This window comes from Acipenser ruthenus, chromosome 7, assembly GCF_902713425.1.
Source record: "Acipenser ruthenus chromosome 7, fAciRut3.2 maternal haplotype, whole genome shotgun sequence".
In the NCBI taxonomy this organism is placed as follows: Eukaryota; Metazoa; Chordata; class Actinopteri; order Acipenseriformes; family Acipenseridae; genus Acipenser; species Acipenser ruthenus.
Window position 1 is genome coordinate 18,411,812 of NC_081195.1, and position 284,744 is coordinate 18,696,555.

At 38.0% G+C, this 284,744-nt stretch overlaps 5 protein-coding genes across 11 annotated transcripts; 3 read left to right on the forward strand and 2 right to left on the reverse strand.

The window, feature by feature from the left end:
- The first annotated feature begins 8,263 nt into the window (after positions 1 to 8,263).
- Positions 8,264 to 149,572, forward strand: LOC117415680 (myopalladin-like). 7 transcript variants are annotated; one of them, XM_059026522.1, is made up of 23 exons: positions 8,264 to 8,320; positions 29,583 to 30,566; positions 60,786 to 60,961; positions 61,948 to 61,999; positions 62,573 to 62,702; positions 65,460 to 65,534; positions 73,307 to 73,448; positions 77,730 to 77,753; positions 81,049 to 81,165; positions 86,928 to 87,191; positions 88,131 to 88,503; positions 103,119 to 103,214; positions 124,219 to 124,836; positions 127,442 to 127,583; positions 132,898 to 133,002; positions 137,167 to 137,388; positions 139,648 to 139,797; positions 140,765 to 140,847; positions 142,187 to 142,316; positions 142,787 to 142,994; positions 143,549 to 143,714; positions 146,039 to 146,172; positions 147,716 to 149,572. In XM_059026522.1, the coding sequence occupies exons 2-23, from the start codon at positions 29,584 to 29,586 to the stop codon at positions 147,889 to 147,891; spliced, it is 4,566 nt and encodes a 1,521-aa protein (XP_058882505.1). In that variant the 5' UTR covers positions 8,264 to 8,320; position 29,583; the 3' UTR covers positions 147,892 to 149,572. The 7 variants fall into 7 exon arrangements, with proteins under 7 accessions (XP_058882505.1, XP_058882504.1, XP_058882506.1 ...); XM_059026521.1 differs by lacking the exon at positions 8,264 to 8,320 and adding an exon at positions 26,737 to 26,921; XM_059026523.1 differs by lacking the exons at positions 8,264 to 8,320; positions 103,119 to 103,214 and adding an exon at positions 26,737 to 26,921.
- A 544-nt stretch (positions 149,573 to 150,116) lies between these two features.
- Positions 150,117 to 151,816, reverse strand: LOC117415938 (transcription factor ATOH7-like). The gene has a single exon (XM_059027885.1). It carries the CDS (start codon positions 151,552 to 151,554, stop codon positions 151,108 to 151,110), a length of 447 nt encoding a protein of 148 aa, XP_058883868.1. The 5' UTR covers positions 151,555 to 151,816; the 3' UTR covers positions 150,117 to 151,107.
- A 16,399-nt stretch (positions 151,817 to 168,215) lies between these two features.
- LOC131737624 (transcription factor ATOH7-like) lies at positions 168,216 to 170,891 on the forward strand. The gene is made up of 2 exons (XM_059027886.1): positions 168,216 to 168,472; positions 169,508 to 170,891. Exons 1-2 carry the CDS (start codon positions 168,448 to 168,450, stop codon positions 169,900 to 169,902), a joined length of 420 nt encoding a protein of 139 aa, XP_058883869.1. The 5' UTR covers positions 168,216 to 168,447; the 3' UTR covers positions 169,903 to 170,891.
- A 29,784-nt stretch (positions 170,892 to 200,675) lies between these two features.
- Positions 200,676 to 235,236, forward strand: LOC117415945 (polycystin-2-like protein 1). Its single transcript, XM_059026526.1, has 15 exons — positions 200,676 to 201,053; positions 203,989 to 204,102; positions 208,190 to 208,317; positions 211,540 to 211,793; positions 213,876 to 214,100; positions 216,158 to 216,386; positions 218,469 to 218,639; positions 219,468 to 219,649; positions 219,761 to 219,881; positions 220,018 to 220,116; positions 221,191 to 221,312; positions 225,683 to 225,800; positions 226,925 to 227,037; positions 229,373 to 229,517; positions 230,805 to 235,236. The coding sequence occupies exons 1-15, from the start codon at positions 200,762 to 200,764 to the stop codon at positions 230,817 to 230,819; spliced, it is 2,328 nt and encodes a 775-aa protein (XP_058882509.1). The 5' UTR covers positions 200,676 to 200,761; the 3' UTR covers positions 230,820 to 235,236.
- Positions 235,237 to 239,783: 4,547 nt separating this feature from the next.
- On the reverse strand, positions 239,784 to 246,529 carry LOC117414904 (protein phosphatase 1K, mitochondrial-like). Its single transcript, XM_034024755.3, has 7 exons — positions 246,395 to 246,529; positions 245,433 to 245,893; positions 245,111 to 245,211; positions 242,182 to 242,347; positions 241,746 to 241,890; positions 240,885 to 241,019; positions 239,784 to 240,420 (listed from the first exon to the last, which is right to left on the reverse strand). The coding sequence occupies exons 2-7, from the start codon at positions 245,858 to 245,860 to the stop codon at positions 240,289 to 240,291; spliced, it is 1,107 nt and encodes a 368-aa protein (XP_033880646.3). The 5' UTR covers positions 245,861 to 245,893; positions 246,395 to 246,529; the 3' UTR covers positions 239,784 to 240,288.
- Between the last annotated feature and the right edge of the window lie 38,215 nt (positions 246,530 to 284,744).

Sequence of the window (284,744 nt, forward strand, 5' to 3'; positions counted from 1 at the left end):
TATTAAATGTATTTTATATTGAGCTGGTGTAATTGACTGTTGCCCAGGGATGACATGGTATGGAAAATTGTGTGTATAATTTTGTGTGTGTATACCAGTGACGTACAGCATTATATATACAGCTATGGCCAAAATTTTCGCATCACCTAGAATTTTAGTATTGAGACATCTTTTTTTTTTTTTTTTTTTTAAACCTATGAACATATTTTAGATCTTTTTAACATCATGTAATCAAAGAAACTACAAACTGATATCGCAAAAGTCGACCGGAAGTCAGAATATTACAGTATTTCATGTTAGATTTCAAAATGTCACGTTTTTCTATTTTTGTTTTTGTTAGGTATGGATAACTACAAAGCGGTATGTAATTCAATATGTTAAGTAACATTATTCAGCAAGTTTCATTGGACTTTTTGAAGCACAGTCAGTTAATTCTAGGGTAATGCAAAACCTTTGGCCATAGCTGTGGCTATTTGTAATGTAAAATCAATGTCCGAAGTGGACCCTATATTTTGAGACGAGGACAAAGTCAGGAATTAATAAAAAAAAAAAAAAAGGTTTTCCGAGAGGATTAAAACTCGTTTTAGTGATTTCTCCATCTTGAATACTGTAAAACTATCCTAGTCTTATACTTGTGCATTTGCTTATTGTGGCCAGCATGTGTATTTAACACATATAAATTTGATTAAGTAATGTGAGCATGGACATTCGGTAATGTTGAAATGTAATGCCACATTTATTCAGTTTAAACGATAGATATTAACACCGGTCACTCCATTTTTTTTTGGTTCTTTGCATGTTTTATAATTCTTCAATTTAAAGACAACGCTATAAATGAACTGGTACTTCATGTAGTTCAAAGTGAAGACCTATATGATCCTCATCACAATAAAGTAGGTGCCAGTGATACAGTTAATAGAACATGTATTTAAAACCCTTGGTTAATGTGCCTTAATTCTTCAATTTGATTTCTGAGTTAAATCAAATTATTAACTTTTTTTTAAAGTATGCTTTGATTAAATAAAGCTTTACAACAAATCAAAACAGAATAAAGGCTGATTTAATTAAAACCAGTTGAAGCATTGTGAATAGTTCCTCAAGTTGACCTATGTTTTGATCTCCCTTTAGTGGGGACTAGCAGGCACCAGAAGTCTATCATATAGTCTGTACATTACTTCCCAGAACCTCCTTATATTAACTGGATTCAAAGAGAACCACATAAGGGTTTCTCACCTTGTGCAACAGAGGTGCAATTAAAATGAATCACTTGCTAACCCCACTGACACCACAAATGTTTTGCAATGCATTTTAATTGTATTTAGAAAATACATTGACTTGCCAGAAATGATTTACTTACACAAAGTTGTGTGTTTGGTATGGAATGTTGTTTTACTTGTAGCCTATTTCTTTTATATATAAATTTAGTCATCACCAATGATTTTTACCCAAGTTTTCTTCCCAATTTGGAATGGCCAATTATTATTCTTATCCAGGTTCACCACTGCAACTCCTACGGTGACTGGGGAAATGGCGGCAGACAAAGTGTCCTCCGAAACATGTCCTACCAAGCCGTCTTTTTTCACGCTGCAGGTCTACAACGAAGCCACCAGACCCATAGTGTTGGCACCTTGCGGTTTTGGGCTCGCTGAGATGCTGCGTTGTCCCAGACGACACTGGTGCAGGATGGGGCTGGTGGCCTGGTGCATGGTGGAGCCCAGGGGAGCGCTGAGGTCTGTCTCGCTGCAGCGAGTCATTGTGCCCTCAGCAGGGCCTGAAGCTGTCAAACAGAGTGGTCTCGACTCTGAATCAGTGGTCTCGGGGGAGCTGGCCCTCTAGGGTCGGCTAAGGCCAAACCTGGGCCCCCCTTTATGTGCAATGTCCCAGTCCTGAGGTCTAGTTGCCAGCCTGTGTAGCACAGGAAGTCCAGGCCCAGTATGCAGGGGTCCTGTACAGCCGCTACCCAGACAGGGTGGTGTACTCTCCATTCAGCTACTTCAATAACAAGGTTGTCCTTCCCTGCACGATGGGGAGTACATCAGCGTGGACGAGAGTCACTGTTGAGCAAATGTCCACTAGAGCAGTGCACAGAACCTTCTTGACTCAGACAGGGACGTGGAAGAAGTCCCCTGCAGTGGTCCTCCCAACCACTACAGCCGGCTTGTTCTGTCTGCGGTCCCCGGTTTTCAGGGAGAGCGACGCCCTGCTCTCCCAGCTACACTTTTGGGTCCTGATGGCGGGTGCTGCAGCTTGGTGCTCCATGGTGAAAGGCACTGTGTTGGGGGCTCTCGCAGCGGCACTGTAGGTGGCTGGGCTGGCCGCAGCCCCAGCACAGCCATGAGTGGGGCTTGGGTGCCCGGTTTGGCTAGTTGGTTGCTGCCCTGATATGGGTGATGAGCTCTGTAGGCCAGGTGGGTTCAATGGTGCTGCCTGGGCATCCTCTTCACTGGTTTGGACCATGCAGGCTCTGGGTGGTGTGTGGTCGGGTCACCTCTTCTGCTGACTCCGATCCCCGCCAGAGGCCTGGTCACGCTTCCCCTTCTTGAGCACAGCCTTGACTCGTTCTGCGTGAGCCATGGTGAGCTCAAGGGAGGTTGGGGCAGCAAGCCGTACCTGCTGACGCTTGGCAGTTGGGGTCAGTCCATGGAAAAAGGCCTCCATTGCCAGGTCCTCCTGGGTGGCTGGCGGGAACGTGGTGTACCCCCTTTGGGCCAGGTAGCTGAAATCAGACGCCAGTATGCCCAGCTTCTATCCTGGGTTTCAGGTGCGGTTAGCCAGGTGTAGGCGCAGGCCGACTGCAGGCTCTACTCTCCCGAAATGGCGCTCTAGAGCTGTGGTTAGCTCCTCATACTGGACCATCTCGTCAGGGCCCAGGTCCAGCAGAACCTGCAGCACTTCCCCCTCCAGCGCAGCTGCCAGCTGTCCAGCATTTTCGGCAGGCCTCCAGCCATTAGCGAGTGCTTCCATTCTGAACTTCACGTGGTACGCCTCCCATGGGGATTTCTCATCATAGCGGCCTGCCTTCACCGCCTGCCTGCTCGCCTCTGCCATCATGTTAACCCCACTCGGCTCATTCTCTCTCCCACGATCGGCGCAGAGCCCATGTCGAGGCTTAACTTTATGCTCTCTCATCAAACACACACTCAGTTCGGCGATCAGTGTCCCGTAACTACTACAGCAATTCATGTTTTTAAACAAGACAAGGCCTTTTGGTTTAGACAGGCGATTACATTGCTGGCTTTTTCTTTATCTGTCCATTCATTTATCATTGCCATTATTTCGAATTGTTTCAGAAAGTCTTGCCAATCGGCCTTACTGTCATACTGTAGTTGGTTGTACTAGGCCCCTTTGTTTGTCCTGCTGAGCTGCGTGTGTGTCCAGTGGTGACGTTGCCTCCTGTTTGATGCACACTTGCGCTCCTCTCATCTCCGTGCGTGATGATGTTCTGGCTGTCCCTTCTTTTCCTTCGACGATGATGACACAGTGCCCAGCTGGGCAGTCTCCCATCCTTCCAGCTCCGCAATCTTGACCCCTCGCTTTTTTTTGGCCCAAGGGCTCTCACCTCTATCTCGCCCTATGCCATCTCCTTCCCATGTGGTGCCTGTCCTCGGGTCGCTCCTGACCCTCAGCTCAGCTACCAGCTCCTCCAGTCTGGCTCGCAGCTCGTCTCCTCTCATCTGCGTCACATCCACCATCTTCTCCCCTGCTCTTGCTTCACTCCTCGTGGCAGGCGCTGCATGATCCCACTCTAACACCAATGTAACGTCAAGTGCATTGTGAGGGAAACAAGACCAGATGGGATTCGAACTTTTAATAACTGAACTTAAAATAAAACAAACAGCGAATCCCTGTTTGGGCTGTGGTTCAAGCCAAAAAAATCAGATAAAACTAATGCCGTCACTCACTGCTCTTTCACTCGTTTTTATCTTCTCTCACTCACGCTCACTACTTCTTTTCTTCTCTCAGACACAATTCGGGTTCGTCTCACTGCTTCTCAGGTGAGCCCCTCACTTCCAGCCTCACACTCCCCCCCTACCCCCCACAGTCACAGTAACCACTCCAGTCTCAGTCTGTGTGCCTTCTCCTACTCACGACTCGCCCCCCCCACCCCCCACCCACTAATAGCCTTGGGGGAGGGTTCAGCCCATCATGCGCACGCACACACACACACACACACACACACACACTAACGATGTGCCCTGTACCCTTACAATGCACATAACACTAAACGAGACATTACAAACGAACAAACAAACAAACAAACTAACAAGACAAACACATTGTCCAGGACGACGCCATCGCCAGGGTTGTTACAATATCCAGCACAACCCATGCCCTCAAGTGCCTTATTGCTTTTATGAAACTGATTTATAAACTTTTTATAAAAAAAGGACAACTCTATAAAGTTTATAAAGATTTATTAACATTTTGAGATATAAGCTTCCACTACTGAAAATAGTCCCTATGAACTAAAACTAATATTGTAGCGACCCGGGCACCGTTCTATGTTGTCCCATTGTTTTCTCGTCTGTCTTGTCCTGTGTATGTGTTGCATGTATTGTTAGGGTGCCACCACGACACTTAGAATGGGGAGAGGAGTGAGGGATGGATCCGGTTGGTCGGTCCGGGTGGAGTGGGCGGGAGTACGGGGGGAGGGGGGGGATATAACAATCACCTACATGGGAGAGGGGGGCAGAGGGTGGAAGGTTCGAGCGCTGAACGTCTGAAGGAACCGAACAGTCAGAATTCCAGCCAGAGAGATTGGGCCTGTGAGAGACTGAGAGAAACTGAAGCCTGGGAATGATGTGGCGCAAGAGCCTGAGGAAGTGAAAGCGGGGGTCAGTGGGTGAAGGAAGGAGTTAGGGTTTTTTTATTGTTTTTTTGGCGTGGTCTTAGCCTGAGTAAGGATTGTGTTATTTGAACTAATAAATTGATTATTAATTGCACCTGTCAACGCTCTCTGTCTTTTGCTTTATCATCAAGGGCACAGATCATTACAATATTCAAGTAAAACATTCTCTTTGTTTTTGTTTCAATAAAAGCAATAATTTTTAAATAAAGACTTTAAATAACTATAAAAACCTTGCTTAGATGTGTTTCAGTGCATTGTTCTGTCTTTAAATAACTACCAAAAAAACCTTGCTTAGTGTACATCTGTGAGCCCTTCCTGCATATTCTACGTAACATTGTTGCTAGGTAATTCACTCCCATTGGCTCTAGCGTATACCAAACAGCGCAAGAGTTTAAGGTGCTTTGTTGGGATGAAGATTATTCATTATTAAGTAATTAATTTAAAGTCAAATTGTATTTTTTTTGAAAGCCATTAATTGAAGTATTTAACATCCCAAGGTGTTTGTTTTGTGGTATTAATTTAATTCTGAGTTTTTTTCTAGCATGTCAATGTTACATTTTTGTATCTGTAAAGAGAGTGAGTGTGCAGTAAAGGAGAAGAGAGACAATGAAGGAAGCAGTCGGATGGTTAAGACATCACATATAGTAATGTAAATACTGTTGAAAAATATTAAAATATCCACAGTTAAAAAATAATGAAGAGTCAGTTTTACAAAACGACGACTGGTACCAACTAAAAGGAGGAAAATAAAACTGAATATCTGACAACTGGAAGAAAAAGCTGCAGAAAATGATTGTGTGGACGTGTGGTTTGCAGTGCTATGTGTACAGGTGATGCAGGTGCTCCAAACAAGGACAAACACAAAGTTCACAGTTCAGGCTTTTTGTTTGCTTTCCTGTTTCTGGTCTGCTGACAGGGTTAGAGTGGAGAAGCTCATTGACCCAAGGCATGGGACCCAATCAACGTAGAAGGGGTTGGTGCCTTCCTTTTTGGCGACTATCACAATCGGACTGCACCACTCGCTCCTGGAAGGCTCAATAACCCCAAATTCGAGCATCGCCCGTACCTCTTTGAGAATGCCACCTTGTCGACTTTCCAGGATCCGGGAACCAAATCCAGGCGATCACGGAGTAGGCGCACAGGCTGCACTACATTTTTGCTTTTCCCACCCCTCTCTCAGCAGATCAAGGATGCCGCAAGGCTGTTGGCCGTACAGCGCTGCCCAATGTTTCAGGTCTTGATTCACAAATCGTCTCAGCATCTGCTTTAATGTTTGATTAAAACGTTCCACCAAACCATCTGACTGTGGATGATAAACAGATGTCCGGATAGGGTGTATTTTTAATATTTTATACACCTGCTGTAGTGTTTGAGACAGAAAGTTAGTCCCATGATCACTCAGTAGCTCTTTGGGGATCCCTACTCTTGACATAATCTGCACTAGTTCTTTGGCTATTGCAGCGGCACTAGTGGACCTCAATGGAACTGCCTCCGGGTATCGCGTTGCATAATCCACCACTACTAATATATGCGTATATCCAGAATCAGAAGATAGCAAAGGGCCCACTATGTCCATTGCAATGCGCTCAAAGGGAGTGGAAATAATTGGCAGTGGGACCAAAGTGACGGGGCGCACGCGACCTGGCGCTACTCGCTGACAGTCTGGGCATGTGGCTACATATTTCCACACTTCATTATGAAGCATTACCCAATAAAATTGAGCCAATATGCGTTCCTTCCTCTTGTCGGCTCCCAAGTGTCCTGCAAAGGGGATGTCATGCGCCAGCCGACATGACGGGGAACCATCAGTTGTGTTACAGGCTGCCCTGTGCCCGTGGCAGGGTTTACCCTATGCAGTAATTGCCCATTGATAATGAAGTGTGGATATACTAGCACCCCAGCACCTTCAACATCCTTACCTTCAATAGAACGGACTTGTCCCCAAGCATGCACCAGTGTGGGGTCGTTTTTGTGGTCCCACACTAGGTCCGCGCTTGAGCCCCACATGTCCGGTATATTGAGAGGGGCCGGAGTAACATCTGCCCTGGATGGCCCAGTAACCTCGCCCTCTCGGTCACACTGCGTACCGACTCCCTTTGAGTGGCGTTTGATACCATCTGCGCTCTCCCACCAGTCCCCAGCCTAGTTTCAGAGATGCACCTTCCCATTTTTCGATCCGTCTCTCTTTTTTTGTTTTCCTAGGATGAAAAAGGGAAGAAAACAGGTCAGCTTGCAGGGGGAAAATCTCACCAATCGTTTCCCCTGCTCTGTCTGCCAAGGTTACGTGTGCGGTCGGGACTGCTTTTTGGATTAATTGCTGATACTGTGGCCAGTCCCAGCTCATAATTACGTGGTGCAGCAGCCTTTCCACCACCCCCACTGTGAGGTGGCACTGTTTCTGACCTATCGACACATATACTTTTAGGTTGGGGTATGACACTGTGTCTCCGTGGATACAGGAGATCACCACCTTGCCTTGTGGCTTTACAAAGTATTGGCTGCTGCCAAATCAGCCACCTACAGCTACAGTACAATAGGAAACACAGGGGCCAAGAGAGAATTTGATTGTGAAGCATCTCAGGGTTGTTTTACTGTTTGATATTTTTCAGAAGCAATTAGAAGGAGCACCGTGTCATTCTACCAAGTAATAAAGTGGAATACTTGTATGCCTTTGTCTTATGTAGGTATTCACTTGGATTCAGGCTACTAAGATTTCAGTTTGCAAAAGCTCCCTTATTTTGAAAACTTAATGTTCACAGGTATGAGGTTCGCATGGCCAGTCTTCACTGGGGATGTTGCTTTGGCTCTGGTCCTCCCATGGGTTAGGGAGGCAAAACCGGCAGGGACAGTTTCTCCTCATAACGGTACAGCAAACCCTGCTGGCCAGACACCCAGTGAGCTCAAAGCAGACCCCTGTAGGCCTGGCTTTTGTCCTCTAGAGGTCGGTACCTCGCTGACATCCGCTCTCGAGTTCCTGTGTGCAAAAGAAGAAGCTGGCTCGGTCGTGGGATCAGAGGACGCCAACTGGACCGTCAGTTCTCCTGAGCTGTGTGGGGAATTGCTGCGGTGAGGAGAAAAATTGATTGGACATTCCAAATTTGGGAGTAAATCGGGAAGTAAAATAATTGAGCACACTAAATAAAAAAAAAAAATGTAATAAAAAAAAGCTAGGTCAGCTGTTTTAATTTTAAACAGAGGAACCTCAGAAGCCTTCACACATATTATTTTTTACAGGCGATTTGAGATGAGCCATGCTTTAGAAAATAGCAGCAGCACCAAAGGGTGTTGTGTTTGGAGCCCTCATGCTACTACTAGTGCAGAATGATGAGGCACCTAAAATTAGCCTTCTTACACATTTGAAAGAGCGATAAAAGATCTGACCTTTCAGGCATCTCCTTAGCACACTGAAGAGGACTTTGTTGTCTGGTCTAAAATCTACCTGCTAGAAAAAAAACAAAAAACTTTTAAATGGTGAGTACCGATATTTATTTATTTAAAAGTATTACTGAAGTATTATTTTATTAGGCCCTATTGTGATATATATATACAGTATATATATATATATATATATATATATATATACAGTATATATATATATATATATATAGTATATTTGTTCTTTTTCTGTTACTTGAAATATAGCAATTTATATGTTTAGTTGTTTTTTGTGTCAATCACTTGTAAACAAAGTTGCTTCTATTCATCTGGTTTGCATATTGAGGATTAGAGAATACTAGACACATAACCAGATATGTTTCATATCTAATTACTTATTGAATATATAGAATATATATCTATATCTGAGTATATTAATTGCCCTTATTCCAGATGTGTATTGCTTTATTGCTAGTGTGATTATGTGTGGGTGTGATGGTGATGCTGTACACATTGAACACAAACTGCTACAAAGGCCAAATAAAAACAAAAGAAAAAAAACTATTATACTCAAGCCTAAATAGCTGTAGAAACCATAGACAACTCAGCAATCTACAATAAAAGATACATCATTTTATTTTGGTATTTGTTTTTAATTAACATAGACACTTGTCATGGATCCTGGTAGCAAGTCATATTCGTCTAGGTTGAATTGCCTGTAGTCCTGTCACTCACTATCATAAAGTTCACTGTGTTTGTTTACTGTGTTTATGCCTCAGTAGCATAGCACTGGCTAGCGGAGAAGGCTACTGGTTTACAAAAAAAAAAAAAAAAAATTATATAAAACATACATAGAAATGCCCAGGCTGTGAAAAATGACTTAATTCATGATTCATCTTTTTTTTTTATCCAACAATATGAAAAAGTGTTTAACTTTTCAGTTTTCACCTTCTTAATTATAGTGTACCCTACCATGTACTGTTAACAATGGCTTTCAAAAACACAGGTGACCTTAAAGCACTTTATTTAAAATACATTACGCTCCAATGAGGGCATTTTACACTAAGAAGTCTTAAAAAAAGACTACCATTTGCTTTTGGATGCACGTTGGATTATAACCTTTGGATTGCTTATGAGGAAAAAATTAAGTACAAAACAACGGGGAATGTATCATTATTATATTTGAAGTAACAGATTTAACTGTGCCTCCTGAGTTAGTCTACGTTTTTGAATACTTCAAGTGTTAGAAAACATTAGTTAGTATATGCATTTTGACTCAGTTGGAATTTAATTTAATTAAACGTACAATGTAGTAAAGGTTAACTCTTTACAATGTACCATTACTGATTTTGAGTACAGCTCCTGTACTTTGTTTTGCCACGACACTCTGGTTTCATAAACTTTAGTGCTGACCTAAAATATTAAAGGTTTCTAAATAATAAAAAAACTGTTTTCTTAAATAATATAAAGCCCATATTTCATACCTGTGTTTAATAATTTATTCCAGGCCATTTAATATTGGTTTTGAAACCGACAGCAAAATAATAAGTGCATTTTCAAATCTAAAGTACATTGGACTAAATTGCTTCTAGAAATTATGAAGTATGAGGTGTTGTCCTAAGTATTGAGTTTCATACAAATCTTTCACAGCAGCTCTAAAATAGTTAAAGCCAAGATCCAAATCACAGTCCAAATAAGCTCTATATTGCAAAGGCTAGTAGTATACAAATATTATTTATGAATATAATGAAACCCACAGTTACATATGGCATAATTGTTCAATAAATGTAAATGCTTCTAAATATGACATGAACAAATGGTGCTATGGCAATAAAGCAACTTTTTGTTTATCAAAATCACAGCAAAGGCAAAAGCTAGGGTATTGTTTTCTTAAAGGGAATGTCAGTTGCTTCTGATTTGCTAGCAGCTTCTGACTCCCACTTGTTCTTCATTGGTCAGTGCTAACAGAATTCCGCCAGCATCCAGCTCAAACTCCATGAAGGGGAAGGTTCTATCCAGCACAAACGTAAAGCACTTTGTCTTTACGTTTGCATTTTACCACGTTTCCTCAAAATCGGGCCGTAACTGTTTGCTACATCAACATGTGTGACATATGGAATGAGACGCTGTATACTGCTTGTCTTGTCAACTACAGAGAAGACCAGGCAGATCCAGTCCAGTTTCATAAGAGATCTTATGATCATCCCTATGCTATTCGCAATATTGTTGACAGCTTGTAGCTCAAGTAACCTGCCCTTGTTCATTCTTTTTAAATGTCCACACTGCCTAATAATAACCCCTGACTGAATCAACCAACATTAAGTTTACAGTTCTGAGGTAAGCTGCTCTAGCTTTAGCCGAGATAATTTGCGATAATATCTGATGTCATCTAAAGCACCACTGCTACCAAGATGTTTTATTGCTCTCTCTTCCTGTAGACAACTGATTTGTCTGTAAAGAAATATTGGAAGGTTGGTTGGGTTTTTAAGTGTCATGTGATTAAATTGGGCATCAATAATATACTGGAGGAGAACAGTGTTAGAGAAAGAACAACTAACTTCAGACAAAATCGCAATTAATGTGAGTGAAAATCTGATTTCACATAATCATGATGATCTTGATCATTTTTAGGAGACGATAATTGAAAATGTATTTGTGATATTGTTGTGTAGTGGAGTAAATAAAAGTCGGTACGATTCTAAGGCAGTTTATTTTGATAATGCATCAGTACAAACTTAGATCACGTTCTTTCATAGTCTATATCAACCTACACAGTTTCAGGATGTCAGCACATTAACAGTGGCAACTAGTGTCAAGCCCCAGTACTACAACACCACATATTTCCTTTGTGCTGAACAAAAAGTACATTACCTGTTTTGCGATAGCACCAGTAATTAAATACTTAAAGACAAAACTGTATTTTTTGGACAGTGTTTACATAGCATAGTCCTGAGTCCATGCTGATTGTTGTCTGTCTGATAGTATGGTCCTCAGGCACAATCTCACATTGGATGTCTTGTACAGGTGGAGGTAAGATGATATCATTGATTACAAGTAGGTCATCAGGAGCATCTCCATTTCGTACTAGGTAGGCAGGTGTAAGATGAGTAGTATTCCATATCCTCCCATCTGACAACTTGAGGGTGTAAAGTTATTTTTTCTCTACAATCCTAAGAGATGATGTGAAGTTGGTTTGTCCTTTCCACAAGATTCCAGGCTTTCATGTTCTTACACGTGAACCACATACAAATTTCAGGGTCTTGGCACCCCGACGCTTGTCTGTGTATTTTGAGAGTAGCTGTATGGAAGCTCTCTTTAAGACTTCTATTACAACGTTCAATTTCTCCATTGGCTTGGGGGTAATACAATGATGACTTTCTGTGTAGGATGTTTCTGTCTCTCAGAAAAGCTTTGAATTCCCAGGAAGTGAATTGAGATCCATTGTCCAAAACTAATTATTTTGGGTTCCGCTCTCTACTAAAGACAGTAGACAGAAAGGTGATTACAGCAGTGACTTGGAATGTAAACGCTATTTCCAGCCATTTACTGAAGTAGTCGACAAAATGATGGCATAGCAACAGTCAAGTGGGACACTGTCAAATGGTCCAGCAAGGTAAAATTGGCAGCTTTTCCCACGCAGAGTAAGGGAAAGGGACAGACTGTAATGAAGGTGCATGTATCACTGCCATCTTGTCGTGGAGCTGACGGGTATCGCAATATTTTATAGTGACCAGCTTGAGCATCCAGTCTGGGCTACCACTACAAATCCCTTTGCACAGCCAAGTGCTGCTTCTGTGCAGTCTTTTATTACAGTTGAAATTTGGGTTGGCATTGTGGCAGTGTTTGCTGGCGTAGAAGCAATGCATCCCTTTACTACTTGCATGTTTAGTGCAGCAAACAGATTAGACTACCTAGGATTGGACTACCACTGTGCACAATATGAAATTCAGCTGGTATCGAAAGTTATGTTTACTTGTAAGCAGTCAAGCACAGGTATGCGGTTTATCAAGTAGCTCACAAGACGTAATCTCGGTTCAGTAAGTGGCAGACTTCTAAAGCATCACGTGTACATAGCGTCGGTTAATATGGAAACTGCTGAGCCCTTGTCCAACATCAATTTAATTGCTTGGGGTTGTATTCCCGATTCAGAAGAAACTGTTACAGTACACATTATTTTATCAGTGACACATGTAGGGCTGCTTCTATCCACACGCAAAACAGTCACATCAGGCACAGTAACTTTGTGTACGTGTTGATTAGGCTGGGCGCTACAACATACATTATCAAAATGTCCTCTTTTCTTGCAGTGTCTTCACTGAGCTTCTTTTGCAGGGCATCCAGAGAAATTTGCAGTATGTTGTGTAGATCAGCAGCGGTAGCATTTCCTCCATGAACGTTTTGACTTTGTGGCGTCTTGTTGGCATTGTCTTTGGCATTTTTGTATAATCAGTCCTGTTCGTACGCCTCTTTTACCCCTGCGTCTGTACCGGCTGAACAGCTTGAACAACACTTGCTGTAACTTGACTAATGGTTTTCGTTTCAGCCAGTGCTGTAATGTCAAGTCTGATTCAAGCAATAAATGTGTTGTAGTGGTTTTCTCTAGGAGATGATTTTGGATAATATCATCTGCCATGTCTCCCCATTCGCATGTAACACCCATTTCCCTTAAAGCCGCGAATATTTCTGTCTGTGTTGGTGAAATTTGTAGCGCTCAACCACCACATTCACTTTAGGCATGAAGAAGTTCTTTAATGCAGTAAGTGCTGTATTATACGTATCATCTGCAAGTATAAAATATACATTGTTCTGCTCCGAGGCAGTGTATGCGCAGTGCAAATTTTCTCTCCTCTGTGAGTTCAATGTCATTGAATGCAAGCAGGTAATTTTCAAACATTCGGATCCAGGCATTAAATGTAAGTCCAGGCATTAAATGTAGGCTCCCCAGGGCTTTGAAGAAAAGGTGCCAGTGGGTGCAGGGGAAGGAAAGCCATCCTCGTTGTGTAGTAGAGTAAATAAAAGTCGGTACAATTCTAAGGCAGTTTATTTTGATAATGCATCAGTACAAACTCTGACCACATTGTTTCATAGTTTACATCAATCTACGCCAGTGGAACTCAACTCTGGCCCTCGAGATCCATTCCAGTCCTGGGCATTATTCCAACCAGGTCCTAAATTAGTTAATTGCCTCTTAGCAGCTTCAATTAACTACATTAGAACCTGGTTGGAGTAAACTTCTGGACTGGATTGGATTTTGAGGGCCAGAATTGAGTACCACTGATCTACGCAGTTTTAGGATGCCAGCATATTAACAATGCTATCTACTGTCAAGCTCTAGTATTACAACACCACGGATATTTTGTAGGATATTTTAACCTGTTAAAGTTTGTCACGATCCTGATCTATTGTAAAGACTAGGTTTAAAAGACCATTCCATTGTAAAAGACCAGGCCACTCAACAGATACAGAAAGGCTGTGCACCCTTCTAGACACATGTAGCAAGCTTCCTTAGGACAATCTTATTATTGAAGTATGAAGTGAAGCATGAAGCAAAGCTGATGTATGAACCAGCTATTGGAAAGCAGCCACATTAATCAAACCACCTTGCCGGCCACTTTCTCAAAGTGACACACATTACATGTTGTGAGACAGAAGAAGTATTTTGAAGCTCTTCCTCCAACACTGTCATGTTCTAAAGCAGCAAGTTAACAAGCATTTATAAATATTTGTCCCATATGCTATGAGGGATGTGTGCGTATTGAGCTTCACTGGAGCCTCAAAAAGGGGAGTGACCCTGAGTGCTTCTTCTTTTTCCTATTCCTATAGGAAGATAATATGTGTATGTGTAGTTTACACTAGCCACATAGAAAGAATGTGCAGATGCAGTCAGCAGGATAATTAGAGTCTGTCAGCCTGTGCGCTCGTTGGGTCTGCTCGATACTCAGACGTCACTGCATGCAGATGTTTTTACTTCACATCTATTAAGGTTTGATTCTTAAAGGCATCCATCTATCTAATCCAGCTGCCTATACATATATAGTGTGCTAAAGCAGCAAGAAACTTGCAGGAGCTGAGCTGTTGTATTGAAAAAAGTACCATCTGTTTAAACAGTATTTCAGACAGTATAAACAATTTACTTTGAGCTGACTGATGAATTTTTTTTTTCCTTCATGGCGGTAGCAGCTGACACTTGGCTGAAAATCTTCTATTCTATTTTTGTCTTCCACCTGCTTAATGGCAGATGGATACATTTCAGTAAAGAATTTTGACCAGTTTTTGTTGATATTCCAATGCAGTGTTTTACGATCCTATTTTCCTGTGTTGTTCGTATTTATTTATGTGTGCATTAATGAAAGGGATACTATATATATACAGTATTCTGCTGAGTCAACGCCTAGGGGGTGTAAAGTTGTCGTTAAGGCAAAAGTGTGTGTGTGGGGGGGGGGGGGGGGGTGTTCGTTGACTCAGGCAGGGACAAAATTACAGTAGTATTTTTAACATTAGGTTGGTAGATTAAATTTACAATTAGGCATGCTTAAAAAAGCACATATACATTTAAAAAATATATAAACACGTGAAATGTTGGGTCCACTAAAATGGGCTTTACATAATCTCTGTAAGAAAGAAATTGCAGTGTGAAAAAGCAACCCAAAATAATAAATTAACATCCAAAGTAGCACTATAGCCAAAAAAAATGCCTAGGTTACAAGTTCTTAAAGCAATGGTACTCAACTCTGGCCAATCCAGTCCAGGTTTTTACACCAAGCAGGTTATAATTTAGTTAACTGAAGTTGCTAATTTAGGAAATGGTTGGAATAAAGACCACTGGGGCTCTATGTACTAATATTGATTATGTGTTCGTAAATGCTGCGAATTGGTAGCCTCTGTCCTTCTCAGAATTTTTGCAGTTCTGGTTCGTGAACAACTTTTGTAATATCACCGCAAGGTTACGAATGGCATAAATTACAGCTCATTATACAAGAGAGATCGGAATTTGCATTTCATTATAAATGGATTTGCAGTGCCAAAAGACATGATTTAGAACTTCCTTCCGGCAAGTGAACAGATAGAAGTGCCAGTATACAAATATACAAATATAGGATCAAGCAATGGCGTCTGCAGACTGTCTTTTAGATGTACATTCTGGGACAAAAAAAAAAGGAAAACAAATTGACCTGTTAGTTAGTGAAATAGAAAAAAATCAGGAAATCTTATTGGTAACACTTTATATTAAGGTGTTTCTTATTAATGTTTTTTAAACGCTTTATAACTATATAATAGATGCTTAATAACTATGCTATAGTGTTAATAAAACATTGTAGATGGTTTTTAACAATGCAATAGCCATAGACAGAATTACAGTTTTATAAAGGGGATCGTTTTTAGCCACCTATTCTACTTTGGGATGTTTACCCATGCAATAGCCATAGACAAAATTACATTTTTATAAAGGGGGCAGTTTTTAGACAACTATTGTACTTTGGCATGTTTAAACGTAATTCCGTCTATGACTATTGCATTGTTACAAACCATCTATAATGCTTTATTAACACTCTATAACATAGTTATTAGGTATCTATTATATATTTATACAATATTAATAAGCAGCACCTTAATATAAAGTGTTACCCAGCCAGTTGAATCTAGGAATGCGTAAAATAACAGGCTCAAACCTATGTCGTAAGTCAGGAGAAAATGATAGTATATCACAGGTAAGTGCGAACCTTTGATATTGATTTGTACATTTGCATACAAAACTTGTTTGAAACGAACAGTCGTAGCTAAACTACCGTAGCAATGACAAAACTAAGTTGCGGGAGTTAAAATGGCTTTAATACATTGCGGGTATGTCTACAAATTCACAAAAAACTACAAAACATCAAGATACTAATGAAAAAGCAATGATACATAGAGCCCCTGGTCTTTATTCCAACCAGGCCCTAGACAAGCAACTTCAGTTAACTACATTAGAACCTGCTTGGTGTAAAAACCTCGACTGGAATGGATCTCGAGGGCCAGAATTGAGTACCACTGTCGTATAGTGTCTGAAAAAATGTAAAAATATGCATTGTGGCATAGCAGGAAAGAGTAATCAATCAGAATACATAGTCTGTATCATCTGATCCGAAACTGCTGAACTCCACTTCTTCGTCATCTAAACTATTGATGATGCAGGCAATTGTCTGAATCATGAATGCACAGAGCAACTACTTCTAGGCAGTTTTTTCACGTGAGCCACAACATTTACCCTCAGGCATTATTTGCGCATGGTTATCAAAAACCGGAAATTAATTAAGATTTTACTTAGCTAAAAGTTGGACGGGTGGTGGGGGGGGGGCGATGATCGTTCAAACAGTGCCGTTGACTCGGCAGAATCTGGTATATACTGTATATATATATATATATATAGTAAATATGTACTGGAGGAGATGGCTATAGTAGAAAATGATTGACCTGAAGGAAAACTATTGTTACCAACAGGGGGCTATTGCAGGTAACAATAGTCTTCCCGAGGGGCATTTCATTTCCCACCATGGCTGAGTCTGCAGTACATGTTTAATATATGAATCAGTCAAGAAAAAAAAAGTGAGGCAAGGTTGGATAGTAAATATGAATTGATATATTTAGTTTAAATATAGGTGATACCGCATACGTAAATAAATATCGACTTATATATTTGGTTTAAATATAGGTGATACAGCATAAGTACATAAATAAATAACAAAATATTTGTGAAGATCACACCGTATAGTTAGCAAAGTCTTTCTATGTCTTCGTCTGGTTTGTTGACTGCTGCATAATGCAGGTTATCTCCCACCCATATTTGTTTTCATCGAATTGAATTTGTTTGAATTTCAGAAAGTCAAAAAACACAGACAGTGATGTTTTAATCACCATTTTAGTGTTTGCAGCATCTTTCTTTTGTAGTATGTTTTTAATTAATTTTCTGTTAACTCACAGAATCGGTGTTCAGCCATTTTCTCTGTGAAGAGTGCAGGGGAGAAAGGTGTTCCTTTGAAAAGGGGCATTACTGACAGTGATGTCAACCAATCACATGACAGGCCGAGACTATGGACCAGTGGTGTAAGGATGTTAGGGCAATAGTTCAATCTATTTTTCCTCCTATGATGAGGTTTTAACCAATCGCAGGCTAGGATTTCCAATCACTAATTCATATATATTAGTACAGTACAACCTCGCTATCACGAACCTGTTTGGGTCCAAGCCTTTTGTTCATTATATATCGAGCGGTTCGTTATAGCGAAAGGACAATCAAAATGAATGATAAACTGTTGGAGTAAGTTAATGAGATGAGATTGTGAATAAAAGTAGAATTACATGTGCCTGTTCATCTCATGTACGCAGTATTCTGCAGTTGCTTTATCCTATTCGTTAAAGAATTAAAACGCAGTACAAAAAGCAAAAATCCCGAATTGAAGCTGAACTTTTTATTTTAAAAAAATCTGACATGAATCATTTCAAAGTGCACCAAATCTTAATCCAACATGCAAGAATCCCAAACTGAGCTTTTATTCCAAATCAACACGACATGTAAAGTTTGACATCAAAAGTTAATCAGATCCTCAAGTTTTGTTGTTGTTATGATGTTCATTTCAGAGGCATAGCTAATTAAGACAAAAGAGTTGACTTCACTGCGGAGGTGGCATCCTGTGCGTACAGAACGAGATGTTGACAGTGTGTGTTTATATCATCTTCTTTTCATCCATGGGGGCTGCTTCTGAAAAGACTCCTGAAAGATGTATTTCTGAAATGAAGTAATTTTAAAAATGGCAACTTGGGATGTCCAACTATAACTTCTGCCACATACACAACTATGGCTGTTAGTAAATAGAAAATCAGCATACAGAGGGGACAGGAATTACAGCTATTATTATTTATTTCTTAGCAGAAGCCCTTATCCAGGGCGACTTACAATCGTAAGCAAATACATTTCAAGTATCACAGTACAAGTAATAATACAATTAAGAGCAAGATAAATACAATGACTTTGGTTCAAGCAAGTACAAGTGTGACAAAATACAATTCAATAATACAGCAGATAACAGCTATAGACCTGTAAGCTATGCTAATTGAGCCATAATGTTGTTATTTGAGTAAGCACCAGCACTGTCTATTGGTATGTATTGCCAGTAATACAAAATAAAGTTTAATCCAAAGTAGCTGATCACAATTCACTAGATGGCGCTGGCTCTTATTTCTATAAGTAAACTTTGGCTGACCTAGCCTAGATATTGTTTTTAAAGCCTTGGATACGACCCCTTCAATATCTTTGGCACCTAGAATAAACCCAATAGTTATTTCCTTTAAAATGTCATTCTTTGTTTATATTTCAGTTTTGCTTGCCCAAGCTGCAATGGAGCTTGCATCAGAAAAATATTTTTCTTTTTAGTCACTGTGCATAATAAACCCAGATGGTTAAACCAGGCAATAAATAAGTTAAAAGGAACGATGGTGCAGCATGAAGTACCTAAGAGGGTCATCTTTCCTAAATGTGTTTAAGGCATGCTGGTGGTACATTGTATCCCTGCTTCAGTCTCCAGTGATATATTAAGGACCAATATCCATCATAAAGTAAAATAAAAGTGAAGGTGTCATGTCTTTTTGTGACAGTCTGGCTCGCAGTGGTGATGTGGATGACGTCACGGACCAGGAAGTAACTCAAACCAAACAGTGGATGGGCGGTTGAAGCTGAGTGTTAGTGCACTCAGCGTATTTAATAAACAAAATATTAAACAAATTAACACAACACAAAACAAAAGGGCACAAGGGCCAAACGAATGAACAAACAAACAAGTAAGTGATGTGCTGGGAAATCCAGCACGTCTTAGCAATTGTTTTGTTAATGTTGCTTTTTCTCTCTCCGCTCTCCCGTACTCTCCTCTACACTCTCAACCCCGAGTGCAGAGTGCTGCTGGTTTATATACTCTGGCCGAGGGATTAACTAGTTGGTAATTATCTTATTATCCCTCGGCCAGAGTCTGCACGCGTTTGGTAAGGATGCATGACTGTCAGCTAGTTAAATAATCAGTAGCTGATCAGCCATGCATCCTCACGGGGTTTTTAAATATAATAACAAAAGACGCGGCGCTTTTACCCACGCCGCAAACAAAAATACAAATAATAATAAATAGGGGCGGGACACTCCGCCACACATGCCCCCCCTTGTGCGCAGCACACATGGCCTTTTCGGCCACCTCCCCCCTTAGTCCCCAAAGTCCCGGTCAGCAGTCCCGGCGCAGGAACAGGGGCAGCAACGGGCCAAAGGTGGCGGCCACGGTGGGATGTCCTCCTCCCACCCAAACAGCCATAGTGTTCCAATGGCCCGCGCACCGGCCAGCTCCTCTGGCCAAAAAATTTTTGGGGGTGGTCTCCAGACCTGCCCCCCCTTCTTCATGGCCGACAGCTCCCCTCCGTGGGGCTCTGGCCACCCTTTCTCCTGCAGCGAAATTGCTGCGGGGGAAGCTGGTCTCCTGACCTCCCCCCCCTTCTTCATGGCTGACAGCTGCCCTTCACGGGGCTCCAGCCACAGTATTTCCTGCCGCGAAAGTGCGGCTGGGGGAGCTGGTCTCCTGACCTCCCCCCCCTTTTCCATGGCTGGCAGCTCCCCTTCGTGGGGCTCTGACCACATGATCTCCGGCCGCGAAAGTGCGGCTGGGGAAGCTGGTCTCCTGACCTCCCCCCCTTTCTTCATGGCCGGCAGCTCCCCTCCGTGGGGCTCCGACCACAGTGTAGTGACCCCAGGCGAAGCAGGATCCCTGGCGACCCCAGGCAAAGCAGGATCCCTGGCGACCCCAGGCGAAGCAGGATCCCTGGCGACCCCAGGCGAAGCAGGATCCCTGGCGACCCCAGGCGATGTGGAACAGGCAGCCCCAGGCGATGCGAAGCAGGCATCCCTGGGTGGTGCGAGGCAGGGCAGGAGCAGTACTTCCCATGACGGTGGATGTGGAACCAGCAGGTATTCACCCTCTGCTGGTGGAGGTGGGAGGGGAAAGCAGTCCTCCCACAGCGGCTGAGACGGAACCAGCAGGTATTCACCCTCTGCTGGTGGAGCTGGGAGTGGCAAGCAGTCCTCCCACGGCGGCTGAGGCGGAACCAGCAGGTATTCATCCTCTGCTGGTGGAGGTGGGAGGGGCAAGCAGTCCTCCCACGACGGTTGAGGCAGAACCAGCAGGCATTCATCCTCTGCTGGTGGAGGTGGGAGGGGCAAGCAGTCCTCCCACGACGGTGGAGGCGGAACCAGCAGGCATTCACCCTCTGCTGGTGGAGGTGGGAGGGGCAAGCAGTCCTCCCACGACGGTGGATGTGGAACCAGCAGGCATTCACCCTCTGCTGGTGGAGGTGGCGGAGGCAGAGGCAGCTCTTGCTGCTCTGCTCCTGGTGATGGTGGAGACAGAAGCAGCTCCTGCTGCCCTGCTCCTGGTGGTGGTGGAGACAGAGGCAGCTCCTGCTGCTCTGCTCCTGGTGGTGGTGGAGGCAGAGGCGATGGGGCGGATGCTGGCCACTCAGAGGGAGGCTGTGGCGGTTCTGGCTCCCTCTGCTGTGGCGGCTGGGCTGGTGTGTGCCGTGCTCCCTTCAGCAGCATAAATAGAGGCTGCTGGGGAACATCAGCATCCTGCCCTTCTCCCCCCCAGAAAAATTCAGGGGGTTGAGCCTGTAACTCCTCCCCTTCTGGCTCTTGGGACTGCAGCTTGGGTCCTAAGGCTGTGGAAGCGCAGACTTCCACCTCTTGGGCTATGGACGCACCGACTCCCCCCTCTTTGGGCTGTGGACGCACCGACTCCTCCCTCTTGGGCTGTGGACGCACCGACTCCTCCCTCTTGGGCTGTGGACGCACCGACTCCCCCCTCTTGGGCGTAGGACGTTCGGGCTCCTCCCACTCGGCCGTAGGACGTTCGGGCTCCTCCCACTCGGGCGTAGGACGTTCGGGCTCCTCCCACTCGGGCGTAGGACGTTCGGGCTCCTCCCACTCGGGCGTAGGACGTTCGGGCTCCTCCCACTCGGGCGTAGGACGTTCGGGCTCCTCCCACTCGGGCGTAGGACGTTCGGGCTCCTCCCCAGGCTGTGGAGGCGAAACCAGCAGGCATTCTCCCTCTGCTGGTGGAGACGGTAGCGATGGCTCCTCTCCCTCTGATGCTGGAGACGGTAGCGATGGCTCCTCTCCCTCTGATGCTGGAGACGGTAGCGATGGCTCCTCTCCCTCTGACGCTGGAGACGGCAGCGATGGCTCCTCTCCCTCTGGCGCTGGAGACGGCAGCGATGGCTCCTCTCCCTCTGGCGCTGGAGACGGCAGCGATGGCTCCTCTCCCTCTGGCGCTGGAGACGGCAGCGATGGCTCCTCTCCCTCTGGCGCTGGAGACGGCAGCGATGGCTCCTCTCCCTCTGGCGCTGGAGACGGCAGCGATGGCTCCTCTCCCTCTGGCGCTGGAGACGGCAGCGATGGCTCCTCTCCCTCTGGCGCTGGAGACGGCAGCGATGGCTCCTCTCCCTCTGGCGCTGGAGACGGCAGCGATGGCTCCTCTCCCTCTTGTGCTGGAGATGGCAGCAGCAGGGTCTCTCCCATATCCGCAGCCAGGTAGTTGAACACCATGGCTGCGATGTCTGGGAGGGAAGCTGGGTGGTGTTGCTGTTCCCAGGCCTCCCAGCGCTCCCCATCTCTTGCCCACAGGAGGTTGATCACTGCAGGGAGGGCTTCCTCATAATCCCTCCCCGGCTCCACCAGCCAGTCCCAGACTCCCTCAGAGGAGAGTGCATTCGTCCTCTTTGGAGGATGCAGGTCCTCCCTCACTGGACGCTCTGGCTCCTCTTTCTCCTGCCATGGAGGGGGTTGGTCTGGTGCCACGTGCCCAACCTCACCAACCGCGAAGCACCACTCCTCACCCTTCAGGCAGGTGAGGCAGATATCCAGTGTGGCAAGGTAAGGCTGATGTTGCTGCGCCTCCTGCTGCTGTTGTTGCTGCTGCTGCTGCTTTCTCCTCCGGCTACTTTTCCCCATTTTTAATTTGAGAAAAAAAAAATGAACAAACAAAAAAAAACGCACTTTTCAATCCTGGTCCGGCTGTTGGAGGCGTTGTTTGTCCCACGCAGGACACCATATGTGACAGTCTGGCTCGCAGTGGTGATGTGGATGACGTCACGGACCAGGAAGTAACTCAAACCAAACAGTGGATGGGCGGTTGAAGCTGAGTGTTAGTGCACTCAGCGTATTTAATAAACAAAATATTAAACAAATTAACACAACACAAAACAAAAGGGCACAAGGGCCAAACGAATGAACAAACAAACAAGTAAGTGATGTGCTGGGAAATCCAGCACGTCTTAGCAATTGTTTTGTTAATGTTGCTTTTTCTCTCTCCGCTCTCCCGTACTCTCCTCTACACTCTCAACCCCGAGTGCAGAGTGCTGCTGGTTTATATACTCTGGCCGAGGGATTAACTAGTTGGTAATTATCTTATTATCCCTCGGCCAGAGTCTGCACGCGTTTGGTAAGGATGCATGACTGTCAGCTAGTTAAATAATCAGTAGCTGATCAGCCATGCATCCTCACGGGGTTTTTAAATATAATAACAAAAGACGCGGCGCTTTTACCCGCGCCGCAAACAAAAATACAAATAATAATAAATAGGGGCGGGACACTCCGCCACACTTTTAGATGTACATTCTGGGACAAACAGGGTTATTGCTGTTAATAATGTTGTTGCAATGCTCCTATTCAGTCATTTCACTTGTTCTCTTAAATCCAAACCTCTAGAGGAGAAGGATTATTAAATTAGCCACTGCACCATCAACTGTAGCCCTTCCTACAGGTGGCGGATGGGTGGGAATGCAGAGGCCATATAATGCTCTTCGAGGTGTGGCTTTTGTTACACCTGTAGTGTACAATGAGGCTGCAGGCATTCAAATGCTGCAACACATCTTAATATTCTATTGTCAGTGTACTGGTCTGGTGTTAATTTATGAAATAGCTTGTAATATAGCTTAGAAAAGTCATACTCTGAATTTATAAATAGCTTCATATAGTATTAATGGACACCCTTTACATTATTGCTTATACAATAGAATAGAATAATTTAGAAGTCAGAATATATTATATATGTTACACTTAGTCAGGATTCAGTCAGTCACCAACAAAAATAACCATTTCATGATTTGAGCATTTACAAATTACACCGTGTAACAAATTTTTTTTTTTTTTTGGTTCCTGGGTAGTAGGTGTTATTTCCTAATTGCTTATGCCTCAAAGGTATAGAAAATGGCTATTATTCCCCACAAACTTTGCTTTTGTGACCAGGACAGTGATATTTTGAAATTTACCTATTTCCAATGAGAAAACGGGCGAATTTGTGTCTTTTCGTTCACATAAAGTCAGAAAAAAACAACATATGAATCCAAATTAACATGTATTTATTCTAAAGTAATACAAAAATGACTACAAAAGATTTAGAAGTAAGTAGTTTTTCGAGATTTACGATTATACTGTAAATCACTTTCACGAATCAGCCCCCAAATGTAGTCTCCCATCATGTTCTTGTTATACTGTCCTTGGTAGCGGCGTTCAAAGTCCAGTATATCCTGGTGGAAGCGCGCGCCTTGCTCCTCCGAGTACGCTCCCATGTTCTCCTTGAATTTATCAAGATGAGCATCAAGGATATGGACTTTGAGGGACATCCTACAGCTCATTGTGCCGTAGTTCTTCACCAGAGTCTCAACCAGCTCCACATAGTTTTCGGCCTTGTGATTGCCCAGGAAGTCCCGAACCACTGCGACAAAGCTGTTCCAAGCCGCTTTCTCCTTACTAGTGAGCTTCTTGGAGAATTCATTGCACTCCAGGATCTTCTTTATCTGTGGTCCGACGAAGACACCGGCTTTGACCTTTGCCTCAGACAGCTTAGGGAAGAAGTCTTGAAGGTACTTGAAGGCTGCCGACTCCTTATCTAGAGCTCTGACAAATTGTTTCATAAGGCCCAATTTGATGTGCAGTGGTGGCATCAGCACCTTCCGGGGGTCCCAGCCATACTCATCATACTTCAAGGCGTCCAGCAAGGTCTTGATGCTGTTGTAATCCTCTTTGAGGTGCACCGAGTGAGCCAGGGGAAGAGACGGGTACTTGTTACCATTATGGAGCAGCACGGCTTTGAGGCTCCTGGATGAGCTGTCAATGAAGGACAGTATAACGAGAACATGATGGGAGACTACATTTGGGGGATGATTCGTGAAAGTGATTTACAGCATAATCATAAATCTCGAAAAACTACTCACTTCTAAATCTTTTGTAGTCATTTTTGTATTACTTTAGTATAAATACATGTTAATTTGGATTCATATGTTGTTTTTTTCTGACTTTATGTGAACGAAAAGACACAAATTCGCCCGTTTTCTCATTGGAAATAGGTAAATTTCAAAATATCACTCCTGGTCACAAAAGCAAAGTTTGTGGGGAATAATAGCCATTTTCTATACTTTTGAGGCATAAGCAATTAGGAAATAACACTTACTACCCAGGAACAAAAATTGTGTTACATAGTGTTATCAAAGAATGAAATGAAAGCTTATTTCTGTCTTTGAGCTAATTATTTTGCTCAGATTGCGAAATGGAAAATACCAAACAAGCAAAGAACGAAACAGTGCACTGGGGTTTGAGATCTATCCTCTAAAACACTGCAATGGATCATTATTGCTGTGTTACTTGTTGACAATGTGGGCAATAATCCTTACACCATCAATGCACTAAGCGGCCATTTTGAAAAGAGCGTTGAAACAGACTTTAAAAGGTGCAGTGCTGCTCAATACAATCGTGGAGACGGGGCTTACTAAAAACAGCAATAAAACCAATCCTTTAAAAACTCTCCGTCTCCAGCACTTCTCTAAAACCCCAATACCTTTAAAATACTAATATGTAAAACAGATAAAAACATACACACACACACACGAAGGGAGAAAGGAAGCACAGCAGGAGCCTTGCTCTAGTCGGCGGTTGTCTCTTTCATTTTTCTCCCCAACCCACCGCCGAACACAAGTGGAATTCCTTCTTTGCTCCTGCTGGCTGTGCATCCAGCCTCCACTCCAGACAAACCCGGGTTCACATCCATGACAAAATCCAATCTCTTGAATGGATGAAATCAGGAACTTTTATACCAGGTGCTCAGCTTCAAATTATTCAATTAGCACCTATGGGGGCTGAGAACAGGAGCGCATCAATGTGCCATTGAGATCTGTGCAAATCTACAACAAGTACTGTGCCAAAATTAAACATGCTCATAAAAAGTGATAAAATAAAAACAAACTAACATTAAATCAAATGTGAATAAATCTAAACGTGAATATACTACAACAACAAAATCAAACGTGCCTAAATTGCATATAGTTTCTATTTTTCTTTTCTGTGCTTGCCTTTTGCTTTATCGTCTCCTTTTTTCTTTGTTTTACCTCCTTTTCTTTTTCTGTTTTTTTTTCCTTTTTCTTTCTGTTTTTAGCTTTATCTTCTTTATCTGTTTTTAGTTTCCCTTTTCTTTTTTCCCTTTGCTTTAAATAATAAACAATTTGGCAGTTAATACAATCATAAAACCATTACTATTACTACAGCCAGAACCACAAGTAAACTAAAGTTGCCAAGTGTTGTAGAGTTCAGGCGAGAGTGTCACTGCATTAAAAATACTGTTACTACGTCAAGCTTGTCCATTGGGGAATCACAATTCTTTTTCGACAGGCCATAATTCCATTATATAATTCCATTACTGTAAAAATGGGGGTTGCTTATATTGTTTTTTGTTTAGTTTTTTATCTTGTACCTCACATTTCAATGACACTGATAGGGGTAAGTTTCAGGTTAGCATGACATCAGTTTCTGAAATGACAGCTTAGCTTTAGATGTTAAAATAAACACTGCAGAAATGCAAGCGCCGTCACATAGTAATAGTTTTATTTTACGTATTATATGTATAGGGAGACCATGTCACACAGTAATTCTGTTGAGATTGTTAGATGAAGGAACCCAAGACGAACCATTCGAACACAGCACAGTAAAGGATAAACATCTACATAATGCACAAGGAACAAATATTGCACTGTAGTCCTTATACATAAGCTTACTGGAAATGACATGGTATTCAATGTATGATGTTTACTGGTTCATGTCACTATTGTACCATTATGCAAAAGGATAATATCATGTCCTATATTGCTGGCTCATTTCACTGCACAGTGAAGCTGGCTCTTCTCCATACTTCACAAAAAACAGATTGAAAGATCTGTCTATCAGATTCCCTCTGCTTATTATGCTCGTCCCTTTGCATTAATCAGCAGAATTCTCTTGAGTATCTTCTGAGTGAAATTGTATAGGTGGCTGTTTAAGAGAGGTACTGAGAGACTAGCATAGGCGCTGTTCTTGCAAAATAATCCCCTTGATGAAGCCTCTCCTGCCCAATGAGGTGGAATGATTCCCAGGCACATGGTCCATGCTGCCCAAAAATAACTTGGGACCTAGCAAGCTGACAAATGTTGCTGCATTTACTGGTAACAGGTTGCCCAAGCTTCTTGCTGCCTTCCCCTGACTTCAAGGTTATCTGCCTGCAAAAATAAAGGAAACCTGGGCAGCTGCTTATCTCCTGCTCATCCCTTGAGGCCCTCAGTTCCGACTGGAGGATTCCCTGATCTGCACAGCATCTTTTGGGTTAATCAAAAGGTAATGTCCTGTTTCATTAACTCCTGACTTTGGCTACGACAGGTAATAGAGTGTACAGGCAGGCAGGTAGGTAGGTGTGTTTTTTTTATTTTTTTGGAAAAGGGTCTTGTTTAATGTTCCTCGAACGGAGTTGATATAGAAGAGCTTGCATAAATGACATTTTGTTTTGATGCTTGGGTTGTTCCTGTCAGTTGGGCTGGTGTGGAAAGTAAAACAGTTTATGGTCAGTTTATTCAAAGCATAACATTGACTGTATTTCCACCAAGTAACAGCCCATAAAGAAGACCTCTGGGAATTTGTCCTCTATTTTCAGCAACTGCCTTTTTTAGGTATATGTAGCTGATATATTGCACCAAATCTTATGTGACAATGATAATGAAGTGGCTACGGCAGCTTGTCTTTACGTGACACAGTGGATTCAAGTTGGCTTTTGATTTTATTTTGACAAGTAAAGTGACACCCCACACTATAATTAGCTTGAGTTGGGGGGTGGAGGGAGGCAGTGCGCTCAGGATTAATGTCCACAGCAGCTGCATTAAAAGCTCTGGTAGAAGGGCAATGCTGGCTTTCCTAACACTTTGTTTGAGTGTCAGCAGCATGTGCTGGCCTTATCCCATTCCTACCTTCAGCAACAATCACAGGCAACTCACTTTAAAGGCTGCACAAGCAAAAAAGCAAAGCTATTCAGTGCTGCAGCACACACAAAACACGTTCTAATATGAGAACTTACCAAATTATTTAATGCTCCGACTTTTAAGAACAAGGGATTTTTGTAGGTGCTAAATTTAATCTATTTAAGCATCTAAAGAAACACCATGGAAGAATTACTCTTTTTTAAATCAATTATACATTCAAAAGTTCCCATTTTAAGAGATATGAGCGTAACTTGCAGTATTCTCAGTGATCTGAGTCCATGATCAAGCTTAGTTGTGTTGTTCTTTGCAGAATTCACTTAAGACATTTGACCTTTCCACTCCTAGACAGGAATGAGAATAGGAAAGCCCACACACCTCCAGTTGACAGATGAGATCCTTGCTCATGTAATTTGATGTTAAGGGTCAGTAGGTTAGATCCCAATTGGCCCCTGTAGCTATTATTATTATTCCAGGAAGAGACTCAAGGAAAATGAGAAAGAAGTCAACCATTTTAATCTGAACAATGCAAACTTTGCAGTTTCTATACGGGGAAAACACTAATGCTGACAGTTTTTTAAGTAACACAATACCTGAGCCATTTTATGCTACACTGACATGGTGCAATGTTTTGATTCAATTTACTGAATAAAACAGGTCTAACTTTACTTGACTGGCTAGTTGTCCATTGCTATTTGTAATGAATCTTTAGTGCTGTCGATTCATTTATAGAACATTTCTTCACAAAACACTCACACCCAACAGCCTCCCAATTCACTGTAAACATCTCAATAAATTACTGCCAACGAGATCAGAATGAGACCCACATGACCAGAAAGAACCATAGTCTTTTTTTTTGTTTTTTTTAAGAAACCAAAGCAACTGTAATTGTGTTATTGAAGTGTTACTGAACAGGCTGCGAGGTTTAAAACACAATGCATTACTTTCCCTTGTTACCTAATTCGTTGTACTTATTCTTGCAATATCCTTGTCAATATAATTGCAATTATTTTTATATTTTTATTAACATATGCTTGGTCATAAATCAGGGTCACACGTCCTTTTTTTGTTTATTAACTGTTAACAAACATTGTACATTATTAGTTTAGGGTTAGGGTTAATAAAAACCTGATTAAATTTGCTAAACATTACTACAGTAACAATTTTAACCGAATTCAAGCATATGATTGACTGGGTATTGATCATCCATAGGGCTCTGGTGTTTGATTGATCATCCATAGGGCTCTGGTGTTTGCAATTTTAGCTGGCCTATTATATATTATTAACTAACAATTAACAGAAAATAAATAATGTACATTAACATGTTTATTAGCTGTTTGTTAACAGTTAATAAACAAAAAAATGTCCCTTAAAATAAAGTGTGACATAAATCAGTTTTGACCAGCTATTTTCATTTCAAAATGCTGAACTTTGTGAGAGTAGTCGGGAACCAATTAAATATTTCTGATTGAACAGGATGTATTGCAGCCACTGATGTTGTGAATTCAGAAGACATTTTGATGGGAAAACACGATGCATAACAAATGAAAATAACTGGTCAAGCCAGATTCATGACCAGAAATATGTTAATAAAAATATCAAAACAATCGTGACTATATTAAAAAAGATACTGGAGGAATACGTAGAACAAAGCAGAAAGCTAGGGAAAGTAATGTATTGTGTTCTACAGCCTGTTCAGTAACACTTTAACGTAGGGTGTTTGATAACCTTTTCACACATTCAACAGTAAGAATGAAATTGTTCAATTTAATGTTCACCCCATTCATAAGCGGTTTAAAGGAATGCTGGAAAACAGCTGAGTTAGTTTTAAAGTAGGTGTTTATTGGCAGTTAACCACTACACTTTTACCATGAAGCTAATCATTTTAAAGTCATTATCACTGGTTGCCCTTTCCTTGTGTTTAATATATTCTGGGTCTTTTTAATGTTGAAGATAAATCTAAAAAGAGGTATACAATGGATTTTAAATCATTATTAACACTCTTTAATATTGTTTGTATTTCTTACAGCATGCAAGACAATAATTTGGAAGCCACTAGGTCAATATCCCAGCTCCTCAGAGAGAGCTATTTGGAGGAATCCAGGATCCACCAGAGACACAGTGAGGTAAGCCGATCGGAAGCTACTTCACATGAGCCGTACTATGGAACTATTACAGGAAAGTCAGAGGAGCAAGTTGGGCAGGAAGAATTCCAAGACCTGTCAGCCTTTTTAAGTCAAGAAGAGCTTGATGAAAGTGTAAATCTCGCCAGGCAAGCCATTACCCACAGCCCAACAGAAGAAAAAAAAGAGGGGCAGGCACTTGGAAACTATCCAACTACTGAAGTAAGTAAACCATACAAAGTGCCTCCAAACAAACAGCTCCCGCTCTCTACAGCCTTGACCCCTGAAAAACCAACCTTCCCAAGCTTCCGGCAGGACAACGTTATCAAAAGCAACAACAATTCCAGAGAATCTTCTCAGGAGCCTAAAAAACAAGTAATAAATAGTCCCTATGGAACAGAGTGCCATAATAAGAAGGAATTTCTAAATAAGGCTGCTGACTTTATAGAGGAGTTGTCATCCCTCTTTAAGGCTAATAGTTCAAAGAGGATTAGACCAAAGGCATGCAAAGGCCACAGAAGCAGATACCAAGCGAAGAGTCAACTGGAAAGCTCTGTTTATCCATATACCACAGATGACCGGGAACGGCCTGTTGTCCCCATTGATGACCAACTGGATAGTGAAGAGGTAACTTACTCAGGGGAACCAGAAAGATTTCAGCAGGAGGACATCCAAGAAGAAGAACGAGAAGAACAACAGCAAAAAGAATCTACAGAAACAGGAGCCACGGAGAGTTTCTCACTGGAACTCACATCCGGATCCTTTCCCACTGAAGAGCCAATTGGGGAACCTCCGCGATTCACTCAGAAGCTAAAGAGTAGAGAAGTTCCGGAAGGGAGCAAGGTTCAGCTGGATTGTATTGTGACCGGGATTCCCGCCCCTGAAGTTAGGTAAGAGGAAATGCTTTACCCCCCGTCATTTAGCAATGCTGTAGCAATGGTCTTGGCATCAGAGTTTCTCATGTTTGGATTTCATAATGTAGGTGATTGTATGGGAATTCTTTTGAGTGAGTTTTGGATTCATTTTAGAACTTTCTGTAATGAGGTTCTAATACCAGTATTTACTTCTACTTGTGCTTTTTTATGGATTTTTATCAGTGAAATGTATACAGATGTTGTGCTTTAGTAGGCCTAAAGTAAAAAAGAAGAAACAGTTGCTTGCTTTTGAACAAGCATCAATTTCTGTTTTTTTTAACCAACAGGGCTTTTTTAAATTAATATAACACAACTAAATAAAAAAGTAATCTACCTTACTTGCACAGTAGGCTATGAACAATGTGAAAAGAAATGCACATGTTTGATGTAGTACCTGCATTGATAAAAGTAGAGGACAATCCTGCCCACAGTCAGTGAATCCTGACATGCTCTAACAGATGGCTTTATCAACGCTTTACATGGCTGTTCTGTTTTAGTCTGTGAGGTATCCCAATAGGGGTTCATGGTATCTCATAGTCAATCTATGGTTGGTGTTGGCTGAGATTATACAGGAGACTGTGTGGTCCAGTGGTTAAAGAAAAGGGCTTGTAACCAGGAGGTCCCTGGTTCAAATCCCACCTCTGCCACTGACTCATTGTGTGACCCTGAGCAAGTCACTTAAGCTCCTTGTGCTCCGTCTTTCAGGTGAGACGTAGTTGTAAGTGACTCTGCAGCTGATGCATAGTTCACACACCCTAGCCTCTGTAAGTCGCCTTGGATAAAGGCGTCTGCTAAATAAACAAATAATAAAGTAGATTAAACTAAAGAGACATTTGGTGGTATTGTATGTGTTAAATGCTGGTTGGACTCTCAAACAAACGAGCAAAGCAAAACTTAAAGAAAAATTAACCCAATAACTTAAAATGTACCAGTTATCATTGAACTTGCCTTTCTGACTCCATATTGCTCTTTTTAATGCAAAAAGATTTGTAAGAAGGTACATTTGAGATCTCACCCCAATATATTTTTGTTGTTTAATATCACATAAGAATTCGACTTAAACTTTCATTATTTTACAGTGCTGGCCTGGGGTATATATCCAGACATGCTATGAGATGCTGAATTTAGTCATGGCACAGGACAAGCTATGATGAACACAGTACAAATTGCCCACAGGGAGCGCTGTTGAAATCCATATGTTAATTACCTATTACCACATGGTTAATTATCTATCAAATACAAAAGATAATCACAATAAACTGAAATGTTGTTTGGCAATGTCAATAACAACCTCCAGGTGACATCATGAAAAGAGACTTTTTGCCACAGACTGGACTGGACGTAGCCAGACGAGAAATGTGTTATGAGACCATCGGGCAACAATGCTGGGCCACTCCATAGGCAAATATGGGATTCAGCAAGCTTACTCTTTTGTTAATATATTATGCCCATATCTTCACCATGAAGCTCTGTGCTTAAAACTGATTAAAGGAATTTGTATACTGTGACACTGTGTTTTCAGAGATCAGGGATTGGTCAGGATGGCTAAGTGAGTTTCTGCCAATGCTAAGAGGGTATGACACTTATGTTACCATTTACTGCTGTGTGACTCAGTCACTGGAGGTTGATGTTTTACAATTTCGGATCCTGTAGTGATCCGTGGCAGCATACCTTATTCCAATAATAATAATAATAATAATAATAATAATAATAATAATAATAATAATAATAATAATTCTGTTAACATATAAATCACAAGTCTGCTAGCTCAAAACACAATTTTTTTATTTTATTTTTTAACAATATATCTCTTTGAAATACTATCAGGGGAATTGAAGGTAGACTGGTCCCTGAGGCACACTCCTGAATTTTTTGAGCACTGGTTCTACTAACCTAAAATAGGTATAGGACTTTGGGCCCTATTTATAAAAGTACTTGCCGACTGCCGTAATTGAAAACGAATTTCGTTTAAAACTAACAAAAGTCATCCATATTGCTATTCATAAAAAGATCTGAGCAAATGGGCGACTGTCGCAAAGCAGTTTATGAATGGGTATACAGTCGTTCAAGAATGAAAATCCGCCTCTTTTTGATGACATCATCAGCATTATTAATGTTCCCTGGGTGGCGTTGGTAGGTGTTGCAAAAAGAAAAACGGAATCCACCGACAGTAGTCTACTATCGAAACCCAAGTCTGCAGCTGTGTGGCAAAGTGGTTAGCAGTGTGCCTGTGCAGGTGATCAATGAACAGACAGACAATGATAATCCAGGTGCAAAGTTGTTTAATGTTTTTTTTTTTAAATCCAATGGCTTGATGGCAAAATGACAGTAAATAATAACAATGTCAATGAGAAGCAATACAGCGGCGTGTATTGCTTATTTGTAATTCACGGGTTGGCCCCAAAATAATAACAGTCCTGTTTTTAATTCATCCACACGTAACACATACACAATCACAAACACCAGTCCACCGTGTGTGCTCTACTGCTTGTGGTGAATACAGTTCTTTAGTGAAAGCAAAGTTCAGTGTTGTTGATCCGGGTTTAGTGCTGGCCTTTGGCGACAGCTCAGGATCGTGTTAGCTGTTCAAATAATTACACACAGTATTATTAACAACAAACATTCAAAATGATTATGCCAGAGAATATGTTTTTGTGTGAGTATATTTATATTAAACATTTTCCTTCATATAAAGCTACAGATTTTTTTTTTATTTTCAAAATAGGCAGTGTTAATCACGGGTATGTCAAACTGTATAACAGAGCAAGTGTAGTAATAAAATATGTCTTTAAAAAAAACTGCTGAGGCTGTTTAGACTTGACTGTAGAAAGTGTTCAACTCCTAGTTATCGACAGCATTTTGCTGTCGTTCACTCTTATGAATATCAGGTTGACGCTCAGGACCGATGAAAACTTTATGCTAATGAGGTAATCGTTAACCTTTCTCTCAATTCGTTAAAAACATGCCTTAACAACGCATCTGAATTATCTCTTATGAATAGCAACTGCCATTAAATAGGTGGCTATGGACGAAATCCGATCATGTACTCCTGTTTTCTCATTTCGACAGGCGTTAACCCTTTATGAATAGACCCCTTTATCTCTAAGCAAAGTTAAAGTCTCACAATGAACTTTGCTGTTGTAACTAAATGGATGTATTGACATGAATTAATATAACATGAAATTCAATGTCAACAAATGTAAAGTGTTACACACTGGACACAAAATACCAAATGGGTGGTATAGAAAAAGTATAGACCCACCAAGAGAAAAGTCTTGGTGTTGTAATATTCTCATCACAGTCAACAACCAGATTGTGTGGGGAAGCAATCAAAAAGGCAAACAGAATGCTTGGGCATACAGCCAGAAATGTGGAGTACAAATCCAAGGAGGTTATGACGAGGTTGTGCAATGCACTTGTGCAACCACACTTTGAATACTGTGTTTAATTCTGGTCATACATTACAAAAAGTACATTGAGTCCTGTGAAGAGCAGCCACCAGACTATTTCCATGGCTTAAAGGAAAGAGGTACAAGTGAAGGTTTAAGGAACTAAATCTATTTAGCCTAGAACAAAAAAGAATTTGGGGAGAGACCTGATTGAAGTCTTTAAAATCTTAAACAGATGATCAATTTTCAACTGTAAGGGTGGATGCAGGATAAAAGGGTTGTGCAAGCGTTCATTTGTTGATATGATTACTCAGATAAATGAAACTATTATCCCCCTGGGTCACTGGACATAAACCTTTACCAAAATAATATCTGTTTTACAAATGGAACTTATGATTCATGTGTGGAAAAATAACATACGATTAGTTTTCAAATAAACCACTTCAGATGTATTTAACATCACTACGCCCATGGGTTACATATTTTGCTGATGTGATCACATATTCAAATGTCACTGATATACATGGTTTGCTGACACTGATGTGATTAACATGTGGTCTTCATAACTCTTATGTGATTTACATGTGGAATATTTATTATTTTGTGGCTTCAATACCAGCACACTCTGTATATGACAATACTGGTGCTGTAATATAAATATTTTTTTCATTTTGCTGCAGGCTGACGTGTATAACATTGAAAATATTTTTAATTCATCCTCACTCTCACTCTGAAGCTTAATCCCTGTAATAGCTTTTGAAAGTCATTCAACTTTTACCTGATAGAGTCCCATTCACCGACCAGCAAACAGGATGCAAATAAATACAGCGTGTTTAAATAAGAACAGAATGAAGTGAGCACTAATGTCAAGTATGCTAGCAGCATTTCCACATTTTAACAGCATACATTATTATTGTTTTCCATGTCATTTCATCAGGTTTTCTCTTACTTGTCATGGGTTTAATTAATATATAGTGATATGTGACACTCTGCAATTCCATAAATGTTGTACTGCTTTTTTTATGCAGAACTCTCTGCTACTTATATAAACAAAGCTATTAGTGTTACATTGTGCAATCTGTAAGAATGGTCACCAGCTGATGGTAGGTGTACCCAAGTGTTATTTTTAAAGCTACAGTGTGAGCTTTATTGCAGGCCTTAAGGGGGTTTAGTTTTTTTACATAAAAAGTAGTATAACTTGCCAGCAGACACAATCATATGAACAAAATACTGCTGTAAGTCTTCCTGAAACCTTATATAGTATACAGTTGACTGGAGCTGAGGCTTATAGTGGAAAACTGTTGATTTGAAGGTAGAAAAGGTGACTAAAAAACAGTTTTTGTTATTGTTGAGTAGCGTCAGAAGGCACTATTGATCACTCGGCTATAGACCGTTTTTTGTTGAACAACACAAAATATGTTTGGTCATGTGACCATGTTTTAGCCAAAAGGAATGTGATTTTCAATCTAAAGGTTTAATATTGTATAATATTATGTTTTCAATGGCTTCCTCTAATCATGTTGAGAGTGGTTTGTCTGGCCCTGGCATATAAGGAACTTTTTTTAGGTTTGCAAAAACCACGTACCTTCTAGTTTTAATAATATCTGGAACCTGGGATCTCATCTGAAATATACATTCATATACAGCTACTGTATGGGAGACAGTAATTTGAAAGTCAACAGACACTGACTTGTGTTTTTGCTTTTGTAGCAGTTTGGGACATGCGAGGAGGGAAAATGTTTACAGTTTACAAAAATGGATTGGGTTTATGTATTCCCAACCTTTTATTGTTCTTACTTGGTTCAAAATAGGGGTATCATTGAATAGTCAACTAGTCGACTAGAAAAGTGACAGTCGGTTTTAGAAAGTGGAGGTCGACTAATCGCACACTTCAATTTCAAATCATTAGCAGCAACACAGTTTTTGTGAGTATAAACTGCGTACTGGTAGCAAACTAGCAATGTTGGTATTTTAACTGTATTCAGCTGTTAGAATTAAACATAAAGTAGCTGAGAAATGTGTCATTTCAGTGAACAGAGGTGCAGTTGCGATTGCAATCCATTACATATAAATGACATTTTAAAATATCAGTAAATAGCATAAAAAAATTCCAAGCAGTTTTAAAATACAGTGCACAAACAGCAAAGTGTTGCAAAACTGTATGTACACAAATAGAGCACCAGACATCAAATACATCATCTAATATATTTTTACCTTGACTAGCTGACTCTGGCAAATAAGTAGTCGCTGTACCCGCAGCTCGCAAAACCCTAAATAAAGCCGACATAAATCAGTCCTACCAAATCTTGAAGACTTGCCAGTTTTGGTTGCAATTTTTTTTTTTTAATGTGTCGCCTTTCCTCAAGCAATCACAGCACATATAATTTAAGGGTGTTTTTGTAAACTTTTCACCAAAGTCTCACCCCCTTCTGGCACTCTGATCTGGGCAACTGTGATTACTAATATAGTATAATGCTAGCATGCCTTTGCACATATTTTGGTACTGGCAACAATATAACTATTATTGGTCATTCTAGGGTTGGTCAGTGTAATATGTTAATTAGGACAAGAGTGTTGTTTTACATGTTGTAATGGCCTTAATTCTGTTTAATCTGTTTAAGTTTCTGGAATGTTTAACTTTAATAAAGAGATGGATGGCAGAGCCTTGCAACATTCAAAAACTGTGTTACTATAAAAGGCCACTATAACTAGTAGTAGCGCTGTGATAGGGATGGTGACGTCAGGCCAGAAGCAGGAACTGATACACACAGGCAAGCAGGTATTTGGGTGCAAAGGCGCGGTGGCACCGTGTTTATTTAAACTCAAAAATAAAATAAAAGGTTCAAACAGAAAAAACACTTGCTCACAGAGCGATATAAAAAAGGTAAACAAAAACAAATCACGTACACAAAAACCCTACGGTCAGGCAACTGCCTTCACTGATCCTTATTTTTGTTCTTAGGTTCTGTTCTGTTCTGTTCTGTTCTGTTCTGTTCTGTTCTGCTCTGTTCTCTCGCTCTCTTTCTTTCAACTAAACACCCAGAGAGCAGAGAGCTGCAGGCTTTTATACAGGTGACCATCTAACGATTAGCAACAATTAATCAATCAATAAATCAATAAAGCTTCCCCATCCACACTGCCAAACAATAACACATCGTATTTTAAATAAATATAAAATACATTCAAATCAAACAATACATTATGGCACCCGTTTAAATAACCCAAACTATACATTTGAAATCATAACAATAATAATAAAGAAATACAAAATAATACAAATGCACAGGGGCAGGGTGTACCCCGTTCTAAAATAAACAAACAATATATTTAGACAGCAGGGCTTTTCCCGGCCCCCTTTTATATGTGCAGGGCTACAAGCACATATACTCTACATTAACTTGTATAAATTATTTTGTATTACTTTCTGTACAATATGACTGCCTTGTTAAATAGCCACTATCTAATGAAAACTGTACCATTCTCCACAGGTAGGTTCTATCTATTTCATGATGTGCTGGGTCTTGAATACATGTTCACAGAGAGTGTGGTAACAAGGTAGAAAACTACCAGCATGGATTATGTTCAAATTAAATCTGTCAACACTCGTCATAGCAATACTGTGGGGTTGACAATATAATGGTGACAGATGTCAACGTTGATTGACATAATCATAAAGATGTGAACTGGAGAAATTCCAAGATTAAATGTTGTCAACACAATGAAGAAGTTGACATCTGTCACCACAGTTTTAAAAACAAGTTCACATTCTGCCTTGTTCACAAATACAGTAGCCAATATCCTTTTTTTTTAACAATGTGTATAAATTTCACCTTTCACTTGCCTTTTTGTGATTTTTGCAATTGCATGCTGCATGGTTCTGTGTTCTGTTGGTCCAATATTAAGTTATCTGACTATGGCCTTTGTCTGGAAAAGTCTTACTGCTTAGGACTGAAAAGTTCAGCTTCTATTAAAACCATGAGACAAAATGGCCTTTCTCTCTTACTTACCCTACACATGTAGAGTAGGGCAGCCAAGTTGAAAGACCATTGTGCACGTTTACATGGAATGATTAATTCTTTTCAGTCCAAGGAATTTAGAATCCTCCAGACAAGCTCAGAGAGAGGTATAGAGAAACAGTCCTCAAGAGAGGTTTTAGCTTTAGAGCAGGGGTCTCCAGCCCTGGTCCAAGAGAGCTACAGGGTCTTCTGGTTTTCATTTCAACCGAGCTCTCAGTTACTTAATTGAACCAATTATTGCCTTAATTAGTCAAGATTAACATGGGTTTCAGATCTTTAGCCATTGATGAGGTAAAGACACCTATAAAACCTGCAGGATTGGGGCTCTCCAGGATCAGGGTTGGACAGCCCTGCTTTAGAGACTACTGAATCCTCAGCCTGCCACAGTGTAGCTCCTACTCCTGTACATGTGCAACATTAGGAAGTTATTATTGACTGTTAAGCTCCCACTTACATAGCTCAGAAATCCTCACATGAATTTAGAAAACCTTTTTTATTATTAAATGCATCCCTTCATATTTAATATGTATGTGTTTCTTCCATTGCATTTTGATTGGAACATTTAAAAACTATACAGTGCCTACATTTAAGCTTTCTAATATTATACTTTTATTTAAGTGATATTAATTGGGATGGAAATTAGTTTAATGACTACTAAATTTAATCGATATTGTTGTGATAATAAATCAAGTGATAGTATCAGAAGCTTGTCCCCATATTCTGTCCAGGACATTTCAATGTGGTAATAATCAACATAGGGTGACATTATTGGAGTGATATTATGTGGGTCAGACTGTAGTCTCTGTTAAGGGCCTTTGATCTGACATAAGAGCAACTCTTCAGCTCTAGTTAATAGATTATCTTTTACCATATACATATGCAATACAGGCTAGATCAACAAAGTGTCTGTACAAATATAAGAGTCAGAGCTCTCTAGAACAGCTCACTCAGTAGGGTCAGGTTCTGCGTGACTGTTACAATTATTATAGAACATATACATACCTTTGAGTATAATTGCTTTAAAACTCTTAAAACATGTTGATATGGCATTGGTCAATCAAAAAGCCTATTGTAAAAGGCAATAGTTTTGCTATTATCAGGGATTCAAATAAGTGGTCCACATGTTGAAAAAGGACTAGAATCAAAAAATGGGAATGAGATAGATTGTGAGTGCCGAGACGGACCATGATTAGTTGAAATTGTTTAAACTAAACAATCCTCATGGCACGATTGGAAAACATTAATATTTGAATGCTGATTTAAAATAATAATAATAATAATAATCTGTCTCTACCATAAACTAGGCCTACCAGTGCACGTTTCCAAATATCCTAGCAACGACAGCATAGAAAATAATTCTAGCTAAAGAAAAGAGAGACAGGAGTTTACATAGTTTGAAAAAAAGAAAAATGACCATCACAAAATAGTAACTTAGTGTCATTTTCATTCCTATGCTCATTCTTACTGTATCCCTTTGTAAATGCAACTGTTCAACACATATTTATTGAGTGAGAAACTCTGCATTTACCAGTGCAATTTTTTTCATTGGTATTTTCCACATTATGTGTAGCATTAAGAGAAAAAATAAATAAAAATAAAAAACTCAATCCTCAGTAACCTACAGCAGCACCAGACCGATTCAGAGTTGTTTCATTATCCATAGTTTTATTATATAGTGTGCTATTGCCAAAAGTTTTGCATCACCTAGAATTTTAGCCTTGAGACATAATTAAAAAAAGCTATAGAACATAATTTAGATCTTCTATTTAACATCATGAAATCAAAGAAACTACAAAATGATATTGCAAAAAGATACCAATAGGAACTATACTAGCAGTACAGTATTTCATAATCGATTTCGAAATGTCACATTTTTCAATTTGTGTCGGTTTTTTGTGAAGTATATGGAAAACTACAAAGCAGTATGTAATTCAATATGTTAATGTAACCTTATTTAGCAGGTTTCATTCGACTATATGAAGCAAAACTTTTGGCCACAGCTGTAGTTACCCCTTTTGAGTGGTGGACTAATGCATTGTGTTCAAGTGTTGAAGTGTTAAAGAATACCCTGCTGTGTTTATAAAAAACTATGTTTAAAAATATATCGCTGTGATAACAGATAACACAGGATCCTGCAAGATGAAGTAAGTGTTTGTGTAATACTGTAGGGAGTTCAGTAGCACTTTAGGGTATACTTCCTCTTGACCGTTTGCTGCCGTACTTATTTTTCTTAACCATTATTGATACCATCCAAAACTTGCATTGTAAATAACTAGACAAAGAATATTTCACACCATACTGTATATTTGGTATGGTAGAAAACAAAATAATGACTGTGGTATCTTTCAAAGCGTTTAAGGATTCTTAGGTAGAGTCTAATTTAGTGTTCCATTGTATGTGACCTAAATTTGACCTTCTATGAAATTGGAAACGTAGTCTTACCAGAGCTAGTCTGCACACAGAGTGAAAATAGAGCAAACTGGGGGATTTCTGAAATGGTTTTACTGTCAATCAGTTATCGCTGATAGTTTTCTATACAAATTAGCAATGAACTACATACTACCACTGTACTAGTACACTCAAACCCTCTGAAGATCAGGTCTTATTTGCAACGTTGATAAAACTTGATCTAAACCGGGATTTCATCCAAAGCAGGATACACCATCAGCACTGTAATCCTACCTGACTGATCTGGGAAAGACGTTCAGATGCTGCTTGTTTACTGAGTAATTAATTATAGTAACGTAATAAACAACAAAGCAAGATTAGAGCATTAACTGAAATTTGTATCTTTTCAAACACGTGTACTGTTCGAGCTATAGGTAAAACATCCATTCTAATATAGTGCAATAGGGTAGATTTGAAATGACTCCCAGAGGTGTCATTTACCCCTTTGAAAATGGTGTTTTTGTGAGTTGCTTGTTTTTGTACTGAGCCAACCCTACCTACTCTATTTTTCTCTATATGTGGAGTTGGTAGAGTAGGTGAAAACTGACTTAAATAGAATGAGGAAGTCTGTTTAATGCTAGGCAGTTAGGATTCTCCACACAAACTCAAAGCAAGGTCAAAGTCAGGTACAGAGAAACATGACGATTACTCAGTATTTCTATGGTAATTTAAAGGCTCTTTAAATGACATTAAGCTGAGGTGCCTGGATTGAGTATCCCTTGTAAGAATTATTTGTACAGAAGCAAATGTGCTACACACTGAGAAACAAAGCAGCCCCAAAAGTGAAGTGAGCTATGCAGTGAGAGGCAGAGGAGTTTCATAGAACTGGAGCTGTGAAATACCAAAAAAGATTTCAAGTAACATGAGCCTTGTCATGAGCTAATTTCCTGGCTATGCCCAGGACCTCATTGAGTGAGGTGGAGAGAAGGAGAGAGAGAGGGAGAGGAAGAGGAGGAAACACCACAGCATCATAAGGCAGTGTCACGCCAAGGTACGGTCAGGGATATGTCTTCTGAATGTAAGGTGTACCTCCAGTGAATGGCTGCCTAAACCTGTGTCAGCTCGGGGATATGTGGTGTATATCTCCCTTTTAAAACAATTTTCCAGAGAAAGTTCTCCTTGAAAAAGGATTCGTAACCAAATCGACTATAGTGTCTCCATTTTGTCACAATATTTATTTTGTTTTAGTGTAAAATAAAATTCGAATTAATTAGATGTTGTAAAGGTATTTGTATTTATTAATGTTTATTTAGAAGCAATATCGTGCAAAATCCAGCTATCCTCCTAACTGCAGTGCTAACCAAGGAATATTCATGTTTTCGGGTTGCTCACTAATGATTGGTCAGCTGTCAGAGCTTTGACTTTCCCATTGGTTGCTAAAGCAGGGCCTTCAAGTGAGGCAGAGAATACCCTGGGAGATTTACCTTCAACTGAAATGGAGAATACCCTCAACTTTTTTTTTTCTAGCTTCTGGTCATTGTTTTAGACTTATGTGGGGGAAATGCAGATCTCTTATTGACTGATCACATCCCTTTCAGGAAACCCCTAGACTAAAAAACTTGATTTGGATAAAGGCGTCCAACAAATGAACAAATAATAATTAGAGTTGTATGTTTCATAGTATAAGCAAGCACACTGTACGCAAGTGAGTGAGGCAACGTAATGACATTTGACTGACAGTTTACTTGGCACTGTCTGGTCAGCAGAGAATACCTTGAAGGTCCTGACGGCACGCCACTAGTCTGTAATAGTGTATTTATTTATGTTGTATGTATTGGTACACACGTAAATGAATCAGCGTGTACAGCCAAACCCTTTCAATATCACTTAGCTGGGAAATCCTTGAAAGACCTCTTCACCCCACAGAAGCACTGCACACATAAGGACTGACTCAAAACTACAGACACACTTCTAAGTCACCCTAAACTGGACAATGGGATTCATGGAAAGACGAGGCTAAAAAGAACATTGCACTAGATTTGAAACAGAGATGAATGTAGTTGTGTTCTGAATTCTTTGATATTTATGGAAGTAAATATCATATGGTTTTAATGGGAGGAGTCGTGCTACGCACTTGAGTTGACTCTAATGCATTATTACAGTATGTTCCACTGTAAAATGATTGGTTAACAGTAGCTTTAAAAGAGACCATCCAGATAAAAACTTTATTGTTGTCATTGTTGTTGTTGTTGTTTTCAATGTAAATTATGAGTAGTCATAGCTTTAAGGTTACATAATGTACAGTACAGTCAAAATCAGAAGAAAAATAGTCATTGACTTGTAAATAGTTACATTTATACTGTATACACTACTTATATATATACACTACCGGTCAAAAGTTTTAGAACACCTCCATTTTTCCAGTTTTTATTCAAATTTACGCAGTTTAATGTCTCAATGTACTCTGAAATTAAAGCATAGAACAAATAAACAATTGGAGATAAAAAAGAAATAATGGAATCGTTTTGTTTAACAAAATTTAATCTAAATTTTTGACTCATCAAAGTAGCCACCTTTTGCAGATATAACAGCCGAACACACTCGTGGCATTCTTTCTACAATGGAAATCAAATATTGTTCGGAAAGTTCTTCCCAACACTGTTGCAGAAGTTCCCACAAATGTGTTGCACTTGTAGATTGCTTTGCTTTCACCCTTCTGTCCAGTTCATCCCAAACCAGCTCGATGGAGTTTAAGTCTGGAGACTGTGCTGACCATTCGATGATTTGAAGCCTACCGTCTTGTTCTTTTCTTCTAAGGTAGTTCTGACATAGCCTGGAGGTATGTTTTGGGTCATTATCTTGCTGTAGGATGAACCCCTGACCAACTAGGCGTATACCAGAGGGTATTGCAAGGCGCTGCAAAATGCTGTGGTAGCAGTTTTGGTTCAGGGTGTCACTCACTCTGTGCAAGTCGCCGACTCTGGATCCAGCAAAAGAGCCCCAGACCATCACGCTTCCTCCTCCATGTTTGACAATTGGTGTCACACACCGAGGAACCATCCTTTCGCCTACTCGACGGCGTACAAAAACTCTGCGTGATGAACTGAAGATTTCAAATTTTGATTCATCGGTCCATAAGACCTTCCAGTCTTCAGTAGTCCACTGGCTGTGCTTCATAGCCCAGGCAAGCCTCTTTTTCTTATTTTGCCATCTTAACAATGGCTTTCTTACTGCCACTCGACCTGTCAAACCTGCAGCTCGAAGTCTTCTCTTCACAGTTGGAACTGAGACTTGCTTACTTCGACCAGTGTTAAGCTGTGCTTGAAGCTGTTGTCCTGTGAGCCGCCTATCACGCAAGCTGTTGACTCTCAGAAACTTGTCTTCTGATTCTGTTGTGGCTTTGGGTCTGCCAGACCTCTTCCTGTCAGAGTTTCCTCCAGTTTCCAAGTGCCTTTTGATGGTGTAGGAAACTGTACTCACTGACACCTTGGCTTTCTTTGCAATTTCTCTAAAGGAAAGACCTACACTTTTAAGGTTTATAATGGTCTGTCTGTCTTCCTTTGTTAATTGCCTTTTTCTCGCCATTATGAGAGCAATATACTACTTCCTGCAGTACAATACTGTCCAAATAATGCTTAAGAGGGTGTAGTAACACAGTCTGTTCCAACACTGCTTTTATACAGACAGAGGGTTTGTAAGTACTCAACAAAAGTTGGGACACCTGTAGGAATTGTTAGCATCAACTTTCAAGGCTTAATTTACTTCCATTGCTGCAGAACAGCTGTAAGTTGTTAACCCATTACTTGTTCTCTGAAAAAGGCCTTTTTGTATGACTCTGAAATGTACATTATTTTTCAGTTTTTGGTAACCTAAACTTTTTTTTTTTTTAACCTCTGGCAGTTTACCGCTTACCTTTGTACCATTTCAGGTTATTCACTGGACTTGAACTGCTTAAATTTCAATAAAAACTGGAAAAATGGGGGTGTTCTAAAACTTTTGACCGGTAGTGTATATATATATATATATATATATATATATATATATATATATATATATATATATATAAATCTGCATAAATAAAAATGTTTGTAGTGTAAACCTATATCACCATGCATATGTGTATAAGATGTATGACAGAACGATGACAGAACACAGAAAGGTAGCTATTCAGGTTCACATAAATATGTCAAAATAAATAGCCAGGATGCTGTTCTATGGCAACATCCAATTGCATTTTTTTTTTTTTTTTTAAATTTAGTCGTTGCCAATTATTTTTATTATTTTCTCCCAATTTGGAATGGCCAATTATTTTTAGGCTCAGCTCACCGCTACCACCCCTGCGCTGACTCGGGAGGGCGAAAACGAACACACGTTGTCCTCCGAAGCGTGTGCCGTCAGCCGACTGCTTTTTTTCACACTGCGGACTCACCATGCAGCCACCCAAGAGCTACAGGTTCGGAGGGCAACGCAGCTCTTGGGCAGCTTACAGGCAAGCCCGCAGGCGCCTGGCCAGACTACAGGGGTCGCTGGTGTGCGGTGAGCCGAGGACACCCTGGCTGACCTAATCCTCCCTCCCCCGGGTGGCTCTGGGACAATTGAGCGCCACCCCCTGGAAGCTCCCGTCCTCGGTCGGCAAAGGAATAGCCTGGACTCGAACTCGCGACGTCCAGACTATAGGGCACATCCTGATCCAACTGCATTTCTAAAGTTTTTTTTTTTTTTTCTTAAGTTATGGGCTTACTGAGTTTTGCATTGTTACTTTTGAGTGTGTTCTTGTCTGACGATGTTCTTGTCTGACTAGAAAATGGTTTTATAAAGCAAGGAAATAATGCAGGCATTAAGATGGTAAACATGGTACTAAATCCATCTGACTGTGGTATAATACAAGTGTTACAAGTTGGAACATGTACAGTTTACCTCAGATCAGATACCCAGTACTAAATGTTTCATGTAGTATGGAATAGAAAGAGTTCTATTTCCATACCACAGAGGCATCAGTCAACTAGGAAAAAGAATTCCATCGCATGATGCAGTAAATCTAAATACATAAATAATGCAGTAAATCTAAATACACAGATGATGCAGTAAATCTAAATCCATAAATGATGCAGTAAATCCAGTGGCGTGCCGTCAGGACCTTCAAGGTATTCTCTGCTCACCAGACAGTGCCAAGTAAACCATCAGTCAAATGACATTACGTTGCCTCACTCACTTGCGTACAGTGTGCCTGCTTATACTATGAAACATACTACTCTAATTATTATTTGTTCATTTGTCTGACGCCTTTATCCAAGGTGACTTACAGGGTTTACAAGAGTTAATTTTTGGGAGTCTAGGGGTTTCCTGAAGTGGATGTGATCAGTCAATAAGAGATCTGCTACCCTAGTCTATTTTGTCACGGCACGCCACTGAGGAAATCTAAATACATAAATGGAAAATATGTGCATCAGATGTTTTTATAGAACAGCAATAATATAACCGAATTGTGTTATTTAAAAAATTAAATGTTACCGTTTTATTTATTTTATTATATAGAAGTATGTAGTAGAAATGTATAAAAAAGAGAAGGTGTGGCATTCAATGCCATCGTATTTCAATAGAGGTTAATTATGATAATTTGCGATGAACCCTAAAACAGGACTTTACCTGATGGTCTAGAAACAAGTACAGTGCTACCCCATTATTTGTGTTTCACCTTATAATGAATATTGGCATTTTTGTTCCTGAAATGATTTACAATGCCCACAAGCCAAATTAATATTGTAACGTACAGTGAAAAATAAAGGAAGAAGACACACACAATTTGCAGGTACTCAAATCCACAGTTTATTGGAATGATTATTCCCGGCCTCTGTTAGCCTGGGCCACACCAAAAACAACAAACAGTCTTGCCCTCTCACAGCAGCACATTCACACAGCAGCTTGTTTCACTCTTTAGCACACCACATTATTTTCCTAGAGCAGCCCTCTTTGAAGTCAATCTGATCAAGAAAACCTCTGAGTTTTTCTTTGTCTTTAGCCATCCACGCAATGTAGATTCTGCAACATGTATATCTTTTGAAACTGCTGCTTTTCTTACTCTGTCCACCGCATTTTAACAGAAAAATATATATATTTTTTGCTGTCTGCCATGCTTTGTACTGTATATCTGGAACGTTCACCCAATATTTGAGAGTCAAATTGCATAATGGGGAAATGGGAGCTACGACCATACCGTGTTATAACCGATTCCGCACTATAACAGGGTAGCACTGTATGTATTATAATATATTGTAAGAAGCTATCCCTCAATGCAATATATTTGTAGTACTGTATATGCTGGCCCTTACACTGTATAGCATCTTGGCTTTGGCAAGTACAGCTATGGCCAAAGGTTTTGCATCACCCTATAGATTTAACAAATTTTGCTTCATAAAGTTGAATGAAACCTGCTGAATAATGTTACGTTAACATATTGCATTACGTACCGCTTTGTAGTTTTCCTGCTTCCTCCAGGTTACTGAAGAACTCTCCTGTTGTTCTGCCTACAGTTGTGTCTTTTACAAGTCTAATTTATGAAGTGACAGATGCTGTAGCTGTTATTTCTGCCTTTACACAAAATTCATAGTATTCATTTAGCACTGCATGCCGACAAAAATATGCAAAAAAACACCTGCCGTAACATTGTCATTAGCATGTACTATAAAGCCGCTATGGCAGCCAGCAATACTGATTGAACGTCTACACAATGTTTAAATTCACTCACAGGTGGTAGCTAATCAGCATAGATCTTTGCCAATGTGTGGAAAAGATTTTTGGAGAATCTTGGGCAAAACTGAACATACACATTTTTCATGCATGAAAAATTACATAAGTCTATGTGACAGAAATACAATGATTCTTGGTTGTAAATCTCCCTCCCGACCTGTGAGGGCGCTAAGCAGCGAGAACAGAGTTCTCTGGATGGGCTGGTCTGACAGTTCTTTCCCAGGGCTCAAGGGAAGTCGGCCAGCCTGGAAGTGGGTGAGACCTTTGCAATAACGCATTGACCCGGAAGGGAAACAACATGGCAGCCACAGATTGGCGAGGCAGTTGCACTCGTTTACCAAGGGGTCATGTGTGATGGCATAAAAGGGGACGGAGAATCGCAATCTGGTCCTTCGCATTTGGTTTGTAATTAACAACTGAGAAGGACTGTGAGAGACCCCATTAACCAGAGAAAGCAGTATTGTGAGTGTTTTTTGTTTGTATTTCTGTGTGTAATCGTCTTGTTTGTTAGACCGCACTAGACAGCAAACAAAATTCCAGAGCTGTCGCCGAGGGCCAGCACTAAAGCTGGAACAGCACTGCACAACTGTCACAAATAATCTGTATCAACCACCACGAGCACTACTGCACTCACCCAGGACTGGTGACCGTGTGTGTACAATTGTGGGGCAGATACATGTTGGGTTATTGTTATTGTTTGGGTCTGCAAACCCGTTATTGTTTATTATTATTGTTGTTGGTCACCAGACCTGGATACAGAAATAAACAGCACTTTTCCAAACCGAATTAAACCTCTGTCTGTTCATTATCGTACTGCATCACCCCTGCACCTGTTTCCACTCAGCCACTTTGCCACAGTCTAATACACAGAACAGCTATGGCCAACTGTTTAGCATCACCTAGAATTTTAGGATTGAGACATAATTAAAAAATAAATAAATATACAGTTTTAACATAATTTTGATATTTTATTTAACATCATGTTATCACAGAAACTACAAAATAATATTACAAAAATCTAACGGAAGCCATAATAGCAGTACAATGTTTCATGTTAGATTTTGAAATGTCACAATTTTCAATTCTTGTCAGTTTTTCGAAGTATATGAAAAATTACAAAGCGGCATGTAATTCAATGAGTTAATGTAGTTAATGTAGCATTATTCAGCAGGTTTCATTCAAATATATGAAGCAAAATTAGGCAATTCTATAGGGTGATGCAAAACCTTTGGCCATAGCTGTACTTTTGAATTGGTTCCACATATACACTGCTGTGCAAAAGTCTTAGACATCTTGCATTTTTCTACTCTGATGCATTATGAGCATCAACAATTTACTCAAAGCCTCCATGAACAACAGAAGGCTTTAACAGAGGCATTCTTACTGCAAAACATCCTTTAAGTCCTGATTTCAAGAGTGACCCTTGTACTGTTGATTTGATGGGCAACAACACCTGTGCCTTCTGCCAGCTCTGTTGTCAATTCAACGCGTGTCTTCTTTCTATTCCTTAATGATATTGCTCATCCTTGTTAGACAGCTTTTTGGGTCTTCCAGTCCAGGGTTTGTCAATTACAGGAGCATTTAGAAATAAACTGAACATGTCTACAACGCTTCTTTCCTCCTGAAGCAAGCTAATTGTAACAAATGTCTGTTTGATTATTTCCATAACATTATCTTATGAATTCTTAATATAAGCTTAAAGATACAACTCCTTAAATATGCTAAGTTTATGATATCCTGCTTATACGCAATCATCATAATGGCATGAAACAAATAAACGCTGTAACCCATTTGATCCCTTATAAACGTATAGCATTGTAAAAGCATAGCAAAGAGCAATACAGCATAGTAAAGTAGAAGATAGCATTGTAAAACCCTGAGAGGTATGACAAAGCATATAAAAAAAAACAAAAAAAACATGGCAAACCATGGTAAACTATGAAACATGCACAGAATAACCATGGTAAAAGCATGATGAAACTGAAAAATGACTGTGCAAAATGACTATGGTAAACTTTTATAAAGGGTATTAGTATCAGTATACAATATGAGTTTTCTGCCTGTGGTATATTTGGGGTAATATAACGGTATTTGTCAAACTTGACTGTAAGGGCAGAAAATGAGAAGGCCCAATACAATGTAGAGGGGAATATTAATCATACAATACTGGATAACTGAATGTATTTCTGGAGAAAGGAAAATAATGCTATTTTGTGAAGTCAGGATTCACTTGTTTTTGATGTGGTTCCAGAATAGGTTGGTCCCTTGCAAGTATGGTCTTGTGATCCTCGTATGGGTGGGGGTGGGATGGAGTTGAGGATTACAACCAACTTCATAGCAAGTGTTCAATAAAATCAGACCAATGTATGATAGTGAGCAAAGTGCTTAGGAGACGGACAAGAGCAGATTTCAAAGGGCTGGTATTTTGACAGTGGAGCTGTGCCTTTTCAGGTAAATATTTACAATTGATTGCATCCTGTGACCTTGTGAATATAAAAAAGCTAATTCCGAACTAGGTCCTGTACCTGGACAGGTTCAACCCAGAACACTAGGATGCCTGTAAGTCCCGTTTTGACAGTGTTCTTTGGTCCCAAGAGAGCTGAAAGCAACTCTTAACATGTTATAAGAGAGACTATTGAATGTTACTCTTATCTTGGGATTGTTTGAACTGTGTTATTTTTTACTATATTTTTTACTGTATTTTTTACTCTGTCAATATGCATTTAAAATGGAGAGACCTAAAATGTCCTCTTCCTTCAGCTTTCAATAACGGCATTCAGCATATTTTACCTTTCAGTAATTGAATTTGTTATTGTATTTGAAATATATCCAATTGTACTAGTGCATGGGTGTTGGTGAGTATTTTTTTTCCAGAAATCTATTTAATGAGATATTGGAAGACAATGTGATGTAAATAGTCAAGTCAGAGTTTAGATGTGCAGTATTCAGTGTGCCTGATTTTGAGAGTACCCACAAAATACTACAGGATCATAGGAACCATCAATGTTAAAAGGGAGTGTATTGTAGTTTGCTATTGGAAGTTAATGTGAAATGATTAATTATGGAGTTTTAGAGGGGTAAAGAAGTGGAGATTGCACTTTTATTAAAAGAATAATTTAAATTTTGGTTTGTTAACTGGTTAGTAGGAAAAACTATCAAAAAATATTTTGAGAACACATTTGTTAAGCAGAATAAAACTTGTAACAGTAAACTAGCAACTGGAAAGAAACAACTTAATTGCAAGAAGGTACAGTTTTTATTAATGTTCTAAGTATTTTTATTTGTGTTTTTAATAAGGTTGTTCCTCACAGAAAATGTGCCTTCAAAACAGCACCCGTGGCTTGTTTATAAAGCAGTATAATGCTGTTGCTAAGGTAGAGTGCATTCCAGAATTTAATGTGATGGAACAGGGGAGATCATGTGAATGCATTTCATTAGCTGTATGATGTGCTGCGCTGGTCTATGTCAGTGGTGTGCAAACTGGGGGGTGTGGAGAGTCACTAACGGGGGCGTGACTATGACTAAAGGGGCAGTTCTGTAAAAAAAAAAAAGCTAAATACATAAATGTTAACAAACACATTCTTAAAAGTCTGAGTGTAAGCGCAGATCTGTAACATACAATGCCAAATCAAACGCGTCAATGGGCATGGGCTTGCATGTTAAAAGAGCTATGCACACCAGATAAATAAAATTAGAATGGAAGTTTCTAAAGAAAATTCATCTGCGTTGTAGGTTGTTTTGGATGGCGTGTAATTTTAATAGTGCGGTAGAAGTGGTTTCAATAGCCAAAATTGTTTCATAAGCATTCATATTGTGTTATTTAGCATTTGACTTTAAACGAGAGGCCAAAGATCAAAGTCCAAGACATTTTGTGAAAGCTCTTAATTGGTGTCTTATACGTGTCCAATTGTGCTTATGAGCCTATCTGCAGTATTTAAGGAAATGCAATCTGATAAAAAAAGTCTATTGTCCAGTTTGACCATGAACGAGAGGTCAAAGGTTAAATTCCAAAACTTACGTGGAAAGCTCTTAGTTGGTTTCCTATAGATGTCCAATAGTACATATCAGTCTATGTGCAGTATTTAGGGAGACAGAAGCTGTAAATGCAGTCTATTGTCCAGTTTGCTATTTATTTAAATGGAGTAATGCACAATGCAAGCAAAGCAAGCGGCGCAAATGAAGAGAGCAAATATAGAAATACATTTATTTTATTTGTATTTTGCTACGCGCTGTTCGCATCGCAATGGACCAATCAGAAATAAGGTCAAAGGTAGTGGCTGTCAGACTGTCAGTGTCTTGCTCACGCAGACATTACCACACAAATTAAAAAAAATCGACATCAATGAGAATTTAATTATTGAAGTCAAAAAATATAATGTTCTTTATGATGCCAGTGTCCGTGGTTAAAAAGACAATAAAACGAAGGACGCCACATGTCAAGAAATAGCAGAACAATTGGAAATTGATGGTATGTCTATCTCTCTATTTCACCATAATTTTAGCCAAAGTGGCGGGGAGCACACACTGGTTTCGTATTTCTGTAAAATGACGCTTCTTTGTTTTAATAATGTTTTTTTGTTTGTTTTTTTTAATTTAGTTGTTGTCAATTAGTTTTTATTATTTTTTCTTCAATCTGAAATGCCCTATTATTTTTGGGCTCAGCTCACCGCTACCACCCCTGTGCTGACTCGGGAGGGGCGAAGATGAACACATGCTGTCCTCCGAGGTGTGTGCCGTCAGCCGCCCGCTTCTTTACACTCTGTAGACTCACCATGCAGCCGCCTCAGAGCTACAACGTCTGAGGACAACGCAGCTCTGGGCAGGTTACAGGCAAGCCCGCAGGCGCCCGGCCAGACTACGGGGGTCGCTGGTGCGTGGTGAGCCGAGGACACCCTGGCCGACCTAACCCTCCCTCCCCCCGGACAACGCTCGACCAATTGAGCGCCGCCCCCTGGGAGCTCCCGTCCACGGTCGGCTGTGGAATAGCCTGGACTCGAACCGGCGGCATCCAGGCTATAGGGCGCATCCTGCACTCTAGCGAGTGCTTTTACTGGATGCGCCACTCGGGAGTCCCCTGTTTTAATAAGGTTGACCAATAATAATAATCACATTAGCTTTTTAACAAGCCGATGGCATTCCCCAAACTTTTTTTTAGTGTGTGGTGTACACATGCTCTTTTGTGTTTAAATTTCGTCTCCACAAAAGGAGACCTGTTTTTCTTTTCATGACTAGCCACATTATTGTTTTGTACTTGTGCTGTATTCGTGTCGTTCACTTCGCTCCCAGTGTGCATGCTTTATTTTGTGAAAACCCAAGATTTAGTTGTTGAACAATAATGTTTTTCAGATTTATCTGTCAGGTAAATGTTGAATCGTCAAGTTTAAAAAAATAAATAAATAAAGATTTAAGTTACATGTATTTTTTCACTGACACATTTGTTAGAAATATTAGCTAAATATATACACTTGCCAAGTGTAAACAAAATATTTAAGTTCCCGGATTTATTTGTTAGAAGTTTAACATGTCAAAATGTTCACTCGAAGTGTAAAAAAAAAGAAAAAAAAAGGTTTCTAGACTGATTTCAAATGCTGATTTTGTGATACACGTATGTATTTAGCTAAATCTGGGCTTTTTGTGATTAAGGAAAAAATACACGATTTACATGAAATCTTGAAAAAAACACCTGTTAAAATAGTTGAGCTCTAACGTTTTTATATTGGGGGGGGGCGGACAAAATGCATGCTAAAAAAGGGGCGGGATTTAAAAAGTTTGCGCAACACTGGTCTATGTGACAGAAAATTGAGTGAGGAGGTAAGTTTTATCTCAAGGCCCCTGAACTATTTCAACCATATAGTGTAAAATAATAGCTGTGTTTCCAAAATATGATGCAGCTCCTTTTAAAGGTCTAACTATGTTTATTTGTAATCCCATGCCTATACTTGTATGTTAACTATTATAACTAGCAGCAGTGCTGTATTCAAACAACCACCAAGGCAACTCGTTCGGTGTCCATAATTGGTTTCGCAGTGGGCTCAAGATTAAACACAGTAAATAATGTGCCCTTAAAACAAGGACTGCTTTTCATGTCTGTTTATTTAACACTGTCAAACATGATTACGTGTTCCCAAGCCTGGTTTGTATTCTTGCTGTGTCCAATGAATTCAAAGTTATTTATACATATGGTAAATGTAAAACGGGGTGTATTATAAACAAATGATTTATGGTAGAATGCCAGAATACTGTATACATTACTTTCATCAAACAATTGCAAGAAGTGTTTTATTCCATGAGATTGCATTTATAGAAGCTGTGCAAAATAACTGTCAAATGGCCATGTTCAACTTTTATAATGGAAACTATAATATCCTAAAACTGAATATTCTGAACATGTTAAACAGGCCTAGGAACAAAAGCTGGAACATACGTATTTCTAAAGCCATAAAATATAAGATTAGGATGTAGGTTGCTCCACAGTAGCTGAAGGGCCTCATTCACTAAGGATGTTAACGTTTTCACTGCTTGGTAAATATCTTTACCACACAGTATTCATAGTCACTGTTCCTGCAGTAAATGGGATTTACCTTGTATAAAATAACATGTAGTATACAATATCTCGCTGCCAGAAAGCAGGCTGTCATTTACCATGCGGTAAACTGTTGTAATGTGTGGCCAAATATTGTGTGTTAACTGGTGGCGGTATACGCTAATGAGGTATTTTAGAGAGTGGTATTTTTTCAGCTTTGATGAATATGGCAGTAAACTTAGATGGAGCCATACCTTCATTTAACTGCTTTTTTTGAGTTATAGAAATGTAGCCATAGTTTGAAATCCCCTCCTAAGGCTGCTCACCCTTTAGTGAATGAGGCCCGAAGTGTATTGTCTGGTGCTAGTGTTCCAAACACAGAAGGGAGTAGCAACAGAGCAAGTCAACCCAGTGCACACAGCATCTTAACCACCATAAAGAACAGCCAGGCTAGTCTGGGCATGCAGTCACAGAGTACCTCTTTTACAAGTGCTTTTTATAAATCATGTCGTCATCATCTTTAGACATGATGAGTCAATTAATGACTGCAGTTCATTCACAAACCTTTTGTGTATTTCTATCTGCTGTTGCTTTTAAAGCTGTCCTCCACTGTTTTAGGGCCCTGGGTTTAAATTCCATAATGGCATCAACAACATATGAAGAAATTTTACACTTACCGGTACCAGAAATTTCTAAATGGATATCCTCTTAATTTCTTAAAGGGAACACATTCATTTGATTTCCAAGACAGAACCACAGCAATGTATAAACATATTATATATGGATTATTTATGTTATATATGAATTGGTATCAACCAATAGCAATACTAGCATGGGCCCTTGGTTACTAATTGAATAGACCTCACGGTTTTTGAAAAAGACAGCACCATTCCTGTTTCTCTTAGTGAAAACACAAGTGTCAAAAGTGTAATACTAATCTGCAAAAAAGCAAGGGACTAATATTGGCAACAGAGCATTCTCATTGTAAACCTAAAGACTGTACAGTGCTTACGCTAATATCTTCCTAAAATAGAAAACTATTACGGTACCAGTGATAATGGATTCTGAATTTTTGCACGTGGTAAGTATTTTAGTGGATAGTGAGCATGACAATTTGGAAGATGAGTGGGCAACCAAGTAAAATAGAGCATATCTAATTATAGAGCACCAGCAGGAGGAATGGGTTTTAGTGCTCATATAATGTCCAAAAGCATATACTTACTGTCGTTTCTCTTTTGTGTAATGTACAGCATGAATATACTGAACTATGTTTGGATCACAATTTGTAAATAAACATATTTTAAAACACAGAATGCCAATATTTCTCCAATTGTTCTTCTAGGTTTAAATAAGGTCCTTTTATGAGCCTGTGTTAACAGTGTCCAAGTTCACCTGTAGGCATGGAAGAATAAGCTATTAGTGTTTAATAAAATGATATAAAGATAGCCAAGTTAGCAGGATAAAGTTAATACTTGTGTAACAGGGCAGAGGCTGGGTGTGAACAGGCAACCACACACACCTCAAGAGAGTGTTTTAACCACTGTGCAAAACAGCTCGGCTGGACTGCTTTCGTGGTTATAGAGCTTTTACTTCATCTCCTCCCTCTGACAGGAACAGAATCCATAAAGGCAGTGCATCACACAACATGATTGTGTATCTAAAGTTCACTCATATTGAAATGCGTATATGGTAGGAACCCTTCATTTAGCTATATTTGTTGTAGAAAGAAGTTTTTTTGTAACAAAAATAAGTTTTCTGTGTAAATCTGGTTCACACTGCCTTGATGCTTTAAAGCATACTAACAATATTCGGTAATGCTTTATAATGTGTGGCATAAATTAATATTACATAGATATGCAATTGCATATTAAATGAATGTTATATTAATATTTAATAAATATGCATGTGGCAGGATGGCTTGCAGTGGTGAGGTGTGGTGACGTCACGGACCAGGAAGTAACTGAACCAAAACAATGGATGGGCGGGTGAAACTGAACGCAACGGCGTTCAGCTGATTTATTAATAAACAAAACAAATGATTTGAACAAAACAACAAAACAAAAGGGCATGAGGGCTAAACGAATCAGACAGACAAACAAGTAAGTGTCGTGCTGGCTAATCCAGCACGTTTTAGCAATTGTTATCTTAAATTCTGTCTCCTCTCTATCTCCCCGTACCTCCTCTCTGTACACCCAACCCTGCAGCACGGACAGCTGCAGGTTCTTATACTCTGGCCGAGGGGTTAACTAGCTGTTAATTATCTTATTACCCCTCTGCCACAGTCTGCACGCATTTGGTAAAGATGCGTGACTGTCAGCTAGTTAAATAATCAGTAGCTGATCAGTCACGCATCCTCACGGGGTTTTTAAATTATAAATATAAAAAACAATACCAAAAGACGCAGCGCTTTTATCCACGCCGCAAACAAATACAAATAATAATAAATAGGGGCGGGACACTCCGCCACAATGCAATAGCTGGTTTCTTGCTAAATGTTAACCAAATGTCTATTGAAAATTTAATTGCATATCATTATTATTAATTTCTTAGCAGACACCCTTATCCAGTGCGGCTTACAATTGTTATAAGATATCACATTATACAAATATCACATTATTTTTTTATATACAATTACTCATTTATACAGTTGGGTTTTTTACTGGAGCAATCTAGGTAAAGTACCTTGCTCAAGGGTACAGCAGCAGTGTCCCCTACCTGGGATTGAACCCACGAACCTCCGGTCAAGAGTCCACACTGCTGCCATGTCCATTTATATTACGTTTTGTTACCCTTGAAAATATGTAATAATTTCCCATTACATGTTTTTAATTGAAAATACAGTTAATCTGACTTAATGTTGATGGGAAGTAACAAGGAATAATTGAACATAAATTGAATATCAATTGCATGTCTATTAAATATTAATTTAACATTAATTTATTATGCAATGGCATATCTATTTAATATTAATTTATGCCATGCAATATGTAAGAAATAACCCATGACAGGGTGTGCGGTAAGACAATTCTTACCGCAGGCTCTGGCTGCATTTTGAGGCACGAGGCCTGAAGACTGTTTGATTGTAACATATATTTTGTATTTTTTTTATTTGCCATAAACATTACATTGAACATTGCCATTTATAGTAAAATTTTCGAGATGAAATGACATTTGTGAATTGAAAAGCAGAATGATTTCCAACATCTGAGGGAGGATTCATGGGCCAGCCAAACACTGCACTTGATATTGAGGGAGGGGCTTCTGAGTGTTTTTTTTTTTTTTTGTAAGAAATTATCCTACTCAGGTTTTCCGGTCTTCAAGAGAAGCTGACCAATAATTTCTGAAGCTGTTTTCACACCGATGCCGGTAACCGACATAATTTCCCTAGATTGTAAACTGTCCGCGGCGAGCACAATAGAATTCTATGCCAAACCCGACCTTGTTTAAAAGCCCAACAATTGGGTCAGCAGAGAGCAGGAGATATTTTAATTTTGTTTTAAATATGTTTCTGAAATCGGAGGGTAGTGGTGAGATGTATTTGTTGTGTTGAATTTAAAAATTGCATACTCACTAGTCAGTTTTACAAGGCGATATTTATTTTAATAAGTAGATGCCGCTGCATACAGTATATTACATGCTGAGTGAGACTTAAGTAAAAAAAGATTGTTTAGTGATTTAAATGCTGTTTCAGTTGTATGTTGACATTTTTATCTGCAGAAACACTGTTTAGATAATTGTTATTATTAAGGCGTAGTAATATTAATAGATCAGGTAAGTAAGTTGGTCTATGATGTCATAGCTGGACAATTATTACCGCACGGTCATGTGATCTTGTTCAGCCAATCACAGCACTTAATTTATCCAAGCCATTTTATAAAAAAACATTACCCAATATTCTGTATGGGTTCAGTTAAAGGGCAACGACTGGGTAACATACATACAATTATAATGCACATTGGGCATTGCTTTAGTATTCTCAGTGTTTATTTGTCTATTTAGCTGACTACTTATTCCACAATGTGAAACAAAAGAACATTTAAATAAATACTTATCCAATGCATAAAGCAGAGAATGACATCACAGAGCAGTAGATTGCGCTGACTTCAGTTCCTCTACCAATACATTTGTATGTCAATTGTAGGCACAAACCCTGGTCTTGTGGGTTCACATTTGCCCACTGCCACTGCTTTGAGGGCCTCTGCTCTAGTATGATTGCCTCTTTTATGAGTAAATACCAAGTACTATAAGAGATATAAATAGATTCAGAGTGTCTGCAAACAACACAGTGTGACCACATTAGGGGAGCATGGCTAGCTCTATAGTTGTATGAAAGTCTATTTTGGTTAAGAAGCAAGCCACTCATATGTACTTTGCTTTTGACGCAAACATGTTCCAACTTGAACAATAACTTTTACAAGTTTGTCTAGTTAGAACCCAAACAGTGCTACTTTATTGGCATTCAAATTCATTTTATTGTGAGTTTCCAGCATCATGTCCTCCCATTATACAATGATACATTTAATACTTTGGTTCCTATGCAGTGTAAAAGATATAATAAATCAGTTTAAAAACAGAACGTTGGTTCATACTGGTACAGTGTGTGTTCCTACTGAACTGCAGCTGGAAGTTCTGGGCTTGTATAAATATTAATGTTAATACCAGTTTTCGTTGCTCTTGTTTTTGGTTTGTTTCCCAGATAAGCATTGAGTTATTTACTGCCTTACTTTGTGAAAAGGAGAGTAACTGTACTTCTCTCTTTTATTATAACCAGCACAGGATGCATACTGTATCCACCATGACAAGTATAGTGGGTGAGATTCTCAGAAAACCTTGTTAGTTTAGAATTAGATTTTTATAGAGTGAGCATCAAAACGTTCTACATAACTTACAGATCCTGTTAAGGTGTTGAGATTCGCTTGGATGATTCCTTGTCATATGTTAGCTAAATAATAATAAGCTATTTGCATACTTAAACAGAGTGTCTACTAACTGGAGGAATTATCATATATAAACGCCGGAAGTGTCTGTATTTATCCATGTTTAAAGCTGCAAGAAAAATCTGTCTGGGCTTGATATTTCTTGAGAGTTGATTCTGTTTATCAATAACAAAAATATAGGACTATGGATTCCACTGATTACATACTTTTGTTTATCGTAGCATGAACATTTATGAAAATAATATAGATGAATGAATACTTTTACTCTTGTTAAGCCGGGGGTTGGAATTTAACAAGTGTTACTGCAATGCTTGAATTTCAAGAATAAAGGCCTGCAGCAGATGTCTGTCTAAAACAAGGAAAGGCTGATTTGTGAAGTCACTGTGGAAACAAGTTCAGCTTAGAGTAACCAGACTAACCCCTGAGTTCAAAGAATGAGTTATGAAGAAAGGCTGACGGAACTGAATTTATTAAGCCTAGATCAAAGATTGACGTTCAATAGCTTTTGTTATATAACTCCAGAAAAAAAAAAAAAAAAAATTTCACTCTCCAGGTGGAATTAACAAGAAAGTATAAGATCCAGGACTGCAAACAGAGACACAAAAAATACTACTGTTAAACTGTATAGGGAACTTCATCTTTAAGTGCAAAAGGGTGCCATGGCAACACAGGCAGTGACCTAGGTCATAGATGCATGGATCAGGTGTATTTCCTAATTTGAAGTAATCTTAAAATAATTTAAATCTCAGGTCACCATATTTTCATGAGCCATCAGTCTTTCAAAGCATTACATTATGTAACTTATAATTATCCTCACAAGCAAACCGGTAATCACCTGAATGTTTGTGTGGAGACAGATCAAATAACAAATGCCAGATGCCTAGAAATAAAAAAAGTTACATATACTGTACTAAAAATAGCATCAGCAGATGTTCTGTTGCCATGATACTCACAACATTCCTTACTTATAGCTCTTACATTTTAAGGTCAGAGTTATGATTTTTTTGTTGTGTCAGAATTCATTCTTTGACAGATAGGCCAAGATGACAAATGTATTCCTAATAAACAGTTACAACAGGAAGTGCTTTTTAAGAAGCTTACAGTGTAGAACAGGGGTGCACACCCTGTGGTCCCTTCATGTAAGCCTTCCATACAGGGAGGTTTAAATCGTTAGTGGTTGTTTACTTCTTTGAAATGACACATTAAATTGGATTACGGGCCTGTAACAGGGCCAGGAGCCCTGTACGTATTTGTTTAGTTATTTTTAGAACGGGGTCTCCCCCTCCGCCCCTGTGCAGTGTATTATTTTGTATTTGTTTTGTTTTATGATTTATTTTATTTATGTATTTATATGATGGCGAAGCACCGTGGGTATTGTTTTTGTATTTATTTATTTTGTAAATATGACGACAAGAGTCGTGTTTTGTTATTGTTTTGACAGCGTAGCTGTATGTTTTATTTTGTATTGTTTAGCAGCGTGGATGGGAAGCCCATTCAAATTAAAAAACTCGTGACTACCTGAGTACACAAACAGCCACGTGACTGACTGCCGAGAAAAGACGAACAAAGACGTCACTGTCCGAATACACAAGCAGCAAAGACGAACCAAAACGTTACTGCCTGATCTCGAATCATCCATGACATACAGGCAGCCATTTTCAAAGAAGCGTCATTAGCTTCCTGAGGAATTCAAAGAGAAGCTTTTACAATTTCAGCGTTTCTAACAAACAGTACCAGCTTGGACAGATCGTAAATGCTCATCAGACCCCCGTATTTTTCGACAGTGTCTACTGCATGTCAATATAAGTAGCACTGAACCAGCGGGCAGAATGTGATAAATAAACTCATTCTATTTGTAGGTCTATTTTAAATAATAGTCTTCTGTGAACCAAACAATGTTCTGAGGTGCAGAGTGAAACATGTACTCTAGAACTGAAGAACAGCTTCTGAGTCAAACTATAAAAAACAAACATAAGTACATGTAATACAAAAGATTCAGAAATGTAAGAGGACGGTAAAACAAATGTTATTTGAAGCTATTTTGTAGTGGCTATTTTGTTAGCTACAATTACTTGTGTTGGAAACAGCAGCCATATTCTATGTTTTAATAAAACAAAAATGTGTACAGTGTACAATTGAGAAGCCATCTGGTTTGCAGGTCTGTCTCACTCGTGGAATTTTCTGTTGTATTGCAGGTGGTTCTGTGAAGGCAAGGAGCTTGAGCACAGCCCAGATATTCAGATCCTCAATACTGGGGAGCTGCACACTCTGATCATCGCTGAGGCCTTTGAGGAGGACACCGGACGCTACTCCTGCTTCGCCTCCAACTTCTATGGGACAGACTCCACCTCTGCAGAGATCTACATAGAAGGTGGGGGAAAAGGTTTAGGGTTTATTTCATCATGCCATTTTCTTTTTCGATTAGTCAATAGACTTACAGCATATTTGAACAACTGATTTTTCCTGTTTCATTGATAAGAACAAACAAACCCCCCACAATTTCAATGCTCAATTTCAATTGCAACTTTCAATTACTGACTGATGGCTAAAAATGATCACAATAATAATTATTATCAAGCTCTCAAGCCCTCTACACACCACTAAGCTTGGGACCCACTTCATCTGCCCTGCCCTTACCTGATTGGAATAGTTACCAAGACAACAGATCAGGCGGAGTGCAGGAACTTAGTTGAAGGGCACATCAGAGGAAAATTACCAGTCTCAGCACAATGGAAACTCACAAGGCTGGCCTGGCTGGACTGATATCTACAGGCTCATGTTACCCAATATTCTTTTCAGCAATTTTGTTAGTTGGTTTTATATGACCAGTTTTTTTCCACATATACAAAACCACGGGTAAATATTTAATGATTTCAGAATATGTTTTAGGTATCGTGTCACTTTAGCTAAAATTTAGTGGGTGCTGATGACTCCTATTGATGGAGCCACTAATCATTTAAAGTGTGTATAGAAAATAATGTCAAGTATGTAGTTCAGGAGTGATGGCTATAGATGTAAATAAAGATCATCTTTATTTCTATCAGAGCAGAGGATATTTTTAAAGCAAAGATTGAATTGTACTTGTATTGTATTCCATGAGGTCACTTAGTTAGAAAATTGGTTAGAAGTGTTTCATAGAAGTTTGAGCTCCTTGGTATAAAGAGACAGTTGGTATGGTGGTGGGATCAGAGGACTACTGACCTACAGTACAGTTCTCATGAGCTGTTGTGAGGAGTTACAGCACTAAGGGAACATAATCAGAGGTTCAAAATTGGAGAGAAAAAGAGGAGTGAAATAATTGGACATAAAATGCTTATTAACAAGTAGGGTTTAAAGTTTCTTTTTTATTTGGCACAGGTGCCTCGTCATCAGAATCTGAGGGTGAACCAAACTTTGACAACATTGCAGAGTAAGTATAAGTGCAGAAAAGGGACACACATTTATCAATGCCCTCTTCTTATTAGTATGTAGAAAAATGAGTGTATCACAATTAAAAAATACTTTTTTTCACTAAAGCTCAACACAGGTGATTCCTAAGAAGCACATAACATTCATATTTCTTATTCCCTATAGGTTTATGTAAATTAATTATTTTATATTGATGATGGAAGTACTGCTCAATATCAATATATTGGAGACAAAATAAAATTAAGCAAAGCCATCCATGACTTCATTGACACTGCAATGTATGAAGTATAGATGTGCACCACACTGTTTCACCGTCACCTGCCTCCCTAATTTACAATGTAAAGCAATGATGAATGCTGGAAAAACTTCAGTGCACTTTCACTACTTTATATACAGCTATGGCTAAACGTTTTGCATCACCCTATATAATTGCCTATTAGCACTATTAAATCTGTGAAGGTTGTTAAAAGTTACCACTTCTTGGTTTTCCAAGTGGTTTTAAACCATACTTAGCCTCAAAATATCCTGATGTTGTGTTCCTGTTTTCCTGTATTTTGTTTCTAATGTCCCCAAGGATCCAGGAGAACACCTCAGTGTCTTTGACAGTTTCGCCCCCACCAGCCAGCGCTGAAGTCATCCATCGAGACGCCAGCCCAGTCTGTAGTACCCCGGTTCAATCTTTAAGTCAATTGCCAACACAACAGGTGAAATACACTTAAGATACTTGAATGCTTCAGAATGTGGGTCTTTGTGACGGCATAAGAAACATTTTATTAACTCCATCTTTCTTAAAATTGGGTGTCAATTATGTAATGTGACAGACAGCTATGCAATTCATACATTCACAAAATTGAATTGACTGCTCTGTGTACTGTGTAAAGACAATAATGTGCATGATGTTTAGATGTCTGAATATTTCTTTGCAGCATATTAATTATCACTTGTGAAGGCACTGTTCAATAGCTATAAAAATGTGTATCCAGCTTCATTATGGTGGGTGAATGAAACAGGCACAGTTGTAGATTTTTTTAAAAGGAGTTCCGCCAAAATCTTAAAAACCTATTGTGGATATGATGCGAGTGGTATAGTAAATGATTGTCCAAACAGTTGTTGCAATTCCAAAAATGGCCGTGTTTATTTAAATACAAACACCAAAAACACCCCTCTACCAACAATGGTATCGGGGGGAACATGGCAGGTTTGGCAAACCCAGAAATAACAATACAATTAGAATCTCACGTCTTCAGTGCCTGAAACTGGGCTCTTCAAAAGTTGGAGGATGGTGGTGAGTGCGAGTGTTGTGAGATGAAGGGAGTGTGCAGGACTATGTGTTGGCTCCGTGGTGACCAGGGTTGCCACATACTACTCATAAATTCCCCCTATTGGTGAACCAGTTTCCCCCCATTTTCAGACTTCTCCCCCCATTTACACAATACCCGTATTGGAAAGGGGGAGTTGCATAGATAGTATTTATCATCCTAGGATTCAAAAATAATTCAGGTGTTGCTGTAATTAACTAAAATATTAGGCATCACTAAGAAAGTTTTCTAGTCCTCGCTGCTAGAAATGCTGTAAATGTGGCTTGGAAATTCTGGAGTATATGTGTGGTTGGCTGAAAGCTCCTGCAATTTTGTCCCCTCAAGTGCACGCCATGTTTAACATCCAGGAGGCTTCCTGACTTCACTGACTGACAACCTTGAGAAGGCATAGACAAGGATGATTAAAGTGTTAATGATTCCTGTATAGTTTGTGTACTTTGTCATTGTTTTTAGATAATTGAATAAACTGTATCATTATTTATGAGGCATTGTTAAATTTAATAAAACCATAAATGCAGTTTTACTTTGGATTTTCTTTTAAATCCCAATGCTTCTCTACCACAATTAATTAATAATAATAATAATAATAATAATAATAATAATAATAATAATAATAATAATAATAATAATGGTACATAATGTAGTACAGAATTTCTCTGAAAATATTTTCTGTAAATCAAGAGCCATACACAATCTACTTGTTACCTATCTATTGTATTCAATGCAGTGGAGGAGTGTGTGTGTGTGTGGATGGTGGAGGAGTCAGGCGTAAGGCGGGACTTATGGTAAAAGACATGTACTATTGGCTATTGCAGTAGGCCATCACTGTCAGAAGGCAAGGTTCATATTTTAAAGATCACGAGAACACTATGGGAATGTACTAAGGAGCTCAATACAGAGGACAGAAAATATTCCCCCCTATGCAACATTTCCCCCTATTTTTCCTCCCATGGCTTTGATTTCCCCCTACAAATGGGGGGTTTCCCCCAATCTGGCAACCCTGGTGGAGACAGCTCCTTTGTCACTGCTCCTCTACTGTAAAACACAAACATAACACGATACAAAACAAAACGCCAGCTGAAGATAGCGATCTCAGTGTAAGGGGCCGTACTCACTGAACTGCATCCCCTTTGTACCACCAAACTTCTCCCTGCAATCAGCCCTTTGCCATGGTTTATTCAATCGCTGCCTGAACCGTATCCGTATGGAGTTGCTTAGAGTACTTGCAGTTACGCACTTTCCCCAAGATGTCCGACTTCCGTTTTCCACCCACCATCGAGTCTATGGGGAAGTGTACTACCAACCTTACTCGGCGCCCTTTCTGATCGGGAGGGAGATTTACAGCATCAATTCTTTCTCTCTTTATCACACCTATAAATTGATCTATTTACATATACATTTGCAAGTGCTCATTGGTGCTATTAGGCAAAAGCCCTTCTATTTGTAATTTTATTTATTTTTAATATTTCAGTTTAATTTGAGACTTCCATGTTCTTTGTTTTGGATACACGGTTTAAATAACTTGAGGTGCAACATTCAGCACTATGAATAATGGTTGTGGACATATTAATGGGCATAGGCTAGCTTCATTGGTGAAGGAAATACTCATGTAAAAGATATGCTCTAATAGACACCCCAAGAATGGAATTCATGTGATGCCACTGACGTGTAGTGAAATACCTGCCGATCTCAACTATGCACAGTTTATATCTGGCATTCATTTTGATTGGACATCTAGATGTGGTTTCACCGACGCCGATTACCACTAATCCTACTTTACCTAAATTAACATTAAGTAGTCCAAGATTAGTGCTAATCAGGGTCTATGAAACCTGACACTGGAGTATTTGTCATTAAGTTAAGTAATCTGTTATGTATAAGATGTCCAGCAGATGGCAATGGTGTACATACTTTCAGTAAATAATGGGTGTTAAAAAATAATGGAGGGTATTTGGTCAAGTAATGATAGCGCAAGAGGTGACCATGCACAGAAATATCAATTCAGATGGGTAAGGATGGAAGATCACAAATGGCATGAAAGAAACCTGTCGAGAACGCAACGTTTTCTTTATCATTTTGTCTTACAATTTATATTGCTGTTTTAACTGATATTTGCTTGTTATTTTTTGTGAATTATTTCAGAGTCAAAGCCCACCAAACAGTTATCTTCAGGGGTTGGATGGGAGACCAATCATGGCTGCTCCAGTTTTTACAAAGGTAAATATTCACATTTTCCTCAAGCACCATGTTTAAAGGGTGAATTTGATGTGGCAGCCTATTCAACAGCATGACCCATTACAAAATCTACAGGTAAACAGTTCATGGCCTGTCAAGAATTTTGTTTTTGGCCACCCAAAATATCTACAATGCCCAAGTATTTGTATGCAGATTTTGCATCACACCAATATTATAAGGTAATTGATATGGAAAATGAGTAGGTTGATTTTCTATACAAAATTAGTTTAGCTATAACTACATTGTCATCCCATTCCATGTGCTGTTGAATGTGAATTTTAGGAATACTTTTATTACTTTGTAACCCAGCACCAGCTCAATGTATTATAACTCAAAGATTATCAGTTTGTGTTAATCCAAGTGCAATTCATCACTGGAAACAATCAGTCAGTTTTGTGCTCTGAATCTGGCGTCTAGTGAAGTGTATAGCTTTGGAACCCCTGAAGTGTGCCTGCAATGCAATTCCACACAGTGCACAGATGCAGTGGATAGCATGTAGATCGGTCAGTAGAGTGCATGTTTCAGAATTACCAGCAGAGGGAGTTGAGAGACCTGCAACAGCTGGGTCGTGGATTCAAACCTGGAATTTGCCTGGTCCCAGTCCTTGGCCCCTACTGCTACTCTTGGCATTGAAAATGTATGAAATACAGTATGCCTAAAATACTTTAATTCATCAAATAGAATAGTTTACATTCTACCAATGCTCCATACCGCTGTGGCTTCACTTGTGCTACAATTAGTACAGAACTAGTACATAACCGACGGCACCGGCGGCAATTGCCGAAGTGCCCAAGACGCTTGCCACAGTGCCTCTCAAATTTAAAAAAATACTTACGGCAAGAGTTGCCTGTAAGCCCGCCCATCATTGTCGCCGGTGTCCCTCAGCACCAGCACATCTGATCTACAACCCATTCATAAACTTGCTCAGCATCAGCTGGCCCGTTCTCTGTCTAATCTCATCCTGCGAGAAAATTACTCATTATCATAATATAATACCAGTGTAACTGGTATTTCCCTATAAAACCCTATTCCTAATTATATGATTACAGGCTACTACTGACGACAGTACTATCCTGTAATCCCTATTGTGAGGACAGTACTATCCTGTAATCCCTATTGTGAGGACAGTACTATCCTGTAATCCCTATTGTGAGGACAGTACTATCCTGTAATCCCTATTGTGAGGACAGTACTATCCTGTAATCCCTATTGTGAGGCCAGTACTATCCTGTAATCCCTATTGTGAGCACAGTACTATCCTGTAATCCCTATTGTGAGCACAGTACTATCCTGTAATCCCTATTGTGAGGACAGTACTATCCTGTAATCCCTATTGTGAGCACAGTACTATCCTGTAATCCCTATTGTGAGGACAGTACTATCCTGTAATCCCTATTGTGAGGACAGTACTATCCTGTAATCCCTATTGTGAGCACAGTACTATCCTGTAATCCCTATTGTGAGGACAGTACTATCCTGTAATCCCTATTGTGAGGACAGCACTATCCTGTAATCCCTATTGTGAGGACAGTACTATCCTGTAATCCCTATTGTGATGACAGTACTATACTGTAATCCTTATTTTGAGGACAGATTGTGCTGATATTTCTGATTACAGGTGCGATCTGATGTAAATGGAATTAACATTTTTTTTAAAACTTAAAAAAATTAGCTGACAGTTTCAAAGTGCTTTGAAAGTTCAAGAAGACAATTTTTAAATAGAAAGCTTATTTGCAAAAAAAAAAAAAAAAAGTCCTCTTGATTTACCGTTGTGTCAGAGGTGAAAGGCAGAACTTTGTAGCACAGAAGCAAAATACAAACACTATAAGGAAGACCATCTTCGGTCTCGCCATCCTCAGATCATACTTGGCAGAGATCAGTGAACTGCGACCGGTAGAAACAATGCCTCATGACAAGCTGAATCCGATTCCTACACAATTTATATGTGCAGCTAGACGGCAAAATGGGGAGGAGTATGAACCGCATACTTTGCGGGGAATAATAAGCAGCATTGATCGCCACCTGAAGAGACACAGGTATTTGCATAACATTTCTCATGGAAACAGCCTGGACTTCCCCCAAACTCGTGAAACACTAACTGCAAAACAAGTTTCTCCAAAATGAAGAGAAAGGCCACGTAAAGCAAAGGCACTAACTGATAGTGAAAGTGATCAGTTATATGAAACTGGCACACTTTCATGCCATAATTCAGCTGGCCTCCTTATGTTGATTTTTTTTTTTTTTAAATGACATTTTTTAACAACATTACAACCTCCAATGGCAAGATATTACCCTGTCTAAAGACTCCTTGGGAAACAAATTACTGTCTTACTCTGAAAGGCAGACTAAAACAAGAACAGGGGAGAACCCTGCAAAACATTAAACCAGTTAAACCGTGTATGGAGCGCCATTTGTGCCAAAACTATCCGGCCATTAGTTTGTCAATTTGTTTGTCAATTCGTGAATTTGTCAATTTGTTTGTCAATTTGCGAATTGGTCAATTTGTCCAGCAATTCGTCCATAAATTTGTAAATTCATACAGTAATTCATAAACGTATTTGTTAATTAATCTAATAATTCATTAATTAATTTGTCAATTCTTTAATATGAAAGGCTGTACGGACCTGCACATTTCCAATCAACCAGACAAACTTCCCAACAACCAGACAAACTTTCAACTGTCAATCTCGCACTGTGCCGAAAACACTGCAACCTTTCTAGCCAATGGGAGTAGTTTGTACTTTATTCTCTATGTATTATTGTTGCCATTCTTTTTGAAAAAGACGTACTGTATCATTGGCTAATGACAGGCAAATAGCGGGAGGGACACTGTCACTGAGCTCAATATGACCGCGCTTCCAGGAATTTTCAACCACACGAGTTCACTGGAAGTATCACTGATTTTTCCGTCTGTGAGCACCATGTTAACTCAAAAACATTTAAAAAAAGAAGAAGAGCTGTAAAGCGTCAGCGAAGTGTTAGGATTTACCTGATGTTCAGGTAAGCAATGGGTGCACAACAATTCGTCCCTGACAATAATAATAGTAATGTGAACTTACAGTTGTCAAGTACTGCAGAAAGGACATGATTAGACATAGTTAAATAGAATTGTGAGAGAACAGGCTTAAAATTGCAATACATATTCATGTCTCCTTTCGTGTCTTCAGTGTAGCCTATGTAAACTGCTAATTTATATACAGTGCTGTGAAAAAGTATTTGCCCCGTCTGATTTTCTGCATTTTTGCATATTTTTGACACTGAATGTTATCAGATCTTCAACCAAAACCTAATGTTAGATAAAAGGGACCCTGAGTGAACAAATAACACAAACATTTGATACATATTTCATTTATCTATTAAAGAAAGTTATGCAACACCCAATGCCCCCTGTGTGAAAAAGTAATAGCCCCCTCAGACTCAGTAACTGGTTATGCCACCTTTAGCAGCAATAACAGCAACCAAACACTTCCTGTAGTTATTGATTAGTCTCTCACAGCGCCGTGGAGGAATTTTGGCCCACTCCTCCATGCAGAACTGCTTCAACTCAGTGACATTTGTGGGTTTTCGAGCATGAACTGCTCGTTTCAGGTCCTGCCACATCTCAATGGGGTTTAGGTCTGGACTTTAACTAGGCCATTCCAAAACTTTACATTTCTTGTTCTTCAACCATTCTGATGTAGACTTGCTTGTGTGTTTCGGATCATTGTCTTGCTGCATGACCCAGCTGCGCTTCAGCTTCAGCTCATGGACAGATGGCCTGACATTCTCCTGTAGAATTCTCGGATACAGAGCAGAATTCATGGTTCCTTCAATGATGGCAAGGCGTCCAGGTCCTGATGCATGCAGCAAAGCATCCCCAAACCATGACACTACCACCACCATGCTTGACCGTTGGTATGAGGTTCTTACTGTGGAATGCAGTGTTTGGTTTTTGCCAGACATAACGGGGCCCATGTCAGCCAAAAAGTTCCACTTTTGACTCATCTGTCCATAGAACATTGTTCCAGAACTCTTGAGGATCATCCAGGTGCTTTTTGGCAAACTTGAGACGAGCATTCATGTTCTTCTTAGTGAGCAATGGTTTCCGCCATGAAACCATGAATCCCGCCATGAATCCCATTTTAGCCCAGTGTCTTTCTGATGGTAGAGTCATGAACACTGACCTTAGCCAAGGCGAGAGAGGCCTGCAGATCCCTGGATGTTGTTCTAGGGTTCTTTGTGACTTCCTGGACAATTTTACGCCTTGCTCTTGGAGAGATTTTGGCAGGACGGCCACTCCTGGGAAGATTCACAACTGTCCCAAACTTTCTCCATTTGGACAATATGGCTCTGACTGTGGTTCGGTGGAGCCCCAGAGCCTTAGAAATGGCTTTGTAACCCTTTCCAGACTGATAGGCATCAACAACTTTTTTCCAGAGGTCTTCAGGAATTTCTTTTGTTCGTGGCATGATGTGCCTCTAGAATCTGTGTGCTGACAACCTCACTCTGATGGTAAGGGCCAAAGTTAGTCAGATTTATATTGGGCAGGGCTGGCCGAAATCAGGCCTGGTTGTTAACCAAAGTACTCAAACAGCTGACCCTAATTATCCCTTTAATTGGGTTGAGTTAACTAGGGGGGGCAATAACTTTTTCACACCTGAAGATTGCATGTTTGATTACCTTCCACACCAAACAAATGAAAGAAGCACCAAATTTTGGTGTCATTTTTTCTCTCAAACTCCCTCTATATACTACTACAACCCACAAAGAAATCTGACCAAATACAGTGTGAAAAATGTGCAAAAATGCAGAAAATCATTTTTCTGCATTTTTCACGGCACTGTAGACATTTCAATGACTGTTGCTGTTTTTTAATTTGGTGTTATCCCCACCCCCCCAAACCCCCCAAAAAATACACCAACGCTAAAAATGAACACACATAGGTAGATAATTAGTTTTGCTCAAATTCTTACACCAAAAAAAAAAAAAAACACAAAAAAACTGAGTAAGTAGCTATGACATGATTCAAGTAGCAGGGAGTAGGAGAGATAATATAATAGTGAACGAAACACAATCTTGAGAAGTGCATCAATTTCTGTTTTCATTTAATTTTGTATAATACATTCTCACTACCTTACGTACTTCTGCTTTTTAGCTAGTAAAACGTGTGCTTTCACAAAAGGTGTTAGAATGTGAGTGCTTGAAAACAGCATACCTTTTTTTCCCTGAATCGAGTGTCCAGCAATGCACCATAAGAAAACGAAATCCTTTGCAACTGTAAATCTCCAGAACTGAAACTATATAAAGTCTCTCAAATGTAAACATCTAACATTATGTACATCCAGCTGTTCATCATTGTGATGCAGAGCACTCTCCATTGCCTGACGAAGTTTATATTTTCGAGTTTTTTTTTTTTTTTTTTCAAAGCTGTGTTGTTTGTACAGGTTTTATAACAGCGGTTACTCGAACAACTGATTTTTCACTATTGTTCTCAAGCTCCAGCCATGGGTAAATCGTCAGACAGTTTGCCCGAAAATCTTTTTTTTTAACTTTCCCTTCGCTGACATCGCTTATTTGTGCTGTTGTATCTAAGCCTCTAATCTAGAGATATTTATTTTTTTGCCAAATTACCCATTGTATTTTTTCATTATAACGGTTTGTTGTTTTTAAATTTGATTTTTTATACCATGTTTATTTTTACAATGCAAACGTGGCCTATATTTTATTTTTGTAACAATGATACCATGTTTCCATGAACCACATAACCCGGGTACGTGCTCAAGTTGCCCCCCAACCCCCCTCCGTGTCCATGTATTTAAATTACTCCCCGAATTAGCTAGTCCGATTTCACTCCTTGGGCTGGCCTGAATTCTAAAGTCTGAATTCGGGCTGGGAGGAAATTACATCACTAAATGTCAATCAAAAATGTTGTAGGGGGCGGGAACATATCGTATAATGGGATATTTTGGCTGGTATTACAGTCTGCAAATTTGCTACTGTGGGGGATTTTGACGGTTTTTGAATTGCCGTTTTGGACACAAAAAAAAAAATGCAACACATTTGGCTGTTACTTATTTAAACCCTTCTAAAAAAAATTCTTAAAATAAAAAAGAACAGTCCTACTACAGTAACAGGTGCAGTTTACACTGCCTCTGGGTTTCTAATTGCATCAGATCCATTCGAGATTTTTTAAATCCTTTGATGGAAATGTCCAGTCTAATTGTAATCACTGTCATTCTCATATCCATTTTGACATCTGACACATTATTTCCCTTGTTCTGCGCTTCCTGTTCTGCATACCAGTCTGCCAGAGGTATATGTTGTTGACAATTTGACTGCAATACCATCTGCAGCGAATGCACGTCTTGACCTTTAACTCGCAAGTATTTCCTGCCCAACTCACGTGATAACTCGGGTAACTCATGGAAACACCTCATTTTTCACCAACTCGAGTTGTCCATCAATTCAAGTTCTGGGAGAATTGAGACCAATTCGGGCGTACTTGAGTTGTCTTGAGTTGGCTGTCCATGGAAACAAGGTATTAACAAGGTACTTTGTTGTTTGTCCTTGTCTTGAGCACTGCATCACCCCTACACCTGCACACTGCAAACAACTTTGCCACAATCATTTATTAGAAATGAGTATTAAATCAATACAGCACATTACTTGCTCAACATCAATGGTACTCACATTTAGTCACTATTAAGAACCTAGTTGGAACAGGGTGCTGGCATAGGAATGGACTGAAAAGAGAGACAGTTGAGTACATAATAATAATAATAATAATAATAATAATAATAATAATAATAATAATAATCTTTATTTTATAAAGTGCCTAAATGCACGCATTTCAAAGCGCTGTACAAACACAAAAAACAGAGAACCATATATACATATAGCATATTAAGAGTATATGTAATATAAAAAGAAATTACACAAATCAAAAACCAAATCATGATAAAAATGCCTGATCGTAAAAGTGTGTCTTTAACTGTTTTTTAAAAGCATCAACGGTCTTAGCATCCCTGATAGATTGAGGAAGGTTGTTCCAAAGTTTGGGCGCATAGCGGCAAAAAGCCCTATTGTCCATGGTGAGCAACCAGCAACCAGTGCAAAGAATCAAGAACCGGTGTAATATGGGCACCCAGTTTAGTGCCAGTTAAAATGCGAGCAGCAGAGTTCTGACTATATTGTAGTCTGCTAATAGCAGCCTTGGAGACACCTGCAAACAACGTGTTGTAATAATCGAGCCGGGAAGAAACAAAGGCATGAACTAGCCTTTCTGCATCAGGCACAGACAGCATAGGGCGCAGATGAGCAATGTTACGAAGGTGAAAAAAGGATACCTTGGTGACATTGCGGATATGTGACTTGAAAGTAAGGCAAGGGTCAAAGGTCACACCAAGATTCCTAACTACAGAGCTAGATTTAACTTCAAGCCCATATGCTCTACAGCACAGAGTGTCAGGCTTTCATGTTTTGGAGTACTTGTAAATACCCTTATAAAAATGCCCCATAGTAAAAGCATAGCAAAGTGTGATAGAACATAGTGAAAGCATTGTAAAGCATAGGCAAGCATTGTAGCCCAGAGAGGTATGGTAAAGTATTATAAAAACATGGCAAACCTTGGTAAACTATGGTAAATGCATATTATATGGGGAAAGCATGGGGGAAACTGCAAAATGACAGTATACATTTACAGAGGTAAACTTGTCTAAGGGTAACCACATATGCTGAAGATCTCCTCACTCAGCAGAATGTTTTTTCTTCTGCAGATGCTCCAGGATTTGACAGCATTTGAAGGACAACTGGTTGTGCTTGAATGCAGAGTTAAAGGAGCTCCCTCTCCCAAATTAGACTGGTACAGAGAAGGGTCCTTAATAGAAGACTCTCCAGATTTTAGGATTTTACAAAAGAGTAAGTTAAATTTAATGAATAGTTATGTCATCATTTAACACACACAAATAGATGTATACACCCTTTTTCTTTTTAAAAATCTATAACACTAAAGAAATGTTTTGTATAATGTCTGACATGATTTACTACATATATCTGTACAAGTAATTACACAATCCAGTTAGAAACATGTAAACCGTCCAGAAATCTGTAATGATTTGTACAATAACAAAAATAGAACCTAATCTAAGACAGAGGTATTCAGACATTTTCTAACCGGAGGTGACTTGGGTCTGCCCCTACCCCCTAATATACCCCCTTGTTACTACAGTGTATCATATGAATACATCCAGATGTAAAACATATAACTGTTAAATCAGATGAACGTTCATAATACAACTCTCTACAAAATATGCACTGCAGTTGACTGAGAACGCTTTTTTTTTTTTTTTTTTTTTTTTAAACTGAGCTGGTTGCTTCATGACCCACCTAACCCCCCCCAACCCATGGGGGACCCAAACCATAGTTTGAGAACCTGTGATCTAAGATTTACATTTCCTGAGTGATTTTGTTTCTTTCATTTTATATCTTGCATTCATTACAACCTAATAACAGAATGACTGAACTGCACAAATTAACAGTTGCCCCAAAGTACCAAGGGGTAGCTACTAATTTCGTATTTGATAAATGCGTACAGGCATCAACAATAATCGGTCAATTGACGTTTTATTTTTCAAAACAAAGAACAAACATTATTTATTTATTTTTTTTAAACAGAAGACCCTAAAAACACTGTTGTACATAATAGTTAAGGATACAATTTTGGCACAGTGATTTTTAGTACATTTCACGGGCGAATTGCGAAACAAACAAACAAAAAAAGAATAGTTGAAAAGTCACCCAGGCAGGCACCGTGTCCAAGAAGCGGGGCATCACAAAGATCAGAAAACAGATAGACCTCTCGTTTTATCTACAGTTTGCAGGAAATAAAAAAAAAGATGTTCAACGGCAGTCTGAAATATTTTGTTTAGAAATGTTTGGTTTTAGAGAAAGTGAGTATTTATTTAACAGACTACTTGGGTACACTACATTGCATGAAAAAAAGTTTCAGGAAATAAAATGTTAATTAATATTTTTTGAAGATCCAAGCCCACTTTTTTGTTTAAAAAAATAAATTAACAAACTACAAAATAAAAATCTCATTCGCTGACCTAGTACAAGCTACACATACATGCTGCGAGCATACAGAACCGAACAATTTACTACTCGTATATTTGTATTTTCAGAGTATGACATACTGCATTTTTAAAGGATATAAAAGCAGTGCCTAACCAAATGTGTTTTACATGCATTTCCAAGATTTCACAGACTTTTGATCAAATTCACGATTTTCACGTTTTCCGTGACCTCTGTGCAAAACGTACCCTTAATAATAGTTAAACAAAAAAGCACAGCTGGAGGCTCCCGAGTGGCACATCCGGTAAAGGTGCACCGCGTGGAATGCAGGATGTGCCCTACAGCCTAGACGGTTCGAGTTCAGGCTATTCCACTGCCGACCGTGGACAGGAGTTCCCAGGGGGCGGTGCACAATTGGCCGAGCGCCGCCCGGGGGGAGGGAGGGCTTGGGTCGGCCAGGGTGTCCTCGGCTCACCGCGCACCAGCGACCCCTGTAGTCTGGCTGGGCACCTGTGGGCATGCCTGTAAACTGCCCAGAGCTGCGTTGTCCTCCAACACTGTAGCTCTGAGGTGGCTGCATAGTGGGTCTGCAGTGTGAAAAGAAGTGGTCGGCTGATGGCACACGCTTAGTTCAGAGGACAGCGTGTGTTTGTCTTCGCCACTCCCGAGTCAGCGCGGGGTTGGTAGCGGTGAGCTGAGCCTAAAAATAAGGCTATTCTAAATTGGGGGAAAATGATAATAATAATAATAATAATAATAATAATAATAATAATAATAATAATAATAAATTGGCGACTACTAAATTATAAAAAAAAGGGCACAGGATACATTCAAATTAGAACACGTTCGATTATAAAAAAATAAATACAAAATGACTTGAGTTTTTAACAACTGAAAAGAATATGCGTGCATAATACTAATAATAAAATACTATATTTTAACAGAAGTAATTTCTATCTGGACTATGGTTGTTCATTACTGTTAAAAGCAAAGCATTTGAATTAATCTCACAAATCCTGACTAATTTAACTATTGTACTAAATTCAGCTTCTTCTAATAATATTGCCATATAATCCAAACACAGCATGCTTTGAAACAAAATAAGGTAATCGGTAGATTTAATAGATTTAAAACAAAACAACAACAACAAAAAAGTATTGCCTTAATTTTTTAATCAAGAAAACTTGAATACAATAGGCCTACTTCTGATTTGGCTTGTCCAAATGTAGAGGCCGAAAGTGTGTTGGCTTGTCCAAATGTAGAGGCCGAAAGTGTGTCTCCTAGCAACACACTAATCTACTGTACTAGCACTAAAAGAAGCACATTCTCACACACTCAAGGTTTTAATATAAACCAGCAACAGGAGACTTCAAACTGGGTTCTAATTTGATGCATCGATTCACCAATATGTAATCAAAGCTCTGAAAATTTAAGGACAGATGATCAATAATCAATGCATCGATTAATTGTTGCACACCTAGTAGCTACAAGGGTGGAGTTTAGAGGGGCAGATGTAAATGAAAGAAATGCAATAAAGGGTTTACCAGTCTATGATGTTCCTCTAATAGGTCAGACTCAGATGACGTAATGTGTGTAGAAGGCTATCCTTCCTCCCGAACCTAGGTTTTAAACTTAATTAATTCTCCAAATTCAGCTGTTTAATTTAGGTTTAATATTTTCTTTTTAAACACACAGTGTATATACTTATACTGGGAAGTTGGCTCTTTTGTATGTATTTATATATAGTCGTTTTTAAGTAATTATGGAGCCCAAATATATATAGTTGTATTTTGTAATGACTTGGCATCTTAGCCTATTGAATTGAATGGAAAGGGGTAGACTTAAAACTCACAGCTCAAAGACAAACGTCTTAGCATTTAAGAAAAGAGCTATAGTCTAGAGGCAAGTATGTTGATGTCAGTATTGTTAACTCGTCAGCCGTTGGAAAGAGATCTATTGCAACTTAAAATAAATAATAAGTAATATTCCATAAATCAGACACACAATAGGAAAGAATTCAATTGTCAGCCAAACAGCTAAAGGAACTGAATGTTTTGTAGTATGTTGAATGTTTTTGCAGTTGTATGTTGAATGTTTTGTAGTTGTATGTTATTTTTGTGAGGATTCTTCCTAGCTTGTTATTGGATACCCATAAAAGGAATTCTGAAAGACGAAAAGAAATAACACTATTGTGACTCATAAAACAAATAATAAATGCTAACAAAAGCTTTGACAGCATATTCTTTACGTGTCATGGAAGACTGGGATTAAAGCAAAAACACCATTAATCTGGTTTGTTAAACGTTTCCGGTTAACTGAATGGGGAAAAATGCTTTGCAGTTTATTGTGGCATTCATTGTAGCTTAAACCTATGAGAAATACTAAAATAATGCAACGACAAACGTTTCGACTAAAAGTCTGTGATGCCCGATAGGTGAAAGAACGAAATGTAACATTTTGATTCTCACGTCTTTGTTTTATTACTATCTGATTAATTTTCTTTTTTCTATTCTTGTCTACATGACTAACCAGCCACTCACACCTCTGCAAGCTTAATTCCCCCTTTGAGGATAACTAGCATGCACCCACTTCTAGTGTGACCATAATTAGACCATTAACACTTTATCAATTGGGGGTGGAGTCCACACTCCAAAGTAATATATATAGTGGACTCTCAAACCGTAACGTCATTTGAAGACATTGAAAAATACTAGATTAGTCAAAACGTTTGTCATTAAATTGAAATCTATTTTAGTATTTCACCATTGAGTGTTTAATAGTTATGGTTGATATCACTTTTACCTTATTTCTTAGTTTTACTATTAACAGTCTAGAATAACTTTATTACACCTGCACAGGTCCTTAAAAGGTAAAACACATCATTTTGATTTCTTTTATTAGGAAAATGAACACCAAGTTTGTTGTTGTTGGGGTGTGTGTAATTGCAAAAAATAATCAGTCTGCATCCATGTAATTTCTACAAGTCATACATACCGGAAACTGCATTAGTCTTATGATTGTCACAGATGCACCAAACATTATTCCAAAAAATTATTACAATAATTATGTTTTCATGTTTCTATTTAGCTTGATGATTGCAACCTCTTTTTTTGTATTCTTTTTCAGAACCAAGGTCTATGGCTGAACCAGGTATTTGCCTCTCAAAAATGTAATTTATGCATTAGATTAGTTTGATGTAATTGGCTGACCCTGCTTTATTGACCAGTCATTAGTTTTAAAATACTTGAAAGACTGTGTGGTCCAGTGGTTAAAGAAAAGGGCTTGTAACCAGGAGGTCCCCGGTTCAAATCCCACCTCAGCCACTGACTCATTGTGTGACTCTGAGCAAGTCACTTAACCTCCTTGTGCTCTGTCTTTTGGGTGAGATGTAATTGTAAGTGACTCTGCAGCTGATGCATAGTTCACACACCCTAGTCTCTGTAAGTCGCCTTGGATAAAGATGTCTGCTAAATAAACAAATAATAATGAAACTAACATGAAGTTATTGGACTACAGGGCAGAAATTACAATAACATGCTTTGACCCAGAAGACACTGCTGGTGGGTGGTGGGGGGGACGACTTAGGAAGTGCAAGTGTAACATATTTCCTAAGGCATGGAACCTGAGAACTTTCTTTAAGCTAGTGTAGCAATTAATATAAATAAAATAAAAAAATACCTGTTTACTATAAAATGGACATTTTATATAGCAAATGGAAGTGCACAACAGGTAAGATAATTTATTTAGCTACCGGTACTTTTAATAGGAATACACACTCTAACATGGGCCACAAATTCAGAGGCGGTGTAAACACTGTGAAAACGCACACTTTGTTTAGCATTTTCAAGACGGTGAAAGTAATCTCTGCCTGGCTTCCAGTGGTGGCTTTGTAACACTTGACATCTCTTTGTGCTCACTCAAGAGCTGTTATATAAAGCTGGAGCCAAGGTTTGGTTTCCTGATCTTCAAGCCATATAAGGAGATTAAGCTTCATCATGCTGAAAGTAACCTTCAGCCCTTAAGAAACTCAGCCTTGTCAAACTGCTGGACTGTTTACAGGATGTAAAACATCTGCTGTGGCTTAAATGTCAACAACAACTTTTACTTGAATTATATAGGGATGTGTAGAGACCAAAATAATGTCCTCCCCATTAATGTGTCGATTGAAACTCTGACACTGAGTTACATAGATGAGCTATTAATAGTGCCTCTGACAACACCGCCATAAACAAAATGGCGGGCCAGCCACAGTATCGCAGGTTAAACGGGTAGTACGATGCGAAACAATGAGATACGGACTACAAAAAATATATATATATATATATATATATATATATATATATATATATATATATATATATATATATATATATATAATTATTCGGGACATGCAGTTCAATGAAACAAAACACAACATTATTAACAATGTTGCTAAATCACACATGATGGGTCATAAATCAACTGGACAACATATTCAGCATCTACTCAGGAGCATTTGCAAGGAGAAAAAGAAAAGTATTCTTAGGAAGGCAGTACAACACAATACAACACTTATTTCATTCAGAGGTTCAACAAGATGGAGCATGAACTGGATAACACAGGATACAACACAATGTGTTTATTGTAAATCTGAAACAAAAACACACTGGAAATGTAAAAAAAAAAAAAAAAGCCAAGTTATCAAAAGTGCCTAGCCATTTAAAGTGGAGATATCAAAAACATAGAGCCAAGTTTCAAGAAACCATTGGGGCAAACTTGCCCAGCAAAAAGCAAATAGGCACAACTGTAAAAGCGGTGGGGTCAAGGTTGCCCCAATTGTTTCTACTTGACTTGTGTTTTTGATGGAAGTTCGATCCGCTTTTATTGTGCCTGAAAAACCGATATACAATTGATTATTTAATGGCAGTGTTTATCTGATAGTGAAAATGAAATACATATCAAGACAGATAAAGAAAGAAAGAAATGTCTATATATTGATTTATGTATTCATTTATTTAAATATTTATTAATGTTTTACTTTTACCAAATATATAGGCTGATGAATGATGACTCGAAAAACCTATGTCCCGAGAATTCTTAGCTGGCTGACTTCATCTTTCAAAATACTGCTTGTCTCAACTAATTGTATAGCACTGACAGTAACACAACATGCTTGCAAACTGAAAGTTATAGTTTCAAATCCCATGCATGCCAGACCTTTTTATATTTAATTATATCCTGATTTATATTTAATTTGATCACTGACACTGTTATCTGCTCTGTTATTGAATCGTATTTTGGCATAACTTGTACTTGCTAGAACCAAAGTCATTGGATTTTTATCTTGCTCTTAATTGTATTACTTGTACTGTGATTCTTGAAATGTATTTTTGTTTACAACTGTAAGTCGCCCTGGATAAGGGTGTCTGCTAAGAAATAAATAATAATAATAATAATATATTTACATTTAAAAAAATAATAAAAAAATTGCCGGCAAATGTTCCATTTTAAAACAGAAATAAATAATTTAATATAAATGATATAGACTTCACAATAAGTGCGTTCCATAGTATATTTCCATGTTGACAAAACAAGTTAATTGTCATTAAAACTCAGATGTCCTGTAATATACATATGCGTGGATAAAAAAAAATATGTTGGGAGAAAAAGGACATTTTTACCTTACTTTGGCGACTTATTTTTCTTACTGTATGACAGGTATTATTTTTCCTACATTTCACCTGAGAGTGTTGGGATCTACAAATTAAAAGTGAAATGGTGCTTTTGGCTGATTTACTTTTGCTGCGCCAATACCCTGAAAACATGTAAACTATCGTTGCTGTATAGAGAGTCTGGCAGTTCTCGTGCTTTGCTGAGAACCACCGTTCCCTCTCAATATTGCAGGGGGTTCTGAAACGCTGAATTTGTCAATGCCTTCTTTCTTTGACCCCACATTCTGATTTACATGAAAATTATTCTATACTCATTTTATAAAAGCTAACTTAAATGATTGTATTATCTTGTGCCATGTGAGTGAATCTGACAGCAGAAGTAGCGTCCGGGGACGAGCAGCCTAAGCTTGATAAAGCTACAGTATTCTATCTCCCAGTGAAAAGAAAAATGAACTCAAAGAACAAAAAGATATTTCAGCACAAACATTAGTAGACCAGTTATAAAGTGACAAAAACTAGCAATAAAATGTGTTTCTATGGCTACCTTCTTAAGTAGAAGACAAAAATATATTAACTTTATACCTCTTAGATAGCAAAGTCATAAAACAAAATTGTTTTCAATAGAAAGCAACTCGAGGTTTGCTTACGCATTCTAAATTGTATAACTATACTATATAAAGTTCTGTGAATGTAGGAGACCATGGTTATAATTTTAGATTATGTCAAATGGACTGCAGTCTTTGTGTAATTTTATAATTAACACATGTACGCATTGTTGTTTTTAATTCATTTAGAAGAAATTTGCACCTTGGTTATCGCTGAAGCCTTTCCTGAAGACTCTGGAACATTCACATGTACAGCAACTAACAAATATGCCACAGTGTCCAGCATTGCCTATTTAAAAGTGAAAGGTAAGAAACTATTTTAATATGCTTAAATTGTACATTTAGCATTCTTCTTATTAAAGTAATACTGAATTTCTTTCAGAGTTTAGAACAAACACGAGTGAAGTATGTTTTACTGCAACAGAATCACAATTTATTTTTATTCACATTTTTTTGTATCTTCTGTATTTCAACCTGGTATTATAAACTTTACAAAATACACAAAATGTATTTAATTGTTAGCAGCATATGATTGTGATAATCAATCAGTAGCAGTATTATGGTAGACTGTATTCAGAATGATTGCAGGACTCATTGCATGCTGGGACAGAACTAATTGGTTACACTGTCTTATAGGGTTATTGCGATTTTACAGAAGGCAATAAATGGATGGTTTATTATTTTTTTTCTGAGCAGCAGTGTGATAAAAGATAAGGTAGGGGATAGTTATCTTTTTATGTTGTCAAGGAGAACTACAGAACTTGTGTAAGGCATACCGTCAGAAAATGCACCCACACAAAGGAGATTCTTGCTCCTACATGCTGAAGAAGTAAACAAAGGACTCCTGGTAATAGTATTGACTTTTTCTGTATGCCACTAACTTGGCAGAGTCCATGAGTTTTCATGCACACGAGAAAAGGACATATTGGGCTGTGTGTTGACCTTTGGTTTGTGGCAGCAGGATTTATGCTGAGATTTTGCAGGCTTTGCAGACCATAAAAATGATAAACATAAAGAAGACAGAGTATCTTCTACATTCTGACACATTTTACTATGTCATTTGTTCTGATATTAATATTTGATGTACTGTTTTGTATTTCCGTCTATATTATGCTTTGATGTAACACTTATAGAAACTGTGAAAGGATTAAAACCACTCCGCGTGATGCGAAAATCCAATATTTGCAACGATGCAACACCGATGATAGAATGGGTACTTGTTTAGAACAAATGACCAAAAGGAATGAGGTTTAAACTAATATAACTGGGATGTAAGTCCATTTTTTGTAAATTTGTCACACCTAAAAATTGAATTGACCAAACAGAGAACAGCTCTCCGTGGACAGTCTGTTCCACCAACCATTAAACTGCTCTAAATACCTGTAATGTGCAGAGCTAATCTGTTACTGTGACGGGGTGCCCGTCCCGTGTGCATATTTATGTATTATTTGTATTATTATTATTATTATTTTGTATGTATATTGTATTTGAGACCGGCGAAAAGCCGGTCTCTTAAAGTGTAATTGGGGGAGATGGGGTTAAATACCCATCCCTATAAAAGCCGTGGGGATGTGGCTGGAGCCTTAATAAGGTAATTTATTAATAGGTAATTAAGGCTCCAGCCACAAATATAAAAGACTCACTCCGGGCTTATTAGGAGAGAGAAGTCGAGGAGTAGAGAACGGGAGCAAGGAGCTAAAAATAAATTGCTGAAAACAGAAACAAATGCTATACGTGCTGGCGCAGAACCAGCACAATACTTGTTTTTCTGTTAGTTATTATTTGTCTGTTTTGGTTGTTCAACAAGCCATTTTGTTTTGTTTTTGTTTAAATTTTTTATTTAATAAAGAACTGTGCGAGCAGCGACTTTTCATACCCCAGTACTGCCTCTCGTGTCTATGTCTTCCGAGTCTGTGATGTCATCCACCAGCCACGTATGGTGTTCAGAAGTGGGATGCAGCGCCACAGTCACAGGCCAGGAGAGAGACAGTACTGCGGGTGTATTTTTTTACTATATCTTTTGGATTTTTTTAAAATTTTGTTGGGGAAAAAAAAGAGAGGAAATGGAAAGCTGGGTCTGGGGAGACCGCCGTAATGAGCTGGACCTCCTCGGTAGCCTGGAGGACCCAGGCTGGTGCCTTGCCTACGGGGTATACAGGCACACGGTGTCTATCTGCTGCCCAAGTAGTATCCAGTGCCCAGATGGGGGGAGCACGAGGGTCCAGCACCCAGATGGGGGGAGCACATGCGTCCAGCGCCCAGACGGGGGGAGCACGAGCGTCCAGCGCCCAGACGGGGGGAGCACGAGCGTCCAGCGCCCAGACGGGGGGAGCACGAGCGTCCAGCAGCCAGACGGGGGGAGCACGAGAGTCCAGCGCCCAGACGGGTGGAGCACGAGCGTCCAGCACCCAGACAGGGGGAGCACGAGCATCCAGCGCCCAGATGGGGGGTGGGGGAGCAGGAGCATCCAAAGCCCAGACGGGGGGAGCACGAGCATCCAAAGCCCAAGAGGGAGCTGTTCCCACCTCCACCAGCAGAGGAAGATTACCCGTGGCTCCCTCCTCTGCCACCATGGGAGGACTACCTACCGCTCCCACCTCCACCGCCAGGGGGAGAAGTGGAGCTCCCGCTGCCGCATTATTGGTTGGGGGCTCCCCTCCTACCGTCACCTCCCGAGGGTCCGCTGCTGCCATCGCCTAGGGCTGCCACGCCTGCACTGCCTGGGGTTGCCTGTCCTGCATCGCCTAGGGCTGCCATGCCTGCACCGCCTATGGCTGCCGAGCCTGCCTGGGGATGCCTGTTTGTCATCGCCTGGAGGTGCCTGTTTGACCATCGCCTGGGGATGCCGGTTCGCCATCGCCTGGAGGTGCCTGCACGACACTGCCTGGGGATGCCTCCAAGTCACCACCTGGGGATGCCTGCACATCATTGCTCAAGGGATGCCTGCGTGTCACTCCCTGGGGATGCCTCCGCGACACCGCTCGGGGATGCCTTCAAGTCATCACCTAGAGATACCTGCACGACACCGCTCGGGGATGCCTGCAAGTCCCTGAATGGGGATGCCTCCATGACACCACCCGGGGATGCCTCCAAGACATCGCTCAGGGATGTCTGCACATCACCGCCTGGGAATGCCTCCAAGACATCTCTTGTGGATATCACCACAACACTGCCTGAGGTGGTGTTAACTCCAGCGGCAGCCTTGTCTGGGGCCCGAGCCCCAGAAAAGGAAGCCATCAGCTACAGGGCACGAGGGAGAAGTGGAGATCCCGCCACCGCCTCCATGGCCAGGGGCTCCCCTCATGAGTTCACCGCCCGAGGGTCCGGAGCTGTCACTGTCGGAGAGTCCTGAGCTGTCGCTGTCGGAGGGTCCGGAGCTCTTGCTGTCGGAGGGTCTGGAGCTGTCGCTGTCGGAGGGGCTGGATCTTTTATGTTACAGGAGGGCCCGGAGCTGTCTCTGCCTGGGGGTCCAGAACAACCACTGTCTGGGGCACTGGAACCACCGCTGCTAAGGGGTCTACAGCCATCGCCTCCTGAGGACATGCTCCAACCCTGTGCGGCACCGTCCAGGTCTACTGAGTCTGCTTCGCCTGGGATCGCCAGCTCTGCTTCGCCTGGGGTCGCCAGCTCTGCTTCGCCTGGGGTCGCCAGCTCTGCTTCATCTGGGGTCGCCTGCTCGCCGTCGCCTGGGGATGTCTGCACGCCTCTGCCGGGTGCTGCCATCTGCATGCTACTGGCCGAGGTTGCCAGTGTTCCATGGCCCGAGTTGCCACTGGGAGGCCAGAGGAAGCCTCCATTCCCACCCTAGAACTTTAAAAAGAACTTTTGGGATTTTAAGAAGGGCATGTGGCCGTTGGGCCATGTGTACTGCACACAAGGGGGAGGGGGGGGGGGGGGGGTTGCGAGTGTGATGGGGTGCCCTCCCTTTGTGCATATTTATGTATTATTATTATTATTATTGTTATTATTATTATTATTATTATTATTATTATTACAATTATTAGTATTATTTGGTAATGGATGAAAGTCATCCGTCATTTGATTTATTGTTTGAGACTCTTAAAGTGTAATTGGCGGGGATGAGGTTAGAACCTGTGGGAATGTGGCTGGAGCCTTAATAAGGTAATTTATTAACAGGGAATTAAGGCTCCAGCCACAAATATAATAGACCCACTCCAGGGTCATTAGGAGAGAGAAGTCAAGAAGTAGAGAACGAGAGCGAGGAGGTAAAAATAAATAGCCGAAAACAAAAACAAATGCTATACGTGCTGGCACAGAACCAGCACGATACTTGTTTTTCTGTTAGTTATTATTTGTCTGTTTTGTTTGGCCAACGAGCCGTTTTGTTATGTAAACGTGTTTTGTTTTTGTTTAAACTTTTTATTTAATAAAGAACTGTGCAAGCAGCGCCTTTTCATGCCCCAGTACTGCCTTTCGTGTCTATATCTTCCGGGTCTGTGACGTCATCCACCAGCCATCAGTGTGACAGTTACGCAAGAACGCTTATTCGTCTCTGTGGAAGGGTGGTGGGTAATTCACTGACACACAGGAGACACAGATAATTTTGACAGCACCCCACAGGTGCCCAGTTTTATTCAGTGGGGCAGTTCCATGTCTTGGCCTGCAGAGGGCACTGTTGTCTGTGGTCTGCCTATCAACAATGATAGACAGAGCCACAGAGATACCAGAGGTGGTACCGTAGTAGGTTATAGGCGCACTCGCAGGTGCTTAAACAAAAAAATAAGCAAAAGGGAAAAAGAACCAGGAAAATAAAACACAGTAATCAAAAACTACAAATTAAAAGTGCTGCTCTCGGCAGCTTCACCCCGACCGTCGCTACCCGCACGGTCCGGGTCTCCGCCCTACTCTCGCCGCTCCCTCAGGCTGCTAAAACAAATACTGATGGGGTCTGCCCACGGTTTTCCCCGCTAACCCTGTTTTCTTTCTTTCTGTCTTTTGTTTCTTTTGGGGTTTTCCTCCCCGGCCGTGTCTTGGACCTGGACCACAGCGTCCGCACGTCCTTCTTTTCTTTCTCTCAAAAGGGCAGACCTGAGGGAACAGCAGAATGTTATTTTATAGGGCTAGCAATCCCCCCAAGACCCGCCTCTCAGCCATTCAGAGAGAAGGAAAGCCCGCACACCCACTCTCCCACCTCTCCGTGTCACTGCCATGACTGACAGGCGAATATTGACGGGCTGCTGCCCTCTTCCTGCAGCATTATGAACACATCAGAAGAGTCAGTACAGGTCTCCCCCTGTTTCAGTCTCATTATGCAATCTCATGGCCTGCCACATTATCTTTGGGCACATGCTTTTCTATATATGCTTCTCCCATGAGAGATACAAACTTCTCATTTCCTGTTTGCATCTGACAAGTTTATGCATGCAACAACTATTTTTTTATCTTTACGCGTCGAACAATTAAAAAAAAAAATGTTATTCATTGAATAACATGTTCTGTTCCAATAAGTGGTAGTTCATGGAACAGCCACTCATGGATTTTAAAGATTGAATGTTCTGGGAATTGTGTTATTATGTTACAAAATTAAATAATTTTTGTCATCTATGTATCTTCATCTTGTTTGGTTTCCAATTCTTGTTTTGTTTTGATTTGCATTACATCCTTCAGTATATATATATATATATATATATATATATATATATATATATATATATTAGCTCATATTTTCAAAGGCAATTACAAAATGCTTCTAGTTTAGTTCACCACAAGGGTTTTTAACATCTTGAATGTGAGACTTTGTAAAAGAGTTTAATTATTAGTCTTACCGTCAACACCTGTGCAAGTTTCCCTGTAAAATAATCATCAGACACATTGTATCTGGTTAGACTTGTAATGGTCTTAAGTAGAGAACATATTTATGTGAACCTTGCTGAGCTCATATTTCAAGAATGTGATGAAAAATGAAAACAAAATAGGAACTGGAAACCAAATACCTTGAATGATACGTGGGTGAGAAAATTATTTCATTTTCTAACTTTAAGCTCAATTGTATCTGTCTGTCCACACACTGTTTAATAAACAAACCATTTCAATGTACTTCCCCACAGGCAACCAAAACAGAAATAACAATCACTTGAATGCCATCAGCAATATAGCTCTGGAACCCTCTCAACCCAAAGCCCAGGCCCCTCTCCCTGAAGTAACTACTCCAGAACCCTGCTTGAAACCCACACTGGAGGGAGTCCTGGTCAACCACAAAGAGCCCCGCCCCAGTTCCAAGCTGGGGTTGCGCGTGCACTTTAAGCTGCCCAATGATAAGGAAAGGGAGACATCCTCTGAGGAAAATGACATCGTACTTCGTCATAGTTTGGGTATTGTCATATGTGTCGCATCGCGTCGGTGTTGCCCCTGGTGTGAATGGTCATGTTGCTGCAAAACTATCGTGTCACCCAACGATAAACTGCACCACATCCTGTGTGCATGCACTTTACAGTTTGTGTTTATCATAAAAAAGATAAATTCTCTGGCTAATATTAAATGTTTCTCGTCCTTTTTATTTTTATGACCAATTATCGAAACATTTTCTTCTATTTGAACTGCATGATTTGACTGAAGCAGTTTAACAGTATAATTTTATATTACAACAATAACTGAATAGCTACAGATATATTTCAAGCACATTAGAACTAATTATGGTCCATATGAATTGCTTTTCATACCACTGCATCGAAACACAGGTAGATGGATCTGTACATAGTGTTCAGAGAAGAGGTGAAAAAAATAAACACTGGTCATTATAACACTAGGATGTAGTGCCACCATGGGCAGACACGATGGCACTGATTCAACATGACCTCCAGGTGTTTAAATCATTCTGGATGGATACCTCTCTATACCTTCTATACCTCAATGATTACTGCTTCAGGAACATTGGGGTTGGAATTTTGCAGTAATGTATTCTCTCCAGAGGTATTATTCCAGTTCATCCTCCAATTCACCATTATACATATGTTTCTAAAACCCTCTCTTCCTGTGTTCCGGTTTCGATTTGAACAGTCCAATGCATGCACCACCCATTCTTCACCTTGTAAACCTGACAGTGTTTTGTGTTTCTGTCCTGTGAATGACCTGAACTTTTTCTTCCTTTTTTTGATTTGACAATTGACACGCACGTTTATTGTGGAAATTTCCTGTGTGTGTGTGTTTTTTTCCCCAGCAGGAAACAAGGAATTACAAAGTCTGGAGTTATCTGTATCTGGTTTATCCCATACTCTGTATTGAGCAAATTGTTTGAATTTGCTTCCCCACAGGCAAAGAGAACAGCAATGATGTTGCCTCTAATGCTGCTGGCACTATAACAGTGGAGTCCTCTCATCTCAAAGCTCCTGCTTATCTTCCTGAAGCAACTCCACCAGACCCTACAGGCTGCCTAAAACCCAAACTGGAGGGGGTCTTGGTTAACCACAATGAACCCCGCTCAAGCTCTAAGGCGGGGTTGCGTGTGCACTTTAAGTTGCCAGAAGATGACAAAGAAAGTGAGACTTCATCTGTGGAAGATGTTCTCTTTGCCACGCAGCAGAAGGCAGGTTCTCCATTTGACTTGGTCAACGGGCAGTCAGCAGGGGCTGCAGTGCCAACAACACCAGTCAAAGAGCCCCCACCAGTACTGGCAAAGCCCAAACTGTGAGTATGCTAATTTACATGGCACATGTTTATGTCATCCTCTGGAAAGTAAGTTTACCACATCAATGACATGGTGCACTGATGTGGTAAACTTACTTTCTAATCACCCTGTATATATACATTGTGTTTTATGAAAGGTTATTTGGAACATTTCGTTGGATTTATCTTGTTATCCTGATATAGATTTTACATGCATCATTGTTTCCTAAGAGGTCAATTTTGCAAGCAAACTTGGCTTAACCATGTTCCATTCTTTGAGTGGCTTAATGTCTTCTTTGAAATTAGTGAGCAACAGAGTTGTCTTAACTAATGTATTCTTCTTGCTGTTTTGCATTCATTTACATTTTTACCATTTTCTGTTTCAGTCATCACATCCTGATGACTTTTCAGAATATTAAGGCTCTCAGAATAATGTCTGGCACACCAGAGGGATACCATTAACGTGCCCCCTGCAACACAAAGTGAATGTAGGAAATATCACCATGTTCCATGTGTCTATCCTTTTAACTTCTGACTTTAAATAGTCACCAAGATGTGATGACTGAAATAGAAAATGATACAAAGGGAATCTAAACAACAATATAGCTAAGATAACCCTAATATTTTGCATGTACATACAATTGCTATTTAAATTAAATACCTAATTTGTTTATTTTTATACAGGGTTATTTCAAATTATTACAAAAAATATTTGAAGTAAAACCCTTTGAGAATAACCTGGTTAAGGATGACTTACCAGTTTCCTCTCTGCAGCTTCACAGAAATGTGGCAGGGCTGTCTGTCGTTAACACGTTCCTGGATGACTTAACACCTGCAAAAATGTTTTATGGATCGACCATAATAACTGATGTAGCTGCTGAGCCAATACAAAATGACTGAAGCGAAATCCAGAGCAGCAAAAAACTTATATACAGTAGAGCCACATTTCTCCTGCATGGCTAGGTTCCCAACTAGACTATCAAACTGTTAATGCAACAACTCTGCCTTCAAAACAGACATGTCCATCACCCATTTACAGGTGTAAGGGGAGTGCAGACTTGTTTGGTAAAAGTACTGTGAATTCAGACAGGTGGACAGCAGACAACAAACAGCAGTAAAAAACTAACAGTGCACTTGGCAGGAAAGTGTTAGTCCCAACACACACGTACACTTTTTGTCATACAGTTCATCCAGCATTTTTAAGGTCCTCGTTCAATAAATGAGGAATGTTATGTGCTGATCCTGTCCTTCTGTCTGTCTGCATGGGGGAACATGACAATTGCCTTGATTCTGCACTAAACTTGTATTATGCATTCCAACAAATGTTTTGGAATGCATTTGGCTATAATCCAGCAAACTCTTAATTTAAAATATTTTCAACCTAACCAGGTACTGAGCGATTATTACAAGATTATGAGGACGCTTTGTGGGTTTTTGCACTAGTAAAATTGAAATTCACAATAAAATTCCTCTTTGTTATATTTTGACCTTCTGTGATGTTAAGGCATCTTGGCTACAGTATGATACTAAATAATGTCTACTGTCAAAAAACATTCTAAAATTACACAACATTAATTCCATGAAAACTGTGTGGGGGGATAACCATATGTTTATTTTTTATAATGTCACGGATATGAGATTATAAATGATTAACCCACAGACAATTGCTTATACAATTGCTAATTATCATGTTCATGTTCTAGAGTTAATACCACTTCAAGCAGCTGCTTGTAAATATCACTGAAAATCATAAATTATTATTAACCCTTAAAGGGGTTACAGCTAGTGAAATTATTTCATAAATCAATCCTGTCAGACACTGCCATTCTCTATGTACAATGTTAAAAGAAAAACATGTTAGAGCAAAAAATTATTTTAATTTAAAACCATACATGGTAATGGTAGCTAAAACCATACATGCTAACAAAATAATTACATTCAGTAAATCATAGCCATGCTGCACTTCTATAAGGTAGGTCTCAGTGTGCAGTTTTAATATAGCAGTATTTAAATTTGAAAACATGATATCTTGTACTACACTCAGCTCTCGGTGTTGGCACTTGCACTTTCTGGGTCATTTCCCCTCTGTAGTGTCTTCTGGGTCAAGTCTGTTACTGTCTGAAAGCTTGTCAGTCAATAGGGGGATGCAGCTAATTGGTTTGTTATTATTAGGTTAGAACTAAGTGAAGGGGTGAAGAAATTTCACTCCAGGTAAAATGACCCAGGAAGTACAAGGCACTCTAAAAACATGGCTTGCAACAGATATCCCAGATATCATGTTATGAAATCAAAATACATGTTTGCTCTAACGTATGTTTCTTTTAGAACTACACATTTGAGACCTATATAATTAATGGATGTGCAAAGCAGAGGGATTTTATGGAACTGTTTTATCAGATACAATTACTTTAAAGGAAGCTCTCAGTTTGCATGCCTTATTTCAGGTAGTGTGTTACTGTTTCACTTTCAAGGTCATTTCACCGCAGACAGTCTTTTGGGTCAAAGCAAGTCAATGGCTGCAAAGCATGCCAGTCATTAGGGGAAGCAGCTAGTTGGTTATTGACAGGAAAGAAAGACATTGAAGGGGTGGACAAATATACATTATAGTATTGAGTGTGTAAAGTCATGGATGACCACATAAAAGCTTTTCTGGAATTTACTTGTATTATTGTGACAAAACATTCTACAATGTGCAAGTTGTTATTCTTGAAGTAGACATTCACTTTTTTTCAGAAGGGTATAACGTGAGCTAAGTAATCAAAGTGATACAGAACAGTATTTTCTTTAATTCCCCTGTTATAACTATATTATATGTATTTAAAGACATTGGATTGGCATGTAATAGATCACCTTACACATCAATATGTTCAAGTCAAGGTACTACATTTGATAGGTAAGCAATTCCCTTCCCTCTATAACTGTTCTGTATTCCTTTAACCCTCACAAATAGGCTATTTAAAAGCAGTGTCTACAGTGTTTTATATGGAGAATAAGCAATTAATGAATTGTTCTTACCGTAACATGGTACACTAGAAAGAACAAGGTAACGGTTTGTTAAACACACTTGTTTTTATTGCAGATTGCTTATTTATAGTAACAGACCTAAACATGCCAGAAACCACAGCCCCCCGTCAATGGCATGACTAAAATGTATGAGAAATCCCAGTTTTTGTTCAAAAGTTTATCTCCGCAATTCTAAGCAACAGGTGTGAGCAGTGGCTGTCAAATACGCTAGGCAAAACAATAAATAAATGTTTCACTCTACAGCTGTTGGGCCGTTCAGCTGCTGTTCCCCTGTGTTCATCCTCAGAACAGTGACTCTAGTTTAGGTTTCATTCAGAAGCAACTTTAGATAATAGAAAGTCATTTCTTTTCTAATACTATTCTTTTTTTACTCAAAGATTCTTTAAAGAAACTGCAAGATGCATGAAATTCATCTTTCAATATCTTTACAATTTTAAGAATTTTAAGAAGTAATAATATTACCATTAGGATGACCATATGTCCCCAGGACAGTTTGGCACATTTAATGTGTTAACGCATTGCAATGCATCCTGGTACTTGTAGTCCTGCATGCCTTAAAAAAAAAAAAAAAAGTCCCAAACTGTCTTAATGTCCCTAAATACCGTAGTTCTGCAATGGATTATCAATGTGTATATCATGTCAAAATGTTATGTCATATCATTCCACCAATGGCAGCTGGAGGGAATACTTCAGACGGGTACAAAATTCAGTGTAACGCTTGTTTTGACAGTTACCATTGCAGAAACCCATAAAAATGCAAGAATAAATATCCCACTTAGTCGTTCAGCCCTGGTTGTAATGGGATAAAATGTGTGGTGCCACTTGTAAGACATCGTGCTTATTATTGCACAGGGGACAATGTAAAGCAAATACATTTAGTAAATTGAGTGAGTGGGTGTCATAGGGGTGCTTGGAAGACGACCCCGTTTATACACACAGTGGTACTAATTGTTTGAAACAATGCCGTCTTCTCACCGCCATGCTCTGACAAATCAGTCCTGAGGGGGTGTCAGCAGCTGTTTTTTATAACAAGACACTCGGCCGACACACGCCCACCGGTCAGTCAGGAATCCACTGCCATCCGAGCCTGGCTGCCATTCCATCAACTGTAAGTTATCTGTATGACTGAAAATGACTTGCAACAATGAGAAACAGCTTTATATTTTAGAATACATGTCCTTAGTGTAACAAATTACTGAGTCATGTGTAGGAACGTCCTTTTAACCAAAAGTGTGTGCTACATATTGCAGGTGGTTATATATTGTTTTACCTTACTGGCTTTTCATAAAGTCAGACACAACTAGCAATTACAATTCACAGTAGTGTTTTTTCCATTTTACAGCCTCAATATACCAGATTGATTTAAGTAACACAGTTCGGATACAGAGTGTTCAAATGATACATTTGTCTGTTGCATGCTGAACTTTCCCCTTTGGTCATTCCCGTTACATTGGTTGCAATATATCAAAGCTCTTTTAACCTCCCCACTCAGATTCTTATTGGCATACTTCCTACTCGTGTGATTTGTATGTCACCAGAAACCTTTGATGGAATTACAGCCTTAAAATGCACAGTTGGGTGTACATTGTTATTTTTAATTTTTGGACCCTTATTCAGTGATCTTGTTGGTCTGTCTGTCTGTCTGTCTGTCTGTCTGTCATACTCCACCTGGTAAACATAATAACTGCCTTGAATTTTCACAAATCTTCTCCAAAGACTCTTATTGACGATTTAGATTAGATACAATATTTTAAATAAACTAGTCCAAGGTTAAGAGGACCCTCCTGTGTGTGTACACTGGTTTGAGTGTGTCAAGAATAACAGAAAAAATCACCTGCAGAGGTGAAATGACTACGGAGGTGAAGCAGGAACAGACTTCCTGAGTGAAAGGGAAGGAAACTGCCGAGTGCAATAGCACATTCTAAAATTATAATATATGTGTGCATGTGTTTCTTTCAAAACTGCACTTTTTATATAGTGGGTGGAAGTTAGCTACAACAACTTTAATCTGAAGACAGTCGACCTGCCGCTCCATGAACATATGGGTAAGACAGCAAGGATTCACATTTTAGGATTAATTGGACTTCAGCTTTAATTAAAAGATAAAAAAAAAAAAAATCCAATGTTGAGTGAGATCTGAGCTTGTGTAATTGAGGATCACTTTCATTGATGTTGGCAGCAATAACAATACATCTATGATCAATTGAGCTCATTCAAGATGAGACCTGCATAACCGCCAATCTGAATGCTGTTGCTCAAATATTAGGGTTGGGGATTTTTTTTTTCTTTTTATATGACCTGGGAAAGTGCTTTGAGCTGTTTTGAAAAGCCCAGTTCATTATTAAAGTTGTTGGAACTTATTTTGGTGTTTCTCAGTAAATGACGCACAATCTTCTTTGCTACAAGCAGAGTTGCTCTAAAACATCAACAGTCTGATTCTGTCAGTTCTAACAAGTATAACGAGGATTACACAGTAAATTAGATAGTATAAACATGGTACTACGATAACACTAAATATATTGGCAGGTATAATCAACAACATACAAATTGCAAATTGAAAGTTCTTGCTCTTTTAGGCTACAGGTTTGCACTCGTACACTTGCTTTCCATAGAGCTGCTGTATTTGCTGTATTCCTTTGCCCCAGAAGAGTATCTCTTCTTACAGAGGCTCCCTAAAGACACACTTGGGTTGCGGGGCTGTGCTGGGCAAAAGTCCATGTTGTAACCAGCACCACGGTCATTGACGTCACATTGAATTAAAGACCTCTTTTGAAAGAGGTAGAGGGCAATGGAGTGATGAAGCAGACTCCAAAAGGGGTATGCTAAATGGTGGATTGAGGGATCACAATGTCTTGACAAAGTCATGTGATGGCTAACAGCTATACACTGTAAAGAGCTGTTGAAAACAATGGATTAGTCTATCCCAGTAATACAAAGGTTAGTCTGCTCAAATGATTACTGAGCATTTCCAGATACCTTGCTTTACTGTGAGAGGAAAATAAAAGGTTGTGACTGGAATGTCACACAGATTGTGAATAATACTCAGATTTCGACACTCTTTGCCTAGAAGTTTGTGAGAATATAAATAAGAGTAGTGGTAGTAGTAAAAAGTAGTGTCATTCTCATTAAAGGAATATATTGTGCCATGCAGTAAGTGGAAACTGAAAGCAGGGTTAACAAAGGGTTAGTTAGCCATTTCTATAAAAAAAATAATGGGGTATATTCAATTGATGTAAACAGTGACATACAGACGTGCTCAAATTTGTTGGTACCCCTCCACAAAAAACGAAGAATGCACAATTTTCTCTGAAATAACTTGAAACTGACAAAAGTAATTGGCATCCACCATTGTTTATTCCATATTTAATAGAAATCAGACTTTGCTTTTGATTTTTTTATTCAACATAATATTGTAAATAAGAAAACAAATGAAAATGGCATGGACAAAAATGATGGGACCGCTAACCTAATATTTTGTTGCACAACCTTTAGAGGCAATCACTGCAATCAAACGTTTTCTGTAGCTCTCAATGAGACTTCTGCACCTGTTAACAGGTAGTTTGGCCCACTCTTCCTGAGCAAACTGCTCCAGCTGTCTCAGGTTTGATGGGTGCCTTCTCCAGACTGCAAGTTTCAGCTCTTTCCATAGATGTTCGATAGGATTCAGATCAGGACTCATAGAAGGCCACTTCAGAATAGTCCAATGTTTTGTTCTTATCCATTCTTGGGTGCTTTTAGCTGTATGTTTTGGGTCATTATCCTGTTGGAGGACCCATGACGTGCGACTGAGACAGAGCTTTCTGACACTGGGCAGTACGTTTCGCTCCAGAATGCCTTGATAGTCTTGAGATTTCATTGTGCCCTGCACAGATTCAAGGCACCCTGTGCCAGGCGCAGCAAAGCAGCCCCAAAACATAACCGAGCCTCCTCCATGTTTCACTGTAGGTATGGTGTTCTTTTCTTTGAAAGCTTCATTTTTTCGTAGAGCTGATGAGAACATAGAGCTGATGTGACTTGCCAAAAAGCTCCAGTTTTGACTCATCTGTCCAAAGGACATTCTCCCAGAAGGATTGTGGCTTGTCAATATGCATTTTAGCAAATTCCAGTCTGGCTTTTTTATGTTTTTCTTTCAAAAGTGGAGTCCTCCTGGGTCTTCCATGGAGCCCACTTTTGCTCAAAAAGCGACGGATGGTGCGATCAGAAACTGACGTACCTTCACCTTGGAGTTCAGCTTGTATCTCTTTGGCAGTTATCCTTGGTTCTTTTTCTACCATTCGCACTATCCTTCTGTTCACTCTGTGGTCGATTTTCCTCTTGTGGCCGCGCCCAGGGAGGTTGGCTACAGTTCCATGGACCTTAAACTTCTTAATAATATTTGCAACTGTTGTCACAGGAACATCAAGCTGCTTGGAGATGGTCTTGTAGCCTTTACCTTTACCATGCTTGTCTATTATTTTCTTTCTGATCTCCTCAGACAACTCTCTCCTTTGCTTTCTCTGGTCCATGTTCAGTGTGGTGTATAAAACGATACCAAACAGCACAGTGACTACTTTTCTCCATTTAAATAGGCTGAATGACTGATTACAAGATTGGAGACATGTGTGATACTAATTAAAGAAACAAATTAGTTTGAAATATCACTATAATCCAATTATTTATTATCTTTTCTTAGGGGTACCAACAAATGTGTCCAGGCCATTTTAGAATATCTTTGTAGAATAAGCAATAATTCATCTCTTTTCACAGCTTCTTTGCTTTATTCTATGACATACCAAAGGCATGCAAGTATACATGATAAAATAGCTTTTAATTTCATCACTTTTCAGGAGGAATGAAGCATTATTTCAATGAGCTGTAAGGGTACCAACAAAGTTGAGCATGTCTGTACCTAATACCACCACTGTTTAATTATTAAATTAGGACCAAAACTGTCAATTTAATATTTTTAAAGACAAAAATAAACTTGACAGCTTCACACAGTATAGATGTTGGTTTTTACTTCTTTTAACGATTGAAACAGATCCTCAACTGTTTAGATCAATTGAATAGACCTCATAGTCACTTTAATTTTATAAATATACTTTGTCACTTGTACTTCCATGCATGAAGCTTTTGTTTTCGACTGTTGATAGAATAATAATTTAATTTGTTATTGAACAAAGAAAACATCCCTTTTATATGTACCAAAGTAAATTTGCACAGTACTTTACTGTGCTTTAACTATACATTTACTGTGCTTTACCATAGTAAACCACAATTTTACCAATTTTTACCAACTTGTCTGTGATATACTATGATGTCCACAATGGCAACATCTAAATACAGAGTAACGTAATAAACTTTTAAACAGGATAACAATTTTTAATAGATTATTATTTTTGTTACAGTACGGGTTTCATGAAGCAATTCATGTGCTAACTTTTTAAAATGCATGCATCATACATTACCAATCTTGCATTAAATCTTTTTTAGTAATTGTACTGCTGACAAAATAATTAGATGCTTATACTTTGCTATGTAGTAATTGCCTATTTGTAACAGCGCTTTTGTAACACAGAAGAATAATGTATTATCTTTGGTCAGAAGCAACATACTTTTCTCTGCTTCTCCTTTTTAAAAAAATTTAATTCTGGCTTAAAAAGTAATTTTATCTTGTTACTTCTTGTTTTGCTTTGACGGTTTAACTGTTTAATTTGCTCTGTTACCACATGTTAATTTGAACTAAAGAATAGTGCTCTAACTACAAAAGCACTGTCTATTTTGGGTGTTTTTCAAAATACATTGCTATAATTTCCCTTGCTATATATTTGTAAAATGCATCCTAATTTCCACTAATTTATGTTACACCTGAGCATCTTGGTACCATACATTGAAAGCATTTGGTGATTTATTGCCCTGCCCAATTTACAAAGCTTTTAACACACACACAGAAGAACATTTAAAGACTATTGACTATATTTTCAAAGCATTTACTCTAGTCTTTAATTAACTCCTATTTTTGGGATTCAGAAAAACACCTTTTAATATGACAAGGCTAGAAGCATACAGATAGGTAATATAATACAATGTCTTCCAAGCATCTTTAAGTTATTTTTTTTTCTCTTTTGGTAACATTAATGTGAACAATTAATTAAAGACTGGAGTAAATGCTTTTACGCTTTAAAAAGTAGCTTAACTATTTTTTTCTTAGTTTTTACTTAGTGACTTGAAATTGGTTCTTTGTAATCTTTACTCTACAATCTGTACTACAAAGTCTTTATGTAATTGTTATTCTGCATGCATGCTTATATCTTTTATAACACGTGTATGATATGCTGCCCTGTGTAATACATGCTCTGGAAAACTTGTAAACTTTAGGACATGATGCATGTTTAGTTCTGTAAGCTGTAGATATTTTAAATGGCAGTGTAAAAGTGCTGCTATTTGGGCTCAACCGCTTGAACCAAGCAGTCAATCTGGGCTATGGACAGAGCAGCACCCATCTTTCTAATTAACTTCTGGTCTAACTTGATCACCTTAGCCCCAGTGTCTGATATAAGTGAACTATCGCTGGCTAGGAGAAAAGGTGTAATTGATATACTGTCTATTGTACTGGAGTTATCCAGGTGTGAATGCATCTAGAACGTAAGCGTTTTTGATGTGGCCAAAATATTTGGACAGTTTAGTGAATCTACTAGTTGTTCTTTATTACACGTCAAAGATCAAATTGCATCTCAGGACAAACGTTGTGCATTGGCTTACATTCCTCTTGTGGTGAGACCTATATATTATAATGTCATTATGGCATTGATGTGGTGTGTTTCAAGGTAATAATGGAACTCCTGAGGTTGTCTGAAATAATCATTGTAGTCCACTGCGGCAGGGTTGAGGCTGAGACTACCCAATTACATCCACTGATAGAGTTTTTGAGAGAAAGTGGCCATGAAAAGCCTTCATCAGTAAGCAGTGGTTTTAGAACAGGTGTCACTGCTTTCCCTTAACTGAGTAATAACAAAACAGCGAATCTCCATAAAAAACAATGGGAGAACAGTGTCTGCTTGTTGTATAATTAAAAATATTTCTTAGTCAATCACAAGAGGCTTCATAAAATACAAAAAAAAAGCTGCACAGGTTAAAGTCACTGACAGAATGTCAAAATAACACAGGTGCTGAGTTTTTTAAACACCTGTGTAGTTTTAGTAACTAGAGTGAGCAATGTGTTAGACTGGAAAAGTAGCTAATAAACACTCAGCACTTTCCATGCAACTTGAACTGTAGGACTGTAAACACCAGGCACACATCTGACAGTTAAGAGTATACAAGACAGCAATTCAGAGGCCTGGTGTTATCAGTGAAGTAAACGTTGAGGGTCAGGCACCCAGTGCTTGGCAAGCTTCATCTGTTTATTATTATTATTAGTAGTAGTAGTAGTAGTAGTAGTCGTAGTAGTAGTATTATTATTAATGCCTTGGTTACAAGTTGAGGCAAAAAGGAAGAATGAGGTTTCCAGCCATGTTCTTAGTGTACAAATTCCAGCTTCAAAGGAGTACCACTTTTGACACTCCTCTGAGGCAGAGTGGAACCCCCTTCAGGGCCTTGTTCCAGTCGTACATTTTTAAATTCACCCAGAAATGGAAACTAAAAGAGCTTATTCATGCTGAGCTGAAAGGGCTAAATTTATGTTTTCACCACATGTTTTTAACAATACAAGCAATTTATTTTCATTTCTCGGCATTGTGGTACATTTATTGTTACTCAAATATGTAAAAAATGTCAGGAAAATATTGAGAATATTTGTGTACAAATTCGCCTTTTTAATGGTCATTTAAAAGCATAACAGATTTCTTCCGTGCTCCAATTGCTTTGCTGTTCATATTTTTATTTTCCAGCCTTGAGAGAGATTTTATTCTTAGTTTATTTTAGTATTACTGCTTATACAATGCTCAGGGTTGTTTCATTCAATTTTAGTTTAGCTGATGCAGCGCTGACTCAACTTCAACCCAAGCACAGAACAGCTGTTCTTTTCTGGGGCTGCACAGATAAAAGGAACTGTAAACCTCAATATCCAAACCGCTGCATATATTAACTGAGCAGCATCACCTGGAAAGCACGGGAATGATTACACTGATCAGTGTAAATATTCCCTCTGTAGTGTTCGTAGTTCAGCACTTGAATCAGCTTGATTATTATGCCCAGTATTGGATATCATATAAAATCTTAAATTCAAAGCAAACAGTTTTGCAGTGCACTTATGAACACTTAAACAAATCACACAGCAACAGTATTCCACATAAAGTGGGGGGAAAAAACAAGCAAATAAACATCCTTTTTTTCTTACTGTGAAGTAGGGGTAGAACCTAATAGTTGAATAGAAAAGTGACAGTTGACCTCAGAAACATTTAAAAATGAATAAACATGTGTTTCTTTCAAAACTGCACATTACGAGCTATATCATTAATAAATGTGCATGGATGTGAAAGTGTATGGAATTATTTTGTTACAATCACTTTAAGTAAGATAACAACACTATCCCTCAACATGTAAAGTGTGATGAACCAACTTGCCAGAATTCAAACAAACTCACCCATTCCAATCTCTCATACACATCGATTACATAGAAAATCATGTAAACTTATAAAAGGCTATTAAAATAAAATATGCAAGGTGGTTAATATTGATTAATTACACCAGGATGTAATCTTTAAAAACCATGTAGAATGTATTGTTCATAGCCATAACCTTGCATAATCACTTTTTAGCACATACTGTACTGGTATGAATTCACACGTGTACAAATATGGCCAAAAATTTTGCATCACCCTATAGAATTAACTTAATTTTACTTCATAAAGTCAAATGAAACCTGCTGAATAATGTTACGTTAACATATTGAATTACAAACCGCTTTGTAGTTTTCCATATACTTAACGAAAACCTGACAAAAATGGAAAAATGTGACATTTCAAAATCTAGCATGAAATACCATACTACTATTATGGCTTCCAGTAGACTTCTGCGATATAATTTTGTAGTTTCTTTGATTACATGACGTTAAATAAAATATCTAAATTATATTCATAACTTTTCTTTTTTTTTAAATGGTCTCAATCCTAAAATTCTAGGTGATGCAAAATGTTTGGCCATAGCGGTATAGCTACGCCTAAATAACCTTTCTTCCCACAGTATAGATTAGACACTCCTTTTCTGTTAAACATGGTTTACATAAACAGAAATGTGTAGGTTATCTGTTATCATAGGTTGCTTTGTTCCTTGATGAAGTGATGAAGGAAAGAGGCATTCCCTAGCTGGATAGTTTATTAAGTAATCCATGCTCTGAATGGGGTACCTGGAGTGCCACAGCCACGGGCAATGTTACTGTCTTGTCTGCAGAGTTCATAGAGACGTGCCCATTCTCTATGCCCTGAAAGTAAATAAATAGACAATGGGGTGCTGTCTTTCTTTTATATGAGTGGAAAGTCCTTGGTTTATATTATTAGGAATTTTTAAGGCAATTGGCATTTTCTTTATGGTAGTGTATAGATGTATTGTGACATCCTGAGAACTGGTTAAAGCAAAATACTTTGTATATCGCTCAAAGTTTTTTTTCATTGCTGCACTGTTCTGCTATAATCTGTTAAAATCTCCTCCATTATTATTTAGCTCGCTGTACCACAGACAAACCAGTGCAGAGAAAAATGAAGACAAAGATTTATTAAGTACACCTTAGGTAAACAAAAGGGAAAAAGAAAAACATATAAGCCAATAATTAAAGTACAACTTTTTTCACTTCAGCTTTACAAGGCTTAGTTACTCACAAAGGTCCATTCTGGTAATGCATGGTATACAATTATGGGCACTGGAGTAGCAGTCACTCCACCCGTCACTGCATTTCTCTCCCTGAAGGCAATGGTTTTGACAGGATGGTCAGGTTCACTGGTGGGGAGTTTTACAAAGGGGAGTAATTAAACTGTTCTCCCATCCACATCATCATTAAACGGACAAGCAGACCCAAACAAGGGCACCTGTCCATGACCTTTCCAACTCCTCCTTTACACTGTGGTTAAGTAGCATTGTTTGCCTCTTTTCAGCCTATGCCAACAGCAGTGTTGGAGTTTTCACGGTTTTCATTGTCTCCAGCTGCCATGTGAGCCACGGACCCCCATCTTAGTGTCTCTTTTTTTATTAAGTAAAATGATATGATTTGTTTGTAAAGTTTGTAATTCAAGACACATTTTTCATCATAGTGCAAACTATGTTAATCACAGTACACTACTAAAAATATTTAAGAAACTAATAAAACACTGCATTGTGAGTCACCAGTTTCTAATACTACTCTGTTATTAGGAGTAACACGGAATAGTCGACTAGTCCAATAGTACAGTGGCAATCACATGCTTGTCACATGATTGTGAAGTAATTGTGAAGCATGTGGTTCAGTAGGCTTATTCAAAGCAAATGTTTTCTGTAGGAAATATGGATGATTATCATTCGTGGCATATGGAACGGTCACAAAAAAATTGCAAATTTATAGTTTGGACCCAAGCATGCATGCTGGTGAAAAACCAACTGTTCTTTATGAAACAGTATTGTGAATGTAATCTGAGACTGGGTCAATTTTGTATCACAAATAAAATAACAATACGTTTCGTTGTCTCAACCAAGCCTGCTGTGGACATTAATCAGCTCAAAACACCCAATTTGTGCTTTAGAGACGCAGGCAGGGTCAGGCTTAAACAATGCTTGTAGAGATGTGAGGCAAAGGTCTCATGTTTTAGCATAATTCATGACTGTATACAGATTCAGTGTCTTCTCATCTCACTTTCGACAATGCTAGGGGCTAAATTTGTTGTCTTCAAAGTATTCACTTTCATTTTGGCTGCAAAAGAGAAACAATGTTGACCTTATAAAACCTGCAATAAACATCTCTGAATTGCTCGATTGTTTCTTGCTAGTTTTATAACTCTAAAGCGGTAAAGAACATCATGTGATTTTTATTATAAACTCAATGCTTCTTGTACTTCCTTGTGTGGCCTGTCTTTCATGGTAGTTTCACTGTAAAATATAACATCAACACATTCAAGTCACAATACTGTCTTTTCTTATAGACATATATATGTCAAATATAGCCAAATATATTTATCCATCTCAGATGGGGGGGATCATTTTAAAAGGTTACTACATTAAAATCATATTTTTAAATATATTTTGAGAGGAAATATCTTAACATAAAAATTCTCAGATTTTTTCTGTAATAGTAAATTAAGTTTCAAATTTTGCATTTTTTTTTTTTAAATATAGGGCCCTATTTTACAGATTATTTATATATTATATAAACAAAATAAACCAACATAAAATGTGGCAATTTATAATAATCAACACATATTGAAATATATGTTGAAATGTATATTTTTTCATGTGGGTTGTATTATATTTTTCTGCTATACCTGAAAGGCTAGATACAGCAATGTGCAGTCTACCGTAACCATAACATATAAATACCACCAAACACAGTTTTGTTTTAAAACTACACTGATAAGACAGGCTGCACATGGAAGTAACAGTTAAGTAAGAAAGTTTATTCTAAAAAAAATAATGTGTTCTGTATCGCTTTAATGTTGTTTTTCTCCTTGCAGAAAAAATGGGATCCTACTTTGCACTGGTGCCAATCAAACGAAAACGGGGCACAGTGATTGGGGACGGGGTGAAACTCCTACTAAAGCTAATGGAAGGTAGGAAATACATGAAAAAGCTGGAAAATACACTTTTCAAAAGTGTAATTAGATAACCAGGGGCTCGGTTTCAGTGTTTATCTAAGATCATACTCCATCACAACCTTTCTAACCAATCAGATTGCTCAATAGGAGTAGATTATCTATTATCTATCTATAATATACTACTACTTTTCATTTCCATAGTGTATAAAATGGAAACTGGAAAAAAAAGAAACATTACACCATTACCATACCCTCCAACTGTACCAATTTTGCCGGTACAATACTGGCTGTCTTTGATACCGGATACCGAATTTTGAAATCCACTCTCTCCCGAGTATAGTGACTATGCTGTGTTGTCATATAACTCGTAAAAAACATACGTATTTTAAAACAAACTTCATGCTCTTCCATGAAATTTCACTAGGATTTGAAACATATAGTACTGCCAAGAAAAAGAAAAAAAAAGTACTAAATCACAGTCAAAGTAAATACATCTATTACCTCGATAAACTAAACCTCTACCATAAAATAAACACTGATCAATTCTGAAAAATACTGCATTCTTGCCTGTAGCTGTATTTTTTATTGTGTATTTTTTATAGTTTAAAAGCCAAAACAACTACCTTAAATCTGCTTTAACCTTAATACTACTACTACGACTACTACTACTACTACTACTACTACTAATAATAATAATAATAATAATAATAATAATAATAATAATAATAATAATAATAATAATGTGATGGGCTGCAAAAATGCTTCAGGTGCAACCCCATTTGAACTAGGACCGATAGATGAAAATATCAAAACTACTGCAATCGTGTTTCAAAAGACATGTAACAGGACATAGAGGCAGCCATAGCAAGTAGTGAGATGTAATAAAGTTTAGGAGGTATTTGCTGTTAGTATAAAGAAAAGGAACCTGAGAAATACTGTATAAAACTGCTGAAACCAAAGAATGCCAAAATTCTACTTAATGTATTATAATTTTACCTCATATTTAGCTGCCTTAAAAAAAAAAAAAAAAAAAACATGATATGGTACAACCAAATAGTCTCTCTCCCTCTTAAAACCTAATAAGGCCACACAGCTTTGTGAAGCATTACAGTTCACAATGCAGAGGGACAAATGTGTCGTTCTGTCTTGGGGTCGGATAAATTGGTGTTGTGTACAGTAGTTCTGTTCTGTGTCGTTCTGTCTTGGGGTCGGATGAATTGGTGTTGTGTACAGTAGTTCTGTTCTGTGTAGTTCTGTCTTGGGGTCGGATGAATTGGTGTTGTGTACAGTAGTTTTGTTCTGTGTAGTTTTGTCTTAGGGTCGGATAAATTGGTGTTGTGGGCCCCAGTCGTACAGCCTGACAGCTGCAGAAAACTTTGCTGTGCTGCCATGAAATGAGTGGAAAGATAAACAGGTAGCTGGGAACGGTTTATAGAGCCTGCTTTAAAACATAAGGTATCAAGCATTGGGCCTACAAATTGGTTTATTTTACTGAAGGCCCAAGCACCAATTCAAATGTATAAAAACATAGCAGGACTCTAACCATAACACATACTTTACACAGAAGGCTCTTTTCTGTAGCTGGGACTCCTAGTGATTTAACTGTTTCTAGTTAACCCCTTTTTGCTTCCTATACACACATTTATAATATAAGCACTGTGTTTAGCACTAGTTACAGATTAAACACAACCATGTATAATATAAAGTACTATTTAAATATAGCTTTTTCAACTTCAGCAAAGCATAGTGCTTTACAAAGCAAGAGTTTCCTCCTGCACATGTAAGTTGGATTGAATATGCAGGTTAATGGGAAATCATGTATGTAAGAATAGTGGTAATGTTGTGTCTACCCTTAAGTAAGCAGCTACACTTAGAGCATGCAAGGTTTACAAATATATATTTTCTACTGGTTGTGTTTGGGTTTGATCCTTTGTGGTGTACTTGCCATAGTAAACTTGTATATAGTATGCAAGTACTTGGGAAGACTGCCTTGATAGGACTAAATGGTTAATTATTATAAGTCATCTTGAATAAGCCCCTAATATGGCAGATGATGCTAGCAATGTATGGCAACAAAACCTTCAAACTTCATATGTTCTTAATTAGTAGTAATACCTATATTTGGGGTGTTATTGCTTAAATGCTTCAGAACGCAGTAGCAAGTGGGACTCTTACTGTGCTGCTGCAGTGCTTTTATTTTGAAGCACTCCCACCTCTAACAGTAGCAACAGGGAATGTAGAAAAGTACTAATAGCCAAGTTAGAAGGGAAAAGCATCAGCACTTCTAAGAAACAGGCAGACATCCAGCACTGTTTTACTGCCTTCTTAACTTTGAATTGGACTGGTCTCAGTGGATAGGTGTGCCTAATCTTCTCTAGCACAAAGAGAATTACATTTATTGAATTTCTTCTGTCATTTTGACTTTTGACAACGGATTCAGGTAAACACATTTATATTTTCAAATGAATGGAATATGGTCTATTGGGTTGCATAGTGCAGTTCTTCAGCAGCATGTGTACTTCGGTTTAAATAATGTTGCATATACATCTCAGAAATTGATTTATTTTTTAGGAATGTTTTGATAAAGAACTTGAATGTTCTTCTAAAAACATTATGGGTTGTTTATTTTATATGTACTCTTCAAATAAGTATTTTTGTGTGAACAGGCTGAAAATTATTAATAGCTGCACATTTTGCAATCACAAAACTCTCCGTTAGGGTTTTTAATAAGCAATCCACTGTCAGTTTTCATTCAGCGCGCTTGTGTTTCACTGTTGTCAGATATGATAGTTTATCTTTCTATTGCATGCAACTGAGCAAAATTAATTTTGTTGAAAGTTTGCTGAGTGTCTTAATTATCCTGTCAGCATCACCACCACTTACTCAATACAGTAGTGACACATTGCAGTGAAATACCTGCCTCAAATTGTACTTCTTGTATACTGTATGAAGAATGCTTTAAAAATCGAATAGCTCTTTACAGGCTGCATGGTATAGACAACTTCATATGCTGGTGTGGAATTTAATGAATACTACTGGGGCAGCTCACAGATCATTTGGACAAAGCCATTAAAAAGGTAAAGGGCAATTATTTTAATCACCCATTTCAGGTGTATATCCCTAGCAATGGGATATTTCAAAGGTGTTTGTATGGACATTATATCAGTATGTTTTACTTATTTCCAGAGAGAGAGACTACACTCTCACAGAAGTAAAATGTAATTGTATTTCTTTCCCCGGTAACCTCTGTTAATAAAGAATAGGGTGAGGTTGGGGCTGGGTTGAGGGTAAGTGTAATACATGTACATTATACAAAATTGCTTGGGAAAAGCTTATAACGATCATATTTATAGTTTAATATTGCCCACTTAAAGAGTAAGTAGCGGGGTTCTGAAAAATATAGCATTACATGTCCCCACGTGTTGCTGCAACTGTTTAAATAATGTACCTGTAATTTTTCTTTTCATTGTTAACATCCTGACAACTTTGTACACTTAGAGTGCATTGAGTGTGAAGCTGTCAGGCTTAAACCCACAATTGAATTTCAAATAGCCCTTCAAACTGGAATGTGTTTGGGATAATATGTCACAGCCAGACTTTCCTTTTGCCTTTCTTGGTTTTAATGTAGAAGAAGTTTGTTTTTCCTTCAATAACTCAGCAGTGATTCACACTCGCTTTTGAGGAAAAGCTGGGTAGTGCCATGAAAATAATTAAGGTTCCAGCAAGACTTTCAATTGATAAGCTAAATCACTTTCATTAGTATGTTTCTCAGACTGTAGTTTTACCCCTATAAATGTTTACCGTTGTAAAAGCAGAATGTAATAAAGCACAGTCAAAGTATGTAAAAGCATTGTAAAGAGAAGCATAGTATAACCATGAGAAAATCATGGAACTGCTACATTTACAAATGCTATTCTCCCATTCTCATAAATACTTGTCTACAAACTAGTCCACCCCCTATGATTGCAAACTAGGGGGTGGACTAAAAAATGAAACGACTATCTATTTTGTCTATTTTAATGGTATATACAGGAGTCGATCTATATAACTCCACCATTTCATTCTATATTAATTCCACAGGTATTTTCCCATTGGATTGATTTATTGCCTCTTTTATCAACATCGCCTACCTGTAATGCAATTAAAAATATTATGAAAAAAGTCTGTATTTCTGTATATTAGGATTAAGAGTTTTAAGGTACCAGTATTACATCTCCAATGTTTAATGAAACAGAAGCAGGGTCAAAAACTTAACAAGGGTCCCTCCCATTGACTAATATTTGCTTGTGTACTTCCTTGCTGCCTGGTATTTTCCCACACCAGACAGACATACACTAGCAAACTTCTCCACATATTTAACTGTGAACACTAAAAGGGGCACAATATAATAAAACTTAGGGTAGCTCTCTGAATACTTATTGGTGTATATCAGCATGCGACTCATCAGACACCAGGGATTTACAAACAAATAAAAAAGCTACCCGCTGGCAAGCTTCCAGGAAGATCTATCTTTCAAATGGCTTTTGTGAACACTTGTCTAAATGCCCTAAGGACTTACTCAGCATGTACTAAAGAAATGTAACATATACTCCATCTATTTAGGGCAAACCTTGCCTTTGTTTTTTCCTACCATGGGCCAGTCCTCTGTGAATTAGGCTATTCTTTTCAAATTGCATATGACGTATTTCTTTCACAAGACCACATAGAATACACAATTCAGGTTAAAAGCAACTGAATCTTTCATGTTGAGGCAGGCTGAGACTTGTTGGGCAACACAACCTATAGACAGATATTATATTTTTTCATATTATATTATAATTAATGTTCTGAGTTGGTATATCAGATTTTGCATTGATTTGTTTTCTGTGGGGGAGCCAGGTTTTGTATGTAACATAATAACTGATGGTTTTGCAAGATTCAGTGGGGTATAGGGTTTAATTTTTCAAATGGCAAAAAACAACAATGGGAACATTCTAAAATGTTGACAAAGCAATGGTATCACACTGGTATATTATAAGAATTTACTGCAGTACTAAGGTAACATCAGTACACATATTAAATTGTTGCTACAGAAAGTACATCAGGGCTTGAGCAAAACATTAGAAATAGTTGCCACAAATACTGTGGTGTTGGACCTTCATGGGTAGCCAGTACTGCTTTGACATGACATGACGTCTCTATTGAAAATCAGCGGTGTTGAGTGTCTTGATAAATAGAATATCTTTTGAAACGCCCTTCTAAATGTAATTGGCTGAAGTAGTTCTGAGTGAGGCTGGATTTTCATTGATTAAAAATTTTAGTGTGTGCTCCCATTGACAAGAAAGATTGCAGTGTTTTTGGCACAGTGCGAGATTGACAGTTGGAAGTTTGTCTGTTTGTTGGGAAGTTTGTCTGGTTGATTGGAAATTTGCACGTACAGCCTTTCGTATTAATGAATTGACAAATGAATTAATGAATTATTAGATGAATTAACAAATACGTTTATGAATTACTGTATGAATTGACAAATTTATGGACAAATTGCTGGACAAATTGACCAATTCACAAATTGACAAAGAAATTGACAAATTCACGAATTGACAAACAAATTGACAAATGGCTGGATAGTTTTGGTACAAATGGCGCTCCATACACAACAGCATAAAACAGCCATAATCGAACAGAAACATTCAGATAACGGCTACAGTTAGCACTGCTGAATTACTCGGAGGCGGGGCCATCCTTGCAAATCAAACTGACTGGCTTTCTAAAGTGCCACTCAGCTCTGATTGCGGGCGGGGGAAAAAAAAAATAACAACCAACAAACAGCTGCTGACTTGGCTTGCCAACTAATACAACTCTGCAGGGACACTTTGCTCATGTGGCTCTGCTTTACCCAATCAGATTCCTGGCCAGCGCCAGAGTCAGTGAGCTGAAAGAACGAGTAACGAGATGCTTCTGGGAAATGTAGTGGAGTAAAAAGTACACTATTTTCTAAACAAACGTACTTGAGTAAAAGTAAAAGTATCCCAAAAATAAAGTACTTAAGTAAAGTACAGATCCCCAAAACAAATACTTAAATTGTGTAACAAAGTATTTCTACTGTGTTACTTTCCACCCTTGCATGTGGAGAAGTTTAGCTGGGTTTGCTAGTGTATGTCTGTCTGGTGTGGGAAAATACCAGGCAGCAAGGAAGTACACCAGCAAATATTAGTCAATGGGAGGGACCCTTGTTAAATTACGACCATTTTTGACCCTGTTATTGGGTTGCTTGGGTAATGCTCATTGGGAGCACACGAAGAACAGTTCATTTCTTAACAAAAAGTCAAATGTTATCAGCTTCAAATATTCTGATAGTTCTATACTTTAAGGGACATTTTAGGGAATGGTTTTTGAAGAGTGTTTAAAAAAAAATTGTAAGTCTAAACAGTAAAAAAAAACAGAATAAACTTAAAAGCCTTTTCTAAAACAGTGGAAACTAAACTGTAAATGTAATTTAATTAATTTAAAAAGGAGTAGTAACCTTTAAATGCAGAAGAGACGCTTATACAGTAATCTTGCAGTTTACTATAACAATAATATGCTTCCATTTACTAGAGTTTACCATGATTTGTCATGTTTTTAAATGTGCTTTAGCAAACCTCCCTGTACTTTACAATGCTTATCCTGCTTTCACTATACTTTATTACACTTTGCTATACCTTTACTTGGGTAAACGTTTATAGGCGGAGGAAACTTTTATGCGATTGAACCCAACTGTAAATAACACTATGGATATATTGAAACGCAGGGTTACTGGGTCTTTAGCTTATGATTTAAAGTTAAAAAAAATCTAATGTAAGGAAATGTACTGAAATAAAAGGTTCCTGTAAGGGATCTTCAATTGCTGGATTATTCCCCTTAACACTTCAATGACAATTTCCCCTTTCTGTATATATATATATATATATATATATATATATATATATATATATATATATATCTTCAGGTTCATTTGCCAACATACCAAGAATAAAGGAAGTATTCTGGATCCTGTACCCCCTGTACCCCCAGCTCCATTTACACACTAGCCCCAACCCTATTCCCTCATTTTGCTGTCCTGTACCTCTGGATGATATTCACTGTTTGAATATGTTTTCCTCTGTATGCAGTTCAAAACCCATGCAATCCAATGGGGACCAGCACAGTCCACAGCAGGATTTAAACCTTGCAAAGTTACAAACTAAGTATTTTAGTGTCTGGTAAGTACAGTATGAATAATGTTAGGAGGTTAGAAATCCCAAAATAAAATCAGACTCTTTCCTTTGTTTTTATTTTTTTTGCTGGTCCTGCAGACACAAAGTGAATAAACAAAACTAAACTAACCTAAAAATCTTCTCAGAAAAAAGGAGAGGAACATAGAAAGAAACAGAAGAAAGCAGGTTCATTCCCTGTTCCATTTGGTTTTATGTGTAAAGATATCATTTATTTCATCTAACACATAATTTATTGTGTGTTTCATATCAAGTTTAATTTATTACATTTTTATACTGTAGGCTGATTTGATGAAACACATTGCATTGTTTCTGTATATAATTGAGTTTATTTGTAATTAACCCATTTATCAACCCAGTGACAATTTCACCCTGCCTCTAGTATGACTTGAAACATATTAATATATTTAAAAAATTACCTTTAGAGATGGGAACAGGGAGTTCCTATCAGCTTATTGTCTTCAAACCATTTCTCTGCCAATTACACAATTTTACACTACGTAACAATATAATATCAATTAGAAAACTGAATAATTCATTATAAAGATGTGTATTACCCTAACAAAATCTAAACAGAATGACAACACACTACTGTTAACTAGATGCAATTAAATGTTTATTGGGTCATACAATTGTACCTGCCTTATTATTGCCCCAAAGTACAGTTGTTTTCATATTGTAATGCCACTGAATACAATTGAATACCACTGAATACCCAGTACTTCTCCCTCTTGGAATTTAAAAATTTTGAAAATGTTAATACAAACTCTCTGTTGGATTGCACCACTCCCATTCTGAATACCTCACATCAGATACCAGAGGAGATGATGCTTGATAATAGAGAGAGTTGAGGTATGTCATTTAGAGACAGCAGTCAACCTGCTTTGTGTTTTCTGCATCATCAAATCTGTATTCATGGCAACTAATATCTCCTTTAATCCCTGTGTTTACTGTGATGAGACTACACAGTTTAGATTATCAATCACATTTTGGGTGCTATCTGTTCCTTTGAAGGAATGATAACCAACCTTTTAAAATGTTTACGTTCTATTAAATGTTAATTAAATATTATTATTATTATTATTATTATTATTATTATTATTATTAATTTAGCACATGCAAATATTTTATGTTGGTCACATGGTTAAATATCCCCATCACAGTAACTGACATAGCAGGTTTACAGAAACTATATACAATTGAAGGTGTCAGCAACCACAACCTTGGCAGGGCTCTGGACTCTTGACTGGAGGGTCGTGGGTTCAATCCCAGGTGGGGACAATGCTGCTGTACCCTTGAGCAAGGTACTTTACCTAGATTGCTCCAGTAAAAACCCAACTGTATAAATGGGTGATTGTATGTAAAAATAATGTGTAAAAAATAATGCAATTGTATGTAAAAATAACAATCTTGTAACAATTGTAAGTTGCCCTGGAGAAGGAAATCTGCTAAGAAATAAATAATAATAATAATAATAATAATAATAATAATAATAATAATAATAATAATAATAATAATAGGTAAATGTGAGTGTAGTGTGAAAGCATATATTTCACTACACGTTAGACTTGCGATATTTGAGATCTATTATGTTGATTTTCTCAACCTAAAGTACCTTCACATGATTTTAACCCAACCACTAAAGATAATATGTAAACTCATCAACAGCCAATCTGACTTTGACTCTAGAATAACATTCTAATTGGGAATGGAATGTGCAGTGTTTATAAATGGAAAGTGGTATTTTCATTAAAAATTCTTTACATGCTGTGAGGGGTAGGTGCAAGCAATCAGGCAAAAAGGCAGGAAATCAGGCAGCCATTAAAATAATAATCCTACTAAGCACTTTTATTGAACAAAAATAAAGGAAAACAAAACATTTTTAAACAAATCATAACAATATATATGTTAACTTCTGGATGATTTTGGCAGCACCCCACTAGAGCTCCTTCCCAAACCCAGCCTCTACAGGACTGAACAATCAGGCCACTTGCAGCTTTTTATACATCTGGCTCATTTAAAACTAATTGAATTATGAATTAATTGAACCACCAATCAAGGACCACATTTTATACATTTATACTGCAGAATATGGGAATGAATGAAAACAAGTACCAGTATAAAATAAATGAACACAAAATAAAATCCCAATAATAAACACTGTTTACAAGTGAGGGTTTTTCACTCCTTCACCCTTGCTCTTACCTGATAAAAAAACCCAAATATTGAGAACTATGAATGTAAATTCCCCTAGCTCTAAACATTTTGACTCTGTCATACCCCTTAATATAGTCTTCTAATTCTTTTGAATTTATTGCAGCCATGTCATTTTATGAAATATAATTCTGTTCTGGCATATGGCAGGTTTTTTATAATCAGTCTATAAAATGAACACTTTGTATGGCTTGTGTGTCTATGCCTCTCATGTACTCAGGGTAGTGATCACTTTGCTTGCCTTGAACACAGAGACGTGTATGTGTGCAGAAGGTCCAATAAAACTCCTCTCTCAAAGCCAATTTTTTTTTTTTTATTTCTTCCAGGGATTAAGCAGAGCAAGCCAAGCTCCTTGTGCATTTGCCCAAATATGAGCAAAAAATGTTGTGCTGCACTTGCTGTTTTAGGATAATGGCAGATTTAAGAAGATGGGTCTTAGCTTGTCTACACTCAAAGCTTGTTTTACTGAGTCTGAGTTATTATTTAGTGTAAAATTTCGATAACAGTCAGGCTTCTGCTTGGTTTGTAGAAGACAGTCCGTTGACCTGCTTTAACTTTTGTGTGCACATTTTGTTAAAATAAGTACCTCTGTGATATACAGTTTTGTTATTGGTGTAATATATTGGAACAAATTAGAACTGCACGACATATAACTGGCAGTTAGGTGTAGGATCAACATGACCAGCCAGGATGGAGGATACCATTCCATAATAATTGCAGGCTCTTATTCCCTAGGTAATTCGGGGGTAAGTCTGCAGCAAATTCTTTTTCACTTTCCTCTTCAATCGTTCAGTTCCTACTAGCAGTCCTCTGTCAAAGACTATCAGCTTTTATAAACTACAGAATTCATTTTCAAAACAAATTAATCAGTCAATCGAGCTACAGCCTAATCACATATACATTAGGGGCAGGTGTTTAAGTTTTGTCTATTCTCTGTACGTGTGACTGTAGGTGATGTTTTTTCTCATTTCATTTGCACGTTGCAGTGGATGACAGGGGAATTGCTGTATATGGGACTGTTTTTGTTGACTCATAACTGGTTTACAGTTAATATTCTTGGAACATCTTGTGTTTATATATTTGTGTAAATACAGTAGGTATAGCTTTCACAGTTACAACAGTGCTGTTGACAGCATTAAATTCAGTTGTAGATTCTGTGGACTTGAAAGCAGAGTGCGTGCTGCAGGTTACATTCCTCCTTGTGTTCTTGCTTGGGTGTGCTTCTTTCAAAAGTACTCAGAATGTTTCAAACAATACATAACATACTGGACTGGTACAATACAATTTACATTTTTAAAATGCCTTTCATGTACGGAGCCTCACAAATAATCATATACCTAATGCATCAGGTGCCTAAGTAAGAATGCTTTATACCTGAGAACTGCATAACAGAATTTAGCTTGACATTTCTGAAACCGATGATTACAAACTTATTTTTTATTTTTTTTGCATTACAGTAGCTTCAGGTTTCTTTAACATTAGGGATTAGTATTAGTGTTGAACACTTCTAGGTTTGCTTTCAGTAATGGTAAATAAAATCTACTTAAAGTAATTCTGCGATAGGATTTGAAAAAAAAACCTGATCATTGATATTATTGAGAATTTCTTTAGACTTGATTATTTATTTTACTAAAACATTGTTATTGTTAAACATGTTATAGCAATATTCAGCTTTTCATAAAGCTGAACAGGATCAGCACCCCTGTTACCAAGATGTTCTGTCCTCTCTTCCTGCAGACATTCAATTTGTCCATAAAATTATATATTTATAAATATAATTTGGTATTATATAACAAGGGGCCATAACAGTGAAAGGGCAGTTGGTCCTTCTACAGTACCTTGCATTCATGTTGGACCTATAAATTAAAATAAAAGCCTTTCATACAAATACCTTGGGGATAAACCTGAAGATGAACATGACTATTATCTGCAACACAAAGGATACAATATTACACTGAAACGAGTGCTATGCTTGCCAGATAGCTCGCTTGCAACATAGGCTTTGCATTCCACTGATTTTTTTTTAAGCTCTTCACGGTTTACCCTTTTTAAAGTATAGTTCACAGCTGCTTGTTCAGACAGACCCCTTTATCATGTTTAAACTATAATTATAATAGTTTTCTGGTAAATGGAAATTACTTGGGAAAGGATGTAGTGTAGTCAGAAGCTGGCTTTTCTTCAACTCTATATAGTAGATAAACTACTGCTGTAGATCTTTTGTTGTAGATCATATGATCTGATTACAACTAGACCCTTGAAGTGATTTGAACTGCAGTACACCACACAAGTCAATGGGCACCAGGATGCAAAAACTGGTACTTTTCCTCTATAGCATGCTCTGTGAGATATCTGCATATTCGAAATGTAAGTATAAAATACAAGCAAACGATCTTAAACAGACATAAAAGAGGACCAACGATAATATAGCTCAGGCTATATTCATTGATTTTGAATGCTTGGGTACCACTCCTTTCACTGGGAGTTTAATGTTTTAGTTGAAGGATGTCCAGTAAAATCAAAGTGTAACCCAGAAGATCTGGTTTTGACTCCATTCACAATCCACCACCTTCCCGAGCTCCGTCATTCCAGCTACTCGGTTTAACTGGTTCTCCAAAACAAAAGCTCAATTGCCACGTCCAGAAACTAGGAAACAGCTCTGAAGGTTTTTGTTGAACATGCTGAATCAATTCAGAAAATACATTTCTAAATCACTCAAGTTGTGGCCAATTACTTAGATATATTCAAAGCAAATGTGGGTTTCTTTTGCTGTTTCAGCTGTATGTGTTTAGTTTAGGGTTGCTTTACCCCCTCCCTTCCTCCCATAACTATATTACTTGCAATGTACAAGTTTGTTAATACACAAGACCTTAAATGTTGCACTGACAACGACCATTTGATCTTGTTATGCATCGTACAAGTAGCCAATCAGGACAAGCCCATGCCTTGTGATACATATCGTATCGCACCCTGTATATCATACGGTATCATTGCACCTCTACACCCCTACTCTGGTATAACTAAAGAAGAGTAGACACATGTCTTAGTGACTCAGACGTATCCTTTACACAGGTAAAAGAAACAGGTTAATGATTCTGTCCTGTATGGCAGATCATATTTTGAGAAACAGCTAACCTACTGGACAAGAACCTGATGGATGTATATACATTTATTGACAGTTTATTATTTTTCTAACTAGCTAAACCATAAGGACTTTTTACAGAAAGGCTCATTTACAGCAGACTTTATTTTACATTTTATAATGAATTTTGTAAATTTTGTTGTTGTAGAAATGCCAAAAATGTTATGTAGCCTGCACTGAGTGAACAAATTTGCCCTGATGATATTTTACTGCACCCCTAAGTGCTCTGTAGGGGTTATTGCATTCAGTGCCTTTTAAAGAACACTATAATTACAGAAAATGGTTCCATTCTGTTCAGTTTTCCTCTTGAAGTCTGCTTTGAATAACAGGCTGATAAATTAGGCAAGTATCACCTTCTGACCACAGTAGTCTATTGGTACCAACTGATGAGTCAGAAACATCTAAATGGCTAAACGATCCATCATTTAAATGAGTTCCCAAAAGTATTTTCTAATTACTTAACGGTTGATAAGGTCAGGTATTCCTGTTGGAACTATTTGGCTTGTCTAAAATGTTTACTGCCAATTGCATATTGTTTTAAGTAAGTTAGTGTTTTGTGATGTTTTCCATAGTATATCTAGAATAATGTGAAAACCTTAAACAAAAAGAGTTTATGGTCCCAATGGACCCTTGTACTATTGATAGAAAGTGGCTTGCCTCATAGTCTAATGATCTTCAAATTAAATGCAAATACACTGTCAAAAATTCAAAAAGAAACACCTTACAATACTGAATCTTGGTCTGGCTACATTATAAGACTCACTTAACTTTTAAATAGTTTTAGATTCTAAAGTGTATTATGTGACTGAGATTCTAATACAGTTTGCATAGTAACCAATTGTCCAGATCACGTTAAAAAAAGAGGTCGGCAATCTCAATGTTTTTTTTTCCAAAAAGATTTTGCAGCATTGGAGAAGAGCAGCTAGGTCTATTCCACATACAGTGGTGGGTGTTTTATTGGGATCGTTCAAGAGCTGCCTGGATATGGCCCTGGGTTCAGAAGAATATTAGAAACTATAAATATATAGGGAGTCCCCATCTAGTAAAGGCATGGCTGCTTGTTATGCAGGATGAACTGTTCATATGCAACTAAGGGAGCATAGGTTCACGTCCTGGCTGTGTGCTGTTGGGTCGAGTTGCTGTGGTGAGGGAACATAATTGGACGTTCTAAAGTGGGGGTATATGTTGTTTTATTTCACTTCCAGTCCAATCAGGGTGTGTTTTTTGAGATATCAACCATTTAGCACTTCATATTTGTATTGGTCATGTCAACATTATGACAATTCTAATCAAGAATATGTAGATATGTATATTTGGATAAAGTTGTTTTTCTGGCGGCTTTTGCAAAAACTTTTGGAGCAACAGTCATTTAAAAAAAAAGCATATAATATTAATAAAAACGATCTATAAAGGTCTTGTATACTGAAAATTGCAAATTTCCATGTAAATATTTTTCCCTTCAGAAATACTAACTCATTCCTTCTCTGGCTATCAATCTTTTATAGCACTTGGATCACTTTACCACCAAGGAACAGGACACTTGCACTCAAATCAGCAGAAAGTGTACTTGGAGTATTGGCTTCCTTATCCATATATAGAATGTAACAGTACTTTTAAAAGACAGGTTAATGGTTACACTCTGGTGGGCCAGTTTCACTTTGAAAGAAGATGTGTGTAAACTGCTGAGTTTTAAAAAGTAGGATCTGATGACTACATTTCCAAACAACAAGAAGAATACTTTAGTTAAGAAAACTCTGAAATTGCATACCCGTACCTAGTTGGTCTATAACTCCTCTCACAGGTTACGCTATTAGATACGGAACAATAGAGTAAAGCACTGTTCTATAGGGTTGTACCTTCAGAGGCTTGTGAAGGATTGCGAAACAATAAACTGATCAGCAAAAGGAAGATACCTTTTTAAGTATTTATAATATATACTCTATAGATTCATCCCAGCCTGGTTTTCATATATTGTACAGCATGGCCAAGCTTTTCTGGCTGCTCACTAAGACATTTACATTTTTATTGAAGCCAAAGAAGCAGCTGATTAGTGACTCACCAAACTTCAAGCATGTACATTATGGGCAGCATCCAACTCACTTTTCTGGATGAAGGTCAGAAAAATAAACACACTGGTTTATTTGTCTTTGCTATAGTTTGAATTTATGATGTAATACTTAATTACATATTATACGATTTATAAAATTGGTACTTATGTATGATACAGTTTGAACATCTGTTACCATAGCTTCAAAAATACATTTTGTGTTTTTTATATTATAATCTGTTCCTCCTAATGTGTCTAAGTGGAATATTACTGGGTAAACATTACATCTAGTGTATCTAATTGATATGCTGTGAGGTGGAGCAGTTTGGAAGATGCTACTCCATTTTTCACTGTCAAGTATTTCTTTATACAATCTGCAAATTATATGTTGATTCTTTAAAACTGGTTAAGATGGGACAGTACCAGTAGTTTATTTCTATATATAGTGTATTTGTATTTTCTCCTGTAAAATAAAAAGAATTGTGATTATAATCAAACCTGCTTAACCATTTCATGCATGGCGACCTCATATGGGGACATATAACAAATTATTTTCTTGTCTTTATATAGGAGCGTATGGAAGACACAAATGCATAATGACCTCATATGAGGATACCATTTTCCCCCATATGATAAAACATAATGTCACCCCCTGCTTATTAGCAGCATATTGACATACCAATGGGAGTCAATGGAGACACGTTCCTAATAATATTACTTAAGTTACTTGTGTCACACTGCCCTTAATATCAATCCAATTACTGATTTCCACCCTTCAATTTCACTTTGGGAAACAAAAGCATAAAATTAAAAAGTTGCTGTAAAGTATTGCTGTCATCTGTCATAAAAACTAGCACACTAGCATACTGAACATTTCATTATGTATGGTGTTCTATTGTTTTTAACTTTTACAATGTGTTGTACATGTACAGCATAGTAGAGTATACAGGCTGAAAATATACTACTATAATGCAATACATTGTGTGTTCCACTGCAAAACTGACATGTTTGTGGAATCAACATCACTTCTGTGTTTTAATGCTTATTTTGTCAGGTTATTGGTGAAAAAGTGACTTTTGCTCAATCACTATGAAGTAATAATACAGGGTTTGACTGTTCAAGATCCAGATTAATTAGCTCAAGTTATATTTGAGTTTCTTCTTGATTCAGTTTTCCAGCATAGAAAATGAAGTGTTTATAATGTGCTTTGTTTCAGATTCCAGAATTCTTCATGTTAATGTGTTTGTTGATTCTTGTGATGGTGCTTTGCTGTACAGCAGTTCAAGGGGAGTGGAGTGAGGAATCCAGACGTACACCACACATATTCTTTGTTCTCAATTATATATGTTTAGTGCCACTTAGATTTACAGCTATGTCTCTTTTGAATGCTATCATTAAACTGAATTTACTGCATCAGATGAGACTTAAAAGATGCAATGCGATCAAAACAGACAATAAATTCACTAAAGCATTTTATCTAGATGTTTTAAAATATAGCCCTGATTAACACCATGAACAAAACTCCCTTTCTGTGGAGGTGGGAGATTTTATGGCAGGTGAATCTGAGGGCAAGAATTTAAAAGATGTTCCCTAATTACAGCTTTCCTTCAAGCTTCAGTCAAGTTTTTGTAATTAGTCATTTTGTTGGACTATAATAACACTCTAGAAAACACTTGCTTTGAGGGTTTTCAAGTTTATTGTTTTTTTACTCTGGTAAAATGTATAAGAAGCTAAAATATTTTCACCCAGTCAGTTTACTATTGTAAATTTGCACATTCCTTTTGGTGATTCCTATGTGCTTATTCAATGCCACAATGGAAGAGGAAGCAGAATATGAAAGGAGGGAGAACACAATATAGCTTTTGAGAATCAGTGGTATATAAAAGTAAAATGGTTTGCAAATAAGGCTTCATAGACCAAGCCAAATTATGTAGGACACTGACAAAAGACCAGCTTAAACAGATGTATTGTGTTTTACTTAATAAGCTATTCTAATTAAACTTACTTATGTATGGCGATGAAATTACTTCGTGAAATTAGGATATATTCATTCTATTTATGAAACAAGTTGTATAGAAATCAGTAATTCTAGAATGGTTGTGGAAATATTAAACTTAATGCAGCAGGACTTGAGAGTTCTAGCACTAATTTACTTTTCATATTCAGCACTGCAGTCATATTTTTGTTTTACCAGATCTCTTTTCGGAATTCATGTTGCCATCATTCAAATCCTATGGCAGAATTATCGGGCAAATTGCACTGTTTCAAACTATGGCACATTGCTAAAAGTAATTCCCCCCTAATTCAGCTATTTAATTTAGGATTAAACATCATTTATTTTCCTAACATTGTCCTGTACTTGTTATATAAACAGAGTGCTCCATGAAGTAGTGTAGTTATTCCATGAACATGGGGGGCTAAATGACAAGCCACCAAGGGGGCAATCCTCTATCTGTTTTATTCATAAACATTCTAAAAATGTTTAACAGGAAAGCGCAGTTAAATGAATGTCCTGTGTATTGTCTTGCAAGTTTTATATCATTAAAATAGTAACGTACTATAGCTGTACAATGGTATGATATTTATGATCAGGACTACTATTTAATGTTAGTAAAATCAATGGTATTTTCATGTTCACGGTCAGGTTTTTTATTGTACCAACTGGAGATTAGCAAAATACCTTAAAGACAGGGGTAAAAGCAGGCCTATGCAAGTTTAACAAGGCTTTCCGAGTAATGAAGGCATAAACAAAGCTGGAGGTAATATGCAGTGGTCATATATCATCCATACGAGTTTACATAGGGTGCCTGATAACAAACAGGGGTGTGTATAAACAAAATCCAGCCAGGAATTATTGACACAATTGTTCAGGCCTTGTGTGGTGATATTTACCCAATACAAGCGCTGTCACTGTGGCTCACCGGACAGTAGGTTTACTGTTTGGATTTATGAGGCAGGGTTGAAAAGTAAAGAAAAGGGAGGTCTGCTAAGCTCTGGTTAGCCTTTCATCACCCCTTTTCTCCAGTGAACAGAATGTGTATTTGTTAAATATTATCAATCAAGAAACCGCAGGGATCTCTCCACAGCAGCGGGCTGTTAGATTATGCAGGTGTTCCTGTCATAGGATTATTACTCACTTGCTCCTATAAAACGTATTGCCTACCATCAAATAAAAGGTGATTCATTCTGTAGTAAATAAAAAGTAATTGTTTAACCCTCAAGTATACATTTGCAACATTTTCCTTGGCCCCTAAGTTTTTCTTAATCTTTTTTTGATCCATTTAAAATTTGTTACACCTGTTTTTCTACTCAGTTTGAAATGACCAATTAAAATTTTGCAACCCACTTTCTGCTCTGGAGGACTAAAGATCAACTGGAAACATTGGTTCCCACAGGCCAAATTTTCACGTGTCAAACTTGTAACAAAACTACTGAACCCCAGAGGGGAGACATGGCTAGTCTCCTGATTAGTCGGGGTCACTAAAGCACAGTGAGGTGAATTTGCATGGCACCCACTGCAATCCATATGGTAGTGTTTTAACTAGGTGACCTGCTTGAAGCCAAGGTTAAAACCAATGTTCTTAGTTCTTATTGGTACTAGCAGTACTGTCACTGGTCCCCCTTTTCTGGAGATGAAAATATTTAGGTTCTTTGTTCTATGTTTTTTTTATTTACTTAAATTTGAAGCATGCAGGTACACTTTTTAGAAGTAAAAGTGGTTGCTACTTCCAGGTACAAAATCACTTCAGGTGCTATAGCTCAAGTCAGGCTCCCACCACCAGCCCCCCCAAATTTATGCAAAAGTCTTGTTTTGTATGCTGGTTTACTATAGGCCGTTGCTATATTTTACATATGGTATTACTGTATGAATAATGCCCTTAGACTTGCATTCAATGTACCAAGAGCAAGCAGCAACAAAGTAATCAGACAAACAAAATGAATTTCATGTCTTCAACACATGCATAGTAAATGAAACTACCTTGTTTAATAAAAAAATAAACTCACCTGCTCACAGAAGCATCTCATTTAAAGCCAGATATCCAGTCTCCATGTGCTTATTTTACTAATTTTGGAACCTTGTAATAAGCACGGTCTTCCTCAAATTACTATCAAGTTGATTTAGGACAAGGGTCCAGTTCACTTGTTTCACAGCATATTCCAGGATCACTCTTGTTCATTACCTCCACATACTTTTTATTTTTCTTTGTATACTTTGCATTGGGCCAGTTTAGCATCATTTTGTCAGTAAATACAGCTCACATTTAAATTAGGTCTACTCACAGTAACTAACAGACATAACAGACTCAACAACTATGTTTATGGTCTAGCTGCAACCAGGCCATATAGCATGAAGAACAGGAAATTATTAGATATTGTACCAGGAAGAAAAAGCTGTGGTTTTCTATAGTGTTTTTGTTGAACAATCTGTAAAAAGCCAAATTAAAACATAAAACAAGCAATGAACTAAAAGATCTTGGAACACAATGATAGTGCTAATGCTATTAAGAGGTAAGATATTTGTTTTTAAAGCCATATAACTCCACTATAACTCCCATGCTTTTAACTCAGTCAGCTATGATAGACAGGGAAGGGTGTAGGAAATGAAATCCAGTGATCCATGACTTTCTCATACGTGTGAGTAGAAGTTTTAGTGTATCCTTGCGGAAAGACAATCACTTACCCTTTGTTTCAATAAACCCCCTAAATGGACAAAGATTGTCACTATTTCAGATAGACAGAGTGCAGTTCTTTCACTCAGTATGTTATTTAGAGTTTGTAATTTCATATTGGAAAAACAAAATGCTTTCCACTTCATTAGCTTCGAGTTTTCTTGGGCTGTGCATGCGATTGGTAAAAAGCCATGGTTTATACAAGTTGGCATTATCTATAAGGCATAGGTGGCCGGCTGGAACCAACTGCAGTATTTCCATTATTCAATACTTATGCACTGTATAGTGTTGAAGCATAACGCCTTGAAGTACATTTGATACAAAACAAGTACTCTGAAATTGATACCAGTGTAAAACTTACAAACGTTTTTTTTTTTTTTGTGTGTAATACTAGTATGAAACTGACATTGTGGTCATGTTTTGAAATATTTTTGGACCTTTTATTTTACATATTTAATATAAATTGAGTGCATTATTGTAACATAACTCATGTTATTTGTTTTGTGTTGTAATCAGTGGAATGTTTTTTCTAAGCCTTCCAGAGAACTGAGTAGATCAACATATGTATTTTCTCATTTATAGCTTTTGTGCCTGCAGTGTTCTGCAAAGTTTACTATAGGTCAGTTTTTCTTTGGGAGATTGTCTGGAAAGAATGTTATATTGTTATGATGATTAATAATTTAAACTTTCAATTGAAAGTCAGGAAAGTGTCTCTATGACTCGGTATTGTCTTTGAACAATGAAAAACAACTAAATAAAGCATAGCTAAAGCAACTCGTTTACTGTTATTAGGAAGCCTAAAACCAACCCTTAAAATAGTTTTTAAGAAAGCTGCTATTGACTACTGTGTCAAGCAATAACTTCTGTCATGTGTCTGCTATTTTATTGTGTTGTTTGACATTGGGGGCGTTTCCATGTGTGTTCTAATTTTTCTCGAGACATTGTGCTTGAGTCAAATGAAAAATGACCCTATATATTTCAGGTTTCCATTGACTGAGCTTATTTTACTCGAGAAGACCCTCTTTTCACCTGACGTCATGCAAATGAAGGGGAAAGGAGGAGGTCGATATGAAAATTAGCAATGCGTAGTTTTCGTGCTGTTTTCGCAGACAGCTCGGGAAAATGTGGTTTCCATGCACAGAGAACAGGTACACAAGAGAATCTCACCTATAAATCCATGGTTGTCAGGTGACATCTTGTTTGACTGAAACTCTAAAGCAGTGTTAAGATCTTGTAATAAAGCTGTTGTAAATGCCTCGTGCCTGGTTGTTTAAGAATATGTTTTATTGCTTTGCCTAAATTGTTTTTCAAATGTCCATTGGTGGGGTGGCATATTGTTAGTGGTGAATAATATTTCAACTAATTTATCACACAACTTATTAATTAAAAAAAAGTATATAATGAAGCTGTCCAACCCAGCTATTACAGAAAACTAGCAGAGACGTAGGATTATAGAGATCTGCGCCAGACAGCTTCCCACGTATGCTCCCAAGGCTGTCTGGATTGGGAGCAGTGGACGTTTTCACGTGAAATGTGGGTTTCCATGTGAAAATGGGCGTGGATTTCCCGTGTTTTACGTCAAACCTGATTCTGTCGAGCTGTTCTCCCAAACGTGCACGTGCATCTCCACTTCACGTGTAAATAACCACACATGGAAACACCCCCATTGCTGATAATCACCTTGATCCTTATGTTTCCTCTTTTGTTTCATGTGCAGTGACCCCGTCCAGCTCCAGGTTCTTCACAACCAGGTTCTTCTTGAGCAACAGCAAGAGGGGGTCCCCACTCACCAGCCTGAGCCTACATCCCAGTTCACTCCGTCCACAACTGAGCCTCCATACATCATGAGCATCCTTAACTCAGGCCATCCCCCCTTCCAGCAGACCCCAGCATCACCCCCCAACAACAACAACAACCTCCCTCAGACCTTCAACTATGCCAGGCCCAAGCAGTTCATCACTACCCAGAACCTCTCACCCACCGAATCCCCCGTGCCCATGCTAAATGCAATGGCCCAGGCATCGCAGAGATCACTGAGTGAAGACAATTATGCAGGATCCCCGATAACACCTACATACCCTGATCAGCTGTTTCAAACCAGGGCCTTGCAGTCCCCCACAAGCCCCATTAGATTTGTTAGCTCTCCCCCTTCCTCTACCTCCCTCTTCTCTGCTTTTTCTATCCGGCCCCAGTCTCCGGCTGCCTCCCCCACTTCCAGCAGCTCAACACCCAGCCCCATCCAGAACCCAGTGGCTTTCCTCAGCTCTGTGCTTCCATCACTTCCGGTGTCTCAACCAACCAACGCAATGGGGCTCCCCAAGAGTGCCCCCTCTGTGTGAGTACTATGCAGGAGGGACTTCAGTATATATTAGATCTGAAACAAAAGCAGAAAAGAATCCATAATTATGAAACACTCAGTAATAAAATAGGCAGTGACTTGTAAGATCTCTATAAGGATCCAATATATTACTAAAACAGTAAAATCCTGTTAGCTAAATAGTGTTTTGACAGACATTTGTATGCACCTAACAGAATTGCCTGTCTAGTGGTCAAATCCAAGAACAAGGTTTTATTCTTTGACACATTCATTTCTAGAAGCGGACTGCACTGTGTTTTACTCAGAGTGCAGCAGACTTGCAATGACTCTCTAATGTGTGTGGGTTTCCAGACTGCTAAATTGACAACTTGGATGGCCCCACATAGATGTTTTTAATTGACATCTGTGGATAAACAAGTTATTTTTCCTTGCAGCTAAAACTTGACTTTCATTTACTAAAAGCATGTAAATACTGTGTCCCTTTAGGGGTTCATAAGGATTCCTAGTCTTCTTAATTCCTAGTCTTCAGAGGTTTAGTGCTCTTTTCAGATGTCTAGTTCCCTTCCTTGGATCCTGCTTCAAACTGACTTGCACTGTTATTCTGAAAGCACGGACTGAACCTGCCGCTCTTACAATACAGAACAGTACTGCTTACCTCGAGTAGAACACGTGAATTTCAAGAAGATCCTGACAGCAAATCCAGTGGTGGCTGGTGGCCAGCAAATGTAGGTGAGGGGGTGGGGGTCCGTGGGGCCAACCTCAGTGGTAGAAGCACTGTCCAGGGGATCTGTATCTTGCTGGAAGCAATACCAAATCTTTGCTCTGCGATGTCTTATCCTGGCAAATGTTATTAAAGTCAGGAATGTCAGCCATCATGTCTTTTACAATTGAAAACATGGCTAAAGCATTTAATCGTTCGGTTTTCATACATTTAAAAAATATATAATATAAAAAGTGAGATGTTGAAATAAGACAAATATATTAAACACACCACATGTACTCTGAAATTTAAATGTGTATTTATTTAAATTTAAGTTGTCCCTGAATCTAAATCAATCCCAAGTTCAAAGACCAAGAACAGGAAAAAATAAGACCTTAAAATGGAAGTCACAATTAACCAAAGGAAAAAAAAACAAAACAAAACAAAACAAAAAAACACTAATTAACAATGAAGTAGATTTTTATATTCAGGAACCAGCACATGATTTCCATTACACAAGAGTAGAATATATATATATATATATATATATATATATATATATATATATATATATATATATATATATATATATATATATATATATATATATATATATTTAAAACATACAAATATACTGTACGGTATATTTAATAAACGATTACCCCAAACAGGCAGTAGTGGTCGGTAAATTAACAAAAATAAAAAAAAAATTGACTAACACAGCAAGATATTATTGAGCTTAAGTTAAAGCACTGCTGAAGAGCAGCAGCCTCAGGAGAAAAAGTGACAGACGGCGCAAAATAAAAGCAGATTAAAACTGTGAAAAGAATGAAGCTGAACAAATACCGCCTGAATGTGCACCGCCCGAATGTGCGCAATAAAGTGAAGTAACTCAATTAAAAGAACATAATTAAATAAATCAATCAATAAACAAGAAAATACAAACAAAATACTTATTAAAGTGCCAAACAGTGAAATTCAAAATCAATACAAAATCCCTCTATATAAAATAAAACACCCAAACATAAAACAGGCAAGTGCCATAATCCGTCTGTACCAAGCACTCCAGCAGAAATCAGGCGCCACCCACACACGATTATCGTACATTTGGCCATCGATCATACATAGTACAAGGGTTGAAATAATCGTACAAATACGATAATTATCGTACATCTGGCAATGCTGCTGAGAAGAGACAAAGTCGTGCTGCTCATATTTCTAGCCTTTGTTGTCTTGGTAAATGCGCGCTGATCGCCTTGTTCGCTAACCGACTGCGCAACAGCCAGACATTTTTAGGCCAATCCCAGTCCTGGCTGACAGCTGGCTGCCACCGCACATTTGCAATGCGGATTTGGGTGCTCGCATTTCTGACTGATGTGCCAGTGTCATGTGAGAGGGGGGAACACACATCACTCAGAAGGGAAGCGCAATTCATTGGGGGTTCGGCGAGCTAGCGAACACTGTTAACTGGCTGCCCCAGAGCAGATCTGATTGGACTAATGGTAAGTGCTTGGTTTACAAAATGTTTATTCAATTAAATGATTGGTGGGGAGTGAAACTGCTTTGGTAGTGTTCCCCACCTGATAATTGACCCATGGGAAAAAAAATATTTAAAACTAAGTTGCAAATGTACACTGGAAAGTCAGACCTTTCAAAAGAAAAAAACAGATCTTTGAAAAAAAAACTGAAGTTTTGAGATTTGGATCAATCGGACACTAGGAACCAGACAAGCATTGCTAGCATCCTTTTCTTCTGTTCTTAAGTTGTCCAGAGTTAGAAGTATGGAACAGATGTTTGTGTCAGGATCATTACTGGATGAGTATAAAAATAGTAAAAGTCCAATGTAGTTTATTAATAACCCCCAAGGACTGGATGGTGCTGGATTAGAATCTAAATGCTCAATTGCTTCATCTCCCCACCTAGGAATCCCCAAGGAATACCGAAAAGGAATCCGAGGTCTCCTCGCTCGGTGTCAGATGATGAGATCCGGGACACTAAAGACACCATCCTACACGACTTGGAGATGAAGCTGCGTTTTAAAGAAGACAACTGGCACAATGGACAAGTATGGGCCTATCTGTCTGTCTGCGTGCTGGTCTCTTTCTGTCCCTGTGGGCCTTGGCTCTAAAATTGTCTCTTTAATAATGTATATATAAGGGGGCTCCCGAGTGGCGCATCCAGTAAAAGCACTCGCTAAAGTGCAGGATGCTCTCTATAGCCTGGACGTCGCCGGTTCGAGTCCAGGTTGTTCCACAGCCGACCATGGATGGGAGCTCCCAGGGGGCGGTGCTCAATTGGCCGAGCGTCCGGGGGGAGGGAGGGTTAGGTCGGCCAGGGTGTCCTTGGCTCACAGCGCACCAGCGACCCCTGTAGACTGGCCGGGCGCCTGCAGGTCTTGCCTGTAAGCTGCCCAGAGATGCGTTATCCTCCGAGGCTGTGGCTCTGAGGCAGCTGCACGGTGAGTCTGCAGAGTGTAAAGAAGCTGGCTGACGGCACACGCTTCGGAGGACAGCGTGTGTTCATCTTCGGCCCTCCCGAGTCAGCGCAGGGGTGGTAGCGGTGAGCTGAGCCTAAAAATAATTGGGCATTTCAAATTTGGGAGAAAACAATAAAACTAATTGGTATGACTAAATTTTTTAAAAAATGATAATGTATATATAACTAGTAGGAAATGTTTATATCTTTGTAAAGTACCGAAGTTTACAGCCTTATTATTTACAGTTGTCACGTGACCCCTTTAAGATAATAAAGTGCCCTATGTAGTTAATAAACACAGACAAGCTGTACGAATCAATCAGCAAAATCAGCAGATCAAAATTACATCCAGATTTCAACTATTTTCTGATTGATGAGGAGCAAGAAAAAATTATGTAAATTCAAGAATATAGAATAATGAAGAAAAGAGCAATATCCACATTTTAATGAAACTAGAGAAATTAATCATTTACAACATATTTTAACAAATAAAGTGCACCCTACTGTGTGTATAAGGATGTAATTCCACCTCAGGATTTAAAGGAATTATAGCCTTATTATGTACAGTTGGAAGTACATTATACCTTAGAAAATATACAGACTGCAGTTGATAATTATAGTGGTGCTCCGTTGGCAGGCTCGTCCTTATAGATATTTCACAAGAAATAGTCCCAAAAGCAGTAACTCTATGGGCTATGCACGAGAATAGACTATGTTCAAACACCTTGCAAACTCATTACGCCAAAGACTGGCACATGATGCACCCTAATGAAAGTGACAGGGCAGGTGTTTTTTTCATCCAACTCCACTGCGGTTGCCCACACGTATATAAAAGTTGGCTGACGATGTGTTAAGCATTATGTAGAGTATATTCTCAGACCAAGTAGAATCTTGGAACTAAATCCAAATCTCTAACAAATTTGTACTTGTACGCAACGTTCATATCTGTGGATATCTGGATCGCTTTCAAAGGAGTTAGACTTCAAAAGAACCACAAGAATGCTTGCTGAAGTTCCAGTGTTTGTGAGCACACAGACTGGCCCTATTACTCCCTAACATGGTGGCAGGAACCAGTGTTTAAGTACTGTTTCCTTTCCAGGTGTGCATTCCATTAATACTGCCTTCCCTGGAGAGAGAGATGGTACTTTAATAAAGCTGATACCAACATTTCTAACGTTAGCATATATGAAATAAATTACCTTAAAACGTTTCCTCTATATATTCTTATCAATTTAACAAAACAGTATTTGGAGAATGTGTCCTTTTTATCAGAGCTTGACTATTCATAACTTCTTACTGCTGCAAGTGGCAACTTTAAGATGCATACTGTGTTTGACTCACAGGATGACGTGGAGGTAAGCCAGTTTCAGGGGGTGAAGCTTTTACCCCTAAGCTACCAATTTCTTTGGCAATTGTAATCATGGTCTGTTTCTGTGCAGAAAGCTAAACTAGGGAGTAAAGTAGTAAACAGAATATATATATATATATATATATATATATATATATATATATATATATATATATATATATATATATATATATATATCATATTTTAGTTTAACTGTTCAATTAAATTGATCTAAACAGTAGCAGATGTCAACACTGTCACCATTTACAGTAAATATTAAAATAGGACAAAACCTGCTCTTTTTACGTAGTTTCTCTAATTGCTCATTATACACAGTATATGCAATTGATTGTTATACTCTAAGGAATCAGGTGTTATTAGGGCTTCAACTAGTTTTTATCTCAAGCATTTAAATTTGCTGGGTTATATTTTAATTAACAAAATAGTTTGGGATTTTCAATCAACCAGTCTTTATTTTATATAGCGCCTTTCATAGTGGACCACCATTACAAAGTGCTTTACAAGTAAAAAACAGTAAAAAAAATACAGTAAAAAAAAATGCATAATATGTGAAAAACAAAGCATAATACATTAAATACAAGGCTAGAGTGTGAAAATTGTGGATTTGTATGTCATATAGAATCATAAGAAGATACAGTGAAAGATCAGAAGTAGCAGGTTCACAACAGTATGCGTATGTCATATAGAATCATGAGAATAAGATACAGTGAAAAATCAGAAGTAGCAGACACAACAGCTAATAACAGATATCAGGCTTAAAGAGCATGGAAAGCAAGTGATATTTTAATATCACTGCCATAATATGTATAAAACATTGTATTTTGAAGACATCTGTTTTTATATTGCACCCTACCCACAAAACTTCAAGGACTGTTTTTTACAAAAAGGTCACTTAGGTTACACAGTGGTTTGGCATTCCTTAAAAGTTTGTGACTAGGGCCCATTGTCTTATTATTGAAGTAATTGTAGCTAACCATGCACATCCATTCATTATATAGGTTTCAAATGTGCATTTTATTGTTAAACTTGATGGGACATATTTCCAGTCTTTAATTAACTTCTATTTTTTAAAGGAGAAAAAACACCTTATTGACTTCACAAAACTTCTATCAAACACTGAAGCCCTGTAATGTATGGTATCTCAAACAATCTCTACTTGTTTATTTCTCAGTTTTGTACATTACCGTTGAATCTTTAAACAAAATAAGAGTTAATTAAAGACTGGAGTAAACGCTTTGAAAATATGGCCTGATATCTCATACTACAGTAGGCTAAAGAAATATTTTGTAAGCCTTGCTTTTAGACTGTTTTGTACTTCCTGGATCATTTCACCTGGAGAGTGAAATTGTCCCCAGCCCTTCATGGGTTCTTTCTTGTCAAATACCAGTCAGCTTCTTCCTTTATTGACTGACATTGTTTCAGCTGCTAAGGTGCTTCTTTCCCAGAAGACACTGCTGAGGTGAAATGACCCAGGAAGTGCAAACAGATGACTGAAGAAAAAGGCATTGTTATCAGACACAACACTAAAACATGTACAACATTTAATGTGATATGAGTCTTGGCAGTCACCATTGCAGAAACAAATTCTTTTTGATATAATGAAGAACAAATAACCCATTCTGCTTTGGTATTAAGTGGATAATATTTGGGGTGTCACCACACTTGTGGGACATCTTGCAGTGAATAGGAGAAGATTGTCTTTTAAGGAACACCGGGCAGGATTTTCAAAAACCAGTGTTATTGTATCACACTTGCGGTATAGTAATGAGAGCTTTAGTAGCAAGTGATTTTCAAACGAAATGTGTTAATTAACAATCAGTTAATGCTTTGAAATTGAGTTGATGAGGTTGTTAATTAATGCATTTCTCGTTAAAAAGTTTAATTGTCGCAGGTCACCTACATCACTTCCTGTCTCAACGACTAGATAAGGGGAACTTGTTAATCAAAATGCATGTTAACGAGATCAAGAAAAATGAATGGAAGCATAATTCAGTGTTAGGGAAACTATTAGCGTACAGGGAGGCGGCTCTCCCACCAGCGAGCAGCAGCCAAATGGAAATAAAAAATAATGGGAATATCTATGTTGTGTATAATGTGTAAACTTCATTTAAAATTGTACATTTTGTCATGCAGAATGTACATTTATTTAGAACACTTCATGTATAAAATCTGATTTACGATTATCTGGTGTGAAAATCGGACGGCACGGATAAAAAATAAATAAATAAATAAATAAAAAATTAAACCCCACTAGTCATTTACCCTCTTTCAGGGGATATTTTGTCACTGTTTACTCTATACAGCTCTTTTAATGTGCATGTTGCAATCTTTATTGGGTTAAAAAGAAAAAAATATATATCGTAAGCAATCTGTGTATATTGGTTGGAGTTTATTTTCTTATATTTACATTTACTTTTGTATGTTTTTTAGTATGTACGATTGTAGGCTATAAATACATACATTTAAAGTGCCATTTGTGTTTGTAGTTGTTAGTTATTATACATGTATACCATGTACGTAACACTCCATTATATATTTATTAAGCTTTTAAAATTACGATGGAACTCCCTACCCAATGCACAATTTGTTTATAGTTAATTGTTCGCTGAATTCCTCTAATCATGCAGTTTCTCTGGTACTCTTTGCTCGCCTCCGCGATAAATAAACTCAACATTACAAAATACATTTGGCAAATTCCATGTCAATGATCTCGATCACATAGTGCATCGCTGTTTCCTTGACGCCTGTTCTTCGTTCTTGTGTGGATAAGACACAGCTGTAAAAGCCAAGGACACATTGCAAATCCGCAATCACCTAAGGAAACTTTATCGTAATATCTAATATGCCATTTTCTATACCAATATTTCAGTTGTATAATTCAGATAAAATCTACAGTAGGTGTAAGCTGTCATATAATGTACGTATGCAGAATTCAAATAGGCTACAGTTGCATTGATAATTTCTTAGTAACATTACACTGAGTGGAAATAACAGTATATCAATTTAGCAATACAACAAACATTCCAAGAAGCACTGCTCGTTAAGATATTAACATTATTTCAGAAATCAACATAATTTTGGAACTCATATTAGGACGATTATTTAATAACGAAATAGACACAATGGAGTTAATCATTTCCAAACTTTTGAAAGTCCTGCCCACCAAGTTATTTATTAAGTAAGAAGTGTGAGATGGATTAATGGGCAATAAATACTTGATTTAGTATGTTATTATTATTATTTTGTTCATTTAGCAGACGCCTTTATCCAAGGCGACTTACAGAGAACTATGCATCAACTGCAGAGTCACTTATAACAACGTCTCACCCGAAAGATGGAGCCCAAGGAGGTTAAGTGACTTGCTCAGGGTCACACAGTGAGTCAGTGAGTGAGCTGGGATTTAAACCAGAGGCTTCATGGTTACAAGCCCATTTTCTTTAACCACTCGATCACACAGCTTCAATAACATGTATTATTGGCGCTTCAAAAAAGTGTCATAAAAGAATAAGAATAATCCTCTACTTTCCTCTGCCAGAGACTGACATATGAGGACAAAATGGCTCGCAGACTTCTTGGTCCACAAAGCCATGCTGCCCCAGTCTTCAATTTTGATGTTGTGGAGGAGAGTTCTCGGTCACAGGTACTGTATAAGCTAACTTATCTGAGCTGCTTCTCTGTTGTTTTAACCTTTTCATTTGTTTTAATAATGTACTGTATATGTTACCTGCCATTTGGAATGTTATTAAGGATGTCCTGGGCTGTTTATCGCAGTCTTTATTCAAAATGTAATTTGGAACACTGAAAGAGAAATAAACTTGCTATGGTTGCAAAACTAGAAAGCCAATAGTCAATGTAAGGACTTACATGTGTGCCTACTACTACTTAACCCTCTTATAACCCTTTCCCAATAAGACCTTGAAAGGCACTCTTTATCTAAAAGTTGTATACATTTTTACTTTTTTAATTCCTAATTGAAATATGTATTGCACTTTGAAAATGCTATCAGCTTGCATTAGTAAAAAAGAAATTCTGTCAAAAAAAAAAAAACACATTAAGGGAATTTGTCAACCAAAAATGTCTGTTGTACTGAAATGTACATTGACTCTTAATACTACAAATGCAATGAGAAAAAGCTGCCAGAAATGTGTGTTTACGTGTGTATTCATGATACAGACAACAAATAATATGTTTATACAGTTACTGTACAGTGAAAAAAACATAAATCCTCTTCTATGTACTGCTTTTTGATAACTCAAACCGATATAGGTTGGTGGAAATCCCTCCATCAGTCATCATGAGAAAGATGACATGCGTCCATTTGAAAAGTGCCTTGGAATACAGCCAAGAGTACTTCGTAAAGCCAGACAATTTAGCTTGAGAAAAGATACAGTAAGTTTACCCCCACGGCTCAGAATCACTGTGCTCTGTGGAAAATACCTGAAAATAACATGCAATCGAGACACACCAAAATGCATTCAACCCAAAGTGGCCAGAGTAGTGTAGTTAGGTTCAGTTGTGTACAGTATAAAACAAGTAGCACAGTTGGTTACTGCCCCCTGTGGCCTTGTTGCCACATGTAACATTTTTTAGACCATTAAACATTTCCCACCCTGTGCAGAAAAGTTTGAAAAATATGATTGCTGTATGTTTATACCAGTTTATTATTCTGAAGAAACACTAGCATTATCAGAGCCCAGAATTCTCAGGAATAGAATCACAATAGTTGGAAGAAATATTGTACAGTGGTCTGGATACTGTAGACACTGGTACTAATATGGTACCGTGGTAGTGTATTTCCAGTGTATATTGGTTCTAATCATTTGATAATGTTGCTTTGGTGCAGTGTGTCAAAATGAAAAAAATGTTACTGCTGTGGTACCATCTACTGTAGCTGCCTTTGTACGTTGCCATTGACTTGCAACTGCAATGCCATTTACTGTAAGGCCAATGCATAACATAACTAAAGGTTCACCATTTTGTCTGAAGGGAAAACTTCTATGAAATACAGTGCCTGGCCAGTATTAGGACGTTTTCCCGATTTGGTTTGGCATCACCCTGGTGTGGGGCGTGTTCTCCTGGTATACCCTGGACCCCTTTATGATTCAGAAAGGTCAAACGAATGCCGTAGCTTATCACAAGCCCGCCTCACTGCACCAATTGTGTGAAATATCAATGACTGAAAGGATTAACATCCCACAAGACACCTTCCAGCACCTTGTGGTGTCTATGCTAAGTTGTGGCAAGGCTGTGAACAGGGGGAACGGTGGGGAACTTTAGAATTAAGTTTTATAATCATATCATGTTTTATCAATTTACCCCTTCAGGACCTTAAGTATATGATAGAATCAGCCTGCAACTCACTTGGTAAACAGCAGGTTAATTCCTAACCCTGATTATTATTTGAATCTTTCCTCATCGTTGAAGCCCTGACTCCTCTTTATCTCTGAATGTAGCATGGGGGTACATAGCTGACTGCATGGACAACACGCTCTACTCTGGATACAGTCTGTCGCAATTTAGTATGCAGTTTACTGAGATCGGAAATTTGTTGTTGGTGTTTTTTTTTTAAATGGCGCTGCAGCCCTCCTTCTCCTGCATTTCAGCCTTTGGACAAATAAGTCTTGCATGTTGTTTACCATTCATTCGACATCTGCTTGCTTTAGCTTATCTTAGTCCCTGAAATGACTGCTATATGCATTGTTACATACAGTATACCATGTGTATGTCACAATTAATTCATTTGATAGAACTTCACAGGAAATGCTGAACTTGTTAATACTCCACTCTATGATTTAATGTTTGGGATATTGTATGTTACGCTTTATATTAACCAGGAATTATTAAAGCCTTAGATTGAATCCTGCCATCCAGTTTGTGCCGCTGCCCATTCATGGTGGTATAGATTTTTGTTTATAAAACATATTTTAACCTGACTTGAAGATACCCATCTACATTTTCCTAATTATGTTTATTATCCTATTGTATGTCTCTGTATGCTTAACTATTGTTGTTTTTGCTTGATCATTTTTTTCCATGCTTACTGACTATTCAAGCCAAATTGTTTCTGAAAAGACTCCTGAAGCTCATTGGGGGAAGTGAGGTGGGGAAGAATAATAGTGTTGCACAGGATTCCCCTTTGGGCCTATATGCACAACACTAATATGGTTCCCTGCAATTAGTCTTGAGGAGTCTTTTCAGAAACAATATTTCCTGCAAATGTAAGTATAACAAAATTAAATTAAATACAGTTCCAGTGGCTTGTGTAGAAAGAAAAGTGTTTTTTTTTTTTTTTTTTAAATAAATATTTAGATCCTGCTTAAAACAGAAACCTCAATTGTTTACATCTACCAGTTATCTCGTCGCATTAGTTATCTGGGCAGTTATTTAAAAATAGATTCCCCCACCAGTACATTTTTTTAAAGACACAACACACTTTCCACATAATCTCTAATGATAGACGCCCACCTTCAAAAATGCATCACAAGAAAGGAATCATGAAACAAATTCAGGGTCATCCAAAAATAATGGTCTGCTTATGAATTTATAATTTATAAACTTCCCCTGCAGTCAGACTACAGCATTGCCAGTTTAGAAAAGAGAGTCCAGCTAACCATTTAAAGTAAACCATGCATTACTAGCTATAAACAGAACCACTTGGCAAGCCTCACTGTACTATACATGACACTACACTAGCTAATACAGTCATTTCATAAATCAAACTATTTGTGCCCTTGCATTTCTTATAGAGTTCTCAGATTGTTAGTTGTGAAAGAAACACATATTTACTTCAATATATTTGTTTATAAATGGTAGCCAGATATGTGTGAGTTCAAAACATTTTTCAGATTTTTGTTTGCCACTCCTTACCAAGAAAGGTCACTTATTTTTTTAAACTAGTCAAAACCATGCTTTATAACACTAGCCCCAAGAAACTAACTCCAATAGGCACATATTACAGTTCAGTGTTAACATCAGTGTCAGCGATGGAGTTATTTCTTATTCAATCAATAGACTTGAATTTTCTATTTGCCTAACCTTATGTCTATTTGGTATTTTTTACTCTTTTTTTTCCTGGATAAAAAGGATAACAGTGATATAGTGTAAATCCAGAATACAGCTGCTATTCATATTTCTAACTGCAAAATCATCATAACAGAACAACCAAGGGGAATACTCACACAAACAAAAAAGTGGTTATACATGTTTGTCACAAAGTAAGTAGTAGCTCTGCAGTGTATCCATGAGGTAAAGCCTTTAAAAAAATGGTATATAATTTTATTATACAGTATTGGTACCTATTTACAAAATCCTAAGGACTGTTTTATGGAATGTTTTGTTAAGGACAGTTTTTAAGGAATGTAGTTAATTAAATTGCAGTTCATTAAACCTTTTTCAACTGTTTAAGGGTTTATTCGTTTATTCTAACTCTCAAAGCATGCTGTAACCTAATAGAATGTTTACAAAACAAAAATCAATTCTTAAAAAAGCAGCCCCTAAAACTGTCTGGCGAATGGGGCCCATTGTCTGCAAACATCCATTGCTTGAGTCTCTTACGTCTTTTTTGGTATCCTGAGTTCATTTTTTACATCCAGTGCTGTGTTTGCCTTTTTTGTAGATACCTCTATGTGTTCTGTAGTTTAAGCTTGCTGCTAAACATATCTCTAGCTGCTTTTTGCATGCAGTTTCAAGAAGCTCTCTTCCGCTGTGTATTTTGTTTTCAGGGTTTTGTCAAGAGAATGGTTAAGAGAGTGAGACTGGGTGTAAATGCCTGCTACGTCGTACCAAATCCCCCTTCTTCTTCTAGGAGTACAAAGTGTCCAGCTTTGAACAAAGACTGATGAGTGAGATTGAGTTCCGCCTGGAACGCACACCAGTGGAAGAATCTGATGACGAGATTGAGCACGACGCAATCCCCACGGGCAAGTGCATAGCACCCATCTTTGAGAAGAAGCTGAAACACTTCCGCGCTGTGGAGGGGACTCCAGTTTCATTCGCCTGTAAAGTGGTCGGGATACCTGTACCAAAGGTACAAATTTAATGCCTTTTGAAGGCTGTTTCCATATTAGGTTGGACTGCATTTCCAAGTATCAGGATTTGTGCCTCTAGTTTCTCTCCAGGCTTTTTTTTAGCTCATAAAATAAGTTTTTAAATAATGTGAAAGTCTTACTTTTACGTAGTTTATGATACAGTACTTTCTAGTTTATTTCACCTCAGCAATGTCTTTGGGGTCAGCTTGTCACTTGCTGTAAAGCAAAAAGCAGCTGATTGAAATGCAAGTAAACTCAAAGCTTTCTTTAACCTAAGATGGTACCAACTTGATTCAAAATAGTTGATCAGTAGTTAGCATTGGCTCTTTTATAAAGTTACTTTGGCTGATCTAACATATTTGACATTTGGCATGCAACTATAACTGAATTTTCATTTCAACTATAAAATAAACTTAATTTTGAAGCTACTTACTCATTATCGGTAAATACAGAGGTGCTCAAATGTGTTGGTACCCTTACAGCTCAATGAAATAATGCTTCATTCCTCCTGAAAAGTGATGAAATTAAAAGCTATTTTATCATGTATAAAATAGCATGCCTTTGGTATGTCATAGAATAAAGCAAAGATGCTGTGAAAAGAGATGAGTTATTGCTTATTCTACAAAGATATTCTAAAATGGCCTGGACACATTTGTTGGTACCCCTTAGAAAAGATAATAAATAATTGGATTATAGTGATATTTCAAACTAATTAGTTTCTTTAATTAGTATCGTACATGTCTCCAATCTTGTAATCAGTCATTCAGCCTATTTAAATGGAGAAAAGTAGTCACTGTGCTGTTTGGTATCATTGTGTGCACCACACTGAACATGGACCAGAGAAAGCAAAGGAGATAGTTGTCAGAGGAGATCAGAAAGAAAATAATAGACAAGCATGGTAAAGGTAAAGGCTACAAGACCATCTCCAAACAGCTTGATGTTCCTGTGACAACAGTTGCAAATATTATTAAGAAGTTTAAGGTCCATGGAACTGTAGCCAACCTCCCTGGGCGCGGCCGCAAGAGGAAAATCGACCCCAGAATGAACAGAAGGATAGTGCGAATGGTAGAAAAAGAACCAAGGATAACTGCCAAAGAGATACAAGCTGAACTCCAAGGTGAAGGTACGTCAGTTTCTGATCGCACCATCCGACGCTTTTTGAGTGAAAGTGGGCTCCATGGAAGAAGACCCAGGACGACTCCACTTTTGAAAGAAAAACATAAAAAAGCCAGACTGGAATTTGCTAAAATGCATATTGACAAGCCACAATCCTCCTGGGAGAATGTCCTTTGGACAGATGAGTCAAAACTGGAGCTTTTTGGCAAGTCACATCAGCTCTATGTTCACAGACGAAAAATTGGAGCTTTCAAAGAAAAGAACACCATACCTACAGTGAAACATGGAGGAGGCTCGGTTATGTTTTGGGGCTGCTTTGCTGCGCCTGGCACAGGGTGCCTTGAATCAGTGCAGGGCACAATGAAATCTCAAGACTATCAAGACATTCTGGAGCGAAATGTACTGCCCAGTGTCAGAAAGCTCTGTCTCAGTCGCAGGTCATGAGTCCTCCAACAGGATTATGACCCAAAACACACAGCTAAAAGCACCCAAGAATGGATAAGAACAAAACATTGGACTATTCTGAAGTGGCCTTCTATGAGTCCTGATCTGAATCCTATCGAACATCTATGGAAAGAGCTGAAACTTGCAGTCTGGAGAAGGCACCCATCAAACCTGAGACAGCTGGAGCAGTTTGCTCAGGAAGAGTGGGCCAAACTACCTGTTAACAGGTGCAGAATTCTCATTGAGAGCTACAGAAAACGTTTGATTGCAGTGATTGCCTCTAAAGGTTGTGCAACAAAATATTAGGTTAGCGGTCCCATCATTTTTGTCCATGCCATTTTCATTTGTTTTCTTATTTACAATATTATGTTGAATAAAAAATCAAAAGCAATGTCTGATTTCTATTAAATATAGAATCAACAATGGTGGATGCCAATTACTTTTGTCAGTTTCAAGTTATTTCAGAGAAAACTGTGCATTCTTCGTTTTTTGTGGAGGGGTACCAACAAATTTGAGCACGTCTGTATGTACATGCTAATCGCTAGCATCTCCAACAAGGCAGTGCTGATTGTGAAATGCTTCATACTGTCAAGGTACCAGAAGAGGGTGCAAAAAATCATGCCGCTATCATTTCATCGTACCTGGAGTAAGTAGTTTGAATGCAGTTATTACAATCTTGTGTTTGATGTCTCCTGTAGGTTTACTGGTTTAAGGACGGTAAACAGATATCGAAGAAAAACACACACTACAAGATGAAAAGAGAAGGGGATGGAACCTGTTTTCTGCACATTGAGGCTACAACTAATGATGATGATGGCAACTACACTATCATGACAGCAAACCCACAGGTGTGCACCAAGTAAATATTCACCTGGAATATATTTCACTGTCCCTCAGTCATAAATCATTTTACAGTAACGTATTTCTGGATGAATGTTTACTACATTCTTCCATAGCTTCCCTTCAGTGCATGAGGAATCGTCAGAACCCAGCATTGTTGGCTTACCATTTTGTTTACATCATCTAAGTTAGATTATACTATACATAAACTTCCTTGCATGCCATATACAAGCTCTGTTTTAGCTCAGGAAACAAAACAAAATATATAAACATGAAAAAGGGATTTTCTCCATTGTTTTTTACACTGACAACATTTTAAAAGAAACACATCTGAAGTGTTTTAACACTGGCTTGTAAAATACCATTATTACATATCTAACAGTTAAACAGTATAGGACACTGTGCAAAAACATTCAGACCCTTTTTTGAAGTTAGGGATTTTTGTATGTTCTGATACATGAGTCCCTCTTTAGGCAATCAGTGGTGGTGGTTGCCTCTACATTGTGTGTTGAAAAGACACTTTGATATGAGCATGACAGTGGACCACTGAAATACATGCGAGTGTTTGTATATTTAAAATCTTAATCATTTAGTACATTTGACAACCTGCAAAATTACTTTGCTGCCACAGTATTTTTCATGATATTTGAATTACTGTTCTGGCATAAATGTAGTCTCCACTAGATGGCGCTTCTAACTTTGTATTTTACCAAACTGAAGAACTGTGTGTTTAAACTTGAAGATTGCAATTCAGTTCAATGGGGTTTTAAAACATATTCTTTAGTGCTAGAAGTGCTAGCTTCATTATGCTGTCTAGTTGGTCCATTCTATATATTCTAGCATACATGTGTTTATTGTGTTTTTTCTGTTTGTGATTTAAATTACAATGACTAATCAATTATGTTGTTTGCAGATATCCCTTTCTAACACAAGAAACACTGTATTAATTGCATGATGTTCTTGATGCTGTTTTAGGGGAGAGTTAGCTGTACTGGTCACTTGATTGTTCAGACTGGTCCGATGCGTAGTCGGTTAATGCCGACTATTCACTCTCAGAGGTAGGTCACATTGAGAGAGGCTTGTCTTTCTGCTAAAACTTCTTTTAAAGGAGTAATCTTAGGTTTTACTTGTATATTAGCTTTGGTGATAATTCCATTACTGACCTTTTCATTACGCAGTTGAATCTTTCATTCTAAATGTACCTGTACATGTTCTTCACTTTGAAAAAACCTTAGAAGTGCTACATAATACAACACTATCAACCCTATTTTGACATGAAATAAATGATAAATGTTTTTTTTTATCAAGGTAAAACTATGAATAAATATATAGAGGTATGTCATGAGAAAACATGACATACAGTATTTATGAAATTGGGGGATGCAGCGATAATCTTTGGGTGAGTTTACAAAAACTTAAAATATCCTGATTTAAATAAAAAATGGATCAAAGTTTCCTTCCATCTTAAAATATTTTGTGTTTTGTAAATAACAGCGTTTTGTAAATTGAGTTGTTTTAAATGATACACCATATGCTTAGCAAAATTATTTGCGATGCAGTACTATATGTCAACTAAAAATAAAAAAGATCTTGTCACTAACTTTTCATGACACAGTACCATTACTATTTTATTTTTTCTGATACATGAGTACCTTTTAGGGCGATCAGTGATGATGGCCATCTGTGTTACCCATGTGGGCCATGTTCTCAACTTAAAATAAAGATCTTTTAAACAAGACTCAGAAATGTATATTTTGGGGGGCTCCCGAGTGGCGCATCCGGTAAAGGCGCTCCGCGTGGAGTACAGAATGCGCCCTATAGCCTGGAGGTCGCCGGTTTGAGTCCAGGCTATTCCACTGCCGACCGTGGACGGGAGTTCCCAGGGGGCAGTGCACAACTGGCCGAGCGCCGCCCGGGGGGAGGGAGGGCTTAGGTCAGCCAGGGTGTCCTCGGCTCACCGAGCACCAGCAACCCCTGTAGACTGGCCGGGCGACTGCGGGTTGGGCTGTAAGCTGCCCAGAGCTGCGTTGTCCTCCGACGCTGTAGCTCTGGGTTGGCTGCATAGCGGGCCTGCAGAGTGAAAAGAAGTGGTCGACTGACAGCACACGTTTCAGAGGACAGTGTTTGTTCGTCTTCGCTGCTCCCAAGTCAGCGCAGGGGTGGTAACAGTGAGCTGAGGCTAAAAATACAATTGGATATTTCAAATTGGGAGAAAAATGGGGTAAAATCAATTGGCGACTACTAAATTTATATGAAGGGCATATTGTCAACTAAAACTGACATAATCATACTGTAATGTCAAAGCCAGGTTGCCTAGTCAAATGTATTTCATTGGCACTATTGGGACTCAAGCGATGCTCTTTATTCACAACCTCTCCTGTGCCGTGTTCAATGCAGGGCGCACTCCCGCGTGCAGGAAGTGGGTGAAGGAGAGCCCACACAAGAGCGCTTTTTTCGCCCATACTTCCTCCAGGCTCCGGGAGACTTGGTGGCTCATGAAGGGCGTCTCTGCAGACTGGACTGCAAGGTATCCCACTCGGAGACCCTGCTGTTTATAGGACAGTGGAAGAAGCATGATGTAGCTAATTCAATTCAATGTTTTGTGAATTAGCCAGACATGATAAAAACATTGTTTGTTAAATAAAAGATTGTGTTATCCCCCGTCGGCTGGGAATATATGTTACAGACATACTTGTTTCTTAAAGGGATACTTTATACCATCTACAGTTTTATTACTCAATGTCTTACATTTGTATTATTTTATTATGTGCATTCTCTATCATTCTATATTGTTATTTCTAGTGATATTTTTTACCAGGTTTACCAGGAACCACTGAAAAATCTAAATTACTAAAGAGATTTGAAAAAGCTCTAGGGGTGGTCAAACCACCTATAAAATCTAAGCAGAGCAACTCACAGAGCGCTCCAGTGATTATGAACTCATTTATTCAGTAACATTCTCACTGACCTTTCCGTCCTCCTGTCTCTGTCGCGTAGGTGAGCGGGTTACCGACTCCAGATCTCTTGTGGCTCGTGAACGGAAAGCCAGTCCTTCCAGACAACACTCACAAAATGCTGGTGAGGGAAAACGGGGTTCACTCTCTCCTCATCGACCCACTCATGCAAAGTGACGCTGGGACTTACACGTGCATCGCAACCAACAAAGCAGGGCAGAACTCCTTTTGCCTGGAATTAACCGTAGTAGGTAAGGCATTGTCAAGGCGATGTTATTGCTGGGAAGCGCCAGGGTGAGGTCAGTGTGTTGCACTGATGGTCTTACAATGTTGATTTACAGGAATGATTAATTCATTTAATCAGCATGCAGCAGTTTAAAGGGTACATAAGGACATTTTTATTTTATTGTGTTACATGTTCCCATGTGTTGCTACAACTGTTTACGTAAGGTGTGTGTATTGTTTTACATTTTTTTTGTTTACATTTTGACCACTCTTTTTAACTTTTAAAATCATTTTTAATCATTTTCTGCTTCAGTCATCACATCCTGGTGACTTTTTTGTGATGACAAGAAGACAAGGCGGCATTAGGATAATGGTTTAAATGCATCATGTTATCATATGTATCATAATTTCTGTTTCTTGTGTACAATATTAGTATTAAATGCTGTTTACCCATAAAAGCAACCTATTACACATGGCTTGAGGATGTGAAATGAAACCCATTCAAATCAGATTAGCACAATGCCTCAGATGTATGTGCACTGGTTGTGAATGTCTATCCTTATGTTTCTTGTGCCGACAGCCAAGGAGGTCAAAAAAGCTCCAGTGTTTCTCGAGAAGCTTCAGAACACAGGGATACCCGAAGGAACGTTAGTGAGGTTAGACTGCAGGGTTGTGGGGATGCCCCCTCCCAAGATCTTCTGGAAGAAAGACAATGACACTATTTCTAGCGTCAAGGAAAGAATGAGGTAAGCAGTGTCAAGCTGTTTGCAAGTCTTCTGTATTAACCGTAAGACATCAGCATTGTTAGAGAATGCTGTATGCCATCTCTCAATACAGTGCCTCTCAAAAGTATTCACCCCCCTTGGAATTATCCACATTTTATTGTGTTACAACATGGAATCAAAATGGATTGAATTAGGAGTTTTTGCCACTGAGCAACACAAAAAAAGTCCATAATGTCAAAGTGAAAAATAAAATCTACAAATTGTTCTAAATTAATTACAAATATAAAACAGAAAATAATTGATTGCATAAGTATTCACCCCCTTTGCTATGACACACCTAAATAAGCTCTAATGCAACCAATTGTCTTTAGAAGTCACATAATTAATTGAATGGAGTCCACCTGTGTGCAGTTAAGGTGTTTCACATGATTTCAGGTTAAATACACCAGTCTCTGGGAGGTCCCACAGTTGGTTAGTACATTTCCTAACAAAAGCGACATCATGAAGATGAAGGAACATTCAAAGCAAATCCGGAATAAGGTTCGTCAAAAGCACCAATCGGGTAGATAATAAGAACATTTCCAAGGCATTGAATATCCCCCAGAGCACAGTAAAGTCCATTATTAAGAAATTGAGAGAATATGGCACAACTGTGAATCTGTCTAGAACAGGTCGTCCTCAAAAACTGAGTATCCGGGCGAGAAGGGCACTAGTCAGGGAGGCCACCAAGAGGTCTATGGCAACTCTAAAGGAGTTACAGTCTTCCACGGCTGAGCTGGGAGACACTGTGCATACGGCAACAATAGCCCGGGTGCTTCACAAAACTGGCCTTTATGGGAGAGTGGCAAAAAGAAAGCCATTGTTGAAAAGAACTCACATCAAATCTTGGCTAGAGTTTGCCAGAAGGCATGTGGGAGACTCTGAGACCAAGTGGAAGAAGATTATACCGCACATCATCCTGAGAACACCATCCCTACCGTGAAGCATGGTGGTGGCAGCATCATGCTATGGGGATGCTTCTCTGTCAGGGCCTGGAAAGCTCGTGAAGCTAGAGGGCAAAATGGATGCAGCAAAGTACAGAGAAATCCTGGAGGAAAACCTGCTGATGTCTGCAAGAGACCTGGGACTTGGGAGAAGAATCATTTTCCAGCAGGACAATGACCCCAAACATACAGCCAAAGCCACACTGGAGTGGCTTAAAAACAAAAAGGTCAATGTCCTGGAGTGGCCCAGTCAAAGCCCGGACCTCAATCCAATTGAGAATATGTGGAAAGAGTTGAAAATTGCTGTTCACCAAAGGTCCCCATCTAACTTGACGGAGCTTGAGCAATTTTGCAAAGAAGAATGGGCAAAAATTGCAGTGTCCAGATGTGCAAAGCTGGTAGAGACTTATCCAAATAGACTCATGGCTGTAATTGCTGCCAAAGGTGCCTCTACCAAATATTGACTCAAGGGGGTGAATACTTATGCAATCAATTATTTTCTGTTTTGTATTTGTAATTAATTTAGAACAATTTGTAGATTTTATTTTTCACTTTGACATTATGGACTTTTTTTGTGTTGCTCAGTGGCAAAAACTCCTAATTAAATCAATTTTGATTTCATGTTGTAACACAATAAAATGTGGAAAAGTCCAAGGGGGGTGAATACTTTTGAGAGCCACTGTATCAGTACAGTTGATGTCACCTGCTTTAAAAAACCTACCCGAGGCATTCATTCAACTGCTAAAACATTTCAAAACAGTGACATCACAATCGGGCAGCCTATCTCACTTAATGGTATTTTCTTTATCAGCCTTTTCTTTCTTTTCAATGAAAATCACAATAAACTTGATAAAGGTAGGTCATGAAAAGGAAAACACATATTTGGATTATATGGTAAAGCAGTATATATTAAGTTATAAAATGGCAAGTGTCTGTATGGATTATATCGACAATTGCAGCACTAAACAGACCTCAGTATTCAGCCTTAGTCTGTTATATTGATGTTCCATCATACACAGACGATTGCCATCCTATAACCCTAAATAAATTAGCATGACACAGAAAAAAGTCCTTTAGAAGATTTTAGAAGACAATGTGACTTTTTTGTTATATTCTGTATTTTAATGTTGAATCTGAATAGCAGCTGCTGGTAAAACACAGTATGTCTGGGCTACCTCATAGTCTTAAATAAACAAACATATTTAACAAAGATTCAGTGCAGTAAGTTACTATCTAAATCAGTTGATTTGTTTTTTAAATATAATATTCTGTATATTTTTTTTTACACATCTTTCCTTTTATGTGAAATAGTTTATTCGATTTTATTTTTCTAACGCTACACATTTATGTTTTTAATCCCAGCATGCAGCAGGATACAACAGGATATGTTTGTCTGCTGATTCAGCCAGCCAGGAAAGAGGATGCTGGTTGGTACACTGTATCAGCTAAAAATGAAGCAGGGATAGTATCATGCACAGCCAGGCTAGACATATATGGTAAGAAAATGATAGCTTAGTGTAATTCAGAAATGTCTGCATCAACCATCTAACCACAACGCTTACATTTTCATATAGTTCATACACACTTGTTCTAAGTGAAATTACAATGGGATGGGCAAGAATCACACATTTCCTCTATTCCCATTTGCAGACCAGAAAACGTTGTGTCTGTGTTACTCTACACTTTTCTAGACTACAACATAAACACATGAACACATTTGAAACTAGAATGATGGTACACTGATTGGCCAAAAAATGTACCTGGAACTGAAGCCCTTTGGCAATATTTAATTAGAAAAGGTTTGCCTTGTCCAGTGCTGAAGGTAGCTGTGATTTGGACCACTGCAGTTACTTTACTTTGAAAGCTCAATCTGTCAAGCCTATAGACTTGTGCTTTCTGGTGGACGGTTTCTACAAATGTTACTATTCTAGCACCTGGGACAAGGGAGAGTCGGTTGCGCTGGCAATGACCGCTGTGCTTCTTGTGAAGCCACTGGGATCCTTTTGCTTTCCCATGATTGTTGCTGAATAGTTGTGTACCAACTAAGTTTCACCAGTTCAAGACAGAGTAGATCTAAAACTTAAAAAGAAAAACATGCTTAATGTGGATAACAACACTGTTGAGCTCTTAACCAGCTTTGAAAGCACTAATGCGTACAGGGACTAACTGTCATGCAGATTGTAAAAAATCTAATAAATGGTTGGCTTTGAAAAAAACGCAATGACAGCTAACCTCTGTTCAGTGTCCTTACTTATTTCAATATTGACACCAGTTAACAGTGGCTCTTTGATTGAAACCAGTTCTATATACCTGGGAATAAGGTGATTTATTTAACTGTATCTATGCGGAAAACAAGGACAACTATTCAATCATGATGCAAAAGACTATTCCTACAACAGCTTTAAAAAAAGATGTAATAAACAGAAACTGTGGCATGTATGCAGCCTTAGCGCTCAATAATTGCACACAGTTATCAGAGTTTTTGTAAACTTTTTATAAGCTGCTATAAGGGTTGTAGAGCCATCATTCCAATGTTGTCCTTGACTAAGTTCATGAAGACCTTCATCTACTATGGAAGATAACTGAAAAACTTTAGAGATCTCTAGTGGGAAACATTCATTAACAAGTGTGCAATGGTCCATTTGTTCTGCTTCACAGGGCACTTGCATGTTACACTTAAAAAATACATTCCTTTATTTTCAGGACCGTTACACCATTACAAGGACTTTACTTAACATTTTGTTTGACTTGTACTGTAGGTACCGTGGCACAGCTTCTTCTTGCTATCACAGCGCCTTGGACTAACTCCTATCACAATTGCTGCTTCCCTATGCATTACTGACCTGTACTTTAATAGACTGGCCAGTGCAGCTTCACCCTCACTGTTGTCTCCCTGCTGAGTCACCCTCTCTGGTTTTGTGCCCCCCCCCCCCCCCTTGCTCTGAAGCTCAGCTTGAAGGAGATTAAGTTTGTGGTTTTGTCTCAATACTAATCTTCCTTCTTTGTTACTTTCACACTTTTTTGGGGTGGTAATCACAGCCCAGTGGCATCAACAGATCCCGCAACCAATGAAGAAAGTGCGGTCGCCGAGTAGCCGCTATGCTGCCCTCACCGGTCAAGGACTGGACATCTTGTCGGCCTTCCCTTCAGTGGACAGCTGCTCTTCGCTGTTCTCACCTTCCCAGGAGTCAACAGTGGAGAGTGAGGAACTGTGAAAAGGCCTTTCAGATTTATTCATGTAGGAGAGTCGTTGTGGAACTGTAAAACACAGCAAAGATGAATGCCCAAGAGACACATGGTTTACAAACAGCCTGTTAGTAGTAGTAGTATGCTGATATCTGCTGTGACTGTTGCAGGAAATCTATAGTTAAAATTGTGAGCACAGTTTTCTAGCCGTATGACATGTAGTACAATCAGCACAAACAGTGTAGTGGCTTCATTTATAATGCACAGACTTGGCAGTTTTCTTCTTAAAAATAAGTTCTGTTGTAAGACGGAAGATTGATATCATAAAGTATTAGCGTCCTCTTAAACCATATGGCTTTTGCTTGTCATATGTCACAATCTTCTATTGTGCATTTGAGTTGTTTTGGTAATGCTTTATAATGACCTGGTTATAATGACACTGTTTGAAATTAATTTGCCTCACAAAAATGGTCTAGAGAGGGCAACAATACACAAAAGAGGCACTTTTTTTTTTTTTTTTTAAACAAAATTTATATAGCAGTGTATGTAGGGATCTTATTTTATGGAGAGACATCTTGCAGTATACTTTTGTGTTGCGTATGATGTAGCTGATTTGTCTGTCAAATACATTTTGTTATATATTATCAATAAAGGATTTTCTAGTAGTCTGGTTAACATTGGGGTGTGTTTGTAGGTATGTTTGAATGTGGTTGGAAGATACATTGTGATGACTTTTTAAATAGGTTGGTTTCAGTGATTGGGGTCAGTCATTTTTCATTTTGTATTTGATTTTGTTTATCAATGTATTTGTAAGTTCAAGTGGTGGCACTGATGTATTTGGAAGAGATGAGAACCATGGAGTGCATTATAGGCTGTTAAATGTGGCCCAGGGATATTCTTAAATATGTTTAAATGCTCACTTATATGCATAGTAACTGAATAATCATTATTTTTGCTACAGTAAGGTTTAAAAAAAATGGGAAGGCTTAATGTAAATACATTTTATTTTAGTTTTTTAAAAGATATTTAGAGATACTTTTCCTGAAAACTTGATTCTACCTAAAAAAAACAAAAGTGGCGTATTGATTTTTGAATGTTCCCAGATTTGACCAGCTGTCATTTTGACCTCTTAGAATTTTGATTGGGTAATAACTTTAAGATTGTGATAACAATAGAATACATAATCATGTGCACATAGCAAACTGGCCTCTATCTATGTACTCGCATATTCTGCCATTTTCAAAGTCTTTGTTATCTTTTGAAGCAGAGATGAATAATATTGCTTTGATTCCCAATGTTGGTCATTTTAAAACTGTAGAAATTATTGAACTATAGAAATTATTGAACTTATGCCTTAGAAATGGATTCAATATTAAAAGCCTTAGGAGATTAAAACTGGTCTAGGTAACCGGTGTATACAGTTTTAATCATGGTTACTATATTAAGGTACACTCTAATTATTATCTTATGAAAATACATTTTGCTTAAAATATAAAATGATCAAGATGTTTGTTACAACATTGACCGTTTTTTGGAAGTGCTTTTTGGGGTTTACAGTGCCTAGTTACTACATATACATGTGCTTTGGTATACAATAGATTGAATGTTTGGCTTTAAAGCAAATATTTGTTATGTAAAATTGCACCATTTGTAAGAAAATGATGGACTGTTTTATTTTTCTGTGAATAAAGTTATATTTATTCCAACAAACGGGTGGTATTGCCTTGCTGTAATCTATAAAGTGCCCAAATAGAGATGTGCAAGAAGCTAAAAGTGCTGTTCATTTAAAGTAAGCAAAAGAGTTATTGATTGAGAAAATGTATGACGTTTCTTTTATGAACAAGCAAGATTATTTTTAACACTTTACGGGTTAAAATGTGGTGAGGGGATGTACCATTAAATAAAGGTAGAACTAGCAAGAAAACTTGTATATTTTAGTAGTATGAACTAGTAGGTTTAATGCGTGTTGATTTTTCAATTTACATACAATCTACATGATTTGTGAAGAGTTAAAGTGGTCTATAATAAAAGCATTACAGTGTACTGTAAAAATCCATCATCAAGCTTGACCCCACCTGCTATTACATCATCTGTGCAACACTTCCAGTGATGACTTAATACTGTAACGTCTTGAGTCCATAAAAACATTATTTTAATAACTAATAGGAACCAATATTGTAACCTGTTTTTCATATGTTTAAACAAAAACTCATAGAAACCAAATATATTGCAAAGCATTTATTATTCGGTAAGATTCTGTGCACATAACATAAAAAGTAGCCTTATACAACTGATCTATAAACTTTTACAACCCTCTTTAGCTTTCCTGTATCACTACTTAAAGCAACAAATCATTTACACAGTAAAAAATAGCACTTTTTAAGCATACACCATCTGAAAATATCGAAAGGAAAATACAGAATGTACAACTGCTAATAAAGTTATATTAAGGTATACTGAGAATCAAATGCACATACATTTTGAAACTAATGTTTCTGAACAAAAAACTACTGGTAACCAAAGGGACTAAACAAAATTGACTGCTTGCATTTTGTATTTATTTGTGGTCTTGCAATGTGTCCTCTTTACTTTTAGGTTGTGGGTCAATTACCAGAAAATCAATTAACCAGACTGCTTACACACACACACCCAATAACCTGGTGGCTTGACATTCTACTATTCTTTTTTTTACTATACATATTTGCATAATAGTGGTATGTCTAAATATATAATCTACCTTTATATGAAATATAACTAGTACATATGTTTTTTGTTTTTCTTAATTATTGTCCTTAATTGTAATTTTATGGATAACATACCATAAACAGTCATACAAACAACACTATGTACATCACAAATGTACATCTTTGACATAATTTCATTATTTCAAGAACAATGCATTTGGAAGCCTAAAACAAACAGGTGATACAGCAAATTCAGATGGACATTGGTGTGCAGATATAGTTAAATAAACTCTTAGCAGATTCCAGCCTTTAAAAATAAAAGATACAAGTATAGAACTGACCAAAAGGTCACATGAAATTATATTTTGGAAAAAGACCATAACTTGGCCCAAACCAAACAGATTAATTCAAAAAGACTTACGCAAAGCAGAATACAAATGTATTTACCAACAATACAGCCAGTGATTGATTTCAGTTGCGCTCACACGTTTGTTGTGACATTCAGTGGTTTGCAAAGTCTCAGTTGTGTTCTTCCCTGCATTCCATAAACACTGCCAGTGTTTAATTAACAATCTGGTAGCTCTCATGCTGGTAAGGAAGAATGGCCTGGGTGTAGTTCTCGTTCCCCATTGGGGACCCCTGCCTCAGCAAAGAATGGTAGTTCTCCTGCTGGAAATGCTCAATCTGCTGGTTGAGCCATTCCCTCTGTGAGCTGCTCCTGTAGCGCTCTGCGTCCGTTAGGATGCTGTTCAGGGCCATGATGTAGCTGAGGGCCATCTGCAGGGTCTCGTACTTGGAGAGCTTCTTGTCCTGCCCCCACTGAGGCACCACCTTGCGCAGCCGGTCGAAGGCTGTGTTCAGACCCTGCATCCTCTTTCTCTCCCGGGCATTGGCTGCCATTCTCCTCCTGGAAGCATTCTCCGTCTTCTCTGAGACAGGCGTTCCCTTGGAATCAGACTCAGAGCCGGAATCAGCACAGCTGGACTGGCAGGATTTCATGTTTAACATTGAAGTTATTTCAAAAGTGGATCAAGAAGGCCAATTAAACACACTGCTTTTTAATTGCTGTAATAAATGTGTCGACGGTCTATATTATTACCTATGTTATTTATTTTATAACCTACAGTTTGTGAGTTTAGAAGTGACCACTATCTCTTCTTGATTAGCTTTGTGATGATGTCCTTCAGCAGTTGGTTAATATTCTTCATATTGGGCGTGTTTCCCACAGCAAGTGCTTGGCCACATCAGAATTGCACTGGGATGCAGTCTCCAACTGTGTAGTAGCTGTGCTCTTTCAGTGGTGTGAGGAAGGGGGAGCTTTTTATAGCACAGGATTTTGAGTTGAACAGGTGGCAGCAGGTGGGGGAGGCTTCCCTCAGACACTCTCCCCCTCCCCAGCCCCCCCAACCCAATCCAATCCAAGCAACCTGCTTTGCACCCTGAGAAAAAAACACAGTTTTTATCTGCCTGAAACTGCTATATACTACCAATTCTGACAACATACCATCTGGACCAATGTTTGGTCCCTGAAAAAATCCCCACAAACACACAGTCTACAAAACTTCTAATTGATAATCCTTAATACTGCGAACAGAAAAATCATTTTTTTTCATAACACAGAATTCCACTGCACCTCTGACACACATAATGTAAATCCCTTTAAAGTGGATTTGATTTATGCTAATCTTATAGAATATTCAATTGTGTTAAGATATGTATAAACAGGTGTTTAATTTTGTGACTGAACCCGGAAGAGATATTGTGCTGCAAGGTAACGGTATGGTGTGTTATGGTATGGTATGGTATGGTATCTACTCTGCTGGAAAGGAAATATCACATGAAGTATTGTATAGCGTATGTGACATAGAATGTATTCCTTCATTGAAGACTTCAGCTTTTTGTTTCTTTTAGTTATCTTTTAGTACATATTCAACCAGTATTTTAGTTATACATGACATATTGTTCAATAAAGTAATAGAGGTTCCTTTATCAGGGTTGGCCTAATTCTTTTTTTAATTGTGCTATGCATTTTTAGGTTTCACTTATTTATTGGTTGTGTTTGTATGTATTGTCATTTTAAAATGTCAATAAAAAGACATAAACTATGTAGCTATTGTCTATAAAGCAACCATTAGCAAAAAATAATAATATTAACGATGAATAGTATTGGTAAACAATTCCATGAAATAAACTGAGAATCATTATTAAATGTTAAAATAAAAAATAAGAAATGGTTATTTTCCTAAAATTAAATAACTATTATTTTATAATATAATAACATATGTCTGTGTAAAGTTCTAACAGAGCTTTGTCCTAGCAGTCAAATTTTCCAGTTAGATATTTTGATCTTGTTCATTTTTAACCTTTTGTTCCCATTTTGTTCTCCAATTAACACTTAGTTCAGTTTTCCAATAGGTTCCAATATTATATATTTTTTTAGTTGTTAAACACAGTTCCACCAATCAATGGATATAAACAACAGATTATTCACCCTTTAAAGCAAGGATCAATGGAATGAAGTTGAATCTATGATAACAATGGCTTGTGACTGAACTTCACGGTACTCTGATGAGACAGCTGTCAAATGCAGATCAAGCTCCCCACAATTAATTCACGGTCAGTATTCACAGGGGCAGGGCAATCTGAAATACATGCAATTACTTTTAACATGGTTGTTATGCCCTATTTGCTTATTATTATCTAAGTATTGCTAATTCCACTTTTTATGGACATGAATGTGTTTGAATTTGCCATAGAATGAGTGGGATATAAGTTAAAAAGTTAAAATTTAAATGCGGTGAAGCCCACTATTATAACACCAGTGGTGAATTAGCATCACCAGCAGGAGGTCTTCACATTGAAAGGCACAGAGTGGTTTTCATTATAAGACTGTTGAAAATGCAGTGAAATACCCTATTCATAAATACTTAAAATATGTTACGCAGAATTTATAAATAACTATTTATGGTTTACGTTGTTCTTGCAATGCATGTCAGTTTACTTTTCAAAGTCTGGCTACCTTTTAGAAATACGAAGAGAAACTTAATAAATGTAATGACATTTCGACTAGTATTTTTTCAGTGTCTTTAAATAGTTTGTCTTTGAAATGATTAACTTTATTTTCTAAATTTAGCTACAGTATTGAGTGTTTAATAGCTGTGGATTAACATATTTATCATAATGTATTAGTTAAGAGTGATATATTGTGGTGTCTCTCTGGTTGTACATCTGTCAGTCTGTGCTGTATGTCACACTTAATTACACACAGATACACTCAGGAATTAATTTGTCACATCTCAGATTTGATACATTTTTGTCTGATAGGCGAGAATAAATTTTTTTTTTTTTTTTGCAAAAACAAACTATACACTATACATAACATATACAATGAAAAACCACTTTTCTGTTCTTGAATTAAATGACATAAATGTACTGTAATAATATATTTTAGGATGCAACGTCAATGAGTGTGAAATTACAAGTTTTCTTCACACCCAAAATGGCAAAACATCCCCAAAAAAAAAAAAACTATCGTTCTTAACAACAACAATGTCGTTGCTTCTGTTCATCTGATTAGTCGGTCCGCCAATAGTATTATTCAAACCTGAAGATTCTGTTAAAACATGGCTAGGTAAAGGTTGGCATGCAGCTACCAACAGCAACAAGAAGACACGAAACCCTGATCCCCAAGCAGGTGAGAACATGAAGCATATATGGTCAGGTCAGTACATTAGGTCTAGAAACAAAAATGCTTTCCCTTTCCCCAAAAGATCGTTTACAAATTAACCCCTGGATACACTTTATATTTAAACAGATGTAGACTGCAACCAGTTACTAAAGAAAGTATAAAAACTGTTAGGTAAAATGTAGTTCAGCTTCAAACATTTTGATTTACTTTATTGTGTGAGTAATTTACTGTAGGTGTTCTTACCAATTTAAAATAAGCCCTAAAATGCAATACTGATTCATCATCTGTAGGTGTCATCTACAAATTCTAAATATCAGAGAATATTATTGTACTAGAAAATAGCTGAAAGGCAGATACAGCACATTATTGTTCTAGTACCTGTTTAAAGACATGTAAAGATCTTAACAAATTAAGTAATTATATTAAATGACACATTATTGAGCCACTGGGCCTTATTAGGACATCATTTACATGTCATTTGTCCTCCTTGTTACTGTGTCCCACTATGGGGTATTAATTAGCAATCTGTACATGCTGGGCTCTGCATACAATTGGGGCTCAAAATAAATAATGTATCTGTCTGGCTTGTCCCCTAGGGAATTTAGAGGAGACAGGCTAGAAATCATTTCAATAACTGCCTTCCATTAGCAGATGTCACTGACTATTATCAAAATGAAGATTAAGCTATAAAAATGTACACTGCCGTGAATAGGAGTTTCACAGATAGTGTTCGGTTTACTGTTATTTATTTTTTTAATTAACTTTAAACCATGGTTCTTTACGAAATGATATGCCTATCATTGGTCTAAAGCAAATTCGGATTTTCATCCATGCTTTGAATGTTCTATAATTAAGATGTAATAATGATTAGGTACATTCAGTTTTTAAATGTTTTATTTTGCAAGACATTTTCTGTTGCAAGGCTGGTAATAGTATACAATAGGGAGGGAGAGGAGAGAGACACTTTCCAGGCAGCGCTGTGGCCTCACAAAAACTGTAGTTCGGCACAACTGTGATAGAGATGCCCACAGTTGAATGACACTACATTTACAGAAGAATAAGTGTGAAACAGTGTATGGAATATCCTCTAAATCACCTTCTAGAGCCAAGCTGTCATTTCTTATAGAGTGCCACTCCAGGACTGACTTTTTTAATGATAACATATCCCAATGATAACATATCCAAGAGAGGGAATAAAAAAGTGATGACTCTATTGTAGACAAGTCTGAATAGCAGATGTTGCAGCAGATTTCCACCCTCAAACTTCCCTGAAGACAGTAATCATTGAGGAATGGTCACATGGTCCGGTCCTTCCATAACATCTTGCAGACAAATCAGGGCAGGTGTTTCTATTTTTGAATCTCCAAACCTTGGTGTATATTTTTGAAGTGTTTTACCCTTTCATGCATGGCAATCTCATGTGGGGACAAATTAAAAAAACGTTCCTCTAGTCTTTATTGGGGACATGGAAGACACAAATGCATGATATCATATGAGGCTAGGAGATAGTGTGTTATGAAAAAAAATATTAATGAACACTATATTTATTACGTGTCCAAAACTACTTCAATTTTTTTTCAGCAATTTTCAATATTTCATGCATGAAAGGATTAATTAGCTCCTATATTAATTCTACATTATTGTTACTGAGAAACAAACATGGGCTTAAGTTACCTTGCTTTATGTTACTTCATTTATTTATTTTGTAAAGGTGCTTCTTGTAAGACTGGAATTTACACTTTGATTTGCCCCTTGTATCTTAACAACTTGTTCAAAGATGCAATTTTAGGAATTCCATTAAAAGATGTAAAGGCTTGGTTCTGTAATGAGTTTGCATCTCAGCCCATTGAATTGAATGGGAAGGCAACTGCTGGAAGCGAGCCACAAACCAGACAATTCAAAGACGAACACCTTATCATTCAACAAAACAGCGAGCTCTGCAGTGGAGGGGTAAGTATGTGTCTTAAGCTGATGTCAGTCTCATCAACTAATCAGCTGCTCTGAGTTATTTTGGTTTCTGTTGGGGCCTTGTCCCTTTTAAGGGAGTTATCCTCATTTTAGTCAGTTTTTTCTCCCTTGGCTGCAGTGTAAAAGTATCTAATTAATCAACTACCCCTTATAAAAGTGTGCCATAAAGCATAGCAAAGTGTAATAAATAATGTCCAAAGCATAGTCAAGCATAATTAAGCATTGTAAACCTCTGAGGCTATGAAGAGCATATTAAAAACGGAGACATGTATGGTAAATGCATTGTATAATCATGGGAAAAGCTTGCTTGCAAAATTACTGTGCAAATTTCCCATGGTAAACCTTTATAAAAAACCAGAGTCCATTGACTCTGCTGCTTTACCAGCTTACCAAACCCAGTAGAGACATAAGTGACAGAGATATTGTCCCAGTAAAGCCTAGGGCATCGGAAATGCTGGGAGTAAGGGTCTCATACACACAGATAAAACATTGCATTTTTAAAAGGTCATACTGATTTGCAGAGCTTTCAAGTAAACAAATATATCCTGCCCAGTGTATGTACTGCAATTACTATTGTTATTTTGGTAGTAAACTGAGGTTTACTATGCTTTGCTGCATATGCAGGGGTCATTATTTAACCCAAACCCCATGGAAGCCTCTGCTGTCAGGTCAGTTATGTTCAAAGGGGTTATTTTCCTGTGCAAAGAGGCAGAAAGTCCTATCCACCAGTTGGGATTCATTGATCACTGATTGGTGCAGTTTGCTAGCTGCTGTCAGACTTGCTCCGACCAAGCTTTGCTGTTGACTGCTCAGCTCAGGTTATCACATTATCACAATTCTGAAACTTCTGCTTGATACCTCTTGATGACCCATATGTAAGGTGACCAGACATCCCATTTTGGACGGAACAGTCCTACTTTTGGAACACTGGTCCCAGTGTGCCCAGAACCTTTCTTGGGACGCTCATTTCATCCCGTTTTTTTCCCCAGAGCATCGTCACACTGGTAACATAATATTGTATTTTCATGCTGGCTGCTGTGTTACTACCATATATAACTTATTACAGTACAACACTTGATGTGACTAAAGGGAAGGTTGAGCCACCAGTAGCAGCTGCACACGTACAAATCTGGGGAATTACTGAACAGTCTGGAGCAGCACGTAGCTTACAGTGGAGTGGAGCACAGCATTCAGACAGTAAGACCCAACGCACGAGGTGGGTGGGTCGATGTATCCGTGGAGTCTACTAAACAGTGGGGCTAGTAGAACCAGGCCCAGTGGACGAAACACACCTTTTTTTTTTTTTTGCTTGTTGTTTTTTAACTGCAAAGCAGTGAAGAAAATACACCCTCACATACACACAGCAGAAGCTGAAGGGGTAGGGTTTCTTTTATTTATTTATTTATTTTTTGGGCCACACAATTTCTTAAACAATAGCTGGTGTCTTGCACATGCCGTTATTCCTCAAAACGGACAATAGCAAAAATGTTTTAGGCATTTACTTATGTTTTAATACCAATAATTTATTATTGTCCCTGTGTGCAATACACAGTTCCCTCAAGTCTGCTGCAGAACTTCTTGTCTGTTTGCTGCAGTGGACTTTAGGGTTCTTGTTAGAGTTTTAATGATACTACATACCCAGATTTTTACTACCTCAATGGAATATAAAAAAATGTGGGTTTAACCCTATGTTACATAAATTCAACAAAAATATGATTATATTATGTTTTAAATATTAGCATATAAAATAATCAAGCACATTTTACTAGCAACACTTAAAAACCTAGAAGGGGTTGTTTACGGCTATCCTGAGTGAAATAACCAAAGCACTCTATGAACCGTCATTGAGTATTCTTGCTGTATAAAAAGTAGAATATTTGAAAAAGAAAGTATGTTTAATCCTATATATATATATATATAAACAGTTGATATCAGAGAATTGCATTACTTAAATGAAGCTCCATATATGCTTGGTAACATCATTTGGAGAAGTGCGACTCGCCCAGTCATTCCGTCGTTGGATTTGAGGGAATGCAGGATCAATTCCAAAATGATATCTGGAAAGAAAGAATATTCATTCAGGAATGCCGAATGTGAAAATGTTATTCGATGCTAGATGTCTCAATGCTTGTTGTATAAAGTTAATTTAACTATGAATACTGAAACTTTAGGTAGCTCTACTGTCAGAATGCTATCCTTTGCATATGCAGTCAGTGGAGGATGGATAGAATAGTGTTGAGTTCAGGCAGGGAAGCAAGAACCATCTGCAAACTCCCATGTGCTGATATACCTGCAGAAGTGCAGACTTTGCAAAGCCGCTGTTTGGTTTAATAATTACGCTTTCTGCTAAAACTGTTAATGCACACATTGGAAAGCATGTAGCATTTGCTTGCTGCCCACACATAGTGTAATATTACCACCAAAAATTAATTAACCTAGATGAACACAACATCAAACAAAGCACAATACAAGGGCAAAAGGAACAAAGCATGCGTTTTATGTCCTTAAATCAATAATGGTATATTATAAATAGTTAACCTTTATTACATTTTATGTTTAATTAAATGAAATACCAACTGAGTCAAAATACACATGCTAACTAATGTTTACTGGCACCTAAAGTATATAAAATAAATTGTTAAATCAGTTACTTGAATTATAATAATACATTTACCATTGTTTTGACGTAACCTTTTCTCCATAGGAAACATCAAGCCTCTTTTTATCAGATTTCCTCTTGGACATATTCCAAAGTACAAATGCCGCCATTTAGAATGTAACCACAAATTACAATGTTTTTTTTTTCCAAAGTATATAAAATAAAGTGCTTTCTGCACACCTGTGCTTGTGTTAGCAGACTCTCTGGTGTAATATGTAAATTATACATATAGGCTTAACCTCTGAAAGTGTTGTAGACAGGCCATTCTATATTTAATCATTCAGTATCACGGCCGTAGCCAGCCATGAAAAATGACGGAGGCATTGGAGCCCATGTGCATTGGAATATTAATAAACTGGCTTCGCTAAATTGCAGACTACCAAGGGAATGTATAATTCCTTATTATTAGGCTGATATGTACTTTTTTCTAATCAACACTATTACTTTGCCTCACCTCAAGTCGGTAAAAAGCCTTTTTCTAAGCCATTCGAACATGTTTAACTAACGCAGCTATGGTGGTATGAATGGAGCTGTATGGTGTCGTTGTAGTCTGTGACAGTAAAGATTTTGAAGAACACAGAGGCTCTAGATATCTCAGAGGGACTTGAGAATTCATGTACACACAACGAGGGATGAAATGCATTTTATTTTGTAGCAAAGCAGCGTGTAAGAGAGCCTAAATAAATCATTATTAATAGGATTTTAACCGAGGCTCGTGCATCAGGTGCATCATAGCTTGCTACGACCTTGAGTATGTGACATAGTGGATATAGCAAACAAACAATAGCATACATACACTACATTGTTTAATCCCCCAAAGAGCCTCCCTCCCGCATATGGTTGCATGTTTAATTAGCAAAACCTCTTGTCTGCAATTAGCACAGTGATGATTAATAAAATAACCTGTTTAGAGCCACATTAAGCCATCAAAACTGCACAATCAGGTATAACTAATTCCTTACTAATAAATCACAACTGATTATCAACGTATTGCATTTGTAATACTCTACTGCTTGGCCACCTGAGCAATGACCTATTATTTCAATCTGGAATAGATTAAACTGAAAAAAGTAACAATGATTAAACAAACAGCTTAAAGAGAATGTTTAGTAGGAAACTAATGTCCGCTAATAAAGTGGTTTCCATCATAGTATGAAAATGGAATTTGATAACGTTTCTTTCTCTGGTTTAAAAACTGAATTTGGGAATTGCTTCGAACCCCCTGTCACTGCTTTTAGTACATGGCAGCAGGAGAGAGCCCTGCACACTATAAAAGGGGGCAGAGCAAAGCCTTGCTGTAGAGTGTTTGTTTTGTAGTATTATGATTTCAAATGTATTTTGGTGTACTGTATTATTATTTTAAAAAGGAGATGTATTGGGAATGGGTAATTTTTAAGGAATTATTTTGGGTGTATTTAAACAAGTGTTATTATTTATTTATTTATTTATTTATGTATAAATATGATGGCAAAAAGCTGTGGGTTTTGTTATTGTTTGGCAGCGGGGGTGGGGATGCCCCATCCCACAAAACCTTGTGCAGAATGTGCAGAATTGTGCAGAATTAGGTCTGTTTTAGTGTCCGAGATTTGTTTTGTTTAAATATTTATTTTTGCTCTGTGAGCAGCGTTTTTGTGCTTAAATATTGTATTTATTTTTGTTGAAATAAAAACAGCGCTGCAGTGTGCTTTGCACCCGAATATCTGTGTGTGTTTCATTTCCTGCTTCTGGCCTGACGTCACCACAGCCGTCCTGTCACATACACATTAACATATATATATATATACAGGTGCTCCTCGACTTACGATGCTTCGACTTACGACGCACGGCACTTACAACTCTTTTGCATTATTACCCCTTCGACTACGATATCGATATACGGCATTTACAACACGACGAGACACGAGCCATGCATCATGTGCACACGCTCAGTGTCTGAACCGCAGTACCTGTCGCGGTCGCCCTGAAAATCAAATATATATGATTTCCATTACATGAGAGTATAGAGTAGCTGTTAAAACTTCATGCTGATATTGGACTCAGCTCTCGCCAAGATAAGCACCAACTAACATATAGCCTATTTTACTGTAAACTATGTGATTCATCTGTGTTTCGTTCCATCTGAGGATGCAGATATCCATCTGCCTATCTTGCTTCCCTGGCGCATCAGCACACACAACGGCTGTAATGCTGGCTCCAGGGATCGACCACAGTGCGGCCTCCCTAGCGCATCAGCATGACAACCGTCTGGACTGAGCTGAGTAGGGTACTTCTCTGGGGTCTTCAAGTGGGCACCTTCCATCCTTGGTGTTTCGTCGACTAGCCCACGACACCTTAAGAGGGCTCAACAGTGATTCTGGCATCCCAGCATAACCCTCCTCCATCCCCCAGCTTACTTACCTTCCTTTATATCGACGTTGCTTTCTTCCTACTATGCTTGAGGTCCCCACCCAGAATCTTTTCCTCTGAACCACAGCCAGTTGCTGCTCCTCTCTGCTGCTTCAGATAAATTCTTCACTATGTGTCGCAACTCTTGACCACTGAATCCAGTGTCTCTGAGAAACTGGGTTGTGGAGTGTGCCACCAATCCTCGACAACCCACCTGCACTGGATAAGCCTGGACTCTCCATCCTCACTGTTCCACTTTAGCAGCTAGTTGAGCGTACCGAAGTTTCTTCCTTTCATACACCGCATCCACAGCATCCTCCCATGGCACTGTTAACTCTACCAGGTGAACAAGGCGTGCTGATCCAGACCACAAGACACAGGTCAAGTTGAAGGTCAGTGGCGGCAATCTCAGGTGGGAAAATAAGCCGTTGTCCAACATCTGCCAGCATTTTCCAGTCTCCAGCAGCTTCCAGTTGTCCTAGACAAGTTTTGGTTTAATACCTTTTCTTGTAGGAGGAATGTTGTTCTTCGTGTGTCATATATTGCTGGCATTGGTGGCAATATGTTGGTCTTGCTGCGCTTGTCTTTTAGTGCTAAGGCCAAACATCGCAGAACCTGGTCATGATGCCAAGTAAATCGTCCTTGGCTAAGTCCCACCTTATATCCTGTCAAAATGTGTCTTAATGTAGCTGCCAATGAACAAAAAGGACACCATGGATCCTCTCCTACCCATAGATTAACGTTCTGTGGTGATGGGAGAACATCACTGATGAGAAAACGTATCTACACACCATACTCCACACTGTTAAGGGGAAAAAAGTTTTTACTGAGAAAAAAATTATATATTAAAAATACAAAACTGAAAGATCATAATTGGATAAGTCTCCACCCCCTGAGTTAATACTTGGTGGAAGCACCTTTGGCAGCAATTACAGCTGTGAGTCTGTTGGGATAGGTCTCTACCAACTTCGCACACCTAGATTTGGCAATATTTGACCATTCTTCTTTAGAAAACTGTTCAAGCTCTGTCAAGTTCCTTGGGGAGCGTTGATGGACAGCAATCTTCAAGCCATGCCACAAAATTTTCGATTGGATTTAGGTTGGGGCTCTGACTGGGCCAATCAAGGACATTTACCTTTTTGTTCCTTAGCCACTCCAGTGTAGCTTTAGCTGTGTGCTTTGGGTCGTTGTCATGCTGAAAGGTGAACTTCCGTCCCAGGTTCAGCTTTCTTGCAGAGGGCAGCAGGTTTTCCTCAAGGACTTCTCTGTACTTTGCTCCATTCATTTTCCCTTCTATCCTGACAAGTGCCCCAGTCCCTGCCGATGAGAAACATCCCCATAACATGATGCTGCTACCACCATGCTTCACAGTAGGGATGGTGTTCTTTGGGTGATGCGCTGTGTTGGGTTTGAGCCAAATATAACGATTTGCATTTAGGCCAAAAAGTTCCATTTTAGTTTCGTCAGACCACAAAACTTTTTGCCACATGGCTACAGAATCTCCTGAGTGTTTTTTTGCATACTTCAAACGGGATTCAAGGTGGGGTTTCTTGAGTAATGGCTTCCTTCTTCCAATCCTCCATCTACCCTACAGGCCAGATTTATGGAGTGCTTGGGATATTGTTGTCAGATGCACACTTTGACCAGTCTTGGCCATAAAAGCCTGTAGCTCAGGCAAAGTTGCCATTGGTCTCTTGGTAGCCTCTCTGATCAGTCTCCTTCTTGCTCGGTCATCCAGTTTGGAGGGACAGCCTGATCTAGGCAGGGTCTTGGTAGTGCCATACACCTTCCACTTCTTAATAATCGTGTTGACCGTGCTCCAAGGGATATTCAAGGCCTTTGATATTTTTTTATACCTGATCTGTTCCTTTCAACAACTTTGTCCCGGAGTTCTTTTGAAAGCGCCTTGGTGCTCATGGTTGAGTCTTTGCTTTGAAATGCACTACCCAGCAGAGGGAACCGACAGGAGCTGCTAAATTTATCCTGAAATCATATGAATCACAATTTAACACAGGTGGAGGCCACTTAACTTGGTGTGTGATTTTGAAGGCGATTGGTTACACCTGAGCTAATTTAGGATTGCTATGGGGGGTGGTCACTTATCCAACCAAGCTATTTCAGTTTTTATTTTTAATTAATTTTCTACAAATTTCTAGAATATTTTTTTTTACTTGGAAGTTGTGAGGTAGGATGTGTAGATAAATGAAAAAAATGATTTTAATGCATTTTAATTCCAGGCTATAAGGCAACAAAAGGTGAACATTTTATATATATATATATATATATATATATATATATATATATATATATATATATATATATATATATATATATATATATATATGCACGCCAGGGTTTTGCGCGTGTATTAATTATTTCACAATTGGACTCTTACCTTTGTTTTCGGTAGCGTTCTTCCTGTTTCCTCCTCTTTTGGAAGGTCTGGAACGTAAGCTGTGATTGGTCGACAGCTGCTGTTTTGTACCTTCCTACTTTTGCTTCCTAAACAAGCGATATCCGTCTCCGCCCCTTTCGCAGATTGGAAATGGCTAGTTTTGGTTTCAGGATAAAGAAAATGTGATATGGAAACTAGCGATATTATCTCATAAACACTATTTTGCAAGAGCGATCAGAGTTTGATTTGGTCCAGCCTTTAGTTGCTTTTAGTGTGCCATTTTTCTCCCTGGTGAATAACTTCTTTGCAAATTTGAATGGGTCTTTATAAAAGTTAGTTCTCGCACGTGCCTTTTTGTAGCGTTTCTGTAGGCGCTCAGCTCTGCACAATGTTGCAAGCTTGTCTTTTATGACACTTTGTAACAGAGTGAGTGCCTCCTTCTGACTTTGTTCTGCTCTGCTCCATTGCTTCCTCAGCTGTCTCCTTTCTCTAACTAAGCGCTCAATCTCCTGCTGCCACCTAGACTTTCCAGGAATAGTTTGTACTTCCTCCTTTCTTTTTTGAACTCTAAACCTCTTGCTTCCATATGCATAGATGGTATCCCCAAACTTAGAATGCTAACAACAAGATTTTTTTTTTTTAATCTATCCTTATCTTAACATTTGGTGTATTAAAATAATTTGAAAATTTGTTTATTTTTTAGTTTTGAACATGTTTGAACGAGACTTGACACATTTTTATAATATAAAGTCTTTTTAAATTAAATGTACTTTTAATGTGTTTCGTTTCTGTTGCCTCAAATGGTTAAAATTAATGTTTTCTTTTAGTTTGTATTATATATTTTTGATCACTTTTATACTAATTCTTAATTATTTTTTAAATTATTTCCTTTAGTATACATGATTATTTTCTTTGTATTTTAAATGTATTTTCCTTGTAAAGCGCTTTGAGATGCTTTTAGCTTGAAAGGCGATATATAAATAAAGTTTATTATATAAACAAAGTTTACTGTTATTCCTGCAACTCTCTGAACAAAGAGTTTTATATTCTTAATTATAAATATATTTGTATTAAGACCTATACAGTATTTCTATGCTTCTCAATACATGTCTATAGTAATCCATAGTGTTTGTCAGTGTGCAGTGGCTCCCTCTTGTGGTAATAGCTAATACAGCAGTTATTTATAAGTGCACTTACTGTATCTTAATATTTGTTTTTAGCCAGATAAAGCCATCGGATTTTCCAAAACATTGTAGTAAAAATTGTTGATAAAAATGAGTACAATGCAATACTAAACTACAGAAAAATTACCAGATTGATGTTGTATGTCTTTATAACATACATTGATGGAGATTATTTTCTTTAGGTAAAAACGACTCTCTAATTTAACAAGCATTATTAATCATTCATGACACCCAAACTAATTAATCAACCTGAAATGTTAATTAATTCATGTTTGAGATAAATGTTTCTTTTTTCAAAAGTGACATTAATAGACATGAATATCTCATATATGCAGTCGGAATATTTCTGCAGTGTTTTCAAGAGCAGCGGCAATTCATAAATGTTACGCCAATACTGTAAACTGTATCCAATAAAATATAAGAAATAATAATATATAACTATAGCATATAGACATTTCTTGTTTTAAAAAAAAACAGCTAAAAACATGAATCCCTATTAAAGTTGGATGGAATATACTGAATTAGCTATTATTTATTATCTAGGGCCGTGCCGAGTAACAAATACAAACAACTAATTGTAATGAGTATGCCCCCCCACCCCCCCCAGTACTAGTAATAAATAAGTAATTTTGCTATTACTCATTATTGGGAGAATAAATGCAAAATGCATTGAAACAGCTCCTGGGTCTGTAACTGTACAGAAGTCAGGCAAACAGTTGTGGTCCTAAATCCTAGTACAATAATCCATTGCATATCCACATGCCATGGGACAGAGTAAGGGTGGATATGTAAAAAGGCGGATAAATTAATCCTGTTTTAAATACCATTATACACAGCTGTAACAATTATTATTGTAGTGACCCGGACAACTGGAGGCTCAGAAGACCCGCTGTTGTGGGTGTTATGTGTTGTATGTGTTGTGTGTGTGTATTGTTAAGCTGGTATGCATGCGAGTGTGTATGTGCAGCCAGGAGTGAATGGGGTAAGTTAGAGTGCATGGCTGCATGTGTGAGTGGTGGAGGAGGAGCCGTTAAAAAAGTGTGTGTGAGTTTTTTGAGTTAGAGATAGTACCTGTCTACAGTGTGAGATTGGAAGCCAGCTACAGTTGTTTGTGTTTACTAAATAAAAGACTGAACGACACTCACCTTGTCAGCGACTTTATTACTGGTGCCGCAAAGGGACGGCAGTACATTGTATTCACACAATTATTGTTTGGAGATTCAGCTTTTATTAGGCAGCTCCCCTAAATCCCTCGTTTAGAAAGATACAGGATATTAATGCTTGTGACAGAGTAGCCATCTGCAGGGTCAGTGTGTGCATTCGCTGCTGAGTGACAGGCAGGAGAGCAAGACAGAGGTTGAAGTTGATACGCCCGCAGGTGAACAGGATTTATTTACAATTCAAGTCAACACACTGAACAGCTCACATGACACTTCCAGCAGTGGTTGTGCATGGAACACATACAACACTGTGTACGAAAACTTTGGTGGGAGCTACAATCTCTGAACTAATCTTCTCTGTTCAATAATAAACTAACTTTGCTGAAGAGATTGATCATGGCGGATAAACGGTTAGGGCGGATATGTGACGGGTGGAAGTTACTGTACAAGTATTTGTAAGAGTATTCATACCAGTATTGGTTTCTGAGTACAAGTATGATTAAGAGTACAAGTAATGGGCTCTCTGCACACCCCTATATTTATGAAAGCAATATCAATCCTTTTTGAGAAAGCAAATCACACCAGGGAGCTGATTTTGATGATCTAAACTTACACTGATCTAAATCCTTCTGGTCTTTCCGTACAGTGTGTATATACAATGTATTTGGGTTGGGGTTAAAAGGATGGGAGGACAGCCTGCAGAAAAACAAAATATTTATTTATAGCCCAATATATAATTACTAACCTTTAACAAAATTCACGTTTTAAAAATGTTCTGTAAGTTACAAAACGATCATACCCGACCCCTTAATGCCTTTTATTTGTCAGATATATCAATACTAGTATATATATATATATATATATATATATATATATATATATATATATATATATATATATATATATATAAGGATTTCTCTTAGAACAATTAATTGAAGTAAATATGCTTAGATATGGATGGCGCCTATAAATATGAACAACAAATGAATCATAGTTAGCGTCAGTCTCTTGAGCTCCTGTATTCAGCATCTGTCACACTGAATACAGTCACGTTCAGTTACATGATGTTGTTTTCTGACTATCCAACCCCAATTCACCTTTCATTTCCTGAACGAGAATGTTCTGTGTATATCAAGAGACCTGGACAGTGAAAATTTATTTCAAAAGGTCAGGGAGGAAGCTATAGAAAATACACTGAAGTGTTAATCAAACAATGGCTTCCCAGAGGCATATGATGTTATTTTGTTGAACGGTAGAATTACATTTTAATATTGATTTTTTTTTTAATTGATATAAATAAATAAACAACATATATAATAAGGTACATTTCGGTATATTTTATTAGGAATAAAAATGGTTACAAATTATTAATTGTTTCGAAAAAGCTATCTCAATATTCCAAGAGACAGCAGCACAGGAAAGAATATATGCTGTCACACATAACTACAATAAAAAACACTGGAAACTGCTACATTTAGAAATACTAAAATAATTAAATTTCAATTTCAATTTCTGAGACAAACAAAACCCCCAATCTAATAGTATCATTTACTGAAAGAAGTTAAATTAGTAATTAGTTTCTTGTTAAGATTATACCATTGACATTTTATTTAATTTACAAAATCTGAACTTGTTCCAAAATAGTGGCCAAGGTGTTAAACACAGACCAGAACACAATAATGGTCAAATGTTCCAACAGATTTAAAAGAAACATAATTACTATAATTAAAGTAATATAATCCAAACCCATCCTGAGCATTGGTCACCCTGGTATATAAATGCAAAAATATAATAAGCAGAAATTAACTGCTACTTTATATGTGTATTCAGATATATGTTTCATATGGCTGAACTCACAAACAAAGCTGTGATTGGATTTGTTTTTCTGTATATGATGGAAAACATGGCATTTATGGACTGAGGGATTATCCTCTTGTAAGTATGCCTATCCTCCTGTCTGTTTTGTGTGATGCTGCAGACACCAAACATTAGTCCAGATGGTATGGTGCTAGAAACGGCATGGCTTCGACTGATGCTTAAGTCCCATGACTGCTGTTCCCATTTAGATGTTTTGTGTGTGTATGTGTGTGCGTGTGCTTTTTAGAGTGGGGAGCTCAGAGATGAAGCCAAGGGGAAGCCACCCCACCTGCTGCCACCTGTTCATCTCCACATCCTTAGTTATAAATATACCTCCTTTAGCAAGATGAGGGAAAGTAGTCTGTGGATGTCCAGCACCGAGGAAGGACTCATCACATGTTAAGACGGGTTGAGAATCTAATGGAGATCAATGTGTGGATCTGCTTTTCTGAACTGGCGGAATGCGTATCTGAATGCAGAAATATAGATCAGCTTGAACTTCAATAACAGAAGGGACTTTATTTAGAGTCACCCTTTCCTTAAAAAATCTTTTTGAAAGTGGGAGTCCACAACACAACAACTACATCAGTGCTTAGAATATATATATGGAGTTATTTTCGGTTTATGAAGGTACGGTTTTATAAATTATTCAATAGATATAAAAAACCAACATTGTTATGTTCTGCTGCTAGATAAAAAAACAACACAGAATTGTCAATATTAGTCACTTGTACAAAGTATTGTCTAATTGAAATATCAATTTTACTTTATTAATGATGATCATTTAAGAAAAGGTGATATTGTAATGTTTTTTTCTAACCAAATATTGTTCTTTGTGATTTATATAACATTTGTAAATGTTATTACAACAGTTTACAACCATAACTATTATTATCAGTAGTCGTAGTCATGGTATACCATATATATAATAGAGTGTTGGAGATGGTGGAAAAGTGTGAGGTTTTTGACAGCAAGTGTGAGGTTTTTGACATTATGTATGAGTACAAGACCAAACTGATGCTGCAAAAATGTAATGTGATTTACAAAATCATTTACCCTTCAGTAAATTTTGTGTGAAATTGTTTTAGTTAACACTTCCCTAAAAATATTATATTTTAATTGACAAGAGAAAAAAACTGATACATTCACAAAACTAGAACCAAACTACTGTAAGTAATATAATTTAAGGTCTATTCAGCTCTCGCCAGTTATTTATTTCTCATTTTTATTTTGGATAATTCTCTTTAAAAAATTGTTCAAAGAGCAATCTTTAGGATGCATTTTAAATATGGTGCTGCTATACAAAAACAATGATAACTGCGTGCAATTGTTTAATTCTACATAAAATGCACACAAAAAAAGACCTTAATAGCTTATTTCTTATTTTTTTATGTTTTAATTATTAAAGCAGCTATAATGATAGTGGCAACCTAATTCAAATTGAAACTTTTGACAATATATTTTCGTGTTTGTGAGTTTATCAGTACATTTCCCTTATGTAAAATAACTATTTTCAGTAGCTAGAAGAATAAAATCAAGTTTTAAAACCAGATTTACACACGTGTAAAAAAATAAAAATAAAAAAAGTATAACTGTTTGAAATACATTATTTACAATTGGACACCTTATATGAAGTCTCTAACACTTTGCTTTCTCTCCCCACAGAAACTGCATTAGTTGCTTTTATCAAGAGTCTGAATATGAAATCCTACATATCAGGCTGTGTAGATTCTGGTTCTGGCTCAGAAACAGGTTCCAAATGTGAGCCTGGAACCGAGACGGTCGAGAGAGTGACCAGGAGGAGAATGGCAGCCAATGCCCGGGAGAGAAAGAGGATGCAGGGTCTGAACTCAGCCTTCGACCGGCTGCGCAAGGTGGTGCCTCAGTGGGGGCAGGACAAGAAGCTCTCCAAGTACGAGACCCTGCAGATGGCCCTCAGCTACATCATGGCCCTGAACAGCATCCTAACGGACGCAGAGCGCTACAGGAGCAGCTCACAGAGGGAATGGCTCAACCAGCAGATTGAGCATTTCCAGCAGGCGAACTACTCCTATCTATAGAATGGATCCTCAGCTGAGCTTGAGGAATACACAGAGAGGTTCTTCTCCTACCAGCCAGAGAGATTCCAAATAGGCAAATAGATGACTGGAGAAAACTATATTATAGAAACTATTGACTAAAAGAAATATTTAACAGAGAAACAAAACTATTTTTATCACCAGATATTTTGATGTACATATATTGACATTTGTAAAATAAATAAATAAATAAATAACATTCATTTAGTAAATATAATTAGAAATTATACAGTTCTAGAAAACAAATGCAAATATATTTGTGAAAATAAATTCATATAATAATATTCCTAGTTGCACCGAAAAACAAACAAGCAAATAAAAAAATAACTTAAGATATTTATACAAAAAGGCAATGTATGCTATGATTAAGATATTGACAAAGACTTTTTCTAAATGTGTTACTACTGTAAAACAAATGTGGCACTACAGTATATTGTATGAATATGTGTAATTGATAATGTTGCTATTGGAATCCAGCTCTGAAATTAAAAAGTGTATGTATTCAAATTGTGTATGTATGTTTTACCAAAACATGCTCCCCTATTTATCAAAACTGTTTACATCAGGGTGCAATACAGTATGTACCATATTGTTGTGACAGGGAAATAATAAATGGTAAGCCATGTTGGACCACAGCATTGGGGAATACACAGCTGAAGAACTGTCTTTAACATTTTATGCATCATTTTTTTTTTTTTAAATGATAAATGTTACAAAATGAGCAACCTAATTGCATTTCTGAGTGGATTACTTATGTAGTAGTTTTTGTAACATTTATTGAATAACTAGCAGATAAAATGGGGCAAATTGTATACTTTGGAATAAAATGCTTGTACACTGTGTTCTTAAAAGTTGCTAGATTTTTATTTAAGTTTGACTCCTTCGAACATTGTAAGTCATTGTTTTATACTGTATTTGCATATGTTTGCATGTAGAATCATTTTGTTTATCATTTAATTATTTAATTATTATCCGTGAAATATTTTTAATTGGTGTACTTATTATTTATATTTAATGCCACCTTTTGAAGAAATAAATGTTTTTTTTTTAGTAAACGTGCATTTTTTATATCTGTTTTCTACTCTTGATACAACAGACCATTAGTAGACTAATCTTTTTTTTTTTTTTTTTTTTTAATTGCCCACCAACTGATGCATCACTATTCTTTCAAAATATTAGTCTGCAGCTGTGTGAATATTTTTGACTTCCTTGTCATAGACAAAATAAAGTCATGGGAGGCTAGGAAACTATGATCGAAGTTTGGAGAATACTGGAAGACAGTTTTATTTTCATCACTCTAACTCAACATTTAATGCATGAATAACACCTCTGAATTTGAACTGATTCATATTCAACAGGTATTAATAAAGAAAATAGTGACCTAGCTACTGCTCTTTAAAAAGATCTTATACATTATTTTACACAGGATTTTTTAAAATAGGAAACTGTCCAGCCCAAAGGTCCCTCAGGGTTGACAAAAGTGCAAAACCTACTAAACATGATGTACTCCAAGATTAGTGCTGATCTGTCTTTATCCAAATTAATTTAACTAAAACAAAACAAAAAAGACATGTGACATGCATTTATATATTGTATTGTAAACCATTAAGACAGAAAATATTGTTTAAAATAACTAATGTAAAGATTTATTAGATACAGTATTAGGTACTATTCTATTAAAATTTTTATTCTAAAATGTTCTAGATACAGATGCTCTTGAGATACAAAAAACCGGATACATCATCTACAAACTCCCTGGTTTTATCTCAGAGGGTGCTTTCTTTTCTAGACTTGAAGCTCTTTTCCCTGTTTCATGTGCTTGTCAGAGCAGACACTGATTTTATTTCTTTTTCGTATTGCTGTAATGTCTCTAACTGTCAATGTATTGTTGTTTGTTGTATTTAGATTGCTTCTTGGCCAGGTCAGCATTTTAAATGAGAACTTGTTCTCAATGCCTTTACCTGGTTAAATAAAGGTTTGAATTGAATTTAGCAAATAACCAGTTGCATCAATCATCCTTATTATACCTCGAGGGCAATATTAATATGTCACGTAAAACGTTGCCCTTGATATGTAATTGACTCTTGATAAAGAACATAAGAAATGTTGATAATTATAAGCCTGTCAGCAAACCAAGGCTTGCCATACAGAGTATATTTTTTGAATTACCATAGTGTTGTTACATTTACTGCATCACTTCTTCCTACCTTCTGTTCTGAACTTTCTGAACTGAGCCCCTCTGTGAAATAGCTCGAAATAGCGGCTTGAAATTACCAATAGCATTTAGGTTTTAATAAGCTTCTGTTAAATAGTCTCCTTATCAGTAGCTTATATTCTGATCCATACTCTGTCAAAGGCAATGTTTCAAAATGTCCCACAGAGGGAGCCGTCACACTCCTGTTGCATTATTTTCTTCTGCTTCAGCAAGCAGGCTTTGCTTGTATTTGTAGTTTTAATTACTGGCTAGCAGAAGCTGTACAGAGTTCAATACAGTGAAATGTGTGTTCGTGGTCACCTATGGGCTAGTGTGCAGTCTTTCCCTTACACTCAATAAACACATTTTCTTTTTGTAATGCAGATGAACCCAATCCTCAAGGTATTAAGTGTATCTATGCGTGCTGGAAGCTACTTTTATGACAGACTTGAAGCCTAAAGGGTGATGAACCCAACACCTGGATTCTAATGTTATACACACTGGTAATGATGTTATCTCTATTAATAATGCACTGGAACTAAAAAGACAAATCACAATGTGTGCATATTTAAACAAACAACATCACACATTATTTCAGTAAAACAGAACATATATTTAAGTTATTTAACACAGATTTAATACGATAAAGACCAATAATTATACTCATCATACCAATCATAAAAGAATCCTGGTTAACATTAATGTAATCTGAGGATTACAAAGAGTTTTTTTTTTTTTTTATCCCTTTACTGATATGATAGAGGGAGGGAACTGTTTAGCCTAGGATTATGAGTAACTTTATTGAAGTCTTTAATATCTTGAATGAATTTCACAAAGTTAACCCCAGCCAATACTTTAAGAGCAAAATAGACCCCCAGGACAAGGGGACCCTGCTGGAAATGAAGAGGAGATTTAGAACAGAGGGCAGGAGACCACAGAGTGGTGAAGGTACTGTATGGAATGGGTTAGCACTGTATGGAATGGGTTAGCGCTGTATGGAGTGGGTTAGCAAGCCATGTTGTTGATGTTGAGTCAGTAGGATCCTTGAAAACCTGACTTGACTAAGTGTTGGGATCAGTGTCAGCTTTGATGGGCTTTGTTACCTAGTTTCTATAAGACAAACCACAACCATGTTTGAGTGAATTAGAATTTAATGTAAACTTTGAGCAGTTTGACCAGGAGTTATTGTCGAGTCACAATGAGGGAATTGAGATGGCTCCCTGTGGCAAAGTGGCTGTAGTGCACAGGTGTAGACGTGATGCAGTGCACATGTAATGACAAACAAGTGATTGCAATATCCAAACAATGTTTTACTTGGGGAGGGTTTGTAATCCAGGTTGTTTATGACCGTAAACAATAATCCCAGGCAATACACAGCAATGTGTATTATACACAGCAATGTGTATTGCACTGTTTAAACTACGGGTTACAGTCCCAAAATAATATACACAAGTATTAAACACACACAAGACACACACATGATCACAAGTCCGTAGTGAGTGCTAACGTGCAAGTGGTGAAATTACAATGTATCCGTGAACAATGATGAAGGTTTGTCGGGTTTGTGCTGGCATTAAGCGACAGCTCCAGATCGTGTTAGCCGTCTAATAAATAACAAACAGTACAATTAGACTCGACAAAACAAACAAGCACTAAACACTCACAGTTATTTTACACTCATCCTTTAGTGGTTCTCTCTTAACCATAACAAAAGGAAGAGATCACCTTGCTACGTCCCCTTTTGTACCATCAGTCACGCCCCCTTGTTAGAGAGTGCAACCGTTTCTCCTCCAATCCAAGGTTGCCACATTGCTTCCCTTCTGGGTCGATGACTTGGAGTACCATAGCCCCTCCCCCTTTCTAGATGGCCAACTTCCTCCTATCCCTGGGAATGAATTGTCAGACCATCCAGTCCAGAGCACTCTGTTCCCTTTACACAGTGCCCTGACAGGTCGGGAGGGAGATTTATAACCAAGATTCATTCTTTCTCTGTCACACTCCCTTAATACTGTTTTGAAACATTTGTCACACCAAGGGTTAACAGCATAATATAAGTATAAAGCACCCTTCATCCATAACTTTAAAATCTTAGGTAAAACCATAGGACGTAGAGCAGATAAAATCTAACCAGAGTGATAAATCCCCTGTACAATTGTAACAGTATGATTCAACCTGGCATAAGAGGGACAATTATTTGCACTATAGAATAATATTATAGATTACTTACTGGAAAATTGTAATATTCATAAATGATTTCTATGGAATCCTATTATATTACTATTCTAATCTTATGGTAAAAGGTTACAATAATAACAATAATGTAGAGTAATATTATAGACTAGGAATATTATAGTATTCTTAAAGAAGTCTTAAAGTTGCTCTACAGTGCTTTAGGGTTTATAATATTACTACACTATCCCTACATCATTTCTACCTGATTAAACTTTTAGTCAGTTATAGGGGAATTCACTTTCTTATGTTTTGAGCTCTATTTTCAGTCTCCAGTTTTCAGGAAACGTTATAAATTCTGTCAAGCTTAGTTTAATGTTTTTTACATTTTGGGTGCTGAAACCAGTCCAGCTAGGGTTTGTAAAACTGTTGAATTTAGAAATACTTGAAGAAAGTAAAATGCAATGACAAACGTTTCTGTGACATTGAAAAAGACTTCCGGTCATTGAATTTTAGCTTCTTTAAGTATTTCTATATTCAACACCATTGAGTGTTTAATAGTTATTATGGATGATATTAGAAAAATTGTCAAAGTTTTTTCCAGTGATACACACACCACAGAAACTCATGCCCATAGACACACAACATCTATGCTTGTTCGAACAAGCGTGAAGTGAAAAGCTTCACACCTTTGTCAAAGCGTGTAGCAATCCAGTCAGCATTAATAGTGTATAAACTTTCCTTAGTAACAATAGCACTGGACATGAAGCTGAATGCTAATTTTTTTGAGCAGTGTCTTGTCTAATTTTCAGTTTTCCGTTTGGAATAGAAAAATTGCTGGTGCTCAGGTGGCTGGGAATTAATGTATTCAAAACCCAATGCTTAGTTAATCAACTATGATTTATTAATGATGCATTAAGTATACCTTATTGTGCAGTTTTTCTGGCTAAATGGGACTATAAAGGGTTTTTTATTAATCATCGGTGTGCTAATTGCAGACATTTACACAAGGCTTACTAATTAAACATGCAACCATATGCAAAACAAGAGGGCTGCTGAGAACTGCAAGAAAGGGAGTCAACACAAGCAAGCCCTTCTTCAGAAGACTCATTACTTCAAAATATAAATATTAAGGTTCATTGTTCTGTATTATAAAACCCCTTTCGACAACAAATCTTTGATAATAACATTTGGGGTGAAATTGTGGTAAGATGGCTTGAGCGGTGACGTCAGACCCGGAAGAAACACACAGCACTGCAAGTGAAATGAAGGTGATGCGCTGTGGCGCCGGTTTATTACAAATAAAAAGATTTAACAAAACAGAAACCTACTGAACAAACAAAACAAAAGAAACACTTAACCAAACAACACATATCGTGCTGGTCCTCCAGCACTCGTAGCAATTGTTATTGTTTTTAAGTCTCCTCTCTCTACTCCGAACCTCCTCACTGTACACCCAACCTCGTGAGCGTGAAATCTTCATTCTTTTATACAGCTGTGCCGAGACGCAATTGCTGATCAGTCATTCACTTGAATCTCAGCACAGTCTGCACGTGGGCTGACTGGGCACTTCCCGTGCCCCCATACAAATACCCATTTTAATCTGCACGTGAAGTGATTGTGCAATCCACGTGCCTAAATACAATTATACATTTGACATCACCTGTGCTACATAACCCACACTCTGTGCACCACTATAATAATACATATAACAGACAACATAAAACACAAAACACAAAATACACACAGGGGCGGGGCATTTATGATTTGTTTTGTGTAATCATAAATTTGACCACCTCTCCCACACAGAGTGTAATTTATAATAATGAACACATTGGAGATGCGAAATAGATTATAATAAACATATTGTTATATCTTTATAGAACAGGTTATTAACGGAATTAACAACTGTGATACAAAAAGAGTTTCGAAGGGGTTAGAAACAGGTAGTAACCCTGAAATGAACGCAGCTTGCAGCTCCCCGTGTAGTGTGGAAGACTCAGGCAGGACAGAAGCAATACATACAGGCCAGCCACAGACTACAGTTCCCAACAGCCATGTTGAAACCAACACTGCATGATGGGTAATAGCTGCCGGGTTTAGATAGCAGGAGGAATGAGAAGGAAAGGTCAAGTTCAGATCAGAAGCTGAGAACAATTAAAAAGGTCTAATTAAGCACATTATTAGTTCAATTAAGGGTTTGATGAAGAGCTCAGTTGGAATGAAAACCAGCAGACACAGGTAGCAGGACTGGGAAACCCTGATCTAGAGGAAATATGGATTTACATCTATCGTCCCCTTCAGAAGGAGAATCTACTGATGCAAATCAGCAGGGGGCAAATTCTTTTTTAGGAATGCCAACAACACAGAACAAAGCAGGAGTGCCAATTTTAGGAAGAAGATGAGGAGGGGGAAAAGGAGGAAGGTGTCTGTATTGGGATCGGGACAATCAACTATCAAACATACAGTAGGTATTGTCAACCTTTCCAAATTAAATCTTACACTGGCTCAGACATCCCTTTTAAATAAGGGATTGTCATTTGCTCCTATATCGGGACTTAATGCTATGAGAACTAAAACTGATTGCTTTAAGTTTGTGAGAAAATTACACCTGAAGAATATATTTTGTCCCACTGCACTTGTATCTAATGTTTCACATAGAACTGAAAAAAGTAATATAGAAATTATAAGGGAACCATCTGGATATAGACACCGCTCTTTATTTCTACCTAATACTAATCTTAATACTAGCATTTAAACTTATTCTAAATTAGTTGAGAGAGACATTGATAAGCTGGTAAAAAAAGTGATGCTATGTCAAAAATAATTGCAGTCTGCAGGAAATTCAAGCTCTTAGACACCTTTTAGAACTTAAAGATGTTATAATTAAACCAGCAGATAAGGGGGGTGCCATAGTAATTTAAGATTTGGATAATTACAGATTAGAAGCAATAAGACAGTTATCGAATCCAGAATATTATAAATCATTGAATGTATTGATACCATTTTAAAATTAGCTTGTGAAAATAATTACCGTCTCCAGCACCAGAGGGAGAGGAGCCATCGCTACCGTCTCCAGCACCAGAGGGAGAGGAGCCATCACTGCCGTCTCCAGCACCAGAGGGAGAGGGCCCATCGCTGCTGTCTCCAACACCAGAGGGAGAGGAGCCATCGCTGCCGTCTCCAGCACCAGAGGGAGAGGAGCCTCCGCTGCCGTCTCCAGCACCAGAGGGAGAGGAGCCATCGCTGCCGTCTCCAGCACCAGAGGGAGAGGAGCCATCGCTGCCATCTCCAGCACCAGGGTGAGGAGCCAGCGGTGCTGTCTCCAGCACCAGAGGGAGAGGAGCCATCGCTGCCGTCTCCAGCACCAGAGGGAGAGGAGCCATCGCTGCCGTCTCCAACGCCAGAGGGAGAGGAGCCCTCGCCACTGTCTTCACCACTAGGAGCAGAGCAGCAGGAGCTGCCTCTGCCTCCACCAGCAGAGTGTGAATACCTGCTTGTTCCGTCTCAACCGCCGTGAGAGAACTGCTTATCGCTCCCACCTCCACCAGCAGTGGGTGAATACCTGCTGGTTCCGTCTCAACCGTCGTGGGAGGACAGCTTACCGCTCCCACCTCCACCAGCAGAGAGTGAATACTTGCTGGTTCCATCTCCACCTCCACCAGCAGAGGGTGAATACTTGCTGGTTCCACTTCCACCGCCCAAGGATGCCTGCCTTGCACCGCCCAAGGATGCCTGCCTCGCACCGCCCAAGGATGCTTGCCACGCATCGCCTGGGGCTGCCTGCTGCTCCGCATCGCCTGGGGCTGCCTGCTGCTCCGTATCGCCTGTGGAGCCACCAGTTACAGGGTAAGAGGGAGATGTGGAGCTCCTGTTGCCGCCTCCATGGTCAGGGGCTCCCCTCCCGAGTTCACCTCCCGAGGGTCTGCTGCTGCTGCCGTCGCCTCCCGAGGGTCCGCTGCTGCTGCCGTCGCCTCCCGAGGGTCCGCTGCTGCTGCCGTCGCCTCCCGAGGGTCCGCTGCTGCTGCCGTCGCCTCCCGAGGGTCCTGCTTCACTGGAGCCCCATGAAGGGGAGCTGCCGGCCACGAAGAAGGGGGGGAGGTCAGGAGACCAGCTCCCCCAGCCGCACTTTCGCGGCAGAAGAAACTGTGGTCGGAGCCCCACGGAGGGGAGCTGCCGGCCATGAAGAAGGGGGGGGGGGGGAGGTCTGGAGGCCACCCCCAAAATTTCCTTGGCCAGAGGAGCCGGCCTGTGCGTGGTCCACCGGGACGCTACAGCTGTTTGGTGGGAGGAGGACATCCCGCCGTGGCCGCCCCGGAGACACCTTGCTTCCCCTGTTCCTGGACCGGGACTGCTAGCCGGGACTTTGGGGACTAAGGGGGGAGGTGGCTGAAAAGGCCATGTGTGCTGTGCACAAGGGGGGGCATGTGTGGCAGAGTGTCCCACCCCTTTGTTTATTTATTTATTATGATTTATGTTTATTACGGCAAAAGCCAATTTTATTATTTGTTATTGTTTTTGTGTTTAAAAACCTAGTGAGGATGCGTGACTGATCAGCTACTGATTATTTAACTAGCTGACAGTCACGCATCCTTACTAAACTCGTGCAGACTATGGCCGAGGGGTAATAATTAATTAATAGCTCGTTAACCCCTCGACCAGAATATAAAAAGCCTGCAGCTATCTGCGTAAAGGGGAGAGTGTATTAGGAGTGAGAGTGGAGAGAGCGAGGAGAGAGAAAACTAAACTTAAAAATAACTGCTAAGCATGCTGGTTTACACCAGCACGATAGATATTTGTTTATTTGTTTGGCCCTTGTGCCTTTTTGTTTGTTGTTGGTTTAAACCTTTTGTTTTGTTTTATTATTTAATAAAACGCCAAGCGCTGTTGCGTTCCGCTTCACCACCATCCATCCATTGTTTGGTTTCCATTTATTTCATGGTCCGTGATGTCACCAGTCACACGCCACTCAACAGCTGCTCGGCCACAGTCTCCCATAACATTCCATTACAACAGAACTGTATATCTCTGAAATGAAAATTGATAGGTGCACCTTCTCCTACTCCTAACTTATATAATTTAAGACTAGAGTAAACACTAGAGTAAAATTTACTTCTTGTTTCTTCTATGTACATTTTATTATAGTGTTTTGGTGCTCTGCATGGCACACACTGCAAAGAGATTTACCTGGTTAAAATACTATTGGTAGTTGCCACTGATTGAAGGTTGACCTGAAGTAATTCCTTAGGGTCATTAGGTGATGCTTCTAAGGATTTTTCATCAATCAAATTACAATTTCTGCAGGAGTATGTTGAGTTTCCTGCCTGAAACATTGTGTAGCTTTCCATTCTTGCTTGACACTCAAAGTTTTAGCCCCATTGTAAAAATCAACCACTGTTTAAAGTGTGAGTACCCAGTAGTTTTGGTGGCCTTGTTTCTCCTGCTACACCTGCTGTGCCTGAAAAAAGAGGATCCTAACCTAGGGATCTGCCTCAACTTCACAAGCATATCAAATGAAGTCTGCTAAATTACAATGTGCATACAGGCTGTTCTGGAGTGTGCTGACAGAATGGGCAAATAGAAGAAAATGAACATCTGTTCTAAAACAAATGATGCACTCCTGCAGACTGCCCGTCCCCCCCCCACACGACTGTTCCCAGATGCTTCAGTGATCCCAAAACCAGATCTGAGCAGCACTTCATTAGGAGGTACTTTGTATCCCAAGGTATGCCAACAAATGAATGTGTCTGGAGTTTGGTGAGCAGAGATTTAATTTCAGTATGTATTTGGGGATTCTGAAAGCACATTTTAAGTTGCTAGTATGGTAAAGCCATGCTGATTTATTTATTTATTTATTTTTTTTAATTCCAGCTATAATCAATTAAACTAATTATAGGTGCTACTAGGTTGTTGCTCAGACAAAATGTAAATTCACTTTTGTTCTTTTTCCAGAACTTTTATTTTTCACATGTAAATGCTATATACAATATACAATCCTCTTCCCTGGTTATTTTGACTCCAGGGGAAATATTGATAATTTTACACCCCCCAGTTGTTATAGGGTTATAGGATGGCTATGTATTATGGAATATCAACTATAATTTAATTTTAATTTTGATGAACATTTACACAGACACTCACAGTCCTGTAACTTATACTTCGTTATTGTTAATATGCAAGTTGAAAAGTAGCTACATTTGTTTTCTATTCATGACCAACCATTATTTAGTCCATTGTAATTTTCATTGAAATGATGAAAACTGCCTTTACATTTTAAGTTAATTCTGAGAGAAGCCTCAACTATATAGTTTTTAAAGTCAGTCATGTCAACCGTGCCTATTTTGAAAATAAAGCACAGTAAAAACTCAAAATGGTACGGTTGAGATCATGAATTGAGTTTCTCTGTAATGAGTAGGGGGGTTCTCAACAGTCTGTAGTTTACATTAAAACATATCTTTACATTTAATTTTCAATTAATTTAACTCTTAATTTTTTTATGTGATATATTTTTTTGCATATGTAATGTGCATCCCATCACATATGTTTTTGTCTTGCCAGGTTATTGATGAACTCCTGATTAACTCTGCTTATCATCACCATTTATGCTATATGCATTTAAAGGGGTATTAAAATGGTTTGACTATATTTAAATTAATAAGTCAGTACATAATGTAATACATAATTAATTATAGCTGGACAAAAAGTGTAGATTTAACTTAAAATATAACAAGAAACCAGCAAAATGTAATATAACAACTGGGGAGTTAATGTATAAATATATATTCAGAATTTATAGGACATGCAACAGAAACATTGAAGGATCCAGTATGGCATTTGAGGCCTCATATTCAAGATAGATATTTAAGACAGAAATAACAAAACACTTTTGAAGCATCATATTCACTAACTCCTGTAGGTCTCTTCTTAAACAGAGGATCAGATGACAGCCAGACAATTGTTAACCCATCATTGCTTTAGCAAGCACCTTTGTAGCATGTTGACCCTTTTCTATGGGTCGAGTAGGGATCTCTGCAGTAGCTATAATCATGACTAAAACAGAAATCTTTAATGCTGGCATCAGTATGAATAACAGCAGCATGTGTGCTACTATTGTTTAAACTAGGAGGGCAAATGAATGTTCTTTTGTGTGCAGAGTCTGGATCTAATAAGTGTGTTTAGGCTCAACCAAGCATGAACTGCTATTGATTTCTGCTCAGAAAGTGTGAGCAAGGCAGTAAAAGAAAAAGGTAAACACAGTGCTTGGTTACAGTAAAAAGGATTGCAGTGCTACTCAACCCTGGATGACAGATCAGTCTTGAGGTTTCTGTCAGGCCTCTTCTGTACCAGTAGGGGTCACTGGGTATGGTGAGTCAAACCAACCCCAATCTAACCAATCATCTCAGCCAGTTTGGTTCAGATAAGAGCAATCATTATCATATGTGGATGCATATTAAGCGAACAAGGTTTTAGAGTCTTGAAATGCTGACAGTAACAGAGGCTTAACGGTAAATAGGCTGTGCAAAATGAATAATAGTCTTATCTGCATCTCATTCATTATATTTGGTTTCCAATTTTTGTTTGGCTTCTGTTTTTCATTATACCTTTGTCACCATAGTATCACCTTCAACACCTGTGTGATCTTTCCTGTAATGAAAAAAAAAACTTAACTAGCCCATCACATTTGTCAGTAGGTAAGCTTAATGTAGAAGGTGAGATTAATAGTCAAGTTAGCTTACCTTTACTCTCACACTGATGATGCAAAACCAACTTTCGAGAGGAACTATCTAGAAGCGATCAAGTTATTTAAACATATGTTAATAAAAGGATGTAATGACAAACGGAAGAAATATAATAATTGGGTACCAAATACCATGAATGATATGCGTGTAAGAAAAATATATGTATTCTACCTTTAAATTCAAGAAGCTTATTACAATACACAAAAAATAATTAAACACAATTTAAAAATGTCTCCATTCCAAAAATATTTTTGGGGTCATAATACCATTTATACCAATCAATACCTGATAGACCTGCTGGAAAGTATGTATTATAAACACACATAAACAACACAATTAAATCAGGGACTAGCGCTATACAAAATAAAGTTTATTATTATTATTAAATACAAAAAGTGTATTTTGCTGAAATAACAAGAACATACATTTTATGGTCACTGTTGTTGGGATGCCTAAACATTATCAACATGGTTAAACATATTGTCAAGTTACAGCTATAGTTATATAAATTAACCATAAGCAAATTGATTGCTCAAAATACCTCTTTTGATCACACTGTTGAAATAAGAAAATCATAGAGCCCTATGAAATTATTTTTATTTTTTATAATTTCTTGTTTTATTTTTCATAAATTTAATTTAGTTTTATTAGATACACATTAATATAAACAACTCAAATAGATGTATATGAATAATAGTATAGTATACATCATTCATGTTTTAACTACATACATAATTCTTATTAAACATTTTCTGCTTTTTTTTTTTATAACATTATGACAAACAGACCTTGCACAGAAAAATAATGTAGTTACCATAATTTTTCAGGTACAGTCCCCTACTCTTTTTAATTAACTACCTATTTGCAGCAAGTACTAGGAATTGTATTTCAAGCTTGGGAAGGTATACAAGTATGTAACAGTAACAAGTATTTAAACACTGAGCAAAGCAGATTCATTCATTCAAATGCATTAAAAACCAAAACAGCATTTGCTCCAGTGCAAAGTTTGCACCACTTGAAATAAAAAGAATTAGCATACTAACACAAAATATAAGCAAACAGCCATATTTCCCCCAAAAGCAATAAACAGGTAATGATTAATGACGGGATCTTTTCACTCTCGTTCCAGCCAACAGTTGCAAAATCTGCACATCATTATTTTGTCACCGTTGTTATGTGCTGTTTAGGCATTTTAGAAACAAAAGTCTCTTAGTTTCCATCACAATTTGAATTCCCAAACAACTTGCTCCAAATTATACATCTGCAAAAGTGCTAGTCAAAGCTTCCGTTTCCCTTCAGACCGTGTCTATGGTAACGGCTGAGCCTTGACAACTACGATTGCAAGCCGGCTCCTTTGTACAGCGGTATCGGCGCTATGCTTTAGTGCGAGAGGTCCCAGGTTTGCGCCCACTCCGCCTGTGTGTGGGTTGACTCGCCCTGTGTGATGCTCCTACCTGCGGGGACCAAGATCGCTACATTGGTGTCAGAAGTGGACGTAGGTATCCCGGTACGCACTCGTCAGACTGTAGCCTGGTTAGCAAGTCCGGGGCGGACTTGAGGCTGGCAGGGGAGAGTGTAGCGTGCACGGGGGAAGGCAGCAGTAGGGCTGTTAGGTGACGTAATCACACACAAAAGACATAAGCTTCTTGCAAAGGAGCCAGCTCTTTTGTACAGCGGTATCGGCGCTATGCTTTAGTGCGAGAGGACCTGGGTTCGCGCCCGCCCTCCGCCTGTGTGTGGATTGCGCCTGCCTGTGGGAACCAAGATCGCTACAATACATTGACTGTGGCATATTACAACCTAAAGTAGATCACTTAAGCCACATTTGCTTTTTTTATACTAAATGGATTCCATTACAATAAACAAAGTTGTCTAACTGAACAATGCCAATTCCATACAAGTCTCTAGTCTGTCTAGCCTACCATCTGCACCATACTATTGGTATCTAACTTCAATTTGTTTAATTTTAACTGATGCAGATTTAGTTAACGTATTCCAAGATTGGTTCTAATCTGGGTCTGTGAAACCAGCCATTACACCATCCTTTTAAACGTTGCATATGCAGTAGTTTGGCACGACAATTTATTCCGTAGGGTAGGTGGAAGTCGGTCATTTAGGAGAAGAACGGAGCTACGGTATCCAAACTCAATGACCCCGATGGTAAACGGTGTGGCATCCAAGGATTGGAGGAGCGGATGCGCTCGTTAACTTAGGGGTCATGAGCGAGGATATAAACAGGGGGGTAGCATACGTGATCTGCTCCTTTGTGAATGGTTAGAGAAAGAACCAAAAGGAAACCCTGCAATTGTGAGAACTGTGAGTGTTGTATTTGTTAGTCTGTCTTGTAACATTGTTCTGTTTGTGTCGTTTTAAGACTACTAACACTATCCGGAGCTGCAGCCGCAGGCCAGCAACAAATCCGGACACCAGCACTTCCCTGTTTCACAACGTACTGTCTTTTCACCACAAGAACTTAAATCACGCACCGTAGGAACTGTGTCTGTGTCTTTGTGTTTTGTGTGGGTGATAAAACTGGACTTTTTGGTTGCGGGTCAAACCCGTGGGAGTTTACAAAAACTGAAGTGATACACGCCGCTGTAATCACTTCCAGCATTATTATTTACAGGTATTTGCATTTAAGGCTCTGGACATTGTAGTAATTTATCAATAAACACCCTTGCACCTGTTAGTAATTGTCTGTGTGATTCGTACCTGCACTGCACTCACCTGTATCCACTCACCACTTTGCCACAGCAGTGTGGAGTAGCGGTTAGGGCTCTGGACAGAAGAACTGTGGTTAGTTCTCCAAGATGTTTGGGCCAACCTACCTGCCAAGTTCCTTCAAAAACTGTGTGCAAGTGTACCTAGAAGAATTGATGCTGTTTTGAAGGCAAAGGCTGGTCACACCAAATATTGATTGACCGGAAGGTCGTGGGTTCAATCCCAGGTGGGGGACACTGCTGCTGTACCCTTGAGCAAGGTACTTTACCTAGATTGCTCCAGTAAAAACCCAACTGTATAAATGGGGAATTGTATGTAAAAATAATGTGAAATAATGTATAATGTGATATCTGTATAATGTGAAATAATGTATAATGTGATATCTTGTAACAATTGTAAGTCTCCCTGGATAAGGGTGTCTGCTAAGAAATAAATGATAATAATATATAGAGAGGAGAGGGGTTAAATAACACTGATGAAGGCACTAGAGCCCAAACACTGGGGTGTGTGGAGTCTGCAAAAAACATTTTTAGGGCAGCAGTGTGGAGTAGTGGTTAAGGCTCTGGACTCTTGACCGGAGGGTTGTGGGTTCAATCCCCAGTGGGGGACACTGCTGTTGTACCCTTGAGCAAGGTACTTTACCTAGATTGCTCCAGTAAAAACCCAACTGTATAAATGGGTAATTGTATGTAAAAATAATGTGATATCTGTATAATGTGAAATCTTGTAACAATTGTAAGTCGCCCTGGATAAGGGTGTCTGCTAGGAAATAAATAATAATAATAAATAATAATAATAATAACAAACCATTATACTGTAGTCCACAAACTGACAACCTTTCTCTGTAAGAATGACAGTGTATTGATATCTGTTCTTCAAAGTCTGACAATTGTTACATCATTTTGTTTTCATATTTGTTTATCTCCCTATTATTCAGGAACCGTATCACATACACCGTTAATGGTACCTGTGTGTATGTTTTGGTAAGACTATTTTTACAAGACTAAATGTGTTTAGCAAAAGGGGAAGTTTCTAATTTCTCTGCCCTGTGCAAGACAATATATTATAGAATATCAAACAAGTGTGTTTATCGTGTCTGTACTAAAAGCTTCTGTTCACGGATTGTTTCTCCTGCCCTAAATGAACGTCATTCCTGCTCTGTGTTCAAAGCAGTGCATTGTGTTGATAAGAGCCAGTGTAATAGATAGCCATGATGGCGTTGCTTTTAAACCCCTTTTGAGAGTACATGTCCAGGTGTTTTCGATAGATACTCACCATGAGCAACATACTAGTAGTATGACACAGATAGATTACACATATATACAGTACTGTGCAAAAGTTTTAGGCAGGTGTGAAAAAATGCTGTAAAGTAAGAATGCTTTCAAAAATAGACATGTTAATAGTTTATATTTATCAATTAACAAAATGCAAAGTGAGTGAACAGAAGAAAAATCTACATCAAATCAATATTTGGTGTGACCACCCTTTGCCTTCAAAACAGCATCAATTCTTCTAGGTACACTTGCACACAGTTTTTGAAGGAACTCGGCAGGTAGGTTGGCCCAAACATCTTGGAGAACTAACCACAGTTCTTCTGTGGATTTAGGCAGCCTCAGTTGCTTCTCTCTCTTCATGTAATCCCAGACAGACTCGATGATGTTGAGATCAGGGCTCTGTGGGGGCCATACCATCACTTCCAGGACTCCTTGTTCTTCTTTACGCTGAAGATAGTTCTTAATGACTTTCGCTGTATGTTTGGGGTCGTTGTCATGCTGCAGAATAAATTTGGGGCCAATCAGATGCCTCCCTGATGGTATTGCATGATGGATAAGTATCTGCCTGTACTTCTCAGCATTGAGGAGACCATTAATTCTGACCAAATCCCCAACTCCATTTGCAGAAATGCAGCCCCAAACTTGCAAGGAACCTCCACCATGCTTCACTGTTGCCTGCAGACACTCATTCGTGTACTGCTTTCCAGCCCTTCGGCGAACAAACTGCCTTCTGCTACAGCCAAATATTTCAAATTTTGACTCATCAGTCCAGAGCACCTGCTGCCATTTTTCTGCACCCCAGTTCCTGTGTTTTCATGCATAGTTGAGTCCCTTGGCCTTATTTCCAAGTCGGAGATATGGCTTTTTGGCCGCAAGTCTTCCATGAAGGACACTTCTGACCAGACTTCTCCGGACAGTAGATGGGTGTACCAGGGTCCCACTGTTTTCTGCCAATTCTGAGCTGATGGCACTGCTGGACATATTCCGATTGCGAAGGGAAGTAAGCATGATGTGTCTTTCATCTGCTGCAGTAAGTTTCCTTGGCCGACCACTGCGTCTACGGTCCTCAACTTTGCTCGTTTCTTTGTGCTTCTTCAAAAGAGCTTGGACAGCACATCTGGAAACCCCTGTCTGCCTTGAAATTTCTGCCTGGGAGAGACCTTGCTGATGCAGTATAAATACCTTGTGTCTTGTTGCTGTGCTCAGTCTTGCCATGGTGTATGACTTTTGACAGTAAACTGTCTTCAGCAACCTCACCTTGTTAGCTGAATTTGGCTGTTCCTCACCCAGTTTTATTCCTCCTACACAGCTGTTTCTGTTTCAGTTAATGATTGTGTTTCAACCTACATGTTGAATTGATGATCATTAGCACCTGTCTGGTATAATTGTTTAATCATACACCTGACTATATGCCTACAAAATCCCTGACTTTGTGCAAGTGTACCTAACATACAGCGAAAGTCATTAAGAACTATCTTCAGCGTAAAGAAGAACAAGGAGTCCTGGAAGTGATGGTATGGCCCCCACAGAGCCCTGATCTCAACATCATCGAGTCTGTCTGGGATTACATGAAGAGAGAGAAGCAACTGAGGCTGCCTAAATCCACAGAAGAACTGTGGTTAGTTCTCCAAGATGTTTGGGCCAACCTACCTGCCGAGTTCCTTCAAAAACTGTGTGCAAGTGTACCTAGAAGAATTGATGCTGTTTTGAAGGCAAAGGGTGGTCACACCAAATATGGATTTGATTTAGATTTTTCTTCTGTTCACTCACTTTGCATTTAGTTAATTGATAAATATAATCTATTAACATGTCTATTTTTGAAAACATTCTTACTTTACAGCATTTTTTCACACCTGCCTAAATCTTTTGCACAGTACTGTGTGTATATATATCTATATGTATTAAAATATATATATATATATATATATATATATATATATATATATATATATATATATATCACTTGAAGCGCTTTGTGCTCCATAGTGACATCTATTGGTAGCAGTGTCATTGAATATACTCAGTTTCACACAGGCTGCTATTTCCTGGTAGCAGGCATTTGAAATTATGATCTGTAGCCTAATGTGCATGATAAACCCGTAAAGCATGCTTTTACAGTGTCATTGTTTACTTAATTTCTCCATTATCTGGTTATATATCAACCATACATTTGATTATCCAACAAAAAAAAAAAAAAAACATAAATTATCATAGGCTACTTGAAATATAAAATGTTACTTTAGAAAAGGCATCTGAATTCAGGTAACGTACTCAGCGCAAAAATTTGTGTTGTAACTTTAATATGACATTTTATATATAACCAGTAAACCAGTGCTTCAGTGGTGCAACAAGTAAGTCGTGTAATGACAAATGCTTTAAATTGCGGGTTGGATCCCAGGTGATAAAGTGTGCTTGTAGCCATCTCCATGTTTTAGTTTAAAATAAGAAAAGTAATTACATTTTCTGTAATGCAAAACTAAAAGTTTCGTATTTGCTAATAATTTATAATAGTAAAGTATTAAAAAAAAAAAATCAGCATTTGAAATGCAACGTTAAATATTAGCTCCATTTGTACATATACGCTGCTATGCTCTTTGGTTTGAAAAATACAACTAAAATGTTTGTTACAAAGTAAAAACAAGACGCAGCATCTTGATTTGAAAAAAAAAAAAAAAAAAAAAACAGGAACTTTACTAAATGTTTCATTTGTTGCTCATTTGAAAAAAAAAAAATCCATTATCAAATTTACATTATAAATGTATATGTGTGTACACACTTTGATTTAAAAAAAAAAAAAAAAATCATTTAAAAAACAAAAAAAATTTGAAAAAATTATTTTAGTTGTTATTAAGTGGTTTGTTGTGATTCAAAAACAAGATATGCTGAACCATACAACTTTTTAGTCTGTTCCTTTTTTAGCTAATTAGCTCCCCAGATTTTGAAAAAATGCGTTCACAAGGAACAGATGTTGCAGGTATGGCTAAATATTTTTTTGCAAGTTTAAAAAGATGTGGATATGTCACTGAGTTCACAGACCAGTGATTGATTGGATCCAGTAAAAAACTGGATAGTTTGGGCTGGTGAGAAATGAAGTGACAGGTCGCTGCAAGGTAAGCTTCAGTGTTTATAGATGTCCACATATCTGTTTGGCAAACATGGTCAGCTCTCTGCACCTCCTCCATTACTTTTTGTTTATGAATGGTATACTGACAACTAACCATGTTCTTGAGAGTCTTCCTGCTTGGTAATGTATACTGAGGATCAATAACCTGCACAAAGTTTCTGAAGCCTTCATCTTCAACCACTGGAAAAGGCTGACAGTCCCTGGTAATCATATCAACCAGAGCATCATCCAGTTTTTTTTTTTTGTTTTTTTTTCTCATGGCCCTTGCTGAATAGGCAAAGAAAAAAGATAAATAATAATAATAAACTTTGATTCAGCCATTTATTTCTACAGTTTTAATCACCTTCACATCCCTTTATTGGCACCAGTGTTATTACTGATGTAAGCACCTTAACTGCTCTCTTATTATTTGTACTGTGCTGTACTACTGTCTTGTATTCCTTAGTGTATCAATGCCCATTTTATCCAAAAGCACCCCAGTGAAAAGTAGTGATTACTTGAATTTGAATGGAACATACCAGGTACATTATGTGCTGAAGGTGTAGCACTACCACTGTCTTGAAGCTCATTATACTGTTCAGTATGCTTTGCTCGCGAGTGTCGCACCATCCCTGAGGTGTTCTTGGTGTAGGACAGAAGAGCCGCACACAAAGAGCATTTTACCTTGTTAATGGCAAACAATGTAAAAAAAAAATCCCAAACTCTTGAATGTCTTCTACTTCCTTCAGACATGCTACAGATAATTTAACAAAGGGTTAATAGTGTGTGTTTTTTTAACTGAGCAAAATTTAAACATTTCCAGGGTTACATAAAGTAAGTGGTATTATAACATTAGGTTTTAGAGTCCTGTTGTCATTTTTAACACTTGTAAGCATATAATACTGAAATATATCAGAATGTTTGGTATCTACCTATTCAATGGAAGTTATGTTTTACAGATTACCTTAAATCCTAAACAACATAATAGGTTTTAATATTTTACAATCCTTTTTTTCCATTCTAATACTTGCAAGGTAAAAATGATGTGCCCTACCTTAAAGAAATGAGTTTAACCAGCTCAATGCATGTGCTACACCACACTATTTATCTAGTTTATTAATGATGCACTCCTTTTACAAATCAGTTGATTGGTTTGCTTCTACAAAGCCTGAATAAGGGGGACTATTAAAATACTTCTTTGCTTCATGTGAAGCAGTAGCTGGCCATTTGAATCACCTGAAGCCTTAGTGAATCACTGAATCATGTGAATGATCCAAAGCCTCAATGAGTCACTTGCTCCTGTGAATGATTTGAAGCCTCATTGACCAATGAACCTGCTAAATGATTTGAAGCCTCAACAAGACACTGAACCTTGGCCTCATGGCACAAAGCTAATCGCTTGAAGCCCCTCTCCAAAACTCATAGGCATTTCATTAGGCATGGCACATTGGATCATTAGTTCAGTGTCTCAATGATGTGTTTGAGATGGACAGATTTTTTATATTCTATTAAACATCCAAGAAACTTGAAGTGCAACTGAACCACAAGTCAATTAAAGCAATGGTTCTCAACTCCGGTCCTGGAGCACCCCTGTCCTGCTGGTTTTTGTTCCAACAGAACAATTACTTATTTGAACCATTCATTTAACTAATAATTAGCCAAATTTGAACTTTCTTTTAAAGACCTGGATATCTCAAGTTACGTATGAAATTGTAAAAGGAACTTGAAATGCTCAAATTTTTATAAGCCACACAATTTAAAAGGTCTATGTAAATTGTTAGTTAATAAGGATTCCATAATAATTGAGACCTCAGAACACACATTAGTATAGCCATATGATATTTATACTTTTATTTTGTAAATGTACACTGATAAAATACAGTAATATTCAATTCACCCCAAACTTATTTGTCAAAGGTAGTTTTGAAAATGTAATTTTTTTCAAAATTTCTTCAAACATTGGAAAAACATCATAAGTAATTCAAAAAACCTAACCCTCCCCCACTATCCATAAAAACTTAACCACACAAAATAACATCCAACACACAGATACAGTAAGCCTATGCATTATTATTATTATTATTATTTAATTTAACAAATTGACATTTATTTGAACTTTAATTTGACAAAGCCATAATAATAAATGAATAAACGCTTCTTTCCAGGAGTAATATATATATTTTAACGAAGCATTGTATTTATTCTGGATCAGTCAGATCACGTGATGCGTTGCTTCATGCGAACCAATTTGACACTGCTTCATATGGTTCGAGACGGGTTGCGTCATTTGTTTGCTTCATATGAAGCAGTAGCCATTTGAATAACCTGAAGCAGTGAATCACTGAATCGTGTTAATGATTCGAAGCCTCAATGAGCTCCTGTGAATGATCTGAAGCCTCAGTGAGATACTGAACCCCGTGTATGATTTGAAGCCCCACACTAACATAGTTAAATCGCCTGAAGCCCCTCATTAGTTCAGTGTTTCATCGATGTCTCTCAGATGGCTAGATTATTATAGATTAATTTTAAGCATACAACAAACTTGTGTAACTGAACCCCAAGTCAATTAATGCCTACTTCAAATTGTTCAAGTGTTTTTAAAGTGCATACTATACAGAGAAACATAACAACATTTGTTTATTACATTTCAGTAAAACATACTTGAATGCAAAGATTTCTACATATACATACATATATTTTTATTTAAAAAAAATTCATAGCCTATTACACATAGGCACCTTAGATTTCATAGATGCGAACTCGGAGCTCTGCATACAGAAACCTTCTTTGCTTCACTTAGCTGCTAGAGCCACCGTGGATCCCACAGTAGGTTGTAGCACAAAACCAATAATAGTATGTATATATTCAATAGCATGTATAGCAATTTGATATTTATACTTTTACATTTATTTTGTTTATGTATCACAATGAAATAATATTGAATTCAAGACTTCTTTGACAAAGGTTTGAAAATTGATTACAAATTATTTCTGAAAAACATCTCAATTCTTTATATAATAATTAAATAATAAACTCCCCGACCTCCAACCCCCAACCCCCCAAAACGTCACCATACAAAATAACATTCCACACAAAGCCTAGGCATATGAATATTTTATTGAACAAAAATGAATTTACATTCATTTAAAATTTAATTTGACAAACAGTAAATACATTCTTCCTTCCAGTACTATGTCAACAAAGCATTGTATTGATTCTAAGTAAAGCGCTGTATTAGTGGTTTGTGTCTTCTTTTGTAAATATACCATCAAAATTTTTCGATAGTGCACCTACCACATCGTCAGCAATATTTTACTCCGTGAGCGTGCGTGACTGAATACCCTGAGCGTCTACAGCTTCAGATGATCTGTAGAACTACTGGCGCTTGTGTCATGTGATGTATTGCTTCATGCGAACCAATTGAACCTTCGATTCACAACACTGTTTGCTTCGAATGGCTCAAGAAATATCGAAGTGGGTGAGGCATTGTACCCATCACTACTGCACACCGAGCTGATGTGCTTCTGTTGTGTAATGATTGTGTATCCAGGCGCTGTCAAACACTTCCTTTCACACAATGATTTGAACTTTCGCATTTCATATTTTACTACACCAAAAAGCTGGACATAACAATCCTTCCCCGGGGCCCATGACGGCTCTCGGCGGCCCTGATAACAAGCATAGAAAAGGTAAAAATATTTTCATAGCTACAAATATTGAATAATCTAGGTTGTCTGTAAGAAATTAACTCTGGTCCTGTACACTGTACTCTCTCTCTCTCTCTCTCTCTCTCTCTCTCTCTCTCTCTCTTTCTCTGTATCGTCAGCCACGGTCTGTTAAATTTCTATTTCAAGGTGAGTTATATACTGTTTTGTTTATTAGAATCCTCCTTTTCCAAGTGCAAATTAACTCCTGATAAATTATGACAATTAACACTGATTTCCTTTAAAAAGAAATAGTCACAAGAAGCACTGCTTGTTAAGATATTAACATTATTTCGTAAATCAACATAATTTCGGAAACCACATTAGGGCGATTATTTAATAACGAAATAGGCATAACAACTATTGAAAATGCCAAAATCAAAGCTACATACCGATTTCTTGATTAACACTGGAGTTATCATTTACAACCTTTTGAAAATCCTGCCCCATATATCATGACTAAATAAGGAATGTCCTATCAGTATCTTCCCACAAGATTGCCTTTCCTATGAGTTAAAGAAAATACACAGACAAAACATAGCAACATATAAAATAGGAAAACAACACAAAAACACCTCATTGTGCAACAATATTTACTTTATTTTTAGAATGTATTAAAACAAAATTAAATACATTATTGATTTGAAAATTCTTTTTGGGGCCTGAAAGGCCTCCGTTTAAATGAGAAGTAGTTCCTGACAAAATTCTCCAGCTGCCGGTAGCTTATCGACATCAGTTGGGGATAAATTCATACAACATACAGCCCCCACCACAGATATCAATTCAAAATTAGAGCCATCCTTATAATGAAAAAGTTGATAATGAAAAAGTCTCCAAATATATGAAATATATGTGACATACAGAATCCGATATGCTCAATCACTTATGTCATATAATGTTAATACCAAGTTTCATGACAATTGGATAAGCGGTTCCCCAGATATATGGAAAAAAGTGTGACATACAAGCTTACAGACGTACAACCGCCCCCACCATATCCCCTTCACAGGGGGAGACAAAAACTACATGCCATAGAACCAAAGATTTAAGTTTGGAATCCAAAAATAAAGCAATGCGGATACAGTGAATTCCACTAATTTAGTTATGTTAAGGTAAAAATAAACATGGCACAGTACTGTTTAGATAAGTGCTTAATTACAGGGGAACACAGTACTCTTAAGAAATATGTACTAGTTATATCTAAACATTGAATGCAGTCCACTAGCCCCCACCCCCACCCCAAAAGAAAAAAATCACACAGCGCAGCTCTAGCATAACTTAAAGAAAACTACATACATTTGAAAAAGTCAAAAACTTTTTTTTTTTTTTAATTTTCCAACAAAATATATTCTAACGTTATTTTATTTGAACAGTAAACAATCAAGTAACAGTATTTGCGAACAGTATGGTTAATTTATTTTTCAGATGGTTAATTTATAAACAGCATGGTTCATTCATAAACAGTATGGTTAATTTATAAACAGTATGGCTGTGAGATTAAATGGCACTGTGAAGGACACCCTTGGGGTCCTTACTGCCATACTATACAGTCGTGTAAATAAACATTGTCTTATACAGTAATCCGTTGTGTATCTGCCTGTCACATATCCATCCTAAACATTTATTCACTATTTATTTTTTTTATTTTTTTTGTAAACCTATGCATTTTGCTACTGTATAAATTATCCAACACTAATGTAAGTGTATACAGCACTGTGGCAGGGCAAGAGCCCTGCGCAGGAAGATTAGTTTTTGTGTAAATGTATATTGTAAATAGTGTCTATTTATTGTAATTAATTATTAAATGGAGTACCTGACGCTCCTGGAAGAGCCTGCCCGCTGTGTGTGATTACCAGGTGTAGAATCTAATCAGCAGGTAGGTGTGTTCCAGCCAGAGTTGTAAATGAGTCACCAAAATTGGGACTGGAGTCATTGGGGAGTAAAGACTTGAGTCGAGTCAAGTCTTTGCTATGCCAATCTCGAGTCGAGTCACTAAACTGCTCGAGTAGGCTGCAATATTTTTTTTACATTAAAAAGTTGTTGTTCAGCTTTCATATTTTGTTATGTACTAATCATTTAATCAAACCAAAGTAGTGTAAGAAGTTGCTTGTATCGTTCATGACGTTTTTCAAATCAAGTAAGCTTATTTGTGTATAAAAAACGACAATAGAGTTGCAGTCAGTGTCATCTTAAAGGCACTCAAACTGAAATCGTAAAGTAATTTAAAGTAGGCTACAAACGTGGCAGCAGACTGTCTCTCTTTAGCGCACAAGCAAGAAATTGCGGACTTGATACAACTGTGTTGAGAATTTAAAAAGAAAACATTTTATGAGATTTTTAACTAGAGGTACCTGGAATATGACTCTGCACGCCCAGAGGTTCCGGGGCTGCACCCCGGCACAAATTAAGCAGTGGTTCTAACAGTTCAAGATATCTTGATTTAATCAGATTAGTTTTTCAGGAGATTAGCAATCTATACATAAAAAAAATATATATCTGTTAAATACAAAATTAGGATGCACAATAATGTGGTCATACTTGCCCCACTTATGTTCACCATTGAAAGTCCACGGTTTCTGCTTTGTTTTCGTCTTTCCGTTTTAGTGAATTTAATTCCTTGATCTATTTATAAGCACATTTTCCACTGCATAACGACCCCTTTCTCTGTGCTCAATTGGGTTTGGTGTTTAGTAATGAATGATACCACAAAACAAAGAACATATCAAATATTTTCTCACTTCTCAACACTGACACTACCCCTTATAGTTTTATTTCAGATAAATTAACCAAATGAAAGGTAATTTGGTGGCATTTATTTTCATGTTGAAATATTACTTCAAAGTTTTAACACATAGGAGACAAATAGAAAAAAAAGAAACTGAGGCAAAATTTTATATAATTCACTGGTAACATAGAATCTGTACTACATCTCTCCTCTTAGTGTAAGCTGAGCTATGTCTTTTAATGTTTTAGATGCATTCATTACCTTTAGTTGTGTGCTAAAAAAAACCTGAAAATTAACTCCTAATCAGTGCATTTTCTGCTGTGTTGTTTAATTTGCCCTGGCATTATTTTTTTTATTTTTTTAAATATCGAATATCGACTACCTACTCATTTTGGAAAAATACAGCTGCATTGTGTCTGAGTTTTTAATTAATTCAGATTCTCATTTTTGCCATTGAAAAACACTAAAAACCTACCAGTATAAATTATTCATATTGTCGCTTTACAATGCTGGCAGGATTATTATTATTATTATTATTTATTTATTAGCAGACGCCCTTATCCAGGGCGACTTACAATTGTTACAAGACATCACATTATTTTTACATACAATTACCCATTTATACAGTTGGGTTTTTACTGGAGCAATTTAGGTAAAGTACCTTGCTCAAGGGTACAGCAGCAGTGTCCCCTACCAGGGATTGAACCCACGACCCTCCGGTCAAGAGTCCAGAGCCCTAACCACTACTCCACACTGCTGCCCATGCAGCCTGCTTGTTTCTCTCCAGGTCGACTGTATAATTATTAAAAGCGAACACCACCACTGCAGGTACTTTTAGTGTACTCTCCATGCTGTTGTTGTTTTGTTTTCTTCGTGTCTGTGGGAAAAATAAAAAATCACTATTTTCCTCAGGATTTTCTGTGATCAGTGATCAGAAATCTGTCTTTGCTTCCCGCCTACACATTTTGATTCCGGGGCTCCCTGCTGCTTGTGACGTTATGACCACAGAACGGTGCTATAGGCTAGAAAGGTGTTTTCTATTTCCTTAGCAACGGTCTTAACAACCATGGCAGGAACCTGTTTATGTGCAAAATGACAAAATGACTGCGTGTGTTAGAGAGGGGCTGCATGTATTTAAAATGAAATAAGTTTGTTATTCATTTTATCATAAAGACAATGACTCGAGTCAGATGAAGACTATTTTTCTTGAGTCGAGTCACGTCTTTTGAGCAGGGAATCTAGTTGAGTCTTTGCTTGCGGGACTCAAGTCAAGTCGAGTCATTTGATGGCAATGACTCCAGTCACGAAAAATTGCGACTTGATTCCGAGTCGAGTTGAGTCGAGTCATTGATGTGAGTCATTACAACTCTGGTTCTAGCGGGGCGTCACTTATTCACCTCAGGGCTGCTGCAAAACTAAAGCCAACTGGGCTAAAGAAGCTGAAATTCGCCAGCATACGTGTGTGTGTGTGTGTGTGTGTGTGTGTGTGTGTGTGTGTGAGAGAGAGAGAACCAGGGTTGGATACCGAAGAGCGAGTAAGCAAGTCGAAACTGCCGACAGCCAGGTGAGTAGCCGGAGTCACTCAGCAGCGAATGCACGCACACACGACAGGTGGCTAGGGGTTGCCAGATTTCTACTGTGTTTATAGCCCAAAGTCACTTCAAAAGTAGCCCAATATTTTTTTTACTGAAACCAAGCTTATTATTATTAACACGTAGGCCTATGCATAAACTGAGTGGATGTGAAAGAGACAAGCTCCTCATAACTTGATCGTATTTTGCCACCTTTTGACCTCCTCCTGTTCTACTTTGCCATTAGAAAATACCACAACTTCAGTAACAATGTCCCTGGGTGAATATTGGGCGAATTCGACAGAGATCACTACAAAATCAACCAAGAAAAATCCCCCAAAAAGATGGCAACCACTGTTGTGTATCTGAAGCCTTCATCTCGTAGATCGTTCAAGATGTCTCTGCACGAATCAAGAGTATACTGGATACAAAGCTTGAACAAGTTATCAGCTCAGTCGACACACTAAAGGCTGAAATTATTGAATCCAGCAAAAGGATTCAAGCAACAGATGAACGTATATCTCTTATAGAGGACAGAGAAATTGATCGAGATAAACGTATCGTATCGGCTGAGAAGGCTATTAAAGAGTTACAAGAGCGAGTGGAGGATGCCGAGAACAGGGGGAGGCGTAAAAATGTTAAAAAGAATCATTCGGTCTGCCGGAGGACACAGAGGGTAAATCACCCATATGCTTCTTTTTAAAATGGATACCTGAACAACTGGACATTACAGCCAAGCATGGAACTCTCAAAATAGAGAGGGCCCACCACTCGCTCGCACCCAAGCTGGGAGCGGGATAAAGACCAGACCCATCATTGTGAGGTTCCACAACTACAGGGATAGACAAGATGTACTGGAAGCTGCAAGGACGAAGGATGACCTGAGATTCAACAGGAGGAAAATAATGTTCTTTCAGGACTTTTCGTTTGCAGTTCAGAAGACTTGAACATGTTTTACCTAATATTATTAACCCAGATCAGACAGGATTAATACAAAATAGACTAATAATAATATGAGACACCTGTTGAATATAATACAGCAGTCACAAAATACAAAAGTAGAAACTGTTATAGTTGGTTTAGACGCTGAGAAGGCATTTGATAGGGTGGAGTGGCCATACATGTTTGAAGTATTGCAACGCACAGGCCTGGGAGAGAGGTATATCAAATGGATTAGAGTTCTGTACCAGAATCCGATGGCTTCTGCAATCACAAACGGTCTATATTCTGAACAGTTTGCTCTTTGTAGGGACACAAGACAGATGCCCACTCTCACCTCTACTGTTTGCTTTGGAAATTGAGCCATTGGCTGAGGCCATAAGGTGTGATCCCACTATTCATGGTGTTCAGATTGGTGGAACACAACACCATTTATCTTTATATGCAGACTATATTATACTTTTTTTTTTTAATTAAACCTCATATCTCAGTACCTAAACTAGTGGAAGTGATTGAATCTTTTGGAGCCTTCTCAGGATACAAGATTAATTTTACTAAATCATTGGTTATGCCAACAAACTTCACCCAGGCTAACCCTCTACTTTCAGCGCCTTTTCGGTGGTCTCCAAGAGGCGTGACATATTTGGGAATATTTGGGAATATGGGTATCTCCATGCCTGGGGAATTTATTAGGGATAATGTTTCCCCAATAATTAATAAAGTAAAAAAAGAGCAGGAATAATGCTTCCATTTGAAATGTTATGTTTTATCGAGGTTAACAAGCTAAAACAATTCCATAGAATTTGGGATCCCTTTTTGAAATATATTGGACCTACTCTCTCAGGCTTAATATCAAATGGATGCCTGTGATGATTGATTGCAAAGTACTGTATAAGGCTACCATGATCACAATTGTTTTTTTTTTTTTTATTGTTTCTTTTCCCTCTTGTCTGCATACCACTTGTATTGTAGTATGACAGATAATGAATGTATATACTGTTTATTACACTGCTCATGATGTTTTCCACATTGTACATTTTTTAATTAAAAATCCTTTAAAAAAAATGCACCTTAACAATTTGCAAAAAAAATAGACCCAACAGCTTGCCTTTTTTAAAAAAAATAAAAATAAACACAAAAAAGTTAAGAGTTAATTGTAAGTATTCCCCATACATTGAAATATAACACATAAACATAAAAAAGGGCCAGCGGTTATCATCATGTAGGTATGTCTCAAGTCCATTTTAAATCTGTACAAAATTATGTACAAAAGAAAAAAGTTTTACGTTGTTTTTAGTTGTTGGTTGTTTTTTTTTACTTTTTACAAAAAAGTCACACACCCTTGCCCAAATACAATACATTTTAAGTCGCCAGTGCTACATAACCCAAACCATACCCCGTGCACCAATACATACATACAAACAATAACACACCACATAAAAAATAATATACGCACAGGGGTGGGGTACCCCACCACGCCATCTTTAATAAATGAACCATCTTGAAAATAAATGAACCATACGGTTCGTAAATGAACCATCCTGAAAATAAATTAACCATCTTGTAAATAAATGAACCATACTGTTCGTAAATGAACCATCATGAAAATAAATTAACCATAGAGTTCGTAAATTAACCATCCTGAAAATAAATTAACCATATTGTTTATAAATGAACCATACAGTACAGTATATCCAAACATTTTAATAAATCAATTATGTAATAAGATAAATACATTTGATTAATAACTCAATTTAGTTCATATTGAAACATATTAATAGCCTTAAATTAGTCACAACAACATATTAATCATAGACATAGTCAAATTTCAGAGTAGCAAAGCTGGAAACTGCTGCACTATTGAAAGTACCAATGTCAATTAAAATCAGATAGCAAATTGAAGATTAGAAGCATTGCATATCAGTGTGTTTTTAATTCACAATTCATTATATAAACCTACAAGGGGTGTTAGGTTCAATTTAATTTCCTAAATATTTAAACTTGAACATAGTTTGAACATAGTTTGAAACCACTCAGAAGAACCATCTTATGTTTATCATTGTATTTGTATTGTATATTGTAACCCCAGCTGGATTCATATAGAATTAAAGAGCTGGTATCTAGACCCCTTTACAGCATTGCTGTGTATATGGATGAGGCAAAAAATGAATATGAACTATCTGTACATATGACATGCATATTTTTTGACAATGGCTAAAAAATTAATCAAAATTCTAATTGTTTTACTCTTAATTGTATAACTTTGAAATGTTTGAACCCTAGATTATGAATAAACCCCTTAAACCTAGAATGTATTGGTAGTTTGGATTAAAGCATTTTAGAACATGATTAAGAAAGAGAAATTGTCAGTCATTGTTGGACAACAAGCCAGAGTCTAGTGGTGCTTTATAGCAGAGAAGGACCCACTTCCTAAAAATAGAATGAATCCATTCCAGACACTTCACAACAACCCAAACAGTTCCTGAATAATGCTCCCACAGAGAAGCTTCTCACAATGGGCAGCAGCACCTCCCCTCTTCCATCTGATGTCACAGAGCTAGACCTCTATAAAAACAGCTAGCTGAATGCTCAGCAAGAAAACTTGCACTGGTGCAGACCTTTTACAGATATACAGCCAACTCTACTATTTCCAAGAGTTGAATCGCGCTTTGGTTTTAGTGAGTTTCTAATTGATTTTAAACATGAGGGCAGCCAACCACTTTGGTGTCCAGGAGAACCATGAGCTGGACAGCAGGGACAAACAAGCCTGGGTGAACCCTGCTTACAATGGATCCCCTCCTTCTTCTCCCCTGACAGTCAGAGCCATCTACAACCCCCAGTCTCTCATGGCAAACCCTTATGGGAACCTGGGGAAACTGGAGGTCCTCCCACCTTACCCAACTGATATGAAATTCATGGAAAGTGTCGGAGAGAAGAATAAGAAGGAGGAGAAGCCACGAGGATGTTGCTACTTCATCAGTAGAGGAATCTGTGGTAAGGCTTGGAAAGCAGGCATATAGTAATATAGGGTGGTGGTAAAAGGATGGTAAACTGTGGAATTACTTTACAAATGTACCATGTGGAACATAAGGTGATATTTTTATACACAAATTGTTTTGTTCTTGATAAATAATATTGAGATATATACAAATATAAAATATTAAATAGTCAACTTTTTTAAAAGTAATAAGTAGTCTCCTAAGACAATTTATTGTACATTTGAACAAAAACATAAATTTCAATTACTTTAACATGTTAGCTATTAAGGGATTCATTTCAAAAGCTTTACTCAGATTTTTTGAAGGCAGAAGAATGCATACCCATTTTACAGAACTAGAATCAAATGGGGTATATTGATTCAGGAGGGTATATTTAATATAAATAGATCCTAGAACCATAGAGTTAAAGAGCAAATGTATAGATCATTGAACCAGATCACAGGGTCTCTTAAGCACCGAGTGCAAGGCAAAATGCAGTTTAATAAAACATTGTTATCATACAATGCAGGAAACAACTTGATGGAGCTAGGAGCAAGTACACTCTTGCTTGTTATACACACTTCCAATTATTTGATTCCTTTAAGAATATTTGCCCTTGCCCATTTTGATAAATATTGTGTAATAACATTTTAGTTTTAGTTCATTATGTACATTGGTCAATGATGATTCTTCATTGAGTGTGACGCAAATATTAATTGCCTACTAGGGAGCCATAGTGATTAAAAAATATTATCCAGAAAATAGCCTGTATCATGTTTGATGAATGATCGCTTTATTACAAGCACTGAACACCTTCTTGTTCATTCCAAAAAAATTGGTGAATCACTCTGGCGCTTGGAAAATAAATTCATAAATGTTAGCACTGATAAATCAACCTTGGTTTTTAATATTGCCTCCTGCACATGGGGGCTTATTATTATTTCTTTATTTAGCAGACATCTTTATCGAAGGCGACTTACAGAGACTAGCATGTGTGAACTATGCATCAGCTGCAGAGTCACTTACAACAATGTCTCACCTGAAACACAGAGCACAAGGAGGTTAAGTGACTTTCTCAAGGTGACACAGTGAGTCAGTGAGTGAGACAGGATTTGAACTGGGGACCTCCTGGTTACAAGCCCTTTTCTTTAACCACTGGACCACACATCCTCCTATAGAATTATTAGAATGACAATTCCAATTTATGATTACAAAACCGCCTTTAAGCCACCTCTGGACGCGCATTCAAGTAGGGCTAGGGTGTACTGATCCATCCCCTGTAGAAGGAGCTTCCAGGTGTGTATGATGAGAAGCATCTGCCTAGTGCGCCCACAGACAGACAGTCCTCTCAGGGTTTATATTACTGTTTGGCATAATGCAATGAAAGATCACTTTGTGGTCAATAGTACCTATTTTTATAATAATAATAATAAAAAAACTCAAACCTTGATAACTTGAAGCACTGGATAAATCATCATTATTGAGTTTTTCCTTCTTGAAAGACACTTTGATACCCAGAATTTCAAGTGACTGTACTGCAAACTTTATTATGTCTGTCCCTGCTGGATTCAGGGAGGATCCTAACCAGTGAGACACTTGAGCAGTGGTAATATTCTTCCTCTGTGCAATAGGCATAAGTAGTAGGCTTTGAAGTACAGTTGCAGAAAACATCCAAATGAAATGAGTACATTTAAAAAAAATAGGAGTGAGATTTTGGATTATGCTATTAAAATGCATTGTGTTTTCCTTCGTTTTAGGAGACTGCTGCAACTCATGCCAAAAAAGTACCAAAAATGAGTGAGTCTCACTCCAAATGAGTGACACTTGGCTTTTCTGCCTAATTACATAAAAGATGTTCTGTGTGGCACTACAATGGCAATACTATATTCAGTACATACATAGACAATTGGTAGAACATTACCATATATTTATTTATTATTTAACCAGTAGCATCACAATGATTTGAATCCATGGCCAACCTGTTGCAGGCCCATTTCAAAAGCAGTGTGCTACCATATCTTGATCCTTGCTATTTGTTCATCCATTATGAGGTTAAGCTACTGTATTGTTTGCTAATAGTCCAGCTAGGTTTCATCTAATACACATTTTTTAGATTCTGCAAACAAACAAATGGTTTGCCTTTCATTGAGTATAACCAACAGCTCAACGTCCCTATTAACTCATTCAGTTCTAGTATTACTATGTAATATACTATTGTGTGGTTACATAACAGGTCTACACAGTTTTTACATTTGTTTTTTTTACCAAATAATGTAGTGACAGTCCTCCTTCAGAATTTACCATATTTAAAAAATCTTATAAACACAATTGGAACCTGTTACATTTCCTATTTGAATGTGTTTTTTTTTTTTTTTCTTAAATGTTTCTACAGAAAACGTACAGTATGTCAATGGGGCCCAGTATTGTCATATTGGAAAACGAATTAAAGCACTGGTGGAGCACTGCATTTGTCAATCGGAATTCACATTTCATCATTCAAGAGTCACACACTACAAGTAGCTACATAGTGTTTTTAGCTTTTATCAATATTCACAATAAAAATATTTTACTCAATCTGTATATCAGTGCACAATGCACACAATATGCTCAGGAGTTTTTATTACGTATTTGATCACGTCCACAAGCATAACAGAAAACACGGGGGTGAGTGGGTGATATGTGCACTAACAGATTGTGTCCATTTGGTGGCATTTTCTTGATTAAAGCTAAAAACCAGGAATCCTAATTTTAATAAAAACACTTTTGTTCATATTTACTGCTTACTATAAATTAAGATTGGTATAGCAATAAAAACAATGCTTATACGATGATATACAGAGCTTGAATCCAATCATATACCTTGTTGTATCCAAACTTTTGACCAGTACGGAAGTGTATTTTATATTTTTGGACCAGAATGCTGAGAATAAAACGTGTGCTTTTGTTGCCAGGACTGTGGAGGACCACGTTGACTGAAGACACCGCTGGAAATCGAGAGCAGTACCTGAAGATGACCCTGAGGGAGCTGGTGGTGTACCTCCTATTCCTGACAGATATGTGTTTCTGTGAGTGTCTTTAAATTTGAGAGCACTTCTTAGTTCCTCAAATGTTAGTTTTGGAATCTTGCATTCATTAAAATCCAACATCGGACATAATTATTGGGTGAATAGCACTTATGAAGAGACACCCTACACACAAATATTAACTTACATATTATAAATGATATAAAGTGCATGTCCTAGGCACTGGGTGACATCTACAGTACTGTACAAAAGTTTTAGGCAGGTGTGAAAAAATGCTGTAAAGTAAGAATGCTTTCAAAAATAGACATGTTAATAGTTTATATTGATCAATTAACAAAATGCAAAGTGAGTGAACAGAACAAAAATCTACATCAAATCAATATTTGTTGTGACCAGCCTTTGCCTTCAAAACAGCATCAATTCTTCTAGGTACACTTGCACACAGTTTTTGAAGGAACTCGGCAGGTAGGTTGGCCCAAACATCTTGGAGAACTAACCACAGTTCTTCTGTGGATTTAGGCAGCCTCAGTTGCTTCTCTCTCTTCATGTAATCCCAGACAGACTCGATGATGTTGAGATCAGGGCTCTGTGGGGGCCATACCATCACTTCCAGGACTCCTTGTTCTTCTTTACGCTGAAGATAGTTCTTAATGACTTTCGCTGTATGTTTGGGGTCGTTGTCATGCTGCAGAATAAATTTGGGGCCAATCAGATGCCTCCCTGATGGTATTGCATGATGGATAAGTATCTGCCTGTACTTCTCAGCATTGAGGAGACCATTAATTCTGACCAAATCCCCAACTCCATTTGCAGAAATGCAGCCCCAAACTTGCAAGGAACCTCCACCATGCTTCACTGTTGCCTGCAGACACTCATTCGTGTACCGCTTTCCAGCCCTTCGGCGAACAAACTGCCTTCTGCTACAGCCAAATATTCACCTGCTGCCATTTTTCTGCACCCCAGTTCCTGTGTTTTCATGCATAGTTGAGTCCCTTGGCCTTATTTCCACATCGGAGATATGGCTTTTTGGCCGCAAGTCTTCCATGAAGGCCACTTCTGACCAGACTTCTCCGGACAGTAGATGGGTGTACCAGGGTCCCACTGTTTTCTGCCAATTCTGAGCTGATGGCACTGCTGGACATATTCCGATTGCGAAGTGAAGTAAGCATAATGTGTCTTTCATCTGCTGCAGTAAGTTTCCTTGGCCGACCACTGCATCTATGGTCCTCAACTTTGCCCGTTTCTTTGTGCTTCTTCAAAAGAGCTTGGACAGCACATCTGGAAACCCCTGTCTGCCTTGAAATTTCTGCCTGGGAGAGACCTTGCTGATGCAGTATAACTACCTTGTGTCTTGTTGCTGTGCTCAGTCTTGCCATGGTGTATGACTTTTGACAGTAAACTGTCTTCAGCAACCTCACCTTGTTAGCGGAGTTTGGCTGTTCCTCACACAGTTTTATTCCTCCTACACAGCTGTTTCTGTTTCAGTTAATGATTGTGTTTCAACCTACATATTGAATTGATGATCATTAGCACCTGTTTGGTATAATTGTTTAATCTTACACCTGACTATATGCCTACAAAATCCCTGACTTTGTGCAAGTGTATCTAGAAGAATTGATGCTGTTTTGAAGGCAAAGGGTGGTCACATCAAATATGGATTTGATTTAGATTTTTCTTCTGTTCACTCACTTGGCATTTAGTAAATTGATAAATATAATCTATTAACATGTCTATTTTTGAAAGCATTCTTACTTTACAGCATTTTTTCACACCTGCCTAAATCTTTTGCACAGTACTGTATATCAATTAATCAATCAATCAATCAAAATGTATTTTTTATAGCGCCTTTCATAGTGGACCACCATCACAAAGCGCTTTACAAGATAGTGAGGAGCAATGCATAATACATGAAATACAGTGAAATACAGGGCATAGTACATTATTATTATTATTATTATTATTATTATTATTATTATTATTATTATTATTATTATTATTATTATTATTATTTATTTCTTAGCAGACGCCCTCATCCAAGGCGACTTACAGTCGTAAACAAAAATACATTATATACAAACAGTAAAAAGCAATGCAAATACATTAAATACAGGAATAATACATTAAAATACAGGAATAATACATTAAATACAAGGCTAGGATGTGAGTTCTATACAGAATCATATGAATAAGATGGAGTGAAAAACCTGAAATAGCAATTTAGACAACAGCTAATAACAGATATCAGGCTTAAAGAGCATTGAAAGCAAGAGAGAACAAGTGGGTCTTGAGAGTTGATTTGAAGCGAGTGACTGTGGGAGCTACACGCACTGTGGGAGCTATACACATAATAGGTACTGGAATTTTGACAAATCATTAATGATTAATTATATGTGATTATAAATAACTTTTACAATGTTACATTATAATTATGGAATGTTACATTCTAATTACAGAATATTGTAATACCTATAAATTGCCACTAATTAACTACAATAACTAGTGTATTGTTTCAAAGTTATTCAGTAAATGACCACTAATGTTTCAATCAGCACTGCTTTATGACTCTTATTATTTCTCTGTTAAGGTGCAATTCAATCAGACTCTCAAACTTCCAGTCAAACGAAGACACACCTAAAAAAAGTAAAATCTCATATTAGCATTTTAAAAGCCCTTCATTTAAAAGACATTCTGTAACTCTAGAAAATGTAATTGAATGTGGTCATTGAACAGGGTTATAATTCCATGCATGCATAAGTCCAACATTAAGAAACCCCCCAAAATATAGTCATTGGCTCTCTATGGAATATACTGTACTGTACAGTTAAACCATTGTTCTTCTAAAAGTTCAACAACCAAGGTACTGTGAAAATGTGTGTCCTGCTATTGCTGAGATTATGGGAGTGCTGAAGTCATTCCAGTTATGCATTGTGTCAACTTTAGGGGGACTCATCACAGGAGTCAATGATTGTATAGCAATCATGTTAATTGAAGTGCATGTTAAGACTCAGATTTTGCAAAATAGGATCAAAAGTGAGTATTCATAATTTGGAATTGATCTATTTCAAAATACCTATAACCCTTGTGTGATAAAGTAAAAACTATGAGAACAAATGACTATGGACCATATAACATAAATAGCTGGATGGGATCGTCATGTATTTGCACAGCCTTTGAGCAAACAAAACAGCAGCTTTCTTTGCACAATGATGCTTTTGTGCAAGAGATGAAGCAGACAGCTTGTTATCTTTTTGTCCTTACTGTTTGTTGAAATTAGAGCTGCTTTTACCACCTGTCCCAGTATCAAATGAATGTTTGAACTGCCTAGAATTCAGATAGATATTGTTTTGACAAGCATCCTGAGCTTCAATAGCGGTGTGTTGCACACGCAATCAATGGGAGTGAAGTCATCATGTGTTTGAGTCTGATAAGATAGAAGCAAGCTTACATTGCTGTTCTCTTGTTCTCTTTACAGGGATTTAGGGCCATTCAGATAGTTAATCTGAGCAATTAGTACACAAGTTTCTTCTTTGTGTGTAGCCAACAGGAAGGAATAATTTACGATTTGTTTTGTGATGTTCTTCTATCACTAAGTGACACCTGCAGAGTATTGCCATTTGTTGCGACTGACATTTCTCAGCTTGGCTTTAGGAACAACCTGATTAAACGCCCCATTGTTCAGCTAAGAAAATGTATCGGCACCAAACAGGAAAAAGAAAATACTTGACTAAACGCATTGCAGTCTTTCTTTATTTCTTCACAAGAGAAAATTAATCCATCCAAAATTTATATTATAAATTCTGAGATTAAACTGGTGTAGTGTGCAATGTAAGTCAACAACAAACTAGTCTTGAGACATGGGCACTCTGTCCTCCCAAACATTTTACTGTCATAAAATGTTCAGTGCCCAGTTTACGTCTGTCAGCCGAGCCCCATCTATGTTAGTAAGTTTAATTGCACATCACTTTATTCAAGTTTTAATGTTGTTTAGTGCCACATGATAAATGAGGCATCAGATATAATTCATGAGACCAAGTTATATATATTACGCTTTTAAGATTGCTATAGTCTTGACTTTGTGTCTTCCAATTGTGTAATAAAGATTACAAGTTGCATATTTCTGGACTTTCAGTGACATATGGGATGACGAGTTCAAACACATACTACTACACCAAGGCGATGTCTGACCTCTTCCTTGCAACACCCACTTATAGTGGAGTTGACTTTCAGAGTATCACCAATATGGAACAGTTTTGGGAGGTAAGTACAAAGTATAGTTATTATTTTTAAACTGTATTTGAGATTTTTGTATTTAGTTTATGGTTTGCTCAGGCTGCAGCTCGAAATATTCTTTTAAAATCCAGCTATTGAACCCACTCCTTCCCTCTTCCGACGCCATTTTCTAATAAGATGATATTAAAAGCATGTTCATGTGACATGTAAGGATTGACAGGGACTGTTGAGGCACTTTCTGTCATCCTCACATCACTTAAGGACTAGGTTAAACTGTTCTTTTAAAACTGAGAATGACCTCTTACTTTCTCTAAAATATGTTTTTGTGAACCGCAAACTTGATTTAATTGGCCCTATTCACAAAACCTTAAACTTTATCTTGGGTTAAACAGGATAACCCCTCTCTAGAACTACTGAAGGAGGTTTTCAGGAATGGCAAACTTTATTTACTTAATCAAAAAAGGCTTTAAAAAAACATTCCTTTAAACAGTTCTTGTGAATGTGGGCTGTATTCACAAAGATGTCATTTGTGAGTTGTTTAAGGAATGTTGGTTTTTATAAATTAATAAAGCTTTGTGAATGGAGTTCAGTGTAAAATATTTTGGGGTCATACCAAATTGTTGACTCCATCTTTGCTTTTTTTTACTACGGTGGCATACTTTGAAACAGCTAAATATAAATCAGCATACAGTATTGCATAGGAATATAGATCATATCTTTATGGAAACCGAATAACTAGCACGGGTTAAACTAACAATGCTGGTTGTATGCAAGGTAAAGGTTACCTCTGGATAATCTTAAAACGTAAGTAAATAATAGGTCATAGGAATTAATGGATTTATGTAATTTGTCTTGCACTAACAGACACAAAAGTGGGATCCGATGTCAGTGGATTTCAACCAACAAAAGGGCAAACTAATTATTTGTTTACCTGACAGAGATATAATGCTTATCATCCATCGGTTTGGGAGGCCTAAAGGTGAAATAGTTTGCATACAGGCCACAGCGGCTGGCATTGATATCACCATGGAAACCAAAGTGATCATTAATCGTGGCTCATTATATAGCTACATTGGTTCATTTTGTCACTTCCTAGCTTGGCGTGACTATTTTTTGTTTAGCTGACAGATGCACTGAGATAGCAAATAAGTTTCAGAAGAGAACAGGTTATTCCCATGTTTATAGTTTTAAACATCAATTATTTTCCAAATTCCTCAATTAATGTTTTGGTTTTTTTTTCATAGCAGCCACGCAAACAGGTCATTGCACTGACAAAAATATACTGCTGTATCAATGCCCCTTTTTATTGCAATCATTTTGCAGCATAACTTAACTTTTATGCAGTGCCTATATATTCTGCATTCCCTTCTAAAAGTTTTCCATAAAGCACAGCAAAGTGCAATAAAGAATAGTGAAAGCATGGTAAAGCATAGGTAAGCATGGCTACAGAGGTATGATACAGCATATACAAAAACATGACAAACCATGGTAATCAATGCAAAGTATCAGCATGGAGAAAACAACAAAATTAATTTACTATAATACACTTTGAAAAGGGCTAATATACAGCACGTCCCATTAATTAGGCATTGTATAATTATATTAATATTGGTTGTTGCTCTGTTTATTTCAGATGTGAAATTGCTTTAAGCAAAGAGGAACCACATCATATCACAGAGGTGTGGCGCAGACAGTTCTCTTTTAAATTGGCTGCCCTGTGGAGCAATATATGATATTCTCTATGATGCCTGATATAATAATCTTTATATAGCGCCTTTCATAGTGGGCCACTATCACAAAGTGCTTTACAAGATACAAGACTAGGGTGTGTGAACTATGCAGAGTCACTTACAACAACGGAGCACAAGGAGGTTAAGTGACTTGCTCAGGGTCACACAAAGTCAGTGGCTGAGCTGGGGTTTGAACTACGGACCTTCTGGTTACAAGCCAGTTTCTTTAACCACTGAACCACATAGCTTCCTATAAAATATTTCTAAATATTATATTCCAGAACATACAACTATATACCGTACTAGGGGCCATGATTTTTTGTTCTTTATCTGAAATATCACGCTTCATAAACAAAGTTGTAACTAATGATGATGTTTTTGAAGGATAAAAAAAGGTTTTGTATGCATTGAAATATTCTAGACTACTGTTAAGAAACCCAACAACAGTCTAGAACAGTTTCAAGAATACTGAACATTATTGAATCTGTCAAGACACACTTAAAAAACACATTATTTAAATAACCCATGATTTTTAGCTTTGTGGTATATTAGAGGTAAAGATTGTGTCCAATTCTCTAATTGAATAGACATATGCACAGCTAACATAGCAGTACGGTAAATGGAAAAGAAAGAAAATAATATTATTTGATTTTCTTTAACCTCTTTAATATCTTAATTGCAGCACCACCTAGTGGACATTTTGAGATTTGCATGACTCTAGACTGAGTGACTATTGTATTGTCCCTATAAATAATAATAACAAATAATTAAAAAAAAAAAAAAAAAAAAAAAAAAAAACCCAAGACAATAATCAAAAGACTTTTTGAATGATTGGTACATTATTTACTAACGTTGCTAAATTTTCAAGGTCAACTTGCAGTTTTTTTTTAATTATTTTTGTGCTTATATATTTGTTATTTGTATCATATTTTTTACAATGCTTTACCAAACATTACCATGGACGTAACATATATCTATATATATATATATATATATATATATATATATATATATATATATATATATATATATATATATATAAACTACAAAAAAAGGTTGCACTTGACAAAACACTTTACAAAGATATGTCACCCTGTGTGCCAAGGGAATCAATTAATATTTGGCCATATTTTTCATATAAATATACAAAATCTATTAACAGCTATATTAACAATGGTATTTGACTGATAAGCCTACGTTTAAATACAGCAAAGTCTGTGTGTAGTGCTACACAAATTGTATGGTCCTTAATCTTATTTAATACAAACTGTTTTTGTTTATCAAACCTCTGTTTTTTAATGTATTTCTGTTGTTGTTTTGTTTTCTGTTGTTTAATGCAATTCCTCCCTGTGGCTTTATATTGCTGGGCAACACTTGGCAACTGGGATTGTTTAATTTGGGCTTGTGGGGTCCATTATAAAATGTGAAGCCCTACAGTATGAGGATGGTCAAAAACAAAACTATTAGAACAGGGCAAGCAGAGAAAAAAAATATCACATGTTATTTCTGTTTTATTTAGTTTGCTCAGGGCCCATTGCTGGATGGTCTCTACTGGAGTAAATGGTACAACGACAAGCCCCTGGATCTCGGACCTCAGTCTTTTATATACTATGAAAATATGCTGCTGGGGGTCCCCCGAATTCGTCAGTTGAAAGTGCTGAACAACTCCTGTCAGGTTCACAAAGACTTCAGGAAAGAAATCGATGGCTGCTACGATGTGTATTATGAAGATAAGGAGGATAAAAACCCGTTTGGCCTCATCAATGGAACTGCGTAAGTGCTTTTGAAATAAAAAAAAGAAGCCTTGAATGTTCTTTTGAAAGGTATACATACTAGTGGATTGTTTTTGAATTATGCCTAATTCAGGCTCCAATTTCTAAAGCAGTTGTGTCTTTGGCTTGAGCTTGAAGGATTTTGGGAAAGGTTTTAAAACAAGTACAGTAGCAGCTTTAATCTAAGGGACTGTAGGACTAAATGAACAGTTGAGGCCATTTCAGCTGAGATTGTGTGAAGTTGTGAATCTGGTTCAAAGAGAGGTCTTTTTTATCTACCTGATTTTGCCGAGTCTGCCCCCCAGCTTTTAGCTGAACCAACTTTTCACAGTTAATTTCCATTTTTTTAATTACCATGTGCAAATAATGCCTGAGGGAAAATATCTCAGCTCACAAAAAAAAACCCTGCCTAGAAGTAGTTGCTCCGTGCATTAATGATTCAGACAATTCCTTGCATAATCAATAATGAAGGTTGAGATGATGAAGACTCTGCAGTCTAATTGATTACGCTTTCCTGTTACACTGCAATCCATATTTTAGATTTTTTTTTTTTTTTTTAGACACAGCAAGAGATTGTAGCACAGGCATTTTTTTTCATTTATTTTTTTGTTCAGAGCAGTGCACTATAGCAGTGCTATAGTGCTACTTTGGATGCTCCGTTAATTTATTATTTCGTGTTGCGTTTTCACACTGGACACTCCAATCTCTTACTTACAGAGATCATGTAAAGCCATTTATTTTAATGGATGGAAAATTCCACGTGTTTATATATTTTTTTAAATGTAGCGACTTTTATTCGAGTGTTTTTCACTTACAAATGTGTTTTTCATGATGTGCTTTTGCACTGCACACTGTAGCTTTAAAGTTAAATGTTTGTTTTGTGAAAATATTGACGATGACAAAACATTGGACATACTGCAGCAACATTTAATTGTATTTCACCTGTTAAATAAATATATTGACTGCACTTCTTGATTCTTTAGCGTGACTGTGTGCTGAGCTCTACCTTTGAATTTTAAGCTTGCCTAAATATAAACGTCATCTATGTACCTAATGTTAATAATGTCTGTAATTTAGTCCCTGCCTGAGTCAACACACTTTTGCCTTAATGGCATCTTTACGCCCCTTGGGCATTGACTTGGCAGAATCTGGTATTTATATTTGTTGTTATTATTTAAAACATATTGTTTGATTTGTATAAAACACAATGTTTTGTTATTATTGTTTTTGCAGCATGGATGGGGTTAAACTTTCCCATCCATGCTAACCCCATGCAGAATGTGACCATCTCCAGATTGATTGATTAATTTATTACTAATTTGGAGACGGTCACATGTATATAACCCCGCAGCTTTGGCTGATCAGTGTGGGTTGTCCAGAGGAGGAAAGAGACAAGTAAGAACAGATACTGAAAGTAAACAATTGATACTCGTGCTGGATTTAAACCAGCACGACTTGTTTAATTTAGTGTCCCTTTTCTTTTGTTTGTTTGGTTTGGCCAATGAGCCATTTTGTTTTATAAAAGTGTTTTTTTTTTTTGTTTGTTCAACCTTTTTATTTTGTTTGTTTATAATAAACAGTCATACCTCGCAGTCCTGACTGTCTGTGTTCCAACCTGGTCTGTGACGTAACACCATAAAGCCAACCTGCCACACACGAACGTTCCTGGTACCTAATCATTTCCAATTGTGCATCTGCAGTTACCATACAGTACATAAATTGATTCGGTACTAGGAAGCAAAATAATAATAATAATAATAATAATAATAATAATAATAATAATAATAACATTCATTTTAACATTTGTGTCATGAGCAAGAGATTCTCTATTTAAAGCTGCAGTGTCTTACAATTAAGTTACATTTTACACTTCAAAGAGCAGACTCTTTTAGCAATCCAGATGGTTTATATTCTCCACAAGAGGTATTAAACTAACAATAACATAAAAAACCCCAAAAAACGTACAAACGAATTACAAATTAACCGCCAACACTGTATCTTAAACAAGTAATTTCTTCACACACACACAATAGCCATATCAGCACTACAGCAAGGCTTATTTTGTTCTTTTTTTTCTATGTAGTTGGAACTACTTCCCTGAAAAGGAACTAAATGGATCATCCCACTGGGGGATACTAACAACTTACAGCGGCAGTGGCTACTATCAAGATCTGAACATGACCAAGGAAGAGAGCGCATACCTGCTGCAGAATTTAAAGGACAATCTGTGGTTAGATCGCGGCACCCGAGCAGTCTTCATCGACTTCACTGCTTATAATGCCAACATTAACCTGTTCTGTGTAATCAGGTGGGAAGATAAGTAGTCATTCTACCCCTAGCACCATCTAGTGGTCTGCCACTTTGCTTTACTGGCAATACACTTCTGTGCACTAGATGGAGCTAGTGCTTACTAATATAAAGACATTTGGCTGATTATGTTAATAATAATAATAATAATAATAATAATAATAATAATAATAATAATAATAATACATTTTATTTATATAGTGCTTTTCATTTAAAAATCACAAAGTACTTCACAAAGCAGCATAAAAACAGATATTTCAATAGACAAACAGTAAGAACAACAAATCATTTACTGAAAGCTAATTGAAAGAAGTACATTTTAAGATTAGATTTAAAAACATCAACTGAGTCACAATTTTTCAAAGAGCCCAGCAGAGCGTTCCGTAGGCGTGGGGCTAAAGAGCAGAAAGCCCGATCACCCATAGTGTGCAGACGAGTCCTAGGCACAGCCAGTGGATACAAGCAAGGACAGAAGATATATGCTCATGTTTCTTGGTCTTAATGAGAATACAGGCACCGATATTTTGAACATATTGTAACCTGTTGATAACCTTAGAGGAGATACCTGCAAAAAGAGCATTACAGTAATCCAATCTTGACGAAATAAAGGCATGTGTAAGCTTTTCTGCATCAGTCATAGATAATGAGGATCTAAGTCTAGCAATGTTCCTAAGGTGGAAAAAAAGGCACTTTGCAGACATTTCAAGGCTAAAATCAGCTGCCGTTGAGATCTGATGTGGCGAACCCACTAACATTACCTCAGTTTTGCTGCAATTAAGCTGTAAGAAGTTTTGTTGCAAACAAGTCTTTATGTCGGCTAGACAGTTATTCAATAGAGAGACAGTCACAGTAATATCTGGTGTAGTTTTCAAATAAAGTTGACTGTCATCTGCATAACAATGGAATTGAATACCATGTTGGCCGATTATTTGACCAAGAGGGAGTAAAAAAATACTAAATAAAACCGGTCCCAAACGGAGATTTAGTCCCACCTAATGTAACAAACTGTGTTCTATCAGAAATATAAGATGTGAACCACTGCAAAACTATACCAGAAAGACCAATCACAGATTTCAGACGGTGTAACAAAATGTTGTGATTTACAGTATCAAAAGCAGCACATAGATCTAAAAGAACCAGGATAGATACAGCCATCAGTAAGTCATTAACTACCTTAACTAAAGCAGTTTCAGTACTATGGGCGGGTCTGAACCTGGACTGAAAGGTTTCATAAAGCTGATTTGATACCAAATGGGACTGTAATTGTGCTGCTACAACCTGTTCTAAAACTTTGGCCAGGAAGGGTAAGTTAGAAATGGGCCTGTAATTGCAGAATGCAGAGGCATCCAAAGTGGGCTTTTTAAGGAGTGGTGTAATAGCAGCCAATTTAAATCCTGAGGGCACTACTCCAGAATTCAAAGATTTATTAATAAGATTAGTAATGAAGGAACCCAAAAACTGAAAAACAGGACTTAAACAAGGAAGTGGAAATGGGATCTAAGAGACAACTGGTAGTTTTCATCTTTGTGACTGTGTCAAACAAGACAGAGGGAGTAACTTCATCAAAGTCCGATAAGACTGGTCCATTAAGGAGAAGGGTATTTTGAATTGAAACAATACCAGTGTTGTCACCCAATAATTGAAGCTTTATGTTTTCAATTTTGTTATGTGTGTTGATGGCAGGAAATTAAAACCGAAGAGCAGCCCCTGAACTCATAGTCAAAGCAATTGCTGTAATTGGAATAAGTACTCTCAGTATGATGGAAAGGTGACAATAGACAAGTTAATTTCTGGAAATAAACCCTGCAGTAGTTCCATTAAAGGTGAAACTTCCTTAGTAAATAATTCATTTTTTTACTTATAAGCAAAATTCTCATCTTATTGACCCTTGTCCTTGTACAGTATAAGATAAAACTTTGGCCTTGGATAAAGGTGTTTGCCAAATAAAATAATAATAATAATAATAATAATAATAATAATAATAATAATAATAATAATAATAATAATAATAATAATATGTATTCTGGATTAACATGCCCACTTTATTTTCTGTTACAGGCTTGTAGTAGAATTCCCTGCATCTGGTGGAGCAATACCATCTTGGCAGATTCGGACAGTCAAGCTCATTCGCTACGTCAACAACTGTGATTACTTTGTCATTGGCTGTGAAATTATGTTTTGTGTCTTCATCTTCTACTATATGGTGGAGGAGATACTGGAAATCCGGATTCATAAACTGTCTTATTTCTCATGCGTCTGGAACATCCTGGATATTGTAGTAATCATGGTAAGGCTTACACTATCTCTTATACGGGTCTGTCAGCAGAAAGTTGAATTTTACATGTACATATAATGCTGTGGGTTCTGTTTAATACATTATTTCACAGCCTTTCAGTGCAATATGTATCAGAATCTGAACCTTGACCATTTAGTTTATCTCCCCTAAAAGATTGTTTTAGTTTTCTTTAAAACAAGTTTGACACTCTAACATTTTACTACTTGCAGCTGAAAAGGGTAAATATATAGTAAGTCATTAACTACCTTAACTAAAGCAGTTTCAGTACTATGGGCGGGTCTGAACCTGGACTGAAAGGTTTCATAAAGCTGATTTGATACCAAATGGGACTGTAATTGTGCTGCTACAACCTGTTCTAAAACTTTGGCCAGGAAGGGTAAATTAGAAATGGGCCTGTAATTGCAGAATGCAGAGGCATCCAAAGTGGGCTTTTTAAGCAGTGGATATATATATATATATATATATATATATATATATATATATATATATATATATATATATATATATATATATAAGAAAAAAGAAAAAAGAGAAAAGGATATTTCAGGTACTTAAAAAGGTAGAATAATTGATTACAAATCAATTATCAGGACGTTTTGGACAAGTCCTTCATCGGCTGAATACAAAAAAACAGTGCTTTAGGAAGTTGATAAAAAACAAACAAGTAGTCTTTTAAACAAAATTCCAGAATGTTGATGATGATGATGATGATGATGATGAAGATGATGATGACCTCAGAATAGAATGTTCATTCCAAATGGCTCCAAAGTGTCTAGTTTGAAAATAAGTTCACATTCCTTTTGTTTCCTGACAGCATTAGTTCCATAGCATTGAACCATCCCACAAATTATGATGTCTTCTATAGTGTGGTCATTTCTGTTAAAATGTCTGGCGACAGGAAAGGTAGAGGTGTTAATTCGTATACTTCTCAGATGTTCCACGAAGCGATCAGCCAAACGTCATTTTCTTTCACCAATATATACTGTAGCTTGTTACATTTGATGCAGTCAATGCAATATACTATTCCTTTACTAATGCAAGTAAAAGTATCATGGATAGTAAATGAGGATTTTGCTCCCTTAACTACTGTGCTGCTGTGAATGTATTTACAAGTTGCACAGTGTGACCTATTTCATGGAAACGTACCTTTAAGAATGTCCAGATTGGGTCGAATGTTACTGTGGACCAGATGCTCTCTTAGATTTTTGTCTCTTCTGTATGACATTAGAGGAGGGTTATTGAAAATAGGAGCTGTATATGGATCATCTTGAAGAATGCTAAAATTTCTTTGTATAATGTGTTGTACTTTTTTGGTCATAGGATGATATGTAAGAACAAGGGGAATACGATTGTTGGTATTCTGTGTTTTGGTTTTGTACAAGGCATCCTTTCTGTTTATTGTCGATACTCTTAACTGAGCTTCTCTAAGTATAGTGTCTGGAAAACCACAGTTTCTGAAAAATGCACACGTCATTTGTTTTATTCAAAAGATCACTATCATCACTGCAAATGCGTCTCAGTCTTAGTAATTGGGAGTATGGAATGGAGTTGCGACAAGCTTTGGGATGTGAGGAGTCGTATCTTAGATATGAATGAGAGTCTGTTTCTTTGTAGAAAATTGTAGTATTGATGGTACAATTAGAAACAGTGATGGTAATGTCTAAGAAAGATATTTGTTTAGAAATGTTCCATGTATACTTTAGAGCTGGATGAGACTGGTCAATAAAATGTATGAAATCCATTAAATCGTCATTAGTGTTATCTGAGATGCCAAATATGTCGTCAATGTATCTAAGATATAAATATAGATTTATTTTCGATCCATCCCATAAAAAGACAGGCATAAGAGGGCCCCATTTTTGTTCCCATACTGACACCTCTAACTTCTTTATAAAAGTCTCCATTAAAGGAGAAACAATTCAATATATATATAAGTGTTATGGGCCATTTAAAAGGGTCAAATAAGTCAAGTTATTGTGATCAGTAAACAACATCTTTACTAATGATGTAAGTCTATTCATTTGATCTGAACTAGAAATATTGCTGATAATAATACTATATTTCTTTCCACAGCTGGCCATTGTAGCCATCATATTCAATGTGTTTCGCACCATGAAAGTGAATGCGCTTTTGGGAAAATTACTCAAGCAACCTGATATTTATGCAGATTTTGAGTTCCTGTCATTTTGGCAAATGCAGTACAATAACCTAAATGCGCTGAACCTCTTCTTTGCCTGGATTAAGGTATTGGTTCTACTCTTGTAGGTGTGTGTTACCTGTTTGTGTTGGATGAGGACATAATAGGATCTGTGATGTTGTTTTCCATGGTTGTAACCAACTCTACATGTCTAAAAAGGTTTCTATGACAATTCCCAGCATGCCAGTTCTGTGATTACAGTTTTAGCCTTTCTGATCTAATCACATCTCTGCACTTCATTCATAAGAGGTTTTGTGTATGGGTGCTTTTGTCACAACACTGTACACTATCACACAGATTGTTCCTCAGATTTTAGTTTAAACTCAAATGCCATAACGGCATCAACTTAACACACGTGCACAGGGTCCTTATTATCCTGTAGCATTCGCATGTTACCAGAAAGGGTAAAGTTATCTATATAAATTCAGAGTTTATACAAAATGACTATAAGAAGCTAGGAGTTAATAATACGTTTGGAGGATTGGTGCTTAAAAAAGATGAGTAGATGAGGAGTTGTATGATACCCTGTTGGCTATATTAAGGATTGTAATCATATGTATGTACCCTTATTTTGTTATAATACCATTATTCAGACTACCGCTAGCATATTCCCAAGTCTGTGGTTACATGAGTTCCTACAAAGAATACTTAGATGTTCAGAATGAAAATTAAAAATAATGTAAATACACTGCATGTAGTCATCATTCACTATGTTCATGATTCCACCTGCTAGGGTGATAGTCCTACCACCAGTTTTAGGTTGGGGTTTAGCTCCGATGGAAATTAATAACAGTTACCTGAATACTGAGTTTTTGTAAAGCGCAAGCATGTTTGAATGCTTCTCTTCATAAGCTGGTCTTTATGTGTTTTTTCAGATCTTCAAGTACATCAGTTTCAATAAGACCATGGCACAGCTGTCTTCAACCCTGGCCCGCTGTGCAATGGATATCCTTGGCTTTGCCATCATGTTCTTTATTGTGTTCTTTGCCTACGCTCAGCTAGGCTACCTTCTCTTTGGAACCGAGGTGGAGTCCTTCAGTACCTTCGTCAAGTGCATGTAAGTTAAGCCTTAAGGTTATTACTGAGTTCATGTTTCCCATATAACATACAATATCTGGCAGCAATCATGTAAATATTTGTTTGTAAACAATGTTCTCTTCCTTTCCAGCTTTACCCAGTTCAGAATCATTCTTGGTGACTTTGATTATGATACTATTAACAAGGCTAACAGAATTCTGGGTCCGCTGTACTTTGTCACCTATGTGTTCTTTGTCTTCTTTGTGCTGCTTGTAAGTTGGATTCTATAATAATAATAATAATAATAATAATAATAATAATAATAATAATAATAATAATAATAAAGCGGTTTGTTAAAACCCTGCTGTTTGGAGCTTTCATTAACCCAGTCCCAATTTTGTTTTCCAGAACATGTTCCTGGCTATTATAAACGACACATACTCTGAAGTCAAGGCAGAGCTTTCTAGCCAGGAAGATGAATTCCAGTTTTCTGATATCATAAAACAGGTATACCATATAACTCCTAAAACTGTCTTTAGAAAACCATTTTAGTAAATTCCTGCTTTTGCATTACTTCAAATGAAGATCAACTCACACGTAAAGCCAGTATGTCAGTACCTTTGAGTTGGGAGACAATCTGATGGTCTCCTTCATTTAGCATCAACTTAAGCTACAGAACCATGACTAGATGGTGCCACCATACAGACAGGTTTGACCAGCAAGGTAATGCCTGACAATCAGGGTTTTATTGGTTAAGAGTGCAGTTATTGTCATTGTGGTGTGGTAGAGTGGCAGGGTGTCTATGGTGGTCAGGAGGCAGAAAGGAAACTCAGGACTTAAGAGCTGCAAGTTTTCATAAATCAAAATTAATAAAAACATCTTTGTTTCCAGCTCCCTGGCAGTCTCCCTAATGGAGTTTTAGGCTTTCTTTTTATAGGATGTGGCTGTTCCTAATCAACACCAATTAGGCACAGCCACATTCTCAGATGTTTTTGGCAGGGACAATAATTAACCCCATCCCTACCAACCACCACCAAAACACATAAAACACCACAATATTTACAGGCAGAGCTCTTGCTTTTTCAAAGCCATACATTATCTGAAAGCTCTGCTGTCATCTATTGTGTGGTAGTGTCCTGCAATGGAACCTCCTCGTTGTTCTAGGTTTCTAATCTCTGTTGAAGTACATATACGGCATCATGCATCACCTAGAATTTTATATTTAAAAAAATAAAATAAATATATTAACAGAATTTAGATATTTTATTTAACATTATGTAATCAAAGAAATGTCAAAATGATATTGCAAGTCTACCGGAAGCCATAATAGTAGTACAGTGTTTCATGTTGGATTTTGGAATGTCACATTTTGAAATTTGTATCCATTTTTTGTTAAGTATCTGTTGCATGGCATTGTTGACCATGCTGTGGTCAGCTTATGGTCCTGCTAAGGTTTCCTCGAGGTATTGTAATGGAAACACACATGTTTTACAAGGGTACATACCAATACGTTATGAGAAGCAGTAGTTTGTGGAACACTGTGCTTATGCAACAAGCTCATGAAATAGTCTTTGTTTACAGGGCTATATGAAGACCATGATGATGCTGAAATTGAAAAATGAGAAGATATCTGATGTGCAGAATGCTTTAGGATCTGGATCCGATGAGCTGGAGTATGAAGATTTTAAAAAAACCCTGAGACAGTAAGTCTGCTAGATTTAATGAGTGATATAAGAAGGTTAAGTCTTACTTGCTTGGTCCCATGCTCACACTGGTAGACCACAGGTAGGAGACTATTTTTAACCCTAGAACGTCATACTTAATAAATCTGCACATTCCCAATTTAGAAAATATAGTAAGATATGGTGTTACACTGATACTGACCATTAAGGGGTTAATATAGAAATGTCCTACATGGGGCTATGTAGCTAGCGTCTGATGTAACCTGGCGCAGAAGCAGAGGAGAAATAAAGATTCTGCTTTTGTTCTGTAGCGCCATGTTGATCTCTGTTATTTTCCATACATACTTATAACACATGGTGTCAGAAGTGACTGAATCCTCACCATGAAACCTGAAGAAATTTACCCGAGAGGTTTAAATCAACAAAAAGAAAAACAATGAGTGAGACGGAGCTGGAACAGCCAGGCAACAGTTACAAAGAGGGAAAGAGACAGGGAGAGACCGAAAAGAAAAAAAAGAACAGAACAGTGAGTAAAGAAAGAACTTAAAGCAATACAATAGAGTTGTGTAAAAAATCTGAATTTGCGTTGACTTGACAAAGTTGAATGAGTGAGTGCGCCGGGAGCAATCAATCGCTCAGCTGAATGGTGCAAAAATATTCACAAAGCTAGATGCTCGTTCAGGGTTCTGGCAAATACCTCTAGCAAAAGAACCAGCAGGGTTAACAATATTTGTCACTCCATTTGGGAGGTTTTGCTTGAACAGATTGCCCTTTGGTATCTCATCAGCACCTGAACATTTTCAGCGACACATGTCTCAACTACTGGATGGCCTGCCTGGAGTCATATTTCAGGCCGACGATGTTCTAGTTTTTGGCAAAGACCGGGCACAACACGACGAAAGATTAAATGCAGTTCTAAATAGGTTTCTGTAAATGAGAAATGTGAGTTTGCTCAGTCAGAAGTTTTGTTTGTGGGACACAAGGTTAGTTCAGCTGGGGTACAACCAGACCCAGAAAAACAGCATGCAATAAGGGAAATGCCTGTTCCACAAAATGTAGGGGATGTGAGACGATTTCTAGGCATGGTTACATATGTGGGAAAGTTTCTACCACATTTAGCTGACACCACCAAACCACTGCAGGACTTGCTAAACAAAATTGCTGGTCATGGGACTACCACAACAACAAGCATTTGAAAAAATCAAAACAGACTTGAGCTCACCGTGATTCTTAGCACAATATAATGCAGAAGCCAAGACAATTGTGTCAGCTGACGCGTCTTCATTTGGCATTGGAGCTGTGCTAATGCAATTGCAAGACAACAATGAGTGGCGACCAATAGCATACATTTCCAGAGGACTGTCAGAAACCGAGCAGCAGCATGCACAAGTCGAAAAAAAGGCATTAGTTGGACATGGACACTCAGATCATATTTGACTTACAATTCACAATAGAAACCGACCACAAGCCACTGCTAGCTCTCCTAGGCGCAAAAACACTAGATGAACTGCCTCAGAGAATTCAGCGCTTTCGCCTCAGACTATTGAGATTTACATATAGAATAATACATGTTCCAGGCAAAGCATTAATTACAGCGGACACATTGTCCAGGGCCCCTGTCATACGCCCATTGACAGAGGAGGAGAAGATACTGGAGAGCGAGGTCCAGGTGTACGTTGACTTTGTACAGGACAACCTGCCTGCCTCTCCATCAAAGCTTCAGTAAATAAAAACAGAGCAACAGCAAGATGCAATCTGCCAGCAGTTAATCCAGATGTGTAGAAATGGGTGGCCAAGACAAAAAGAGCTGCCGCTAAAGTTGAGACCGTACTGGATACACCAAGGCGATCTACTCTGTGTAGGGGAACTGCTGTGGCAGGGACATAGACTCCTGAAAAACTACAGAAAGAAATGCTGACAAAGGTGTACAAGGGGCACATGGGAATTTCTAAGTGCAGAGCAAGAGCACAACAATCAATTGGTGGCTGGGACTCAACAGCCAGATTGAAAAGTTGGTGACATAGTGTGATATCTGTGTGAAGAACCAAACAACCTACCCAGAACCGACAATTCCAACACAATTGCCGAAGAGGCCATGGCAGAAAGTGGCATCAGATTTGTTTTACTGGCAAAACCACACATACCTCCTAGTAGTTGATTATTATTCAAGATATATTGAGATCCTAAAGACACCCACCTCAACAACAGCATATGTCATAAATGGACTCAAGTCCATCTTTGCCAGGCACGGGGTTCCAGAGGTGTTGATGTCAGGCGAGTTTGGAGAATTTGCAGTGGAATACAATTTTCAATACATTACAAGCAGCCCCCACTATCCACAAAGCAATGGGGAAGCTGAAAGAGCAGTAAGAACAATAAAGATGTTGCTCAGAAGAATTCAGACCCATACAGAGCATTGTTAGCGTATAGGGTCATGCCATTGCAGCATGGGCCATTGCCGTCTGAACTACTAATGTGAAGGAGACTGAGATCCCCCTACCAGTGACACCAAATCAGCTAACACCATGTTGGCCTAATAGAAAATCTTTTGGACAAAAAGACAGGGTTTTGAAGAGCCAGCAAATAAAAAACTATAACAGGAGACACCGCACCACACAGAAGACTGCATTGACACCAGGACAACGTGTGGGTCTCCAACACAATTTCGCCCGGCACAGAGTTAGGAAAAGCTGATGCGCCTCGCTCATACATTGTTGAAACATCATCTGGGGATAAGAGAAGGAACAGGGTACATCTTCAAGTTCATCCAGGGCTCCCAGAAGAAGAGACATACAGCAGTGGGCCCTTAGAAGCAAGCCCTGAGCCAAGCGAGGGAGAGCCCAAGACACAGCAAGATTAATTCTGCCAGAGAGAAGGGCAGGGCCACCTTTGTGGTTAAAAGACTTTGTCATGTTACACTGACACTTACCGGTAAGGGGTTAATATAGAAATGTATGGGGCTATGTAGCTAATGTCTGATGTAACCTGGCACAGAAGCAGAGGAGAAATAAAGATTCTGGTTTTGTTCAGTAGAATCCGTGTTGATCTCCGTTATTTTCCATACATACTTATAACACAGAAAAATGATTTCCATTACATGAGAGTAGATGTTAAAACTTCATGCTGATTTGAACTCGGCTCTCGCCAAGATAAGCACCAACTAAGACGTAGCTTTACAGTAAACTAATTTGATCGATCTGCATCTCCATCCATTTGTGTTTCTTTCCATCTGATGATGTAGATATCCTTCTGTCTGTTGTTTATGGCTGAAGTGTAATGCTGGCAGCAGGGACCATCTTATTTTGCCTCCCCAGCGTATCAGCATGACAACCGTCTGGATTGAGCTAAGTAGGGTACATCTGTAGGGTCTTCAAGTGGGCACCTTCCGTCCTCTGTGTTTTCAACTAGCCCACAACACCTCAAGGCTCGACAGTGATTCTGGCGTCCCAGCATCACCCCCCATCCGTCCCCCACTCAACTCAGCCCAGCTTACTTACCCGAACATCAGCATTGCTTTCTTTCTATTGTGCTTGAGATCCCCAGCCAAAATCTTTCCGTCTCAACCACAGCCAGTTGCTGCTGCTTTCTGCTGCTTCAGATAAGTTGTTCACTGTGTGACGCAACTCTTGACCACTGAATCTGACATCTCTGAGAAACCGGGTTGTAGAGTGTGCCACAAATCCTCGACAACCCACCTCCACTGGATAAACCTCGACTCTCCATCCTCGCCTTTCGCTTCAGCAGCTAGTTGAGCATACCGAAGTTTCTTCCTCTCATACGCCTCGTCCACAGCATCCTCCCATGGCACTGTTAACTCTACCAGATGAACAAGGCGTGCTGATCCAGACCACAAGACAATGTCTGGTCGTAGATTAGTGGTGGCAATCTCAGGTGGAAAAATAAGCCGTTGACCAACATCTTCCAGCATTTTCCAGTCTCTAGCAGCTTCCAATTGTCCTGGGCAAGGCTTGGTTTTAACACCTTTTCTTGGTGGGTGCTCTACTGGACAGAGGAATATTGTCTTTTGTGTGTACAAAATAACAAAATAACAAAACAAGAAATGAGAGATAATATCGCTAATGTTAAATAATAAGTAGTTTCAACTGTACTCAAATCTGAGTGATTCTGGTTTCTGTCGCTCCAGTATTGAGGTATAATATATATATTTTTTTAAAATATCTGTTTTTACTTGGCTTTGAGCTATTCTGGACAATATTATGATTACTCTTCATTATCATTAAAGAAGATATATGAATCCTTTACATTACAGCAGTGCTCCAGTTATGCATATGGAGCAAAACCCAATGTATACAAAACTGTATTCTTCCTCACATTTTTAAACCACAATACAAAGCTTCTCTCAAGTAACCTCTAAAATCATCATTTTTCAGAATGGGTCACAGCGATCATGAGATCTCTGAAGCCTTTGCTAAGTTTGACTATGATGGAAATCTTATCTTGGATAAAGTAGAGCAGAACAGAATGATAAGTGACCTGGAGGAGAAGAAGGTAAGATACTGTATTAGAGGTTCACATCTCACATTGCAAGGTAGAGTTGGAAAGAAATGTCGTTCCTGAAATGGTCTAGGTCTGGAAATGATATGGGTCCATGGTAGAAGTAGCCCATGTAGAAGTTTAATGTGGTAATTAAGTATAGAAAATGTACCCAAAATATTCAGTTACTCAAAGTATCAATATCTATAGTTGTATATATAGTTATGATCAATGTGTGACACAATTCAGTAAACTTTAATTCCTAGAAAGAAAAAAAGTAATTAAAACACTTTACTTAAAGAAACAAAATAAGCAATCATTCTGACAGTATACAATGTTCTGAGCTCACAACATCAGTCCTTTCTAAAACCGCACAGATATAAGGAACCGTCAAACTTTCCTATCCAAAGCCTAACTTAAATAAAAAAATCAGGTAGCAGCATTTTCTTACCTCAGGAATAATTACACTTGGCTAACACATGTTAACTAACCTTGTAAGACGCTGCTTCTTGAGTTGTGGTGTTAAATGGCACATTGTACTAATTAAACTACTGTAATTAGTGTAAAATAAATAATGAGCCTGGCTCTGTATAGAGTAATTAAGTTTCAAATAGGTCAGTATTAGCAATGGCCAGGAATGAGGAGTATGGGGAAAAGAAGGTGAGAGGAAACACTAAATTCAGAAGACGACGACTATATTTCAAATATGGATATTGAAACTTTCAATACCACTGCATATTCTCCTCTGTCCATAGAACCATTCATAATGTCAAACTAAATGTTAAATTAGAAACAGTCACATTTTAGCACCAAAACATTTATTTCAAATACTGTATGTGATTTATACTGAAAACTCCAACACCCAGGCTATGACTATGAAGGAAAAGCACAGGAAGCTACCAACATTATTGTTCACATTTAAACTGTTTTACATGAGTAAACTTTGGTAATACAAATGTGTGTGGTTAATAGAGCAGACATATCCCACTACTGTAAAAGCAGAGACTTGATTGCATAATACATTTCTTACCACACTGAATGTGCAATTTACCCTAATATGATTTTATAGTACATTGATACAGAATTAAAATCTTTTTAATCTTTTCCTGTCGTTTCTTACCAAACCTGGTGTTTTACAGATTTCCCTGAGTGCAGAGATAGAAAACCTTGGAAAAGACTACAGCAACAACACACTCGGCAAACCAATGGAGAATAGTAACAGTAATGGTGTATCACAAACAGAGTTTGAGATGTATGTAATTAATTATTCTTCTGTCTGTCTGTCTGTCACTGTTACATTTTATCATTTTTCAGGGATATAGCTGAGGTGGGTGTCTGTATATCCATATGTACCTATGTCACAATTTAGAGATTTCTATATATCTAGAGAATTCCTTATCCAACTGCGATATGTAAGCAGAAACCCACTCCAGGATGTGTGGTAAGACATGTCTTACACATGCCTTCAACCACGCAGAAGTGCAGTGAGATCTGTCTGACTGCACACCCTGGAGTGGGTTACTACACATACAATGGCTCTATGTTTATTTTATTAAAAAAAATAGATAAAAACAATACTATAAGTTGTACTGAATGTACCCTTCCACCAGTGCAGAATAGTATCTATACTTTGTCTTTAGAAGCTACAAATTTGCAGAAAAATGTATGACTGCGGAGTGCATTTTGTATTAATTTATTTTTATATATTCAAGGTTATTTTTTTTGAAGTGCAGTTTGAATGTATTATTTTCCTGTAGAGGAAAATTACAAAAATAAAACTAAAAATAGAACTGCTTATTTACATGTTTTATACACTTTGGTAAGAAAAGTTAGCGTTTGAAATCACTGTTTTCCTAGTACAATAATCACGCTCTACCCCTTTATTTTGTATTCCTCCAAACACGCTGCCTGTGTAGTGGATTTATTCTCCTCTATCCAAAGAGAGGATTCAGGTTTATTGTCAGCTCTAGATATTTTAATCAATGTATACAAGGGAAGAGTCTACAAGAGACTGTTAACGTACACAAGGGTTACAGTAGATTTTATACAGTGTTTTACAGGGTAGGGTGTGTCTCTGGGTAGGATGTCACAGAAGTTTGTGATAAGGCCTTTTGTTCATTACATGAGGTTTCAGCTGTGCTGGAGCCTACCAGAACCAATTGTCCTGGGCAGTTTTTTCCTGGGGCCAGGGTGTAAATCCTTTGATCTGATGGGGTGTCGACTGTGGTGTAACTTCTCTCCTGTCTCAGGCAATCCTTTGTTATCACAGCACAAGATAGAATCAGAACAGAGAGTGTCTCAGAGTTATCAAAGTTGGTGTCCTGGGGATGGGGGAACACTGTTGTTCACAAGCCCAAAGGGTCAGCTGCAACTGATGCAATCACTGCTTGCTACAGTCTCAAAGGCACTTCACATTCAATTAAATGTATATAGAAATACAAGATACACACATATCACATAAGATATAAAGTTTGTTAGAGTTCAATAATTTTCCTCTTCGCCTGCGTCTCTTCTTAACACTACAGTAGTTTAACTTCTCCAGAGTCTCCCAGATGATCAGTGAGGCATGATGCAGAGTGTCACCCATATGAGTTAATGTGAACAAAACTGCTCACAGCAATATAATTGATGTATACATACTGATGTCTGCAATTAGCGAGCATTTACCTGTTAATACCATCTACCATCTAGGTTTTTTTTGTTTTTTTTTGTCATATGTGGTGCCTTCATTGTTAAGTTACAATGTAACTGATCTCCACCCCAATTTCAGATTTTGCAGTCCGGCTGAATTTGGTACTTCAGCCTGGGGCTTCACGGGAACTATTAAGATCGAAATGTTGAGATTGTAAAGAAAATAAATCTAAGGAAACAGATTATCATTTTAATTTTGTACAATTCTGTTTCATTTCTGTTAACTGCCAGTATGGTGTCAAGAAGTATTTAATTAATTTTCTTAAGCTGTTGACCCAGACGCTCTTTGATCTTCACAGGTGATCCACCCCTAACTGTGCAGTAAGACAATTCTTACTGCCTGATCATGTGATCTTGTTCAGCCAAACACAGCATTTACTTTATCCAAGTCATTTTATAAAATGTACTAGGAACCTTACTTAGCTCCAGTTAATGTGCATCATAATCTGGTGTATATGGAGGCTGTTTGATGGTCCAACGTCTGTCACACTTACATTTTCACTAAAGAAATCTACTTATGATCGAACTTGTAAAGGACATCTCCTGTGCTTCCTGTGCTTATATGGCTGTGCTGGGGTGGGGGAGGGGTGTTAACATACAGATCTTCTTATTCCCGATTTATTCTCAATATTCTTAAATAATTCAGTACCTCATGATCCCCTTGCTTCTCTGCTCTGTATATTTTGATTGATACTAATTGAATTAGTCCTGTTTCCAACAAGGTCCTTTTCTATATACTGAAGAAGCAGGTCCAAATGAGGCCAGCCCATGTGGAAATGATTATATTCTGGCTTAAGAAATGCATCTGTGTTTAAAGTCCTACAGTAAGGTAAACTCCTTGTGGAAGATACATCTGTGATTGAGCCTATTTAACAGAGTCTCTATTCTTTTAAAAGGCTGGTGCGACGGGTTGTTCAGTTGGAGCAGTCTATTGGCAGCATTGTGTCTAAGATCGACGCAGTGGCAATGAAACTGGACACACTTTATGAAAGTAAAATAAAACGCAAAGACCAGGTGGGCAGGATGTGGAATATCAATGAGGTGAGTTTATTTTTACACTTATCCAGTTCCCCCCATCCACCCATAATATGGCAGTCTCCAGTTGCACCTAAGTTGGGTTACAGGTCTCTGTCACACAGCAGGTCATAGGCTGATAAAGGAAAGGTAGTTGACCAACCTTCACCAGTCAACAATGAAAGATCATGCATTATTCTTCGATTCTAAACAATTATACCATACCTGAAAAAGCTTTTGTGTTGTATTTTGTCGTTTCTTTCATTTTCCGCTTCCTGCGGGGCTACCTGAGCGAACCCTTTGTGTGTTTTTTGATTTACCTGCTCATTGCAATCGAAGTAACTTGTCATTTAAATACTGCCACTTTATCAGTGGAGAATGACACTTGGGTTAGCTTTTTTTCTAAAATGACTAGTAAGTTCTTAGAATTCTTAGAATAAACATTTGCAAATCATTTATTTGAGTTGAGAATAAAAGTGAAATGCTGTGCTGTTTTATTTATTGCTGGCACAATATACAAAAAGATACTTTAAGTCAAGTTGGTTTATTTCTACTGTTACATTAACATTACTGTAACAAGAAAAATGAACAAATTAATTAATATTAATTAATAATAAATTAATTAATAGCTTATGCGAAATGGCGGAATGACAGTTTACTAGGCTTCTGGTTACTAGGCTTCTGGTTCGAAATGGCACAAGATGACAACCGAACACTGGTTGTGACCTCAGCTCACAAACAGAGTAGATATAATAATAGGTGCATCAACTGACTTTTATCATGGTGCACCTGACCGGAAAAAATGAAGATGCTAATTCTGGGACTGCAGCCAAAAATGTAAACATACCACCAAGCTTCGGGATAAATCGTAGTTGTCTGAAGCAGTTCATAATGCCTGACTGGGAAGACAGGAAACAGCACAGCAAGGTCTAATCGACCACAGGCAGTGTTACAACATATGTGGAGGTGATACTGGCTCTTTAAGTACCAGTAATGTAAAAAATGAAAAGACACACAATTATTAGTGAGGTAATTCATTCACCCATAGCTTTTTTGGCTTGTAATCAGCTCCGTCTTCATCAGTAAAAATGTTGACTTGTTTTAAAACCTGTGAAACCTATTTAGCAAAGAAAAAGCTAAACTTCCTGTAGTTGTTTTATGGTCAAAATATATGTTGCACTAAAGTTTCCCACATTTAAATATTTATACACAATATTGAATGCACGGCATTCATTAAATGGGTGTTTTAATGAAATATGTTAGCTAAAAATAACTATGTCTAGGGGATTAAATATATAACAATATTTTATCCAGCCTTTTCAAGGTTAGCGCTTGGTGAAGAAGATGGACAACTTGGAGGGTCCTACGTTTGGAGCCAAGAACAACTGGCTTTCCAACACAGGACGACACAACATCAATCAACAAACATTTCTACAGAAAGAGTCATAGACCCCTTCCGGCCTGCTGTACACTCCCAGAGCGAGAGATAGAAAGAAAAATAAATATAACAGATATATTTAAAAGCAGTAGTGGAAAGGTATTTCTGCCATTCTGATATGACATGCACTTCAAAAACTCCACTGTGGCTGCATACATTTGTTACATTAATGTTGTTAATGTGTTTATACCCTACTTGGTTATCTTCCCAGTCTCAAAACTGCAAGAAAGTTATGCTAGAATTAATGTTGTAACAGTGTAGTTTAGGACATTAGTGCATTGTGACTACCCCCTACTCACACACACCTAATATTGGGTTAGTCTGCCTTTTGCCACAATGACAGCCTGGAGTTGTTCTGGCATAGACTCCACAACCTGACACAACCCTATAATACCATAATCACCTTGAAAGGTGCATTCAGCACTGTGAAGTTTGCTGTGTGTTGTAATATACTTTATCATACCTCTCTGGGCTTAACAATGCTTACCTGTGCTTTAACTTACATTCACTATGCTTTATGGCACTTCGCTTTGCTTTTACTATGGTAAACTAAGTAAAAACATATTAACTAAGTTGTTAGTACTTTTTGGTGCAGGTTAACACATCCCCTCCCTCAAAGTGACACAAATATACCAGTAGTTAATTTCAAAGCTAATGGAATTTAATTTTGGTAAATTAAAGCTATTCGTTATGTAAACCTTTTTGTCTCTTAAGGTCTAGAAAAGAACAGCACAGCAACAAATCTTCTCTAATCTTTTTTTTTTAACTGGGAGTTTGTGAGCCATTGCACTATTTTCACTTCTTGTTTCATTTTCAAGAAAAACATTTAAATCACTTTTAAATGCGCAGCACAGTATGATCATTACAAAACTGACCAACTAAAATATAATATGAAAAAATTCAATTTCCAAAAAAGTAGTTTACAGTTTATTTATTTTTTGTATTATTAAAAACATATATAGTACAGTATATTCCTGTTACAAACACCTGTCAATCTGTGTTGTTCTTGTATGGATATCAGTTGTATGATTTTGCATTCTGCTTTGTTGGTTTTAGGTTTAGTGACACTAGTCACCAAGAACTGCTTTCTAAATAGCACAATGCTCAGAAGGCTATACTATGGCTGAATGTGTACAGACTACAATGAATTATATTTTAGTGTACAGCTATGGCCAAAACGGTTGCATCACCTACAATTTTAGGATTGCGAGATAATAAAAAATTAAATAAACTATATGAACATAATTTAGATATTTTATTTAACATCGTGTATCAAAGAAACTACAAAATAATATTGTAAAAGTCTACTGGATGCCATAATAGTACAGTATTTCATGTTAGATTTATAAATGTAAAGAAAACCAAAAAAAGGTCTGCACTCAAAATTATTTCCTTTATTTAAATTAAAAACATTTTTTTTTTAAAAGTGCAGTTCTCAGTCACGAACATGTTTCGCCCATCAGCGTTCACAGGTGCCTGTGATACTGGGACCTTTTAAGTATGTATAATTAATCAATTAGTAGAGATATTAATCATTTTATAATTAATAACATATTATATTCAGTATAACACGACATTTAAATAATCCTTGTCATTCGTTACATGAACAAAAAATGAATGGCATATTATACAATGTCTATTTATCAAACAAGGTTAAAGAGTTATACTAATAACCCAGAGAATATAGATTGGAGCTGAATGCATACCATTAAACAATTAATAACAGTCATTATTGAATATTAAACAGTAAAGACACTCATTCATACCAAAACGAAACAATAAGTCAAATTAAACAAACTAGAGATATGGAGATAATTCAAAGTCTTCATTGAGTCCCGTGGGCATTAATGTGTTTAGTTTAAAAATCCAAAAAGTTTCTCTTCGCAATAATTTAACAGCAACATCACCTCCTCTTCTACTTACAGAAATGGTTTCTATTCCCATGCATTTCAATGAATTTACATTATCCGCAAACTCACTGTAATGCCTGGCTATCGGGGATGTAGGGTCATTGCAGCTCACTGCACTTTTGTTTGCTTAATCTGGTTTTGAGAGGTCTAAGGGTTTTGCCAACATATCCACGGCCACACGGACAAAATAATAGATAGACTAAGTTAGATGTAATCCTTTGTTTGATGGAAAAACGTTTACCTATTAAAGGATGTGTAACGCTATCTGTTTTACACAGTGTGTTACACTGAGCACAGCCTAAACAGGGATAGCATCCTGGAAGAGGAATAAAGAAGGGGGATGGGAACAAAATGATCTGCTTTAACCACAACGTCTTTTATATTTTAACACCGTTTAAAAGAAGAGTGGAGGATCTTTAAATGTAGAACCCAGACGTATATCTGTAGATAAGATATTCCAATGTTTACGCACAATCTCTTGTAAGGCACGACTATGAGGATTATATGTAGATGGAAAAAATACCGAAAAAGACTTTTTAGGCTTTACTGTGATGTTTTAAAAAGTCTGACCTATTGATACTTTGAACTTTAGATGCATCATTAAGCCATCCATCAGGATAACCTTGTTGTAAAAAGCGGTTATGCATATCTAATAATTTCTGTCTTTTTCTTGATTACAGATCCTATGTACTCTATACATTTGGCTTAATGGAAGTGCTTGTTTTAAATGAGTTAGGTGAAAACTCTTAGCATGCAGCAAAGTGTTTCTATCAGTTGCTTTTCTGTGTATCGTGGTATTCAAAGATCCTCCACTCTTTATCACAGTTACATCAATAAATTATTATATGTTATTAGATTATTCAACCATTCTACAAATTCATAAAGTTTGTCTTTGGAACCAGTCCACACAAAGAAAATGTCATCAATGTATCGGTACCAATGGCATGCACAATCAATAAAGGGATTATTTGTATATGTATGTTCATTTTCAGAAAGACACATATATAAATTGGCGTAATTAGGTGCTATAGTGGAACCCATCGCAGTACCCTGTAGTTGAAGACAGAAGTCCCGTTATAAATGTCAAATGTTCCCATTTTTGTCAGTTATTTGCTAAGTATATGGGCAGTATGTGACTCATTATGTTAACCTAACATTATTTTGCAGGTTTCATTCAATTTTGTGAAGCAATATTAGTTCATTCTATAGGGTGATGCAAAACTTTTGGACATAGCTGTAAACTGTAACATTATTGTGGAACACCTCTGATGTTAACCCGGTAGAAGGAAACAGCGCTTACAACTTCAAAAGACCTAAACGTACATTGGTGTATTGTAACATTTGACTTTAAAACAAAATAGACATGTATTTATTCAAACCTATTTATGTTTATTTGTAATAAATAATGTAATGTATACTGCATGTAGGTGTGTTAGATGATGTGTTGTAGACTGGAGTAATGTTGACAAACTTCTTCTGGAAGTTGACACAGTGAAATTCATTTTGTGACCTATTTTTTATGTAATAATAGGAATCTTGTGTGTCTTTACTGTGTAGAAGGACAACTATATATTTAAATGGCATTGTGTAATGAAGCGTGAGCCCTATACTCACTCAAAGCTATTTTAGTTATTTAAATAATGTTTTTTCAAAGTCTGTTTTTCAATAATAATATAAAGTTTGATATTCATAAAACTGGTCTTGGAGTTTGGTGAAGGAACCAACAACAGTCTAAAAGAGTTCAGTGAATACCACACTTAATTTAATCATTCAAAACAGATTTTGTAAAACAAATTAAGAATATTAAAGGGAACATCTCATTAGGGCTTTGTAACATTAACTCTAAGTGTACAATTGATGCATTTGAAATTATAAATAAAGTATCTGACATACGTGCTTGCCTTTACTTGCTGTAGCTACCCACATGTTCTGACTGCTGAAACAGAGATCAAACCTGCTAATTTCAGCTAATATCACTCTCGAATTCAGCTGGGGAGTAGGATTCTGGGGAGCAGAAGCACAGGGCTCTAAACATGGCAATGAGCATGGGTTGGGGTTAGGGTTAGGGTTAGTCATAAGGGATGGTACACACATTTACACAAACTGAAAACGCAAGATATACAAGTGTGCAGTTAATAAGGGGAGCCAAATTCATGAAAGATAAATACAAAACGAATTTCTCATTTAAATACAGCGGTAAGTCTTAAGATTCCTCATGTAAATCACAGATACGCTCTGTAATTATGTAAAACCTGTATCTGAAGCTATAATATTAGTACAGTATGTAATGTTAGATTTCAAAATGTCACATACTATTATGGCTTCTGGTATAATATTGCAATGTCATTTTGTAATTTCTTTGATTACATGGTGTTAAATAAAGATCTAAATATGTTCATATAGGTTTTTTTGTTTTTTTTTTTGTTTTGTTTTTTTTGTTTTTTTTTTATTGTCCCAATCCTAAAATTCTAGGTGTTGCAAAACGTTTGGTCTTATCTGTGCATTAACCTTCTCACGCACAGCCTTTGGCAATAATGCCAGATAAAGGGACCCACCTAATTCTAACTAATCAGTGTTCAGGCAGATAAACATTGGTATTTGGCAGTGGCACATTGCATTCCACCTATGAGCTCTGGAATGTGAATGTTAGTAGACTGTAATAGATAGGGGTGTTGAATCTTCCAATTCTATATGCAGGACCCCATGTACGTACATAAGAGAATATGAAACTGTACTAACAAGAGGATGCGTCCGGTTCCATGTAGCTGATTGATCTCAGAACTTTGTCAAGTTGGGTCTTAAAGGATCCAAGTAATCTGCCTCAACAACACAACTAGGTAGCCCATTCCATACACTCGCCATTCTCTATGTGAAGAAGTGTCTCCTCCATCTTATATACATTGTTGGAGAAGTTACTTTTAAAAGTAATCTGTTACAGTTACAAGTTACTTGGACAAGATTGTAACTAGTTACAGTTACAGTCAGAAATAGCTACTTCTCAGACACAGCATCAATTTTACAGATATATATATATATATATATATATATATATATATATATATATATATATATATATATATATATATAATTAGTTTGGTCAGGCTGCAGCTCAAAATATTGTTTAGAGATCCAGCTGTTGAAACGACTCACCATTTTCTAGCAAGATGATATGTTCATGTCACATGAAAGGTTTGACTTGCACTTTTGAAGCGCTTTCTGATTTCCACATTATGTAATAATTGTAGTCCTTTTTTAAATTTAACATAAAATGTAATCCATTACCACATTTCATTATCTGTCTTAAAAGAGACCCATTATAGTTACAAGTTATTGAAAATTGTAAACAGATTACAGTAATTTATGGTAATCTGTTGGTCATTTGGCCCTAGAATTGTTGGTTTAATGGGTCAATCTTGAATTTCAAGCTATGTCTATATAATTTCACGATTTTAACTTTAAAACTTCTTAAATCAATATTATTTTGCTCTTCTTCAATAAACCGGACTACAGTAGTCTATAGACAAAAGAAAATCATAATTGCCTTTCATTAAAAAAAATAAAATAAAATAAAATATTAGAGGGGGACAGAAAACCACAGAAGGTTATTTTTTAAATCTGGACAACTGTTTAAATGCTGTTAATTACACAACTGTTTCAAAAAGCATTGTAAAATTTGGACAATTAATTTCTCTAAAGTTAAAGAGCTGATCACAACCACTGTAAGATCTTTTAACATTGCTTGAACAGGAAAATGTGTTTTAAAAAGTGCAGTCAGAAAAGAGGCTAGTAGCCTACTATTCCAGAATTCCTGAATTACCTTTACACACAGTAATAAAATGTTATGTCATGTTGCTATAGTCAAGCCGATACCTTAAAACAGGTTTGATCACCTTTGATCAAGGTTTGAAAGTGAAGCTGCACTTTTTGTGTGAGAAGCCAGAGTAAGTCAATTGCTTGACACAAGAAGTCTGAAGCAACAAGGAACATAATGAAATGCCTCAATATTGGATATTGGCTTTTATTATTCTCCCATAACACTATTACACTGTCACAGCAACAAGCTCACATTCACATACTGCTGGTACAAAATAAACCTTCAGTAATCTTACCTGTCATTCATTTTTATTTACTATACTGGTCTCAAATGTGCAGTTTAAAAAAAAAAAAAAAAAGTATTTTCATAATAAAACACCTGGTATGATTGAGATTTTTTTTTTTAATTTTCAACCAAAAACATACTATTTAAACTTCAATTTTGGAGTTACAGTCTAGCAGTTCAACTTTAAATTCTGCTTTCTTTGTTCGTTTTGAAAGTGATATGAAAAAAATGAATTTTAATTTGACCTTTTTAAAAGAAACATTCATTCACCAGGTGGTGGTCTACGCAGTGTATGTGTTGAGTCATAATGTATACTTTTTATTTGAGCATTTCAAGGATATGTTGGAGAAAAAAGTTTGTGTCATAGAGCTATGAAACTTTGGAGGTAGCTACAGCAGACAATGGGTATGAGAACTTTCATCCTAGAGGTCTTTGTCATGGATCATTTGTGTAACAGATTGACCTGGATACTGCAGAACAGCAGACACATGATTTATTAAGCATTTACCATAAACTGTTTGCAGTATAATTTTAGTTTAATAGTTCATGTCTAATATGTTGTCAGCACTGTAACTCACTGTTTAAATAGTTCCCGGGGATTAGTAATTACATAGCGGTCTTTTCTGAAATCATCTCACTTAAGAAATTCACCTTACAGAAGTGGTTAACAATATTTTTCTTTTGCTGGAATAGCAATCAGAAACAATAGAGAATGACAAATAACACCCAAAATATGATATATAAAAAGTAAGAAATACTCCAAAAATGTTGATACAAGTTAATACTGCATGTTTCCTTCTTCCCCCTTTAACCTTAGCTATCAGCTGCAGCTAACCTGAGATCCTATGAGACTGGGCGTGACCATGCGGCCGTACACACCGCAAGCACGCATCTTAACCGCTATGCAAAAGAGCCAGGCTCGTTTACAGGTGCAGTTACTGAGTTTTTGACCTCATCTCAATGACAGGGGTTAGAATCAGTAATGACAGTGCATCACACAACGGCAATTACAGTACCACCTACCACTGTACAGTAGCTGCACTTGTGCTGCCCCCTACCTCCTTTAGAACCATGGCATTCCCATTGTTCCATTGTTGAAAACTCCCCACAGCAACAGACCAGGTCCCCCAAACAATGACACTGCCACTACAGCCCTTCTGTAGTGGCATTGGCACACTTATAACAGCATTATATTAGTCATTTAGGGGAATGCTGTCAAACACGTTCCATACATAATATATATGGGATGTGTTTACTGGAGATCACAAGATCAAAAGCAAAAAGGTGAATACAGTTCAAGAAATAGTTGTATAACGGAAGTGCCACATATGCCTCAAGAAAAAAAGTATGGGGCTTAAAATTAAACTAGTGACCACTATTGGTTTGGTAGAGTAAGCTTACAGTAATGCTAAAAGAAACCTATATTTTTTGACAAACATTTCCACTAAAAGTCTCAAAAGGCCTTCAGTTGAAGACGTCGATTTAGACTTTTACTCCAATCACATGTCACAGACGTTTCTTATAGGATTACTACATATTCTATCATTGCATGTTTTTATGGTTATGGAAGGAAGAGTAACAATGCAAACTGCTTTTAATACTGTATCAAGCGCTTAGGGGCCTGGCATATTGTGTCTAAATCAGAAATCTGTGACTGCCACTGGTCTATAACCAACATTTAGAAAAATAATTGTCACATCTGACACATAGAAAATGATTTGGAAACTACGGAGTGTTTAATAGTTATGAAGGAAATTATTTGACAGCAGCAGTTGCTACATGTGTTGTAGAGCATAAGGTTATTAATGAGAAAGTTCATGTTCATACAGTGTTGTTTTGTGTGTAATATAAAAGGCTTACGAAAATAAAACACAATGCCTGTGATTAATCGTTCTACCTATAAATTATATAGCCAATATGGAATTCATTTTTTTGGTATACCTCGTTTTCACCACAAGAGGGCAGCATATACTAACTTGTACAGATAGGATTTTACCTGCAATGTCCACAACTGAAAGAACACACACCTTCCTACCCGCGTATATTTCAAATAGCAGCATCTTTTGAGATCTTCCTTTTGACTGCTGATTGTTACTTTAATGCCCTTTGTGTGCACCAATCTCCTCAATTCCACTCCTGGTGCTGTCTTTTTTTAGTGCTTGAGATACTTCATCTGTACCTCATATACATACATACCTTACAATTGAAACAATATGCAAATGCTTACATAAAGTATACACTTCTAAATGTAATAAAAGGTAAAATTATGTATTGTACACTTAGAAATCATGGCAACCATCACAAACATGTAGAGACTATTTTGAATCACTGTAAACACAAAATAAAAAAAAAATTAAATGTTGCGAAACATGACACTACCAGTAGCTGTAGTGTTTAGCCATTTTATAGAAACATTGCTACTTTTATATTAAATTAAAAGTAATCTCTCCCGTGTTCAATATTGTAAAACTGAGTCAATTGAAATTGTAATCCCTACCACTCTGCATGTCTCAGTAGCAGGCCGTTTCAAATCGCATTAATAACTATGGACAATAATCCCTCTTTTACAGTTAACTTCTGACATCTTCAGGTTGGGAGTGGAAACGAGTTTAAGTTATTTCAGGTAAAAAAAAAAAAAAAATGTTTACAACAATGTGAGAACCACTAACAACCCAATAGTGTAATGAAGAAAAAAAATAATCTTTGTAGGGTGAGTTTAACAAATCTATCTCATCAGTGGTTCATCTGCTTTTCAACTAAAAAGAACTGGGTCGAACAATCTAACCATTAATTTTGTAGATTCTTCTAGCACTCCAAAGCAAAAAAAAAAAACGAAACACCACACACAATGTATACATTTTTACAATGCATTTTTAAAGAATTAGTTTTTTCTTTACAAACATTTATGGTACATAATTTACAGATGTACAATCAATTAAAATACATTCATCAGCCCTCCCCCCGACACTGTCAGTGTATGACAACCTCTGGTGTAAAACAAATAGATCCATCAAAAACTACAATGGAAAGGAGTGATGAAAATGGCACATTCTGAAGTGCATTGTAGCACAAATCTGTAAACTTTCATAATAAAATGTAAGTTACAAGAACCTTTTAGGTCAAGATGAGGTCCAGCTTGCTGTGCTCCACTTTTCAGACCAAAAGGCAGACAGCAGGTGTAGTTTGCAGAGTACAAAAAAATAAATATTATATAACTTAATCCTTTGGGCACAGTAAAAAATACAAACATTTTTCACAGTTAACAATGGCATAAAGAAATCAGACATGTAACAGTACAGGAGACATACATAACAGCCATGGCTCGATAGACCAATCATATTACATTTCCAGTTAACTCCACCGGCCACTAGACACCATGATTCTTCCAAAGCTTGAGGATGTCAGGGCATTCTTGTATTTTCCCCATGCGCCAAATGGTACCACCATCGTAGTTACATTATCTTGCGATCCATACTGCAGCGCCTGACAAATTAAAAGCACGTCAGTCAAAACACCAATCAAAGACTACCGATTAAGTGAATATACTAATTGTGCATATAGCTAGTGAAAAAACTAATTTACATCTAGTCACCAATTAGAGTTATGGATGAGGTTTTAACATAACTGCCTAGATGGGATTCAAATTCCAAGCCCCATCTACTAGTCAGGTTCCCAAGCATTTTCAATCATTGAGGTCTTTTCTGACGAGATATGGAATTGCAAGCATTACTTTACAATTATAGCACCCCTCGTGACCTTTCAGTTAAGTAAATAAAGACAGCACTAGTGTTGCTGTTAATCAATCATGTGTCTAGGTCTGTTCAGTAATAACATTCCAAACAGGCATATCTTTTTGTCCGGTGTATAGTCAAAAGCAGTTTTTTCTACAATCTTTATTCTACCTTGGTTGGAATCACTACTGCAAGTATAGATAAACATACGCTTACTTGATCAGTAACAATAAGAGCAGCTTCTGATGGATCCTGACACTTCTTCACAATGTCACACATTTCTTGTCCTTCCATGAACCCACTAACTCCATCAGTTGTTAAGACCAGGAAGCAATCTTTGGTATGTTGCAACTAAAAAAAAAAAAAAAAAAATTTATATATATATATATATATATATATATATATATATATATATATTATATATATATATTGTGAACCAGCTGCACTCACTCGGGTTCGTGCCCCTTTAAAATTACGACCCAGCACACAGAAATGGAGTTTTCAAGCGCTGACGCGCTAATTTTTAATAAACACAAAAATAAACAAAACACAAAACAAACACCTAACTGCGATTTGGAGCACTTACTACACAGGTATTTCCCTGACTAACTTGCAGGACGGCTAAGCCGTTTACCTGGCACCGACACAATCACCAACTCAGGTTTACACAGCACTTACTCTTTTTCTGACTGCTCAGAGACAGAGCACCTCTTCTGCCTCCTTCTACTCAGCAGCCTTGAGCAGACTGACTGCTCTCCTTTTAAACCCCGCACCTGGATCTAATTTTACAATAACGACCAGGTGCGGATGATAATTAATAATAAAACAATTAAACAATTAAACTAAACAATAAAACAATTAACAAAACAATTAGCAAATTAAATGAAACAATAAAGCAACCAATCCAAACAATTAACAAAAGGTGCATTCTCTCGCAGGGAGGTTTTAACCCCCTCCCTGCTGTCTCTCACAAACCGCTATCTCACAATATATATTCTTTTTTCAGTTGAAAATATGGAGAAGGTAGAGAAGATACAGCAGCAGTAAATGACAGGATATCAGCAATGCTCATCTTACCTTTACTGTAGTAACTTCAGGCTCTGCTGTCACTCCGTAAGGTTTAACTTGGAGATCACCAATACTCCGAGTCATAGCCAGCCTTCCATTGACATAAGGCTCACCAGCACTGTTCCAGTCAATGAAACCACCACACTGCTGAATTCTGCAAAAAGTTTAAATAAAAATGTGGTTATTTCAAAAGATACAAAACAGGGGAACGTGTATAGTGGTTAGTCACAAGGTGAAGGAAATATACCACTAATATTCTTTGACTAACCTGATGGCTTAAGAGCCAGAGAATCACTAGTTCAAATCTAGCGAACCCCAATGCAGAGTTATAGCAGTGGACCACCTTCATATACCACTTCCCCCAATTGCTGACTTGTGCAGTATGCAATATGAAAAAGGTACAGTTCTGAATGATTCTCTTTAGGGATCTTGACACTGGACTCACCTTTGCCTTTCATCTTTTCGCCTTGGGCTGTGATCTTCAGTTAAGGGTTCTGCTTTTCCCTCACGGCAGAGGACAGCTGGACTGTCTCCAACACTTGCAACCACAAGCTCAGTCTTATTGCGCAGCAAGGCAACGGTCGATGTCGTTCCAGCAGAGAGCGCATCATCTAAAAGGAAGAAAAATAAATAAGTGTCAGCAAACAGAACCACAAAAATAGGATATTGCAAAGATCAAAGACTTTAAATCATATCACATTAATGCAATTTTTTATATATTGTATTTTAATTTATGAATTGTAGACATTAAAAAATGTGAAATTGTAAAACTCAAATAGGTTATAATTTTAACATGTAATGCATCAAATGCATGACTAAACAGATTAAACTATTTTAATAAGCATCTGGATTTTAACCTGGGGACAACAGTAATATTGTATCAGTACTATGTTTGATTTACTTTTAACTGTACAGAAAGGTTAAAAGATCTGCTAAATAAAACTACAATTTCAAACCATATTAAAACTTAAACTTTAATTACTGCCAATCTGTGCAAAGCTACTCAAAAGAAGAAAGAACTCACAAGGAGTTTACATGGTTTTTAAAAAACATTCGCAGTCTTCGGTAGTCCAGACATGGCAGGGCTGGACTCCATCACCTAGGTTGAAATATAAAAGTAGTAACAAACCACAACGCAGCTAGCTATGGCTTCATCAAATTCCTGTTAATTCAATTTCAAGACTTGAACAGCTCTATTCCACTTTGAAATGCTTAATCCAAGAAAGGCATTGTATATTATACAAGCACTGACATTTTATATTTAGTGCCTAGAAGACCAAATGCAGTTTATATTTATATCAGCTCATGGAATAGAGTTGTTGCTTCAAAACTCCATATATAAAGAATTAAACGGCAGCCAAAAAGATACATCTGCCTTTCAGTACAGTTTGTTGCTTACTTTAGTGGGCACTTTCATTTCCAGTGGCATATGACTGCAAGCCATTTTACAACTTGCATTGGTCTGGTCAAATCCAAGCATGCATATTTAAACAAAGCCACAAGTTAAGTAATTAATCACTAGGGATAAAATATGCAGGATTACTAGGGGTGAGACGATTCATCGTGTACGATGGATAGCGATACTTTACAACACGATATGATACACCTTTGTGTATCGCGATACAAGCTTGAAATTAGTAGCTAATATGCCACATTTATTAAACTGTAAATCATGGTTGTTTGAACATAAGGTCCACTTGATCCTAGACATATCCCATTGTACAATGAGCCGACCAGACGCTAAAGGTATTTAAGCGGAGGTAGAGGAAACAATGGCAAGTTCTTCGTTTTAATTTAATTTAGGGTTACAATCATTAATGAAAACCGATACGGACAAAAACGTTAAATAAATGACTTAACAATAACAAAAAGTTAAACGAAATTTACATAAACAGGTCCAAATAACATGAATTTTGTTTTCTGTGTTCCATTGCTAGCAAGCAGGAAATACTGACACTACTAAAGGCTTCAGAACAGGCTGCTGAAACGCTGCCTGGCCAATGGGAGTTGAGACAGTGGTGAGTCTAGCCAATGGAAGTGTAGAGGAGGCGGAGACAGAGCCTGCCTTTGTTGTGGACAGAGAGGAATGAGGAAAGGAGCAGTGTCTGTAAAAAAAACTTGCGGCTATGGCTAATTTGACAAGTTACTAGTTTTTGTATGCAATGCTATATATTTATGTCTCCTTTTGTGAGAGCATTTTTTTATATACATAGATAGCTATATTTTTTCTTTTTTGTTTTACCAGTTTTAATGTATTGCTCTCTTTTTAATGTTTCTTTATCATAACCTGGTGTAAATGATTATGTATATACATATACACATATTATATATACACATATATATATAGTGTTACTTGAGGGAGGATAGGAAAACTTATGAGTTTTATATTTGTTCACCTTTCAGTGCGCCATAATAATGTTTTATTTTGTTGAATATGCTGCTTTCCTTAAAGAAAAAAATGATATACTCAACCTTAACTTGAAAAATACAAATACTTAGTGATAAAATGTATGGTATGAATAATAATAATAATAATAATAATAATAATAATAATAATAATAATAATAATCTATTGAGTTAAAGACTTGATATTTAGGTTTTTCTAAAGAAACACATGAACAAAGTTTGTACTTTAATAGTTATCAAACACATTGCTTAGTATTTTTTTCCTCTCTCAGAAATGTGGTTAGGAGATTTGGTTAATTAAGTTAAATCTGATATCCCAGAAACTCTAGCTGACATACTGCTTTGTCTTTAAACTCAAACAAGTGCTATACTACTTAGTAGTAAATACATATCACTGATTTTCAACTAAATCTGCGTACAGATCTGAAATATTTTAAAGTCCGTCAAGCAGAGATGAGTTTTTCGTAAGTATCATGATACGAATCGCATCTTGGCTTGTGTATCGTGATACATACCGTATCGTGACCTTGGTGTATCATCTCACCCCTAAGGTGTACCACTACCCACTCCCTTCCAGAAAATTATTCAACTAACCTTTTAGAAACTCAATGGCAGATAATGTGTTCAGAAGAAACTAGTTACTGATGAGCCATCTGTATACTGTATCTTAATGCATTATGGTCTGACCAGTTACTGCATGCTATTAGGAAAACTCATTGTCTAACCTATTCATTTACAACATGTTTTCCATACAAAGCAAACCAGTAAAAATGTCCACCAATTTGCCTTGCAATTAATGCCCCCTCTACAGAGCATTAAAGTTACACACAGTAAACTAATTTAAAACCAAATGTACAGCAAAAGTTGAATATGTGCCATACCCTGTGTGAAATCCATACTGCTGTATATGCAAAGCAACTTCACAGCCAGTTAGTTTAAATGAACAGCATTTCATTCTGAAATCTCACCTTCTCCTGAACTGTAAAGGCTCTGCATGAAGGCATTGTCGATTTGAAGGAAGGACTTCACTAGAACTGATTCAAGATCAGATTCCAACTGAAGGTTTCTCCTGGAAAAGACAGACCACAGGTTATTAGACATGTTACTTGCACACACACACACTTTCTAGATTTCTTCTAGAGCCGAATCTTTCTAGAACAGAATGCATTTTCTAGCGTTACCAAACAGTACATCACTAAATTGTCTACAGTATTAACACTTGTTTATAGGTATAACAAATAATTAAATAGCAAGTAATTACCAGTACATTAAACGACTATAAAAACTTACTTCATGAAGTGACGCAGGTTCCTGGAGCAAAACTCAGCAGCGGCATCTCCGCCATGGCCATCGAAAACCGCGAAGAAATAAATGCTGTCGGAAAGCTTTCCAATGCAGTAACGGTCTTCGTTCTCTTTTCTTTTTCCAATAAGACTTGCACAGCCAACATTGGGAATGTCGGTTTTTTTGTTGTGGCTTGCATCTACTGAACGAGGCGGAAGCACAATAGGCTCATCTAACCAAATTCCGAAATGGTCCCAAGAGTCGAGGTGCTGAACACGCCTCTCTGCTACGGCTGCCAAATTCTTTCTTCCGCTGGTTGATGAAATCCCTCGGGCTAAGGTGGGGCAATAATTCTTACTACGGAATGCGCTGATATTTACTGCTCTCTCAACCACAACCTTTCCATGTCTGAAAAATGCGATGGCCATAGACATAACTTGCTGACGATTTAAAGAGTAAATAAATACCTGCAAATAAACAAAATGCAAGACACTACGTTGAGCAAAACATGCAATTTGTTCTATTACAGTTCACAATGTACTATGTTATAGGTTTTGATGCTCGTATGGATAATTCTCACAGTTGTGATGTAAATAAAGCATACATAATCCCTTTACACTACTATAGACACAGCAGTGCATTGAATTGCACAGCTTATGGTACGCATGCGCAGTCAAATGTGGAAAAAACCCAATGTAAATTTGGCTGATGCATTCAATGAAACATGCATGGTTTTGCAGAAAGAAATTGTTATTAGATAAAAATATAACATGTATTGTTTTTAAATATAACAAAAACAATATAATACATGCATAACCCAATCAAATATCGTTATACTTAACATTTTAAAACTGCCTCATATCTCTTACCGCCGCCACCCAACAGTGGTTAAAAATGATATCTACATTTAATGATAGATTACTTAATGAAAAAAAAAATGCACAGTTCACCAACGTTTGTTTACATACCTATTGGGAAGCGTTTGAAGCAGTTGGTTTCGTAAACTTAAAAATACAGTCTGGTCTACTATGCGCTATCTGGAACGTTCTGCAGCTTTCGGTTCAGTCGGCAATTGGCGAGGCACTCGACGGTTTTTATAAATTATCGGTGGGCGGAGTAATAATACACCACAGACTAGCCTGAGAGGCGGGACCTCTTCGTGTAAAGTCTATCAATGGAAACTGAGCATGCGCTATTGACTACAGGCTGTTCGTTGGAAGGCAGAAAGGGGAAGGCGAATTTACAGTAAACTATGCTTTGTGTAACTTCAAAGAAGTCGTATATTTGGTTGCAAAAACCGGCTTTATTTTCAGTTCTCCGGCAAATGCAACGCCCAAGGGGAGCCAACAAAAGCTGCAGAACATTCCAGAAAGGGCAACTTTGAATTTTAGGAAACCAAATGCTTCTTTTATTTACACATTATCTTATCTGAGTGGTACTGGTAATCTCCACTGCAACATTCCTTCACAGTTTAGTCTTTCTTAGTACATAAATCAAAACAATAAATACCACCTTTATAAAAAATGTCCTTGATCTGGTTGAAAGTATGCAAACTAAAACAAACATTTGGCAGGAAAAGAAAACCAATGGCAAGAGACAGTACAGTATAGGAAACATGCCTGATTAGAAAAACCTTCTTTGTAAAGGTGATATAGTTAACACATATTGTGCCTACAGTATATGCTAACTATATACCAGGCTCTGTGACTTATGTAACCCCCAGGGGGTATAAACACAAACCATTAAGAATAATTTCAAACATTATAAAAAGTAAAGACAGAAAAATCCATACAAACGATATTTTAAGATACCAGTATTTACTATGAATTGTAATCAATTGATGCACAACCACTTATTACTAACTTATAGTGCTTCTGTTATTTTGTAAGGAAGATAATTAACATTTGGACACAATAAATAAATACATTTTATCACAATAAATACATTTCAAGATTGTAGGATACTATATATTACTCTGGGAAATGTTTCATTAAAAATAAACGGCAAATAACAAAGGCTACTATAATAGTATCATTTTATTTAGGATCAAACACATTTATACCAAATATGTTGTCTTAACAGGTATATTTAAATTTTGCTGTGAAGGGATTGAGTCATCAAATACAAAACCCCACATTAGATATATTCATAAGTGGCCAAAGGGGGGTGTTCTCTCTAAGCAGATGATGATTGGTTGAAAAAATAACTCGCAGCCTCCCTGAACAACATCTGGAAAAGAAAGAAATGCATTATCCCTTGCAAATCTGACATGGCATCAATTAAGTTCTGCATGCAACCAATATCTCTGGATAGTTTACAAATATCCATGTTGTCACAATATTTTACACGCAAGAAGATAGTGTTTTGCTATTGCTTAAAGACACATTACCCAGACATTCTGAAAGTTCAAAGATTGAATGAACACTAGTTCTTCTGGTAAGAGCTGTTTGATAATGTGTTACATTATACACAGGATTATTAAAAAAAAAAAAAAAAAAAAAACCCAGACATGGCCATTGCAGTGGTGATACAATTAACAATAAAAAAAAAAAATGGTGGATGAAAAACTTGACCAGATGATGGATAAAAAGAATCTAACGAAACCTCTACTGTACGGACAACATACATTTAACCATTTACATTTATCTAGCCCACTTTCTTCACAGTGAGTCCCTGTTTCAACCTCTCTTCCCTTATTAGAACCTCCCAGAGAGAGAGCGAGAGAGCGAGAGCAAGAAAGGGAGAGAGAGAGAGAGACACACACACACACACTTAGATTAATTTAACACATGCTTTGCTGTCCAATGGGAGGCGGAAGGCTCTCTGTTAAACATTTCCCATTAAAATACACTGTGCAGCACAGGGAATATTGAGTGACGCCAATACCTCTAGAACAACACGGAGACAGCTGCTACAGCTGAACCTTCAGAGATGTTTCAGACATAAGAGAACGGATTAGAATGTTAAACTAAACAATAATAATATGGGTATGATAAGGGGGCAGCGGAGAAGGCACTGAAGCTACAGCAATGAATGAAATGCTACGTGGGCATGTTTGTTTTCCACTATTTTAGCTGAATTTTAGTTTAGCTATTTGGGACCCTAGAATTACAAATAGCTGAACCAAATACAAAACACAGCCTTTAATTAAAATAATAAGATAATGATCCCGCTGAAATTCATAAACTGAACAAAATCCAGAACAATTAGTTGGGGGAGCAATTGAAAAGGCAAACAGAATGCTTGGCTTTATATTCAAAATGTACAAATCAAAAGGAGGTTATGGTGAGGTTGTATAATGCACTGGTGAGATCCTATTGAGAATGCTGCATTCAATTCACAATGCTGACCTAGAACTCATATAATGCTGCCCTAATATTGTATTTAATAAAGTTAAGAAAGGGGTAATACATTTTTGAGAGAATGCACCAATTAGATCATTTTATGGTTACGATCTGCAACCATTTAAATAATTCATATAGACCTGTTATGAAAAAAATGCTGCTGTAAATTATACGTCAGTAGGGGAATTTGGGAAGGTTTTGAAAAATATGTAATAGCTACTCGTGTTTCTAATTGGCAACACCAAAACTAGATGATTCATACACTTTCCAGAGTTCTGAGCCAGGAGACAGCTGTGCTTCTGCAAGTATTAGATCATTACTGTTTGTATGCCAGTAAAAGTTTTCTGCAGCATTTTAGCATGTTAAACAATGGGACACTGTTGAACTAACACTGATAAAACACTATAAGTTCATCTACTTGACTTTTTCATCAGATCTGAAGTGTATAAAGTTAAAGATTAAAGCAAATGCAATCATAGAGAATGTTGGTAAATATTGTATAAAACACGGTAAAGAACAGGAAACTGAATATTTTTCAAGAGATGGTGTGTTCCCTTTTTTGGCAGCATCTCAGATTATGTCAATTCAGTTTAAAAAGTTGGAATTTACTGATGCTAGTTTCATAGGACAACACAGAATGTGTATGAGATTCAATGAAATGGTAAAATGAAACAATGTATACAACTAAATATAAATTAAGACCTATTGTAAGAATATCAATATGCAGCTATTGAGTTTGTGGTACACATGGGTACACACTTCTTTAAAGCTAAAAGTAATAACTTGGTCTTGGAGCCAAAATAAGTTTCGAATCTGACAAACATGCAGTAAAGATCTGTAGAAGCCCCAATAGCTCTTCATCTTTAATCTTCCATGTCTCTATTGCCCATTACATTTATTTTGAACTGAGTTATGGTACAAATGGTAATTTAAGGTGCTACATAAGGAATAAGTAGCTTCAATTACATTAATAGTTTTTTTTTTATTTTTTTTTTATTTTTAGAGTGATCAATTATTCAATTTTATTTATTTCCCCCCCAATTTGAAATGTCCAGTTATGTTTTTTCTCCTCAATGCAGCAAGTCCCCAAACAGCACGGATGTTCTGAGGGCGTATGAGCGTCCTCCGACCTCACAAGCCTTAAGCCAGAATCGCTTTTACATGAGCAATCCAGAGCAGAAGTGGATGGGCTACCGATACCGGAAGACAGAGATCAGCCCTGCTTCTTATCCACACTGAATATGCTTGGTGTCTGGCCAGTAGGGTTCACTGTTGCACGATGAGGAGAATAAGTCCCTGCCGGTTTACCCATCCCCCACCCAGGGAGCATCAGAGCCAATGTGACGCCCACCTATATATTCTTTTGCTCTGTTTATTAACCCTATGATCATCAAGTATTCATGGGTATTTGACATGTTTAATTAACTTACCAAGGTGGAATTTCTCTAATGAGGTGCAGGTCATATTGCCTTAATTAACATACAGACTAAAATACAAATTCAGACACTGACAAGTCTCCTAAAAAAAGTTCCTTAATCAAGGTAATGTGTTCAAAACAACACCTGTGTAATCAGTATAAACCCCAACACCTTCTCTTTAAATAAAGACCTATTGCAAACTTGATAATGATCCAGACTCCATTCTTAAATTCAAATCAGACACAAAACAGCCAGCAATTAACACCTCCACTCCAGGAAGTGTTAACTCTGCTATGAACTAGCCAATCAGAGACTTCTCCTAGCCCGCTTTGTTCAAAATCATATAAATTCCACGCCTTTAGTTGACACAATACCAGCCTGTTCTTGTTATTTATTTCTTAGCAGACACCCTTATCCAGGGCAACTTACAATTGTTACAAGTTATCACATTATACATTATTTCACATTATACAGATATCACATTATTTTTACATACAATTACCCATTTATACAGTTGGGTTTTTACTGGGGCACTCTAGGTAAAGTACCTTGCTCAAGGGTACAACAGCAGTGTCCCCCACTGGGGATTGAACCCACAACCTTCTGATCAAGAGGCCAGAGCCCTAACCACTACTCCACACTGCTGCCACTCCAAGCTACCAGTACCCAGGACTAAGAAGACCATACTGCTTTTGTCTAAGAGGATGCTAACGACACAAATCGAAACATCACACAAGTGTTACATAAGGAAAAGTGATTTGTCCTTGGGAAACTACAAAAGAGTTTGCATTGTAATCTGTTGTAACTTTACAGAATTCATTGCCAAGTCATTTTGAGAAAAGTTGATATGTAATACTACAGAAGTTACTTTCTCGCACGCTATTGTTCTGGAAAATATCTTAGATACAGATATTTCAGGAATGAAGCATAGCCTTTTAAGACCCACAGCTTAATGTTTGTTTCTTGCTTGTTTGTTTTGTTTATGGGACATTATTGTAATTGCATGTAACTTACAGTAGTTTTAAGCGATTAATAGAATCTCTTACATTTAATATTACAGAAGTTGCTTTGACCGATTACCCAAATGATGTTATTGCTTGTTTTGTCATGTTTTACAAATAAATTATTCTTTTTTAAAACTGTCTCAATGGCAAGTTTGCTGATATATCAACCTCAGGCTGGAACCTGAATCAAGAGTAATAGTCCATTCAAGAGCTCATTCAAATCTGGTATGTTATGCTGTTTTCAGTTATGTTCTCTTACATTTTTTAAAAATTGAATTTAATATTTTCCGGTCTTTTACATTGTTTTTAATGTAATTTATTATATAGTTTCCACCATTAAGAAAATAGAATGCAAATATATCATATGCAATACATTGAGTCTTGTCAATTTTTTTGCTTGTGCAACTTTGGGGTGGACTTCTCATTTTGTCTTGTTCGTCGTGAACTGTTTTTTTTTTTCTTTTTAGAGAAACTGATTGTCTGTTTCCAGTTTAAGTTTGCAAAACAAATAATGTACAATTAATGGTAAATGTACCTCCTTTTTACAATAAGAAAACACCCATTAGATCGCAATTGATTGCACCTGTACCAAAAATCTGACAATGTACCACTTTCTGACATTACATGGGTCACTTTTGACGATGTTCCACTTTCTAACACTACACCGGCATAGCATTTCATACGGGCAGTTAAGAAGGTTCAGTGCCATCTTTAAACCATGTCGCGAGGTGGTTCAGAGACAGCATAAAATATGACGGTTTTGTGCTGGTATGGGCAATTAACACAGACCAAAATGCCGCATCAGTGCCGGTTCTGAGACGTCTTAACTGTCTGTGTGAAATGAGTATGAGATGTGAGTTGTATAGTTTTACATTTACTTAAAATGAGAAATCTCTGAACTTGAATCCACCAAATCAAGAAGATGCATGTCAGGGCACTACGATACGATAGGATAGGATAGGATAGGATAGGATACGATAGGATAGGATAGGATAGGATAGGATACGATAGGATAGGATAGGATAGGATAGGATAGGATACGATAGGATACGATAGGATATGATAGGATAGGATACGATAGGATACGATAGGATAGGATAGGATACGATAGGATACGATAGGATACGATAGGATAGGATACGATAGGATAGGATAGGATAGGATACGATAGGATACGATAGTCTACAGTAGGACTTTAAGATAAAGCATCCAGCTTTAAAAAAGCAAAAGGAAAGCGAAACATTTAGAAGGTAAATTTGAGATTTACAATGTTTTAAGCTGCATTAAAAAGACACAGTATACAGATTTATATTCACAATACAAATTGAGCATTAACCTGGCAAATTAACTTCTCTGCAGTACGAGGTGATATACCAACCAGTACACCCTTCTGTAATTTATACCACTGTTTGTGATTGGTTCATCAGTAAGAATACTTAAAAGAAATGAAGTTAAGTTAGACAAATATTAACATCTTAAATTGTTCCTTAACATGAAAAACATAATTCTAACCGATAGCAGTAGTATAAAAATGTAGGTCAATGTTTCAAAGGGAAGTCATTTTAATGTCTTTGAAACCAGGAACAGACTTTAATCATCACCTACAAACACATATGCTTACAATTACATCCACCCTCTGCATATGTTGGTAGATATTTCTAGCTGTAGACTCAAACCAGTGAACTCAAAGCTCTCAATCTAAAGCTTAACCAGCCCTTACTGTGTGCAGTAACATTAAACGCTTTCTTTGCCAGAACAGGAAGTTAACTGGCACAAAGTTGTACTTAGATATCCATATTTGTTCTGGTTTGGTTGTGAAGGTATTGCCCCAATTTAAAAGATGTCACCCCTTATTTTTATACCTTATCCTTTGTTTTAATTTAGAAACAACTTGCTTCCTGATTATAGCAGTCAGTGTTCAGTTGTGTAAAGGCTAGTTACATAGCCCATGTTTAAAAAAGCATATCCTCACCAAATTGTCTTCATTAGTAGAATGGTTCCACAATTGATACATTTTTTGACATAACAATGGCACCACAGCAATACAGACTGGGTACAGTATCATAGTGTATCAGCACAATATTAGTTACAAATGCATTGTGTTGTCATTGCTGGGGATCTTGTGTTCTGCTCATGGTTGTGCTAGGTCTTGTTCAGGCCATACATCGCCATGATAACGCAAACCTAATTCTGCTGAACTGGCATCTGAGGCAGTGGAGACAGGGTTAATTATATGTATTTAAACTATGTAAATATATATATATTTTTTTGTTTTAATTCCGGTGGTGTCAACCAGCATGCTGGGTAACATCAGCACCCCAGTGACATCATCCAGTTTGCAGAACTTGGAATTCCCCCTAAGCGTGACAGTCGCCATCTACAGTAACCACATTACAGAGGCTTGCTTTGGCTCAGACTCAGCCCTTTCCTTTGGCAGAATATTTATGTATGATTATTATTATTTATTTCTTAGCAGACGCCTTTATCCAGGGCGACTTACAATCATAAGCAAATACATTTCAAGTATCACAGTACAAGTAATAATGCAATTAAGAGCAATATAAATACAATGATCTATAATAATGATTAATACATTAGCAAGAAACCAGATACTCTTAATTTATAGTGGGAGCATTGCTTTATATATCAGCATCTGCCATTGCTGCTGCTTTTTTAAACTATAGAAACCTTGGTATCAACACAAACCTACAGTAGTGCTCGAATACAAAGGCAATGCTGCAGGAGTGGACACATTCAGCTATTGTTTACTAAAAGCCGCTGCTGGTAATCTGTGAAGTCTTGGAACCCATTTTCCTCGCTGTGCCGTAATGATAAGGCAAGAATAAAGTGAAGCCAATTTCTTAGATTACATCTATTTCATATTTTCCTTTTAATCCAAAAAAATATTGAACTTCACTTGATATGCCCCCAAACATGGTTATTTATCTTAAATCAAAGGTTTTCCTATGAATCTCTTAATTAAATAACCATTATCAATGCAGTTTAATAAAAGTTAAGTGATGAATCCGGCCCATCTTTATTATCTGTACCTTAAATCAAAGGTATTCCTGTAGCATTGAAAGTCACCAAGGCAGCCACACCTCTAACTTGTATCTCCCGACCTTCCCAGTGTACAGTGCATTCTGCTTCTGGCCTGCTCAAACCAACCTGTTTGACATTGTTTTCAATGTGTGAGTCAACCATGCATAGTTTGGGTGGGAGCGGTCAGAATAACCCAAGGCAAAAACCATTCTTAATCCCATCAAACTATAACCTGGCCAAATATGTAAAGATATGTCAAGAGTAGCCAAAGTTATTATAGTTCTATATGTGACCTGTTCTAAAGCTGGTTCGAGTGCGGATCTTTAAGGAAGCGAGGTCTCAGAACCAGCGTTCTATATCCATAACAGTCATGTTCATGTTTCTCAGGGATTTCTTTAAATAAAATATGTTGTATAAATTAATAACATGGAGAGCAAAATACAAAATTTCAGACTTCTCTCCCTGGCTAATATAAAGTCTAGAAGCTGACCTACTTAAAAAGTGTCATGTTTATGGCATGATGTTAATAGCAGCTCTGAGCTCAAGTGTGGACAGGTTCCAATGTCAACAAGTCCAAGAGGAGGTGTTACTTCTACTTCAGCTGGGATTGGTGGACTACCTTCTGAAATATTTTCATAGGTCTTGCAGACGTGCATGGCAGAAGATGGATACAATTGGACCGTTTACCAAATTGGCAACACACTCAGCTATTCATGCAAGCTCTCTGAACTGGTTGCTTGTAAAATTGTTGTTAACAAATATTTGTCTTGCCAACCCCACGTTTATTTACTTTGGCCCTTTGTATATCTGTTTACAATAGGAGTGTACAATGTTTTAATATAGTAAGTATATAAAAAGCACAGCTTTTAATACAAAGAAGAAAGCCAGGAAGAAGTACTAAAGGTTACAGGAATACCCGGAAGACTGTCTTGATGGATATCCATTGTCATATATATATATATATATATATATATATATATATATATATATATATATATATATATATATATATATATTGTGATAAATGTACAGGAGTAAGTAGTAATGCAACATAGAAGTGTGAGGTTCTATAGTTGCATTGTTACAGGGCAATTTATCACAAAGATTTGGGGATACGTCTTTAAATTACCCCACAGAGTAGCTGTCGTAGGGCTCCACTTCTGGGATGGCTAAAGGGCTTAATTAATAGCAGCTGGAAGGGGGAAGGGGAGCATTATTTAAGACGGTGAATAGCGAGGAGAGAAAAAAATAATGAACAGCAACAGGGCAGTCGGTGCAGGAGAGAGCGTTATGCTTTGTGTGTAGAAACAAGTGTTTAAAAATTAAGCAACGTGACCAGGAGCGTGGGACTCGTTTGCAAACAAGCATCAGACCAGGAATACACGGAATACTGTGGAGGATACCAGCGAAACAAACTACGGACACGGCAAGATAACTACGGTGCAGCAAGGTAGTTGAAATAAACTTTTAATATTCTCAACGGGAGTGTGGTTGGGATTTTAGAAGGAGTCCTGTGTCGTATATTTTTACGCTGGGAGCTGTGAGTGAAGACGGCAGCCAAAGACGGTTTTTCCTGCGGTAACACAAGCGTGGAGTGTGTTGATATTTTTCTAAAAAGCGTGTTCACTGAACTTGGAGTGCAGGGTTCAGTAAATAACCCGCATGTAAAATAACGCTGGCACCAGAGACTGTACTGTTTCATAGCAAGTAGCGCGTTGTGCAGATCGTGCTTGGTTAAGGACTGAGTATTATTCAAAAGGAACCCCAGGACCCGCGGAGATGGGAAATCCCTGTAACAAATAACTGTGTGTTGGAACCACGAGTAATGGACTGTTTAAAAGAGAGTCAACACAGTTAAGTTCGAGTCTTGTATTTTTTTGTTGTTGGCTGGAACAAGTTCGTGGTATATTGAGTTGGCTGTGGAGAAAACAAGCCTTGTTATTGTCTTTATTTTTACTTCATAACACGCTGGGATTACTTCATCCTTCTTGCCCGGGACTTACCTGCAGGGGGCCCTCTCGATCATCAATGGACCCTGGAAACTCTCAGCAGGGATAATACAATTACAAAAGTCAGAAAGGGAAACCAACCTGGGAGCTCTCCTGGTGGCGAGTGGTGGAATTGCAAGCCAGGAGACGTACAAGTGACTGAACTCTTATCACCCCAGAGTGTGTGTGGTGTTTCTTTTGTATTTGAGTTGGGTGAGGGCTAGCCTTGCCCAACTGTTAAGACTAGGGACCTGAAGTAGTTAAGACTAGGGCCCGGTGAGTGGGCTAGGTTTTTATTTTCTGGCAACCCCCTGGAAAGTTGTGTTTTTTTCACTGTAAATAAACCCTCACTTAGACTTCATTTCCTGCCTCTTGTCTGGTCCTTCATTAGGTTACCACCCCGAAACAGAGCTCCAAGCTCACTTATGGTGTCAGAAGTGGGATGGTAATTTCTGATTAAGTTACAGACCCATATAATTTTTTTTTGACAATGGCAGAAGTCAGTGAGCTGGTCCGGGCATTAATGAGCGCCACGGCTGCTCAGCAAGAGAGCACACGGAAGATGCAAGAACACCACTCCGCCTCTATGCAGGTCCAACAGGAGACCAACAGGCTGCTGCAAGAGCAGCTTAATGAGGCCCGGATTGAGAGAGAGGCCATGGTGCGGCAACTTGCTCAGACCAGAGTAGTGTCTGGCCATTCAGTCACTATCAAGTCATCTCAGGTGTTGCAGAAGATGACCGAGAGCGATGATGTGGAAGCATTTCTCTTGGCTTTTGAGCGGACAGCCACCAGAGAAGAATGGCCCAAAGAGAAGTGGGCTGGGGTGCTGGCCCCGTTCTTAGTGGGGGACGCCCAGAAAGCATACTATGACCTAAGCCCAATACAAGCAGACAGTTACGATCACTTGAAGGCAGAGATACTGGCTCGGGCAGGGGTGACCATGGCTGTCAGAGCCCAAAAGTACCATGCATGGACTTACAGCACTACAAGAGCACCACGCTCACAACTGTTTGATTTACTGCATCTGGCCAACCGATGGTTGCAACCAGAGGTGAATTCATCCAAGCAGATGATGGAGGTGTTGGTTATGGATAGATATCTTCGTGCCTTACCAGGAACGCTACGTAAGTGGGTAGGACAAGGGGACCCAAAGGACCTGGACCAATTCATCACTCTGGTAGAAAGACAGCTGGCCGCTGAAGATTTGGCCCGACAACCGCAGACTGGTGCCTACCGGAAACCAACTAACTAGTGGACTGTAAGGAAAGTACAACCAGACAACGACCCGGGTAAGAACCTGATTTCACTGTCTACAGCAGAAGAGCGGTTTCCAACCGTGAAGGGACTGGTTAGGGTTAACGACTTGGGGGAAGGTTCCAGGAAGGGTTCACCCCGTGATTTTAGTCAGTACCAGTGCTTCCGTTGTCATAAAATAGGCCATATAGCTAAGAGTCCTCAATTAGATGAACCAATGCAGTGTAATAGTGCTGAAACATTTTGCGGGAGTATAATTGTGTCTGGGACCCCTGAGGGCCAATACCCTTATCTAATAACTGTGTGGGTGAATGGAATTAAGGCTCAGGCTCTCATTGATTCAGGTAGTGCATTAACCTTGGTAGCCCCCGAGTATGTGACTACAACCAGATTGGAAAGTGACCTTAAGACCGGAATCACTTGCATCCATGGGGATGTGAAATACTATCCTACTAGCCAGATTAAAATCTCCTGTGAAGATGGGGAGCACGAAATGAGAGTAGGAGTCATCCCTAGGTTGCCTCACCAAGTGATTCTGGGTAGAGATTACCCAGGTTTTAATAACCTGACCAAATTGAAGGGGAAATGGGAGGGCCCGATGGTAAATTTAGAGAGGGGAAAAGAGTCTCCGGAGAGCCTTTTTAGCCTATTTCCCTTTTCTGACTCGGAACTTTTTAGGGGAGGAGAGAGAACCTCCTATAAATCACGTAGGCAGCGAAGACAAGAAAAGAAAAAATGGCCACCCCAACCCACCGTTTTAGTTGGGCAGGTTGCAAAGCGAGGGCAAAAGGGAGTGAGCACTCAGTGTACCACCGAGGAAATTATAGAGGAAACGGGAGAGGTGGAATTGGAGGTAGACCCAGAGAGGGGTTCGGAAACCTGGTGCGAGTCTTTCTCTCCCAATTCTGAGCACTTTGGTAGGGAACAAGGGAATGACCCCACCTTGGTGCATATAAAAGAAAGGGTGGTGGCGGTGAATGGGGTACCCATAGAGAATGTGACTGTCAACCCATTAGAAAACTTTGTGATCAAGAATGATCTGGTATATCGGAATACAATACTGAATGGAAGCCCAGTAGAGCAGTTGCTGGTGCCTAAGTTGTTCCGAAATACGGTTTTACAATTGGCGCATAATCACCTGTTTGGAGCTCATTTAGGGGGAGAGAAAACGTTACAGAGAGTGTTGCAACGGTTTTACTGGTTAGGGATAAGGAAGGACGTAGAGAGGTTCTGTAAATCTTGTCCTAGGTGTCAGAAAGCCAGTCCCCGGCCCCACCTTAGAGCCCCATTAGAGGCCATGCCGATTATTGATGTTCCGTTTGAGCGCATAGCCATGGACCTGGTAGGGCCCTTGAACAAGTCAGCCAGGGGACACGAGTATATTTTAGTAATCTTGGACTATGCTACTCGTTACCCTGAAGCCATCCCATTAAGGAATACGGCTTCCAAAACGATTGCCAAAGAGTTGGTTCACGTGTTTACCCGTGTCGGGATACCTAAGGAGATCCTTACTGATCAAGGTACCCCCTTTGTAAGTAAACTAATGAAAGATCTGTGTGGGCTATTGCGTATTAAACCAATTCGTACCTCTGTTTACCATCCTCAAACGGATGGCTTAGTGGAGAGGTTTAATCAAACATTAAAGGCAATGTTGAAGAAGGTGATTAGTCAGGACGGCAAGGAATGGGACTTGTTACTTCCATATTTAATGTTTGCTGTTAGGGAGGTGCCACAGTCTTCGACAGGGTTTTCACCATTTGAATTATTATATGGAAGACAACCTCGAGGCATACTGGATATAGCAAAGGAGAGTTGGGAGGAACAGAAAGTCCCAGGAAATAATATTGTTGAGCATGTGTTGCAGATGAAGGATCGAATTGAAAAAGTGACACCCATTGTTCAAGCTCATTTAAAGCAGGCTCAGGCTAGACAAGCAGAACACTATAATAGAACGGCGAAAAAACGCACTTTTAATCCGGGGGATCGAGTAATGGTATTAGTACCTGTACCTGAGAGTAAATTGTTTACACACTGGCAGGGCCCCTATGAGGTAATTGAAGCAGTAGGGCCGGTAAACTATAAAATCTGTCAACCAGACAGACGCAAAACAGAACAAATTTATCACATAAATTTATTAAAACCATGGGTCGAACGAGAGGTCCTAATGTCCAAGGTTGTTACACCTCAGAATGGCAAGATAAATATTGGACCCTCCTTAACTCAAGAACAAAAGGATGAGGTTCAAGAGCTAGTCAAGCAAAACCTTGACGTATTTTCTAGTTTACCAGGTAGGACTAAAGTGATACAACATGCCATTACAACTCCGGAGGGAGTTAGAGTGAAGGTTCGCCCTTACAGAGTGCCGGAAGCAAAAAGAGAGGATATGCACAAAGAAATTGAGAACATGATCAAACTTGATGTTATTGAGGAATCGTCAAGTCCGTGGAGTAGCCCCATTGTAATGGTGGCTAAACCTAATGGGACTTGGAGATTCTGCAATGACTTTAGACAGTTAAATAAGGTGTCAAAATTTGATGCATATCCCATGCCGAGAGTAGACGAGCTTATAGAAAGATTAGGTAAGGCTAAATACTTAACAACATTAGATCTTACTAAAGGATACTGGCAAATTCCCTTGAGCCCAGAATCAAAAGAAAAAACAGCCTTTTCTACCCCGAGGGGTTTGTATCAATATAAGGTGATGCCATTTGGGTTGCATGGGGCCCCAGCGACATTTCAACGATTGATGGATAAGGTACTGAGACCACATGCAGAATACGCATCAGCCTATATTGACGATATAGTAATCTTCTCAGAAGACTGGGACAGTCACGTAGCTAAATTAAAAGCAGTGTTACAAAGCTTGAGAGATGCTTCATTAACAGCTAATCCAGAAAAGTGCTTCATTGGACTGACTGAAGCTAAATATTTGGGTTACATTGTGGGAGGAGGGGCTATCAAACCACAAGTGGACAAAGTAGATGCCATCAGAGATTGGCCAATTCCGCAAACTAAGAAGCAAGTAAGGGCGTTCTTAGGCTTGGCTGGATATTATCGACGGTTTGTACCCGAATTCTCGTCGGTGGCAACTCCACTGACGGAGTTAATTAGGAAAACCGCTCCTAATAAAATAAAATGGACGGAGTCAACGGAAGAGGCGTTTGTAAAATTGAAAGATATTCTATGTAGTGGGCCAGTGTTAGGGGTGGCCGATTTTACAAAGCCTTTCATAGTGCAGACAGATGCCTCGGAAGTAGGGGTGGGAGCAGTCCTTTCCCAAATAATTGATGGTGAAGAGCATCCCATAATGTACCTGAGTAGAAAGTTGTTGCCAAGAGAACGGAATTACGCAGTCGTAGAAAAGGAATGTTTGGCAGTTCGATGGGCCATAGAAAGCTTAAAATACTATCTTTTAGGGCGGGAATTCACACTGGTCACGGATCATTCACCTTTAAAGTGGATGAAAGAAAACAGAGAGAAGAACGCAAGAGTGACTAGGTGGTTTTTGGCATTACAGCCTTACAGGTTCAAAATAGAACATAGGAGCGGGGTAAGGAACGCAAATGCTGATGGTTTGTCTCGGGTACATGAGAAGGGGAAGGAAGTTCCGCTTAAACCGGTTGGTTTTAGCTGGGGAAAAGGATGTGTGATAAATGTACAGGAGTAAGTAGTAATGCAACATAGAAGTGTGAGGTTCTATAGTTGCATTGTTACAGGGCAATTTATCACAAAGATTTGGGGATACGTCTTTAAATTACCCCACAGAGTAGCTGTCGTAGGGCTCCACTTCTGGGATGGCTAAAGGGCTTAATTAATAGCAGCTGGAAGGGGGAAGGGGAGCATTATTTAAGACGGTGAATAGCGAGGAGAGAAAAAAATAATGAACAGCAACAGGGCAGTCGGTGCAGGAGAGAGCGTTATGCTTTGTGTGTAGAAACAAGTGTTTAAAAATTAAGCAACGTGACCAGGAGCGTGGGACTCGTTTGCAAACAAGCATCAGACCAGGAATACACGGAATACTGTGGAGGATACCAGCGAAACAAACTACGGACACGGCAAGATAACTACGGTGCAGCAAGGTAGTTGAAATAAACTTTTAATATTCTCAACGGGAGTGTGGTTGGGATTTTAGAAGGAGTCCTGTGTCGTATATTTTTACGCTGGGAGCTGTGAGTGAAGACGGCAGCCAAAGACGGTTTTTCCTGCGGTAACACAAGCGTGGAGTGTGTTGATATTTTTCTAAAAAGCGTGTTCACTGAACTTGGAGTGCAGGGTTCAGTAAATAACCCGCATGTAAAATAACGCTGGCACCAGAGACTGTACTGTTTCATAGCAAGTAGCGCGTTGTGCAGATCGTGCTTGTTTAAGGACTGAGTATTATTCAAAAGGAACCCCAGGACCCGCGGAGATGGGAAATCCCTGTAACAAATAACTGTGTGTTGGAACCACGAGTAATGGACTGTTTAAAAGAGAGTCAACACAGTTAAGTTCGAGTCTTGTATTTTTTTGTTGTTGGCTGGAACAAGTTCGTGGTATATTGAGTTGGCTGTGGAGAAAACAAGCCTTGTTATTGTCTTTATTTTTACTTCATAACACGCTGGGATTACTTCATCCTTCTTGCCCGGGACTTACCTGCAGGGGGCCCTCTCGATCATCAATGGACCCTGGAAACTCTCAGCAGGGATAATACAATTACAAAAGTCAGAAAGGGAAACCAACCTGGGAGCTCTCCTGGTGGCGAGTGGTGGAATTGCAAGCCAGGAGACGTACAAGTGACTGAACTCTTATCACCCCAGAGTGTGTGTGGTGTTTCTTTTGTATTTGAGTTGGGTGAGGGCTAGCCTTGCCCAACTGTTAAGACTAGGGACCTGAAGTAGTTAAGACTAGGGCCCGGTGAGTGGGCTAGGTTTTTATTTTCTGGCAACCCCCTGGAAAGTTGTGTTTTTTTCACTGTAAATAAACCCTCACTTAGACTTCATTTCCTGCCTCTTGTCTGGTCCTTCATTAGGTTACCACCCCGAAACAGAGCTCCAAGCTCACAATATATATATATAAAATATTTCGGGCTGTCTTCATAATTCACCTTCCCTATAGCCCGAATCACTTCATATGGCCCCTGCCATTTAGCACACAATTTTGATTCTGATGAGGGAAGTAGCAGCATTACCTTGTCTCCTGGTCAAAAGGTTTCGAATTAGTGCATTTTTGTTGTAATGCTGCTGTTTTCAGTGCTGAGGTTGTCCTGGGCCAAATGACCAACCTAATTTAGGCGATCTCTGAGTAGGAGCACATGCTTCACTACATTTTTGGACGAGCCTTTGTGCTCCTCCCACCCCTCTCAACAGATTGTGAATGCCGCAAGACTGTCAGCTGTACAAGAGCTCGAAGGGGGAGAACCCTGTCGAACTCTGCGGCACCTCTCTCACTGCAAAAAGGAGGTAGGGAAGAAACAATGCCAAATGTTTTTGCTCTTGCGTTACAAACCGTCTCAGCATCGACTACAAGGTCTGATTAAAACATTCCACCAATCCGTCCGTCTGTGGATGATAAACAGATGTCCTGATGGGACTATTTTTAATGTTTTATATACCTGCTCTAATGTGTTAGACAGAAAATTGGTTCCATGATCAGTCAAGATCTCTTTGGGGATCCCTACTCTAGCCATAATCTGTACTAACTCGGTGGCTATTGCAGCAGCACTAGTGGACCTCAATGGAACTGCCTCTGGACATTGCGTTGCATAATCTACCACTACTAATATATGCGTATACCCAGAGTCAGAAGGTAGCAAAGGGCCCACTATGTCCATTGCAATGCTTTCAAAAGGAGTGGAAATAATCGGCAGTGGAACCAAAGGGACGGGGCGCACTCGACCCGGCGCTACTCGCTGGCAGTCTGGGCATGTGGCTACATATTTCGAAACATCAGTATGAAGACCTACCCAATAGAATCGAGCCAATATCCGCTCCCTTGTGCCTTTGAGATTTGGAAGCACTTCTCCTGAGCGATGCATAATAAGCACCAGTAGTAATAAAGGAGTGAAAGCATCTGTGAATCTTCAAGCACAAACAGAAAATATCAGTGTCTCAGTATTTAATACATTTTGCAATGCTAAACATCATGTTAAGCTGTTGAAAGCATGGGAAATCATGGTCAACTGAAAAATTATTATTATTATTATTTATTTCTTAGCAGACGCCCTTATCCAGGGTGACTTATTTTTACATACAATTACCCATTTATACAGTTGGGTTTTTACTGGAGCAATCTAGGTAAAGTACCTTGCTCAAGGGTACAGCAGCAGTGTCCCCACCAGGGATTGAACCCACAACCCTCTGGTCAGGAGTCCAGAGCCCTAACCACTACTCCACACTGCTGCCCTGCTATATAAAAATGACTGTGAACAGCAAAGTTTACTAAACAACTGAAATAAAATGGACTCAAAATGGATTAAGTGTGTGAATTTAAGTAATCCCTGTCCTTTAGAAATGACTGATCAAGTTAATAAATTATATAAAATTAGAAATGTATACCTTTAGTTATTGTCAATGTTTAGTTTTGAAAACAGTAAATAAATAAATAAATAAATAAATAAATGGCAGTGAGTCTCCCATGCTTACCATGTCACAGTTTGCTTTGCTTATTATTAGAGGGTGTGTGTGTGGAGCGGGGGGTGGGTGGGGGGGGGTGTCTTTTCACCACCTAATCTATTTAAGATTTGATATTCAAGTATGTTTTAGATCCTCCAAACAAACCCAGTGTACAGGATACATCATAATAAACATAAGCCTTGCTTGTATTTTTAGTTATTTCAGGAAGTTTACATTGTATATTTTATCTGTGTCTGTGGTCAAGTCTGACACCTTAGTCCCTGCAGCATTTAATCTCTTGACCTCTTGGCTGACATTCCAAACCTAGCTACTTTAGGCGTTGCTCATATTTAGAGTAGTTTTCCACCTGCAACTTTTCTACTTTACTGTGACCATCAGGTTTAACCTATTTTAAGACAGTGTACTTTTAAAGGTTTGCAATTCATTAGTCAATTGATGGCAATTAATTTAAGGCCTGCACACAGTTAGGTCCCTTCACACATTACTACAGTGTGTGGTATATATCTGGTTTCAATGTTCTACTGCATGCTAAACCAGCCAGTACATTTCCACAGCGAAGTGGCTGTTGCTTATAATAGCAAAGTATTCGTTTACATATCTTGTCAAATGGCCTGCTTGATTAAATACATTAGATATCACAAAAAATAATTGCATAAGCACTGCTATATGGTAATGATAATAATGAGTGTTTTTTGCATATGGGTTCCAAATATGCTATTAAAAGAACACATGATAGTGATTTTTTTGCTGGAAAACATTCAGGCAACACAAAAGGAAATCTGTTTACCTTTACCATTTAAGAGCACATGCAATATTTGCTAGATTACTGGGACCGGATTATTTTAGTAACACATTCAACAAGGTATTTGTTTAAAAAGCAGTTTCTCCCAGTCATTCTAGATTTTGATTATATGAAATTGCAGATCTTAAAACAGGGTGCAGAGAAAACACTGCCAAGCTGTATGTAAATGAATTATACAATGATGAACTTGTCATGGCATGAAATACATAATTGGACCATTCCCCCACTAGATACTAACACTGCCTACTAACACTCATCAGAAAATACTGTATCTAGGATATGTGGGTCTGTCCCCTTATTACTGCTTGCTCCACAGTAATTGACTTTGCAGAAAAACTTCCCATTTGGCTTTGCAATGAACAGCAATCACTACGTGGGCCTACTATTAGAATATAATACAAACACAACAATAACTATCATGACTATCATGGTTTAAAAAAAGTAGCATCATTTTTTTTTTTAATTTAAGACATTGAAAATATACATTAATGGATTCTATTCATATGAGTAACTCATTATAACTGAACTGAAGTCCATTCTAACTTATTAAATTACTGAATACTCCTGCTTTCAGAGCCCACTCCTTCTCCTTCCTTGTCCCTCAGTGGTGGAATGACCAACTGTCACAAAGACGGCCAGAGTGGGTGGCGTCAGACCAGATGGAGGAAATAAATAAACAGAGAGATGGGGTTTTGGTAAAGCTGAGCGCGTGATTGCGCTCAGCATTTAATAACACAGAAAATAAAAGGTTTGAAACAACAAAAACACAGGACACGGCACTACACGCCAAAATAAACAGGTAGACAAAACGGACAGACACTAACAAACAGGGACGAACAAACACGGTGAGTACAAACAAAACACTTATTATATTTATAATTACGCTTTTAACTCTCCTTCTCTCTCACCCGTTCTCCACTCTCTGAACACCTAACCCCGACTGAGTGAAACTGTGCATCTATATATACTGTTGTGCTGGGATTCAATTACTAATTAATTACTCACTTGAATCCCAGCACGTGAATTCATTACGTGCAACCCCGTGCCACACATTATACACATTTTATCTGCACGTGAAGTGATGTGCCATCCTCGTGCCTAAATATAATTATACACTTTAAACACACGTGAAACACAGACCCGTTTATATCCCGTGTACCAATCTATACACCAACATTAACATACGCACGCATACATACAAACACAGAACACACAAATGCACACAGGGGCGGGTCACTTTGCCACATATACCCCCCCTTGTGCGCAGCACACATGGCCTCAACGGCCACCTCCCCCCTTAAAAATCCAGCAGTCCAGGACAAAGTCTCGGGCTGGGAAGGGAGGCTTCAGTAGGCCCATGGCTGGCAATGCTGTCAGCTCCCCTGCCGGTAGTGGCACGGCTGACAGCATGCTGGTCCCGTCCTGCAGCGAAAAAGCTGCGGGGGCAGGTGGTCCCCCGACCTCCCCCTTCTTCGTAGCCGGCAGCTCCCTCCTGTGGGGCTCCGGCCACAAGAACTCCTGCAGCGAAACTACTGCTGGGGAACGTTGTCTCCAGACCTCCTCCCCCTTCTTCGTGGCCGGCAGCTCCCCTTTCTGGGGCTCCGGCCACCGTACTCCCTGCGGAGGTACGGGCAGCAGAGGCAGCTCCTGCTCCTCTGCTCCGGGCGGTGGTGGAGGCAGAGGCAGCTCCAGCTCCTCTGCTCCTGGCGGTGGTGGAGGCAGAGGCAGCTCCAGCTCCTCTGCTCCTGGCGGTGGTGGAGGCAGAGGCAGCTCCAGCTCCTCTGCTCCTTGCGGTGGTGGTGGCGGAGGCAGAGGCAGCTCCTGCTCCTCTGCTCCTGGAGGTGGTGGAGGCAGAGGCAGCTCCTGCTCCTCTGCTCCTTGCGGTGGTGGTGGCGGAGGCAGAGGCAGCTCCTGCTCCTCTGCTCCTGGAGGTGGTGGAGGCAGAGGCAGCTCCTGCTCCTCTGCTCCTGGAGGTGGTGGAGGTAGAGGCAGCTCCAGCTCCTCTGCTCCTGGCGGTGCTGGCTCCCTCTGCTGTGGCGGCTGGGCATGTGCACGCCGTGCTGCCTTCAGCAGCATAGCGAGAGGCTGCTGGGGGACACCAGCATCCTGCCCTTCTCCCCCCCAAAAATTTTCAGGGGGTTGAGCCTGTAACTCCTCCCCTTCTGGCTCTTGGGGCTGAACCAGCAGGCATTTTCCCTCTGCTGGTGGCTTGGGTCCCAGGGCTGTGGAAGCCCCGACTTGCCTCCCTTTGGGCTGTGGACGCACCGACTCCTCCCTTTTGGGCTGTGGACGCCCCGACTCCTCCCTGTTGGGCTGTGGACGCCCCGACTCCTCCCTGTTGGGCTGTGGACGCCCCGACTCCTCCCTGTTGGGCTGTGGACGTTCGGGCTCCTCCCACTCAGGCGTAGGACGTTCGGGCTCCTCCCACTCAGGCGTAGGACGTTCGGGCTCCTCCCACTCAGGCGTAGGACGTTCGGGCTCCTCCCACTCAGGCGTAGGACGTTCGGGCTCCTCCCACTCAGGCGTAGGACGTTCGGGCTCCTCCCACTCAGGCGTAGGACGTTCGGGCTCCTCCCACTCAGGCGTAGGACGTTCGGGCTCCTCCCACTCAGGCGTAGGACGTTCGGGCTCCTCCCACTCAGGCGTAGGACGTTCGGGCTCCTCCCACTCAGGCGTAGGACGTTCGGGCTCCTCCCACTCAGGCGTAGGACATTCGGGCTCCTTCCGCTTGGGCTCCTCCCATTTGGGCTGTGGATGCTCAGGCTCCTCCCATTTGGGCTGTGGAGGCAAAACCAGCAGGCATTCACCCTCTGCTGGTGGAGATGGGGACAGCAGGTACTCACCCTCTGCTGGTGGAGATGGGGACAGCAGGTACTCCTCTGCTGGTGGTCCTGCTACCTGGGCTGCTGTTCCATTTATGGTTGCCTCCAGGTAGTTGAGGACAAACTCCACACCCTCCTCCAAGGTGTTTGGGGTGTGTTCCTGCTGATATGCCTCCCATCTCTCACTGTCCATCATCCACAGGACTCGGACGACTATGGGCAGAGATTGGGCCTCCAGCCCAGCATTCTCCAGGAACCAGCCCCGCAGTTTGATGGCGTCTTCTGCCATTGATTTTTTTTGTTTGTTTTTTTCCCCCAAAACAATATTTGTAATTTTTTTTTTTTTTTTTTTTTTTAAATCCAGACCCCTCCTGGTCTGACGCTTGGAGGCGCGGCTATCCCACGAAGACACCACGTGTCACAAAGACGGCCGGAGTGGGTGGCGTCAGACCAGATGGAGGAAATAAATAAACAGAGAGATGGGGTTTTGGTAAAGCTGAGCGCGTGATTGCGCTCAGCATTTAATAACAGACAGAAAATAAAAGGTTTGAAACAACAAAAACACAGGACACGGCACTACACGCCAAAATAAACAGGTAGACAAAACGGACAGACACTAACAAACAGGGACGAACAAACACGGTGAGTACAAACAAAACACTTATTATATTTATAATTACGCTTTTAACTCTCCTTCTCTCTCACCCGTTCTCCACTCTCTGAACACCTAACCCCGACTGAGTGAAACTGTGCATCTATATATACTGTTGTGCTGGGATTCAATTACTAATTAATTACTCACTTGAATCCCAGCACGTGAATTCATTACGTGCAACCCCGTGCCACACATTATACACATTTTATCTGCACGTGAAGTGATGTGCCATCCTCGTGCCTAAATATAATTATACACTTTAAACACACGTGAAACACAGACCCGTTTATATCCCGTGTACCAATCTATACACCAACATTAACATACGCACGCATACATACAAACACAGAACACACAAATGCACACAGGGGCGGGTCACTTTGCCACACCAACCCACGGATATCAGGTCTGCTCGTCCCCGATAACCTTCTGGCGCCTTCTCAAGACACACCTGTTTAGACAGCATCTATAAACCTCACAACTCTGGACTATACTGAACTATATGGCACTCTATTGTTCCAGTACTTGCATCAGCTTGTACTTGCACTGAACAGCTACATACCTTGCTGTATTCTACTACTGCTCTTAATTATAACTATTCCCTGTATCTTGTACTAGATTCTACTCTTAGATATCCATATATTTTTGGTAACTGCTCTTATTTTAAATTGTTCTTATCCACTTATCATACTTACTATGTGCTCTTAATGGACCTTGCTCATATAAACAAATATGTTTACTATATGTTAACTGCTCTTAGTTGAACTCACTCTTAAATGTAATTATTTACTGTATTCTTTACTGTTATTTGAATTTCATCTTATTTTCTACTGATTTTATTGCACTTTATAACTGCTCTTATCTGTAATGTGATTTTCTGCACTGTGATATTTTGTAATAAGTCGCCTTGGATAAGGGCATCTGCTAAGAAATAAATAAATAAATAAATAAATAAATAAATAAATAATAATAATAATAATAATAATAATAATAATAATAATAATTTACATCCCTCAAAAGGCCAGCACTCTGAAACATTGTGTTTGTTGCAATTCAAAACATCTTTAAATGTACCTGCGGACTATCTGGAGGCATTCGGTTCATTGCAATTCGGTCTCAAAGTCATGGTAGAAGCTACCGTTTGTTTATATTTCAAAAGTATGTTCTTCAAGGATTTATGACTACCATGGCATTCAGCTAATGTTACCCTTAAATGAACAGTAAGTTTGAAAGATCAGCGAGTAGTCAAGAGGTTAAAGCTAAGATTTGCATTCACTTCTGACATAACTAAGAATAACCAAAGCACATACTCAAAGACTTGACTTTGAAAAATAATCCTTAGAGGCTGCTCACTAAACAGAGGTCAGCCAACAAGGTATTGCCAGATTACTAAGCTATTAAAGCTTTGTTTATTTATGTTTCTGAGTAACAGATGCATATTTACAGATAAACACAGCAGTGGTGCAAATCACAACAAGTGAAAGTTCATATCCAGCTCTTTCTGCTATTTCATTCATCTCACACGTACAGTGGCTCTCAAACGTATTCACCCCCCTTGGACATTTCCACATTTTATTGTGTTACAACATGGAATCAAAATGGATTTAATTAGGAGTTTTTGCCACTGATCAACACAAAAAAAGTCCATAATGTCAAAGTGAAAAATAAAATCTAAATTGTTCTAAATTAATTACAAATATAAAACAGAAAATAATTGATTGCATAAGTATTCACCCCCTTTGCTATGACACACCTAAATAAGCTCTGGTGAAACCAATTGTCTTTAGAAGTCACATAATTAGTTGTCTATCCTATCCTGTAGAGGGGAAGTTAATAATTGTTACTGCTTCTGAAGCTCTAGCACAATGGAAAGACGCTCATTTTCAGCATGATGCGTGGATCTAACTGTGTTAAAAAAAAATTAAACCTTTAAAACCCTTTTCTTTGTTCCTGTAAATACGTATTTGCTGTAAAACCTTGTTTTATTAACTTACTTGAATTGTATAAGGTAGTATTGTCCTCCATTTTGTGGGAGGAAGTTAAGGAGTCTTTTGAAACTTACCTCAGTACTGACTTCCTGTAGTCAGGGCAGCACCACATAGTAAATGTGAAGGGGGTGTATTTATTGATTGTTTATATATTGCTTGCTTAAAGCACTATTTATTTATTACATGCACATGCATGTTTGTTGTTTGTTATGAGATTTATGTATTAGGATTCATTGAATATGTTGTAGTAATTTATTTATTAAAAATATTTGATAGAGGTACCCGCTCACTTGGTTTAGTCAGGGGGAGGGGTAAACCCCTTCAGGTATATATGCTGGCAGCTTTGGTCAGTGTGGGTGGTGCTTTAATAAAAAATAAAAAAAAATTGGGGTTTGCACAAATTTCTTCTGTTCGTGCCTGTGTTCCTGCATGATATTAGACACCGCTGGCTGTGACTTCCACAGTATCTCAACTCTAATAATATCATTTAGAAGCTGATGTTTTATGCTGGTACAAAATATACTGCAGCATTCCCAACATAGAGCTGTGTGCTTGTCAGTGGTTGCTCAGTAATTGTGATTTTATTTTTATTTTTATTGAGAGGCAAATTCTACGTGACAATGCAAATATAAACTGAACCGTGTCACTCCTGGACAGTTTCATGGCTGCATTTAGTATTTATTCCATTGTGATTGAAAGCACTGACTTTCTCATTCACTGCCATTTCTCTTTAAATTTCAACCATCAAGTTTAACATGACACCTACAGGACAGACCTAGCATTGCAGATTTAAGAGGTCAGTAACTTGTCAGTAATGTACACCCCTCGCCATGGCTGTAAATCCAGTGCAGCAGAATTATGAAAAGGTTAATAACCATGACATACAGTATATCAAGAATATATGTAAGGGCAACAGACAGAGACTGATGAATGGACAGCCAGACATTTCCATATCTCCACAGAATCTGATACTCAAAGTAAATCATGAAAAATAATCTTAATACCAAGTTACAAGACAATTGTAGAAGCTGTTCTCCAGGCTTATGCAAAAATGTAAGCCTGATCCGATCTTCTGTTTGACTTATGTTAATGGATTTCAAAAGTAAAATGTGTCTACCAAGTTTTTTTTCTTTCTATCAGTTGAAAGGAACATCCTGATCAAGCATGGATAACCCATGGTAAATATGTGGTTAACCACAGTGAAGCGGAGCTAATGCATGGGAAGAGCATGGTAAATAGCAAATATAGTGAGGTAGATACTGCTGTATAAGGACAGAGTGAAACACTGAAGACAGAAAAAGCTACATGACTACATTCTACATAACATTTGTAATCTTATTTCCCACCATATGACAGGGTGCTCCCTAGTTACACTTTTCCTGATCACTTCACTTATACAATGGTATTAAGACTTACACAGCAGTTACACAGTTAAACACACACACACATTATATATATATATATATATTGTCGACGAAACACTGAGGATGGAAGGTGCCCACTTGAAGACCCCAGAGATGTACCCTACTTAGCTCAATCCAGACGGTTGTCATGCTGATGCGCCAGGGAGGCAAAATAAGCTGATCCCTGGAGCCAGCATTACACTTCAGCCATTAACACCAGACAGAAGGATATCTACATCATCATATGGAAGGAAACGTAAATGGATGGAGACACATATGGATCACATTAGTTTACTGTAAAGCTACGTCTTAGTTGGTGCTTATCTTGGCGAGAGCCGAGTTCAAATCAGCATGAAGTTTTAACATCTACTCTCATGTAATGGAAATCAATTATATATATATATATATATATATATATATATATATATATAGATATAGATATAGATATAGATATAGATATAGATATAGATATATAATTTAGCTGATACTGTATCTTTCATTCACCACTGGAGGGTGCCCTTTCCATATAGTAATACAACTCTACAGTCAGGGGAGCCAGATATTTACTTGATGTATTATTGTGATTTCTAGAGAAAAGAACAAGAAGAGCATATATTTTGGAGGGGGCTATGCTCACAGTGGGTTAGTGCGCTAGCTGTGCTGTGTTGCTCTCCTCTGTGTTCCAACACAGCTCACAGTTGAAACGTGGTTTATCCACATCACGAAATACAAATTTGGTACATGTCGGTGTCTGCTCACAAGAGGCCTGTGAATGATAACATTTACAGAAGCCTGCACTGATTTCTTTATGTCATTTTTTGTAAAGTTCGTGAGGCACAAGATGGAGCTGCGGGCTATTTCATTAGCCTTTGCTACCTTCCACCCGGGCTCGATTCTCTGGGTGAGGATACAAGGTGGCCTAATCCTAGCTCCCTGTGGAAATAGCCATTGATAATGCTATTACCAAGTTTCATAACTTGAAAAATATAAAGTCTATGACCTTTGCAGGGGCTACTTTTGTAAATCGTTTTCTGTTTTTTTTTTTTTTTATATATATATATATATATCTATTGAAAGGAACTTCCTTATAAAAGAGTATCAAAGTGAGGACATAAGGTGGTCTAAACTTAGCTCCCAGTAGAAATAAGTCCATTTGGAAATACTTTTAAAAAGAACTTGGTAATGCTGTTATTTATAGTATGGCACATAGGCAATGCTAGAAGTTAAATGTGTAAAATTAGAGAAAAGTAGGTTTGCTGATTCCTTAATGGGAAATATTTTCTGGTATAATGGGGCTATTTTGTTTATTATGTATGGGCGATCTATTATTTGTTGTGCTATCAGTTGTTGCTCCATTTTTCTTTTTTTCTGGCAGCCTTTTGGTATTTCTAAACTTACCATTATTAAGTGTTTTATAGTTATGGGGGAACATTAGTCCATATTACAAAAACCATCACACACTTCCGCATATTCAACTGTGATCTCTCTCAACAAGCGAGGTAACCAATGGTGTACCACAGGGACCAGTATTAGGTCCACTGCTATTCCTAATCTACTTTAATGATTTAGATTCTGGTATAGTAAGCAAACTTGTTAAATTTGCAGACAACACAAAAATAGGAGGAGTGGCAAACACTGTTGCTGCAGCAAAGGTCATTCAAAATGATCTAAGCATTCAGAACTGGGCGGGAAAATGACATTTAATAGAGAAAAGTGTAAGGTACTGCATGCAAGCAATAAAAATGTGCATTATAAATATCATATGGGAGATACTGAAATTGAAGAAGGAATCTATGAAAAAGACCTAGGAGTTTATGTTGACTCGGAAATGTCTTCATCTAGACAGTGTGGGGAAGCTATGAAAAAGGCTAACAAGATGCTCGGATATATAGTAAAAAGTTTTGAATTTAAATCAAGGGAAATAATGTTAAAACTTTACAATGCATTAGTAAGACCTCACCTAGAATATTGTGTTCAGTTCTGGTCACCTCGTTATAAAAAGGATAGTGCTGCTCTAGAAAGAGTGCAAAGAAGAACAACCAGAATTATCCCGGGTTTAAAAGGCATGTCTAAAAGAATTGAATCTATTCAGTCTTGAACAAAGTCTTGATTATTATTGCAGCGACCTGATTCAAACATTCAAAATCCTAAAAGGTATTGACAATGTCGACCCAGGGGACTTTTTCGACCTAAAAAAAGAAACAAGGACCAGGGGTCACAAATGGAGATTAGATAAAGGGGCATTCAGAACAGAAAATACTAGAAGGCACTTTTTTACACAGAGAATTGTGAGGGTCTGGAACCAACTCCCCAGTAATGTTGTTGAAGCTGACACCCTGGGATCCTTCAAGAGGCTGCTTGATGAGATTCTGGGATCAATAAGCTACTAACAAGATGGGCCGAATGGCCTCCTCTCGTTTGTAAATGTTCTTACGTTCTTATAACAACAAGCATTATAGAGGCCAACCTTTTATGTCCAGGATGGGTTGGAGCTTTATTGTTTGACAATGGCCCTCAAGTGTAAACCCTTCGTCTAATAAGCACCCTTTGCTGACCTTACCAAGATGGCCAACAAGAACTGGCCACCTCCCATATTAGTAAAGGCAGCTTCCCTTGATACTCAAACCAGGGGGTGCGGCCCCCTAGGGGGCTGCAGACTGTATCCTGGGGGGGGGGGGGGGGTTGGTTTTAAAAAAAATGTTAAATTACAGTGCACATCTTAACCCAGGCTATACCGTATAAAGGGCAGATACTTTATTTGGGCTTTATTTTGATTGGATCACCAATAATACTTCCACCAATCAGAGTGTTGCATACCATGCAGTACTCGTACCAATCCCGGCCCTCTGTCAGACTGGTATACAGAACAGATTAAAGAAATGCTGGACAAGAGAAATAATGGCAGTGATGAAGTCAATTCACTTGAAAACATTAAAAGTAGACCGGACATTTCCATCAATGGATTTAAAAAATGTGGAATTGAGGATGCAATCAGAAGCCATTTTCGTTTCTGCTTTATTGTTAAAGATTTCACACGTGCCAATATTGCCCTACAGTTACTGCATGGTAGTACTGTGATCGTTCCACTGGGGGTGGGGGGGCCTTAGCTACCACAGACAAGAGGAAGAGGGGCGCGGCCCAAAAAGTTTGAGAACTGCTGCTCTAATGAGGACTTCCAGCCCTCATTGTGCGGTTTTTCACATACACATCGTCACACAACACAATTATAAGTCTCACCTGAGAGAGGGCCAGGAATAAATGGCAGGGTAATACAAGTCAGGGTTAAGGTGCAGCCAATCTGTGGGTCACATGTTTAAAAACAACATACAGGCAAACCTGTTCGGTTTAGCTGACTGTACTAAAATTAACATTATTGTAATCTATAGACTCTTGTACTATATTTACTACTATGGTCATTAGGTGGTGCTATTGAGCTATTAAAAAAAAATCTGACAATTTTATTTTAACACCACAATTTTATTTATATATTGAACTGAATAAATAATTATAAGTAAGAATTAGCAACTAAAACTACCAATTTTTTGTAACTTGTTTTTTCCATCTCAATCAGTGTTGGAGAGTAACGCATTACATGTCACACATTCTTGTAATCTGTAGGGGTGTGCAGAATACTCACGACTCCTACTCATTAACATCTTTAAGAAGTATTTATCAGCAGGTCTCCAATAAATCCATTCATAATGTGTTGATTTCAAAACAAAGAAAGCCGTGTCCCTCCTGTTTCCAATTGAGTACCAATCAATGGCAATTTGACACTGACTGCTTTAAAAACAGATTGGAAGCAAATCTTCCACTCACCAGGAGCACTGACATTTTTACTGTTGTGCTGGTGTACCAAGGCCATATGCCATCAATGTATTACAACTGCAGCAATTTACATAAAAGGGCAACCAGCCCTTGAACTAGAGCAAAGACAACATAATAGAAAGCAGATCATCATTTCATATATGGATTGGACCTGGTCTTCTGTGTGGATCTTTTAAAATCTTCCACATAGACAACCTACATAAAAGCAAGCTGCACTCTGTCATGATATAATGGTTTCTTGATTGCTTAAAAAGATCAATCTTCGGCACATGCATCATTTCACATTATTACATCTTTGGAGGGAGAACCTTAAACTTATTGCTAACAGTAATTCTGTCATTATTATAACAGTACTTGTGCTGTTATGACTGGTAAATGGCACACATTTGTTCTATAAAATTCATTCGTAAATAAAATATGTTTATACATGCATACTGCAGTCTTGTTTTCTTAGCTAAGTAAATTCATTTTAAAGATGCTTATTTGGAAAGGGGAGGGGGGGGGGGTATTGCATGTTTCATATTTTATGTTCTCAGTATGAAAAATATAATTGAAATTCTCCACAGTGAATCAAATCCTGGTAGTTTTGTTTGATTATTATATAGACTAGTTGATAAGTCATATGAATTATAACATGGCTTTTCAAATGGTTCTTACAGGACCTATATTGGTCCTAAAGAAGAAAAAGAAAAAAACATTTTCACAATAATCATATAGGAAAAGAAAATAGCTTTGGTTGGTTTTGGTTTTCTGTCATTGCTCCACATTAGCAGATAAAACCTCCCAAATGACCATTAACTTGTAAGGGATCTCCTCCTAGCGGCTGATCAGTTAATAACACTGACATCAGCATAAGTCACATACTTACATCTCAATCACAGAGCTTGCTCTTTAGTTGAATGGTAAGACGTTTGCCTTTGAAACATATGGTTTGCAGTTCAGGCCTGGCCCTTGCCTTTCCATTCAATTCAATGAGATGCCAATTCATTACAGTTGTGCCCTATGGAAAACAGTGCTGTCCCCTGTGGTTGAAACAGGTAATTTAATGTCCATGTTCTTTGCATTATTATAAGCTATAGCATGTACAGCCTCACCCTATAGAATTAACAAATTTTGCTTCATAAAGTCAAATGAAACCTGCTGAATAATGTTACGTTAACATATTCAATTACATACTGCTTTGTAGTTTTCCATATACTTAACAAACAGCTGAAAAATATTGAAAAATGTGACATTTTGAAATCTAACATGAAATACTGTACTACTATTTGGCTTCCGGTAGACTTGCAAAATCATTTTGTAGTTTCTTTGATTGCATGATGTTGAATAAAATACAGTGGCTATCAAAAGTATTCACCCCCTTGGACTTTTCCACATTTTATTGTGTTACAACATGGAATCAAAATGGATTTAATTAGGAGTTTTTGCCACTGATCAACACAAAAAAGTCCAAAATGTCAAAGTGAAAAATAAAATCAACAAATTGTTCTAAATTAATTACAAATATAAAACAGAAAATAATCACTATTATGATAATTCCCCAGTAGGTGAAAAAAATAAGTAGAATATACTAATTTGAGACATAAATCTAAAAAACTGTAAAAACTACAGAGACAAATTGCAGGAAGGAAAAATAAATCAGTTTCATTCTATTTTTGTTGGATTCAAATCATAATTACTCTCTGAAAATATATATTCTAAATACAATGCCCATGGCGGAGCAGTTCATTAAACGATAATACAATTGCATAAAACAACCACACCTTGGCTGTATCCCTGCTAGTTGTAGAAGTAGATGTCTGCCTGATCATCTTGACTGTCATGCTATAACAACATGAATGCCCCAAATTCTAAATCAGAGAACTTTCCTAACATAAAATCATGTTTGGCATTCTCATTTTTCAGAAATCACAAAGCATAAAGCACAAATTCTCTCCCTCTCTGATTCACTACTGGTTTGTTATGTTTCTCCTAACCTCAGTAACTTGATATATGCCTGGTATCAATTATTTACTACACTTGTGAAACTATATCAAAGTTTGGCTGTTGGAAGACGGCAATAAATCATTTGCTAATAACATTGCAGCAAGGAATTGAAAATGCTATGCCATTGTAATAACCCCCATAAATCCATCTTAAGATAAAGCAAACACTACAAAAAGTCTTTCAGATAGAACTGTTTCTTTGGCTTTAAAACAACTCTGGGTATCACAGATATATACAAAAAAAGATTCTGGTGCTAGCATGAAATACAAGGTTAAAATGTAGTAAAGTAGACACATGTTTTGTCTAATACATTCACATACACATTTGTCTACTGGCTTAAGAACAGAAGAAAATTAGCAAACAAGTGGCGGTCTTTCAGCCCATCAGTGCTCCTCTGGTTTCTACTGGTTGGTTGATCGCAAAACAGCATCAGCAACATGGCTAGGTAACCCATTCCATACCCTCACCACTCTCTGTGTAAAGACATGTCTCCACACATAGCTAGGTAACCCATTCCATACCCTCACCACTCTCTGTGTAAAGACATGTCTCCACACATAGCTAGGTAAGCCATTCCATACCCTCACCACTCTCTGTGTAAAGACGTGTCTCCACACATAGCTAGGTAACCCATTCCATACCCTCACCACTCTGTGTAAATACTTGTCTGCACACATGGCTAGGAATAGAAAAATGGTTTGATTAATGGCTAATTAAGGCTCCAGCCACAGAATATGAAAGGATCCACTCCGGGCTCATAAAAGGCGGAGGAGAACGAAGGTAGACTAAGAGCGAGAGCTACCAAGATCGTGAGCTATGAAGGTACTCGTTTTTATAAACGTACGGTTAGTGTTTGTGTTTGTTTTGTTCTCGCCAATGTGCCCTTTTCTTTTTTTTTTTTTTTTTTTTTTAAATTAAGTCGTTGCCAATTATTTTTTTATTATTTTCTCCCAATTTAGAATGGCCAATTATTTTTTTAAGCTCAGCTCTCCGCTACCACCCCTGCGCTGACTCGGGAGGGCGAAGACGAACACACGCTGTCCGCCGAAGCGTGTGCCGTCAGCCGACCGCTTTTTTTCACACTGCGGACTCACCATGTATCCAACCAAGACCTACAGCGTCGGAGGACAACGCAGCTCTCTGGCAGCTTACAGGCAAGCCCGTAGGTGCCCGGCCAGACTACAGGGGTCGCTGGTGCGCGGTGAGCTGAGGACACCCTGGCCGACCTAACCCTCCCTCCCCCTGGGCGACGCTCTGCCAATTGTGCGCCGCCCCCTGGGAGCTCCCGTCCACGGTCGGCTGTGGAATAGCCTGGACTCGAACTCGCGACATCCAGACTACAGAGCACATCCACGCAGTCCACGTGGAGTGCCTTTACTTGATGCGCCACTCAGGAGCCCCAATGTGCCCTTTTCTTTTGTGTTTTGTAAAAGTGTTTTGTTTTATTATTTAATAAATATACGGTTGCAGCCGTACCTCTGGTTGTTTGTGTGCTGCTTCTTGGACCCTGACATCACCACCCACGCCACTCAAAGCCATCTTTGCCACAGGAACATGTGAGGAAAATGTAAATCTTTATACTTTCATTCTACACATAACTGAATAGCCTATTTTCATTAACAATACATTAATCCATTAGAAATACTGTTGACGTGTTGCATGTTGACGCATATACAATCTTGAAGACCGGAACGGCGCAGCATCATTTGCAGATCCTAGCATGTCTCTAAAGCTTTGAAATAAAGTAACAAGACATATCAAAATGATTTAAATAGCTGTATTTTGACACATTATAGATTTCTGACTGTGACAGGGATGGTCTTAGTGGTGACGTCAGGCCAGAAGCAGGAAGGAAAACAAACAAAGTACTGCGGTGCAAAAGGCTCGGCGTGCGCCGTTTATTTAAACAAAAATAAAATAAACAGTTTTAACAAACAGAAACACTTTGCTCACAGAGCAAAATAAAGGTTTTAAATAAAACAAATCTCGAACACAAAAAAAAACATATAGGTCAGGCTGGGCAATCGCCTTCACTGTTCCTTTATTTAGCTTGATTTTTAAACTCCTCTCCCTCTCACTCTGTTCTCTCCTCCGAACAACCCACCCCGAGTGCAGAGAGTGGCAGGCTTTTAAGCAGGTGGCCATCTCCCGATTAGCAACAACTTAATCACTTAATTAATTTGGGAGCTGGCCACCTTCTACACAAGGTTTTTGAATTGTGGATGGGGCTTCCCATCCACGCTGCCAAACAAAACCTACGGCTCTTCGGCGTCACATAAAACAATAACAAAACAACACGACTACGCCATCATATACAAATAATAATAATAATAATAATAATAATAATAATAATAATAATAATAATAATAATAATAATAATAATACAACAAAACAAATACAACATAATAAATTGCACAGGGGCGGCGGGGTACCCCATTCTAAAATAAACAAATACATTTATAGCAGGGCTTTCGCCCTGTCACAGTGACTTTATAAGATACTCTAGCTGAGTCATAAAATACTGTATTTCTTACAGATATGTTCTCAAGTCCTATGGAAACACTATATATACAAATAAAATCATTTTCATGAAATGTACCTGCCTGTGTCATCCACTACTGCTTGGATAATGAAAGATGCCCAGAACTTCCTGTTGAGGTAATCTCACAGAGAGTGCCATGGTGCTTTGATGGAAATGTGGTTAACAGTGTGCAGGTGCAGGACTGCAGCGGTGATCAATAAACAGACAGACAACGATAATCCAGGTGCAGTGATGTTTTATTTGTACAATCCAAAGTCTGATGACAAAAGGCAGTAAATAATAACAATGAGAACAAGCAATACAGCGGCACACAAAACACAAACACAAGTCCACAGGGAGTGCTATAGTGCTCGTGGTGTAAATCCAGTTATTCGTGAACAATCATGGGGTTTCTATGCGGGTCAATTTACACGTGAAATGGCGATGCGAGTGCACGTTTGGGAGAATTACTCGGGTAAATCAGGTTTGTGGCCGAAAAAAACGGCCAAAGAGAGGGATGGGGTAAATCTCATTTACTCGTGTAAATGACAAAACATACGGTTTACTCGAGTAAAATAAATTGAGCGAATGGAAACGCAAAAAAGCATTTTACACGAGACATTTCTCGTGTAAATGTTTCGAGTTAAAAAAAAAAAACTTGCATGGAAACCCTGTGATTGACGCTCAACGAGAAATACTAGAGAAAGATTGTGCCAAAATGAAATAACGAAATAAATACATAAATAAATGTAATGTATTTCGATTTTTATTTATTTATTTCGTTATTTATTTATTTTGTTATTCATTTATTTATGTATTGATTTATTTCATTATTTATTTATTTATTTTGGCACATTATCCTCCATATGCATCTCAAAAACATAACAAAGCACTACTCAAATCTACACAATAATTCAAACAATATAAAACGTACTGCAACAGATCACACAGTGAATTTTACACAGCAAACCACTAGCAATAAATCTAATAATAATAAAACAATAAAAAAACAAATTACACAGTGAAATTTTACACAGCAACCCAATTACAATAATAATAATAGTGAAAACAATAGTGACACTGCATTTTTGTCACTTGTGACACACACATCTAATTATTTTCCAGCAATTAATTAATTGTAATAGTAAGCACATACTTTTCACAAAGTAATTTATAAGCTTTAGTCATTTATTAGCATTTAGTAATTTAAGTGGGACAATACTCAAAGAGTAACACTATCCTTAGCCAAGTTCTCAGTGTATGTTAGAATAAAATTCCCTGTCAATATGTAAATATAATAGAACATTTCCCAGCTGCCTAATGGATTACCGGAAAAGCTTGCTTTAAAGTTCTGAACCACTGGTAACAAATTTAAAAAAATGTGTTGTGTAGCAATTATAAAAATGCCCTGACTTGAGTACATTGTGCTTCATTAAACTTTCATTACTGAAAGAAAAACATCATTAAAAAGTGTGTCTTGACTGACTCATTTACCCTCCAGGGTTATATATAGTAACAAACAATGTGAAAAGCAAGACCTTTTTTTAAATGACAGCTCTTGCATGCAACAGGGCAAAAGCTAAATAACTTTGTCTGCTTTTTCAGGTTTGCTTTATTTCAGCTTTCTGAACCAGGGCCAGGCTTTGCTGGTGAAAGTCGGCCATCTAGAAAGGGGGCGGAGCTACAGTAAACTAAATCATCGACATGGAAGGTAAACGATGTGGCATCCATGGATTAGAGGAGTGGTTGCACTCGTTAACCAAGGGGTCATTGTCATTGACGGTATTTAAGGGGATGTAGTGATGTCATCTGTTCCTTTGTGAATGGTTTAAAGCTTGTTAACTAAAAGGAGAACCGTGCTGTGATATTGTGAGTGTTTGTTTTGTTTGTCATTAATAATACTGTTTGATGTTATTTAGACGGCTAACACGATACGGAGCTGTTGCCAAAGGCCAGCACTAAACCTCGACAACATCACTGCACTTTGTATCACCAGAACTGTATTTTCACTACGACCACTAGAGCACGCACTGTGGACTTGTGTTTGTGTTTGTATCTGTGTTACATGTGGGTGTATAAGAATGGGACTATTGTTAAACGGGACCAACCCGGGGATTAAAACAGAGCAATACACATCTCCGTATTGCCTGTTAACATCATTATTTATTGTTGTTTAGCCATCAAGCAATTGGATTACAAACAATAAATCACCATTACACCTGGATTATCGTTGTCTGTCTGATTATTGATCACCTGCACCTGCACCTGCACACAGTTAACCACTTTGCCACAGTAACATACTGACAAAGACTAGGTTGATTTAATTGTTCATGGGGTTGTATTTTGGCTTGGGGTTCTGTTTAAATTATATATTATTTGTGCTGATCATGTATTATAACTTTGTCATTGGTCCACAAATCCTAATTTATTTTTATAAAATGTTAGATAAATGAATGAATGTGTAAACTCGCTATTGTATATATATATATATATATATATATATATATATATATATATATATATATATATATATATATATTGTAACATAGCAGGGAGGGGGTTAAAATCCTCCCTGCGTAAGACATGTGTGCAGGCACATTTTTGTTAGTTTGTTTTATTGTTTAAATAGTTTTGTTAGTTTTATTGTTTAATTATCCCCTGCACCTGGTGATTATTATTAAATTAGAGCCAGGTGCAGGGTATAAAGGAGAAGCAGTCCGTCTGCTCAGGGCTGCTGAGGAGAAGGAGTGCTCTGCTTCCAAGCAGTCGTTAAAAGCAAGTTTAAAGAAGAGGGTGTTTTTGTGTTTAGCAGGTAAACGGCTTAGCCGTCCTGCCCGATAGTGAGGTTCCTGTATGTTTAATTAGTGCTCATTTAAGAGCTAGGTGTTTATTTTGTGTTTTATTTTGTTTGTGTTTATTAAAAATAGTGCGTCAGCGCGTTTAAAAACTCCATTCCTGTGTTGATTCAAGAGACTGCTCAGACCGGTATCTCTACAGATAAGAAGAGGTCCACAGCTTAATTTTAATCAACTAAACTCTCATTAATTGTATGGATAACACAATGAGGCAATGAGAATAAGACCATTAACTTTGTTTTTCTGTACCATAAAGTACCTTCAGTTAGTTAATAAAATCCCATTTTGGATGCCAAAATTCTCTTATCTCTGAAGGTCTAATGCTGCCTCGCTCATGCAGGCAAAAGCCGAGGGACCTTTTTCAGTAAATCTACTGATAAGGAAAAGCTTCATGCATTTACCATTGGTTTTCAATTAATTTACAGTTTTGCACACTGAATTGCCTCATTTTTAGACTTAGCAGTTTCCCGGTTATAATACTTCTGTTTTCTATTACAGCAAAACTTTAAAACAAGTAAAACACTTATGTTAGTTCAAATATTCTATTTCAATTTACCCAAACATTATAATTAAGCTGGTTCTATCAAAGAGCCATGCATCTCTGTCGCATACACCTATCACTCAAAAAGGTGCTCTCACCTTGTACAAGGGAGTAAGGGTTTAGGGTCACACATGACACCATGGAGTACTTATTATTTTCTGCATTTGTATTCCTTCTGACTCATATTTGCAGAGTTGTAGTACAACTATCTCTCTGACTTTGACTTATTTTCAGTTGCATTGAGATTATCTTGTGCTTGCTGTACAACACCTACAAATAAGTGTGAACTTTTATTTTACTATCAAGAGTCTTGTAGATTTAGTTTTTTCAACAGTGAAGATTGCACCCCACAATAGTGTGGAGTAGTGGTTAGGGCTCTGGACTCTGGACCGGAGGGTTGTGGGTTCAATCCCCAGTGGGGGACACTGCTGTTGTACCCTTGAGCAAGGTACTTTACCTAGATTGCTCCAGTAAAAACCCAACTGTATATATGGGTAATTGTATGTAAAATAATGTGATATCTGTATAATGTGAAATAATGTATAATGTGATATCTTGTAACAATTGTAAGTCGCCCTGGATAAGGGCGTCTGCTAAGAAATAAATAATAATAATAATAATAATAGTTTCTGGATTTCCACTCCTGATTATATATTTATGTGCTGTTAGTCAATTCAATAACACCAACAGTATGTGCTTAACTAAGTGACATGTTACAAATACAATTCTGTGGTAAAATTATAAGAAACAGATTTGCTAGGCAAATGCAGTACAATGGTTCCCAAATGGTCCACCATAGTGCTTAGAGATTCCCCTGCAGACCACAACTAAAAAGGTAATATAAACATAACTACTGTATTCATGCTACACACTACTGGTGCTCTTAATAAATCCATAGAAATTGATTTCCAGACAAAGTAACCAGCTGCTGTCTACTTAACCCTTTAATGCATGAAATATTGATAAAAGCTGAAATAAATGGACACATCATAAATATATTTTTTATACAGGGAAAAAATGGCATCCTCATATGAAGTCATCGTGCATTTGCGTCTTCCACATGTCTCCATATAGACTAGAAGAAAGTTATTCATCCCCTTATGAGGTCGCCATGCATGAGAGGGTTAAACTCACCTAGCTCTTGCTTCATTGTCGCGTATTTACCCCTCCATTACCTTCTCCTTTGCAACAAGCTCTTCCTTGGGTGATGTCACCAGCTGGCATCCTGCCTTTATTATGAAAGACACCATGTG

What these genes read in the sequence shown, in the direction of transcription:
- LOC131737624 (XM_059027886.1), top strand. Translation starts at nt 168,448, where the DNA reads ATGGAGTTATTTTCGGTTTATGAAG. An exon ending in GTTATTTTCGGTTTATGAAG is followed by an intron (nt 168,473 to 169,507) that starts GTACGGTTTTAT and finishes CTCTCCCCACAG; the next exon opens with AAACTGCATTAGTTGCTTTT.
- LOC117415945 (XM_059026526.1), top strand. Translation starts at nt 200,762, where the DNA reads ATGAGGGCAGCCAACCACTTTGGTGTCCAGGAGAACCATGAGCTGGAC. An exon ending in CCTGACAGATATGTGTTTCT is followed by an intron (nt 204,103 to 208,189) that starts GTGAGTGTCTTT and finishes CTGGACTTTCAG; the next exon opens with TGACATATGGGATGACGAGT. An exon ending in AACCTGTTCTGTGTAATCAG is followed by an intron (nt 214,101 to 216,157) that starts GTGGGAAGATAA and finishes TTTCTGTTACAG; the next exon opens with GCTTGTAGTAGAATTCCCTG.
- LOC117415938 (XM_059027885.1), bottom strand. Translation starts at nt 151,554, where the DNA reads ATGTTAAACATGAAATCCTGCCAGTCCAGCTGTGCTGATTCCGGCTCT.
- LOC117415680 (XM_059026522.1), top strand. Translation starts at nt 29,584, where the DNA reads ATGCAAGACAATAATTTGGAAGCCACTAGGTCAATATCCCAGCTCCTC. An exon ending in CCCAAGAGTGCCCCCTCTGT is followed by an intron (nt 124,837 to 127,441) that starts GTGAGTACTATG and finishes CTCCCCACCTAG; the next exon opens with GAATCCCCAAGGAATACCGA. An exon ending in CCTGGAATTAACCGTAGTAG is followed by an intron (nt 142,995 to 143,548) that starts GTAAGGCATTGT and finishes TTGTGCCGACAG; the next exon opens with CCAAGGAGGTCAAAAAAGCT.
- LOC117414904 (XM_034024755.3), bottom strand. Translation starts at nt 245,860, where the DNA reads ATGTCTATGGCCATCGCATTTTTCAGACATGGAAAGGTTGTGGTTGAG. An exon ending in AACCTGCGTCACTTCATGAA is followed by an intron (nt 245,212 to 245,432) that starts GTAAGTTTTTAT and finishes TGTCTTTTCCAG; the next exon opens with GAGAAACCTTCAGTTGGAAT. An exon ending in CGAAAAGATGAAAGGCAAAG is followed by an intron (nt 241,891 to 242,181) that starts GTGAGTCCAGTG and finishes AACTTTTTGCAG; the next exon opens with AATTCAGCAGTGTGGTGGTT.